Below are 209,155 nucleotides of genomic sequence, written 5' to 3'. Positions count from 1 at the left end.
TGAAACTACACAAAGAAATCAGGGCCTTTAAGCCTTGAGATTATCATTCACTGTCAATCATGGTGTGTCCTGAGAATATGAATGGAAAAACCTCACTAACCCAACAAGGAGGAAACTGTGTAACCAGCAATGAAACAGTGATGGCAGGCGCACCAGCATGTCTCTGATCATCTTTAAACAAAAATGAAAATTAGCTAAATAAATTTGTGAAACAGGTTAATATTAGAATAAATTTTAGATTAATTATTCGAAAATAGTTCATCAGGTTTTTCTGTGTATTTTCCAGATTCAAAGTTTTCCTATATCCAGGACTCACACTCAGATCTTACTATTTGTTGTACAATAATAAACGCATTTTAGTGCATAGGATTCACAGAAGGAAATGGTGAGAGCTGTTTGAGTCATAACGTAACCAACATACATTTCATGGAGAATAAGAATCTGAATGTGGATTTCATAGGTTTGGATAACATTGATTAAGCTATGAATTTTTGGGGGGAATTACTGATCAAAAGTTTAGTCTATAAAATATCAGAAAAAAGTAAAAATGCCCTGCATATGGTACTAGAGGTCACATTTTCAGATGACTTGTTTTGTCTGACCAACAGTCCAAGAAAACAAAGATATTCAGTCAAAATAACAGAAAATGGAGAAAAACAGCAAGTCCTCACCCTTCATAATGATTGGCATTTTTGCTCTTAAATATTTCCAGCAAGTAGTCAGTTATAAATTTAATTGATTTCTGCATATTAATTTTGATTTGATCCACTGTTATTGCAAAGCATGAGCCTTATTGCAAGGATTTCTCACAGTATCAGAGAATAACAGCACAGGAAACAAAGAACAGACAGACAGTCTGTAAACAAAACACACAATGGGCAAGCAATTGTGCCTGGTGCCACTTCAGCATACACATATTGAAACACACACATACACACACACACACACACATACACACACACACACACACACACACACACACACACACAGGGGTATATGTCAGTACTGGAAGGCAGATGTTGCAGTGAGAAGCTAGCCATCATTGTAAATCATCTGCAGACAAACCATCGACTTATTTCCAACAAAGAAACACTCACACACAACATTTACACTATGCAGCGCTTCATCGCTTCATAAATCACAAAGACGGCACAGTAAGGATGCTTCTTAGTCACCGTGAGGCAAAGAGATTTGTCAGCTTCACTTTGCATTTATGTAAAGATGAATAACTATCAAAGTACTTTCTGGCATAGATGAGAGTATGTATTCATCTATGTGTGAGAAGGCGTGCACACATTGTACTATATCATATATGTTTGTAAGATTTAGAGAGAAAACAGTAGATTAGAAAAACATTAAGCAGAAGATAAGAAAAGAGGTTATAAAGAAGATGGGATGAGGGACCATGGAGGGAAAGGATGAGCAAAGTCAATTTGATTCACCTGAGCCACACAACCTCCAAACTGGAAGGACAGGACGACAAACTACACAAACACACAAGAGGCAAGACCCAAGACACACACTGCTTTAACACATTACTACCACGCTGATCATAAAAGCTCATAATGATACATAGGCAGGTTCACCATTTCTACCCAAACAAGGTTAATGCTAGCAGCCATGCTACTTAGGCACAGCTGGTGCTTAGAGCTAAATGCTAACATCAATTATGATGCTAATGTTAGCATGTTGATGTTTAGGAGGTATAATGTTTACCACATTCACTGTGTTGGTTTAGCACGTTAGCATGTTGACATTTGCTCATTAGTATAAACAAGAAGTACAGTGGAGCATGATGGGAATGTAACTAGATTTGCAGGTCGTAAACCAAAGTAGTGGACAAATTAAGAGTATAATCTGATTATAACGAGGTGAAAGGTCAGGAGATCAATGTAATGCACAGCAAAACATTCAATAGTTGTTGAATATATAGCACAAAAGAACTGGAAAAGTGAGAGGAAAAGTCAGGGGATCACCAAAGTCATTAGGATTCATGCTCTGGGAATGTTTCATGGTAATCCATCCTGACTGTCTAGTGCATGACGGTAGGTCTCACAAACCAGAGTTTTTGAGTTATTTCAGTCTGAACCAAAGTGTTGGACTGACTGATGACTAACATCCCCACAGCCAAGCTGCTAGCATGACTAATGTGCTTATAGGCTGTGTCTGAAATTGCCCAGTTATTCACTAACTGCACTGTGAATCCTATACGGAGGACTGTATTCTGTGCCAGACGCCAAATCAAAAAACAATTTTGAACACTAATCAGGCCATTTACTCACATGCTGTAATCATCTAAATTTATCTCCTTTTTTCTTTCTCGTGCATAATGGTAGGTCTTGATCAGTGACTCATTATTCTTTATGTTGCATTGTGGGAACATTTACGTCCGCTACATAGTTTAAAATAACACATTCACACAACACAACAAATTGGTGAACTTGCTATGTAGTGGACTACATAGCGATTTCAGACACAATGACCAGCTACTTCAGCTCCTGCTATCATCTAGGAATCTATTTAATGTTTAAATTTAATTAAATTTAATTTGACAAACCAATCATTAAATGGACCTTAATCTAATCTTCTGTGGCAAATTGACACTGTACAGTGACACTTGGGATGGGTGATATAATGGTTACCTGATCACACCAATTATACAGTATCTCCTCATCATTGCAGCCATAAGTATTAAGATTCATTAGGTGGGTCTAACTAGATCATTTATCTAAATGAACATCAAGAGGCTTTACCTCAAGAGAGGGAAACTCCAGGAAAGCACGATTTGATTTAATTTCTCTTCACCTCTTTCAGTACAAAAACATACAAAGTCCTGACCAGAAACTTGTCAAATGAAATAATAAAACATAAAAAACATTGTAAGCTTTTGCCTTGGTTTAATGCCAGCTTAGATGCACATATTCAAAATGACTTCACAAATCAAATTAGCAGATTACTGATAACAAAAAAAGGAATTGGACTAACTGCTGATCACAAACCATCGCTTAATTGTTAAAACATACTCACTGTAAAGGAACAGATTATCCTCATGTGGATAATCTGTTCCTTACATTACTCTTGTTCAGCTATTACCCATAAGTCTGTCCATTTTTGATCACACCTTTGATCAGCACAGAGATGAATTTTCATCTCTGATTTATGTGTTATGGCCTGAGTGACCCCGGGAGGTGCAGTGCACTCCCCTCCTGACTGCTGCAGGTCTCTCACGGAGGAAGGAATTAGTGTTCATGAAAAGCCTTAGTGGATTCCTCTTTTCATCCTGCAGCCACAGGAGATGGGGAATAAGCTGTAATGAGACAAGAGCAGAATGATGGAAAATGGATTTTAATTTTCTGAAAATAGGAAAGACGAGGTAGGACGGCAACACTCGGTAACGGCTCAAAGTATTAAGCCGTAAAGTGAAAGGAGAGTAATGAGAGAAAAGCTGGAGGAGAGGGGAAAGATAATGTGTAATAGTGGGAGCTATCTTCTTCTCCCAGGTGGGGGGTAACAAGAGGCAGAGCGTGGCTGACACAGGGGCTGAGACTTCTGTGTTCACAGGTTAATTTGGAAAAATCCAAGAGAGCAGCACGGTAGCTGTTTCACTGGCATGGTGGGACCTTAAAGCCTTAAAAAAATAAAAAATAAAGCAAGTGCATGAAAAAAACCTGCAGACATTTAAACAGTAACAGGTCAAAGTGTGCTCCCAAAGAACTAGTTCATACGTCGTGCTGTTGGACCTTGTCAGGAGGAAAAGCTATTTAGCTTTTCTGAATATGCACACCTGAAGGTAGTGAAAAGCCGGCCATCATAGAAAGTAGCAAGACACAATTATCATTTAAATATTCAGACTGGAAGGCATGAGCCGTGTCTCCATTCAGGGGCTGCATCCTTTGAAGGGATGTAGACTGATTGCATGTATGCATCAAGGCTGTCCCATTGTCCCAGAGTCAGTATGATTCATCCTCTGGGGATCCTGAGTATGTGTTCAAAATTTCATGGCAGTCCATTTGATAGTTGTTGAAAGATTTCAGTCAGAAATAAACAAAATACATTTGTTGCCATACCTAGAGCTGCCAGTGGCTAAAAAAAGTTACAAAAGGAAAGGAAGACAGCGAGAGGAGTTTGGAAGGACTGAGGTCTGTGAAAATATGAGAAACAAAAAGGCAGTGCATGGAGGACAGGGAGGTACAGAGAGAGGGAGTATAGAAATGGTAGATGGGATGGTAAATAGCAGGAGAGCTGTAATTTTCTGTTTCAGGAAAGCAAGAGCAGTGTGTATGTGTCTGAGAGAGAGAGAGAGAGAGAGAGATGGAGGAGAGTACCAGAGTGGAAAATGGATTGAGAGAGCCTGATGTAAATGGCTCATAGGACAGATTCATTTTCACAAGAGTGCTTCAGAAAGCAGAAGAGAAAGAGACAAAGAGAGAGCGGGAGAGTGGACAGATGAGGCAAAAATCATTATGATGGCAGGAAATTACTTTTGCGTTGTGTTGTTTTTATTACCTCTGATTGTGTTTTCCTTTGATACTAGTGGTTTTAAAATGTTAAAGCATCTTCCTTTTTAAAAGGCCATGTGCACATTTCCTGCAGTCAGCCCGAGCTTCAGCAGACACAGCCCCAGAGGGATGGACCAGGTTTATTACACCAACCGACGCTGTAAATACTCTCTCGTGATTGCCTTTGATTGTGAGCACATATTGTGATACAGAATACACTGATTCTTGGCACTGAGTATGATTAGCCATGATTACCTCTGTAACCCTAAAAATGAATGATATGGTGCTATCATTATAATCAGCCGGAGGAAAACGCCTTGTATTCAACAACCCCTTTGCTAAAAATCACACAGGCTCAGGATCACACAACCAGCCAGGAAGAGGAGCTCTAGAGGAGATGAAATCAGTCAGGTGTTGAAGCCATGCATCTGTAAGGACTTAAGACTACAAGAGTAGTACATCAAGAATTAGCAGCAAATAATGAGGAGTAGCTAAAATGAATTTGGAAATTTGAATAAACTGTGTATTGGTATATATAGATGAGCTGAATTAGGGTTACCATATTTTCAAACCCCCAAACTGGTACGGAGGTTCATGCATGTGTACATTAGCGTGCTTATGCGTGCAACATAGGTGGGGGACAATTATTTCAGCGTACCTACCGAGCACAACTTTCAATCACCATGGAGACCATAAACACACCATTTTTGTTGCTAGGTATTTCACGAAGGAAAGAGTGAACCACCTGGTGCTCTTTAAAGACTTAAGTTTTTACCTGCAAGCCATCAGCCCCCTGGACTGCTGACATTTCCACTTGCTCACACACCATTCACACATACGCAGCATAGCATGCACATACCATGATGATTTGGACCCTTAAGAAAAACTAATGTTAACACATAAGACACACAACTGTTATCCCAACAGTATTCAATGTTAGCAGTGTTATGTTAGCTACACATTAGCCACAGACTGCTAGTACAATGACAAGCATAGTTAGCAATAAGATGATCACAGAAAAACTGAACTACAAAATCACAACTCAGTCAACAAAAAGACCATCTACAGGTGATGTGACCACAAGGCATTTGTGGCGCACCTTTAGTTTCAATTAATCAATAAATCATTTTAACACAAACCAACTGTGAACACAGTGAACCTGGGGCCCTTTGGGGCTCATGAGACTCTGGTGCCTCATTGGTAATCCAGTCTTGTGCCCACCACCATCTCTAATCCACAGTAATGAACATGTTCTATCTTGTTTATTTCATCCGTAAAATAACTGTGATGTGGACGTGTTAATTACGGAACTATTCCAGTCTTTATGGTAAGATAACCATTTCTTGGCGGTAGCTTCATATTTACCAGACAGAAATGAGAGTGATATCATATCAGTCTTCTGATATAACATTCAGCAAGAAAGCACATATGTGCCTTTCCCAAAATTCACAAAACCCATTCCTGTAAAGTCCTATGAATACTATGAATGAACTACAATGAATACTGTACAAACTACAAAGCTGTGAGTCTTATGTGATTATAATTTTATGTCTTCAATTTTTTTTTCTTGTTGTTCATCATTGCCATCATTAATATTTGTGTACTAACATACAAAAGCCATTTTACTGTGAAACCTCTTCCTTCCAGCCGGCGGGTCAGTTTGGTGCCGTGTCCAGCTCTTGACAACACCTACTTCTCCTCCACATCCCTGGAGGGTTTCCATACCTCCTACATGGCAGAGGCTAATTGGATGAGTGTGTATAAATGAACACTTTATGACAAAAGGTTCATTAGCCAATTAAAAGCCTTCACCTCTCCACACCCCCGCCCCACCCTGGAAGTGTTGTCTCCTCTGACAGCCTGCTGTAGGCTCTGCGCCTCACTGCCTGTTGGTAATTATCCCTCTGTGCTCCTGTGCTTTATCACCAGCAGTTGGCCGCCACAGGATGTGCAGAAAAAACGAGGAATCTGAATTTGTTTGCTTGTTGGTGCTGGTGAACATCTCACTACGAACACAGTGGTTGTTTGCTTGGCCACTCGTGCCCGTAGAAGGAGGCACACAATGGGTACAGTTTCAACACACATAATCGTATTATACTGCACACACAGTGTAGGCACAAAACCAAACAACCACACACATCACAGTGACACGTTCTGTATGAACAAGGACAACACTTATTAACACACATCAAATGCAGACGCCACAAACACCTGCTGCCACAGAGACAGATTAAATAAAGTACACAGTGTCCATTCAAAATATTTTAACCTTAAATCATGCTTCACCCATTTTTTTTATTTTAGCCTTCTTCAAATAGAGGCAATGATAGTTCAGTTGGAAGTAGCGTTTAGGTGGAGGCATAATTGAGAAGAACATTGAGAGACCTGAGGATACAGAGGGAGGAAGGTCACAAACATCTACCAAAATGTATACATGGCTGCGGGCAGCTAACATCATCATTGGCTAATCCTGCTGTGTGTTGTAAATAAAGCTCTTGTTTTGTTTTCCAGTGCTGGTTGATAAGATTAGTGCTTTCACTTTTGTACTCCTGCAGATTAATTTGTTGACAGTGTGCAATTGTCAATGTTCCTTTGTTTGCTTTGGACTGAATTCAGAAACCCATTTTTCTTGTTGACATGTTCAGTAATGAAGTGGTTTTGATGAAATGCTCCAAAGGTTTTTCATCTGATTACATTAATCTGTGAACTGAAACAAAGAGGGCATTTACAGTGCAGCCAAGATGTATTATTATCAAATATCATATTTGAACGTGTTGTCATTGAGATCCGGATCTCGTTATAAATAAACATATAATCTATACATAGACAGACACATATAAATTCACAGGCTTTAAATTTATTATTCGGACAGTGATGTGGTTTTCAGCTGCAACTCTAAAGGAGCGGCTCAACATTTTGAACATTTTGGGCATTTTGGGAAATATACTTATTCTGTTTCTTAGCGAGGCTTTGAAGAGAAGATCAATAACATTCTCGTGTGTGTGTATTAACTATGCAGCGAGACGTTTTGCCTTCAGTCTCTTTAGTCTGTTCTTCTTCAAGTGCTTAGTTGCATTTAAATGAGCAACATTTAGATTTTTGGCCCATAGACTGTATGAAGATCTTTATCTATAGTATGGCCATTAAAACTCTTGGGTTGGTTTGTCTGTATTTTTAGATGTATTATCCTTCTGCATTCTGGAAAAGACCCAGACTGTTCAGCAGAGAGTCATCGTTTCTTTTTAAATCTAAATGTGCTGGAGTATAGAACCAAAGCAATGAAAGAGACATCACTGTGCAACTGCAATACTTTGTGGCTGACTGTGTGGCCAAAACATAATGAAGATCAACTACAATACTGTTGCAGCACCTTGTTTAAGATGGTGATGTTTACACAAAGCTGTTCCTTTTTTAATCCTGCAGCTCACTGTGGCATCTTTATTATTTAGAGGCCTTGATCATCTTCGCTGCAGAAAGTTGCTACATGAGAAACTTTGATACCAACAGCACACACATGATATAGCTACACATATATTAACATTAGTCCTTGTGGTTCACACTGTCGCTCCTAGAGTTATAAATTATATATAATCAGTATTTCCTCTGATGTCATTTGGTTGCCATGGAAAATACCTGAAAAATGCAAGATGTCATGGAAACCAATGAGTGTGGGTCTATGAGAAAGTTGTGTCAAAATATACATTCAAGTAATGATCATATTTACTGTGACTTTGACAATAGCAATAAAATCTGTCTGTGACTAAGGTGCTGATGTTCTTAACAGTAAAGTACAAGATCACCATCGAACCACAACACCTGGCCCAACAGTCTGCACACATTTGGTTCACTGTGCTTTAGTGATTGTCAGTTTGTTGTATTTTAACTCAAATATTTGAGCTAAACTTGAATATCCAGCTAGTTGAAAATCATTGTAGTCAGTACTTTACATACATTCTCTTCTTTGACACGTCTACTTTGAATCATTGTCTAATAGACTGTTTTTATAAGCAGCACTCAGGCAGACAGAAGCATCCATTAGAGTCCACTTTGAAACACAACGGTGAAAACCCATATTTTCAATGGAATGAAAATGTGTGGAACTGGTGAGAGAAGCTGGAAGGACTCTTACACTAATGGATTCAATTAGAGTCAGTGAGGTATTTATATTTGGAATTGGATTAGATCAGATGCATTTGTTGCTCACTTGTGTCCTTTGTCACAAAGAAGGTGCATATATCAGCTTCAATATGTAGGGATGTTTGTATTTTTAGCTATGCTAGCCGTGCAGATCAATCAGTGTGTCCAGTCCACCATTTTTTTCCAGACTGAAATATCTTAAAAACCATTTAATGGATTGCCATTTTGTGCCACAGCAGTACATCGCTCAGCTTCTGCACCGGTACTCCTGGCTGCCTCTCCAAAGTGGCAACACACTGATCCGAATCTACTGCCGGTAATACTCACACTATAGATAAGCACCTCACACAACCTCATGTCAAATAACCCAAACTATCACTTTAACTTTTCATGTAGTGCTATCATTATCAGAATGACACTTTGCCCACTTTGTTTAACATCAGCAAGTTAGCATTGTGACCATGTTAGCATGCTAATTTTAGCATTTAGCTCAAAGCCCAAGTGCAGCCTCACAGAGCTGGGAGGAGCTTAGTCTTGTTTTCTGATATTCACTCACCCTAGACTGGAAATATATCCATTTTAATTAAATTAACTTACTACATTACTATTTATTCACAGCTTTGACAGTGGACACATTTTGATGCTGAATATTGGTCTAAATGGCCCCATCTATTCTTATTGTCAACCACTTCATAATGGCGAACAATGTTTATATGTGATCAACCCACTGTGAAACAGTTTTCTTTTTTTAACTAAGAAAAAGAAGATCCAGCTTGTTTCTTCTCCGTCTCCCATAAACGAGCACCGCACAGTCAAGCTCAGCCACATTTCAGCCTCTTCACAACAAACAGTATACATGCAGAGGACTTCAAAGTGTAATGGCACCCTGAGTCACCCAGTGTGCAGACAGCTAATGCGAGTAGCACTGCATGTCTGGATGGTAAATGTTATGCTAGTAGGATTTCTAAATCAGGTGCCCAGTTTTATTGAACTGACCTTGTCTGACTCTGTCGCAAACATCAACTCAGATGAAGCTATGTTGTGTGTGAAGACACATGGCTTGAAACTTTGTTCAAAGACAGACTGCAGAACTAACTTATGGTACGATTGAAAGTTCGCACTCACTAATATCTTACCCCAAGGTCCACCCAGTGGCTGAACCGGATCTTTGTTCTTCAGTTGTTGGTTCCTGTCACCTACTGTTTCCAAGGTCAATAATGAACTTTCAGTCTCAATTTTATGCCAGTTTGGATAAAAACTCATCACAGTGCTCAGAAAAATGAAAATTTGAACCTCTACAATTCCACAATAATTGGTCAAACATCTGCCGAGGAAGATCGTCATTCAGTCAAAAGCTCATCACCGCCAAAGAGTGAGCCTTGTGGTGAGACTGTTTTTGGCAACAGCATGTTGGTTGTTGTTTTACCTGCCCCTTCCCTCCTGCACATTGGCTGTTATATGTTTGTTGTGTAGTATCTAAGTCCACATGCTGTGCCTGTTGTTGACCTATGAATTGTTGACATTTTGTTTTCACCTGTCTGTTTATTTGTCAGAAGGATTATGCAAAAAGAACTGAGCTGATTTGCATCGAACTTGGAGAAGGGATGGGGCATCAGCCAGGGAAGAACCCATTAAATTTTGGTGCAGATCTGGACCTTTGACAGATTCAAATTTGAACTTGTCCAGTACTTTAAGGTCATGACCAAATAGCTGTAAAATTAATAATATTCTCCTCAACTTCAGCTGTACTTTGTGTTTTCTGTGAATTAGCAAATGTTGGCATGTTAATACACTGAACTAATATGGTTATTATTACCTGCTAAATATTATCATGTTAGCATTGTCATTGTGAGATTGTTAGCATATTGACATTTGCATTTAGCTTAATTTGCTTCAATAAAATAGTCTGAATAGACTTTTTGACTAAAACCAACTACTGTATATAATTGAAAAATAAGTATGCAAGATTCTGACCATTGTCAGCTTTCTGTATTCAACAGTTTTCACTACCTTGTGCTGTGGTCAAATGTTTTTCTGCATCAAAAAGTTACTTTGATTTGAAACCGAACCCTAACTTTTGGTAAACAGATATTTTAAAGTGCTACCACAAAGTGCTTGATAATCACAGCCTGTGGACTGGTACTGTGACCAGACATATCAACACTGCAGACTCTCTGAACATGATGTATCTGTCAATATGAAGAGTGCTGAACTGATTTAATGGACTGCATGCATCATACGGAAAGATTGGTAATAATCAGGACGAACGATTTCCTATAATTGGCTAATTTACATAGTCGTACTGCACAAATGTGACAGAAGGTAAACAGAGAGGGAGAAGGGTCATCTGTCAGAGACTTTCTCATGATGTTTTGTTTTGAAATTGAGGTCATAATGTCCTTTTAGCTTTTTGAGTAATTTGTCAATTCCTGTCTCGATAGGAAATAGAAAAAGTGGACTAAGGCAGTACTCAACATGTTCTGTCAACACATCAAGCCTTATAGCTGTTCTCCAACAGCCTATTGTGTCCCTGCACCCTGTCACTAAAATCATCTTACTCACTTACTAAAATCTTACTTAAATTTGGCTTGATTTGAATAATATTTGAATATAATCATGGTTAGCATATGGCATTTATGTTTGGATTTTTGTCACTTCCTATTTATTTTGTATTGAGTTTCCTTGTGTGTCTTGATGGTTTTACTTCCTGTCTTTGTCCTGTTTCTGTGTTTGGTGATTGTCTGCCCCACCCTAATGTGTTTCACATGTGTTCAATCACCTTTGCCTCCCTCGTGTCTATTTAGTCTCTGTGCTCCCCTTTGTCTGTGTTGGTATGTCTTGTGTTACCTTGTGCTTCGGCCTGCTGCTGTATTGTCCTTGGTGTCTGCTGCTATGTTTGTCCACGGAGTTACCAGTTAAGTCCTTGTCATCCTCGTGCTTCTGGTTCCTGTGATCCCCTGTGTTTCCCCGTGTTTCACAAGTGTTTTATAAGTTATTTTGTTAATAAACATTTTTGCACTCACCCCAATGTGTTGGCTGCATTTGGGTCCAGCCTTACCCCTCAAACGTGACAAATAGAGTGTCTGTACTTACTGAATCATCACCCTGAAATTTTAACTTCGTTCTTCACCTTTGGACTGACTCAACATGTCTTCAGGCCCACCCACAACCAGGGCCATACCCTTGATTTATTTATCACAAAGGGTCCTAGGATGACGTGTGGAGTACCTCAGGATTCAAGTCTTGGACCTCTCCTATTTAATCTCTGTATGCTCCCACTAGGCTAATTTATGCATGAAAACAATATCACATACCACAACTAGGACACTCAATTATACATAGCTCTGTCAACCAGCGTCTTCTACTACTACTACTGTTGACTCATTGACTATGGACCAAATTAATTAATAAATGTGCCAAATTTTCCTGAAAACCAAGTCAGAAATCTTGGTGTTATTGACTCAGATCTAAATGTTAACACCCACATCAAGTCTATTACAAAATTGGCCTATTATCATCTTAAAAACAAAACACGTATTAGAGGATTCATGTCTAAATCAGATCTAGAAAAACAAATTCACCTTGTCTTTTATCATCACTGAGGCAGCTACAGGTAATTCAGAATACTGCTGCTATAGTTGTCACCAGTTCTCAGATCTCTGCACTGGCTTCCAGTGTCTCAAAGAATTGATTTACAAATGTTGTTACTTGTCGATAAATGACTTAATGGTTTAGGGCCTAAGCACATCTTTGACTTGCTTCAAAACTGGATTAAATTTCCAGAAGATCTTAGATGTGTCCCAATTCTGGCTACCTTTAAAAACAGGCCAAAGACTTTTATGTTCACCTCTGCTTTTAACTGCTGCTAATAATTGCACTCGGCCTATTAAAGGCACTGTGAATTTTTATGTATTTTATTGTTTTTATGCATTTATACTTCTTGATCTTTTTATATTTCAATGCTTTTTTATGTTGTTATGTAAAGCACTTTGAATTGCCTCTGTGTATGAAACGTGCTATAAAAATAAACTTTCCTTGCCTTGCTTCTCATCTTTCAAACCTTCATAAACAGGTCACAACACAAAAGAGACATTCTGGGAAAAAAAGGTCATCTTTTTATTGATGGAAGGTCACTAAACACTAAAATGAAAAGCTGAACAAAAAAAAAAACCTACATTGGCCACTGTAATCTTTTCAATTATTTTAGGTGTGATATGTATTCGCATATAACCTGGAAAGAAATAAACTATTTTTTGTACATTTTTCTCAAATACTAGAACCAACACATATTCATAAATGTTAACAAAGGTTTTACAATCAATGGGGGATAAATTATAAAACTGGGGCATAAACAGACAACACAAATAAATACATTTAAATAAAAAATAAACACATTTCAATATGATACCAACAGCACAGGGCATGTAATACCTGCTGCTCATAAAATGTGATTTAAGACTTTCTTCTGAGAAATGAAATCTCAAATCTGAACACTTAATTACAGAGCCAGGACATGCTGATAAAAAGGATGTGCAGTGTGTGTGTGTGTGTGTGTGTGTGTGTGTGTGTGTGTGTGTGTGTGTGTGTGTGCGTCGCTGATGAATTTAAATAACCTGAAAGCAAAGAGGCAGTAGAATGAGTTCCTGGTCTGATAATTAAAATCCCTCCTTAATACCTGGCTCCCACTAAACAGCCATTACTTTGTCTTACTGTCAACTTCTGTTGTTTTGATCATGAAAAGTGTGTTTTTATGGCACAATATGATCTAAAAGATCCACTAAAATTAAATGTTTCATGTAGGCCCTCCCCCACACAACACGAGACTGCTAATGATGCTACATCAGATAAACCTGTTTCAAACCTGTTCCATTTAATCCACCTCACAGACAATATTAAAGTCCTCATACGCTGCTTTGTATCAAACATTTACATCATCCACCCTGTTTTTCAGAGTGTTTGAACGTCCCAGGAAAATGAGCCCCAAATACTGGATCAAGTTAAACTCAAAGCAGATCACCAAATATGATGTTTGCAATTATGTTTTGACTTCTTGCTAGACTTCTAATGCGTAACCACAAATAACGTCACAGCAATAAATTTCAGAGAATATGCCACATGTAACTATGTCAATATAGCTGGGTCACAAAAATATCAGTTTTATGCACAAAGTGTAATTGAATTCTGCCACCATAAACCAGTTTGTGACTCAAATTATAACTTCATCAAAATGACAATTCTTTGAGTGTTATTTGTGTGACAGCCTACACTTATTTTCCATAAAGATTTAAGTGGTTCTTTTCTCTCTGGACTGTCCCAGGATGCATTTTGTTCTCTCAGATAAAATGAGTGCACAATATGTTTTGGAAACTTTGTGATTTTTCAATGTGGGGTTAACGTACAAAGACATCACTCTATTAATCACAGAAAATTAGCCAGTTTCTACTCCAAAGCCAAATAAGGTGGAAATTGCTACAATGAACTTAAGTACAATCTTATTTTTTGTACTTGTAACAAATCACAATATGAAATGTGCGGGGGTAGATAAAATAAAAGCCATATTTCTGTATACAATCCAATTTAGCAAAACCACAATACTTGGTCTTGAAGAAATAGTTCAACATTTTGGAAAACAGAATTATTCGCTTTCTTTCTGAGAGGTAAATGAGAAGATTGATACCACTCTCACTGATGTATAAAGCTAGAGACAAGAGGCAATTAGCTTAGCTAAGTACAAAAACTAGAAACAAGGGGGAACTGCTAGCTTGGATATGTCTTAAGCTGATAAAATCCACCTACCAGCACCACTACAGCTCACTGATGAACACGTTATATCTTGTTTGTTTAATCTGAACAAAACCAAGGTGTTAAAATGGAGTCCTGTCATTTGCCAGCCAGAGACAGCACAGACTCCAGGAAGTGACTGGTCCTGGCTGAGAAATAGTCCTGTACATGACCACCCATAAAACAACAACTTGTTGTTGCTACATTTCTGTTTACGTAGTGATTAAACAAAGGAAACATAAGGTACATGTTAAATAGTGCTCTTAAGAGGTGCTGGTAGTCAAATTTTTAACTTTGGTCAGCGTCAGGCTAGCTGTTTTCACCTATTTCCAGTCTTTATGCTAAGCTAAGCTAACTGTCTGCCGGTTGTAGACTCTCACCAAGCAAATAAGAGTGATTTCCCAAAATATTAATCTATTCCTTAACAGGCTACCATCTATTTGATCTGACATTTCTCTGACAAACAAAAACTCATCTCCGGCTTTAGATTCATTATAGGACTATTGTATAGAATTGCATCATATTCTATGATTCTCCTGATAATTTCGCTACCCCTTGTTCCTCTCTGGTTGATATCACACTGATCTAACTTTCTGATCAATCCTGATTGTTATCCTGCAACCCTCTGCGCCTCCTGTTCTGTTTCGATCAGACCCAGGCATGAACGCTGCTCACCCAGTCTAGCAGCCGCCCTCGGTACCAAGCACGTGAGATCGGCTGAATGAGAAGCAGGAGTCGAAACCTTCGGAGAAGCCCGCAGAAGATTGCGGCCGCCACAACCACGAGTGGCGACATCATCACAAAGCCCAGGATAATGAGGGCGGAGCAGCTGTTGTCGTCAAGGTAACGGCAGATAGCGGATGGGGCATCAAGGACCTACAAGGACAAACACAGAGGTGATCACAATAAGACGTAATGAATGTTTTAGCTTCAGCAGGAGCTGTTTCTCTTCTGTCACAGGTAGAATTCTTCGCTGGCTAAGTATGATTAGTATGTGCATGTGTGTGTTTGCATATGCTCTGGGTACAGATGTGGGAATGTGTGGGTAGTGGGGTGTGACAGAGTTTCTCCCAGTCTCCCTCTACAGTTCAGATAAGAAGTGGCTCAGGGCTGTCACTAACCCTCTGAGCTGTCAATCACCTGAGACGGGGGAGGGCAGGAGAAAGAGAGAAGAAAAGATTAAAAAAAAGAGGCGGGAAGAGAAAAAAACAATGAATGGATAACGAGAGAAAGTGCAAGGGGTGAGATCATATTTTTTTGTGTAATGATTTCCTCTTGTGAGCCCTAGCAACAGTAGTGTTTAACACACACACACACACACACACACACACACAGACACACACACACACACACACACACACACACACACACACAGACACACACACACACACACACAGACACACACACACACACACACACACATACACACACACACACGCACACACACACACAACTCTGTCAAGTGCACACTGTGCTCTTACTGAGTGCATTTTGCTCCTTGTCGTGCTGTCAGTGTGTCTGTGCACAGTTGGTGCCGGCAACAAAACAGACAGTCTTCACTTCTCAGTTGGTCCCTCTCTCCATGTTCAGTCTGTCGCCACAATAGGAGGAACTCCCTGATGGACATTGTCTGCAATTGTTTGCTCTGAACTGACACGCGCTCTGCCCTAATCATGATTATAGTCTCGTTGCATCCTCGCGCATGTTCTTAATTTGTCTGTTTTGTTCTGTCACGTTATGACCTGTCAGGTGAACCAAGGACACGGCTATAGATCTTCACAGCGTGATTTGACATGACATCTACACTCCCCACCTTTTACTGATGATCTCTCTGCCTCCCACAAAAGACAGCTGTACATGTCTCTTCACCTCATTACAGGGAACACTGTCTGACAAGCTTCAACATTTCAGTTTAGTCGTCATCTTCTTGGATGGGCTTGCTGCTCATAATAAAAGGTAATAAGCACAAACGTGAAGAATAATCCTGAACAACTTTGAGTAGAAGGTGTCAGGTACAGGCGTAGGAATTACGCTGCCAAGAACACTTTCCCTCAAGGCTGTGACTGTCTGAAATTATCTTCACATTCTCCACAAATAACATGGGCTTCCTTGCCTAGACTTTCCTCACTGTAAATGGTTTGTTATCATACTGTCATGTTGGGGCAGAGGCATAACCTCCCAAACCTGCACTGACTGATTTTGGGGCGACTCCGGGGCAGCGAAAACAAACACAACACAACATTGACATCACCTTTTAAATGGTAAATGTTAGCAAACAATTGTCCACTGAGAGAGATAAAGATGGAGATCACATGCAATAATGGTTCCTTCCAGCACTCAAATGGGGGATTGAGCATTTTGAAGCAATGTTTTAAAACCTCACCTGAATGCACGTACTACAAGTTGTTGTGTTTTAAAAAAAAATATATATTTTTAATGCATTTTTGCCTTTGCCTACTGACAGATATGACAAAGGACATGTGGAAATGTCCTGAGCTGGAATTGAACTGGGGACGTGGAAGTTACATGCTACACATCTTTGACCACTAGGCCTAGATTACAAAGCTTTCAAGGAATTGTCCATCATGGTGATTAGTAGTTCACAGAATATTAATATTTTTTAAATACATGAAATTTTGTTGCTACAGTAGTACAGTCATTCACACACTGATGTCTGGATGTTTGCAATCAACAAATCAGGACATCGTAGGGATTTACACAGAAATAGTTGTTCCTCTGAGTTCAGTCTGCTTATGGTTTGATTTGCATGATGACAACTTGTCCACTGACAATCTCCAGGTGTCCCAAATCCTTATCCCATTATTTTGCATTGGAATAAGACTGCACTCTGGGAACCATCGTGATACCTGCCACTAGTAAACAGTATCTTGTGTCTGATATTATACTTCTACCTAAACTCAGTATCCTCTGACTAATCATCCAGAGGCAGGATTAGCTCAGATTCAACTTTACAGCCTGAATTTTGGATCTCAAATCACTTCAGTGGATCAGCCGTCAACCAGAATAACAGTAGACGTTTCCTCTTAGCCTGTCCTTGCTACAAAGGGAATAAACAACAGAGAAATATCTGCTGACAACTCACCCTTGAATGGCAGAGGAAACCGGCATAGAGCAGCACCATCGCAGGCAGCAGCACCACAGAGAAGACCACAGCCAGGAGCAGAGCGCTCGCTAAGACGATGCACAGGTTCCAGAGGATGAGAGCCGCCCCGCAGGCCACGCAGCCACACCTGCCCCTGCGGCTGCCCCATGCACTGCCGCCACTGTGGGCCACGGGAGGGGGCAGCATCTTCACCCCCTCCCCGACCCAGAATTCCTCCTCTTTCTCCTCCTCCCCTGAACCGCCATCGTCCAGATCCACGTCCATACCACACATCTTGGAAAAAGAGAGAGGGATTTATTTAGGAAAGGTTTAAAGCAGACTCTGGGTGACTTCTGTTCAGACTCAGACTGCTGATTTATTGAGTTAATTTAATGAATAAATGATACACATATAACATGGGTGAGGTGCAGAGTGACGCTTGTGCTGCCTGTGTTAAAGACGCACTCTGTTTGTCTTTAACAAGCTTTCAAAATATTACTGTACCTACTTAGATTGTGTATATATTGAAAATATGCATTAAACTGATGGTAAATACAGCTCTTGAAAAATATTTGCATCTTTAATCAGACCATTTCATAGTTTATCAACACTTTTAGACTGACTCACACTCAGACACAACAGTTTTGGGACTTTCCCCTGCAGATTGGATGCTGTTTGCTTCAGTTGCATCTAATTTTTGCATGTATGCTGAATTTTAAAACTTTAATAAAGAACAGTGACATAACAATGCCCCACATGCTGCCCTCTTCTTCTTTCCACCCAGGAAGCCAATATCTCATTAGACTATGTAAATGAGGGACCTATAGCCTGCTTTGACTTTACACACACACTTCAGCTGTCTTCCCATCGATTTCATCCATCAGGGCTTTGTCACTAAAGCTCGTACTGTATGTCAATATGATCCGTTTTAAACGGAATCTGACCGGAACCTTTTAACCTGAGCGACTTGAGCTGCTGAGCTGCACACCAGAGCTGGTCAGCATCAGCATCATTATTGGACTGGACACATGTTCTAGTCCTTTCACAGCAGTTTCATCTCATCTGTATCATGATCCCGTTGCTCTTTGTGAGATCCCTTGTTCTTTTAGCTTTGGTGGCTAAACTAATGTGTATGTTGTGTTTATTTTAGACTTGACTACTCTGCTTTTTCTGTCTGTAAACTGTTAAACGAAGCTGTCATGAGCAATTACTGCATGCAAACAGTGTAGTCGCCTCGTGTAATCAATAACAGCGCATCTTGAAACAACAAGCTTTAAATTTCGTTGCCTACCTTCCAGGTACAAATCCCGTTAATTCCTTGGGTGTGTTTGTTGAATTCGTCTCCCAGTGATCGACCTGGAGCGCTTATAGTTTCTGTACAAAATTAAATAAAGACTTTCAGTGGCAGGTTATTTTTTATAAACAGCAGCAGAGAAGAGCACCTGTGAGTTGAACCCTGCGCTGCTGAGGTGATGCTGCTGTGAGGAGCCTCTGTGAGTCTGTGGGAGCGACCGACTCCAGACCGCGCGCAGAACCGTTAAGTGCGCGCTCACGCGGCCGCACAACAGTTCAATTTCCTGCGTAAACAAACAAACAAACAAACAAACAATAAAGGGCGTTATATTAAATGAAAAATATTTTTGTTTCAAATTTTTTAACAGAACACACACGAACACACGAAAAATACATAGCCTAAATAACCAAATTAATGTGTGGGGTGTATTAGGCCTACACGTTCCTGTGAAATGTTGTGAGCTATCATTACCCTGCTGTGTTATATCTGGCTGTGTGAGTCTGTTGAGCCCCGTGCCAGGTGACACCATTCTTTAACCCTGACCTAATGCACTGTGTAATGTAAAATGAGCTGCATGCGAGTCCTTCTCTCAGACAAGCAAACAGCAGATACTTGGCAGCTTGACCTGCCAGTAGAATATGAGAGAGCAGCACACATGGATTACTGACATTTAGAAGTACATTGTATAGCTGCTATATTAAATTGAAAATATAAACACCAACAAACCAAGGTGATTTTCCACAACCTGGCAACCAAAACATTTTTCTTATAATGCTCTAGTAACTGATAGATAAAGTATTAGTAAATGCCATTCAGTAAGCCACTAGTTACAAATTACATTAAATTAAAAAGAGCTGTGCCTTGTTAGGAAATGGTACTGCTATTTCTGTAAGCTTTATTTGATACACTATGTAATATGTAACACTAATGCTGTCACACTTAATTATTATAAAGGCTCCTTGTAGCCTAGGCTTGTTCATCATGTTACATGACCTTTTTATAAGGTTTACATGGGTAAAAATATGTCAGGTTTGTCAGATAATCAGATAAACTTCCAGTGAAATTAGATTAGGATGCACTTCAATTCATAGAGGTCACATGCTGTAAAGAGTGGACACTCTCCCAGTCAGTTACACAGTTAAAATTATATCAGAATCGCCCAGTAAACCTAAATCTGCATCAGAAAACAGTTATTGTGAGGAAAGAAATTAGGCGTGTTTTGAACCAGGTGAAAGATGCCAAGCTCAAGAACAGAACATGGTCAAAGTTTAAAGGGGAAAAATTGCTTGACAAATACATGATAATACACTGTGATGTGTTCAGAAATGTCCCTCTGAGTTTCTCACTCTGCCGTCTGCCTCTCGCTAACCTCAGAGCATTGTCAGATGTGTGGCTGTGAGATAAGGGGATGATCGATTTGTTTTGCAGCACAGACAGACAGTCAACCTTTCGCTGTTCAAATTTAATTACACAGAACAAGAGAAAAAAGATGGGAGGATACGAGGCTGAGCTGACGAGAAATGGAAGGAAAGATATTGTCTGGATGTACAGATACAGATGAGGGAATGATTCATGGAGGGGATGAGAGACGCTGTAGAGAGTCTGAGGGGGAAGATGTTTGGTTTGTTGTCTGGTTTTGAGAAGTTGAGATGGAAGTTACGAGGTGTACAACAAATATAATCTTTGCAGATCCTGTGACATCTACTGACATCTGCTGGACCGTCTGTGAACTCAGTCACTTCTTCAGTAATGTTCTCCAGCATTTCTTTTTTTTGAGTGCAATTGATTTGGTTTGTGTGAAGTTCAGTTTACTTAACCCAGCAGTGCATGAACTTAACATCTTCCTTTTGTTTCCTTGTAGGAACATCAATCTTTGTGTGTCCACCTATGATTCTGTCACACAGCCTCGTGCCACATATGAGATCGCTCACCATCCATTTACTGAACAGCATTCTGCAGGTTGCCATGGTAATTCATCTTAGTTCAGTGCCACTTCAAGTCAACAAGTAGCACATGACCGCCAACTATGAACCTATGAATCTATCTATCTATCTATCTATCTATCTATCTATCTATCTATCTATCTATCTATCTATCTATCTATCTATCTATCTATCTATCTATCTATCTATCTATCTATCTATCAATCAATCTATCTATCTATCTATCGATCTATCTATCTATCATTCATAAGCATTTAACTTTGCAGTCTGAGTGGGATTTGTTGGATATTACATAATTTAGAGATAATAAGGTCATTTCAACAGCCCTGTCCTTGGCACATTTTGCAACATTGAGTAATTAATGTGATTAAATGAATGTTATTAATGTTCATTATTTATTATGTGTTACTATCATGTCACCTTCCACAATATAATTATTACTGTAAGGTCCAGATTGTGAAACATGTAGTATTATAAATATTATCCTGTAAGATAGATGTGTATGCAAATTTACTGTTTCTAGTTTTACCTTTTCATACATGCAATATATTCTCCCCCGTTTTTACCTTTTAAGTGTAATCTAGAGTTAGGTGATCTCAATGTCTGTCTTTGAGACCTTTATTTTATCATTTTATTATTATTATTTTCAATATTATATTTGCATTTCTCTTTGTCTTTATTATTTGCTTCTCTGTAAAGCATTTTGTATCTTTGCTAAAAAGGGCACTATACAAATAAGCTTTATTAATTATTAATATGTTATTAATATATTGTTATTGCATTCACTGCAAGTTAAACTATACCCTTATTCAAAACTGGATAATTATGTAACACTTTTTTTCCAAGTTCCTTGGTAGAAAAAGCTTTTCTACGTTACATTAGGTTCAGCTTTATTGTCACTGTGCAGAGTGCAGATACAAAGGCAATGAAAAGCACTTAGCCTGTAACCAGAAGTGCAAAAGAACAGTATAAATACAGGTAAGTGCAGACATAAGTAAGTAGGCCAACTACAACATAAGTGATGCTATATTCTACAGTCCTTGATAATGCATCTCTACCTGCCCTGACAGCATTTATGGTAGTGGTGTGCAATTGGGCACTGGTGATCGCTATACCACACTAGGATGCAGTTGGTGCATTTGCTCTAAGTGGCACCGTGGTAAAAGTCCACCAGTATCCTGGGACATAAGTGAGCTTTCTTAGGGCTCCACATGAAGTAAAGCCACCTTTTTGATCAGCATGGAGGAGTTCAGGGACCAGGTGAGATTGTCAGAGAAGGAATCTGAAGCTCGATACAAGCTCCACTACAGCTCCACTGATGTAGATTGAGGCGAGTACAAGGCTCCTAGCTCGCCTGAAGTGCGCAATGATCTCCTTGGTCTTCTGGATGGTTAAAGGCCAGATTGTTGTCAGCACACCACGTGGCCAGGTGCTGGACCTCATCCCTGTAGCCTGTCTCGTCGTCCCCTCTGATCAGGCCCACCACTATGGTGTAGTCTGTATACTTGATCATGTCGTTGGAACCGTGTACAGGAACACAACTGTGCGTGAACAGGGCGTACTGAAGAGGACTCAGCACACAGGCTTGTGGCACACCGGTGTTCAGGGTGAGAGTGGAGGAGGAGAGGTGATCTAACTTAACAGATCAGTCTGTCAGAAAGTCCAAAGTCCGGTTGCAAAGGTATTGGCTAATACTGAGCTGGCTAAGCTTGGAGATCTGAGGTCAGTGTAAGAGTTGGGATTGTCCATGTGGGTCAGGGCAGAGTGGAGTGTTGTGGGATGACATCCTCTGGTGACCTGTTTGTGCAGTAGCCAAACTTATGGGGGTCCAGAGAAGTGGGAACACAGGATTTCAGATGTGATAGAACCAGTCTTTCGAAGCACTTTGCAATGATGTGGGTAAATGCAACTGAGTGGAAGTCATTCGGGCCGCAGCAGTGGAGGGCTTCGCCACTGGCACGGTGGTGGCAGTCTTGAAGCTTGTGGGGACAACCGTCAGGGCCAGGGACAGATTGAAAATGTGGGCAGGTATTCCATCCAGACCACAGTAACAGTATTAAAAGGTTGGATGTGCACCAGTTGAGCACTGTTTCAATTTTGTTTCAGGAGTTATCAGTTACAAAGATAATTGTTTCAATGTGAGTGTCTTGTTTTAAAAATGACACATTGGTCACTTTCTTTTTAGTTACAATTATTGTAACCTTGATTAAAAGTACTAAATCATTCCTACCTTTTCCATTCTGTATCAGTAATGGACTTAAAAGGTTCACTTTGCTCAAGTCTATCTTAACACAATGAAGTACACTGAAAGTTACTAGCTGCGGTGATAGCTCCCCTCCTCACTGGCTGTAGAGAGATCCTTTCCTAACATGACTGTAGTGTTGGAGATAGGGGACCGAATGAGCAGTCTGTGTTAGCCAAATCAAGTGGATATCTTCCAAAGTTAGTCCTTTTAATATGAAATTCTCTCTTACAGTTACTGTTGTTCCGCTGCAGGTCAGCCAATAAACAGTGTCTGTAGAAGTCTGAATACAAATAATTTTGTACTGAAAAGACTATGACTTGATATTAACGTCAGCTTGACTTTAAAATGCATTTGTAAACTGACTGAGGACTGTGGATTTAGTCTCCCATCTCTTACTCTGCATTCTCACTAATAAGGGATCATCTCATGATCAGTATGAACAGCAGGAATAATTACAGCAACCAATAACTTTTAATGTACATATTGGCATGTGTCGTTTCAAGACAAACTTGAAAACGTGAACCGTATTATTTCAACAGTAGACAAATCATGAATAAAATGTATAAACAAGTGAAAGTATCTTGGGAAAACTTTCTCTGTGGAATCACATCACAACATCTCATTAAATTCTCTGGCATCATGAGACCAGATTCAGGCCAATGAAGCAGTGAAAAGAGAAAGGTAGCTGTGGGTATTCCCTTGGTTCAACACAAAAAAACTATGCTATGTCCGAATACATTTCTTGTGATACTCGACTACGACAGAAAATGGGACAGCTAACTAGCAATTACAGAAGACACACAGACAATTATCACAACAACAGAATTTATTGCATTCAAAGCAGATTAAAAGTAATGAGACTACAGCTTATTAACAGGCTATAGTCATGTCTGGATGCACAAATGCACACATATGCATGTGTAAATCAGCAAACAAAAAGAGTGCATAGAGTTTATATACAATAGTGTGTAGTCTGATAGCATGACTTTGTGAGTGTGTGTGCCTTTAGAGAAACTTTTTAACACAAAGTGAAGTCTTATTTTCAAAGTGCCTTTACAATACTACAGATTGGTACAAACGATGCAGCGTGGAGGAGAGAAGAGAAGGCAGAAGAGATGAGCGAAGTGACAGAAAAAGTCAAACAGTTGACAAACCTACCCTCCGTCTGATGTATGTGGTAGTGTGTGATGGTCTGTGTGTGGGTGAGCATGCTTATTCGAGTGTGTGTCTGAATGGGGCAGAGGGTGAGCCTGAGCCCCGCTGAGGGTGTCAGATAAAGACGGAGCATCCAGGCCGTTGTCTGCTGGATACAGCTGCATCACCGCCCCCTCCTGGGCACCTTCCTTACTGCAGGACTGGCAGCTACAATGGAAGATCCTCTCCACCAGCTTATCCACACGAGGCGAGTCTTCACTGCCAGGGCACTCCAGAGTCACCTGTTCACGCACATAAATACACATAAATACATATAAACACATCAAAGGACAGAGCTGAATGCTTTGGTTGTTTAGTGGCCTTGTGTATACCTGCACTTTTTCCTAACAGGAACTGAACTTTATTTTTTTTTATATAGGTGTGTTTATTCTCAATATTATATTTTTGTTCATTATATTTTTGATATACAGTATATCTTTTATGTTGCTTTTAATTAAAAACACTAAAGGTGAGAGAAATACATTCTCTCCTTTAGAACTTATAATAAGAAATATACTGAAAAATGTATATAAATGCAGATAAATGTAATGGTAGGGACTAATGTATGTATGTTGCTCTTGGTTATAATTACTAATGTCAGAAAATGGTTTGAGAACATAAAATAAGTGAGTAACACTGACACTAATCAATTGTTAACTTGGTAAGGAGAGGCGATTGTTTTTTTCATTTTTACCTTTTTTTAATTATTTGTATTTGGTGATTTATTTGTTTGTGTTCAGCCAATATCTCATGTGTAATGGTATATTTAGTGATTAATTGAGATTTTTTTTCTATCTCTTCCTCTAGAGAATTATTATTTTTATATGTACATTGTACACATTACACATTGTTTTTGGTCCACCTGCCATTATATTCTTAATTTTGTTTAAACGTGTTGTATTTCCTGATTGTATATGTATTGTACCAGTTTGTACTGTCTGACTGTGTTGAAATTGAATAAAAAATACTTAGAAAAGCATAAATATAAAATAAACAGATAATTTACTAACCCCTCGCCCAGTAAATCTCTTTGTTGCTCAAGCTCAGCTGGCTCTCCAGACCTCACGCAACTTCCCTTCACTGTTTCCACAGAAAATGATCATTCAGCAGTTTTATCAAGATCTACCACAAATGCCAAAACAGCATGGAGCAGTATCCCCTTTCATGAGAGCTGACTTTGTTTTGTTTCAAACTCAATTTTGTTTAAAGTCTTGCAACAACAATCATAACCAGGGACATAAACATCCATTTCCAGCTAATTAAAAGTAAGGTGAGACTGTAAATGCACTTTCTCTGGCCTTTCTTGTGCAACAAAAATAGTAAGAAAAATAATTAATCTAGCAGGTAACAGCTATGCACTCCAAGAGATACAATATTTTCCACTGTAACATGAGGTGACCTCACCTGGGGTCCCACCCGCCCAGCCTACCTGGCAGCTTTCCAAACTACATACACCTCACCACACAGCTTTTGTTATCACAAGAGTGGAATCCTTCTGGCTAAAACGGACATTGAACTGTAGAAGAATATATAATATGGGCTTAAATTTATGGAGAACCACAGATGTTTTGACAGAAATCTATTCAAAACCCTGGATTTATGTTTTTTTCCTCTGCTTTTTATTTGGTCGTGAACAGTACATGGTTGCTATCTTTCATGCTGGAAACTTGTGGTTTTCGTGTGAGTTTGACAAGTCAGTGTTGGTGTGTGCTTGCTACATGAGCTAATGTGCAATAACTCTTACCACTTCCCACTGTGTCTGGGCAGGCATGCAGGAATCACAGTGCACCAGAGACTCAGTTGACTGTGGGAATGTGTTGGGGACACTGTAACTGAAACACTGGCCCAGACAAGCTCTGCAAAAGGGGGGAGAGAGTGCATTATTTTCATTGTGCCAACAGACACCGCATGCTTCATTCAGCTGCACGACCAGAGCACTCATGCTTGTGTAAGCAAGAGCTGCAGGAAAAAAACAGAGTCTGAAATCTGAACTGATTTACCAAGTCTGAGGATGCCTGGTTGCCTCAGGCCAAACACACAATCACAAACTGAAGAGTTGTTAGTCATAAGGTGAATCACCGGTCAACCTCTGATTAAAAATGAAAACCATGATAAATATGACAAAAATGTGTATTCTTCCCAAATACTACTCTGTTAGACATGTTTCTTATGTCTAAAGATTTACATCTCCAGTAGTTCCCAAATGCCTTGGAGCTGAGTGCCACAGAGATGGTAAAGAAAGAAGTCAGAAAGTAATGTGAGACAGACTACAACATTATTGATTTTGCTCTTTTCATGAGATTTGTTGACAGTAAGAAAAAAACACATCTCTGCAAGTTGATTTTCACACATAATAATGATAATATTTTTATTTGTGCAGCACTTTTCAAACAAAGGGCAAAATATATGAATGTTGTCAGTAAATTGATTGCAACATGCAAAATCACTGTATTGTGTACTTTAAGTTAAGTTCCTTGATATTTTTGCTGTACCAATCACAGCATTGACAGCACTTTGTCAGGGCCAACCCGAATGTGCCCTACAAATTGAATTGAATCACTGAGAATGTAACTTATTGACGTCTAGACTTTTCCGCATTATTCCTTTTTTTAGCTGCACTGAGAGACTGTCATACAGAGAGAGAGAGAGAGAGCGAGAGAGAGAGAGAGAGAGAGACACAGAGAGGGCCTTCATCCTGACCTGTTTTGAATAGAGCGAGGCTGACATCCCGTGTGCCCGACTATCTGTGTGATGTTCTTGGCCTCACACCAGGCGCTCTTGTCAGGGAACAGCGCCAGGCGGTTGATGTGTGCAGGCGGTGCCGCTGAATACAGTGCAAACAGTGCGCAGCAAATCTGAATCCTCTGCCACATGACTGCACCTAAAGGGGCAGAAAACCACAGCATGTTACCGCTCTGTTAACCTTTTTCAAGACAAAAACACACACAAGAGTACTGACAAAGTCTTGACATGTCCTCTGGTGTCTACTGCTCAGATATCGTCTGGTTTTACAGATAATATGAAATATGAACTTTGCATATCCCTGCTGATGTGGATTGACAACTTCCTGGTGATTACCAGCTTGAAATCCGGAGGTCCAAGTGCCTCATATTTTGTCCAGTTATTAGGTTTGACTCATTTGAATGATTAAAAGAGACAAATTCTTAATTATCTAAATCATCAGCTGCAGAGAGAACAACATTATACTGGGTTCATATTGTCCCAAGAGAGACAATAAGATTGGAGAGGGAGACAAATGTCTGCTCCATATCACCTGACTAATAACAAAGCTTGCCTATGCCCTCTTTCACTCTCTTCTTTAAAAATGCCTCAAGCAGTCACGTCATTTACAACCTACAACATAGTTTTCCCCTGCTGCTTCTAAAAAAGTGGCTAGAGGTCACCCACGTTGACTTCTTTACACTTTTCAGCACTTCCATATGCCTCTGACACAAGTAACCTGACCTTGCCTGCAGACAATCGACAGAGCCATCCTTGGCTATACTTTAGGTTTCAAACATAAAGGGGCTGCTGGGATGTACTGCTGTGAGGGGGAAGGACTTGGTTTAATAAATGTCATTTTTTTTCTTTCTTTTTTTTCTAAAGAGTTCAGGCTTAGATTTAGTTCACAATGGTGCAAACTGGGTTTGTAGGCCCTGTTAAGCTTCTTCAAAGGCAGCATACTCTGCAGACTAAACAGTTAAAGTGCTAACGCGTTACAGGAACTAATTAGTGACTGTTTCAAATACGATATGCGTATGTTACGCACTACAAAATATCAATAACTAAAAGTATATTTGGTATCTTTCATTATTGAGACGATTAAATTTGAGTATAGTCTCTCGTAACGTAAATGTCTGCAGTAACGTAACGTAACGTAACGTACCGTAACGTAATAGTTAACGTCAGTTAGTTTTCTTCAGTTCTGTTTAACGGCGGATACAAGGTAAAGAGTTGCCAAGAACTCTCTCTTCACTAAGCAGAATATCTACTTCTATTGAGTCATATAGGTCAGGCAACTGCGGTTTCCCTATTTTTTTTTTTTTTTTACAGACAAATTCTGAGTTTTGCTCGAGTTAACGTTACTTCGATGGGAGAAGTTGCAACCGTCATTTTAACAAGTGTAACATCAGCTAGCTAACTGGCGGAGGGAAAGTAAGGAGAAAGTAACGTAACATGTTGAATAGCAGCTGTCGGAGGAGGATTAACTAACAAGTGCACCATTAACGTTACTTTTCAAACTAGTACTTAAGTACTTTCTGAGTAACGAGCCCCGGTAGTGATCGTAGTTGAGACACTTACCACCGCTCACCGACCTCGGGGAACAGCCAGTTGAGCACTGCGCAACGTCCCGCTGAGCTGAGCCCCCTCACAGAAACCTAGACGTGGGCTCTTAAAACCAGAGGATGCGGCTTGTCGTTGGATATCACCGTGCTCTGATAATTAAAGGAAAATATGAGCACTTCGTGAGCGGCTCGGTCTGTCATAAAACAGTTACATCATCCGGAAAGAAAAAAGAACCGTCCGTCCGACCACGGGGAAGGATGGGGAGATGGGTTCGGCTATGAGCGCTATCTCATCTCCGAGTCCATCAGCTCAGACCGTCCCTCCCCTTTGTTCTCTTCCAGTCCAGTGTTAAATTCCCATGTAAGTCCACTGAAAAACACTTTCCAAGCTGTTGTCTTTTGTTGTAAAACGCTCAAGCTGAGGTTAGGCGCGGTTGAGCCCTCAGACAGGGGTCCTGCTGTGCAGTCTCTGGACGAAAGAAAACGGGGAGGGAGGGAAAGTGTTGGGAAGGTTTCAAATGTTTCCCTAAGTTGGAACGAGGCGAGACCGCAGATCAGATTTACTGGACAAATATGCAAAAATAACAAGATTACACAGATAGGACATATTTACAGCCATGTGTTAATGCAGACATATCTGGAACTGGTTTGCAAACCTGTTATTATATTTTAAAATGGAAACATTAATAAAACAGTATAATAGTGCAGTACAACTGGAAAACAGATGTGAATCAGTGCTCTGATCCACACTTTTCACTCAATAGGCGCATTTAAAGCACCTTTAGTTAGCTGAAATAATATGAATAGCAGGTTACTTAACCATATGCTCATGACAACTTGATCTAATTAAGGCCCCTCAATATGTTTGGAGAGAAAGTATGAGCACATGACTTGCTCAAAGGCAATATGTTCCCTGGTTTTCCTCACCTGTGAGTCTGCTCCGTTTAAATATGATTTTTTTTTATAGGAATACAGGGAATAAACTTTTTGCTTTGGACTTCAGCTACTGATAAATGTCAGTGTCTTTTCTGGTTCAAAAGCACTCACAGTATCAATTGAGAAATAAGTACTCAGATTCTCAAGGGGAAATTAACAATACACATACCCCACAGTGTTAGCAACAGTGTAATGTTAAAGTCCAAAAGCATGTTAAGTAAAATGTACTAACTTATTGCAAGTAAAATTTTTATTAAGACTTAAATAATGTGTAAACTGTTCCTATGATCTGCCCAGTGGTGGAAACTAACTAAATACAATTACTGAAATATTTAAATGAAAGCCACTTCTACTTTACGACAGTATTTTCATTTGATGCTACATTATAAGCCACTGCATTTCAGGGGGAAGTATTATACTTTCTACACTCTTATTTGACAGTTATAGTTACCAGTTAGTTTACAAATTAAGACTTTACACACAAAACATTTGTATATTTAGAGTATGATTTTGCTAAGGTAATATGTCAGACTATTTCCTTCACTACTGATGAGGCTGCTCTCTGTAGTATCGAGCCTAAAAACCCTTATATGGATGCAGTCAAGTGATGCAGTTTGAACTACAACAGGGCATCATGTTTCATGAGTTATGTTTCATATGTAAAATACTACCTGCAAAAATGTATTACTACAGCTTTAAATATGCTGTCGTGTAGTAAAGAGTACAGTATTTCCATCTGAAAAGTATATACGGTAGTAGTGCAAAATGAATTAGAAAAAAAAACAGGTGGCTTAAAAATTGTTCTCACATGAAGTACTTCACTAAATCAGCTAATTTAAGTAGCATCAGGCCCATTGGCTTCTCGAGGTAGCATCAGTAGCAGCTCCAGCCTGGAGTCATGCAGCAGTACACATTGCATGTCTGGTCGTTACATTTCATGCAAACCATTCACCAATACTGACTAAACAGTGTTTACTCATTGGATGTACAAATGTGATCGAGTAGTGTCATTAGACCAGTAATTATGATTCATCATAGAGAATTTTTCAGACAGGCACAGACAGGTATTGCCAATGGGTTTGGCTGTCCTGTTACACCCCAGCTGTGACCAGTCCCCCCTCACCCTCCCACACACACACACACACATACATACACATGCACATATCCCATTCCTGCACTTCATCCTACCAGTGCACCCTTGCTCACAGGTGTTCAGCCTGGCTTGAGTCCATAAGCGCCCCTATCTGTTTCACGCTTCACTTGCAAACAAATATTTTAATGGACAGGGGATGAGTGACATGGCTTAATTTCTGACAGGGTTACTCTGTGTCTGATGCATCACAGTAGACCAGTGCTGGAGAAACAGGCCTTTGAAAACACTAGAATGAGTTTAATTCTATTGTTTTCAGGAATGTACATGCTTACATTGTTACTGTGACGGAGAGGGAAAATGTGAGCATGTGTAATAGAGAGTGTGCATGCAGCAATGTTTTCTTTGATGTGAAAGTGTACAACATGCGTTAAGTTCAGACATGCAAAGTGCAGAACTCACCTGTTAGTAATAACACGAGCTCCAGTCCAGAAATTGCATTCCTCTGCATTCCACGGATTCTGCTTCACCAGGGGGCTGGATAAACGTGTGTATATGCACACGCTTACACAAACAATCCCTCTTCTCTCTTAGCAGGCCCATGCAACCAAACATAAGTCATCAATCACACTCAAAACAATCTCGCCCTAGCAGACAGCCAATGAACAAACAGGACATAAGAGATTCCTTCTGATATGAAGACATATGCTTTTAAACTCCTAGTGACGAGAACAGTAACGGTCACGGTCTTGTCCAACTCACGCAACTTAAAACAGACTACAAAGCATGGCATTCTGTATTTTGTCTAGCATAAGTGAAGTCCAGACTGGTTTTCTTTCCTGTCTTGATATCTGAAAGAAATCTACCCATCCATTGTATTCAAAGAAAACTACATCTATAAATAGAAAAACTGGTTGTTCATGTCACACAATATAAGCAAACATTACTTTCTTTCTTTGCAAGCCTCTTTCAACACTATCATTATTCCTCCACTGCCTGTATTTTCTTTATTCCATCATTCTGTGCAACTTTTCATCCTCCCACTCTCTAACAGGGCTGCAGATGCTGAACCTGGCCTTCATTCCAGAACAGCAGGAGTTCGAGTCTCCCAGCTCATTAACACACAAAATTACCTCCCACCCCCAAACCACATTTCATTCTTCTCAAACATGCACAGAAAAACAGAGAGAGCAAGACTGAAAGTTTTCCATTATGACTTTATTAAATATACATTGGCTGATCTTTGATAAACACAGCATGTGGATCATTGGACTTTAGTGCCAGAACAGAAATGAGCAGCAAAACAACAAGGACAACACAAAAACAGATGAGCAGCTCTGTGGCAAATCCTCATCATCTTTCTTCCTTCATTACTGGTCCTGAAGATTAACACACACAGAAATCATGTGTCAGGATTGTGTTGTATGTCATAAACCTCTAATGAACAACTCATCTCAACCTCTGTGCTCACCTTAACCATGCGCCCATGAATCAGGAACGGTGACCTGAAGTCATGCTGGCAGTTGGCGTATCCCATGCCCAGTCCAAAACCTGAACCCAATGAAACAGGCCATGTGCGACCTAGGGGAGGGGGGGAAAAAAAACATATCCATACATGACATTTCAACGTAGAAATTAAAGTAAAAAAATAGTTTTTACCAGTTTACCTGAATAAAGTTCACTTACGTTTAAAGAAAAGGATGGAGAACGCAATGCCCACACCTAGGCCCGTTACTACAAAGAGGAAGAAAAAAGTATGAGTAGCTTGATTAAAATACACACCATAATGATTTGACTTCAGTACTAAGGTAATGTGATTTCGTCTGAGTCAGTATAAAAACTGGCTGGCATAGATGTAAATCTGTTGTAATGAGGTCCGTTGGGGGGCCGCTATTATGTTTGATGCAAGAGTTAGTAAATAGCACAAGTTAGCAAGACATTGCTCATTAGGAAAAGAGAGGGAGAGAAAAAGCAGCAAGAGCTCAAACGTCCAAGAAAAAAAGAAAACAGTAAAAGGGGTGCAAGAGAGGGGGAACTGAGTTAAAAGGAGCCAGGACAGTGTCCATGAGGCAGAGGGCAGGAGAGGTGATAGGGCAAAGAGTGCACACACATGCAGGTAGGTGATGTCTTGACACAGTGTGGTCAAGTAAAAGGCACAGAAGTTGGCTAAGTTGTTAGAAGTGCACGGACCAAAGTGGGATCTCGAGGAGGAATGTGTTTGTGCGCTTAACTTCACCTCGCTGCAGGCCACACCACACCCAACAGCAGGCCAGCCAGCACAGAAAACACATAAAAACAGCCATTTGGGCCCTTCCGACTCTTAATTGGATTCAGAGAGCTATGCAGCATGACTGATTTGCCTGAACCAGAACCCACAGACTGTTCTCTATTACAAAACTTACAAATGTCAAACAAGACCACAAAAGCTCCTGCACATCCTCATTATCAGTGCAGATCAACAAAATCATTGTCCTCTGCATCCATGTCAAGAAAAGGTTTAGTTAAATTTAAGATCCTGTGTCTGTTACAGCCGCTGCCTTTCTTTGCTCTTCAGCCAGAGCATTTTTGAAACCTCTGATTTTCCACTGACAGTGATACAGTAAAAGCATTGGCAAAATATGAGGGCAGATCAACATCTCTTTCTGGCGTCCTTTCCCTTTGTCTGGACATCTCCAAGGGGGATGGATTATAACAAAAACATTTGTGCTGGAGTAGAATGAAATGTATAACCCACAGGCCTGAGAATACACAGTAAGTTCTGTAAGCAAATAAAGTCCAGAGCTGGTTAATTGTATTGTTATTTTTTTGCATACTTCAATTATTTTCTGCAAATGGAATCAATAAGACTTTCACTTTCAATCACCAGAGTTCGTGAATTATAACTCTGGCAAATGTGTTTTGCTCAGAATTGCATTTTTAAAATGTCTGACAGCACATAACTTTGTAGAACTGTGCGTTTGGAGGGGCCACTGTTTAGCATTTGCACAGCTTCAATGAAAGAACATATCTTACCTAACATGACTTGGTGACAGTCTTTACTGTAAGTTAATATGAATATTTTTGTTTTAATTGTGCAGCTCTAATTACAACTGACTGCATTTGTTTCTAATCTATAGTCAAGCTAGCGGCGTAGCTCTACAGATAGCAATGTCGGTCAGTTGACCTCTTTGGTCCAGGCTCAAATGTAGCAACAACTTTTAGGTATATTCCATGCAAGTTAGCATTGCTATTGTTAGCTTGTTAGCATGCTGGCGTTTTTTCACAACCTTGTGGACCTGTAAAAGTAAATAAATGTAATTATGAGTGAATATTACTTATAATGAAGCAAATTCTTAAGATTTTTTTTCTGTTCTTCTATGACAGCTTAGCTGGATCACATTAATTTGCTTTGCTTCTTTATTCAAATATTTCACCAGTGTGTTTACAAAACAAACATAAGTTCTGAGCATTTTATTTAGTGTTACTTGCAGCCGCTTTCAACATCAATACCATGACACCAGTATTAGCTGAAACAAATGAGACTGTAGTGAACTGCATTTCCATTATTACTGGCCTCTCTCACTCTAATATTGTTTATTAGTTTCTCACGTTATGCTTCCAATAAACACTGTTTTTCCCTGGTCTGAAAAGGATGTTGCCGGTTGTCTCCCTCTGTAGCATCAATTCTTGGTTTCCTGTTCCCTTTACTAAAAGAAGTTGGATTTGACTTCTCTCAGGGTCTCTTCACTTTTATCAGTGGCCAGTTGGCTACTGTTTAAAGTCCTGAGCTTCCTTCATAAGCTGCAGACCTTTGTAGGATGTCCAACAGTTTTACCACAAAAACTGTGGCACTAAATATAAAGTGGCCTAGAGGAGTCACAAACACTCACAAAATGCTACACAATATAGGCAAAGGGTTATATTCCTGTATTATCATAGAAAGTTAAGACTAACAAAAATGCTTTTTAAACAACCCCCTGAGCAGAATATATGCTGCAGTGTTTCTCTGGTGACCAGACACACATTGGCACAGCTGGCAATTTGCTACACTGAGCTCAAAAAAAAAAAAAAAAATGCCACAATTCAGATGTTTTTCCTTCCAGCAAGAAACATATTTTATTGAGCCAAAAATGATGTCATTAGTGTCTCGGGACAGACTGTTTGCCAGTCGAAGTATTTGAGTGCTGGACCAACACTGAACGAAATACCACAGATAAACTCAATCTGAAACAACACTCTGCTAAAAGACCCCATGGTGATCTGCTCAGCGCAGTAACACAGTGTTGTTTCATCAGCTCTGACTGTGTGAGTGAGGGCCAAAACATCCATTAATTCTAATATTATTGACTTAGAGAAAAAAACCCTGTTAATGTTGGTACTTTACTGGTTTTGGCAGAAAATTTAACCATGTCTGTTGGGAACAGTTTAGTACTGTGTATTGTTCTTTTGCCATTAAGTGTACGAATATTAAATATAAAGTTGTAATAAAAGTAAATGTTACATGTTTTCAATTTTTAGAGTGAGGCGATTGGAAAAGTGACAGACTTGTAATAATACTGGTCAGTTTCTTCTCTTCTCTCACCCCTTCTCCCCCTCCTAATAAATAGCCAAGTTTAGCAAAATAACTGAAAATGTCATTTTAAATGTAGACTTGATTTGATGAACAGAGTTGTAGGGTGTTTGTCCACTTCACACACATATGTTCACTTACCAATGGCTTTGGGCAAATTATTTTAATCAGATAGTGTAGAGTTCACTTATTCTTATCAAAGCCCATGAGGGTATAGGCTGGTGTTCTGTTTCCACTTTCCAGTGAAACTGACTCAAAAATCATAACATTGTATGCTGAATCAAAATGGAAAAATACAAACAGGAACGCTGATCACCAGTAGAACATCACCTACACTGGCTTAAAGGTGTGCTATACAACACTACATGAGACATTTTCTCGCTGTTACAGCCCTCAGTATAGTGTTTTTCTTACCAAAAAATTTCGTTTTTTGAAAACATTATTTCCAGAGTGGATAAGTCTGCTTTTGCCTTTTAATGTTGACAGGGAAAAACCTTTGGAAACAATGATGTAACCCACCCAGAAAGGCCCAGGAACTGTGAGGCAGTAAAGTTATGAAGATAAATATCTGTCTCCTCTAATTTTCTCACCCCTCACAACATATTAATGTATTTACATTTATTTTGACAGATGACTTTGTGATTGTGTAATAGCAGAATATCATGTTGCTTGGTTAACAGGTAGCATTTACAAGACACAATTCAATTACTACAAATGGACTGCATTTGTGACTTCAGCTCTGTTAAAACACACTTGTGGTGAGGGGACAGAAGAGAGGTTTAAGACTCAGAGACTAACCAGACTCCTCACCTGGTTTGGGCTTTATTGTATGTCTCAACCTGAAGACACTAGTGTGAATTAATTACTTTCTTCGTGGGCAAAGGTCTCTTTCAAATGTATGCATCTTCGTGTGGATGATGTCTGAGTGGACAATGCACCTGACAGTCTCAACAAAAAAAGGTTTGTACACCCCCTGTATATTTGCACGTGCAAAGCCCATTGAGACAGGGTAGTTTTAGCTTTAGTTTCCAGAGTAGGACCGTTTTGCTCCCTGCTGCTATTAAATTGTGAAACACTTATTTAGGCTGTGGGTGATGTAGAGAGGAGGGAGAGAAAAGGCAGCCTGGAAACTTGGGAAAATGTCAGACCGAAAGAAGACTGAATAACCCTTCACGTCTGTGGACACCCTCCAAACGCTAAAAGTGACTTTGTTCACGCACTCTATAGAGTCTGTTTAAACAAAACACAGATTCTAACTTGTATCCCGAGACTATGTGGTCTTTCTTAATCAGACTTTTATCCCAAAAATAAGCAAATAACGTTGTTTTATCCATTTAGCGGACCAGTTTACAGTTGACCTCAGAAGACTGTCCCAGCACGGTCAGGCTGAAATGACTTTGACTCCAGCCTTGACCTGTGCGGTAGTTTATTTACAGGTGTAATGTGCTGCAGAATGACTATTGACAGCGTTAAACATTTACATTAAATGCATGAAAAGACATTAACCTGTTTTCACGGCTGTGTCAGCAAGGCAACGGTCCCATTTCCGTCCGTATTCGTCTGCCATGTTTTCTGCTGTCGGGAAATCCCACTAAATATCGCGAGAGGAACATAAACTTACGTTACCCTGCCACCACCAAGCTCCGTCATTTCACTCCTCATACATACAATTGTTCAGTTTTTTGCCCCTCAGTTTTTTTGTTTATTTTATTTCAGCTATTAAATCAACATTTATCTCTTGGAGTGAGTGAACACACTTTTTCATATCTCACTAATTTAATCAGGCAAGCCTATATTCACACGATTATATTTTTAGTACTCCCCAAATGAAGTCTCTTTACCATTTTCTCATTTTGATGTTCTATTCTAAAGTGTAACCTAATATTTAGATATTTAAAAGTACAATATTTGATCACTTTGCTTGCTGGCAGTATAGTGGGTTACATTCAAAACATCAGACTTCATTAGACAGAAGTTTTTCTTTATATTACAACTTCCCTACAGTTTTCTTTGTTGGTGGAGGTGTCCATGCAACCATTTGCATAATGTACACAGGAAATGATGTATACACTCCCACAGTGTTGCACATCAGATACTGAGCAGAAAACTATAGATTCCTACTTAATGTTACACAGGCAGTAATAGTATCATGGGTTGAGAATTTACAACTTTCTTATAGTAATGTTTTGGCTGGCAAATCATCTAGATGTGGCATATTTTGGTAAAGACAGATCATCATCTAATAAAAAATATGTGTAGTAATAATAGTAGTAGTTTAAGAAACACCAGAAGCATTCCTTGTCACACTGATCATTTTCTTGATTGTAGCAGTATTTGCCCTCTTATGAAATTCCAGCAGGCTAAATGCTGGAAGTCAAACTGCCCACACACTGTCAATAATATACAGATGTTGGTGGGGTTTACAGGCAGGTTTCCCATTTACAAACAATCTAGAATACACATGCTGCTTCAGGGAAGAAGGCACAGTCTCATGATAGCTTTGATATGGAGACTTTTAGAAATAATTTATAAACATTTATAAATAATAAATAAATACACGGAAGTACGTTTGAATGAGTCACTTGCTTTTTTTCTGACACACCTCATGATAAACACTGAGAAATAGCAGCTGTAGTCACAGTAAAATCATCAACCCAGAGACAGAAGTTGTGAGAAATTAGCTTTCCTTTACAGACTATAAATGCCCTACCTTGAAGTGATGCTTCACTTGTATGTGACAGTACTCTGACAGAAGCCTACAACTGAATAAAAATAGCCTCCCTCATATATATATATTTTCTATTCAAAAGAAGAAAAAACAACAAAACTAACCCCAAGGTGCGTTCAACATTGGAGTATATTAATTATGAACAATGTCAGCATTAAATAAGAATAAAAATAAATATGCAAACCATAAGGGAGACCAGGTGACATTTATAAGAGACCATTATATTCCCTTTTTTTTCTTTTTGAGAATAACAGATAATAACAGGTTTCAAAATAATAAATGAAACTTAAAAATATTCAGAAATGATTCATTTCTAATTAAAGGATGATAATTGCGCTTATGGCGGAGGATATAAATGTATAAAAGGGATGTGGACAAAAATAAATATCTAAAATGAACAAACATACACTATATTATTAGGATTTGCTAAATTTCTGAGATGAAAAGAAGTGTTTATGAAAGGAGCAGAGGCTGCTTGCTTTGTATGTTTTTGTTTCGAAAAGCATATATCCGTTTCCAGCTTTTTAAATACAGTCTATGGTCTCCAGTCGATTATTATGTACCTCCCTCAGTGCAGTTGTGTATCTACTGCCCTCTCTGACTGCACACTCACTGCACCACTCCTCTCTTTCCATACTTGGCAATGCATTTCTTGCTCCTTCGCTATTGGCTGCTGCAGAAAAAGCCCGGAGTGACCCGGACGTGCAAGCGGGGCCCGTTTTTCTGCCTGCAGCCTCCTTCCTGTAGCCCGGTTGAGGAAGTGAATTTCGCTGACAGGGCTGGGTTCAGTGAGGGAGAGGCGAACAAAACATCTTCCGAGGGGGGTTAGAAAAACAAACAACAAACAACAAAACAGCAAGAGGCGAGAGGAGAGATTTGATAACCCACAGTGAAGCTAAGGTGTACAGTCATCGGTGAAATCGTGCTCCCCTGCCCCGCTGAGACCGCCGCAGACATGGTAAGGGCCGCGGCAGAGCTGGTGGGAGAGACGGGGCTGGGGTAAGAGGGTTGTGGTGCGGCGGCTACTGGCTTCTGCTAACTAAGCGGTAACGGCTAAGGGTGCTAAGCTAGGCTGAGGCTAGCTGGAGGTGCTGGGTGGTAACCTGAGAGGAGCAGCAGGAGCAGCAGCAGTGGGGGAGCCAAGTATATAAATCACCGATGCATATCTAAGTTGCCCCGTTTGCAAAACTTCTGCGTACCGGATACGAATGAATTAGCTCTGTGGCTAAGCTACCAGCTATATATTTTAGCTGGATGTTAGCTTGTAGCTAGCCGTTAGCCAAGCTACATGCCCCGTAGGCACAAAGTTAGCACAGGATGTTTTGGATTTGACACAAGTTCGCGAATAGTGTTAGAGAGGAGTCCTAATATAACACACATACAACCCTTCAGTCGTGCGCACACACACGCACACTCAGGCTAAAATAGTCAAGCGCCCGGTTGCCTGTAGCTAAAATAAGACTGCTTGCTCCTCCTATTCCAAACCATGTCAAGCTGTCAGCCTCTACTGCTGCTAAGTTTTTCCTCTCTCGCAAGTTTGATCATGACTTTTCCAATACTTTCTCTGGGAAATCTTATGCCCCGATAATGCCTATAAATAATACCTGCAGTTATTATTTACTTGTTGCTTGTTTTAAACCTTGTCCTGCTCTTTAATCTCGTGTGGCAGTAACATCACAGTAATTGTTCATGCATTTATGCTTGACAGAAAAAACCCTAATATTTAACTTGAACTATTCTAGCTTGATGGAACACCAACTTGTGCTTTCGGGCTGTTTATAAAAGTGAGCTCTGTAGTACTTCCACATGGCTTAAATTGTCCAATGTGTGAGTTGGAAAGTGCAGATGGTTTTTCTCTGCAGTCGCCCACTCTACTTGGCCTCACCTCATCCATCCTGTTGGCTCAGCCTCACTGCTCTCCCCCTGACCCCAAGGGTTGTTGGTCTGAGCTAGTGTTTACACAGAGACAGGAGCACTAGTAAACACAGTGTCAAGGAGCACAGGTGTCTGATGGAGCAGACTGATTCATCAGCTGAGAGAGATTTTAAGACAGGCAAAAAGCAACTCACAGAAGAGGAAATTGCATGGGAGATATTGCCTGGAAACGGCTGTTATGTTCAGGGTCATTCTTAAGAAAAATGTTTATGGAAAGAGGGTTCTCTCCTTTCTAACATGTCATTGTCCTTTGACCAGCTGGCAGCTGCGTGAGTATAAATTGATATGGTTATGCACTTAAGAGGAGTTACTTCATAGATAAGGCAAGATGGAGGGATTTGACATCTAAAAGAGGGTGATTTTAAATGGGTTAACCAACAAATTCTGTGCAATTCAGAAAACTATTGCCATTGGTGATTTTGATATTGATACAAGCAATTCAGAATGATCTCAGATCAAAGTGCATCCCCCTTTCTTATTGATTATTGGTTTGGATGAGCATTTAAAACTCCTCTTCATATTCAGCTTTTTGGCTGCCACCCTTCATGAGCACATCTGTTTGTTTGTAATTGTAGATATGAGTGAATTTATCATGTCCAGATAAAAGTGTTTCTCCTGGCTCAGCTTGTAATTTGGTCTAGGTTGGTAAAAGCAGTTATTTATCACTGACAGGCACATTTACATTTAGTAATTACACTCGTGTTGAAATATCTTTTGACTGACTGGTATGTCAGTAGGATTTATGCCAAGCTAAGGTGATTTTGGCACAGTCTGATAATGCCCAGATGATTGTATCATAGCCAGTAACCTGTAAGGGTTAGGGTTAGCTAAAAAATGTGTTTTCTCCATCTATTATAACCCACCTACATCCTCTTACACATTCCCCAGAGTTTCATGTTGTGGCTGGTCTGTCCTCCTCCGCTCACTAATATCCTGCTGCATATTTAAGGGGGAGAAACCCCTGGGGGAAGGCTGTGCTATGCAGGCCATGTAAGCTCTCCAATCCCTTCCTAAAGAAAAGTTTAATATTTTACATTTAATTTATCCTAAAACATCTCCACAACAAAGAGACGGGTCACAGTAAAAGGTCAGACTTTGTTTTTAAGGAATGTTACATGCACGATACAACATACAGGAATGTTGATCTGCAAGAGCTAAAGGAAGGACACTGCTGCAACACAAACTGTAGTTTATTGGGAACATGGACCACAGTATCAAACTTGTGTTGAGTGGCTAAGTAAACAACAACACAAGCCTCAGTAAACAACTCAAACATGTAACCAAATAAGGAATTGGCTTCAGTTAGTGTCAGGCTGAAGACTGTAGACTGACTGCAGCTTTGACTGTTTGTTAAAATCACACATACTTTACAATATTTCTGATAATTCTCCAAAAGCCTACTTTAATTTCCTACATTGATCTTCTTGCAGTGTTTCATAGAGGGTTTATCCCGCCTAACTCAGAATAAAGAGGGAGGGAAGATGTTAGTGGAAGGTTTTAACCGTCATCTATTAACTACATTGATACAGGGTTGAGATGCATCGAGTTCTGTCTGATTCAACTCAGCAGTTGATTGATCAATCAAATCTTCTGTTCACTTTTCAGTAAATAATCACATTAATCTACATTGTCGATGAAAGCAGAAAATCTTCTGAGTTTTTACCAGTTGGGAATAATAGAGACAAACGGCCCAATCTGACACAATCAGGTGCTGATGTGTGAGAAAATAAGAGTCAGTGTATGCAAGTTTGAAAATCACCTATAACTTATTTATTATCACTTTCAGCCATTTGTTCAGTTAATCTCATTATGCTATCAATCTTTCAGTCTGTTCCTGTGCCTCAGACACAATTAACAGTGATGGCGGTGAGGGATCATGGTCAGGGTGTCTGTATGGACGGGTATGGGATCAGAGATTTTGGGGGAGTCCTGTCTGCATGTGTGACAAAATATGTTGTTGGCCACACCCAGTCAGTGATGTCACAGCAGGTGTTTTGTTTTTGGGCTGACTCCACAACTCGACCGGCACAGAGGGTGGGGTCTCCACACCAGTTAAATTGGCACACTTAAACAGTATGTGCTGCCGATGCTGATTTGAATAGACAGATTTGTGCAGAACAAAAACCAAAAGCCATGTGTTACAAGAGCTTCATAAATATCTTGTGAATTTCTTTTTACAAAGCCTGTCATGGCTGATGGTAGTTGTGTTGCACCTGACATTTACCTGTTTGTAGTTCACCTCACTGAAACGCATCCTTACCAGAAAATCCTCCACTGCCACACTGCTGCTGCTGTGTGATCCCTCTCTGATAGCAATTCAACATCATATCTGCCGTCCATTTCGCCACTTATTCTCCAGTTTAAGCATTTGTCTCGTCCATGTCCCTGCATGACACATGCCCCACAGTTATGGCCAAATGAAGAGCATCTATTGAAAGCCGATTGGCAATATCTGCGCTGACATCACTGGTTTGGAAATGATCGGATGTGCCACCCGTTTGAAAGGTTTACACACAGAACAGTTTCCTGCACTTTGAAAACCATTTCAATCCTCCGTTTGACTTTCCTCTGCAAAATACTCACATGACGAATCATGAGTGCTGTTCAGTCTACTGAGCTGAAAATGTCTGTTGTGTCTGTAATCTTGCAGTGCAAGCACAGTTTGCCTGCAAGGGTGTGAGTACTTCCTGCACAGCAATGGGGAACATATAAGCTTCTCTGACAGCTAGCTGGATGATGTACAATTTAAAAAAAAAAAAAAAAAAAAAAAATTATACCAATACACAAGCACTGATCAACTAAATTACACCCTGATGAGTCTTTTGGTCAACAGTTTGAATTAAAGTTGGTGTGAAACTGTTTGAGAGCAGCTATTTTCATGCTGTTTGACTCAATTTAAATGTTAATCCATTTTGTATTTATGATGAAAAGGTTAATATGTTTAGCTGTGTCTGTTGGCTTTTTTCTTCACCTGTAGTGAAAAACACAGCACATACTGTAATAATACTATTATAACTTTGCTTTCAATATTTGACCTCAGCAGATGTGAAGAGGTTTTATGACTCAGTAAACACGTAGGATCCTGATTCCTGTGTACTTACTGTGCACTATACAGTATTCTGTATACGTTTTCATTATCTCAGTAGCATGTAGTAACAACAAAATCATACCAATTTCTTTAACATTCCTATTAAAGTTGTGTAGTTATCTCTTTGCCATCATCATCTTTCTTCCTAAATGTTCGGTCTTATATTAGTTATGTTCCTATATTCTATTTATGTTTTCCATATTCCTCACATAATTGTTTATCGTTTTATTTGCTACAAAACATATTTTGTTATGATTTTCTAAAAGATGGTAAGATGGTGTCATCAATTAGTTAGTTTTTATTTTACAGCAATTTGTAAAACTAAAAACTTGGGCTATCTTAGGAGCTGAAAATCTTTCTTTACACAGTTGTTTTTTTGTTTTGGAGAAATAATCACTATGAATAACAGTATAACAAATGTGACATAGCAGACTCATCAGTCATAAGAAAGCTGCTGTAGTAGTACAGTATAATAAGTGTTGTCTCTGCTGCTTGTGTATGTGTTTCAGAATGACCAGCAGCTGGACTGTGCTCTGGACCTGATGAGGCGTCTGCCTCCTCAGCAGATCGAGAAGAACCTCAGTGACCTCATTGACCTGGTGAGTCTTTGTATTTCCTGTCAGATCTCCTTACAGGCAAAACACGCAGCCATGTCGGGGTATAGTCATTACAAAAATGGCAGAGCCCATATCGTAAGGATTACCGAACCTATCAGGTGAGTTAGTGTTTGACTAGATAACTCAGCAGCAAGTAACAATGTGACAGCTGTTGAGTTTGCTGATACTGAACCTCAAAATTTACCTAGAAAGAGAAATAAAGCTTTTTCAAAACTGAACATTCACATGTAAACGACAACACATAAGAAAGTTACAGAGCACCAAATATAACTAATTTAGACCCAAAAGTTAATAGAATATTAAAACACAGATGGATTGATTAGTGTAATAATCTATTAGTCAGCAGAACATTAATCGGCATCTATTTTGGTAATCAATTAAACATATAAGTCAGTTTTTGAGCAAAATGCCAAACATTTGCAATCTGCAAAAGACAATTTTCACTATTTTCTTAAAATGTATAGACACAATGATTAGTCGATTATTTGAAAAACCAATTGACAGGTTAAATGATGATGAAAATAATCATTAGTTGCAGCCCTAAATAAAATAACAACTGAGAGGTATTAGTGCGACCATTCATAGGGAATGTGACTTTTTATGTGGTAGCAAGATAAAACATAAACATAATAGAATGACATTTCTATATCTCAACCAAGGTGTAATGTTCTGTAGTTGCATTGAATTAATCAGATTTGCAGTTCAGTGGTACATATTTGCCAATAGACTGCATTCATTTTAAGTCGCTTATTTTTGATAAACATCTGTAGTTTGTTTTGTAGCATCAGAAGTGTGTGTAAGTGTGTGTCTGTGTGTCGGCCTTTTGTGGTTTTGTTTGTGTTGTTTGAAAGTTTGTTGTTCAGGACTGTGCCAGTGTTACTGTTACTGCCATCTGTGTAACTGAAGGTGTTAGTATTCAATGCTCCAGTTATTTTCGTGTGTACAGAGTGGAGGTTAAGTTGTTTCTTTCTAAATTCTCCATTGAGCAGTTGGATAACTTACACAAAACTTCTGCCTGTAAATTAATTATCTGGTTCTTTCCTACAATTTTCTGTCAAAAAAGTTATTAACCGTGGAGTGTCAGCAGAGTCTGACAAATTAAGCAAAATCAGACACAAATCATATCACACTTTAACCAGTGTTTGCATGGCACCTTGTTTCGTGGGCATATCCGTCCCTTTAAAGGCCAGACCCCCACCTGCACACCTTCCTCTTCCCACACCTTTAACCTCAGCTCTTTCCTCACCCATTTCGCTGTGTCCGGTTGTTAGTGATTATTATCACAGCTGTCAATCACCTCTACTGCCAGGCACTTGTAGGCTCAACCATCTTTGCTCAACGTCTTCCTGGCAATTAAGAATCACCTGGAATCACCTCTTTCTTTTCTGTTTGTCCCACATCTATTCTCCTCTCCGATTTCCATTTCCCCTCTACCTCACTCTCCTCCCTGGGTTTTGTCTTGCCTCTCTCCCTTATCTCACCCATTACGTGCCGCCAGGTGTGTGTGTGTGTGTGTGTTGGTGTGTGTGTGTTTGTGTGTGGGTACATACGGGGTGGTGGGGGCTTTTTTTTTTCTTTTTTTTTTAGGAAAACAGGGCCTCCTTTGTTTCTTGCTCTGATGCAGGGGAGCATGGAGAGGAGGGGTCCATATCAGTCTGTGAGAAGTAATTTGTAACCCCTTATCCTGTAGATATTATGTTTCCCATTGATATGTTATTCTGGCTCAGCTCAGTAACCTCTGCTTATTGAGTGAAGCTGGAATGTGAGAGAAAGACAAGAACTTAAGTCATTTTTAACTTAAAAGCAGAATATCAGTTGCCAGAATCGTTGTGTTTTGCTGTATAGTCTGTTCCTCCGTAGCCCTGGTTTTTTAAACTAGTATCTGTTACAGGAAGTCTTCATTGACAAAAACGGCTTGTAATCAAGTGGCTGAGGAGTCCAGATGTCCTCCAGAAGCTGCACTGAAGTATCTGGCAGTAGAAGATGTTAAAATTTAAATTCTTCTATCTGTGTTTGTATCCAGGTTCCCAGTCTGTGTGAGGACCTCCTCTCCTCTGTTGACCAGCCCCTGAAGATTGCCCGGGACAAGGTCGTGGGGAAAGACTATCTGCTCTGTGATTACAACCGAGACGGCGACTCCTACAGGTCAAATCAATAATTGCACTTGAGTCACAGACGAAGAACATTAACAACATTATGATCAGTTCATCAGTCAAAAGTAAATAAGCTACAGACTTTTAATGACTTTTGACTTCTTGGCAAAAATATATAACATCCAGTTTTGCTGAATTGCAAAAAAACCCTTTTTTAATTTCTATCTTTTATTAGAGTCAACACGTTGTTATAGCACAGTAGAGCACATGTGTTATTCAGTGCACAGGAATTAGGTAAATCAGTTTTTTTAATCATACCGACAAACACTGAGAGGTTTAAAGTCTTGAGAAATATTTGGCACACAGCAGAGAAACTGGTGAGATTGTTTGTGTGAAGCCAGTGTAGACCTGTTTGAAACACAGTCCTTATAGTGTGGTGGTCATCAGGGGCCGTGTGTCAACGGAAAAAAGTAGTGGTGAGACCGAGGTTACCAGCCAGTACAGTGGGGCATATTTAAGATGGATTATGTCACTTTTAAAAGAAAGTTGTCCTCTCACAAATGTTAAATTTATAAGAATTGAAACCTACTGTTGCTCAGTTCAGTACAGAGCTGAAACAAAAAGCTGATTAAACAATTTGATGGCAGTTATTTTGATAATCAATCATCTATTCACTGTCCATTTTCTGCCTTTCACTGTTTTTATCATTGTAAATTGAATATCTTTGGTGTTTGGACAGTTGGTTGAACCAAAGAAGCAATAACATGATGTCACATTGGTCTCTGGGATGTTGTGACTTGGGTTTTTCACGACTTACTTGGGTTTTATTGGCCAAACAGTTGATCAGTTAATCATTAAAATAATCAACAGATTAAGATAAAGAATAATGACAACAATTTTCCATCACAGCCGTAATTCTACACACGCAGGGATCTTCCTGGTTCAGTTTTACCCTCTCTGGTGTGACCAGTAGCTTATGGTGGCTGATGTTAGAAAACTTAAGATAGATATTGTTGTGTGAGTGTCCCTCTCATGAGAATTTTATTGAATACAGGGAAATCCAGTGTGCCTTAACCCTGCATCTGCCACTTATGACCAAGTTACATAGTCTCACATCAAGGATTTAGCTGTTAGAAAGAGACATTTATTGCCCAGGTAAAGTAATACAGCATCTTAACATTTAGTTAGATACATATTAACACTGAATTCTGTCGTACTCTTTAATACATCAGATCCCCGTGGAGTAATAAGTATGAACCTCCCATTGAAGATGGAGCCATGCCTTCAGCTCGCCTGAGGAAACTCGAGGTTGAGGCCAATAACGCCTTCGACCAGTACAGAGACCTGTGAGTACCAGCGAAGCCGTCTGATGCAGGGTTTTTAATAAACGCTGAGTGTGCTCCTCTTGTGACCTCTGATATCTGTGTTTTCAGGTACTTTGAGGGTGGTGTGTCCTCCGTGTACCTCTGGGACTTGGATCATGGCTTCGCCGGAGTTATTCTCATCAAGAAGGCTGGGGATGGATCCAAGAAGATCAAAGGGTGCTGGGACTCCATCCATGTGGTGGAGGTGCAGGTGAGAATCAGCTGATATGAAATAACAATAGGTTGACATTTGAATTTGCTCCTGTCTAGTCTTTTTTTTTTTTTTTTTTTACTTTTTCATTTTATTTTTCAATCTCAGGTGTATTTGTTTTTGCAACAAAGAACAATTATAGTTTGTTTTACATTCAGTTCCAATCTTTAAGAAAATATGTTTAAAAATATAAAATGTTTGAGCCCAAATGATTTCATATTCTAAAACACCAAAGAGAAACAAACAACAGTTAATTGTAAACGTTATTGATAATAGAGACTATACAGCATTAATATAGTAAGTAATGTTATGTTACCATCTTACTACCGCTCCTAAAAACATTTTAAAAATCTGTAGTATCAGGCAGAGACAAAACCTGTGCTTGATGTTTGCAGGTGATTTACTTTAAAATACATTGCTTGGAGAATAATTCAGATTTGTTGTTGTTTTTGTTCTGCTTGTACAAACAGGAGAAGTCCAGTGGCCGTACGGCTCACTACAAACTCACCTCCACCGTCATGCTGTGGCTCCAGACAACCAAGACCGGCTCTGGTACTATGAACCTGGGCGGCAGCCTTACAAGACAGGTACAGTGTTGAACTGACAATAAAACCTTTCTAATGCTTCCAGCTGTGCTCCAGGGACCCATTAACTCTGCGGTTTTTTCATTGTTTCATAGATGGAAAAAGATGAGACGGTTGGAGAATCCTCACCCCACATCGCCAACATCGGCCGCCTTGTTGAAGTCAGTATAACTGCTAGCGTCCTGCTTGTTTGCCTTTTATTGACTGCTTACCCAAAGCAGTTATTCTTGTCATCTGGAATAATGCAGTGCATTGTTTCTCAGGAGCAGGTTTCCTGGACACAGGATTCTGCTGATATATCATAATGCTTTGAATACTGATAAAATGTTGTAACCTACATGACAATCATGTTGCGGAGCCACTCTCACTGTGCCTCGTGTTCAGGACATTCACAGCCTCCAAACCAAGTCTAAATGTTACCAGATAGAAAATAGAGGCAGGAATCATGCTGGAAGTTAAGAATGTTTCCATTCTTGTTCCAGGATATGGAGAACAAGATTCGCTCCACACTGAATGAAATCTACTTCGGGAAGACTAAGGACATCGTTAACGGCCTAAGGTAACACTTATTGATTTGTCTGGATTCCTTGAACCAACTTCTCTTTTTTTTTTTAACAGGACTTCCAGTCAGCAGGGTCTGCAATCTCTGTTTTTCTAAATTTACTGGTCATACGATGATCCAGAGTCAGTTTACCTCCATGTCGCCATCTGCTGACCTGTTAAAGAACAGATGTTTTCTTACTTCTTTTTTAAACTTTCTGTCATTTCTTGTCTGACATTTTATTTCAACCTACCTCTGCTGCCCCTCCGTACGGTCGCAGTTTTTCTGTATTCATGTCATATCCTTCTCCTTCCCCAATCCCTGTCCTCAACCCCGCCAACAGGTCTTATTTTTTGTTATTGCCTTTCATCTATCATTTCTGCTGCCATTCTTATCACTGTCTATCCCTCTGTCAATCCCTCTGTCACCAATCCTGCCCTGCTGCCTCTCCTCTGCGCTCCAGATCTATTGAGTCTTTGCCTGATAACCAAAAGTACCGGCAGCTCCAGAAGGAGCTGTCTCAGGTCCTCACCCAGCGTCAGATCTTCATTGACTAGGGTCAGAGGTACACCCTCGCATGGAGAATTGTGTGTGTGTTTTTTGTGTGTGTATTGTTAAGTAGAAAATGAACAAGGGGAAATATTGCTGTACTGCTCTGTCCATGGTCTCCTCCTTGGGTCTCGCTCTCAGATGTGTTACTGAACATTTAGGAAGGAAGCAGCTAAAAGGCATGTTGGCTCACAAAACAACATATTTGAAGACATTACTTTGGGCTCTGGGGAATCGTGTTGGGCTTTTCTCTCTATTTTCCTACATTTTGTAGACTAAACAATTAATCACTTTATTGTAAAAATAAGTGATAAGCTGGGCAATAATGAAAATTGTATTTACTTATATTTTGGCAAATTGGCATTATTAATAGTTTATCAAATCAGTAGTAGTTCCTGTTTTCATTGTACCCATAAGTGTACAGACAACTATCACTGGATTTCTTTGATTGTGGAGAAAACTTCAAAATGATTCGATTAGTTTTGGGGTTACAAGGAGCGTATTGTATTTTTTTCTGTGATTTTTAAGCAGGTTTATTGATGTGTATTCGCAAAGGACAGCAAAGATAATTATATCCTGTGTGTGTAATACTGAATCTAAAATTATAGCAACAATAATGTGAATCATATCTGTTCATTCAGATTTGACTCCAGCATGAATTTTAACACAAATTGCAGCACTTGGCCCCACGAGTTGTGTGTCACCACCTCTGCTGCAAGTCGTTTCTGATCATGTTGGTCAACTGGCCGAATCAGCAGCCAAACAACAAAAACTAATTTCCCTTTGTTTGTAGAACACCGACACGCACCCTCCCCTCTCGCAGTGCCTTCGTCTTACTTCTTGGGAACATTTTGTTGGTGAAAACTGGCATTAACTTGTGCTCCTTAGACTAAAGCTTATGTCATTAAGATTATTGTTCAAATTTTAAACATTAGTTTAAATAGAAGACAGATGTCACCAGGCATTTGTAGGACATTTGTTTGTTAAGATTTAGATAAAGCAACAACAGCAACAGCCGAAAGTAGAAAATGATACAAACCAAATCCGCCTGATTGAGTGGTTTGTCAAAGTTCAGGCTCATAGGTGAATGTGTGTGTGTGTGTGTGTGTGTGTGTGTGTGTGTGTGTGTGTGTGTGTGTGTGTGTGTGTGTGTGTGTGTGTGTGTGTGTGTGTGTGTGTGTGTGTGTGTGTGTGTGTGTGTGTGTGTGTGTGTGTGTGTGTGTGTGTGGGGAACTGAATGCTGTATGAACATTTGCATGCTCTTTAGCTGCTCAATCTGCAGCACTCTGTGTGGGCATGTTATGCAGGTTGTGTTCAACCTTTTAAACTAATGGACACACAAGGGACACACTAACCATGTCAGAGTTTTCAGAGCAGCCATCTTTTGTCCTATCAGAAGATTAACTCTTAATGGATGTGAACGCGATGAAATAAAATCACAGAAAAACTCTTATTAGCATAAATATTCACCCCTGTCAGTTTAACAGGATGATATCATTCAGAAACTCTGAGTCTGATCTAAACAGAATGAAGATTTCTGCTGTTTTAATTTTATATTTGCACATATAATTCTATGAATTTGTTCTCAATTCATTATGAATCTTCAAATATCTCACCAAAGTGCAAAATGTAAAGGACTGTGAAAACTGCCGCAAGACACTGTCAGCAGGTGAATCATATTATTGAATTGCATGATAACAAATAACTGTAACCATTGGTTTCCTTTGCCTGACATTAATATTCCATGTGTGCAGTGTGTATACATGTAATGTGTGATAACACATATGTTTCACAGAGAAGCAGACTTGGACTGTGCTGTTATATAACTAACACTTTTACAAAGATTCAGTTCCTCAGTTTTTCTCTTGAATTTACAGACCGTGTGTTTCTGTTTCGATGGAGAAACTTTTCCAATCTCTGTTGTTGTTTTCATATTCGATGTTGCACACACTGACTGTCTCTCCTCTCTTTGTGTCTCTCCTGCACAGGAGTGTTCAGACTCTGGCTGACAAGTCAAAGCAGGAGGCTCTGAAGGTCGACCTGATGGAGGCACTCAAACGCAAACATAACAGCTAGAGATGCTTTTTCTTTTTCCTCTGACTTCTCTCACTCTCTCCGCCTCATCTCTGCCATCTTTTCTCTGTTTCTTTTCGTCTCTCCCTCCATGCCTGTTTCAGTGCTGCACTCTTGTTTATTTGTGAAAAAACAAAAAAGGAGAAAATGCTTAGCTTTTTATTTGGGTTTTTTTTTTCTTTTCTTTTTCTTTTTTTTTCTTTTTGTTTTTTGTTTTTGTTTTTTTCTGTTGGGTTTATTTTCATGCATCTCATCTGCCATGAAGCCATTCACTCCCTCTGTCTCTCTTCACCCCTCTCTTCTCTGTCTGTTCTCTCCCATGTTATGAATATAATGATAGTATTACCACGGTTAATGATAATCTTACAGTGTGAGGATCATTGTAGTAATAATCCCTGATGTTCTCACAGCTGATGTGTCCTCGGTCAGTTTGAAATGAGCGACTTTGGCCCTGCTCTTCCTCCGTGGTGAGGAAACGGACATAGACTGTGCTGTACGTGGTGTAGGCTTGGTGGGGCTGTCATTATTATGTACATCAAATTTATTTCTTGCACCTATTTTTGTCTACGACACCCCCCTGATATATTTGTATAAAATTATAACTGTCCGTGTATAACTGTCATTCTTCTGGCCGTTGTAAACGGTGCGAACGCGAGGGCGGCCTTCGGTTTGTGTTAAAAGGTTTTTATTCTTCGCTCCACTCTGTCCGCATGCATGTGAGCCTATGTGGGAGCATGGGGCCGCAGCCAGTGGAAGTGTAGACTTATCAAACATGGGGGATAGACTGTTATAATCACCAGGTACACCCTTGTCGTCGATCCAATCCCCTACACTGTGTATAACATGACAGTTTGCCTCCCCTCTGTTCGGCTTATTCAACTCTTCTCTCTCCTCACCTACTATGTCTTTGTTGGGGGTCAAAGTTTGTCTTTGTGTCTCAGTGGAAACCTTTGACTGTTTCCATTTTGGAGGGGAATCTTTTGTTGTATTTTTGTTTTGTTTTTATTTTGTAAAGCTTATGATTCATATTGTATTAGAGCCTCCAGCAACAATAAAAACGGTAAAAAGCTACTTCTATTTTTTTATTCTTAATTTCTTATTGATGTGCCACACTGTAAAGCTAGTGGACAAAATAACAGAAACACTTCTGAACAGGGATTTGAAGTATTACCATTGCAAACATCGCCACCCAGGAAGGACTTTAAGTCTTCTATTAAGCATTTAAAAGCAATATATGAGCATTTATCATAAATTGCTTATAACACAATAGAATGTAGATGTAAGCAAATACAGTTTTTACCTCGTATTTGACAACTGTCAAGCCTCCTGTGAGCACCCATAAGTGAAAGCTGTGGTAAACAGATAATGAATGACAGTATAAACATTTGCTAATTGGCATTTTACAGCCCTGTCGAAATTAACGCAAAACATCGCACAGCTGAGGACGATAGCAATGTCATTAGTTTTGCATGTATTTGGTCATAAATAAAAGTATGGGACAAATTAAAAATTTGACCAAAGTGTCAAGGAAAAGTTGGAAGATCGCCAAGATTATTACAATTTATCCTGCGGGCACAATGAATACCTACAACTTTTATGACAATCTATCCAATAATGTCAAAATATTTAACAACAATAAATAAAAGGGAAAAGTGAGAGGCTCACCGAAGTTACAGTAATAGGATTCATCATCTGGGGAACGTGAATGTCTATACTAAATTTCATGGTGATGCATTTTTGCTAAGGAATCCTTCGGTTAGTTTGAAGGGAGAAGACTTGTAACAGCGACATGTCCTGATTGTTTTCTGATGAGCAAAGTACTCAGACACTGCACTTAGGTGTAATTTTGAGGAACTTGTACATGATATGAGTAGCTCCATTTCCTGCTACTTTATTATTTGACCTCAGTTCAGAGGCAAGTTTTGTACTTTTACTCCACTATTTAGTTAGAAGTGTTCAAATTCAGATTAATAATTAGCAATATAATCACCAAATAAATGTTTATGTATTATATATCTAGTAGACACACAACATGATGCAGCTCTCATCATGGACATACTGAATACTGACTGACCCCGTCTCCTCTCACTGTGTGGCTGCAGTTTGTCCAGTAGGTGTCAGTGACACTCAGCACATCAGCTCAGCTCCGGGGTTCACAACAGTTTGCATCAAAGATTTCACTGGTCTGTTGTGTCTTAATTTCATCTTATCTTACTCTAACTGAGTTCACCTTATGACAGAGTCTGAACTGAAAACCACGAACTAATAAAGCCTACAGGAAAACAACCGGTGAACACAAATTAAATAGGTTTGATTGTAGACTTAAATGTAACTATCCCTCCTTTGGCAGAACAATGGACAGGGCAACTTGTCTTGTATTTACATTTTGATTAATGTCTTCCAGTTAGTGAGTAATCGCTTTCTGGAGGTGAGCTGCTTGAACACAAATTTGTCATTGATGAAATAATAGGTGGTTTCAAGTGGTGATGTGCCACCACTGCATCATCTACAAGATCTCGCTCTGTGTTGAACTCTTACACTCAAACAGTGTAGAAAGCAGAACTAAGACGAAGATAGCACTGCCTGTATCTATAACTGAAGCTCTGTGGAGACTATGGGTAGTTGTAGCAGCATTCATACATGGCAAGTTGTCAAGTAAAATAGCTAATGAAAGTCTAGTTGTTGTTTTCTGATAATAAATGAAGCTTTGAGAAGAGAAGAGAATTTCCAGTGGCAGGTTTTATGTCAAGACCCTAACATAGCTGTTTTCCTCTCTCTCTCTCTCTCTCTAACACACACACACACACACACACACACACACACACACACACACAGGTTTATGATAATGAGGAGCCTCAAGGCGCAGGGGGAGCAGGAGCCATTTTTTTACCATTCAAGCGGAGTTGCGCGGACGGAGCGGAGGTGTTGCTGCCGCTGTTGTTGTTGCCGCCGGCGTGTGTGAGTGTGTGCGAGCAGCTCCGGCCAAGGTTACTGCGGGTTTACCTCTTCAAAAAAAAGAAGGAAAAAAAAAAATCAGCCGGAGTGACCGGGGAGAAGTGCGCCCACTGAGAGCATGGCTCCTCTGCAACAAAGGGAAACTCACAGGCGGAAAGTTTAAAGGAATAAGGAGCTGCAGAAATTCCCAGCCGGAGAACACACACTGAGGAGCGATGCACTTCGTTAAATGGGACTTGTTGTTAATTTTCTGGTGGTGCAAACTGGTTTCGCTGGCGCATTGTTACAACGTTCACATCAGTGAGGATGCGGGACCAGGGACGGTGGTGGCCGGCGTGGAGCGGGGCGCGCAGTGCGCTTTGGATCAGGTACTCGCTCCCAAATTTTCGGAGCAGTTTCTGGAGACTGACTCAGCGGCGGGCACTGTGTTTGTTTCGGACTCGATAAAGTGCGCCTCGCTGCGCTCAAACCCCTTCACCGTGTACACTGTGGCAGACTGCACGGACTCCGGCTACAGGCACCTCCTCACTAGCCAGTACGAGGTGCATGTTCACGGTAGGAACTGTTCAAACAAGCGTAAAAGAAAACCTCAGTGGGACATGGAGGTCCTCAGTTTGTTTAGCACCCACAACCGCCACCACCGCTCAGAGTGCCACCAAGCAGGCTCTGCTTTATTTCCAGTGGGAGGTCTGCTACCTGGCTCCCCAGTCCGCTGCAAAGTCACCAACAGTCGGGACTTTTACTTCTCAGAGGGGGACTTGTTTGTGTCTGAGACTCTGTGCTGGAGGCAGGACACCCTCCTGGAGCTAGACCTGCTCTGCGATGTACTCACAGGAAATGCTAAGGTCAATCACGCCATCCACTGGCGTGTGGGGCAGGGCCCCTTTAGGCAGGGCCACCTAGGAAAGCTGTTAGAGAAGGCAGCTCAGTCTGATTCAGGGATTGTGAGCAGGAGGAGGAGGAGAAGCATCAACAGCAGCCCCCAGTTTCAGCCCCCAATGTACCAAGTGTCTGTGGCAGAGAATAAGCCAGCTGGGACTCCTGTTGTTGTTTTGAAAGCAGTGGATGTGGATGAGGGGGAGGCAGGCAGGCTGGAGTATTTCATAGAGGCTCTTTTCGATAGCCGTTCCAACAACCTCTTCGCTGTGGACCCGGCCACCGGTGCCGTGTCCACAGTAGAGGTGCTGGACCGGGAGACAAAAGACACCCATGTGTTTCGTGTGACAGCAGTTGACCACGGCACACCTCGACGCACAGCCATGGCCACCCTCACTGTCACAGTCAGTGACACAAACGACCACGATCCTGTGTTTGAGCAGCAGGACTATAAGGAAAGCATCAGAGAGAATTTAGAAATAGGCTATGAGGTGTTAACTGTGAGGGCCACTGATGGGGATGCACCTGTCAATGGTAACATCCTTTACCACATCCTCAACAGCAACGGGTCCAATGATGTGTTTGAGATTGATTCGAGGTCTGGTGTAATCCGCACCAAAGGCCTGGTAGACAGAGAGGAGGTAGAAGCTTACATGCTGTTAGTTGAAGCAAATGACCAAGGTCGTGACCCCGGGCCCCGCAGCGCCACAGCTACTGTTCACATAGTGGTAGAGGATGATAATGACAATGCTCCACAGTTCAGTGAGAAACGTTATGTGGTCCAGGTGCCCGAGGACATGACCCCTAACACAGAGATCCTGCAGGTCACCGCCACAGATCAGGACAGAGGGGGAAATGCTCTCGTTCACTTCAGTATCATGAGTGGAAACACCAGGGGACAGTTTTATATTGATGCTCAGACAGGTAAAATGGACCTGGTGAGTCACCTTGATTATGAGGCAAACAAAGAATACACTCTGAGAATTCGAGCTCAGGATGGAGGACGCCCTCCGCTATCCAACATCAGTGGCCTGGTGACGGTGCAGGTGTTGGACGTTAATGATAACGCCCCCATTTTTGTCAGCACCCCATTCCAGGCCACCGTGCTGGAGAACGTGCCGCTGGGCTACTCCATCATCCACATCCAGGCAGTGGATGCAGACTCTGGAGACAACTCCAGGCTGGAGTATCGCCTCACTGAAACCACGCCAAACTTCCCCTTCACCATCAACAACAGCACGGGGTGGATTGTAGTGGCGGCCGAGCTGGACAGGGAGAGTGTAGATTTTTACAACTTTGGAGTGGAGGCCCGCGATCACGGCTACCCTGTCATGTCCTCCTCAGCCAGTATTAGCATGACTATTCTGGATGTCAACGACAACAACCCGGAGTTCACTCAGAAGTCGTATTACATGCGACTGAATGAGGATGCAGCCGTGGGGACCAGCGTGGTGACAGTGTCGGCTGTGGACCAGGACATTAACAGTGTGGTGACCTATCAGATATCCAGTGGAAACACCCGCAACAGATTCTCCATCACGAGCCAGAGTGGAGGGGGGCTCATTACGCTGGCACTGCCTTTAGACTACAAGCTGGAGCGACAATACGTCCTCACTGTCACTGCAAGTGACGGTACTCGCTTTGACACCGGCAAAGTGTTTGTTAATGTCACAGATGCCAACACACACCGGCCTGTGTTCCAGAGCTCACATTACACCGTCAACATTAATGAGGACCGGCCTGTGGGCACCACTGTTGTTGTAATAAGTGCCACAGATGAAGACACGGGTGAGAACGCACGCATCACCTACTTTATGGACGACAGCATCCCTCAGTTTGACATCGATTCAGACACAGGAGCTGTCACCACACAGATGGAGCTGGACTATGAGGACCAGGTTTCATACACTCTCGCCATCACTGCTCGGGATAACGGCATCCCACAGAAGTCCGACACCACCTACCTGGAGATACTGGTGAACGACGTCAACGACAACTCCCCCCGCTTCCTCCGAGACCACTATGTGGGTTCTGTGATGGAGGACGTGCCGGTGTTCACCAGCGTGGTCCAGGTTTCTGCCACCGATCGAGACTCTGGGCTCAATGGCCGAGTCTTCTACACCTTCCAGGGCGGGGAGGATGGCGATGGAGACTTCATAATTGAATCCACCTCTGGCATTGTTCGCACGCTGCGCAGATTAGACAGAGAAAATGTGCCCATTTACAGCCTGCAGGCATTTGCTGTGGATAAAGGTGTTCCTGCTCTGAAGACACCAGTAAACATTCAAGTAACAATCCTAGATGTGAATGACAACCCCCCTGTGTTCGAGAAAGATGAGTTTGACATAATGGTGGAAGAAAACAGCCCCATAGGCCTTGTGGTTGCACACATATCAGCCACAGATCCAGATGAAGGCAGTAATGCACAGATCATGTACCAGATCGTGGAGGGAAACATCCCAGAAGTTTTCCAGCTGGACATCTTCTCTGGAGAACTGACTGCATTAATAGACCTGGACTATGAGACAAGAGCTGAGTATGTTATTGTGGTGCAGGCCACCTCCGCCCCTCTGGTGAGCCGCGCCACAGTCCACATTAAACTTGTCGACAAGAATGACAATATGCCTGTGCTCAAAAACTTCCAGATCATCTTCAACAACTACGTGACGGACAAATCGAGCAGCTTCCCCACCGGAGTGATCGGCCGCATCCCCGCTCACGACCCCGACGTCTCAGATCACCTCCACTACAGTTTCGAGGTGGGAAACGAGCTGAACCTAGTCCTCCTGAACCAAAGCACGGGGGAGATCCAGCTGAGCCAGGCCCTGGATAACAACCGGCCCCTGGAGGCCTCCATGAGGATCTCGGTGTCAGGTGAGACAGTTGGATAACTCCTCCCACTGAGGGGAGACCGGCCTTACTGAGATGTATTCCTATTCTCTTTCCATGAACATGTCCCGTCTCTTCATTTCCACTCTGCTTCACTTCACCAGGTAAATGGAAGTGATGATGACTTAAGTATGTCTTTCTTGGCTTTAGTATTCCATAGTGATTTTTCCTGAAATAGAAATATTCATGAAGGAGGATTAATATTCACTACAGGATATTTGTAAGCCACTCCACTTTTTCAAAAAAAAAAAATCACACTCTGCCAAGAGACAAAGATGTATTTAAGCACTCACATTCTGTGAGGTAGATTGTTTTGTTGCATGTAGGGGGGCTTCTGTCATTTTTTTTGGGCCCCATCATTAAGGAATTTTCTTGTTTACACAAACCTAATTTTTTTTTTGCCTATTGTTCAGATTTAAATAGCTGTTTGTCTGAGCATGTCTGCATCCTGTGGGATCCACGCTTCAGTGGGCAGACCGATCATGCCCCGTAACTACCCATCAGACCACCCCTCCCACATACATCGAAATTGTCATATGTTTGAATGGGTTGTTGTTTCCTGTTGTAATTTGACATTTCATAACTGTCCGTGCTCCCAGCTCTAGAGTGCTTGAGGCTGATGATTCTGGTTTGAGTGCACTTCTAAAGAAGAGAGACAACAAGCACTGGTTCAGATGTAAATTATTTTTTGCTCCACTGTTTTGGACTTTCAGTATGAGATACGATGGGCCATGTTGGTCTAAAACAAGCCAACCAAGTGTTAGGCTGTGTCAGTCCCACTGCTGGTGTTGTCTTTCCTAACCTGCATATCTTAAACTGTCTGTGTTCCCCGCACCTTCAATTTTGCATGCCAGCACAAATTACAGAGTTTTATTTGCTTCCATTATGTGACTGAACTTGTGTGTTGGGCGTGTGTACCCATTACCCTCAGTTGGAGCTTTTTTGATGCGGAGTAACTGTAAATCTGCCTTCTCTTTGACCTTGGCACAACCTAAGAGAAAGGGAACCAGAACCGAGAACGTTATTAACGGTGGACTTCAAGGTTAAAGAGGAAATCAAATACTAAACAAGAACAGTGAGGATTAAGGCCGGTAGAAACCTTGGGATTTCTTTGATTTTATTGAATGAGATGAATGAGACAGTGGAAGTGTAGATCGAGTGCTTTCCTATTTGTTGATGAGTGGACACTGAAGAGCAGATACTGTAAGGTTAGCGTGGGTAGTCTTTATAATGGATTGGAGCTGTGCTTTGCCCCTCTGGAGAACAATAGTGAGCTGTCTATTCAGGGGCAGGCGCTAGAGCTCATACCAGGCTGTGGTTGGGGGCAACAGCTGTGACTCCACCAAGAACCAATTAGAGGCCGTGTCTCCCCTGCGCGTCCTGCACCTGCTGGGGTTTATGAGTCAGCACCCCTGCAGGAGACAGAGGGAGATGGAGGGAGACAGGAGGACAGAAGGGGGGAAGGGGGGGGGGTGAGTTAAGTTGTGGTTGTGTAAACTGGAGATATGTTGAAAAATACAGTCGTACTGTAAGAGAGCAGGGAAGTCATTAGACAGTTGGAGGAGGAGATGGGGTTGGAAAATGAGCTCCTCCTATAGATGCTACTGACCCCAATTTTCAAAGGCTTCTCCCTCAAGGGACCTCCCAAGTCTTCCCATTATCTTTCCCTTTATGCTGCCGTTTAAGAGGCCCCTTATGATGGACGATTTTTGATGGGCTCTTTTGTATGTTGTTGGACTGTGATTAACATCGTCTCTGAGCTCCACTCTTCATACTGAAATAGATGTAATGGTTCAAATGTAGCTACACTAGTGTTTGCTATGCTTTGGGAAGGAAACCTTTTTATAAAAATCCACCGATTATGATGGTCTGCTTAAAGTTGAATTCAGTATCTACTGCACTGAACATGCAGTAATCATTTTTCAGATCCCATTGGATCTCACTTTGTCTGATATAAGAATAAGATATGAAATAATTAACTTCAGTTACACCAGACTTTTATCCCATAAGGACTTGTAATCACTTTACATAAGTAAATAATATGTAATCTGTTAATCCTCTGTGTTCTGTATTATCATCATGCTCAGTATGAGTTATTGTTCTTGATGCTGTTTATCCTGCGTCTCACAGACATGCTGATAACTTGGGATACCTAAAAGCGGTAGAAAACAAAAATGGACGAGAAATCAAAATAATCAAAATGTACATTTTTACCTAATAACTACATCTCATTTTAAAGGAATAGATGTCAGAGTATTGGTTGCCTAATGATATGAGAATCTATATCAACTGGCAAATATGTAATAATAATGTAGATAGTGGTCAATATTGAGATAGTGTTAAAACATTGTTACCGATGGTTGAAAAAAAATGAATTGAGATAAAGACTAGCTACTCCATTTGGATAAATGATTTAACTGAACCATATTTGAAGAAGCTTAAGTAAAATGTATTGAAATCGTTACATTTAATTAAATACATCCCTATTTCCCCTGTTACGATAGACAGCACCTTGATACTTATGTCAACAAATTCTCTCAGTGACATTAAGATTGGCTTCATATTCATTCAAAACCATAAGCAGGCGCTTAAAAACATATCCGACAACCACATAACCTGGAGATCTTCCTGTCTTGTAGTGTGTTGGCTGTGTGCGCTGGCATAAATTAATGATTATAACCATTTAATTATGTTAAGGAGCCAGATTTAGTGGTGTGTGGGTGCTGGGCCTGCCTCCATACTGAATGGGAGAAAAGAGACTCATAAACTAATATCAGGATTAATTAATCGATGTTGTCGTGATTAGAAACGGCTGATTTCAGATTTTTCTGGGGAATCTGACTCACATTTCTGCCCATGTTGAGGACAAAACTGATATCTGATGGTACTAGTCACCATGTGTCACTTCTCTTATATGAAGAGCATTGTGGTCGTGCTGCTGGGTGAGAGGTATAAGTTGTCGTCTGTGGGATTAGATTTGCAGCATCTGTATCACGGATTCTGTCAGACCAGTGTTGACATACTCAGGGGCTGATCCACTGCTCCCAGGCAAGCGTGAGCCTGCATAAATAGGTGTTTGCGTTTGATGGCAAAGACTTTTTCCCTGCTTTTCTTTCATCCTTAAAGCCCTTTTAATTTGCCCATAGAAAGTATAGCTAATCCATTTATGAACGTGTTATCATGCTTGGTATGTGTGAGGTCAATCTTTGGTAGTTTTATCATTTTCATATTGATATGTCAATTCCTGTACATTCCTTGCATCATAAAGCGACTCTGTAGGAGCGGCACAGTCAGATTTGAGCTCCCCTGTGTGGCAAATATGCAATGTATACATTATTACAGATACGCCATCAGGACACTTTGTCCTTGTTTTAATCAGATTCTGAGTCCAAGCCAATATCATGCCCCTATGCTCACTTTGAAAACGCCAATGCAGAGATTTAACAGACAAACACGCCTCCATAACTAATGATGGCAGTTTGATTCAGCTCACATCACACTGCAGGTTATACAGATGCTTAAATTACATGGTGGACAGCAAATATTTTCTCTCTCTGGTCACTGTCTGGAGGGGAGGGGGGGGCTTTTGAGTTTCAAGTGTTGAGTCTGAAGTGGATGTGGATGCTCCAAGGTTAAACTACTTTGCTGTTTCAGTTGTCTGAGCCAAACATGCTGGCATTCGGCCCAACTAACCGGGGCAGACGGCGAATATCCCCATATGGATCAAGCTTTCTGTTTTCTCAAAGATTATTTGGTCCCTTTCTAAATTTGAAATGTTTAGAAGAGATTACATTGATTGTTTGGAGATACAGACAAGAAATGAGAATGAAATTCTTCGTGCATGAATATGTTTTGAAGTCGTCTCAGACCCCCTTTGCCCCTGTTCCTTCACCATCCTTGCATAAGATAAAGCTACAGGACTGGAATTTTAATGGAGGGGACTCTGTGCTCCGCTACATACTTTCCAAGTAAGAGCCAAGACATTCACAGCCAGCATAATTTCATTATAATCTATTAAACCCTGTAACTGTCTGTGGAGAGACTTTCTCAGGGGTTTGTTTCTGTAACACTAGACCATTAGGCTGCACAAATCTGGTATATTTGTGTGTGTGCGTGTGTGTGTGTGTGTGTGTGTGTGTGTGTGTGTGTGTGTGTGTGTGTGTGTGTGTGTGTGTGTGGGGCCTCCTCCAACAGCTGGACGACTCTGATTGCTTTTTCTTCTCGCCGTCATATAATTATTTCACTCAGGCAGAGCGTACCTTGGATTTGTGTGTACTTTACGGTTGATGAATTTCTGTTTGCCTTATGCTCGATTCATGCGATTCAAAGTCACAGCTTGCAAACGCTCACTCGTGTTTTGTGCGACTGGAGTCATCCCTAATGCTCCCCGTTCATTCTTCGTGCCCTCCTCGCCCTCCCTGGACGGCGTTAGTCACACTCGCAGGCTTGCTTGGAATGTTTGTAGCACTGTTTCTCCTCTTTTTATCCCTATAACATCACCTCTCACCTTGATCCTGTTTCTCTTTTCCCTCTTTTTGTTTGCCTGTCACCATTTCCCATTTTTCTCCTATCTACCCGGGTCTATGGCTCTCACCCCTGCAACCTCCACTGTTCCCTCCCATCATTTCAAGCTCCTCCACCCTCCCTCTTCACCCCCCCCCTCTCTCCTTTGACTGTTGCCCCCCCCCCCCCGTCCCCTGTGAAAGGAAGAATGCCTAAGAGAAATGCTTTGTTAAGCACCCAGTTGTCATGGTGAACCCAGCAATGCCTGAGAAATTCCTTGTGGGTGGGGACGAGGGGTAAGGTCCCTTTTGTAGAGTGAAGATGGGGGGGGAGGGGAGGCACATAAAGTTCTAAAGAGCAACTGTCCCCCTCTCTCTCTTTCCAGTGAAGCATATAAGGCTTTCTTTGGACCTGTAATGCCCCGGGTCACACTGACCTGTCCTGTCAGCTGCTTTCACCCTGCGAGCACTTTTACAGGACATGCACCGAGTCGACCGACACCTGACCGCAGATATAAACTTTCCATCTGCTGTGTTTTTGAGGGATAATGTCTAGTCTTGCATGTGACAGACTTCAGAGGCCCTCTGTTTTGAAAGCACTCGAGAGTTTAGAGCTCATGGTGATATGATAGTGTCATCCCTAAGCTCTTTGATTTGCGACACAGATGCACTCAGGAGGGTATCTGATTTCTTGCTGCTGGCTTGTTTCTCAGCAGCACAACATCCTCCTGTGGGCCAAGCTCCTGTACGCTTGGTTGCATTGAAGGTCCGGAGGAGATGAGGTGGGGTGAGGGCGAGGGTGTGTGTGTGTGTGTGTGTGGGGGGGGGGGGGGGGGGGGGGGGGTGGAATGACATCATCTGTGTTAGGAGGGGAAATCGTGTTTAGGATTAGGGTTAGTGCATCGCTGGGGTGAGACCTTGTGGTGCTTGAATATATCTCAGCATTGTCCTGCATTGTCCTTGCTATCCCAGCAGACAATGGGAGCGGGCTCTGTCTGGGGCTGCCCCCCTCTGTCTTTGTGTCCACTTGTTTGCACCAGTGCTGCTGTCTTCAGGAGAGTCTCACCGGGGCTGTTATTCATCCATGAATTACCCTACGTACTGTACAGTCTGATGCCGACATCTTCCCTTCACTGAAACACTTATTGAGCTCATACAATAAAGCTCTGGCACCATGACTGGAAAATAGAAAGCTAAAAGTAGAGAATAAATGGTGGAAAGAGTTAGATAAGAGTAATGGATGAATGGTCAAAAGGCCAAAAAACTTTATAAATGTTTAAAATAGCTCAAAGTAATGGATGTATGGTTACATGGTTGAAGTAGCTAGAAGTAATGAACAAGTGGTTGAAGTAGTTAAAAGTAAAGGGTGTGGTTTACGTGTCGATTTTTGACCAATCCAAGCGGAAATGGTTGGAATACCAACATGAACAAACAGAAAAAGAATTGTAAACATTATCCATATTTATATAATTAATAAGGTTGATTACATCCAGCTTAAAATCAGTTAAATTAAACATCTTTTCAACATTGTTGTGCCAGTGAAGCTGTACTTTAGTTCATCTGACAAGACTGTGGCTGCGGTGGACAAAAAAAGGGTTTGGATACACTGGCCTACAAGAAATGAAGTATTCCTCTTCTCTTTTCCTGTAGAGTTATAATAACTCTCCACTGGAGTACAGAAATCATTACAGTACTCCTCACACTGTGAACAAGACCGATTATGTTTATTTAACAGGCTGTTACCCTTACGCTACATTGCGTTCATTTAGTATGAAACCAGACTGAGATTTCACAGTGACCTGGTTTCATACGCAAGCTGTCAACATTAGCCTGTCAGACATGAGGGTAAGAGGTGTGACTGGTAGAGGTGGTGAACCTTAGCGTGCAGGAGTTCGAGATGTATCATCAGCGTCTAATTTATATGAATCCTGACAGGAGGGCACTAGGCTAACTAAACAGATGGTTTTCTCATCAGCTACTACAGTGCCGTCATTGTGCTGTCACAGTTTGGTGGCACTGAATGAATGTGAGTGACTATTTATACCGTTTGTTGAATGTTTTCCAAAAACAATTTATCTGTGATAGTTTTCAAACATAAACTGTCAGAATAAGTTAATACATTAGTTCTTATATTTATTTTAGGGCATCAAACCTGGATTATGGCTTTGAGTTGTGTCGTCCTCTGTTTTAAAGCATCTCAATGCGTGACAAAGTCATTATTGTGCTGCTGGTTGCTTGGTATCAAAAATCTATTAGCTGGCTATTGGTACGTTTGAATAAGGGCCTCATGCTTGGTCACGTCTCTGCATGCTAATGTCTCTTTACCATTGCGCTGACAGCAGTTTTGCTTTGATATGCAAATGTCCTGATTGGAAGAGTTGAGCTCCATTTCTGTGGCTCTAAAGCTGCTTCACTATAGAGGAAGAATCTGTGGAATGTCCTCTTCTTGTGGTTTTCACATCCAGCAGAAAAGTGTCATCAGGGGATGCTGTGGCAGGGCCGGCAAATGAGTACGAATGGCCTCTCTCCAACATAGTCAGCTTTTCTCCTGCATGGAGGAATCAGGAGAGGGATTGTGGGTTCGCTCTGACTCCTCAGGATTGAAATCCTTGGGTTGACATTGAGCTACACCAGCAGTTTCCATTATTGACTGCGTAGGGACTGCAGGAATTAAGTGGTGTTGTGGTTATTGTTACAGCTGATCTTTGTTCTCTTTTCTAACTACTTTGGCTTAGTTGCTCTGCAGAAGGAGATAAAACAGCCAGTTAAAGCAATGCTGGATTTTTTGAAACAATTATTTCACAAACAAGGTCAGAGACATATGAATATTCATTTAACCTGTATATTTTTTCTGTTCTTAATCAAAGGAACATCTACAGAGGAATTGAAATTTTCACATTATGATGTTTGGTGTAAGTTGTGTCGCTTGATGTAACAGCCTTAACATGGCTCCGACACAGATAACAGAAAATCTGCTGCGTAGGAGTTTGAGCATGCTGTCCATCCCCTCCTTTGAGGGTGAGATTTACAAGTGCGTTTTCTGTTACATGAGCTGTTGGTGTTTAATTATTGTAGTTCAGCTGTTCCCCAACAATGGAATGATCAAATCAGTTCTCAACCTAGTGGAGGTCAAGAGCTTTTATCCCAAATCAACCACAAATCCGCCGCGGCCTGCTGTCATTGTGGTCTGAAAATTCCCCGAATGTTTTGGATGATCAGAGAAGCTTTAAACTGTACCAGCCCTCACGGCATGTTTTACCCTTCAGGCAACTAATTTCTCCACTGCCTTGACTTTTAAAGGCGATAGAGAACTCACCAAATGTGTTTAGTGTTTAAGACATAGTGAAGTCAAAAACATTTTTTGGATTAATTTAATGTCAATATCTTAAGATCTCCATGTAAAACATTACAATATTTCTAATGATTACTTTTAACTTAAGCGTGTAAACATTAATGTATCCAATCAAATCTGATTAAGGGCAAATAGCTAACAAGGTCTTCTAAAATAACATTGCGCTTGATTGTTAGCTAGTGGGTTGTAGGAGCTAGCGGAGTGACAGCATCGGTCGGTTCAGATTTAATTTGGCAAAAACCTTGTCAGAAGATTGATACTACTCTCATAACTGTCAATTAAAAATGAAGCTACAACCAGGAGACAGTTAGCTTAGCTTAGCATAAAGACTGGAAACAGGGGGAAACGGCTAGCCTGCAGCATGTTGAGCCTTGGTCTTGATTTCCGATAGCTAGATGGTGATGTGAGCCGCTGGAGGTGGAGGCCTCGCAGCAGTCGTTAAGAGTATTTTATGCGGAAGGTGGTGGGGTGTCGGCTTTGGCCGTTGCTTGTCTAGTGGGGGGTCAGGAAGAGGGGAGAAAGGGGGGGGTAGGGTAATGGGATGAAAAACCTGTCCTTCCCTTTGAATGCATGGCCTCCACCCCCCAACCAGCCATCATTCAAGCAGCAGTTGGATGTGTTTCACCTTTCAGCCCTGGTTAATTCAAGCGAGCCGCTCCCCAGCCACATTTTACTGCGTCCTGTTTGATCACCAGGACTTGAGATTTCAGTTTTTATAAATCAAATCGACACTAAACAGAGTGCACTTAGTTTTAATGAAGGAGACATCTGATAAGCCTGATCTAACAGATTTTAGACTGTGTTAAACACATTGAGCCACAGAGCTGCAACATCATGATAAACTTCTGCTCCCTTGGTCTTTAACCCACATCAGTACTCATTAGTGTATTTCCAGGACTTTCTTCTTCATTGGAGTGTTAATTGAGCCTCAGCTTGTCAGCTGGTATGTTGTCCTGCTGCGTGCTTTCTGTCCCTTTATCTCCACCTGAGGTCCATTCCCATCAAATGACAAAAATCTCAAAGAAACAGGCTAAAATGAAAAATAAGACTTGGGTAAGCTTCTATTTGTATCATATTTTAGGTATTTTCCTCAGTGAATCTCTATAGAAGTGTCGCACATTTGCACCTTTACTTTGTTTTAAGCTACATTTTGTGCTGGAACAGTTGTTTCAGCCTCATCTGATTTAATTCTTAACCATCACCTTGATTTACAGTTCAGTAACCTGTAAAGTTTAGTCTCAAACTGTCCATAATCGTGTGAGGGTGACGGCACAACTGAGTTTCAGAAATAACAAGTGAAATGTAATACATTAATCAGGGTCTCATGCACGCATGCAGCATCAGAGTCCCAGTAATTAATGTATGTGATTGTAGGCCTCTCCAAGGGCAGAGTATTTAATTCTAATTAAATGAAACTGTCCTTTTGTCGGCCCCACGGGGGCTGCACTCAGGTCATGGCTGTGTGGTTTGTTTGATTGGTGTGTGGTACGGATGTGTTGTCTCTAGGTGACCTTGTGTGGTCTCACCAGCGTGGTGTTTGTCAGCAATATGCAAACATGACACTTGTGACAGTAGTTTCACACTGTAGTAGCTCGTTAATGTTGTTTTTTACTGTTCGTATCGACTGCAGAGGCCTGGCAGAGACAATTGTTATTCCTGTTTCAGAGCCTCGTGTGTGACCGTGGCGAAGCTATTACGGATTTGACACGAATAAAAGAAACTTAAATATAATGTGAGGACTTTTTAGGACTTTAAAATGGGAACAACCAGAATTGGTTAAATTCTTGTCTTTGGCTGAATTTCTTTTTTGTTTTTTTGCGTTTGTTTTTGCGTTTTGAGCATATACGTGATTGATCATGTGATAACTTGAGAGTGTGTCTTACTCTTGGTAACGGTTCTTACTCCTGAAGAGGCTCTTAAGAGCATTTGTAAGCGTAATTCTAAGAAGTGTGATAAATATGGGCCCAGATCTCACTGTTTTAATTCCTGTAACAAACCGCCAAACAGGAAGTAAAACTTGGGATGCTTACTTTCAAATCATAAACTCATTAAAAACGTGTTAGTTTGCAGAGTGGCTCGCTGGTCGGAGTTGTGAAGGCTCTGAAGTGCAAAGGCATCCACAGGCCTTATCCCTCCAAAGTGATTTTTAATTTATGATCTCCCTATTGATCTTGGAAACAGCACCCCGGCTTTGCGCTCTTTGATGTAGTGAGTACTCAGTGCTTGCTGCTCTGCATACTGTAGTGTACTGATGCTGAACGACTAAGACAAGCTCTGCTGAACCTCATTACCTCTTTACCCGGAGGTTCCCCCCCAACATGACACACTTCTGCAGTGAAACACAGTTGCCTCTGAGGGAGTATCGGCTCCTCCGGATCACAGAATTAACATGGGTTTGTTTGAGTGTGGCGTTCTTAACGTGGCACCATTAGACATGTGATGAATGGCTGCTTGAAAGAGCTGTTTGAGTGCGATTATTTATCAGCTCTCCACTGTCATGATGATAAATGGTATTTTTATAGTGGCTCTGGTTGCCCTCCCCTCCACAATAACTAGAGGGTGCTTACATTGGCTTGTTGTTTTAACCTGCACATTTGGAGGCGGAGAAGCAAGGATGTAGACCTTGTGTCTGTGAGCAGCTGTCCTGCTGAAGTACTGCTGAGTAAGACACTGGCCCTGCTCAGACCTGGTAGAAACATCTGTCTTGGGTGATCCGATCTCAAGTGGTCAGCTCTAAGTTCAAGTGTGAACACACCCAGGACGCATTGAGGACGCATTTGAGATCCGACCACTCGGACCATATTCAGAGCTGGTCTGGGCCACATGTGGCCACATACATTTGGCAGTGTGAACGCAAATGCGTCCTGGGCCACATTGAGGGGCCGCCTACTCAACTGACGTCCTCTGCCACAGTCTGATTAGTCCTGCCACAGTTTCATAAAGAAAAATATTTTACTATTTCAAATAGCTAAAGCTTTATTTCAGTGTAGAGCTGTGCACAGTGCACTGATTAGCTCAACCCCTCTGTCTCTCTCTCTCTCTCTCTCTCTCTCTCTCTCTCTCTCTCTCTCTCTCTCTCTCTCTCACTCTCACTCTCACTCACACACATACACATAACGGACCCATCTGTCAGACTGGGTAAAAGCAACAGTGCATACCTGTTTATTTGCATATAAAGCAGGGAAGTGAGATCCGATCCCAAGTGGTTGCTGGAGGTGTGACCTGATGCGCTTAGAGCTGACCGCTTGTGATCGGATCACTGAAGATGCATGTTAATACCAGGTCTGAACAGGGCCACTGACTCAGGACCAGCTACTATATGAACTTAATCTGAATGTCTTGTATGTATTTTAACTTTCAAGAAGTTTATTTATTTATTTATTTTAGCTGATCTGCCTGACATTAGCTTTTTGTTTACCATCTAAAGACAGCTTCTGATTGGTCCACAGAGCTGCCTGGTACAGCTGTCGAAGACGTGGGAGCTGCAGTTTTAACAGCTTTTATTTTTATGGCAACCATTTATAAACAGACTGATTTTTTTCAAAAGTGTATGCAGAATGAATTCTTCTGCTTGCACTTGGATCATAGACTTCAGTATGGTGTTATTTGAAATATTATATTCCACACTTGACGGGTTTGTCTACAGGTTTGTTATTTAACAAGGGTAACCCGTGGTAAGCCAAACGGTGCGTTTTGGCAGCGCGTGTCAATTTGTAAAGTCAGGATGCTTCATTTGACCATTTATCAGGCGTTTGTGCTCAAGTTGTGATCAGTCACTGGGAACATTTTCAAATAGACAAAAGGAATAAGCGCTGCAAGGTGTGATTAAAGCCAGACTTTAATTCCAGTGTTTGTTCTTCTTATTGTCTGGATGTGTGATTGTCTTTGTCTTTTGTTTTTTTGCACTGTCCGGGATGTTAAGTGTCACACTATGATGAAGAATTGTAAGTGAAATGTCACAACTCGTAAGCTGTGAAATCATGGCGCTTGAATTTATCACTGTTCTTTCTTGTACCGTCTAAACCTGTCAAGTCCTAGTTTTAGTTGATGAGGTCTGATTTAATGCTTAATTTAATGCTTAATGCTTCATTAGTTTTGCTCTCTGTGAGACTGACAGTTGGATCCTGCACTGACTCTGCAGATTGTCTCATCTTTAGAGGCGGTTGCAGGTTCAGCCCAGCAGTCTTCGGTCCTCTGAGGGTGACACCTACATTCGCTGTGTCCTTTTCTTTACTGGAGGCAGCTCCTGCACTGGGACACAGAAAATGTTTCCACGTAGTAATGGTCTGGGATCAGACATGCAGTATTTGTAACTTGCCGACTCCTCTGACTCTATCTCGTCTTCTTTCTTTTTTCCTTTTTTCTTTTCTTCTCTTTCCTTTTTTGAGTGTTTAGACAGACAAAGTAGAAAAGTCCCAAATATAATCTTTAAACATCAAGAAAAGAGTGTAAATAAATGATAAACTGCCATTTCACAAGCGATTGTGGAATCTCTGAGGGAGAAGGCTGGGGTTACTTTCATGCTGCTGTGAGTGATGTCTCTGTCCCCAGTAATTTGGTCGCAATCTGATCTTTATCCACCATGACTTTGTTGACATTTTCTGGGACTCAACTGGGAGATTTGATGGCAACTTTGTGGTCTAATTAGACCAGTCTCACCGATTTGTTCTCTCTGTCTTTGTCTCTCTTTCTCTCTCTGCAGTCTAGTTATCCCATCCACTAAGACCCCCAAGTGGGCTTAAAACTCCATATATCTTGGAGTGATTATATGTTTCTTTATAGCAAACACGCCATCATAAAGGCTCTTTGTGTTCATATAACATTGTGTCAGTGGAGTGTTTGTCGTTCATAATTCTCCTGACAGTTGAAAGTGGGCTTCATTAATATTTCAAAGATAAAAAGCAGTTCATCTCCCCTCCACAACCTACTGGCTGATAATTTATGTTCTCTGTCGGTGTGTGGAAGCCTCAGCTCACAGTCAACGTGGCATTTGTGCGTCTCTGAGAGACTCTTTCCTGTAAATAATAATGAGCCAGCTTGTTTACATGCATCATTCTCTTGATCTGCCTGGTTTTATATTCGGAAAATGAATGATAACCATCAGAATATTTTGTTTACGTTCTAGATGATTTGAGTTTATAAAAGAGCCACTTTGAGGTAAAAACCTTCACTCTGCAAAACTGAAAAACAGCTTTGTTTTTGTTTGTTCGGCGATGCATTTTTGATCAGTCTTCTGAAAAGCATAAAACTCTCCTGAATCACTGAGTTATTAAGTTTTTAAAATGACAGTAGTGATCAGAGACTCTGTTTTTTTTAATGATTTCATGAAGCCTTGCTGTTTTCCTCGACTTCAGAGATTGTGTGATGACTAAACCTGCACTCCTTCAGTGTACACTCTCTGCTCTGCCTGTATTGACGTATGGATCCCCACTACCACCCACACACACATGCACACACACACAAACACACACAATGCCGTACACAACCTTGGCAGTCCTGAAACCACAGTGTGTGTTTAATCTTTTCCCTGGCGCCACTTCCTAGCTGAGAGCATTCCTGGCACCCAGAGGCCCAGAGGGGGTCGAGCTGTGGGCTGAAAGCAGTGTCACACTTCAGAGCTGGCACCTTGTCTCGTTACCAACTAAGCATCCCTCTTTTCCTCCTTTTTGGCCCAAAAGCTCCGCTTACCCTCCGTTCCTGAGCGGAGTATCCTTCCGTGGAGAATGACCTCTTTGAAGGATGGTCTGGTCCCTTTCAGGAGAGATTCTCCTCGCGCTCAGTTTCCCAGCGCTGCGTCCACGTCTGGAGCTCTGCCCGAGTTCCCAACCAAGAATGTGAATTGGCAGAGGACATAATTAAGGCGATGTCTTTCCTAATACATGGCCTAACCTTTAGGAGCCTCTGTTCATTAGAGCTGTGTTTTTCTGGCTACTGTTGCTGCAGAGTATCAGTTATAATATGAACAGATAAAGAGAGAACAGGCTGAGGTAGAGAGCAGATAGTTTACTCTGCAAAGACTGTAAAAGTGTCATAACACCCTTCTCCTCTTTGAGTATCTAAATCTATCGTTAATCTACAACCTGGAATCATAAAAAGTAAAACACACAGATTTTCTAAATAGTGCTTAAATAATTATTGGATGGATACGTTAGTTAATAAACTAACAGTTTTGATAATCAATCATTCATTTAAATGATGCCTCCATGGAAAATGTTCTGTTGGTTTTAGCCTCTTCACATTATTGATTTATATCATTTTGAATATATTATCTTTGAGTTTTATACAGTTGGACAAAACAAACTATCTGAAGACATCATCTCGGGCTCTGTAAATTTGTGCTGAGAAATTTTCACAATATCACAATTTCATTTTAAGCTGTAAACTAGTGGCTCCCGACCATTTTGCCCTATGACCCATTAAACTGGAGCAGTGTCATGAAATTGTGACTCATCACACATTGCATCTGACAATGAAATGTGAACAGTTCCACCAAAGGGAAGCCATTAAAATGAATTAAAAAAAACTTATCCTCTTAATCATCTCAAGACCCCATATGAGGGTTTCCAACCCCCAGACTGAGGAGCACCGTCTGAAACGATTAAATGGCGAATCATAAAAATAACCAGCAGCTCAACTGATGATGAAAACAATCACCAGTTGCGTCTCTGTCCTCCCTGTGAGAAAGTGAAGAGCCCTCAGTGTTCTGCCCTGTTCTCCCCTCTGTGTGTGTGTGTGTGTGTGCTTTTCTTGTGTACACAGGTGTGTGTGTGTGTGTGTTTATAGTAAAGTGTGAACTAGTGTAGCGACCCTGCTTGTGTCTCTCCTTTGATTTCCCCCCCCCCCCACTTCCTCTGCTAAGGCCCTGTATTATTACTGTGCTGGAAGCGTTTGACTGAAAGCAGAAGGATTAAAGCCGTGTCAAACATGCTTCTCTGTCTCACTTCCTCTATGACCCCTCCCTCTGTCTCCCCCTTCTCCTTTTCCTCCCCCCTTCTTTGGCAATCTGTGTTTAAACTCGCTCAGTGCCAAACAGGGATCTGGTAACTTTGGGCAGTGCTGTTTGTTTGTGTGAGTCCTGCTCACAGGTTCTGCTCTCTGGCCAGCGTCCAAACGCCCCAACACAAAGCGGCCCATTGATTATTTTGGAGGGAGAGGCCGGGGCTTGTTTTCATCACACATTTGATTTGATTGAGTCTGTTTTGTGTTTGCTCCTGAGCGTTGAGATAGACAAAATGATAGTGGTCTCTTTTTGTGACCTTAGAGTGAGACTGTGTAACTTTTCTAAGACAGAATGACATAATCTTAATTTTGCAAATGAAAAGTTGAATTCATAAGTAATAGAACAGACCATCGCTCAGTTCAACACACTCTGGGGAATTTCTGCTTCAGACTTACTTGGTCACTATGACCAGCAGCTTACAGAGGCTAATGTTAGCAAATTAAGCTGGATATTGCTGTGTACCTGACAGTAATGAGTCAGTTCACTGACCTTATGACCCCTCACTACTTGTGCTACTGTTACGCTACATTTTAGCTCTTTCAAATCACCTAATAAAGACGTCTTTAAAGCAACTGACTCGAAGGAATCACGGCAAACTAAAGAGAATTCAAATGATGCCTTTCTCCTGTAATTACCAATTTCAGCAGAAATGACATGGACACACACACAAACATTTACTCAATACACATCTGACTCAGTAACAGACACAGATCCATAGGTTTTGCTTGTTAGCGGCATACTGAACTTCCCTGTGTGTGTCTGTTTGTTCTTTGTGATTGCATGGTTGTTTTCATTATGATTTTACTCCTCAGTGAGCAGAGTTGTCTGTCTGCTCCCGTCAGTGACATTTAGCTGATGCTGGATGATAAGGAGTTTTCATTTTATTGTTTGTGGTTATAGTAGAAAAACACCAAAGAAAATAAGCTCGACAAAGTCATAAGTATAGTGTAAATAGATCACATATTTGTTTGTCATGCAAAGTGTAACATGATGCAACATGATGAAAGAGAATGATTATCACTGTATACACCAGCAGCAATGTCTACATTCACAATCTGACTTAAATACAGGCCTAACTCGCAAAATAATGAGTTGTACAAGACCCACACTAGCGGACTTGAAAAAAGACTTAAATGCAGGATACAGGATAAAACATTAACATGATCTGGTATCAAAACAACAAGACAAAAGACAAGAGATTTACTGAGCTGAGAAATGCTTTAGCCGCTGAGTTTGAGACTTGAGGCTTTCAGTATGTATGTATAATGAAGGAGCGTCTCTGCTTCCGGACAAAGAAAGGAAAGAGAGGGGTGTGAAATTGCTGATTAGAAACTTGGAATGTATTGAAAGAAAACATACATACACTTGTTCTCGCTTTCTCTTGGCACACATGTGTCATCTGTTCTGGCACATGAGAAACAACTCGTCTGAGCCAAGAATATGACTAAAAAAAGAAATTGTCGATATTTATCAAAGTGTCAATTTATACACAATCGGTGGTATTTTTGCTTTATTCCTTCATTCTCTGCTATTTTTGCAACCGCGTTGTTTTGTATGTTTACACATGTGGGTCTACTACAGATACGTGAGCCTGGTGTTACAGTAGCAGCTGCTGCATAAATCCTCCACCATGCAAGAACCTTCATCTATCCTGTTGTTGCAGCTGCTCTATGTGTTCATGCTGGACTCGCCAATTGCTTTGAATTGGATTTAAGTTTATCAACACATCTTGTAGTACAGTATCAGATGACAATTTTTGGAGGATGTAAACATCCTCTCATTTAAAGTATAGGTCTGGTAATATTTGATATTAAATCCCATGAACAGACCAAAACCAACAAATAAATAAAATCTACTTACAAGTGTCTGTGTAGCCGAAGCCTCGTATAACTTACTCCTCTGTACCATAGATCTCCATGTTGTCCAAAAACTATTAACAAACACTTCAGTGAACCATACTATTATACTTACTAGGTGACATGTTGCTTCATTACAATGAAAAACTCAGTAGTGCAGTTGAAATTAGTCCCCAACAAATTCACTATTTACTGCTGTTTGAGTGACTTTTCTTAAAAACTACAGTGCTTAGCTGTTTTAGGAAATTACTGAACCTTAAGAAAAAGATACTATATTTTTAACACATTCATAAAGATTTACATTGTCAGTGAGGACCAGTGGGGTCGGGACAAATAGAGTAAGAAAATTAGAAAGTGTTGAAAGACAGACTAACAATTTGTTGGTTTTTGGTCTTTTCATTGAATGTGTTGACATAAACAAAAACATAGATGATCACCAGCCTTGTTAATAGCACACCTCAAGGTCTGCTCTCTGGCTTTTGCTGGAGTTTACAACCTCTTTCATCTTCATCACAGTTGTTCTCAGTTGTCATGGAAATGGATCTGTTGACATCTCAGCTCAGTAGCTGTTATGATTTCATCCCCAGCACTTTAAAAATTGTAAATTTTTCATAGGACTCACCTTTCATGCGTCAAGAACAGGTTCACAATTTTTCTGTCTGTCTTAAAAACAATAGTCAGCTGCTCAAATGAACATTTGCTTGCTGTAATCATCCCTCCTGTTCTCACTCACCATTAAGACATTTCTTCACAATGCACTTCTGAAGTTATCATGAAGCTTCATGTGTCTGAGTTAGACAGATCAAGTGGATGTAAACCAATCTTACAGTATCTTTAGGACAAAGTTCCCTCTTCGTGTTACTGTCCCTCCACTGCAGCTCAGCCTCAACCTCTCCTCCATGTTAACTGCCCGTTTTCCTGTTTCTTCTGTCTTTTTCAGACGGTGTCCACTCAGTGTCGGCCCAGTGTCTTCTCCAAGTCACCATCATCACAGATGAAATGCTGTCCAACAGTATCACGTTGAGGCTGGCCAACACCTCCCAGGAGCATTTCCTCTCCCTGCTGCTTGCACAGTTTCTCGACGGTGTGGCCCGCGTCCTGTCTGCCGCCCCCGAAGACGTCGTCATCTTTAACATCCAAGATGACACGGATGTCAGCGCTCGCATCCTCAACGTCAGCCTGTCCGTGGCTGTGCCTGTGTTTGGGGATGGACACCAGCGGCCTGAAGGGCTCAGCCACGGAGCGGACCGGCCTGGGAGAGGGGTTGAGAGTGGAACTGGAGAGTTTTTCGGCTCAGAGGAGCTCCAGGAGAGGTTGTATTTGAACCGCAGCCTTCTCGCCCAGATCTCTTCCCAGGAAGTTCTTCCCTTTGATGACAACATCTGCCTCCGCGAGCCGTGTGAAAACTACATGAAGTGTGTGTCAGTGCTGAAGTTCGACAGCCTGGCGCCGTTCGTCGCATCCGACACCATCCTGTTCAGACCCATCCACCCCATCGCCGGGCTGCGCTGCCGCTGTCCCACCGGCTTCACAGGAGACTACTGCGAGACGGAGATCGACCTCTGCTACTCTAAGCCCTGCGGAGCCCATGGAGTGTGTCGAAGCAGAGAGGGAGGCTACACCTGCGAGTGCTTTGAGGACTACACAGGTGAGAGCCCTAGTTTTACATAGACTTTAATTACTCATGAAGCAGTGTTTGTTGTTGTTGTTTTACAATGCTCCATCGCATGGCTTCATTAACCTATTGACCCCCCTTAGTTACTGTTGCTATGCACATCAGGCTTTCTGTTCTCACACACAAATATGCACTTAACAGTGACAGATTTATCACCCAATATTTGTTGTATTTAAAAATAAATAAATAAAAAAAGACCTGGTTTCATGCAGATGTAAACAAAAGCAGGATTCTCATTTCCTGTTGGCAGCTGTTCATTTTGCACATCTAGCTGATTTTATCAGCTGTTGCTACCCAGGTAATTAACAATGATTACTAGTTACAGTTTCTAAACTATGAATGGACAGTTGCTGTTTCAGGTTTTGGGATATAGCAAACTGTCAGTTTCAGACTCCTACTGAATAACATGTCTGTCTTCATGTGTAGTGCCACTTGAAGGTGAAAGAGCACAGTTTCTGCCAAGCTGTCCTCATGTAGCCTTCAAAATGTTAATTTCTTCTCCTTCACAAAGATCCCATGGGAGCTTTAATGTCTACATCTGTCCCATTCACTACCCTCTGCAGCTCTGTATTGAACCTGGCTCTTTATAGATGCAGACTTGTCCTGTACACTGGTGACCCGAGCTCTGCAGACAAAGGCTGAGTGATGAGTTATTGATCTGATTATTGCTGTTGCAGTCTGCCACAGTAGAAGGAAGCACAAACCTGTAAACGCTTGTTATACATTTCTGTGATTTTGGAAGTAGAAGTAGAGCCACATGGGATTATTATTTTTATTTTATTTTTTCACTGGTGTGCGTACCAGATCAAATCTTATATTTTAAATGATGAAAAGATGTGTTTATGCTTCCTTCTGTGACATTTTTGGTCAAAATCTATTTCTTTTTGCGTGTCTTTGGGCTACTGAATAAGCTGTATACCTTCACACTTACCTCCACCTACACTCAAAACATCCGGAGCTGTAGGAGTGGACCGTGTTTCAAAGCTAGCGTCCAAAGAGCAGGGAGAACAATGACATAACGAGCTTTGTTTCCCCACTGATGCTTATTTTGGAGACTATGGATTTTCAGAGAGAGGTTTACTTAGTGTTGAGTGTTTTGCAGTGAAAAGAACAAAAACAGCAGTTTCTCTGTCCAGAGTAGTATCGCTGAGTGGAATAAAGGAAGGATATTATTAATTATAGATGGCTACAGCGCAGATGGAGAGTGTCCCCTGGCTGTGAAATGCCCCGTGGTAAAAATACCTTCGATAAAAAAATATATATATATCACAAAGCACACAGGCATGTCGAGACGGAGAAGACAGAAGCTTCCGTTTTTAGAGATAATGAAGGAGTAATTTATTACTGTTGGCAGCAGAATTGCGAACCAGTTGCAGGAATAATTCAGTCTCTGATCCAAAAATTATTCACATCCTCAAAGGGTTAAAGACTGTCTGCTCACTGGCGTTATGGGTAAGGGAAATAAGGAGAAGTTGAAAAAGAGTTTAAAGAGGAAAAGAGAATTAAAAATGCTAATTTATACAGTATGAATATCATGGAAGTTGCCCCATCTTTTTGTTGAGAGGTTAAGTGGGTCAAATCCTGACTTTTTAATGTGATTTAGAGTTTCATCTTGTCTTTGAAGCACCATGCTGGTTGGTTTACGACGTGTGATCATTTGGTAACAATTTACTTTATCACCCCACTATTTAGCATTTATGAACTACATACAAACAGTTTGCAACACAATATAATGTAGTTGTATAAAGTTGCGTTTATTAATTTATCAACAATTAAAGCGCCCATGACTGTGTATAAACAGCTGATAGATGATTGATACACAGTGTAACATCGCTGTAATCGTTACAAAGAAATCCTTATAGGATCTTAAAAGCATTTATTAACAGCATTTATTTATGCACATGTAGTACCCACATTCACAGGTGGGTTTAAGATGTTTAAAGAGTCATTGTTGACCTTGGAAACAGTAGTTTGAAGAAAAAATCCTTATCCTGAAGTCCACATACTCGATTTCTTCCAGAGCTTTCAGCCACATCTAGTGGGCCTCATCAGCAGACAGTTCTGTCTGTTGCCATGGAGAACAAAGAAGCGTTTGTTAATAAATAAACATAATAAACATATAGTTAATATAATGAATACAGTAAATAAATATGATAAACAAACACTTCATATTCATATTAAAGGCATAATTGTAGTTGTTGGCAAATACTTTAACAAACACTTAAAAATGTCTTTATATCTGTTTACAGCTACACTGTAGTTTGCTATAAACCATTTAATTAGTTGCTCATACACTCATTTACGTATTCAGTGCACCTAGCTAAAACTAATGCAGTCTAATAGTGAAAGATGTTTTTCTATGATTTTGTCCACACCATTTATATCAGTGAGTGTAGGCTAAATAACAGAAAGCCTCTTAATATAAAACTACACAGTTCAACAGCAGCACAAACTGCAGCCTCCAGTTCAATCATCCAGTTCAATCAGAAACATTATGACCTTCATGAAGGAAGATTTATTGCAAGTAAACTGGCAACTGATAACCATAGAGATTGTTAACTGGGGGTGTATTTGTGTATATCCCATTTGTTGTTTCAGGTGATACTTGAGTAACAGTCAGTCTGGGGCAGAATCATTATGTTTATATTTTACGTCCAGGTGTTCAGCAGCTGTGGCCTCTGACAGACCACTTCACTTTCCCCTTTTGTAAAATCTGGTTGGAGCTGAAAAATCATTACTTCGACTAAAACCATAAATCCCGTTTGCTGCCAAAAGAAAAGTCTCCTGTTGAAAATGAGCTGAACTGCAGCACAGAAACTGCGTAGATTCACATTGTGTTTTGTGCTCTCAGTGATGGCATCACTTCCATTATTCCTCATCAAACATTAAAAGCGTTTTTCACCTATTTAGGTGGCTGTTTATAAAGCCTGAAATAGTGTTGAGTGTGTGGGCTCAGTCACACGGAGTCCAGGTTGAGTGGCACTTATATATTCTTATGCACAGCTGTGGGTGTCGGAGCTGAACTGTAGGTGCTTTTAATGTGAATCGGCAGCGAGGGAGAGGGAATGTGTGAGTGGGTGAAGTGGGCATGTTTTCTTTCGGTTATACTGAAAACAGCGTCGACCACAGTTAGCTACATTAATCTCCATCGGTTGAGCGTTCTTACGTCTAGTGTGCAGGACTTGGAGAGTTATCTGACGGTGAATGTGGTTTGGTGGTTGATGATTTAAGATGTTTGAATCACACTGTCAGACTGTTTGATCAAACAAGGTCGTTCAGGCAGATTTTATTTGATGTATTTTCTTCTGTGATCTACAACTCCCACTTTTCTGCTTCAGTGAGTGTTGAGTTCATCAGTCTTCGCACTGTGGTGGGGCTGAGTGTGTGTGTGTTTGTGTGTGTGTGTGTGTGTGTGTGTGTGTGAGAGAGAGCGAGCGAGAGAGAGAGAGAGAGAGAGAAATTGCTCAGTTCATGTGTTTCAGGTGGGTAGCTAAGTGCTATGGATGAACAATCTGTGGCATTTATATGTGTTAATGGTGCATAGACGTGTGTGTGTGTGTGTGTGTGCGTGTGTGTGTGTGTGTGTGTGTTTGTGTGATGGGGAACTGTTGGACCGTAGGCGTTGCCAGATGGTAGAAGGAAAGAAAATGAAAAAATATAACAGCCATCATCTTTGCCATTTCTCAGAAGGACAGCGTGAATGATTTGGCTCCGCTGAGTCAGACGCTGAACAAAAAGATGTTATCTTCTTTTGGTTCTCACACACGTTTCTCTTAAAACAAACAGCTATTCAAAGACTGTCTGTATGAAAATGACTGAAATATGTCCAACTGTCCACCTTTTTTCCATTCGTTATTAAAGTTTTTTTGGTTTTTGTTTTCCTCTGGTTATTCATTCAGTAATTGAGATTGCATTTGTTGGGTTTCAATGTGCAGAGACGCTTTTGGAACAAAAACTGGTTAATGTTCACACTCGCTTTTTCAAATCACCTCACACCAGTGTTGGAAATAAACACCTGCCAAGCACTGAAAGCCACTACAGTTTGCCTGTGAGAGACGGCATGGATAAAACAATGTTGCCAGACACACAGGCCGTGTTGAAACGAAATGACAGCATTTGAATGCTGTAGTTATGGACAGGATATTCATAAAATCGTAAAGTGAATCCTGCTATGCTTTGTAGTAATTTTCAAACCACAACATCAGCACATCTGGAGCTTCACCTCCTCTTAGTGAGTAAAGGAATGAAGTTTGATGTTGAACTTCCAACGTTTATTCTAGGCTGGTAAATAAACAGCTGTTAATGCATTGTAATAGTTAATGAGATATTTTAGGATCAGGATCTGTAGCCGGACCAACCAACACTGCTATCCCTGTAGCTATGTTGTTAGCATGGCAAAAAAAGATGTTTGTGATTTTGAATTATTCTTGGCAGCTACTGTTTTTAATGTCAGTTTCAGCACGTTTGTCAAAAGAGAAGCTTTTGACGCTGCTTTGGTTTATTTTGTCGAGTGAGCAGTGTTTCATAGTATTTGAGCCTCAGTGTCTCGATGACCTTTTAAAGCGATAAGATGATTTGATCACGGATACAGCTCGAGGTCATGTGTCTATTGTCTTATTGATCACCTTATCTCATTATTCACCCTCATTGTTTCAGCTGAAGCTCTTCGACTGTCCTCACACCAACCTCCTCCCTGTGACAGGGACCATCTGTGTTTGAACAAACTGAGTCTCTGCTGTAGGGGATGTGGATCCTGCTCAGTTTCCCTGAGCTTGGTGCTGTTGGTGTGTCTGGAGGGATCCACCCGCTCTGTTTTACTCAGGAGGGAGAGATGAGGCTCTTCTGTTACCTAGCAGCCCAGACACACCTGTTCAGGTTTAAGATCTCTGAGGAAACCCTGTGTGCACACATGGTTGGTGAACAGTTACACTACAACTTTTGTGAGGTTAATATCCACTATCGAACAATGCTTTTGGTTGTGTACTGGTTTTAGATTAATAAGACCCAGTGTGTGTTTTTTTTTTTTTTGCGTGAATATCTGCCGCAGTACGGCTTGAATTTCAGGAAGCTGGTCAGTTATTTGTCACATTTTGTTTATTCTCTCTCTGTCTCTGTGTGAAAATCATCCAGGATGAATTTATGATGAACTACAGGAGCGATAAAATGAATTTAAGTTTGACTGTAATTATGAGCAGAGATAATTATCTACAGTTTATATACAGTCTATATGTTCATTCAGGTATATAGATTTATTAACAGACATTAAAGAGCACAGATGCTGTGTAAATAAAAACAGCATCACACAGGAGTGAGGGCACTGGGATGGACTTATAGAGGTACGTAAATAGAGCAGAGAAGGAGATGTGTTTGAATTATTGATCGGGATATTTAGTGGAATTGTGACTGTGAGCCCATCCCCACCCGCTGTGCACCTTACCTGGTAACATAAAGCCGCTCTTCAGGAGCACCTTGGGTGGAGACGTCCCACAGGAATCAACTAAACACTGACAAGCATTTCCTCAGATATCAACAGTAAGGTACAGGTATCTATATCTGTATCAAAATTACATATGTATTTTACTCAGCAAAGCCTGTCTCAGTGTCTTAGACCATCTGAGTATGTCTGTTCAATATAGCTGTGTTTGCTGATGCAATGTTTGACCACTGCAAGCTTAAAGAAACACAAGTAGTTTATTTCCTACAGCGAGTTGCTGAATTAATAACGAGGCAGACAGCACTGTAACAGAAAGGCTTTATTTTCCAGCCGGCTGGCCAGCCGTGGCTGTTTATCATCAGGAAGCATCAGTAAGAACATGACAGGCTGACAGGGTGGAGGGGCTATTATGCTCCATTTTGTTACTTCTGGAACAGAGTGACACAGAGATGGCACACCGACATATTACAACTTTTTATACCACTTCAGAATAAGGCGTAGTTATAAAGTTGTCACTGACGGTTTTATTAATGGTTTAAAAAACCATTTATTGGTGTCTTACAGGTCACTGATAATCCATTATAAGGCTTAGATAAAAAAGACTTTTTGGGACGGCCGGTTGTGGACGCACAAGTCAAAGAAACCTTCATTAATAAAATCTTCAATAATAAAGGGTTGAGGGTTTTCCCACTTAACAATAAGCCATCAAGCCTGCAGTAATGTCTGTAAATCATTAACAAAAGGTTTTTCCTTGATGCTCTGCTCCCTTTCCTGAAAGTGGGAGGTCAGAAGTTCGTCAGAGGAGGTTTCTCCTGTGAATTTAACTTCTGCCTAAACAGATGAAACAAACTATGTTGGCAGAGGATATAAACCAGCTAAACATGGGCCCACAACCTGGCAACAAGTTCACTAAACTGAAAAGCATGAATACATTATTGGCCCACATTCACTACCAACTTAAAACCTTTTTGTAAGCCATCTGTTGAAAATTGGCATCTGAATGAAGTTTCTTTGTCCCAGTGGTCCAGATTATCTATCTATATAAAATCAATAAATGTTCAGAGTCATTATCAGCCACTTTACCGTCTCATCCAGCATCTCTTGAATTTTCTTTGACTGAATAGACGTAACTAGACAACAGTGTCAAAACAAAGAAACTTGCTTTCAGTGAACTGTGAATGGAGTGATTAATAGACACAGAGTAAATAAAAGGCCTGTGTATCAGTGGTGTTGGATGAAGATGTGGGGTCTGTGTGTGCGCCAGTGTTACAGTAGTGCTGCACACAGCGGAAGTCTTCCACACTGCTGGCTCTGTGGCTTTGACACAAATTCCAGCTCACGCATGGGAGAGCGAGCAGTCTCGCCTGAGCAACTGCTGAAGCCTCCCACCCCGAGGATCCAGACAAATGCCACATGTGAGCCGGACTGCAGGACCGAGGAGAGGGGACACCGTCTTTGTCCCTCTCTCCGTATACCGGCGCTGCACTGCTCTTCCCCTTCACAGCGATCGCCATTCGAATCTTGCTTTGTTGACCTGATGTGACCTGAAGCCCCGTGTCTCACTCCACCCAGCTCAGCTCACTGTGATGTAGGGCTGCAACAAATGGTTACTTTTGTCATCAATGAATCTTCCAATTATTTTCTCTATGAAACAATTAATCATCAATGTCTTGGAGTGGGGGTGTGTGAAAGGATCATATTTCAAGTAATCAGCATTTTTCAAAGCGCCTGTATATCTTGAGTTTGTGATCGTTAACATACATGCAGCACATTTGACTGGTATTTATTAAGGGTTGGACAAGTCTTCATAATGTAAGCATCAAAATAAATTTAAAAGAAATTTTTACTACATGAGGTCTTGATCAATTTTTTGTCTGAGTAGCAGGAAACAACTGCTTATTTTTTTGACTCTGGTCAACATTGTAATGTGGGACGTCTCCATGGCCTAATCATCTCTGGTTCTATTCTGCATGATGTACACCCCCCCCCCCCCCCATGTTTGCTCTCTGTATCTCGACTATCACTGTCCAATAAAGGGACAATGCTATAAAAAAAAAGAAATCTTAAAAAAACATTGTAATGTAATCCTGAACTCGCCTAGTGTCTGTGAGGCTTGAAAAAGCTGAAAATAAACATCATGAGCCGCCACAGTCTCTGCAAACGGCAATCATTTCTTTGACAGCTTGAGTCCGAATGCATCATCATGTCCAACTCACTGCTTTGAGCCATCAAATTGTCCCACTGAATGTGAATGCAGCACAGACTGCAGCCATGTTCCCAGAGGGAGGAGGTGGAGTCGTGCTGGGTGGCACACAGAGGAGAGGGAAAAGACTGAAACTGACTGAAACAGAGAAAACCGTGTTCACAAACGAAAGTCAGATTTCCTCTGATACACTCTGTCAACAATGTCACAATTGATGTTTTATTAATAATGATAAGAATTAATACTGGTGTATGTTTGAAGTGGTGCACAGTCACTGATATGAGGTGGATAATGTTACACTCTGTAGTTGCACATATACGACAGCTGCAGAGCTGGAAAAAAAAGAGAGGGTATGGCAGTGTGGAGTCCCTGAGGTGGAAGCCACAGGGATGACTGAGGCAATGCTGCTTGTCACAAACTATATTAATCCTCATTTCTCTCCACCTTTCTCCTCCTCCACCCTTTCCCTCTGTGTCCAGGTGAGCACTGTGAGCTGTCATCCCGCTCCGGCCGCTGTGCTCTGGGAGTCTGCAGGAACGGGGGCTCCTGTGTCAACCTGCTGGTCGGCGGGTTTAAGTGCGAGTGTCCACCGGGCGGCTACGAGAAGCCCTACTGTGAGATGACCACACGCAACTTCCCCCCGCACTCCTTCCTGACCTTCAAGGGCCTCCGCCAGCGCTTTCACTTCACCCTCTCTCTCACGTAAGCACCTCCGCCTCCCTGCAACAAGCTGTAGCTCACCTGCCCCGCTCCATCGCCTTTCAGTAATCTGATTCATCCACCCCCACAGCCTACCTCTGCATGCACGCTCGCTCCACTGAAGTGCTCTCCCCCTCCTTGCATTTATGTAACCATAATGGTGTTTAATAGCAATAATGGGATCACTGAACAACAGCCATCTTCTGTAGAGCCACTTTGGTATCAGATTATAGCATCTGTGCTAAAAATACAGAACCACTGCTAAAATATAGGGAATATTAGTATGTATTGTGTATTGCGTGTGCAGCTTGTGTGGTAAGCGTTGGAAAGAAGGTGAGCTGAAGGAGCTGTGTTTTTGGAGAGGAGATTTGCATAACATGAGGATGTTAATCCTTCAGCCAAGAGTGAGTCTGATCTTATTACAGTCAGTGTCACTGGTCACTTTCAGCTGTGAGTCAGTGCCTGGCCTATTTCAGCACTGTCTCCCTCAACAAGGTGAAGGCCGCCTTTAGATGAGCGTGCAGTCACTGTGTGCACATGCAATGTCATTACTGTAGTTTGGGAGTCCTTTTAGTCATTTTTCAAAAGTTAACTTCCGTTTTAATGTCAGTTTTAGTTTAACTAGGGGAATACACTCCCTGTATTCTTAGAGGAGGTGGTAGCAAAATATATGTTGCATCAAGCAACATATACTGCAAAAAAATGGATTTGCTTCATTTGCCTGTTTAATGCATCTTTAAAGGAAGAGTTCAACATTTGGGAAAATTCATTTGTTCGCATTTTTACAGATAGTTGGATGAGAAGATTGATACCACTCGCCAGTTAGCTTAGCTTAGCACAAAGAACCCCACATAAAACTGGCAGTTCTTGTTTTTACAATTTTGTTTTTGCACAAATTAAACAAACAAGATAAAATGTGTTAGATAGAGAGCTTTAGAGGTGTTGGTTGGCAGATTTTGTTGCCTTTGGACAGAACCAGGTTTTCTGTTTCCCCCTTTTTCCAGTCTTTATACTTAGCTAACTGGCTGCAGCTTCATATTTTCCATACAGACATGACAAAGTTATTGATCTTTTCATTTAACTTTGGCAAGAAAGTGAACACGTTGATTTGCCAAAATGTCCAACTATTCCTTTAACTACCATAAAGGTGGCAGGACTAAATATAGACCACTCTATTTCATGTTACACCCAAGGAAAACACAAGTAGTATCAATAGACATCTCAGTTCAGACTATTTTCAAACTGGAAAAATCTATGACATATGAAGTGCAAACAGAGATGTCATTGCTAACGCTGGCACTTTGTCTGAGAGCTGGAGGTGCTATCTCATGCCATAATTAGCATTTAGCAAAAATAGCAAAGATCTGAGCCCACGGTGCCTTCACTTTTCTGCACAGCACAAACAGAAAAAGCCGTCTCATGCACATTTCATTAACTTATTTTTAAAAGCCGACAAGACAGTTTTAGGTTACTTTTTCTTTTTGCGAGATATCATTTTTGTTTTCATTTCACCGCATGGCAGTAGCTGGGAACATAATCATAGTGCTAGTGTTAGAATCAGTTATTATGATGCAAGAGATGCAGGTTGAGGTTGAAATTGAAGCTGAAGCTTTAAATCTAGATGGCTGATCATTTGGAGGTGGTATGTGAAAGGGGTGGGGGTGGGGGGTGGGGTGCTTTACAAATGAGCAGATGAGTTGTGAACACTGAACTCATGCGAAGACAGCAGGCAGCATACACCACCAATCTGTATGAATCCGCCATGTGATGAAATGTAATCAACGATGAAAGCCGTCCGTTCTGTTTGATATCTGTCACAACAAGTGACAACAAGTATCGCCTCTCGTATGGTATCACAGGAAATGTGTTCTGCCATTTTGCTTTACTTATTGTAACTCATGTCACCTTAGATGTGCTTGGCAGGGGTTGACAGTCACAATGGCTGCCATTGGAAATAATATCCCCCTTGTGAGCTTTAAGGACTCGGCCCTTCTAAAAGCGAGGCTCAGATGACAGTCTTTTTTGATGGAGAACTGCTCAAACCAGTTTTGAAAGCGGCCTACACATCACTGGCAGGTCAGAGAAGCTGTGAAGTAGCTGTTGTGTAAAAGGTGCTGATATTGAGAGCTTGAGGCAGGTGAGGTCAACAAGTGGCTCTGTTACCTGAGCCTGCACTGATCAGGTTTCCCTCCAGAAAGGGCCTCTGTTATGATGAACGGCTCAGGATGTGGATCTTGTTTACTCAGACTGGCGGCTAATTTTAGGTTTCTTTCTATCACAGCTTTGGCGCTGGAGCTCTGCAATTAAGGCTGAGATTTCACAAAGTTAAAGAGGGAGGTGTGATGGGATCAGCGCGAGCTAGATTTAAACAGATTATGATGATGATATTTCTCAACCAGGTGAAGTTTCTGTTTGGCTCTTTTACATCTCGATATCTTCAATACTGAATTATGAAATGCTAACATTTCCTAATTAGCACCTAACACAAAGTACAGTGAGGCTGATGTCATTAGATTTGCAGGAATTTCATCACAAATTAAAGTACTGGACAAAATAAAAGTGGTGATGACATGTGATGAAAAGTTGAAGGATCACCAAACTTATCACAACCATGAATATCTGCACAAAATTTCATCTGAATCCATCTAGGAGTTGTTGAGAGATTTCAGTCTGCAACAAAGTGGTGAATTAAAAAAATAGTTTTTAAAATATTTCATATATTAATGCTAAAGCTCTTTCTTTTCCAGCACTTCATGTAAAGTGTATCATCAAACACAGATTTCTGTATCTTTACTTCACACTTAGTCGTTGTGAAATCAGTAAGGGGCTCTTTTTTCTTTCCTCTCCACTGCACACGTCTTATGTATTGCAGCATGTTAGCATAGCGTGACACGGTTCCCTACATAAAGGCAGACTGGTTGTTATTTTTACTGATGGATGCCTAATGTGACACGCAGTGATGCCAGTTGAGTCAGTATTTAGTTCCGGCTGATTACTCCCATAGTTCAGAGGGCTCGGGGGGGCAATGTGGAGCAGCCTTTTAAATCGATACGTCAAAGACTGGAAGCCCTCTGAAGAGAAAGAGACTCTGGATCATAATTATGGTTGGCGTTGGTGTATTTTTTCACTGGATGTGTAGTAGCTGTCTGACTGCTCTGTCTCTGCAGTTACAGTAGGATCAGCTGTAGCATCGGCATCCCCCTTTTCCTCTGAGGTCGTGATTATGGTTTTTCTCAGTAAGCAGGTCAGCGGTGCCGTGCCCCCTGGCTCCTCCACAGCTCCAGAGTAAAGCACAAACAGCACTGTATACAATATACCCTCAAACCCTGAAGACTGAAAGGGGTGGGGGCCGGCTGCTCATGTTGTCTGTGAGCATGTATAGATATTTTGATGTATGAATGACATTCGTCTATGATGGTTGCCGCTGCTCCCATTTGGCCTGAGAAAAAGAAGCAAGTCACACCATCTGTGGTTTTCAGTGTTTCATATAGATTGTGATTGAAACAGAACCAATCAGTCCATTTGAGGAAAAATTAAGCTGCATGTAAATGGAGTAAGTGACCAGAAAGTACAGTTGCCAATACATCAGTTGGCAGATGTGCACAGGAGACTCGTTGTTGGGTCCCCTGTGGGATGGATAATGAATAAATCCAGTAGTTAGTGCTGGATCTTTTTTTTTTTTGTAACACACTTCCACATATCCTAGTGACCCATTTCCACAGGATCAGATTTACAACCACAGACCACAGCTGACAGGTAAAGCCTGATATTTTTAAACTCCACCACATACTTTGATCCCAGATAGAGAGCGAGGTGCTTTGAACGGTCTGGTCCCGGAGTTTGAACTATGTGTGTGCAGATATATTGACGTGTGGATTAATATGTGAGGATCATGGAAAATGACGGCCCTGGGCGCTCTGGTTTCACCATCAAGATGCAAACAGAAATCTGAAACTGAGGCTGTTGTTACAGCACTGGCAGCTGTCTGTTCTCCATCATGAGAAAATATATTTTGAAGCTGTTGTCATTAGTCAGAACTGTCTTTTCCTGTGCGCGTCTTCCTTACTTACAGTAATGCGCTCCTCCACCCTGCTGCTTTGACATTGCCCTAGTTTTCTGTCTCTGTGTTGTAGTGTGTTGTTTAATGTGGCTCTTATATCTATTCATGGCACGCACATTCTCTATTCCTTGACTGTGTCTGTGCTGCAGATATGACTCTTTTTTATCTAACTTGACCTCATGCTCACGGTTAACCTCATTATCTGTTCAGTGATCTTTGCAAAACCTCAGCATTGTTAAATCTTGAGCTCTTCTTCACGATAGTAAGTTACACGTCACACTGCATTACTGTGTCTTAGGAGCACTTCAGTGTGAAAGGGAAATATTTTTTAAATAGGCCAAACCCGACAACTGCCCTCTTTCTTTTCTCTCGTCTTCTCTCTGTTAACATGGAGTACAGGCATGGCTGACAGCATATGCTCTTACAGTACACGTCATGGCATTTGGGATACTTATACAGTGTTACTGTATATTTTTCATTAGTGTCAACAAATCCAATTTTTTCCTACTCAAGATGTCATTTTTTAAAACTGTTACAAATATATACTTCCATGTTTAAAAAAAAAAAAAAAAAAGGGGTTTAGTAATTTCCTAAAACACCAGGGCACAGTAGTTTGTAACAGATATTACTTTAAACAGGAGTAAATGATGCATTTGTTAGGGACTATTTTCTGACGAGGATTAATACATATTTGTTGCTCGTGTTAGTATTTGCAGCAGCTGGGTGATAAATAAATTACTGTGTTTATTGTAATGAAGGAACACGTCGGCCGGTGTAACAGTGTGGCCGATTTTACCAATGGAGCTCAATGGCACAGATTCTTTGGCGACACAGGAAACGCTTGTTTTCAGGATTAATTCATTGCTAGTCTTGGTCTTTTTATAGCAATGGTTGACAATAAGAAAAATGTAGAATATCACCAGCCTAATTTAATGTATAGGGTGAGTATAGAGCAAATAAATACATTAAGTTTAGAAAGAGAACAAAAATGTAACTACATATAACATAACAATATTTTTCGCAGATTTGCAACCAAAGAGCCCAACGGGTTGTTACTCTACAACGGCCGCTTCAACGAGAAACATGACTTCATCGCCATGGAAATCATCAATGAGCAGATTCAGCTCACCTACTCTGCAGGTAGGACAGTTATTGGCTTATTCATTCTTTTATAATTTACTGCAAATGTTTATTTTCCCCCATTTCTGACCCCAGTACTGTGCAGTCATTCACCTCTTTCATTGTTTCCCAGGTGAGACCAAGACTACAGTTTCCCCATACATCCTCGGAGGGGTCAGCGACGGGCTGTGGCACGTGGTGGAGGTTCACTACTACAACAAGGTATGGCTGAAAAAACTATGACGCAATGAATTTCCAGATTTGCTTTATGAGGTTTTCAAATTTTTTTGAATTTATCGAAATCATAATCCAAAACATTTTGCTTGTTTATTATGTCTGTGAAGGTTCTGTCATCCAGGTCATGGTGTCAGTTATCTTCAAGTAGCTTTTTATACTTCTGCATTTCAAAATGATGAATATACAACAAGTGAGAACTTGATGATACTTCATTTCTATTATGTTGAACATTACTAATTTATTGCTTGAACATACATAAACATGAACATGAACATGAACATAAAGGAATAGTTCAACAATTTGTGAAATACACTTTTCTCTTAAACAAAGGTGAGGATGGTGAGCCCTCAATATATTAGGATTAGGTTTTGCTCTCAGTTCATGTCCTTTTTTTTAATGATTGTCCAATAGCTGGTATACGTCTGGTTAAACGTCTGCTGCTGCTCTCCTCTTCAGCTGTGACAGCACAATACCAGACATAGTTATTTAAGATGTTCAGAGTGAAATCAGGCCACGGGTTTGATCCGCTGCAGGCAACAGACTGTAGTTTTCTTGTAGAGAAGTCTGCAGTGATGACTGGCAGCTGACAGACTTTCTCAGTGGTCTTCAGGACATCCATAGATTACTAACTGTAGTGGGTGTAAACCCGAGCGCAGACAGGAAACCTGGAGCTACATAAGTTTGTTGTTCTGCCTCTTTAGTGCTGCTGCTCTGTCAGACTGAAGAATCGCTGCTGACAGGCTGATGATCTGGAAGAGAGCCAACACTCCAACTAGACACAAACAGAGGGAGAGACAGACAAGACAGGAGAGATGGGGGGGGGGTTATTAATGAATGAAAGCCAGGGAGTGGGAAGTCAATGTTTTTCCAGACATGCTTTGATTGGACTAAATATGTTCTGACTTATGCATTTCTCCATAAGAGGATCACAACAACTCCACCAATGGAGGAATGTATGGAGCTGTTGTCTCTGCTCTCTCAGTACTTTCTCACCCAGGACCAACGCACAGCATGTCACATTTTAGGCTATTGAGGAAGTCACTTTGCATCATAAAGATGTTGCCAGGCAACACCCCTGCTGCACACATTTTCCTCTTCAGTGTCTATGATAACATGGCCATGCCAGATTTCAGCCAGCAGAAGTAATGAAGGGGGAGAATCTTGTCGACTTTTGCATAAAAACCAGTTGGCTCTTTGCCAACAAGACATTATATTCTCATTAATCATGTTTCTACAAAACCCCCAAATCTAATGACACTGATTCTTTTGTTGTTTCACCGACCTGGAAGTTATACATCTGTAAGTGAGCCTCATGTTGGAGCATGTCATGATTCTGTTAATGTACAGTATCAGCTGCAGAGCAGATTTCTGACAGCTACAAGTCCGTCATGTCAATGTTTGCACCTGCAGTATCTCATTTATTTTGGCCAAGTTGTGAACACAACACTGACATAACTTGACTTGACCTGTCATCAGTTTGTTAACAAGCAGCTGCTTATTTACACATCCAGCAGACACGGAGCAACATCATTATTCATCTGAACTTGTGTTTGTTGCAGCTGAACAATGAGCTGAAACGGTGAAGCTCTGAGCTGCAGATGCAGGTGATGATTCTCTGTAGGTTTATCATTAACAGCGACCTCATTCACACTGTCACGCTTGTTGTTATAAAAATATTGATTACAGCCGCATCCTGAAGTGAAGCCAGAGTATTTATTTCATACGTATTGGTCATACTGAAGAATAGAATACAAAAAGAAAACAAACATCCTGAGAGTTTCCCCGTCCAGCTGCCGTCTCACAGTTCTGGCTGAACTACTCATCCTCATCCTCCTCATGTTCCACATCCTGTGAGTCACTGAGGTAGAAACATGGCTCCTCCCACTGGAGGTATCCCACGGTGGCCCACTCTGACCCGTCCCTGTCCGCAGGGGGTGGGGCAGGATGAGGAGGGGAGGGGGCATTTTTAGATTGAAATGTGGCTTTCAGGATGGTGGGGGACTGTGGAGAATGGCAATGACCGCTGCCTTTGTGTTTGGCTCTGCTTCCTTTGGGACCACGGGGCAGTGAATGATGCGGCCCCGGGGAAGGTGCCCCTCTCTCTCTGTTCTCCGGCAAGGACAGAAAAGTGGAGCAGGAGAGGAGCGAAAGGAGGGTAAAGAAAAGCCCAGAGAAGTATTGACTCGGGCTTTGAACGGGGACGCCGCGCTTCAGGCCCGACCCCTCTTGTTGCTATGGTTTTTCCAGTCAATCTTAGATCCCATATTTGTGTTGCTTTCTGCCATGCTCCTCCTGCGCGAAACCCCCGTAACCTTCTGTGACAGGGAACTCATATTCCCATAATCCACTGTAGCGGCGGGTGAGAGAAGTGTTTAATGTGGTCCCGAGCAAATATGTGCGTTCCAATCAGCGCTGACAGGACAGGGTTTTGTGCGGCAGAAAGACGTCCTGACAGACAGTCATTATTGGAGAGTCAACAGCCGTGACTGATGGCAGCAGAGGTCAGTGAAAGGAGCGTCCAATCTGGAGCGCTGCCTGTTTCAGAGCTTTCACAGCGAAGGGAAAACCGTGGAAAAGAGCATGTCGGATGATTTCACCTTTGGCAATTCACACGGCGTGTTTGCTTTTTTCATCATCAACAAATTTGTTACAAATTGGCTGCAAGGAGCATCAGCTGAAAAATAAAAGACACCTTCAGTCTCTGTTTCCATCTACTTAACATTTCGGTGTTGAACAGTGAGGAATTTCACAGTCGAGAATAAGCGATGTGACTTCCTGTGGGAACGGGGCTCGATAACGGGGCCTGTTGTTCTTGAAGGGAGAACTTGTTGAATCGGTTGAACATTTCAAATATCTGTGTACAGCCTGAGACCGCCACTGAGCTTCTCTGAAAACAATAGCCATATTTTCTAGAAGTGCAAAGCAAGCAGCTTTCAAGTGAATCAGTCAGTCATGGAAACAGTTTAAAAGACAATTTTTTAAGAGTTTGAACCTGACATCTTGGTTTGGTCACATGAACAGACAACGGACAGAACAGACACAGACTTCCTGACAGTTTTCATCATGTATTTTCTCAGTCTGAAGTCTGGGAGATGTCGTAAGACGACTTTGGCAACCTCAAGTATTTTTAAGAAGTTGTCTGTCCAATCAGCGTTTCAGTTAATAACTTTAGGGATCATTCTTCTACTCTATGTCACACATACAGCGAGAACTGGCATTTCTGTTGCACATGCTGATGATGCTGATGATCCAGGTGAGGTGTTGTCAGCAGACGGATTATTCAGCCAGATGGTTTGGGGTTAATATTGGGCTCATCTCATTTAAACTGTGATCACAAAGTGACGGCAGGAAAGTAACTGCAGCCTCTCAGTGACAGACTCTTATTATTAGAGGCTCTCAGAGATTTAATCTAACCTACTCAATTAGAAAATCATGGAAGAGAAATTTAATAATGGCCGTGCCTTGGGCCAAAATTATATTTGTCATTCCTGTTTTGTCTTAATAAAACTTACTGTGATAGAGCTGCTAAAGATGTCACGCCAGCCAGCGAAAATCTACAGAATATCTGCAGCTGGGTGTCTTTTCTGCCGGCGTTTAAATTAAGGGATCAGACAGCAAAGACAAAGGCAATCATAACAGAAGAGCAATCAGGAAATTATAATGCCTGAAGCTTATTAAGACAGTGGCGTCGGGTCTATTTTAGTTGAACCTCACGGAGAACTAAAGAGCCTGACTATAAAAACAGAACGCGCAAGTGTGTTTTCAATCCATCAACAGCGAGCCAGGTCTTCATATCATCTCTGTACATGAGACGAGCTAATTCCTGCTAAATCCTGTCCGACCGGCTGCGAGCTCGGCAGCCCGTCCTCGCCTGCAGGTTGCTGAGTCGGTCAGCTGTGTGTGATGGCGGTCGGTGCTCTGCTCTCAGCTCACAACACCAGCTTGAACCCACACTTAGGGTTAATATGAGCTCAACGTGACCTCAGACAAACTGGCCGGTTTGAAAAGAGGTCACGACCTTTTATTGACAGGATCATCATTCTCTCCCCCGCAGACCCCTCCTCCTTTTGTTGCCCCCCTCCTATTGATTTCTTAGACAATGGAGAAGATCCTTTGTTGACAGGGATGATATCCTGCAGAGAGCAAGCCCTTCTCCTGTGTGTGTGTGTGTGTGTGTGTGTGTGTGTGTGTGTGTGTGTGTGTGTGCCTCTGCCTTTAGCTCTCTTATGATGTGAATTATTAAAATGCACAACAACAGGGAGCTGGAGCTGAACGAGGACTGAACCGAGTGTGATGCAAAAAATAATTTATTTATTTGATAATTTATTCAGTGGTTGTTTTCCAGTTTCATAGTTTTTAATCTGGTATATTAAAGTACATACAGATTAGCAGTGTCTGAGATTCCCAGACGTTTCTCTACTTCATAGATCAATTCTTTATTATGCAGCAGAATAAGATATTTTCATAACAACCCATTTCAGATGCTATTTATAAATACAAAGAGACCAAAATACTTCAGCACTTTAAAAATAGAAGCATGGCAACACAGTTTCTGATATTTTTCTGACAAATCTTTTGGAAAGTCGTGAAAGAATATGATGCCTTAGGGCATAAGGCAGGATGATAACTTTCTTTTATCTGTCCATCTAAATCAAACTGTTTTTACTGTTTCTGCTGTGCTGTACTGAACTGCACTAATCCTGATCTGTTTGCATACTCATGAAAACTTCTCGAAATGAAACTGTAATATTATTCTGTGATATATATTCCCTGGATGCAAAAGTCAAAAGCACAAAAAGACATAGATTGCACTGTTAAATCCTCAGCCGGATGGGAAGAAAAAAAAATAACCCAAGGAGCTACAAACATGAGGAAGTTCTCTAGATTCTCAAGAGTACAGAAAAACTTAACAAGCCATAATGTATTCCTAATCCTCACTGATTTGACCAAAGTCTCCCCAGAAACATAAGGAATGCGCTAAAGAATTCTTGATATTCATGAGTTTGTCCCTCTCTCGCCCCACAGCCAATCTTCAACCAGGCCGGCCTGCCGCAGGGCCCCTCAGACCAGAAGGTCGTCGTAGTTACGGTGGACAACTGTGACACCTCTGTGGCCCTGAGGTTCGGCCACTTGATCGGAAACTACACCTGCTCTGCTCAAGGCAGCCAATCAGGATCCAAAAAGTAAGTTAATCAGCAGAGGTACGAGTTCTCTCATTGAGAAATTAAAGATAAGTCTCATTTTTTAGTCTCAATTCCATAAATAACCTTTTTTCCCTGCTTTACAGACTCCCTCATTATTTCTGTATTGACTTCAGTAATTAAGTTAACGAGTAAACTTGTTTTGAAATGAAGTTCCATATCTCCAGGGTGTTAGCTGAGCTATGCTGTTTTCCTTTATTGGGATGTTTATCCTTTTTTTCTGTTTTCATCTCCAGGGCGTGTAACATAGTGAAACTCTCTCTGTGATGAATTTTTAAGCGCTCTCGCCCCCAACATTAATGTTGATGATGTGTATTTGTTAAGGCGGGATGTGTAAATGGTCATGGGTTCTGTTTTTGTCAGATCTTTGGACCTGACCGGCCCCCTGCTACTCGGAGGAGTTCCTAAACTTCCAGAAGATTTTCCCATCCGCAACCGGCAGTTCGTGGGCTGCATGAAGAACCTGCGAATTGACAACCAGCACATAGACATGGCCGGCTTCATCGCTAACAACGGCACTCTGCCAGGTATGCAGCATTTCTCACCTGCTGTTTGCCTTCTAAAGATTGTCCTCTGCTTTATCTCTTAAACCTGTGAATGCTTTGCAGTCAAACAGTGTTGACTGTTAGACCAGCCAGGCGAGAGAAGATTGAATAACACTGACTGTAATGAGCGCAGAGGGGAGGCGAATCAGTGGGAAATGATCATTATACCTGCTATGAATAGTTTATTACCCTCTGACTTTGCCACTTTGATGAAATAACAAGATGGGATAGATCAAACGGAGAAACCTCTTATTTTCTTTCCCTCCTAGGATGCTCTGCCAAAAGACATTTCTGCAACAACAACCCGTGTCTGAACGGAGGAACCTGTGTGAACCTGTGGGGCTCCTTCAGCTGTGATTGCCCACTTGGATTTGGAGGACAAAACTGTGAAAGAGGTGAATGAGCCGCATACAAAAGTGCTGGGCATCAGTGCTGGGAGCACTCACACATGAAATGAGACCTGACACGGATTTGTCTGCAGTTTTGATCCGAGACCGTCTTTGTGACCTGGGACTGAACTTGTCGTTGAGTATGAAGCTGGCATCCGTCAGGTTGAAACAAGCAGAGCGGAGACAGTAATGGAAACGCACAAATGCAGAAACCCACGCATTTGCATTTAAAAATAACAGGTGGAAAATCAGCTGTCTGCACTGCAGTTCCTGGTGTTTGTCAAATCAGTGCTTTGTGGGAACACCTGTCTTAATTTTAGACGCAGAGCCAGAAAAAGCCTGGTGATTACGCTGCTGTAGTTTTAATGCCTGATTTCTGACAGAACCAGTTGTGAGAAATAATCTACTTGAGGTTGAGTTTTATCTGGTTTAGATGATGTGGAACCAGTTTAAGACTAATTGCCTTTCGACTCTTGAAGTCATACAGTAGGTAGCTTATGTTTCGGTCCTTGTGTTCTCCAGTGTCCGTTTTTGTTCCACCTGATCCGCTGCAGCTGTTTTCTGCACTGATTTATTGTTTACAGCAATTTGAGAAGAGACGGAGGAAGGGAAATGAGCCATTTTAACGACAGTCACACACAAAAAATTAACCTTGAAGTAGAGAGAGCAAAAAAAGATGTATTGAAGTGAGTGTTTTTTCATGCAGATCGAATATAAAAGGGGCGATTAGAAGTTGCTGTTGCTGTTGATGTTTGAAAAAGAACAGGTGCGTTGCACAGAGCGCATAAGTCTGAGGAAAATGTGAGGATGAGAGTGTGGAAGTGGGACAGAGAAGCATAATGCAGTGTGATCACATCACTGATCTCCAAAGGTGATTTAATGAGCTTTGATAACTGAATATATTATAACCAACAACAGTCTTGAGCAATCAGCGTCACCATCAGAGGTGCCTTTTCAGAACGCAGTTGTTTATGCACATACATATGTATGTGGATGAGAATAGTTCCTGTATGTAAAACATGGCTCGTCTGGCCTGACTGTCACACGTCGACAGGAGGTTACTGAATGAGATTAAATTCCTAATTCAATTTGTAAATGTTTTTACGTTTTCTCTCATGTGTAAATTGTTTAGTTTTGTTTTATTCAGTATGTAGTATTCATAGTCACAAACAACCTACAGACGACAAACTTATTATAGCCACTTATTATATTCACAGGAGAAGGAATAAGAAGAAAAACAAAACAAATTCAATCTGACATGGACACGCAGAAACATAAATATAGAATGAAATAAAGTAAAACAAACTATAAATAGCATATAAAAGGTGCTATGCATAAAACTGAATCATGAGACACGATAAAATCACTAATCTATTCCCGTTCTGGTCATAAATTTCAAACATTTTGAATGAAGCTGCATCACCAGCTTCTCTCTCTGCATCCTGCTCTTCTCTCCGGCCGACAGCCACGGTGCATCAGGTTTATTTACCATCACTAATCAATCGTTTCGATCTGGGTGATTCGGGTGTTTTTCTCCACTTTGTACAGGGACAGCCTAATGAGAGTGAGGCTGCTGCACATCAGGCAGGGTGTCCTTATGTGTCACTTTGCTGATGAGTGAAAGAGCCAGAAAGCTTCTCTTGGACCCCAGAGTCAGCGCATGAATGCACAAACACCGTGACTTCCTTCTGATTCATGAACTTTACTTCACGAGTAAAACTACATCTGAGTTGATGTGACATTGAAATTTCACTGTTGCACTAAAAGATTTAAAGTTGTCACTAGAGGGTTTTAAAGACGTCTCCTTTCCTACTGAAAAGTTTCAGGTTTCCACATCACATTTGTGCAAGTTGCCTCTTGGGTCATGACTGACTCCAAGACTAGTTCAAATCCTGCTCGTACGTTCACATCTTAACTCAGATTTAAAGGTGAGCGCGGAGAAGCTTTCCCAACTTCAGCAGATGAATGTGAAACAGCCTTCGAACTTACATACGTCACTCTGCACAGTGAAGCTCAAACGTCACAGACAATGAACATGAAGAAAAACATGTTTCTGACTGGAGGGGGACTTTAATCATTCTGTAAACTTTCTATGTTCTCATTTATCTGAATCAATGCTACCTCTGTCCTTACATTTTATCTGCTTTTTTATCATCTTTCTGCTGCAGTTATGGCCAGCCCGCAGCGTTTCCTGGGTAACAGCCTGTTGCAGTGGAACAACCTGGCGGCGGCGGCGGCCTCCGTCCTCTGGCATGTAGAGCTCATGTTCCGCACACGTCAGGCCAGCGCCACACTGCTACACATCTCATCAGGCCTGCAGCACAACCTCACACTGCAGGTGAGAGCAACATATAGTCGAACACACACTTTGTGGATACACTCCTGGTCTCCTCCTGCTTGAGGCCAAGTTGCATCATAAATTATTCCGCTTCACGGACAGTTTTACATTCACTGAAATGTTGCAATACACAGCAATGTCCGTGTATCCTGAAGGGAATAAGAATATATTACCATCCGGACACTTTAATTAGAGAAACAGGGAACATTTTTAGGTTATTTGTTCTTTACGATCACTTGATCTGATCTAATCTAAATTTGGTAAGATTTAAAAACATATTTCTTCATGGGTGTGAGGTCCAGTGGGAGCATGGCAGCGCTCCTCAAAGATAGATTTTAAGAACGAGGCTCCACCTGTAGGCCACCTTAGTTGCAGCACTATCGCTGATTATCAGTCAAATAATCAGACACTCGTTGTAACATCCAAGGAGTTGACATTTTCCGTGTTCAGCTGCTTTTTGAGCTTGTCTGGACTTACGCCGCTCTGATGTTACACAACTGTCCGATAATCTATTTCCAGCTGAGCACTTATGATGAGCAACAATTAAAGGTTTGAACAGAGGTTTGCAGAGTGTGCAAAAAAGACTGTCAGAGCTCTCTGTTTATATTCATCATGTGATGCAAACCTGAATTCGTGGTGGTCTCTTTTTTTTTTCTCCTCTGCTCTGCCCTCCACTGTTATTGAACATCGGTTCAATCTCCCTCCTGCTGTTTCCTCCCTTTTTTCTTGGCGCTCTCCCTGCTGTTGTAGTTGCGTGGGGGGAGGGTGTTGATGGGGCTGCACAGAGGCGAAGACTCGACTCTCTCCCGCTTGGAGGAGGTGCTGGTGAACGATGGAGACTGGCATCATTTGCAGTTAGATATCAGCAGTCTGGGAGGAGCAGCAAGTCACCACAAAGCCGTGTTGTCTCTAGACCATGGACTCTACCTGGTGAGTCGTTGTATCTTTGATACTAAATCACTATGAATGAAATTATTCTTTCTTTGCAGTCTTAAAATCAGTGTCACCTTTTCAGGCTAGTATGGAGGTGGATGGGAAACTGCGGGACTCCAAGCTGAAGACTGTGAGCGTTGGTGGTTTGGCAAGGCCTGATGGGAAAATTCTGCATGGCTTCCGTGGCTGTATACAGGTTTGTCCCCTCTGTAGACCCCATTCATATCCACATTCATGGTAATGTTCTAAGTACACAATATCAAAAGCATTTCAGTGAGCAACCCACAAAGTGAGAATTGGTTTGGTGTTTAACAGGTGAACAGGCATCTAGAGTTTTAAATGCTTAGGTTACATATAAAACAGCATTTTGATGATTATGTTTCAAGGTGAATCAGGTCCTAACTACATGTTGAAACATGGTCATTGAAAATCTGTTGAAATAACCATTATGGAAATAAGAAAAAAACACATTTCTGTACATTTTTTCACCAATTTTAACCCAGTTTCACACTTAATACTTCATGTTCACTCAGCAGTGTCTGTAAAAGAGTTTTAACTTCTTAAGGTCACGATGGAGTTCACACATGAAATTTGTGCAAAACTGTTTCAAACTGCTTGGTAGACCGACCCAAAAAGTAACTTCTGTGTTCGAAACAAATCCCAGGGGCCCCTTTCATCAAACCTGCAACATGCAAGTTAAGATTTGAAACATGAGATAATTTCCCCTTTCACTTATTTTGAATATTCACTTCACCACAATTGACATCTGTGTAGAAATTACAAATGAAGCTGCAGTTTCTGAGCAACTTTCATTTGTGAAACTGGACAGACATTTTCTCTCAGGACGTGATGCATTACTGTGTCGTTTTCCATGTGTGCGTGCTGTACATGGGTTTTGTTTGCTTTCCTGCAGGGTCTACGTGTTGGCGGGGCTCTGAGTCTCTCTCAGGCCAGGAAGGTGAATGTGGAGCCGGGCTGCGGCGTTCCCGACCCCTGCAGCTCCAGCCCCTGTCCCGTCAACAGCTACTGCAGCGACGACTGGGACAGCTTCTCCTGCACCTGCCTCAGTGGTCAGTCCGCACGCAAGTTCAGAAACCAACAACAATGAAATGTTACTTTAAAAACCCTTTAGCTTGTGTGTTGCATCCAATCTCTTGAATAGTTTTTCCTGTAAATGTTGTTTCAACCTTTTGTAAAAATTGTATTTCTGGCTTTAATTGCTCAGCCAAAATGCAGATCATACCATTAAACAAAATAGTGAAGCCACACCAACATATCTGTTTTAATTAGTTCAAATGTCACTCGAATGTTTTCTGTAAATGCAACACATTACTATAATTGCAAAAATTGCATGTGCGTCACATTTGTCCTTTGATGCATAATCCTTTCCTCTTATCCCTGCATACCACAGTTTACTGGCACTACCCATGTTGTAACAGCACAGCGACTCATTGTCCTTCGCTTCACTTTCTTTTTTTTTTTTTTCAGGCTACTATGGCACCAACTGCACTGATGTATGCTCATTGAACCCTTGTGAACATGAGTCAACGTGCTCCAGGAAGCTGAGTTCCTCTCATGGTTACACCTGTGACTGCCCCAGCAACTACTTTGGCCATTACTGCGAGAAAAAGTACAGTTTCCCACATTTATGTTGGTCGGTAGTGTATGTTTCATCACCCTGCCGGTAAAATGAACTAAACGGATGACGTGTTAACCCCACAGGACTGATTTGCCGTGTCCGAGAGGTTGGTGGGGTTACAAGACCTGTGGTCCATGTAACTGTCAGACAGACAAGGGCTTTGATTCTGACTGCAACAAGACCAGCGGAGAGTGTCGCTGTAAGGTGAGTTTGCTGATCTGCAGATCTGATTCATCACTCTGTAGCAAACACACGAGTGTGAGGGTGCATAAGGTCAGAGTCGGATGTCTAAAGCTGTGTTTAATAACATGCAGAATATATATATAGTATAGTATACTACAGTATAGTACTATACTATACTATATACTATACTATAGTATAGTATACTATATATATAATATTTATGACAGTAAACTGTTTTTGGAGGAAGTTGTACTCTATTGTTTTTACTGAGCAGAATATTATACAACATGTGCAACGACAGATGTTTTTCAAACTTCCAACGTCACGTCACAAAGAATAAAACAAAACCTCCGAAAATGAAATGCAGGCACATTCAGCCTGCGTACAGACTCTCCAGCGTAGAGTTGGAGAGAAGCTCGTCCTTTAGCAGCCAGATGTTTTTGAACCAGCAGCTGCTGCTGCTTGTTTTAGCTGTCAGGTGGAAACGTGCAGATGTATGAAAATGAATTTAATTGTTAATCAGAACTTTGTGTCTCCAATCCGTTTTCCAGGACAACCACTACCGTCCTGACGGCAGCGACACCTGCCTGCTGTGTGACTGCTACCCGGTCGGCTCTTTCTCCAGAGCATGTGACCGAGAGAGCGGCCAGTGTCAGTGTAAGCCCGGTGTGATTGGACGCCAGTGTGACCGCTGTGACAACCCCTTCGCCGAGGTCTCTCCTAATGGCTGTGAAGGTCAGGCTACATCAGATTGCTGTCAAGTTATTGAAATGCTTAATTTTTAATCCTTTTTTCATTATAGTTACGAATATATTAAAATACGTTTCAATCTTTTATCCTCATCATCTCCCTCCCCCCTCTCTCCTCACCTTCCTGCTCCTCTCTCAGTAATCTATGACAGCTGCCCTCAGGCCATTGAGGCTGGGATCTGGTGGCCCAGGACTAAGTTTGGTCTCCCTGCAGCAGTTCCCTGTCCCAAAGGAACGCTCGGTACGATGGGGTTTTTTTTAGCAGCTCATCAAATTACCATATAATAATGGCAATATATGAAACTTGCCTCAAGCCCTCTCTCAGCTGCAGTCTAACTCTCCATCTCGCTCCATCCCAGGCACAGCGATCCGACACTGTGATGAGCACAAGGGTTGGCTGCCTCCCAATCTCTTCAACTGCACCTCTGCTACCTTCAGCAAGCTGAAAGCCCTGGTGTGTAGCTCCTCTGTCTGTCAGTTTGAAAAAATGTAACCATGCAACTTCCACAATAATTTCCCCCGCTGCTTGTAGCTACATTGTTGCTTTGAGATAAGTGCTAACACAGCATGCTAACATCTTCACAATAACAATAGTAACATTCTGATGTTTAGCAGGTCGAATGTTCACCATGTTCATCATCTTAGCGTGTTGCCGTGCCAATATTTGCTCATTAGCGCTAAACACAAAGGACAGCTGAGATGAGAACCAGATTTCATGGCAATCCGTTCAATAGTTGTCGAGACATCTCACTTAAAACCTCATGATCGTGCTTGAGGAGAGGTCAGTGCTGTAGAGTCATCATCAAAGTACCATGAATGTCTGTATACACAAATTTGGCACCAGTGTGGATGTTCAGTTATTTCACTGGAAAAGTGAAAAGTTTGCTGGTGGCGCTAGATGAAAAATTCCCAAAGAGATTAATATTTATCCTTCGAATGAAACATGAAACATGAAACATGAAACAACAAGACAATTAATCAATGTGTCAACCTCATGGTGGCGCTAAAGGAAAAGTCAGTTAGATAATCAGTCAGTAGGATTGATCCTCTGGGAACCATGAATGTTTGCATGATAGTCCATCATGATATTTCAGACTGGACTGACAGACATGCCGAGAGCCTCACTGCTAGCATTGCTGAAAATGTGTTTTACCAATAAAATGTCTCCAAGTTATTTGATGGTTATGTTTTCCTTGTCTTCCTCCAGTCTGAGAAGTTTTCCCGTAACGCATCGCTCCTGGACTCTGGACATGTTCAGCAGACAGCAGCCATGTTGGCCAACGCCACCTTGCACACAGAGAAATACTACGGCAGCGATGTGAAAGTGGCCTATCGGCTCACACAGAGTCTGCTGCAGCATGAGAGCAACCAGCAGGGCTTTAACCTCACAGCCACACAGGATGTCCACTTCACTGAGGTGAAGGACCACACACTGTCTGTACTGGAAACACTCGTTCACACAGAGAGTAGTACTCATAGCACAGCATGAAAGAAAATAAAAACGGTAGATTGTTGCAGTTCTCGCAGTAAACAAAACAGAAGGACAGTCTTGCTTGGTGGGACATCGCAGCCTTCCACGCTGTATCTGCAGGGAATACATCACACTTCATTTCACTCTCCACTGTGACATCCTGTCACACTGAACTCTCGCTGTTTTCTGACAGAATCTGGTCCGTGTGGGCAGCGCCATCCTGTCTCCAGACACTCGGCCGCACTGGGAGCTGATCCAGCATTCAGAGGGCGGCACGGCGGTGCTGCTGCGCCACTACGAGGAATACGCAAACACACTGGCACAGAACATGAGGAAGACATACCTCAGCCCCTTCACCCTCGTCACACCACATATAGGTTAGCGTTGTACCAGGGAGTGAGAGATGTGACGTGCTGACGACCTCTAACAGCAATATATCATTTCATATCAGACATCATAATGTTAATTCATCAATCTTAGGTTTCTTCCTGTCGTCACTCTCTCATAACATATATATTATAATATAATAATGTAATATTTTGTACAGGAGCCTAAAATTTGGATGTTTCTGACAATAATATTGTAGAAACATTTAACACAGTTAAAAAAAAAGTACTGAAGTGACTTTTGGATTATTTATTGATTCAGACCCCCTGTAAGGAGCCAAATTTGACAGAAATTATAGCGTAATTCAACTTGAATAGAAAAAAAGTCCAGTTTCTGTTCTCACTAAACCTCTGCCTTGTTCTCCTCAGTCATCTCTGTGGACCGTCTGAAAAAGATGAATTTTGCCGGAGCCAAACTCCCGCGGTACCAGTCCCTGAGGGGTCCTCGTCCCGCCGACCTGGAGACGGCTGTCACGCTGCCTGATTCTGTCTTCCAACCACCTGTGGACACCAAGGGCCACCGACACCTGGATGTCTTTCCAGAGTCCACGCTGAGGAACCGCTCAGCTAACAGGAAGAGACGCCACCCTGACGACAGCCAGCAGGACGCCATCGCCAGCGTGATCATCTTCCACAGCCTGGCCTCGCTGCTACCAGAGAGCTACGATCCTGATAAGAGAAGTCTGCGGTGAGAATGACAAACAAACCTCCAGCATGAAGCACTGCTACTAGACAAGAAAATCTATTTTTGAAGCCATTCTTATCATTATCATTTAATGGACAGTTGATACACTGACATGATATCTGTCCTAACCAATCAGCCATCAGGAGTTTATTTTAATTTAATGCACACAATTTCCTTCACAATCCTCACAATGTCCAAATGAAGAAACTGATTTAATGTGATGAAAGTGAATATTCACTTTTTTAATCACATTAAATGCAGATTTTTGTAACAAGTCTAGTTTGGTTTGTAGAGCTTTTGTTTCATATTTTTATTCAGTGAGAAACCTTTATCCAAAATACATTGAAAGTTGAAGGGTGGTAGACATTCCATAGATTTTAGAGTTTAGATATAATAGTGCGAATTATTTCTATGATACACATATCTAGCTTTGTGTCCAAGAGATAGAGAATTAAACTCACCATTTACCCCTTTTACCCCTTTTACCCCCTTCAGTAAAAACTACAGTGCTCCGCTGTTTTAGGAAATTACTGACACTTTAAAATATGAAACAATATGATTTTGACCAGTTCTCAGTGATTTCCATCTGGAGTGTGACAGAGCAGGAAGAGAAAGACTAACACGTTGTTGGTTTTGATCTTCTTTATGGGCTTTGTTGACAGAAAACTCCCTTTAAAACTTTGCTGAGTTCAGGTCTTTTACTCAACCATTTTGTTTATCTTTGCGCCAGTGTTCCAAAGCGTCCGGTCATCAACACCCCCGTGGTGAGTATCACAGTGCACGACAATGACGAGCTGCTGCAGCACACGCTGGACAAACCCATCACCGTGCAGTTCCGCCTGGTCACCACTGAGGAGCGCTCCAAACCCATCTGTGTCTTCTGGAACCACACCATACTGTGAGCACAGCAACACACACTCAGTTGATGCTGAAACTAGAAACTGGATGAAGTTGTGTCATTGTCCTCGGGTCTTTGTCCTTGTGTTTTATACCAGTGCTGGTAACGGCGGGTGGTCTGCGAAGGGATGCGAGGTGGTTTTCAGAAACAGCACCCACATCAGCTGTCAGTGTTATCACATGACCAGCTTTGCTGTGCTCATGGACATTTCCAGGAGAGAAGTGAGTGATACCAAGTAGATACCAAGAGTGATTCCCTTTTAGCTTCACCTGATCAATAAATATTGTCACTTTTTACTCTGTGAAAAACTCAACCTTTTTTCTCCTGATCGTGACGTCTGTGTCAGAACGGAGAGATCCTGCCCATCAAAATCCTGACGTGGAGCACAGTGGGTGTGACGCTGGGCTTCCTCTTCCTCACCACCATCTTCCTCCTCTGTCTGAGAGCCATGCAGAGCAACAAGACGAGTATAATCAACAATGGAGCCACTGCGCTCTTCCTCTCTGAGCTCACCTTCATCCTAGGGATCAACCAGGCCGACAACCTGGTAAACAATCGATTTTTCCACCTACTTTACTTACGCTCTCACAGTATATACACTATAATGTTCCCTTCCGTCTCTCAATGTTTTGATCTTCCCTCCTCAATTCTCCCTGCAGTTTTTGTGCACAGTCATCGCCATCCTGCTGCACTTCTTCTACCTCTGCACTTTCTCCTGGCTCTTCCTGGAGGGGCTGCACGTCTACCGCATGATCAGCGAAGTGCGAGACATCAACTATGGACCCATGAGATTTTACTACCTAATTGGCTGGGGGGTACCTGCCTTCATCACAGGTATGAAGTTTATCAAATAAAAACACAACAATGTACACACAGTACAGAGGGAAAGCCTGGGAGGTTCATTCATTCAGTAACATCTTATATCTCTAAATAAATCCCGAGACTTCAACTTTTCAAACACTGTCATGTCAGTTCATTCAAAATCTGCTTGTAGACACTTTGCCTGTATTGAGTTAACAATATTATGCAAAATATTACACAATATACACCCCCCCACCCCATCCCCCCAAAAAACTTAAATTTGATTGAGCCTTTAATTGGCCATTTCATTAGGTACATTTGTACAGTCTAACGCAATTGAAAACAGCAGTTCTGCCATAACGTCTGATTTTATGATGCCTATAATGTTCAGTTTGTGTAAACACTGTCATGGAGACATAAATTCAGTTATGTGCTTCAGCACTGACATCGTAGTTGGGAATGCAGTTGCACAGGACTGTACTGGTGTACCTAATAAAGTGGCCACAGAGTGCAGTGCTCCATCACAAAGCAAATGAAGTCATCTTGGTCTTGACTTTCTTTTCATTGTTTTATCAAGCTTGCATTATTTTTGCCTGGTATGAATTACAAGCAGGGATAGTTTTAAAATTCTTTCCGCAGACACAAAACTTTTAATGATGTGTCTGACAATTTTCTGATCAATCATTATTAAAGATGCTTGCAGTTTTCTAGTGTGATACTCATGCTGTTGATTCCTCAGAAAGTGTGCGCACTGTTCGGACTTCAGTATGAAAATTACAGTTGGAAAATGTGAGACGTCCTCCAGTAAAATGTTTTTCTAGTCGGCTTTCGGCCTAACTGATGTAAAAAGGCAAAATCAGAGCTTGATTATGTTTTATTCTGGAAACAATGCTGTTGTACACAATCTGACCACTTCACATGAACCTCCTGAGGACAGAAAAAGGTTTCAATAAGATGAAAACTGACACGCGTTATATCAGCAAAAGGAAAAGCTGTTCATTGGCACACGTCGTAAATACTGGAAAACGTGACGGATGATTAAGAGTTTGGTGCTACAGTCTGTCTCTCTGGGTTTGTCTCCAGGCTTGGCAGTGGGACTGGACCCTGAAGGGTATGGGAACCCAGACTTCTGCTGGTTGTCAATGTACGACACCCTCATCTGGAGTTTTGCTGGACCCATCGCCTTGGTGGTGTCGGTGAGTTCCTGCGGACCTCTGCGATCGACTTGTGGAGACTGTTGTGTTATTATTCACTTCACATGGTAACATCAGTTTATCTCTGTGTTACCTCGTCTTTCCCGGTGCCGCGGCCCATATGACCGTGCAACACGCTGACTCATGATGATCTCATCAGAGTGGCACTAGAGATGTTGTTTCAACCTGAACACACCTTTCACTGTTCAGCTGAATTAATGTCAACACACATTCAAATTGACTCACATGTAAAAACAAGCGCAGAGAAAATATTAGACGTTGATTACTTTGATGTTCACTGTCACAAGCTCCTGTCGTGATGCAGCTTGATGTTCTGTCCACAGATGAACATCTTCCTGTACATCCTGTCAACCAGAGCCTCCTGCTCCCTGAGACACCACAGCATTGAGAAGAAAGAGCCTCGTGTGTGAGTGTCCCAACATTTTGATTTTGTTTGTGTTCAGTAATATCTGATTATCGCCATATTCAACAAAGAATCTGCTTTAAATGTTTTTTCCCATTAAGACAATTTAAGATACTTGTAGAACTTTAGAAATGCCTGGACTTAAAAAACCTTTCAACTTTCTGATCAAACCAGAAAAACCAGACAAACAACCATTTAGAGGATGTTAGTGATGGATCAGATCAAACATTTCCTTTGATCGGCTCTAAAAGTAGCTCAGTAATCTGTCCCTGTTGGGCTGAACGAACAGCATTATAGAGAAGTTCACATTCATACATATAAATAAAAGGAAACGTGCCTGTTTTTAGGCTAAAGTACATTTCACAGCAACATCACAAGCACTTCAAATGTTGGACTTTGTTACTCCAACCAGTTTTGTCCTGTTGGTGTGTCCTCAGGTTCGTGATCACAGCTCTTCACGGGACGAACAATGTGCTGCTCTGTTTCTCAGTCTGATTTTACTGAACTCCTGACCTTGTTTTCAGTGCATTCTGGTCTCTTATCATCGACCTCCGTCTACGGGTTAATGAATGCATAAAAAATCATCCTGACAGCTCCTCACTAAATTCACTCTGTGTTCTTTCTCATGTGATTCACGTTCTGCAGCTCAGGCCTGAAGACCGCAGGTGGCGTGCTCCTCCTTGTTTCAGTCACATGTTTTCTGGCGCTCCTGTCCGTCAACAGCGACATGATCATCTTCCACTATCTGTTCGCTGGGTTCAACTGTGTTCAGGTGAGCCCCCCCCCCCCAAAATTCCCCCAGGAAACAGCGCGAAAAGGATGATTCGGTCTTTTGTCCTGACCACCTTCTTTCCTCTGTCGTCCAACCCCAGGGTCCCTTTGTTTTCTTCTTCCGCATTGTCTTTAATAAGGAAGCGAGGAATGCCATGAAATACTGCTGCAGCCGCAAGCGCCCGGATCATATGATCAAATCCAAGGCCTCTGTGAGTCCCTTGCTGTAAAGATACTCTATTCAGTCAGCACACATCTGCAACACATACCACATAACAAGTATTGAGAGATGGCCACACACATTGTTGGTTTTGATGTTTTCATGGGATTTAATGAGAAGAAGAAAAATGTAGATTAACACCAAAATCATCCTTAAAGCATCATAATCAGTGTTTTTCTTTTATTAGTAGCTCAAAACATCACAGAAACCGAGAGCTGTTTTTTTTATTATTATTCTTAAAACACTTTGTCCTCACCTCTGTATTTTCAGGGCTACAAATGCAACACTAACTACATGGACAGCAGGTTGTACCACCTTCCCTTCGGAGACTCCAGTGTGTCTCTGAACGGCACCATGCAGAGCGGCAAGAGCCAGCAGAGCTACGTGCCATTTGTGCTCCGGTAAGGAAATAATGTGAAAAATTAAAATGAATATACGGCATTAGCTGCTGTGGTGACAGGAGTGGCTGTGAACTGATTTCTTGTGTCTTTTCAGGGACGATGGCTTGAATAACAGTCAGGCGCACATCGCTCTGAACGACCACGCGTCACTCTTCCATGAAACTAAAGAGCGCCTGGACGGTACTTTCCTTATTAATCACCTCTGATTCGTCTGACGTGCATCGACAGGCATCACTGGACTGACTTTTGTTTCTCTGTGTAGATCACGACAGCGACTCGGACAGCGACCTGTCTCTGGAGGATGACCAGAGCGGTTCCTACGCCTCCACACACTCTTCTGACAGCGAGGACGAGGAGGGTCCCCTCCCCCCAGAGGAATGCTGGGAAAACCTGATGTCCAATGGGACCAAGAGACCCCAACCACACGGTACGGGACTTCATCTGAAGCTAGCCCCCCCAGATTTTATGTTTTCATACATAATAATTGTTTACAAAACAAGAAAGGACATGTGTCGTTTCCGGCCATCTGAATATAAAATGCTGTAGCAACTTGGAAAATGGGTTAAAAATCTTTTTTAAGGCTCAGAAGATGGAATCTTTTTTCATCCAAAAAACAGGTTGGTTTTTTTAAAGAAAGTCAGATGTTGTTCTTTCAGAAAATGGGATCGTTAGCGCTGTGACTGATGGAATTACATGAGAGGCACAAAGTGGGACTAATCTGAGCTATTTCACCTATGGAGACCAAATACACAAATTCATAAACCAGGAATAATAATGAATTGTGTAAAACCTCCCAGTGTTATAATTGCATGTTTTTAACCCTTCATTAACCCCTCATTGTGTTTGTTTTCTAGACAACAGTTTGAGTAAAATGCTCTGGCCCGGAGATTACGCAGCAGCGAGTGACAGCGAACTGAAGAACGAAAATCTGGTCAGTTCTGAGCTGAGCCTCGGTCGTGACACCCGGACGTTATCAGACGACCGGACACAGGACACCATGACAGTGTTTCTGCCCAGTCTGCCCAACCTCAACGCCCACCCCCACAAAGGTGAGGTTCAGCCCAGCACACACACCGGCAGGAGTCTGGACTTTACATACAATGTGTTTTTTGTTTTTTGTTAACATATCATGGAGGTAAAAATATTCTTATTGTCATGAGATAAGTTTTAAAAAATCACGTAGCCTGACCGATTCGTATCAGTCTGAGAGCTGTTCAACCCATTTCAACCTAATTATCTTGTTTGAAATTACTGGTTTAAGTGGAATGACACAAGTAAAATGTCCCACTATATTATTTGATTTTAAATATATAGTAAATCACAGTTTTTCACAGTTTCCCTGTCTATAGTTGTGTTTGTTTTCATAAAAGCATCACATCTTGTTTGTAATCCAATGCAGGGATCTTAAAGAAGAAGCAGCTTTCTCCCATTGTGGAGAGGAACGGTCTCAGTCGCATCCATAATGAACTGTGTGAAAAGGCCCCAGGCACGGCGTCTCCGCAGGGATCCTCCTCTAGCGACAGTCGAGCCGGCCCGGCTAAACCCAACATACCTGATCAGCTGAACGGCGTCGCCATGAGCATCAAGGCAGGGACGGTGGACGGAGACTCATCGGGATCAGAGTGAGTATTAACACAAGCTGAGGCACAAAGATAAAAACATATATTAGGCACTAATAGAAAAGTAAATCCATAAACCAACCAAATGTCGTTGTGCAGAACTAAACTCACTGTCAGTGTGAACGTGTCCAGTGTTGTGTCACTGTTTGTTACAGAAGTCATTCAGTGTTTCCTTCAACTGTCTGTGTCAAACTACGATTCGTCCCGACTGATTGTTGTTGTCATTGCTTGTAGTTGGTCTCATTTCCACCTAATTATCTTTAAATGTTAATGTAAAGCCAAATGAAGACAGCACCCATCCTGCTATTACCCACGTGGAGAGATCCTAAACACTTTTAATAACTCTATCATTTAACTGGACCCACAACAGTGAATCTAAATGTAGTTCTGAATCATAAAACAATGTGATGGAATATTTTAAAAATCAAATAAGCAGGTTTGATTATGGCAGCAGCTGTTGTATCTATCCAAAGTCTCTATTTTATACTCACTGTTCATGTAGCACATAGACTAGTGGATATGTAGCTCCAGTTTGCTATGTTCCTTTCAAAGTAATTAATGTTGGACAAATCCAAAGTGTGGCCTAGTTTAGCAAAAGCAAATGTGAGGCCAAAGCAAAAATATTTGATTTAATGTGAGGATGAATAGGAATATATTTATAAATAGGCTGGGTAATGTTGATACTGACTCTTGGTATCGATGGCTAAATTACTTTTTCTTTTACATACAAACGTTTTAAGTGCTGCATCGAATATTATTTTCATCAATTACTCATTTGTTTACAGAAAATAGTGAAAAATGCCCGTTAGGATTTCATTTAGTGTCAAAAACCCATAGACTTCTTTTTTTATTTAGATCAAGAACTCTCTGAATACAGATAAAGATTAAATCAACAAAACCCCACATTAGACCTGGGTACTACAGTTTATGATCATTTCACATTTCCATCAGTACCAAAAAAATATTTAGGTTGAGTAATCGACTCTAACAATAAACCATTTGAGAGGGTTTGGAGAGAGAGAGGACCTGTTGTGGAATTAAAAAATGTTTGAAATAAACACCAGATTTATTTTAGTGCTGTATGAGCTGTTTGGCACAGGATGAGGACAGTGGAGTTTCCCCTGCTTTAACTGCACTGATCTGTGCATGAAAAGCTGCAGATGCATGTCCAATATCAAGAAACTGATGGCTCACCATAAAATTAGCTTAGCTACTCTCTGTACTTTTGCAAATGAGTGGCGAGTGTAAAGTAGAGACACATTCTGGATACACAGTGAGACCAGAGGAACAGATTGTCTGCCTCTAAAACGCCTGGTTGAGACATGAACATTATGTGTCTCTTAAGGGCAGATATCAAAGCTGTTTCAAACACTCACTTCTTGAAATACAGCAGAAAAAACATAGATAATAGTTCACTAATGAACCTTCTTTGCCCTTTTTCTCTTTCCAAAAATCATAGATTTTTATTCTTTAATTTTATCCCATGATGCTCTGATCCTCATTCAGAAACAATCAGGATCACTTGCTGTGTCTCAAATCAGATACTTCAGTCAGTACACTCACATGTAGTACACTGTGTACACACTATACTCACTGGTCCAGTGCACAGGGTAGTGATGTCCCCAATCAAACACTGCCATTCACAGGAAATGACAATTGCAACCTCCTTCCACGGTCACCATTTGCACAAGTTTGAAAATATGTTGGTGGTCTCTCCCCCTCTGCTAAGTAGCCAAGATGGCGACTTTTAATTGTGGGAAGTGGCCATCGTTTTACACGCAACTTCTGGCCACTTTGAGTGCACCACCCGGGTACTTAACGTGAACTGTAATGTTGCCGTACTTGTCAATGTGAACGCCGCACTTATGAACTCAAAATAGCAAGTGTGAGTGTAGAAGTATGCAAATTGAGACACAGCAACTGTCTTCAGATTGGTGCATCATTTTAGCATCTGTCACCCCTCACAGCCTGTGTGTGTATGTGTGTATGTGTGTGTGTGTGTGTCTCTGTGTAAGTGTTTCATTGCCTCACGTTTATTTTTACTTTTCGTGTTCTTCCTTGTTTTGTGCTCCATTTGTCTCCTCTCCATCCATCCCGAAATCACCATCCTCCTCCTCATCATCATCGTTGTCCTCCTCCATGCACCACCCTGTTTTCCCAGCAGCCACTGCAACACCGCCATGTGACCGCGTTGACCGAGGGGTGTGTCTTTGCAGGTAATAGAGCATCCTTCCTCAACACTGACTGCAAACAGGGAGCACCGGACTTCCCCTTTTAAAAAAAAAAAACAATCTGGAAAAAGAAGGAGTTCCCCCTCGTCATCATGATCCTCTGAAGGTGTGTGTGTGTGTGTGTGTGTGTGGGTGTGTGGGTTTGTGTGTGTGTGTGTTCATATATGTGTGTGCCAAACCTCAGGAGTCACTGCACTGGCCCAGGCTCACGCACACTGACACGAGTCTCACTCTCCCTTTAAAGAAATCATTTTGTTTACATACTTGAAGCAATGCACTTTTTTATTTACTGCTCAGATTTGTTGGCAGTTGACTTTTTTTGTAGTGTTTTTTTTTTGTTCTGGGGTATATATTTTGTTTTGAAGACTGTGGAACAATAAAGAGGTCATGATTTTTTTTTTTTTCTTTTGGGTGGTTCATTTAGTCATAGACTTGCAAACATTCAGGGACATTCCTTTTTCATGCATAGCTACTTTGTGTTTCTGGTTTGCCTGTTTATGTTACTGTTGGAGCTGTTAGTGTTTGTGCCAGTCTGAGGTTTTAGGAGTTCAGACTCAGGTTTCTTGAGTTGTTTTACATGCCTGAAATGTCCATGAGGCACAGGACGATCGAGTGCAGGTCGTTCGCAGACGCAGAGAGGCTCTTCAAATCGCTGTTTCTGCCCAATGCTCCGTATAAGCTACTTCTCATTAATGAAGGATGTTTCCAGAGGCAACAACTGGAGAGACTGCTCAGCCTTCGAGGGGTAAACCTGCATGTGTAAGAACGAAAAAGGACTCAAAGACTTTTGATACATCCTTTTTCTTTGTTTGTTTTTGTAAATCAATGGGAGCACATTTTTTATGGACGTTGAAAGCGCTCTCATTTTTCATCGCTTCATCTGAGGGATGAACGCATTCATTCAAGTTCAGTGACTAAACAGCTGTATTTTATAGATTAGCTATGGAGCTTTTGTCTTTTGTAAAATAATGAAATACATGCAAATGTGTGCTGTAATACTATTTGAGCTGTAATCCATTTCTACTGTACAGAGTGGCCTGTAAATGAATCAAGAACATATCTTTAAATGTAAGTAAATATGTAAACTTCCTTCACACATTCAGACCCTGTTTTTAGGAATTTATTCTATTACATTCAGTCAAATCAATGTGATGTTTGTGGATGCTGGTTTTTTTTTGTTTTTTTTTACCAACCATATGAATTTAATGTATAAATTTCATGCCATAAGAATCAACACTACCAGGTCAATCATATCAACTCTGGTATCCCAACAGAGGATTGTCACTTTTACTCTGCCACTCCTGTTTTTACTGATTAAACTGTTTTCTACCATTTCCATCTTACCTCATGTTTTTTTTATCAGTGCCAAGTCTAAAAATACATTACTTTTTAAAAAAAAGATTTCTGTATGAAATCTTTTGCATTAGAGATTGCAACTGTGCAAGTGGAATAATCAAGTGTTTGATCAGATTACAAACTTCTATTATGGAAGTTTACGCCTGTGTATTCAACATAAATGAATTTCACTTCAATCTGTTAACGTAGCTGATGCTTAAAGCAAATGTTTGACACTTGTTCACTTCTGCTGATGGACAGTTATGGAGAAGATTGATACCACGCTCATGTGAAGTATGAAACTAATGCCAGCAGCTGGTTAGCTTAGGTTAGTTTAGCTTACCACAAAGACTGGACAAACAGGAAATTCACATCAAAAGCTCACTAATTAACACGTTATATCTTGTTTGTTTAATCTGTACAAAATATAGAAAGTTTTGGTTTTACAGGCGGTTATGTGCTCAATAAACATCATACAGGAATTTAATGGAATCAACTAATTATTTTTCTCATTAACTTTATATAAATATGTTTGTTAATTTCAAGTTAATTAAACTTTTTTATTTTCAGCCACTTCAGAACTTAAAAACACCACTCTACTGATTGCGATTGTAGTTATTACTATTACAATACATCTCTATGTGGAACCTGCATTGTGCTATGTTCTCTGTTCTCCTGCAATACAATTTTTAGTATTTTTGGACTTAGCCCCCCCTCATGAGAACTGGTTTGCAGGCATTACATTAGAAATCACGCAATCATGTTTCAAGAACAAAATGTAACTCATCTAAAAGAAATAGCAAGAAAAATGCAAATATTCAATAAAAAAAGTAAATTTGGGTCATCTTTTCTTCTCTTCTCTCTTCTCATTTTGAAGTTTTTATGCAGTAGTATAATAATAATAAAATTTTATGCATTACTGTAATATGACGTTTCTTGACTTTAATGCCATAGTATAATGCCTCGCTATACTATAACATATTTTAACGTTTTTATGCCTTACTATATGACGGTGTTTTATGACATTTTAAGCCTTACTATACTATGACGTTTTATGACATTTTATGCCTTACTATACTATGACCTATTTTGAAGTTTTTATGCCCTAGTTTAATATGACATTTTATACATTACTGTAGTATGACATTTTTTTACTTTAATGCCATAGTATAATATGATTTTTGAATGCCTCACTATACCGTATTAGCACATGTTGATGTTTTTACGCCTTACTTTATTACGGTGTTTTATGACATTTCATGCCTTACTATACTATGACCTATTTTGAAATTTTTATGCCTTAGTATACTATGACGTTTTTATGCCTTACTATACTATGACATACTTTGAGCTTTTTTATGCCTTACTATACTATGACGTTTTGTGACATTTTATGCCTTACTATATTATGACATACTTTGAGCTTTTTTATGCCTTACTATACTATGACGTTTTGTGACATTTTATGCCTTACTATACTGTGACATTTTATGACATTTTATGCCTTACTATACTGTGACATTTTATGCCTTACTATATTATGACGTACTTTGAGCTTTTTTATGCCTGACTATACTATGACGTTTTATGACATTTTATGCCTTACTATATTATGACGTACTTTGAGCTTTTTTATGACTCACTATACTATGATGTATTTTGACCTTTTTTATGCCTTACTATACTATGACGTTTTATGACATTTTATGCCTTGCTATACTATGACCTTTTTATGCCTTACTATACTATGACGTATTTTGACATTTTTATGCCTTACTATACTATGACCTTTTTATGACATTTTATGCCTTACTATACTATGACGTTTTTATGACATTCTATGCCTTATTTCATGTCTATGACGTATTTTGACGTTTGTATGACGTTTTATGACATTTTATGCCTTACTATACTATGGCATTTTATGACATTTTTTATGCCTTACTATACTATGACGTTTTTATGACATTTTAAGCCTTACTATACTATGACATATTTTGACGTTTTTATGCCTTACTATACTATGACGTATTTTGACATTTTATGCCTTACTATACTGTGACATATTTTGACATTTTATGCCTTACTATACTATTACATATTTTGACGTTTTATGACATTTTATGCCTTACTATACTATGACGTATTTTGACGTTTTTATGCCTTACTATACTATGACGTATTTTGACGTTTTTATGCCATACTATACTATGACGTTTTATGACATTTCTATGCCTTACTATACTATGACCTTTTTATGCCTTACTATACTATGACCTTTTGTGACATTTTATGCCTTACTATACTGTGACATTTTATGACATTTTATGCCTTACTATACTGTGACATTTTATGCCTTACTATATTATGACGTACTTTGAGCTTTTTTATGCCTGACTATACTATGACGTTTTATGACATTTTATGCCTTACTATATTATGACGTACTTTGAGCTTTTTTATGCCTTACTATACTATGATGTATTTTGACCTTTTTTATGCCTTACTATACTATGACGTTTTATGACATTTTATGCCTTACTATACTATGACGTATTTTGACATTTTTATGCCTTACTATACTATGACATATTTTGACGTTTTTATGCCTTACTATACTATGACGTATTTTGAAGTTTTTATGCCTTAGTATACTATGACGTTTTTATGCCTTACTATACTATGACATATTTTGACGTTTTTATGCCTTACTATACTATGACGTATTTTGAAGTTTTTATGCCTTACTATACTATGACGTTTTTATGACATTTTATGCCTTACTATACTATGACGTTTTTATGCCTTACTATACTATGACGTTTTTATGACATTTTATGCCTTACTATATTATGACGTACTTTGAGCTTTTTTATGCCTTACTATACTATGATGTATTTTGACCTTTTTTATGCCTTACTATACTATGACGTTTTTATGACATTCTATGCCTTATTTCATGCCTATGACGTATTTTGACGTTTTTATGACGTTTTATGACATTTTATGCCTTACTATACTATGACATTTTATGACATTTTTTATGCCTTACTATACTATGACGTTTTTATGACATTTTAAGCCTTACTATACTATGACATTTTATGACATTTTTTATGCCTTACTATACTATGACGTATTTTGACATTTTAAGCCTTACTATACTATGACATATTTTGACGTTTTTATGCCTTACTATACTATGACGTATTTTGACATTTTTATGCCTTACTATACTATGACGTTTTTATGACATTTTATGCCTTACTATACTATGACGTTTTTATGCCTTACTATACTATGACGTTTTTATGACATTTTATGCCTTACTATATTATGACGTACTTTGAGCTTTTTTATGCCTTACTATACTATGATGTATTTTGACCTTTTTTATGCCTTACTATACTATGACGTTTTATGACATTTTATGCCTTGCTATACTATGACCTTTTTATGCCTTACTATACTATGACGTATTTTGACATTTTATGCCTTACTATACTATGACGTTTTTATGCCTGACTATACTATGACCTTTTTATGCCTTACTATACTATGACGTTTTTATGACATTCTATGCCTTATTTCATGCCTATGACGTATTTTGACGTTTGTATGACGTTTTATGACATTTTATGCCTTACTATACTATGACATTTTATGACATTTTTATGCCTTACTATACTATGACGTTTTATGACATTTTACGCCTTACTATACTATGACGTTTTATGACATTTTATGCCTTACTATACTATGACATTTTATGACATTTTTTATGCCTTACTATACTATGACGTTTTTATGACATTTTAAGCCTTACTATACTATGACATTTTATGACATTTTTTATGCCTTACTATACTATGACGTTTTTATGACATTTTAAGCCTTACTATACTATGACATATTTTGACGTTTTTATGCCTTACTATACTATGACGTATTTTGACATTTTTATGCCTTACTATACTATGACGTTTTTATGACATTTTATGCCTTACTATACTATGACGTTTTTATGCCTTACTATACTATGACGTTTTTATGACATTTTATGCCTTACTATATTATGACGTACTTTGAGCTTTTTTATGCCTTACTATACTATGATGTATTTTGACCTTTTTTATGCCTTACTATACTATGACGTTTTATGACATTTTATGCCTTGCTATACTATGACCTTTTTATGCCTTACTATACTATGACGTATTTTGACATTTTATGCCTTACTATAATATGACGTTTTTATGACATTTTATGCCTTACTATACTATGACGTTTTTACGACATTCTATGCCTTATTTCATGTCTATGACGTATTTTGACGTTTGTATGACGTTTTATGACATTTTATGCCTTACTATACTATGACATTTTATGACATTTTTTATGCCTTACTATACTATGACGTTTTTATGACATTTTACGCCTTACTATACTATTACATATTTTGACGTTTTTATGCCTTACTATACTATGACGTATTTTGACATTTTATGCCTTACTATACTATGACGTATTTTGACATTTTTATGCCTTACTATACTATGACGTTTTTATGACATTTTATGCCTTACTATACTATGACGTATTTTGACGTTTTTATGCCTTACTATACTATGACGTATTTTGACGTTTTTATGCCATACTATACTATGACGTTTTATGACATTTCTATGCCTTACTATACTATGACCTTTTTATGCCTTACTATACTATGACGTATTTTGACTTTTTTATGCCTTACTATACTATGACGTATTTTGACGTTTTTATGACATTCTATGCCTTATTTCATGCCTATGACGTATTTTGACGTTTGTATGACGTTTTATGACATTTTATGCCTTACTATACTATGACATTTTATGACATTTTTTATGCCTTACTATACTATGACGTTTTTATGACATTTTACGCCTTACTATACTATGACATATTTTGACGTTTTTATGCCTTACTATACTATGACGTATTTTGACATTTTATGCCTTACTATACTATGACGTATTTTGACATTTTTATGCCATACTATACTATGACGTTTTATGACATTTCTATGCCTTACTATACTATGACCTTTTTATGCCTTACTATACTATGACGTTTTATGACATTTTATGCCTTGCTATACTATGACGTATTTTGACATTTTATGCCTTACTATACTATGACGTATTTTGACATTTTATGTCTTACTATACTATGACGTATTTTGACGTTTTTATGCCTTACTATACTATGACGTCTTTTGACTTTTTTATGCCTTACTATACTATGACGTTTTATGACGTTTTTATGCCTTACTATACTATGACGTTTTTATGCCGTACTATATTATGACGTATTTTGACTTTTTTATGCCTTACTATACTATGACGTTTTATGACGTTTTTATGCCTTACTATATTATGAAGTTTTTATGACATTTTATGCCTTACTATACTATGACGTTTCATGACATTTTAAGCCTTACTATACTATGACGTTTTGTGACATTTTATGCCTTACTACAGTATGACGTTTTATGACATTTTATGCCTTACTATACTGTGACATTTTATGCCTTACTATATTATGACGTACTTTGACCTTTTTAATGCCTTACTTTACTATGACATTTTATGACATTTTATGCCTTACTATATTATGACGTACTTTGAGCTTTTTTATGCCTGACTATACTATGACGTTTTATGACATTTTATGCCTTACTATACTATGATGTATTTTAACGTTTTTATGCCTTACTATATTACGGCGTTTTATGGTATTTTATGCCTCACTATACTATGACGTTTTATGACATTTTATGCCTTACTATATTATGACGTACTTTGAGCTTTTTTATGCCTTACTATACTATGATGTATTTTGACCTTTTTTATGCCTTACTATACTATGACGTTTTATGACATTTTATGCCTTACTATACTATGATGTATTTTAACGTTTTTATGCCTTACTATATTACGGCGTTTTATGGTATTTTATGCCTCACTATACTATGACGTTTTATGACATTTTATGCCTTAGTATAAAATTGTGTATTTATGCCTTACTATACTATGACGTTTTGTGACATTTTATGCCTTACTATACTATGACGTTGTAAGGTTTGGATGGAGGTGAACCCTTACAACCAGGATGAAGGCCAGCAGGGTTGAAGTGCAAGCGGGAGAGAGAACAGAATCAGTCACACAATGATTGGTTTCAGAGCTCTTGGTTTACTGGTGACCAGAGGCAAATGACACAAAAAAGTCCAACAGCTCTTACATATAGGTTGCAGAATGGCTGGACAACCAAAGCAGTCTGGCTGGTGTAGCAGGTCACAGTGGATAGCAGCACCGGTGACGTCCAACCTGACCCCTGACCCCTGACCCCTCTGACCCCCGTGACACCCCCCCCTTCTCTGACACCCTACCCTGCTTTCCCACCTGGCATAAGTACCCCTAGCCTCTACCAAACATCACATAGTGAAGGGAACCTACACACCAGCACCATACATTTCGAATACCTATTTACAATTTAACCATACTGATATTTACTTACACTGACTTTTGGCCTAACACAGATTAAAATAAAATACATAATAAACTTAAGAAATACCTAACAAAAGCCAAACTTAATTAAAACCCCTCTACCCACTCCCCTCTCTCCTTCCTGCCCACTTGGTACAGCCTGATAAGGTAATTGACACCTGCTGAGTCTGGTGGCTGCATTCCCATGTGTGCACTCCATGAAAACACGCCCCCCGGAAGTAGACCTCAAACAGAGAGAGTGGTTAGTAGGGGTTCCCAAAATAAGAGCACAACAAAAATAAACTTCCTGTATCCAATGTGTATTGTTTTTTCACCTTAGTGAGGGGGGATGCTTGCCAGCTCCCTCACAGATGTATTTTGATGTTTTTATGCCTTACTATACTACGACGTTTTATGACATTTTATGCCTTACTATACTATGACGTATTTTGACGTTTTTATGCCTTAGTATACTATGACGTTTTTATGCCGTACTATACTATGATGTATTTTGACTTTTTTATGACTTACTATACTATGACGTATTTTGACGTTTTTATGCCTTACTATACTATGACGTATTTTGACGTTTTTATGCCTTACTATACTATGACGTTTTATGACATTTCTATGCCTTACTATACTATGACGTTTTTATGACATTTTATGCCTTACTATACTATGACGTATTTTGACGTTTTTATGCCTTACTATACTATGACGTTTTTTGCCATTCCATACTATGACGTATTTTGACGTTTTTATGCCTTAGTATACTATGACGTTTTTATGCCGTACTATACTATGACGTATTTTGACTTTTTTATGCCTTACTATACTATGACGTATTTTGACGTTTTTATGCCTTACTATACTATGACGTTTTTATGCCGTACTATACTATGACGTTTTTATGACATTTTATGCCTTACTATACTATGACGTATTTTGACGTTTTTATGCCTTACTATACTATGTTTTTATGACATTTTATGCCTTACTATACTATGACGTTTTTATGACATTTTATGCCTTACTATACTATGACGTATTTTGACGTTTTTATGCCTTACTATACTATGACGTTTTATGACATTTCTATGCCTTACTATACTATGACGTATTTTGACGTTTTTATGACATACTATACTATGACGTTTTTATGACATTTTATGCCTTACTATACTATGACATATTTTTACCTTTTTATGCCTTACTATACTATGACGTATTTTGACGTTTTTATGCCATACTGTATTATGACGTTTTATGACATTTCTACGCCTTACTATACTATGACGTATTTTGACGTTTTTATGCCATACTGTATTATGACGTTTTTATGACATTTTATGCCATTCCATACTATGACGTATTATGACATTTTATTCCTTACTATACTATGACGTCTTTTGACTTTTTTATACATTACTATACTATGACGTATTATGACATTTTATTCCTTACTATACTATGACGTATTTTGACGTTTTTATACATTACTATACTATGACGTCTTTTGACTTTTTTATACATTACTATACTATGACGTTTTTATGCCATACTATACTATGACATATTTTGACTTTTTTATGCCTTACTATACTATGTTTTTATGACATTTTTATGCCTTAATATACTATGACGTTTTTATGCCTTACTTTATGAGGAAGTTTTTATGACATTTTATGCCTTACTATACTATGACGTATTTTGACTTTTTTATGCCTTACTATACTATGACGTATTTTGACGTTTTTATGCCATACTATACTATGACGTTTTTATGACATTTTATGCCTTACTATACTATGACGTTTTTTGACATTTTTATGCCATACTATACTATGACGTTTTATGACATTTCTATGCCTTACTATACTATGAACTTTTTATGCCTTACTATACTATGACGTTTTATGACATTTTATGCCTTGCTATACTATGACGTTTTATGACATTTTATGCCTTGCTATACTATGACGTATTTTGACATTTTATGCCTTACTATACTATGACGTATTATGACATTTTATTCCTTACTATACTATGACGTATTTTGACGTTTTTATGCCTTACTATATTATGAAGTTTTTATGACATTTTATGCCTTACTATACTATGACGTTTCATGACATTTTAAGCCTTACTATACTATGACGTTTTATGACATTTCTATGCCTTACTATACTATGACCTTTTTATGCCTTACTATACTATGACGTATTTTGACATTTTTATGCCTTACTGTACTATGACGTTTTTATGACATTTTATGCCTTACTATACTATGACATATTATGACATTTTATGCCATTCCATACTATGACGTATTTTGACATTTTTATGCCTTACTGTACTATGACGTTTTTATGACATTTTATGCCTTACTATACTATGACGTATTTTGACATTTTATGCCTTACTATACTATGACGTATTTTGACGTTTTTATTCCTTACTATACTATGACGTTTTATGACATTCTATGCCTTGCTATACTATGACGTATTTTGACATTTTTATGCCTTACTATACTATGACGTTTTTATGACATTTTATGCCATACTATACTATGACGTATTTTGACGTTTTTATGCCTTACTATACTATGAAGTATTTTGACATTTTATGCCTTACTATACTATGACGTATTTTGACATTTTTATGCCATACTATACTATGACGTTTTTATGACATTTTATGCCTTACTATACTATGACGTATTTTGACATTTTTATGCCATACTATACTATGACGTTTTATGACATTTCTATGCCTTACTATACTATGACCTATTTATGCCTTACTATACTACGACGTTTTATGACATTTTATGCCTTGCAATACTATGACGTATTTTGACATTTTATGCCTTACTATACTATGACGTATTATGACCTTTTATGCCTTACTATACTATGACGTTTTTTGACATTTTTATGCCATACTATACTATGACGTTTTATGACATTTCTATGCCTTACTATACTATGACGTATTTTGACGTTTTTATGCCATACTGTATTATGACGTTTTATGACATTTTATGCCTTCCATACTATGACGTTTTTATGCCATACTGTATTATGACGTTTTTATGACCTTTTTATGCCTTACTATACTATGACGTATTTATGACATTTTATGCCTTACTATACTATGACGTATTATGACATTTTATTCCTTACTATACTATGACGTATTTTGACGTTTTTATGCCTTACTATATTATGAAGTTTTTATGACATTTTATGCCTTACTATACTATGACGTTTCATGACATTTTAAGCCTTACTATACTATGACGTTTTTATGACATTTCTATGCCTTACTATACTATGACCTTTTTATGCCTTACTATACTATGACGTATTTTGACATTTTATGCCTTACTGTACTATGACGTTTTTATGACATTTTATGCCTTACTATACTATGACATATTATGACATTTTATGCCATTCCATACTATGACGTATTTTGACGTTTTTATGCCATACTATACTATGACGTTTTTATGACATTTTATGCCTTGCTATACTATGACGTATTTTGACATTTTATGCCTTACTATACTATGACGTATTTTGACTTTTTTATGCCTTACTATACTATGACGTATTTTGACGTTTTTATGCCATACTATACTATGACGTTTTTTGACATTTTTATGCCATACTATACTATGACGTTTTATGACATTTCTATGCCTTACTATACTATGACCTTTTTATGCCTTACTATACTATGACGTTTTATGACATTTTATGCCTTGCTATACTATGACGTATTTTGACATTTTATGCCTTACTATACTATGACGTTTTATGACGTTTTTATTCCTTACTATACTATGACGTATTTTGACGTTTTTATGCCTTACTATATTATGAAGTTTTTATGACATTTTATGCCTTACTATACTATGACGTTTCATGACATTTTAAGCCTTACTATACTATGACGTTTTTATGACATTTCTATGCCTTACTATACTATGACCTTTTATGCCTTACTATACTATGACGTATTTTGACATTTTTATGCCTTACTGTACTATGACGTTTTTATGACATTTTATGCCTTACTATACTATGACGTATTATGACATTTTATGCCATTCCATACTATGACGTATTTTGACATTTTTATGCCTTACTGTACTATGACGTTTTTATGACATTTTATGCCTTACTATACTATGACGTATTTTGACATTTTATGCCTTACTATACTATGACGTATTTTGACGTTTTTATTCCTTACTATACTATGACGTTTTATGACATTCTATGCCTTGCTATACTATGACGTATTTTGACATTTTATGCCTTACTATACTATGACGTTTTTATGACATTTTATGCCATACTATACTATGACGTATTTTGACGTTTTTATGCCTTACTATACTATGAAGTATTTTGACATTTTATGCCTTACTATACTATGACGTATTTTGACATTTTTATGCCATACTATACTATGACGTTTTTATGACATTTTATGCCTTACTATACTATGACGTATTTTGACATTTTTATGCCATACTATACTATGACGTTTTATGACATTTCTATGCCTTACTATACTATGACCTTTTTATGCCTTACTATACTATGACGTATTTTGACATTTTATGCCTTACTATACTATGACGTTTTTATGACATTTTATGCCTTACTATACTATGACGTATTTTGACGTTTTTATGCCTTACTATACTATGACGTATTTTGACATTTTATGCCTTACTATACTATGACGTATTTTGACATTTTTATGCCTTACTATACTATGACGTTTTTATGACATTTTATGCCTTACTATACTATGACGTATTTTGACATTTTTATGCCATACTATACTATGACGTTTTATGACATTTCTATGCCTTACTATACTATGACCTATTTATGCCTTACTATACTACGACGTTTTATGACATTTTATGCCTTGCAATACTATGACGTATTTTGACATTTTATGCCTTACTATACTATGACGTATTATGACCTTTTATGCCTTACTATACTATGACGTTTTTATGCCGTAATATATTATGACGTATTTTGACTTTTTTATGCCTTAATATACTATGATGTTTTTATGACATTTTTATGCCTTAATATACTATGACGTTTTATGATGTTTTTATGCCTTACTATACTATGACGTTTTATGACATTTCTATGCCTTACTATACTATGACCTTTTTATGCCTTACTATACTATGACGTATTTTGACATTTTTATGCCTTACTGTACTATGACGTTTTATGACATTTTATGCCTTACTATACTATGACGTTTTATGACATTTCTATGCCTTACTATACTATGACCTTTTTATGCCTTACTATACTATGACGTATTTTGACATTTTTATGCCTTACTGTACTATGACGTTTTTATGACATTTTATGCCTTACTATACTATGACGTATTATGACCTTTTATGCCTTACTATACTATGACGTTTTTATGCCGTAATATATTATGACGTATTTTGACATTTTTATGCCTTACTATACTATGACGTATTATGACATTTTATGCCATTCCATACTATGACGTTTTATGACATTTTATGCCTTGCTATACTATGACGTATTTTGACATTTTATGCCTTACTATACTATGACGTATTATGACATTTTATGCCATTCCATACTATGACGTTTTATGACATTTTATGCCTTACTATACTATGACGTATTTTGACATTTTATGCCTTACTATACTATGACGTATTATGACATTTTATGCCTTACTATACTATGACGTACTTTGAGCTTTTTTATGCCTTACTATACTATGATGTATTTTGACCTTTTTTATGCCTTACTATACTATGACGTTTTATGACATTTTATGCCTTACTATACTATGATGTATTTTGACTTTTTATGCCTTACTATACTATGTTTTTATGACATTTTTATGCCTTAATATACTATGACGTTTTATGACGTTTTTATGCCTTACTATACTATGACGTATTTTGACTTTTTTAATGCCTTACTATACTATGACGTTTTTATGACATTTTATGCTTTACTATACTATGACGTTTTATGACATTTTATGCCTTACTATACTATGACATGATATATGATGTTATTATATGTCTCATCTACAAGAGGATACATTATTATGACATATATTCATCCTCTGTATATATGAAGATATGTTTATAACATATATGAACTATTCATAGTAAAATGCAACTTTATTAAAACATGCTTTTTATGTATATTGACAGTGATAATATTCAAATACAAGCAAACAGTGCCCACAGTCCATTGCATTTACATTTACATGTCACTACGCTCTTTTAGGGTCAAAATGAAAATGAAAATGCAATCCGTCAGTCCTCTCATCTAGGCAGGTCATCAGTTAGGACGTCAATTCCTTGTCACTTGCTTGTCTGGCTGGGGCAGTGGCAGCTGCTTGTTTGACTAAAGCATAAGTGACTCAAAAATCCACTGTAATATGCAGTATTTAGGGTTATTGGAAACTTTGTGGCTGTGAGGACAAGTTCAACAGAAATCTTTCAGAGGAGTTGAACAGCTTCTCCCCACTCTGTGAACATTCTGCCACATACAAACTAATGTAAAAATCTGGAAAGGTCCAGAAATGTTCATGAAACTTGAACTGTCACTGTGAAAAAACTATGAATGGTATTTAAATAGAGGTAGATTTGTCTCACAACTGGACTGAATGATTACAATAAATTCAATGGTAAAGAAATGACACCAGTTATCTCTTTACAGGTTGGATAGGTATGAAATGTGGTCTATTTACAATGTATCTTAATCATCATCACAGTGTAAAAAAATCCCATAGTCTGCAACATGAATGTTTTAATGTTGCCATGGGAACAGGTGCCGGTTTAGTAGTTAACATTAGCTTAGCCTACATATTAACAAACAATAAAATTGCAATACGTCATTTCTTAACAAAACAAATATCAACACTACACAACACATCAGTATTAAAACAAATCTACCTCCATGTGGGTTAGACCAGTTGGCATGTACATCCAGTGAAGAAGAGCTGCGAGAAGAGACCGCTTCATCTTAGGGTGTCACAGATCGACACAGCACTGTTAAAACTTTCTTACCTCAGACAAATGCAGAAATAACCCAACGATAGCTAATGTCATTTGTTGTAACAGATCATTTTATTAAAAAAAATGTATTGTATAGATGCAGAAATGTTCAGTTTAAATACAATCTAAAAATCAATCTTTTATATATTTATATTTTTTCATAATACTGGGAATGGACTACTTTTTAAAACAGTTTGCATCTAGTTACAATTCTATGACCAAGTAGCGATTAGCATTGCAGCTACGACAAAAGCGTATTGTAGAGTTTGTATACAAATACACACAGGACAAACAATAAAACACACATATTTGCAAACTTCTGGTCTGTATCAACTCCTCATAAATAATGTAAATTCAACAACTGTGAACAAGGAGGACACTTTTTATCGGTCGCCTGTTCTTCAGAAGTTCTCTGTTCAGCTCTTCATAAATACAACAAAAATACTTCTCTGATCACAATCCCTATCACACGTGTTAGTTTGTCTGGAGTGTTTTCAGTTTGAGTCCTCGAGGCTGCTGCTTTTCTGTTCGGAGCCGCAGTTGCAGAGTCGGACCATGATGCTTTGCAGGCTGGGCTCCACAATACCAAGCAGGGGCCTCTGGGAGGGGTCTCCGTTCCAGCAGGCCTCCATCAGCTGCCAGCACTCCTCGTCGAAACCGGACAGCCGCTCTGGTCTGGCACCTGGAGACAACATGGACACAAGTCAGTCTCTGGTAGACAAACACATACAAACACAAACAACTGTGAGGGTGATTAGACACCAAAACTGTGTCATTCGTTCGGTTAATTTATCTCTTTATTTCTTTTGGGCTGGTGTGAAAGCTGTCGATCAAACTCAGGTGTGGACTGAACAACTGGACCGAAACCGCCTCCAATCACTTTGGTTCCATTTAACACTAATGATGCAGGATGAATTTGTGTAATGTGTTTACAGTTTTCGGTTTGTTGGCCTATGTGAACATGAACCGGACCAGAACCAAAGGAAGCAATGTACAGTATGTTGTTTTTTCATGGTCTGGACCAAACTACAGGTGTGAATATGACCTTAGTGTTGTTTACCTTTTTTAACATTGTTCCAAAGCTGGTCCTTGCTGGAGCATTTCTCAAAGGCTTCTGGGAGTTTTACTGAGCCAGTGCAGAGGTACCAGAAGAGGATCCCAAAGGCATAGACATCGACGGAGTTATCATACTTTCCTGTCAGGACAAGAGGAAACCTTAAAAACACTGATAAACTGCTGCAAAATTAGGTTTAACTTTTACATAACATATACCGACAGATTCCTATAGGTTGTGCAACGCTCGTCCTTTTAAGCAAATAAAGAAAGAATGTGACATTAACATTGTTCAGCTAAAGGTGCCTGTTTTTTTCAGACAGCTCTGACCAATTAAACTGTTTGAAGTTGTAGGTCAGGAGTTCCTTCATGATGTAATTATCAACATTGTGACTGCTCGGTAATCATACCTGTAAACAGCTCTGGAGCCATGTGGATGGGAGTTCCTACAATGCTACCAGACATCATGGCCTCTGGTTTACAGAAGCCGAGGTCAGTGATCTTTGCTCTATTTTGTTTGTCCAACTAGAAGAAAAGAAAGAGTGGAAAGCTCATTGGATCAGGTAGAAAAGAAAAAAGCTGCAAATCAGATGGAAGAAATAAATGTGGTGGCTCCAGCCTTTAACACAAAGAAAACACTGTGGTTTACATGATATTTTATTTTTTGATCCGTTCATTGAATTTTATACAATAGACCACATTTATATGTTTATTTGACAGTTGATGTAAATTCACAAAAACAGGCAAATAAAAATAAGGCTGACAAAGATAAACATTTTGATGATTTAAAGTATGTTTGTTGCATCCCTACAAATCAATCATATGAAGTGTCGTAATACAGTTTTTACACATAGAAAACCTCCACAGTCACAGACTCTGTAACTGTACTGAACTGGTGATTGGGCTGAACTTACCAGAACATTTTTTAGCTTTATGTCTCTGTGCAGGAGACCCTGACTGTGCAGGAAGCGAATGCCCTCCACCACATCCAGTGCAATCTGAAGTCTCTCCCTCAGTGATAAACCAGCCTGGCACAGATGAACCGGGACAGAGGGGAAAGAGAAAATGAAGGGAGGCCGAGTGAGAGATGGAAGATTGTAATACTTTATCAATAAAACAAAACAAAACAAAACTAATTTTCTGTTCACTGGATTATCAAGTCACCTTCAAGCCGGTGTAGAGGTCTCTGTGGAGCCGCTCCATGATAAGCAACACGGCGATGCTCGAGCCACCTGCGTAGGTATGATCAATCACAGAGCCGTGCAGGTCGACAAGCCGCTCATGCTTGGGCAGGGACCTGAAGCAACACACACCCAGAGAGAGAAGGGAGGAAAATAAAATATTTTAGTCATGTGATCTTAAAATAATCACTTTTTGTTATCTTGAAGCCACAGAATATGAATGTCAGTCTTGGTTGTCCACATCAACGTAGCCACAGCTCAGCTTTACAGAGTTATGAAAGTTAGAGCAGACAGTCATTGATGAGTCACTGTCACTTCCAACAACATGTTGACCTATGCACAGAACAGCCTCAAGGCCTCAACAGTCAAAACTATTTTATATAAACTGGGTGGAGTTTTACCTTAAGAACAAGACAACTGTCATGTCCAATAAAAAGTGATAAATGCAGCTTATTCTCAACCTGCTCGAGCCATTTGAAATTTCCCATGCTCGCCTGAGAGTTGATAAAATGCAGCGGTTTGTGGTAAAGAATTAAAATGACTGACACAAACAGGATTTCTGCTGAGATCAAACCAAAGCAGCTGTCGTTACGTGTGTGTGTGTGTTTTTCTTACACTCGCTGTTACTAACTCACCTTGTGTAGTGAAACTCTAAAGCCAGGTCATTCCAGTGTTTATCGTCAGGCGGCACCACAGACTTTAAGGCACATGGGTAGTGTCCTCCCCAACTGTCACACAAGTATACAACTCCGTACTGGCCTCGACCCAGCTCTCGCCCAAGCTTTGGCTTGCCTGTCAGAGGAAAATGTATTCATTTTTTACCTCAAAGTAGAAAAAACTTGTGCACATGATTGCAGAGTTTAAAAAAAGGCTGTATTTCTAAGTTCAAGCACATTTGCCTTGTAAATTAGTATGATGATTTAATACTGTGAGTCTGTCTCAATTTCTCTCTAATTGACATGTACTTAAAATCTCCCTCACCTTAAACCCAAGTTTAAAACTTTACAGTGAAGTAGGAGAGAATTTTTGAAATACACAATATCATATTTATATATTTAATTATATATTTCACATATTCATTATTTTTCAATGAGGGAGAAGGAGTAGTTGTAACTTTCAGATACACATATCAGATGCACATTTTCATTCAATACAGAGTATTTTTTGGGTTTGGAGGAGAAATTTAATGGTACCGGAGTCACAAAAAGATGCAAATTAAAGACATTTTTAAAAAGTAAATTTTTGTAGCAACATGTGAACAGCCTGCGAGTGTAGTTTTGTGTGTGTGTGTGTTGACAATGGAAGGATTTGGTGGTGACTCACCATGCAGCAGCACATCCCTGAGGGAGCGGCTCTCCAATGAAAGGCGGGCCAGCCGAGGGGCGTGGTCCTTCCTCACACGCAGCCACAGGTCCTCAGTGCGCTCCAGACGCCCTGTGTGCCCTTCCTCCAGCTACAAACATCAACACATGACATCTGACGGTTACCATTAATTGCTGTGAACAGCTGCTGCATTTGTTAAGTTATTTTATTTGGACTTGTGACTCGTACAATGTTCATACTGTTTTCGTCATAATACAAAAAGGAAAAAAGGCAACAAAACACTATGACAAGCAAGCGTGAACTATATGCTTGGCATTTTGATGAAACACTGACTATTGTTTCCTCCAGACTCCATAGCTTAAACTAAAATAACTAACAAGTACAGGCAGTGTCTTATACCTTTCAGCCAATCAGAAGCCAGAGCTGAGAGCAGCCATTATTGGTCCCCATTAAGGATTCTACAATGAAACTACAGAGCTGCTTATCCTTAGCAAACAAAATACAGGGAAATAGGAATGATTTATAAAATCCTTCTCTTTTGTATCAATGGCTCCAATTGTTTTTGAATCAGATCCTGTTAAATCTAACGCTGTCTTCTCTTCTTTAAACTACATCATTTAGACCAGAGGCCAGCTGCTTTGACTTCTGTGGAGATGTTGTCATTTGTCAAGACTGTTTAATGTTCTGGGTCAACACATAGTTGCTCCTTGATAGATTTTTTTTTCTTTTTTTTTTTATAAACCAGAGGGCGACAGAAAATGGATGCCTGTCTTTGCAGCTGTTTTCATACACTCCCTACACAAGGTTCAGTTCCAGTCACTCCTGTTTGACTTGTGCACAGCTGGAACTTTAATGACGAAGTCGTCGCAACACTGTGCTTCAGGCTGAGCCACCAAGTGTGCTGGTTTGACTGTACTTTATTTAATGATTAACACATTGTGTTCTGTGCTAAATCCCTTCTATACTGATGGCTTCATATCTGTGATTTAATAGCTTTCGGGAGTGTTTTACTCTCATCGGGTTTATTTAATTCTTTGTTTGATAAAGAACATCATATGTGATCATATTTTCATTGTTAGGCAACTTTGCATATTACAGTATTCAATGAAGAGTAATGGATGAAATTTATACACCTTCCACCATATGATCTAATAATTAGTTTGCAAGAGATAATTCCTGTTTGTGATAAAATACATTAGAAAATCTTCTGTGCTATGACGTTAGCAGCAACAATTACTCTTTTAATTGATTAGCTAGTCGTCAGAGAATTTAATCGGAAACTATTTTGATAATTGATTAAGAATTCCAATGATTTTTCAGTAGGAGAGCAAAACATTTGATGGTTTCAGTTTTTCCAATGTGATGTTTTTCTTTGTCTCACATATCTTAGTAAACTGACTCTTTGGGTTTTGTCCTGTTGGGTGGAAAAACATTAGATCTGATGACAACACTTCAGGCTCTCAGATACTGATGGACACTTCTAAATGTTTTCTGATGTGACACAAACCAAACAATTAATTGATTTATCGAGGAAAATTAATCGTCAGATTAATAAATTATTTTAACCTCCTAGGACCTGGCGTCCACATATGTGGACCTCACATTTTGGGTTCTCTAGACCACAATACTAACTTTTTCTCAACAAGGGCCTGGTGACCACATATGAGGATATTATACTGCCACTCAGTAATCGAAATTTAAAACTAATGTCCTCATATGTGGACATCATTTTTCTCAGGTCCCAATCAGCCTAAATAGCAAAGACAAATTAAAAATGCACGCCATGCAAGAGTTCGGGTCTTAGGAGGTTGAAAAATTACTTTAACACTAGTTACAGTTTTAGCTATGGCCAATCAAAAAAACAAAAAAAACCAAAACACTTAACACTGAAAAAGCAATCATGTGAAGAACACATCTGATCCTCATTCTCCTCTTTTACTCATCTTTTTTGTCTGTTATGTACTGAATTATGTCCTAACTTATTATGGACTCATGTTTGATCCAACGCTGTGTTGCTGGAAAAATACGGCAAAAAAACCCTAGACATAACAGTTTGCACCATGCAGTGGGCTGTGACGAGTCAGGAGTCAGGGCTGACCCCAGAGTCTCTGACGTGAAGTAGCAGACTTAACAAAACAAAATGAGGGCCTGGAAACTTGACCCAAGCTGGTTTGTGGTCACCAGCCCACAAATACTGCACTCAACACACACTATTAGACTATTAACATCACATTGTTGCACTCTGGGGGATCATGGTGTGATCGTAGTATTGTACTGTATCATTTCCAGGACAGAAAAAGGACCCTGCTTTAATATTCCTGTGTGACCAGGAAGGCTTTATATTCCTCTGATAATAATCCAAACTTTACACTGACACGTTACATTTGTATTCACATTCATAACACCCTCTCCATATCCTACTGTTACTGACAGACTACAGGTCAGAGTTTTCATCTCTATCATTCGCAGACGCTCTACTTGTTAATCTAGTATTTCCAACAAGAACGTGACAGGACAACGTTGTTATTAGGGTCATGTTGTCAGACTTGTTTGCACTGCATCCAAACACTCACAGATAAATACCAAAATAAAATTAGGACATTTCTGCCCATCAAAAGCCCCAAACTTAAAAACCATCAGTCAACATCACCCCGTCTATAAGACTTCCACAATCAATCTGTATTTTTTTGTAACTGCATTAAAATTTAAGAATTTATTGAGTATGAAAATGTAGTCAGTGATGTGATCCACACCGTCTGTCATGTGATGATTATCATCAGAGCAATTTAACTGAAACTGATTTGTGAGGGACTTCATGGCGAGAGTCTCAACTATTTGCACATTTGGACTTAAAAGGGGGGAGAGGCAATACAAGTGAAGAGGACTGAACTGAACTGAACCACGAGCTCAGTGAGAGCCAACAAAAGCTGCCTGTAGAGATGTAATTGAAGATATCATGGTACTGTCAGGCATTGTAAGTGTTTTGATAAAAAGATAAGAGAAATTACCAGTGCTCTTATTGGTCAGTTACCAGCCCTCAGTGATCCCACCAGCCACTGATAGAAAAGGAGTGAAAGCTTTCAAAACATGCAGGTGAATCAGTAACATACTCATTCAAATCAGTAACCAGGCAGTAAATTTCCAAGCTTCTCTACAGCTCCTCCACAGCTCCTCCATACTCTTTTAGCCCTTTTCCACTGCGTGGTACCAGCCCAACTCCACTCGCCTTTTTTGGTTCTCCATCGGGCAAAAGTGTGGATAATACCCGATACGTGGCACTTTTTCTGGTAACACCGCCACTGAGGTTCCAATCTAGCTGAGGCGACACCAAAAGGTGACGTAGAAACACTGCGGTCGGAGAGACTCGTCACTACTGCACCAGCATTGTGCAAGGCGGCATGTTATGAACAAGCCCGCCATTTTTATTGCAAACTGGTCAAAGTCTTTTTACTGTACATTTTTTATCAACACAGTGTCAGATGTTCTTCATGTCATTGCTTTTCAGTGAATTTTTTTTTTTTTTGCTTGTCCATTGCTAAAACTGTAACCAGCGATTTATTTTTTTCATTATCGATAAATCTGACGTTTGGCGACTGAACTCCGCTCATGTGTACAGTCAGTCACTGACATTTCCCTTAGTTATTTCACTATATTTTTAATATGGAAACGTTGTCGCTATAGCAACAATGCTGCATTGAGGGGCTACTATCTGCAGTGGAAAAAGAGGTACCTGATACCAAAAGCGAGTAGAGTCAAGTAGAGTCGAGTCGAGTTGGAACCATGCAGTGGAAAACCAGTATCTGGCTGAGAGATGTGTATGAGAACACACAGCTATGCTAATACAGCTAATGCTAATGTTAATCAGCCAATGCTTTACACAAATTAGGCATCTTACACTGTCACCTGGTGGGAAGTCACCCCATCTTCTCCTTATATCTGTATAGTATGAGTGTCATGTAAGTCATGTCTTGCCACCGATCACCCAGTCTATCCACCATCTCCCTGTGAACACATACACCATACACCCTCTCTTTGTGGTCACCATTCTGAAAGCCATCTTTCACCCATCGTTTCCACCTACAGTATCTCTCACTGTCTGTTGCAGGTCCACTCAAAGTACAGGTGTAGACAGCTAAATTTCATTGGCAGCAGTTTAGGAGGGAAAGTATAATCTGGCAGTTTCTTACGTTTCTAAATATTCTGTGCTGAACTCAAAAAGGTCAAAAAAGAGACGAAAGACCAAAACCCAAATATATTCACTTTAAAATGATTTTTGTTTGATTAAACAATAAATAATAATTAATCAAAAATTGAAAATTGTTGTTATTTCTAAGCTCTAATCCTCACTGAATCATATAGACTCTGAGGCTCATCTCACATCCGCTTTTATAGCAGTGGAAGTTTTTAAGATGGACACCATCAGCGAGAACTAAAGGCAAGGCAAAACAGACGAAGTAGAGAGAGGAAGTCAACCTGGCGCAGAGATGCTGCAAAGGCCTCATGGGAGCTGTTGAGCCGGGTTCTAAACTGGGAGCAGATGCTTCGGGCCAGTTTGGCAGCACTGAGACTTTCTATGGCGTCCTGGGCCACTTTCCTCTTCCACTCTGGAGTGATGGCCGGAGGGTTCACAAATGTTATCCTGTGGATAATCTAGGAGCAGGACACAGAGTTAAATGATAACCAGAGGTCATCATTTGGCATGCATTTTAAAACTCCTATGGCTGAACCTTTGAGACACTGACCTGTTTGATTTGCTCCCAGACGAGTCGTGTGACAGAAGATCCTGAGTGAAAGGTGACCTCCACATGATAGGCAGCATTTAATAACTGTGACAGATGAGAAAAGAAAAGTCAAGATACCAGAAAATGTTGATTATCCACCTAGAGGCCTCTGACACTGAAGCTAAGTGGAGACAACAGAGGCTAAAACGTCACTTGTCTTGCTTGGAAAATCATTTTTGATTTCTGATTATTTCTTCTGCTAAAAAGTCAGAGTCTATACTCTATATATCTCCTTTGTTTTCGGTTGCTTTTCTTCAATAGTTCTAATAGTTAACACTTTGGTTTAAATGGTTAAAGGAATAGTAGAGAGAGAACAAAGCTGGTGAGTCATCTGAAACGTTCAACACTTTTATCAGTTACTGACTCAGATTCTAGCCCCAATTTTTTCTCTAAACATCTGGAGCTGGATTACTGAAATTATTCAAGTCTGTCTGCTGTCTACAGCTTTTCCTTGGAAAGCAATTTGTAAATTCGCTAATAAAAGTTTATTACTTTTATTAAGTATTATTACTATTCATATCAGTATTATAAAATGCAAAGCTTATAATCACGATTAATAAATACGGTTATCATACTTCTCACATTAAAGCATCTGCACACTCTACATTTCTTGACCTGCACACTAAATAAGGTTTCTGTTTTTCACAAACTACTGCCCACCTGTTTTAGGTGATTGGAAGTGATATTGTGGACAGAAGATTCGATGTTCGACTTCTCCAGACTGTTGAGGCATCGCTCCAGAGTTCCTACGAAGCTCTCCCTAAGATAGTCCACAGAGCTGATCAGCTTATTTGCCACAGCCTGATTCAAACGGATCACAATCAGCTCCTGGATCTGGTGGATGCAAGATTTGATCTCCTTCGATGAAACAGGCTCTCCATTAGTTGTTACAATGATGTCTGCAATTGAAAGAAAATTGTTTTTCGTGTTAATATGTGGTGAATGAAGCCGATTAGCACACAGAAACCCTGTTGAATTAATATGACAGATGTTGGTATGAGGCAGTCACTCGATGTTGAACAAAATGTGCTGACACATGAGAACAAAGCGCCATTTCACAACCGGAGTATTTGTATCTATCGTGTCATGACTGCATCACTGAACACAGGAAAGTATTATAGATTATAATAAACTTAGCAAATGTTTGTTCATAGAAAGAACTTGAAGATCACTTCCTGCAAGTACATAAAGTGTCTCTGGAGGGTTGTGTCCTCAACCGCTGTGTCCTGTCCCCTGGGTGGGGTTGTGTTTAGTTTGTATGACTAGGCATCAAGCCAAAGATCATTGGTATAATTTATATAACAAGCACCTCTCACACATGTAAATCATTATATATTATCAGAACACAGAGAGACCGTAGCAATTGCTACTGTGTTAAACATTTATTTCCCTGCCACAGGGAACACAGACAGCAACTAAGCACTATTCTTATTTTGGAAAAAAATATATAGTAATGTAGTATACTAAAATGGTCATCAATTAAACAATGAAATGAAAAGTGCTGAAACATATTTAACTGAAATGTAACAGTTTTGTTTGAATTCAATGTGTCTCAATGAAATGTGTGAATCCCAAACACCTACGCCAAATAATGCAAATTCTACCATGCAAGTATAATATACACATACTACATTAGGGTTTCATTATGTGAATCGAGGGTCTAAAGGATAGAGGGTGTATATGGACAGGTTGCGATACTATACTGGTTATACATAAGGAGTTTCTGACAACCAGTATTCCTAATGAGCTTTGCTTTGTGACACGATGCACATTCCTGCCAATGGTTTCACACTATTCCTATGTTGTAAAGGTGGCAGAAAAGTGCAGAGAAAAACAATGATGCTCCAACAAAATAAATTGTACATATTTTATGTAGAAGATAATACATTTAACACATTTCGTAATGTCAGACATACACACAGATATTTTGGTGAGTAACACTGAAAACACTGAATGTAAAAAGTCCACAGGGCACCTTTTATTTCTTTATGTCAGAGCTGGTCTCACACTGCAAGAATTATGTCCACACTTTGTTTGAACTGTGCCAGAGAAGGAGAAAACCCAATTGTTTGAACCCACTGTGATTCTAGATAAGTTTATTCAGATAACTCAGTTAACCTGCTTCTTGGCGCATGCGTAGGAGGAGAGACCAGAAGAAGACAAAGACAAAGAAGAAAAGAAGAAGAAGAAGAAAGAAGAAGAAGAAGAAGGAAGAAGAAGGAAGAAGAAGAAGAAGAAGAAGAAGAACCAATAACCAATGAGAGGCTTTTTTTCAAAGGTTGAGTAAGACAGAGTCAAACTGTGAAATGCAGCCGGCTCGGCCGTGTCTCTGCAGGTCCAACTATCGTTTACAGCGGAAAGAAACAGGCTTTGAGTAACTGTGGCAGATAAAGGCAAATCAGCTCCTCATCTAGTCTATCATAAATGTAAGAGAAAACGATACAATGAAAATTATTGGAATAAGCTGCAGTGTGGATACCACGAGTCAACCATCTTCTTTAATAGACACATAATAAAGAAGGAATCCTTTCTTATTAACTTGTGAGAGCAAAATAAATAAGGCCCATGTGTGGTCTTTGTTGAGTAATCAAATGTGAAACCACTGAATCAAATTTCCAGCTTCCAAGAATCTAAATTTAAAATATGTAACTGGGGAATATGCTTCCAATTTTATATACAACACATCCTTTTTGCAGAAGGTTCTTAGCTCATAATTTAGTATATCTCAAGAGCAGGAAATATGATCTGTGGAACTGCTTTAATTATAGAAAATAGGGGCCATATTTAACACAATAAGTATCAAAGTGCATGCCATGCTAACAGTTTTTTAGGGGAAAAAAAAGGTATAAAATGTTAATAACATCTTTAAAGTGTGACTTTTGTCTGGAGAGGAAATAAACTTTTTCACAGTAAAGTCAGTCTCCACTTCTCGACTGACTCAAAACCCACAATCATAAATTAATTTGCAATCATAAACACTGTGGCCTCTTAACAACATGTAACTTGATACATTTGCCGACAGCAGGAGACACAACGCCACAGAAAATCATAAATCATCTTTGCTGACCACACATTAATACCACAGCACGTGATAAACTAACTACTGGTGATGTCCCTACAAAATCAACTCGTATCACAAGCTTGCAAATTAATTAGTAATTTATAAGCTTGTATAATAAGACGAACTGAAAGTGGAAGAACCCAGACAGAGAGGTCCCAATGCACATAATAAGAATTATGTGTTTAACAGATCAAGTGATACTTGGTCAAACGGCTGTTTGTTCTTCACACTGTAAAACATGAGTTTTACAGTACTTTTGTTTTTGCTGCTTTTATGTTAACATTGGCCTGGACTTGATTTAATGACATCAGAATTACTGTTTTGATATAAACTAGCCTGATCAGATTTCTTTATCATCACTCTGCTGATCTTCTTAAAGCTCTTATCAGGATTGTTAAGTCTGTTATTATCAAATAATGGCTCTGGTCTGTTAACATGTAATAATTCATGCCTTTATGAAAACAAGTTCAAATCTATGAGCAAATTCATTCATTTTATTTTACATACACCAACTGTTTTATCATAAAATATCTGGAAATGAATTTCAAACCTTTTCTGCCTTGTGGCATTCATCCAGGTTGTTTACTCACTAACCTGTAAACTCCAGGTTGGCAGCGTCCTCGAGCAACTGCTCTTTCATGCTGCTGAGCGTCTCCACAATCATCTCCTTCATCTCTTCCTGTTTGCGGTTAGCGATGGCCATAAGGGAGGTGAACAGCTCACCCTCTTTCTCACGGGTGTACTCCAGCCTGCGGGGTGTTATCTGCAGGTCCCTCTGCATGTCAAAGGCCTGCAGGGAAGTGAAGCGGAAAGGACTGTTGGTGACTTTTTGGGGTCATATGGGTCAGCAACAACTGCCACATGAGTAAGAAGCGGTAAAACAATCAAAGTCATTCAGATGAACAGTGCTATGAGGCATTATCCTCTAACCTGGTTGATGAAAAGATCTAGACAGCGACAATGTAGCCCATTAAGCAGGTTGGCAGCCTCCACCTGCTGGTTTTGAAGAACTTGACGAGTAAAAGGCACCAGCAACCGATGCAGTCTTTCAAAGGTCTCACCCAGCATGCTCTGGGGCTTGGCACCTGGGGTGGGCCCCTGTGTAGGGGCGCCACAGGAGCAGTTTCCTGTCGGGCTACTGAGGAAACCGAGGGAAAGCAGTTGCTTATGGAGGGGACTCTTCTCCCTCTCTTTTTCCTTCTCCATGCGGCGGCCGGGGTCAGGGGAGGCTGCCGGCATGGTGTTAGGGATACGAACAAAACAGATGGGAAAGGGCAGCAGCTCTTTGACCTTCCAGAGCTCAGCCACCTGCTCTGTGCTTAGGGAGTCCTGGTTGATGGCATATAGTATGATGGGGATCACGTTGTGAGTGCAGTCTTCCAGGGCCTCTCCTATGGGCTGGACGCTCTGACAAGGCACCACCATGACCTTTGCTTCCTGAGGATGATCCAGAAGGAAACCACAACAATATTCATCTTAAGTAAACTGGTTTATATACAGACAAGGGAAAGAGGGACAGTTCAACAAAAACAGTTTCACATTTACTCCTACTTAAATCTAGTCATGTACACAACAAGGAGGATACCACTGGATTTGAGATCTCTGCCACTGAACCAAAAATAATAATAATGGAGTTGAATGGAAATTAAAACCGATAATACTTATTTTTACAGTGCGTTCAGAAGGTGCTCAAACAACAGTTTTTTCACATTTTGTTATTTTGCAGCTTTATGCTAAAATAAAAACAATTTATTTTTCCCTCAATCTTAACTCAATACCTTATAATGACAAGGTAAAAACAGAAACATGAAATTTAGCTCAGGTTTGTCCCGGTTCTCTTGATCATCTTTGAGATGTTTCAGCTTGATGAGTGCACTTTTGGTCAATTCAATTGATTGGACATGGTTTTGCAAAGGCACACACCTGTCTATATAAGGTCTCACAGCTGACATACAATGCATATCAGGGCAAAAACTAAGCATCATAACAACATTAGAGCAACAAAACAAAATGTGAAAAAACTGAAGGGGTGTGAAGACTTTCTGAATGCGCTGTATAATAACAATGTATAAAATGAGTATGTGTAATTTGAAAGTTGTCTCATGGTGAATTATCATCTGGCTCTAATGTTCCCCTCAAGTCTATGGAGTTTAAGAGCATATTTCAGCTCATTTTTATTTTGGTTTCAGGCTCACAACTTTACTTTCACTGCTCTCATCAATATCGTTTTGGGCTGCCAAGGATGGCTGTTTCAGTAGAAAAGTTGAGATAAACCTACAGTACACTACCTGCTCAGTGCCAAAAAGTGGAAGAAGAAGAAGAAGTTAGTTACTAGCTGGTGAACATAGCGGAGCATTTAGTATTTACATTTCCCCAGAAGTTGTTTGAGACTAAAATCTGGGCTAGAAAGTGTGAATATTGGCCAGAGACACAACTCCAAATGATAATGTGTCTCTGTGTCTGCTGCCTCGAAGTGTAAATAGGCAACTGTTTGTTAACAAGTTCACCATACACATAAAAGGAGATAACATGCCAGTGTTTTTGTCACAGCTTGTCCTAAGAGTTAATCCAAAAAAATCAGTTGCTATAATCAGTTATCTTTTTGTAGAAATCTATAAAAAAAAAAAAATCAAAAGGTTTACTTTTCTACACATCAAATGTTTAATGCAATTTAGATTTAATGTCCTGACATAAAATGCAGAAGACCACATCTTAACAGCAAAATTATATACCTGTTATATAAAGAGTTCAGGCAATCAGAGCACAGGTTTCAACCCAAGAGGACGATTAAAGGGATTCCACAGCAGAAGAAGAAAAAACACATCCACACATATCACATGCTCCTTCTATTTCTGAACACATAATGACACATAAATATTTGTGGTGGTCTTGGGAATTTCTGTAACAGGGCAGAAAAATGACAGAAGTAAAAGGCTTTGCATAACCCTTGATAAATAATGACATTAACAAAAATAGACTCGCAGAAAGCTTGAGAGACAGAGACCATGATGGGGGGAAAAGACAGCCAGAGAAAAGAGGCAGAAATTACCAACAGCTACACAAAGGAGACAGTCAGTCCTGTCTCCAAGAAACAAGAGCGGAGCCCATCTGAGCAGTCTCTTTGGAACAAGGATAGCCTGCAAACATTTGTTCACACCCAATCAAAATCAATACAATGTTTGAATTGCCTTAATGCAGCTTGTTTTCAATAACAACCCTTCAACAGGATGTCTGTGGGCTATTTTGAAGTTACTATTTTGTTTTACATGTCTTTAAAAAGTCTGAACTATCATTACTGCCACCGTCTGACCCAGTTCTACAAAGTAACACAGTCAAGACAAATGACCGTCATAGAAATTAGAATTTTCTTCTATTAGCATATTTTTAGGGTGGCTGCTAATATCACGGCTCTTTGCTAACAAGCAGACTGTCTTATGTGAGTTCGTGGAGCACTGGCAATGAACATAACAGAATATGTACCTGACAAGTATTTTAGAAACGTGGCGATAGGTTAGCCCCTTAATGTCCTCGTGGTTTCTGTGTGGTTAAGATGAAGAGAAGCTAATTAGCAGGTTGGCTCTCATCTGCTGGCCTCTAAAGCAGGGTGCTGTGATTATGGCACAAGTGTGTGAATACCACAGTGAGCAGAGAGATTCTGTGCCTTCATTTACTCCGAACTCAACATATTAATCCCTTATTCATCAGCAGAAAGAATGGCAGCTTTAGTTTGTGACAAAATTGTGTTTACTGCTTGGCTGATGAAAATGCATAGATTCACAACTACTAAACTGATTAACAAGTTGTAACTTAACTAACTTAATTGACCATTAAAGCCAAGATCTATTATCTAAAATGTATATGGTCCTTTTGACCCAGTTAAGAGACTACAGGTCCATGACTTTCGGTCACACATAAAAATGATACCGACTACTTTTGCGTTTAGATGTTTGATCTATTATACTTTTATTTTATAAGATAAGACTCCAGTGGATCTTAGTTTTAAAAAACTATACCCATATTTAATCTACTTTAAAGGGAGTAATGCAAAATTTGACGTTTGATTGGTGTGCTTTTATCTCACACACATATTACAAATAAAATGTAATACATGCTTATGTGCATACTAAGAGTAAACACTAGTAAAAAAAGTTATGAATAGGTCCTTTCCTATTAGCGCAACCATAATTCCAAATTAAAAGACTAAAAACCGAATATGTTTTTTGTGTCAACATGAACCAGTGTCCCAGAAATCAGATGTAACCATGGCAACTTCATCACAGCAAATGGTTTGGGATTTTTTGTACATGACCAAGTCATGTGAATCACACCAGACCAGTGGCATTACGTAAGGGGGCTGGGCGGGTGGGCTGTGCTGAGATAGAGTTAGGCCTAGTTTCTGGAGCTGTGTGACGCTCGCTAAAGGGCCTTGGCCTAAAGGATTAGAGACTAATTTCCACGTGTGACACATTATAAGGAATGACTACAATCCTTACACCATGTTAAATCAATTCACTCCTACAAGATATTGAGATTTTCAGGTTGCACTGGCTGAAGATCGGCATGACTGGACCACTGTGTCCAACAATTCTTCCTTTTTCCATGTGACATCAAAATAACCTGTGAGTCTGTTTTTAAGAGGTCCTTAAAACATAAAAAGGAGAAAAGTGACTGGAAACGAATATACGCCTGAACAGTTGCACAAATCAGGTAAAGTAAAACACTGACCAACACAGAAAATAATCAGCTCTGCTCAGTAATCTGTTTGTGGGGTAAGCCATGGGTGAATGCAAAGGCTAGTTCAAACCAGAGATCATGAAAAAAAAAAAAAATCAATCAAGGGCTACAGGAGGAAATACCACCATACAAAGTATAAACACACAGTTAGGGCTGGGCCATATGATTGAAATCAGCGTCATAATTCAAGGACCGTTTCATTTTGTTGTCCAGAACATCACAACATGACTTGCACATGTCGAGTCAGATGTTTCTGTTTGTTTTTCCACATAAAACTGCAAAAACTACTATTGAATTTTCTTAGAGACGGCTGTAATATCAAGTAGCCTGTTCTAACAGGTTCAAACAAAATGGAGGACCATGTACAGACTTCAGCTTCACCTGTTGTTCCCTCTCCAAGTACACAAATGTGCAAATTCCCCTAATTGTGGAATAAATACTGTAATTGCTCGAATACAAAAATGGGTTTGTGCATATCAAAACATCTAAAAACAATTTACAATGTTGGTTGACTGAACATTTGAGGTTTTTTTTAATAGTAGAAGCTTATTTCAGAAAGTGATAGCAAGCGTGCCAATACTCTATTTTTGATTTTGATAACCAAATACATATGTCAAAAAACCCACAACACCCGTTTTTCATCCAAGCTTCTGTCACATCTCAACTTCAATAACACTGTGAGCAACTTTGTAGGACACTCCGACTTAAAGTGTCAAAGTTCATGAAGAGGAAACAAAGCAGTGGCAATGGGGAACAGTACAACATAGTGGTTGCATGTCAACTCCATATTTAAACCATGATGGCACATGGTATTGAGAGAGTGGATTCAGAAGCTTCACACTGTATCTAAGGCCTACCTGTAGCAGTGGGTGATGCAGGGTGATCTCCAGCTCTGCCAGCCTGTGTGCCGGGTCCTCGCATTCCTCATGGATCTCCAGGTCCTCCCTTGGCACTGTATCCCATCTGCCACAGTTAGCCGCCAACTGGTGCACCAGCTCATACTGGCCAGGCAGAGCCAAACTGAGCCGTGTCTGTCTCCCATGGGTGAAACACAGCTTCCTCCTCTTACAGACAGTGCCCTGGACTCCTTCACAAGCCTCGCCGGCCTCGGGGCCCAGTGGCAGCAACCTCTCCCCCAGAAGGCAGTTGAGCAGCTGGTAGCGGGCAGCACAGTCCTGGCCCAGTACCAGGATGTACGGGGTAGCACCCACTGTGCTTCGTAGGAACTCTTCCTCATGGCTCGGGAAAGAGATGCAGCTTAGCTGGCCTGGGGAGGCAGACAGAACCAAAGCAAGTATATGAGGTTAGATTGTTGATTCAAAGCAAAACTTGGGGTATCTAAAAACTGAACCAGTAAACCTAAGCAAGGCTGTTCACTCCTGGGACAGGTGAACGTTTTTAGGAAGCCTTGGTCAGCACTGTGAGCAGAGATAAAGTACTGAGTGACAGATCCTTTGTATGTGAATGTCATTCTCAGAATATACAATAGCCCACTGTTCCATAATAGAGCTATTAACCGCTATCTCAATATTATTCCTTGGGCTGTTATTTCCTGGTCTATTCCTAAAATGTGGAGCATACAGAGAAGAGCCAATTTTGACTCATTGTGGTTGGTATCAGAGATAATCCTCAATGAAGCTGAGTCACAGACTTAAAGAGTTATATAACACAGAGAGGAGAGAGCAATAATGGCCAACTGTATATTCATATACTAGTGTATTTCTTTCTAACAAACATGCATGTGGTTCTACTCCGACTGCAGCGTTCCACTACTAGTATTCACCTCTTGACCTATCATGACGCATTAAAGTCAATTGTTTCAGACCGACCAGTGCTGAGCTTTTGACTGCATGACCTGTGTGCCATGGATAGACTACAGGCAGTCAGTGCAGACCTGTGCATAATCTCTGCAAAAACTACAGATCAGACTCTATTGTATGATCCTACTGCATCATGTGATCTGCATTTTTGCCCAGATAAGTAAGTGTAACCAAGACATTTGCAAGATGAATCTAGTTAACAGGTGAAGACATGTGTTTGGCTTTGCCCATGAAAGGCAGCATTATGGTCCCATTTTTTCTGTTGATTATGACTAATCTTCAGCTTAACATTGTTCATTCAACATTGAGGAAAATTAATATGACCTTCTCTGTGCGCAGGACACCAGCTCTGATCGAGTAAGCCACTCCTGTAGATGTGACGCATTTCAATGTTTCACAGAAATAAGCATTTGAATCATATGGTGAAAAAAGGTCACAGTGCTCATGTAAGGTTGGGATATGTGGAGCAGTGAAAAACACTTTCTCAACATTCTTGATCAGCGATCTTTGTAATGGAGAAATGTGAAACAACAATATCAAATAGAGGATGTATGTCCATTTTAAAGTTGGACTCAAAGCTACTTTTGTCAAAAATTAATCCTAACCAGTCCAAACACACACACAAGGCACAATCAATGCAAAAGACAAGAATGAGAGCCTGATATCCCCTGCTCTTAGCCAGCTAGTGAGTGCAGAAATCTCAGCATATTTGGTGCACTTAGACTGCTCATGCTTTTGAAAGGGAGCTTAATCTCTTTAGTTTTCTCTAACCCTAATTAATGCATTTTTCTCAGTCAACGTGTTGGTGGAGAAATCACTTTGCAGTGGCAACTTGTCAGATCTTTCCTTTTGTTCCACTACAGGATACATAAGTATTATGTAGCAAGTGGATATGATTTGACTTGTTGACACTCATTTAGGATGTCTTCCACACTGTGACATTTAAGTGCAGATGTTGCTGCTGCATGTGCTCACACCTACCTGCCTCCAGAGAAGCCAAATCCGAGCTCATGGTTGATGCACAAGCATTGCTGTAATTTTGCCTTATTTCCCGGAAGAATGCATTAGTTTCCTTCAGGTTCTTCTTCAGCTGTATGGAGTGCTTGTTGTAGCTATTAAATATCCTCATCAGCTCCCGGGCTAAAGGAGTCGTTTTCTGTTGTTGTACATTTCCCTCCATGGTCAATGGGTCAAGTTCTTGTTGTGACTTACAGGGTTAGACCGGTGCCAAACACTCAAAATGAACGTCTTAGTTGACAGGCTCAAATCAGTCCTGCTATCACACCTTTTTCCTTATGTGCTAGTTAGTTAGTAGTCATGCTTGTCCATCCACCTGCTAGGCTGTGCTAAACAAGTCACTACCTGTGGTCAGTTTAAACATATCAACATTAGTGTGTTAGTGCTGGACAGACAACAGTCCCTACAGTCTCTTGTGTCAATGAATAAGGGCTAGGCATTTGGCTTTTGTTGTTATGATGCACAGCTAGCTAGCTGAACGACGTGCCTCGGCAGCCAGATAACTTAAATGTTGATTTTAACAGTTAGCTAACAAACTTACTGCTTTTTCAGCATCTTGTGTTTGCTGTGGTTTGTGGTTAAAACCGTACGTGTCACTGACTGCAAACTGAGGAGTGTGTTAAAAACAAACAAAGGATACGAACTCATAAGTTGACGACTGACTAATGTGCTAAGTAATCTGTGTTTGGCGACCTAGCTGAGGTCCAGATGAGGTTAGCGCTGCTAGCCAGAACACATCTCCTGTCCGTCCTCGCCTTGGCCTGGCACCGCGCTCATAGCCTCTTACTTTGCACCAACAGCCCCGGACGCCGTTTCACAGCCATAAAGCTCAGTGTAAAAAAAAAAGAAAAGAAGAAGCCAAATATGACAGCTGCTTCTTAATTAATGACAACGGCCTAAACAGGACAAAAAACGTCGGTGTTTTCCTGATAAGTCTCCGTGGGAAAAGATCTTCCTAAACTGGCTCCGGCCCGAAGAAGCCAGCGGACATCTTCCACCCCCGGTGAGCGCCGGTAACAACCGCCAAGAGAGGCTGCCTGTCGGCGAGGACGAAGATGAAAAGGACAGTCGGTGGTGGTGCAGGGCGAGGTGTGTCCGAGTCAAATCACATAGCTGAGACCAAGCAATCAAATCACTGCAAAACAGAAAGTCGTCCAGACCAAAGTTAGGGAGAGGAAAGGGCGGGGTCCGCGATGATGCACTGCAATCTGGGAAATGTAGGACTATTCATATAGTCGGTAGTTTACCATAAGTCGGTACAGCAGCAGCAACTGTACAGGGGATCTAAGCCATCACCGTGTTTCAGTTCAATGTCACAGTTAACATAGTTAAGTTTAATGATAAAAAAAAAAAGTCTAATTGCAAAAAGGTAGGAATTTTCTTGCCCTGATGACACACGGTCGATTAAACTTCTCAGGCAAAAACTTGTTCTTGGGTCTCTATTGATATCTGCGGAAGCCCTGAGAGACAAGCAAGAAAAAAATCTGGTGATCCGTTTTCTAAGTCTTATCTATTTTTAATGATTAAACTTTCCAAAAAAAACCAAACTGTCACATTTTTTCAAAGTGTTTGTTGTTGTAATACTTATTTCAGCCCCAAGGGGCTGAGGTGCACCACTACCCCAGTCTGAATAGGACTAAGTTATGTAACGTAGGAATGTATTTTTTATTTCACCTGGTCTTAAATCATAAACACAGGAGAGAAAACAATTTAGACCAGACTTCAGATCACCATTTTTCTTTCTCAGGGCTTCCATAATCCCCAATATAAATGACAATTTCAGTATTTCCTGAAACACCCAGAAACAAGCCATTAACCTACTAAAGTAGGTGAAATGATTAGTTGATTAATCAGTTAGATGTCATGAAGAAAAGACATACAGGTGTAAACACATCAGGGTCTGTTGTTCTGTTTGGATGGGACCCTGAATTTGTTTGTTGAAGCTTGATTTCACTATAAATACTATATTGGATTGTATCCTCCTGTTCCTGTTGGTGTTCCTGCTCATATTCCTGACGTTGCTCCCATTTGTGGTCCTGCTGCTGCTGCTCAGCAGGTGATGGCCGCTTGGTGAGGAACCCAGAGGTACCTGTTCAGCACCAGAAGCTTCCTGAGCAGCAAGTGAACCTGAACTCTGTTCTCAGTTTCTCAAAGGTTGGAAGAGTTTACTCCCTCAACCTCAGGCCTCAGCTCCTCCACAAAGGAGCAGGGATAAGGACTAGCAGGTAGATACTAAGAGGCGCAGGGGAAATAATGAGGAAAACCCCAAGGACTCAGCTCCTTTACAGACGGGAGCAGGACACACAGACACTGTACTGCAGTTCTTTCTTTACAACGTTGCATTGGCGTAAGTACTGAATAATGACATTCAAACTGTGCTAAAAGTTTTAAAAGTTTCTTAATGCAAAACTTGAAAGTCCTCCTTTTTACAAAAACATTTTTTTACTCAAGGTTCTCTGCAGTTTTGTACTTAACAGCCCAGGTACAATATGCATCCTAAGACTGAGTCAGGGGAAACGGTCAAATGGTGTGTCAGTCATTGCTTTGAGGTTCCCAAGTGTTAGGTCTTCAGCAATGCAGTCTTTGTAATTCACAAGGGTTAAAACAGCTCTTAGGTCTGAGAGAAGTTCGAGTTAGTCTCACAAGGACAGCTTCATCGCATTAAGATTTTGACTTTGTATCCCATGATTTTAATTTACAATTTCATACTTTCAACTGGTTTTTATTTAATTTATAACTTTTAATTGTTTCTCTTTTTGTTTTTGTCTTCTGGCAATAATAAGCTCCCGTTAGGATCCCAATAAAACTCACAGAGGGAAAAAAATACTTGTGTCATCTTTGACTTTGAATTATGGATTAGCTCGCTTAAATGGCTAATTAATTTGCACATATTATTAATTCCAGTGTATGAACGTGTATGGCAAAGGAACAAGACACATAATCATATACGCCATCATCAGCGTGTGAATAATGGAGCTTAAAGAAGAATGACCATGTGCAATGAAAGAACTCTTGTTCTCTCCTTTTCTCACAGAATAATCAGTCTATAGTTTTGTTTTTCCACTTCACTTTTCCTATACCACTCATATCTCATACATTTCTGATGTTCAGATGTTGTAGTAATTTTGATGTAGAAAAAGCAATCACCAGTTTTGGGCATGGTGTCAGGACTCCACCATTGAGTCCCCTCTTCACGCAGATATACTGAATTAGAGAGCAGCCAACTGGCTCAGAGTATATTACATCTGAATCGAGGATGTTTACAGATCACTCATCATCAGTGTCTGAAATGATGTTACAATCTGTATACTTTAATTATGTACTGAATATTAAATTGAACCATTCAGTTCAAGCAGTGGGATCGATAGGATAAAAAACACTGGACATAATAAAACTGTTCATGTTGTCAGTATGTAGTATGAAGTGGTGTAGTATGACTTTGGACAGAGTCAGTCTCTGTTTCAGGTTTTCTGTTAGTGAAATCTACTGATCCAAATCAGTTAACCCACATTCTTGCAACTGGTGACTACATGCTGAACTCTAGTGGCCTTTACCTATAATGACATGACTAAGACAACTTCTTGCAAACATATATTCTACAGTAGGTTATGTTGGAAAATGAAGCCAGCTCATTAATATTTAGGTTTTTTTGTTTTGTTTTTTAGAAGTGGATAATTCAGGGAAAGGGCTGCAGTAATTGAATGACATTATCAGTGGGTGTAATGTTCAATTGTTGTTGAATTAATAAAGTAAATATTGCCAACATGATCCACAAGTTGATAGTAATAGTCTAACCGGTTATTCACCTTACTTTCATTGCTACTCTTCTCTCTCTTCTAATCTCTCTTGTTATTATGAGCTGTGGGGGAAGTATCCATAGACCCACAATGTCTCCCGTGAGTTCTAAACTATTATAGATTATATTTTTATATTATATTTTTTAGTAATACATTAATGTTTAAGTGGCATTTCAATTTTGTAGTAAGTCAAGATGGAACTTATTTTAACTGTTTTATACACTATTTATTTAGTTTTAGTTGTTTGGTTGGTGCGCTTGTTCTATGTCTCCGTGCACACCAAATGTACAGCAGTTGCACAAAAGCTTAGATTCAGTGTTTTATTTGGCTTAGCTACTTCTTACACCTACCCTTTCTTTTACATCTTTCTACATCTATTTGCTATGTACCACTACTGCTATTAATGTTAGACCTGCAACAATTAGTCAATCAACAGATAATTAGTTGGCAGCTATTTTCTTTATCAAATAATCCTTTAAGTCTTTTTGGGAGATCGTATCATCAGTTTTCACTGTATTTGACATTTTATAAACAACATGATTAATCCATACTACTGCTACTACTTCTATAGGCTAGTTAATCATACACAACACTGAAGCACCATTGAACTTACATTTGGGTTAAACTTGGAGACTTGAAAACACATAATGAAAAATAGATATTTTTACAATAAATAAATAATTAAAAATAATTTTTAAAAAAACACAAAGAGAGAGCTACGCAATATAACACACGTACTGATTTCAGTCTGTAATGTTACAGTAACCGGCCCCGGCTGGTGTAGCAGATCAAACGCTCCTGTGTACCTGAACCGCCCCCAGGCTGTTTGACGTGTCGGTCTGTAGTCGGTGCTGCGCTCCTCTCCGCGTGCTGTGTACCTGCTGCTAGTAGGTCCCAGAACGACGAAGAGGACAGACGCTGTGGGCTTCAGGTTTGCTGCTTCGGTTTCTGTCTTCAACATTTAATTATAGTAATATGCTTTACAGCCGGTAAAAGACCATCTTATATTTCCACCTTTATCTGAACTGTACCTGAGCTCCTTTGGAAGCAGCTTGCTCCAACACCGACCCGGGCTCCGCACAGAGGAATGCTGCTAAACAAGGAAACCTGCGTCCGAAAATAATAATAATTTAAAAGAAAAAGAAAAAAAAGGACAACAACGTTTTGTCAGGATGGATGGCTTAAGTGCTGCCCGTCTTTCATCAAACTGTAGGCCATCTGTCGGGGGAGTTTCACCCGATGAAAATACTCCCGCTGGGAAAGCTCCGTGTCAGGTGCCGGTGAAAAAGCAAGCCGTGAAGAGACACCACCACAAACACAACCTGAAGCACAGGTACGAGTTTCTGGAGACTCTGGGGAAAGGAACCTATGGCAAGGTGAAGAAAGCCAAGGAAAGATCCGGTAGACTGGTAAGCATATAACACACCTCCGTTTACTGTTTTTTTTTATTGTGTGATCCAATTATTTACCTCTATCAACGGTGCGCACATCTGCAGTCAGTATTAAGGTCTGTTTGCTCTACCGTCCTGTTGGCCACCTGTTGTTTAGAGATAGAGGGCTATTTTTAGAGGACCTGCTGTCTGCACACAGGTACTCTACATTTGGATGTTAATTAGAGAAAAAAAACACTATATACTATTGGCTGCTAGTTTCTCTTAGTGGAAAAAGTCATGTTGCTGAATTGTAGAATAATAAAAGTAGTGTGTCTACTGCTGAAGTCTTTGTCAGCTGACAAACCAAGTTAAGTTTGCACAAGAGTCCATTGTGTTTGCTTTATGGGGTTTTCTTAGTTTCCACTGTGTTTTGTGTCTTGTGAGTTGCAACCCATATGAAATAATGTAGTCCTTTTTTTATTTCAAGCAATTTTATCATTGAATTAAGAAATGTGTGAATAATACTCTTTGTTAATCGTTTTGAGTTTGGCACAAGCACAGCACACAGTCTTGATCCTCTGTGTAAACCAAATTAGAATAATAGAAGTATTCTCATATACCAGTTTCCACAGGCCATCCCCATGTTTTATCTTAACAGGTTGTTTGTGGTCCATCAAAGTAAAATGAAAGATCAGTTGACAACAAAATCAATACTTATGTTTGAGGTCATCCTACAAAGACTAAAGCAACAAGACTAGGTCAAAACCTAGTATATGACTGGAGAGCGTATGATCAATGTGCAAAATTTTGAAATGGTGACTGATACGTGGCCCATTAAGACGACATGTTAACTTAGAAACTGTTTGTGCAAATTAATTTTGAAAGATCAACAGTCAATGGGGAAACTTCAACTCAGTCACGTGGCATTTGGCTGATCAGTGGTGGAAATATGATCACTCAGTCAGTCACAGATATTTGCGATCACAAGGCTGGCTCCACTGTTGCGGTCCAGCCAAAAATTAATTGCTGTAAATCTTTCACTTGACAAAAAGCTTTATTTAATCACCTCCAACAGTTTTAAAGGAAGTATAAAGGAAAGGCGTTTCCTTGGAACGTTTAAGTGAATTTGTTCGTGGAGGAAGTTTTAGACAGGAAAGTTAGGTAAATTTCTTTCTGTGTTCATGATGAAGGGAGGAGGGGAAATTACAATTAGCCTTTCAGGTGGATTCCAGTTCCCCATGACCTAAGGGGAAATGGGAGGTATTTAAAACAGACTGGATATAGATAAGCCTTTAAAAGGGATGTAGAAAAGTTGGCAAACAAATGGTAATGTGTTTTGTGGATGATAAAGTCTCCCAGTACTCCACCCCAAACAGAATCTGTCAATTTTTTAAGACCTTTAAATCTTTTTAAACAGCTATGTATGGATAATGTGCATATTTCAATAAGTCTATGGTACATATGAGAAGTATAATGCAGTACAGTTCAAAAGCACCGCAGACTACAGCCTAAAAAATGACCATAAAGTTGATTCAGCACCTCTCTAAAACTGTTTCATGATAACCCTTATGAAGGCAGGCTTTATTGTTTTATTAGACTATTTTAGATGAAGCTTGGTGTACCTAATAAACTGGTGGCTGAATGTAGGTCTACAAACTGTTGCATGTGTTGTTTACATGAGCTAATGTATTACATTTCCATCTGGAAATGCAAAGTAGATGAAAATCAGAGTCACTTTTATCAGGAGTGCTGTGTGTTGAAAGATCATGTTTGTTGTAAGTGGAAGTGAATGAAGAAAGTGTCAGGAATTTCCCTCCTGTACCTACAGTAAACAGGCTGTGATTCATGTTCAGCCTTGTCTACTGCGCTCACACTGTCTGACACGTCTGGCTGCTGCTGCTGTGCTCTGTTTTTTTTATGATATGAGCTGGTGTCTGAGATTTATCCCTGCAGGCAGCTTCCCAATCTGCACGCCTCAGACACATGTTCAAATGTCAAAATACTGATTAGCTCGAAAGCCTATTTTGAATTCACACCAAACAAACAGCAGTTAGTATGGGGTAGAAAAAGGAGAAACATTCATTTGCTTTGTTTTCGTCCATCTACCTTAGTATTATTATATAATGGACAATGATATGTAATTTGACACAGGGAGTGACACAACATAAAAGAGGGCTTCATCTTGTGTGCACTGTGGCAACACATTTGCTCTCATTGTCTAAGTGCATACATTTGATTACATAACCCATTTAGGTGGGGGGTTTCAGCACAGATTGTTGAAGGGTTGACCTCACACTCAGTGCGCGACATGTATGCTATGTACGCCTTCACACATCTAACAGGACGGCTGTATTAAGCACCTACAATGGCTGGCAGCTATTGCAATCCATTACTAAGTTTGTGTGTGAGGTCCTTCCTAAGTTCTTAGGAACAACTAGCTGGTTTACTGGTTGACTAAATCAGGTTGCGCAGTTAAGCCTTAAAATGTTTTAGTCTGTAAAGACTTTATCATGGTGTAAATCAGTTGCTAAGAAACACGAGGCTATAAGGACCAATTATCTTCGCTGAGTTAACTTTTATTACAAAAATTTTTGTTAGGAATTTGCCTAGTGTGCAACAGTACAACAGGACGGACACAACAATAATAAAACCATATACATAGGAACATTTTTAAAATACACCAAGTACCAGAGATGTAAAAAATTTGATTTGCTTAAAAAAAAAACTTAAATGGAAGAGGTCTATAAGTGACCTAGACATAATAAATATGCGAACTATAAGTAATTACAAAAAATAATCAACCAAAAACCAAAATGTGCCTTAAAATGCCCGAGCTTTAGCATTCACAACTTTTAAAACTGTTCAGATTCAAAACAGTGGACCTAACCTCCTCTGAGAGGGCGATTCCTCACACGAGGAGCTGCTGGCCGAGAATCATCTCTAACAATATTCAGGACTTCTTGGTGAAGCCGAAATTGAAGAGAGTGATCGGAGACAGTGGCCAGTAATTTTAGATGCAGTCTTTACTATTTTGTCTAATACATCTTTTTTCAGCAGTAGTCATACTACGAAACCAAATATCCAATTGAGCGAAACATGAATGACATTATTTGCTCATTCAGGCTATTGACAAAGTTTTTTTTTGTTGTTTCTTTAGCTATGCATGAGTTACACCTGCAAATGATTTGGTTTAAGTATTAGTAACAATTAATCGTTGCATAAGAACTAGTTTGTAAGGTGCAAGTGCAACACGTTTTCATTAAGTGATGCATAATTTTCATTTAGTAAATGTTATAACCAGGTTAGGTTTGAACTAAGGAAGAGTTGGTGCAACCGGTCTAAGTGCGAAAATATGGTTTTAGTGTCTTTGTACAAGAACACTGTGTGAAATATCAAAGTTTTCAGCCTGTCAGTGCTTACTGTGTGGAACAGACTGACAGTGACAAAGACCGCACATATACACACACACACACACACACACATAACCTCACAGGGGTGTGAACTCATCATGAGTGTGAGTTCAGCCCATCCGACAGCTATGCAAACAAACGCAGGAAACCTCAGTTCCCAGAATCAGGAGAAAGGTCTGTGTGGTGTGCACATTGTGCTGACCCAGAGAAGCACCCGGGCCAGACAGTGACTCATGGCGAGAGACAGTCGTGTGTTGAAACTGATATGACAAGTCGTTGCTTTACTCATTTCTACCATGTCTATAGCCTTGAGGGTTTTTAAGGAGGGTAAACAAGGATACCCCATCGCCAGTGCCATCTGGTGCCTCATGACACCCTTTAACCTTGGGGTAGACTGATGACGCACTCAGTGCACGGAGGAATCCCAGGCATCTTAGCTTCAAATAGACAAACACTACATAAAGACATGCATACAGACTTGTGAAAATCCTGTAAATGACAGGTCTACAAATACAGACAGATGCTATTCAGATTTAAAATTCCTTATTCTATGGGCCTGGCAGACATGCCAGCAGACAATACTTGCCCCGGCGTTCCCTGTGCCTTGTTAGAAACAACACAGCAGAGTTTTCAGTTCACTGCCCACGGTTCATCTCTCACTCTTATGAATGAAAAGTTGAATTCATAAGCAATCAAACGCACGTCTGCTGATTGCTTTAGACTCCAGGGCGATAAATCTTACTGTGTAAACTGACATTACCGAGTCGGTTTACTGACTTAATGACTCATCTTGCATGTTTTTAATGTTTTAAAATTTACCATTATCCTGGAATTGTCACTTGAGACCAGTCCTGCTTTAAAGTACCTGTCTGTTTGACCCTTCTAACAACAGTAAAGCTGTTGGTTTATTTATCTAGCGCTGAAATTAGTCACACTTGGACCTTACTTTTCAAATAATTGTGTAAAATAAAATGCATTTTTCTCCAAAAGTCAAATTTTCCTTTTCTTTTTAAGGTCGCCATAAAGTCCATCAGAAAGGAGAAGATCAAGGATGAGCAAGACCTGGTTCATATTCGCAGAGAAATTGAGATCATGTCGTCACTCTGCCACCCACACATCATCACCATATATGAAGGTACAGTTCTCAAAACCTTAATGATATTTGTGTGCATGTGTGTGTCTGGGTTTGGTTTCATTGTTTACCTCTCGGGGGTGGCTGTATCTTCAAGCCACACGCTGAGTGAAATGTGACACCAGGAAAAAGACGCATCTCAATGAGTCTCTGTTTGAGAGTCAGAGTTTGGTCACGCAACTCTTTGTGCTGAAAACCGGTGCTAGGTTATATAAGCATTGGTTCTCTGCTGCACCCATTCAGCGCTGCAGGATAATGTGCAGAGCCTTGTGTCTTCCAGTGCCGCTCACGCCTGATGAGATGGTCTTTCTCCACCTCAATGCAGAACAGTTATCGTGGGGCCTCGTTTATCCTAATCAGTGTGAAATAGGGGTTGTTCAGAACACGTTGTATTTATGTGTAAATATTGTAAGAGGCTCTGCACAGTCCAGTGTCCTCTTTTAGTGCTTGGAGTTGCAGGTTTTAAAGACAAATATTGCAGATAATTTAATTCAGTTTTTATTTGGCTTATCAGTTGGATTTGAAAGGTGTTCTTGTTTTTTGTTCTTTCAGTTTTTGAAAACAAGGACAAAATAGTGATCGTGATGGAGTACGCCAGCCGTGGGGACCTGTATGACTACACCTGTGACAAGAGGCACATCTCTGAACGAGAGGCCAGGCACTTCTTCAGACAAATTGTATCAGCTGTGCACTACTGCCATCAGGTAAGGCAAATCAGTGCTTTCATGCAGAATATATAAAATTGTTTACATGAAGCAGAATCAAGGGGAAATTGTAAATCTTGCATAAAAACTTAAGTTGTGGGCATGGTAGAGTAACAGTATATTAGCCTTGTCAAATCTTCACTCTTGGCCAGGACGTCACACCTAATGACGCAGAGCTCCACTCAGACTGGCTGCTCAGCTCGTTGTTGTTTTTCCAGGGCCCTGGCACCCCCAAAGTTACATAATGGGTATTGTGCACAGTCAGCCTGCTGTTCTGAACAGGGAGCCTGTGAGAACGATGCGGGGCGACATGAACAGTTGGTCTGTAGAGAGCTAGCGTCAGGGCTAAAGGCCAGCCGTCCCAGCACACACACGCATGGTCTCACAGTTTAATGAGGGTGTGATGGAACAGACGGGCTCTACACACACACACACACACACACACACACACACACACACACACACACACACACACACACACACACACACATTCAGTTGTTCCTGTAGTCCGGAGCTGTGTGATGACGAACATTTAGAGCACACTATGTTTTAGTGTGGCTCTTCAGCACTTTGCACAGCATTTGTTTGCTGAACAATGTTTACAGAGTAAATTGTCCTGTCATATTCTGTGTTAACCATCTGTCTTTTTTTTTTTTTTTTTTTTTTTTACTTTCATTGAGTGCTGATGTTTTGTTAAATATTTTATAACGTATATTTTGTAAAGCAGTTAGGAAAAGGCCATCTAAATTCATTTTATCCGTTACATTTGGCATGGTGCTGAATTTCTTCATTCCTACATTTTCATAATAACAATTAAAATGCTACCTAACACAACCCTACAAAAGAATGTGTCCGTTGCTACAACAAGTACCCATACGGAAGAAGTAGCTGACCCGAATTTTTGAAAGCAAAACGGATTCAAACTCTGCCTGAGTCAAAGGCATTCCCCCCTGCAGAGTGGAGGACAATGGAGCATAGCTGACGTACCAGAAAACAATCTTCACTTGGAGAAGAATGTGTTCTGACCCAGTAAAAACTAATCCTACAGACACCTTTCGAGTAATCTGATGTGTAATGGCCTGGGTGGAGAATTTATTATTGTAAAAATGATATTGTCATGGAAAACTGATATCTTTTTTTTTTTCTTCCTTTTTTTTTTTTTAGAATGGAATAGTTCACCGGGACCTGAAACTGGAGAATATTTTACTAGATGGCAACGGCAATGTTAAGGTATGTGTGAGGAACAAGCCTGCACAGAAGTAAATGAGCATTTGAACACTGTGCCATCCACACACAAAGTCATGATTATTAAAAATATATTCCCTGTGTTTTGTCTTGTTTTTTTAATTTATTGTGTAAGGGTGAGATTATAAATGACTGTGTGTGATGGTTGTTACAAAGGTAGTAAAGTTTAATATATCACCATGAAATCTTTAATATTTTAAATCAGTAGTATGATCATCCTTAAGACTAATTGATAGGGGATAGTGAAGTTGGATATTCTCTGTAGTAATCTGATAACAGATGTGACTTGGCTCAGCTTGACGTCTGTTTCTTGTTCTTGGCAGATTGCAGACTTTGGCCTGTCAAACCTCTACCATGGCGACGAGTATCTTCAAACCTTTTGTGGCAGCCCTCTGTATGCTTCCCCAGAGATAGTCAATGGACGGCCATACCGTGGGCCAGAGGTGGACACTTGGTCTCTGGGTGTGTTGTTATATACTATGGTTCATGGCACCATGCCATTTGATGGAAACAACTACAAGACATTGGTTCAGCAGATCAGCACTGGAAACTACCGTAAACCCAATAACCCCTCTGGTGAGTTTTTCAGTTTAACTCTTCTTCAAAGGGACTGAAACATCACTTTGATATATATACTTTGTACTTCATTTTGTGACAATGTCGATTTCCCTTTTTATTCCTATTTCTATCAGACGCATGTGGACTTATCCGCTGGATGCTGATGGTAAATCCTGAGCGCAGAGCTACTATAGAGGAGATTGCAGGACACTGGTGGCTCAACTGGGGTTACCAGCAGCCATTACTGGCAGAGACAAAGAGCAGCTCAGCAGAGCACACCTCTTCACCAGTCTCTCCATCAACATCACACCCTGCCGGGTTGGCCAGTGTTGCTGGTTGGCTCCGTCGTACATCCAGGCCTTTACTGGAGAACGGCTCGAAGATGCGCTGCCTGCTCCGCTCACAGGGCGGCGGTGGAGGGGATGTAGTCCGACAGCGCTCTCTGCGAAGGTCACGAAAGGAAAACAATGTCTCCCAGACGGTTCATGAAGGAAGCACAGACAGCCGTCCCTCAAAGGGTATCCTCAAGAGACGTAACAGTGTGAAACAGAAAGTGATGAGTGAAACCCCAGCTGCAGGTCCAGCAGAGCCTCAGAACATTTTGGGTTTGTCTGCACCATCTAATGCCCCATCAGCTGCAATGCTGCCTCGCAAAGGTATCCTAAAGAAGCCGACAGAGCAAGAGTCGGGATATTACTCCTCCTCTCCTGAGAACAGTGACTCAGGCTGGGTACCACAAAGTAAAGAGTGCCCTTCAGCACCAACTTATAGGAAGGGCATCCTGAAGCGTAACGGAAAGTTCTCCTCAGGTGGGTTGCAGGAGTTTGGCTCTTTAGATCAGTTGGCAGTGTCTTTACCCTGTGGCGTTACCAGGTCCAGACCAAGTGGCGCCATCAGTGAGGACAGCATCCTGTCTTCAGAGTCCTTTGATCAGCTGGATCTGCCAGACCGTGTGGGACCTTCAACACAAATGGATAAACCAGCCAAGGCTAGCATGAGAGCGTGTGTGTCTGCAGACAACCTGCTGGACATCCAAGAACATGGGATTCTTGGGGATGGGTTGCTGAGGCCCTGGAACTGCTATGAGTCTGGAGTGGCTGACAGCGCCTTTTCCATCACAGACTGTGATAATGTAACCGAAGCTTACAGACAGGCCATGGTTCTCCATGCAGGCTCTGCAGCAAGCTGAAGACCAGTAATTAGTAAAGGACACTGACTAAATAACTGTTTTTTTATTCAGAACTTTTAAATGACTGTAAAGTACTGAAGGCATGACAGCCAAAGTGCATTATGTGAAACTACCAGCACGCTGTATTGTTTTGGCTAAAGGAATTGCACATCACCAAAAAGGGAGGAGGTTTCTCGTTAAACATCAGATTGTATTTAAGATGGTGAATGATAGAAGATGCTTTTGACTAAAACGGACTAAATATGGCACAGTGTTTTACAAAACCGAGTGCATTGAAAATGTCCATTTCAAAGATCCTCAGGAGAAGAAAGCTGCTGTTGTTTGACCAGGAGCTCTAGTTTTCAACATGAGAGCTTAACTATCAAAAGTGTAGTTAATGAGAAAATGCACCTTGAAACCAAAACACTGGTCTGAGTTTGTAGAACATATAACTCAAGTAACAATAAATTAGAAAACTGTTTTTACACCGTCACAGTAGGACTGGTGTTTTAAATATTGCTTCATTTGGTCAGGTCAGCTTGACAAAGTGTTTATGACTTAATAACTCTTTTGGATTCTAGCTTTCTGCCAACTTTATGTTTATCTAGCAATAACAGCAATAACACACAGGTTCAATGTTAGGATGGGCTCATGTACCATATACTACAGATTTTTTACTGAGTTTTAGGATGTGGGAAAATTACATTGCATGGATACCAAAGAACATTAATGTTACCAGACCTTTTTTTCAGCTTTTATTTAAAGCACTAGAAAAAAGTGCCAAGAGGACGTTTGTTTGTTTCAGGGACTTCAGCTGTCAGAGTGTTTTTTTTAATTTTTTTAATTTTTATTATCGTTTTATTTCTTGAAATGACTTGTTCTAAATTTGGATAATGACTTGAATAATAATCATGACACCTTTGAGTTACAACAAGTGTAACCAGTAGAACCTGCTTTTGCTACCAAGCCTACGCTGTTACAAGTGCACAGGTGGCCGCTGACTCTATGTATGCAGGTGACAGTTTCACAGGAAAGGTGGGGATGACTGAGTCAAATTTGAAGTCAGCACCTTGTTTTTGAAAGTGAACCATGAGCCCCAGCTACTTACTGTATGCTGTGTATAATGTGGCGCACACTTAATGTGTAACCTTTCAACTGAATTTCTGAAGATCAGTCATGGAGCTTGGTTGAAATTGAACTTTGCGTTTTAATTTAAAAGACACCTGGGGTGGTACAGTATTTCACAAAGCCGGATTAGATGTTTAGCCATCTGTTAAAAAAAAAAAAGTACAATACTACATCCTGGCTACTCAACCTATTAAACATAACTTATATATTGGGTTTAAAAGTTAAAGTCACGAATTATGCACACTGATGATGATCATGAGTTAGTTTGACAAGATATTTCATGCCACTCTTTGTGGTTATCTGGTTGACATCCTACTCCTGTCTTGTGAAATACCCCCTGGCTGCCAGAGAAAGGTACATCAAAATGTTGATGTTGTTGTTGAAATTTCATGATGCGCACTGGTTACCTAATTTGATCGGTATGCTGGCATTAAATTAGAACATCAAGCCAGTTCCTGGAGCAGCACCTTATCAGACCATCGAAACTTGATAACCATAAAATTTATTTATCGGTTGTCATTTGAGTATTTGAGTATTAAGTTCATGTAACAAAAGTTGAACAACATGCTGTTTATTGGAAACTGGAATGTAAAGAATAATTTTTTGACACACGACGAGGCTCATCTGGGATTTGAAGCCTGTACTTATGCAAAAGTAAACTAGGAATTCCCCAATAAAGAATGAGCGATACTCATTGTCACTGATAACTTATCTTTTACTATTGAAGTGCGACAGAGAAAACATGTCTTCAGCCTTTGGGAAGACAGGTTTCATTCTTGTATCATTTGATGTGCATCTGGGGATTTCATCGCTGTTTTGTCTTTCCCTTTGTCCCAGAAGTTGCAGGTATGAAGGCTCTATTCATATTTTTTTCTCTTTGACTGCAACAAAAACCATGTTTGCCAAAGTTACTGGCTTACCATTTATATGGCCATGTGATCTGCTTTTGTGACTGGGATGAGGAAATCAATAAAAAAACAATAAAAAAAAAACAACAAAGAACTCAAGTGCTGGCTTATGTTGTTACTGACCCACATTTATGTCATAGTTTAACAGAATTGCATTATAGTCACAAAGAAGTTCAGTACTGTGTAGAAACCATGCAGAAACATCAATTTAAACTTATCAGAACTGTCCATATATAAAGATAAAATTACAATTTCAGCAAAGTCCAGATATATGCAAAATACATACGAATAGAATTCATCACAATTAAAATGTGCAAACATTGCTATAAGGATTCAGTAAAGTTCAACTCTAAATATCACAAAAAAATTGATGTAGCTTCAGATATTCAACGAAAAGCGCAGTCAGAATCATATCTTTCAAAGCTGCTTTAACAATTGCAAAATACTTTAAAACGAGCAGCAACAGGATGGATACTTAAAACAAATCTCAATTTCTCAAACTGTGGTCACTCTACACGTCAGACGAATCTCTAAATCTCAGCATGCAAAGAACAATTAAGATCAAGAGGGAATGGCATTTCGAACACATTCTACCTGCTATTTAGGCTTCTTGTTCTCTCTCATGGCTGTGAATTTAATATTTTATCCTGTCTATTCATGGCAGGGAGGAGTGCTTTCTCTTCAGTTCCTGGGGTGATGTCACTGGTGTCAATACAACACCCTGAATGTCAGCAGGGGTGTAGCTGATCTCTGAGTTGTGTGCTCTTGGATCTGCAAACACTATCCTGGAAACAGGAGGGCAGGCTGAGCTCCAGCACACTCCCTAGCTGCTCATAGCAGAGAAGGACTGAGTTCTTTTCAGGGTCAGATTAAAAGAAAAACAACCATAAGTTCATCAGTATGTCATGGACAGACATCTTGACCAATACTGCATGTGCATGGCTGCTCTTTTAAACATGCAATAACCAGTTTGTACTTCAGACTGTTTGAAAAGCGTGCGTGCTACAATGATCACAAACACGCCAGTCACTGCTGACAATGGGGCAAAGTCAAAAAGAGATTTTATCTGAAAATGACAGTTAAACATTAGCCTTACCAGATCGATGGCCAAAAGGTCGGCTAAAGCCTTGATCACTGTATCAGCGGAGACATCAGCGTCCACTATCTTTAGCCCCTGGATGGCAATGCTTACACAGGCACATACAACAGTGGAGGGCAGGAACCCAGAGAACACGCAGTCTGAGGATAAAAGTGAAAGATTACTTGTACTCTAAAAATAACAAAAATGATAAATAATATTTCCTAATTATGCTGACCATTTTGTAGTTCACTTAAACTACTTGAAAAGAAATCCAACAGTGAGGAAGTCAGTAAAGGTTGGATGGTAGACAGTTAGATGGATGCCACCATTGCAGACACACCCTTATAGACAAAAGGGAGTACTCAAAAGCAGACATTTCCCAAAACCTGATAATCTGATATGATATCCTAATTGCTTCAGGCAGGAGAAACACTGAGACAAAAAGTCAGCCATTCAATCCTTGCTCAGGCACCTTTTTGAAAGGGTTACAATGTCGGGAGCCAGGAATTATCTTAATTTTATGGGCTGTAATGTCATAGTCCGTCTAAAACAGCACTAACTGACTGTGTCCTGTTGCCTCGGGCAGCATCACAGAGATTCGTGGGAAATCAGCCAGCTGAATAGTCGGACACAGGTCTTTCACAGCAAACAATACAGGATTACACAAACTCAGCTCTCTGTCTCCAAAATGACCTGCTGACACATCGTAATCAAAGTTATGGCTGCTTTGTCCCCATTGTTCATTGCGTGGAAAGTTGTTCAGTTTCACCTGTTTACTTCAATGCTCACTAATCAAAATTTTTTTTAATCATCGTTTAGATTACAATGGATTTGATAATGCTGATTTTATTGCACTGGAATGATAAATTGGCCTTATAATTGAGCACAGAAATCATCTCATGTGTTGGTAACTTAGTTATGTAACTTACCAGTGGCAGCCAGAGCGATGTAGGAGTGAACATGCCGCCGCATGTTTTGAAGGTGGAGGGGCCGAACAAAAGGGAGAGCGTGAAGAATTGGCTCCAGGAAGTCAGAGGGTACCACAGAGGCCAGACACCAGTCTAACCTGGACACTACTGCCACCTCCCACTTCTGCAACACACACATTCCTCTAAACCAATCCACCGTCTAAATCCCACTGCAGGAACACTCACACATGATACTGAAGTTGTTTGCACAAGTGGATATTTCACAGAATGTCTTCCAAAAATTATAAGGCAGTGTTTCCCAGCTGGTTTTGCTTGTCACCCCTTTAAAAAAAAAAAAAGAGCAAGGGCTACTTGCAGAAAACAAGTTGAACCAAGGAGTGATTATCCCCTCTCAGTTAATTTTATTTGAATACTTCTTATAGGCCTTATGAGAGGTAAACTTATCCAGTAATTCTTAAGAAAACCACAAAACATTAGGTGAACATCTAAAGAAATACGACCCATTTCTGTGGAAAAGCTACGTTTTTCTGCCTTCGTATGCAGTTAACTATCTCTGGACTGCTCAGACTCGTGTTATGAACGACCACTGGGCTGAGAAACACTTTGGTGTGGAATAGTCTAGTAGTAACCCCAAGAGTTTGGGACACTAGGTTCCTGGAGATCACTGATGGTGTTAACTTCGTTATGTGTTGTTTACATTGTTTATGGGGAGATACAGCAAAGACAGTTACAGCTATTATTAAACCCCTCTAAACAGACAGGTGAAAGAGAATTACCAGGATGTCTGAGACTGAAATGAAGTTGTCAGTGTAGATACAAAGCTTGGTAGCAGTCAGGGGGACAGTCTCTCTCATTTTGGAGGCCAGGAACATGCAAACAGCTCCTAAAAGCTGCAGGTTGGACTTCTCGACGGCAAAACGGCTCAGGTAACTGTCCAGGTAATGCACCGCCAGTGGAAACACCTCCTCCTCACATTTCTGCTCCTCACACACCTGTCACACAGAAACTTCCTTTACCTAAAAGTCAGCTAAATGAGACTTACTTGCAGCTTTTGGGCAGCCTGACTAATATGCGTACCTGAAACATCCACACTACCAGTATCCTCCTCATGTATGGCTGGATGTCAGTTTGGATTTTGCCAAAGTAGGGAGACACCTGGCAGAGCTTCTCCAGGGCCGTCAGGTTGTGCAGGGCTCTGAGGTCGCCCGTCAAGGCAGGGTCGGTGCCCGCCCGTTGAAACACAACACGGTCCTCTTCACCAGCATTTTGATCACTGGATCCACTTTCAAACTGTCCGTATTCACAAAGATCCATTCAACTAAATTAATTACAGAAACACCGTTTAAAATGAAATAAAACTAAAATAAAAATGAACCGTTACGCTAGCTGCTAACCGTTGTTACTTGCATCCCGTATGTTAGCTAGCTCAGATAACGGCCCTCCAACGGTCCAAACTGCTGCCTTGTTTTAAAAGGTCCTACAACATAACAAACATGTAGCCCAACAAGGTGTCGGGGGAACTTTCCTAAACCAAGTTTGAAAACTTTATTAAAGGTAAGTCAGAAAAATTTAAAAAAATAAATAAATAAATAAAAAATAAAAAAACTGAACCCAAAGAGATAAGGTTAACTGAATAATGTATTTTCTGTTTGCTCCTAAATTTAGACTGACAGGCTACACAAGAATTTGTTTGTCAATAAAACTGAGAATACACTTTATAAAGCTGAATTTGAAAGTAAAAATGGCTCATCGTGTTTTACAAACATGTACAAAACTTTACAGGGTTAAATGTCACATTTAGTTTTTACCTCTGCCAAGGAGGTTGTGTTTTGACTTGTCTGTTGGTCTGTTTATTTGTCAGCAGGATTACACAGAAACAACTCAACCCATTAGCACTGAACTTGGAGGAGGGTTGTGGGGTGGGCCAAGGAGGAACCCATTCAATTTTGGGCCAGATCACGATTATTACTATGAATTTAATTTTTTTCATCAGAACTGTGGATTATGTTGTTTGACAATGGCCTTGGTAGATGCCTGCGTTCTCCTAGTGCCCTTCTAGTTCCACAATTGTTTGGCAAGTACCATCATAAATAGCCTTAATTTCTTTTTTAGGTATTGACTATTTGCCAAAAGCTTCAGACAGGAACACTTGTGCATGCTTGGACCATAAGAATATCAAATTCTAGACAGAAAAACTGCAGCAGAAAGGTCTTCGGAAAACAACAAGCATTTCTCAGCTGTTTGTCCTGAATTGTTGTGTAGTCCAATCGAGTCTGTGCAAAATGCTGCTATGATGAGGTGAAAGTTGCAATACCCCAGTCAGAAGAAACAGTGACTTGGAATCAATGGATGAGAAAACCTGTGTCAGAGGGGCATAACACCTACATGAATTTTGTCAAAGAAGCACAAACTGGAACATATGCTGAACTGTTGAGCATTCTCAAATCAAAAGCTTGACAGCCAAGAGTGCAGGGCTTTAAAAGAAAGCCTAACAGAAGTTGAAGTGGTCCTCCATGTGTATTCTGTGGTGAATGAATGATGAATGCGTGTATGTTTACTGATACGATTCAAAGGAAAAACAAATCTGATAGGTCAGAGAGGGCCAGCTGTGCTATAGAAAATCTTGTATACTTATCAGAAAGAAAAAAAAAAAAAATCAGCAAACAAGTACATGTTTTGAGAACCACACAAACCACAACTATCATTTCGTGATGACTGGGATGAACAGACCAAACAGACAGTTCTTGCTGTTCACTTTTCATCTACAACCTTGTGTATCACAGTTGTGAACATAAAATCGAGTGAAACAAATGATCCCTGACCAACTTTTAAGGATTCAGTTTGTTTTTAATCCAATTTTTTGCATTAAAATGTAATCAAATGTACACAAATACCAGTCTTTGTATTTCTAAGCAATCACTGCACTGCAATGGCAGGAAAAAAGCTCAGAGATTCATGATATGAAATTACAACATCTACATCACTACTGAACTCATCCAAGCAGAAGAACAGACCAGACTGAATCCTCAATCCATTTCCACTGTAACAGGGAGCCCAATTTCAATATCCCTTGATTCTGAGTTTTGCAGTTCTCGGCGAATCTCTGCAGATATCTGAGGGTGTGTTTGTATCTTTAGCAGCTCCAGCAGTGCCGTCTTCTGTTCGGAGGCCAGGTCAGCTTTGTAGCGCTGGGCCAGGGTGAGTAAACTCTGATGCCACAGCACAGGAAGCACACGTTTTTCATTGCGGAAGGACAGGAAGTGGGCCACCAAGGCATCTAGGACACGGAAAGGCAGGGCGTATTTCTTGTCAAGCAAGAGACGCAGGAAAATGCTGTTGGCGCCGTTATACTCCATCTCTGCCAACTTAAGCATCGCAGCGCTGAAAGACAAAGATTGTGCATATTATACAACCGTCTGTGTTATGCAACCGTGACTTTGCTTTAACTTGCCAACATCGCAGAATATAAAGCTTTCAAAGACAACTGGTTGAATCCTTCATCTAAGGCTAAGTTGCTGACATCTGTCTGCTGGCGTCTGTCAGTGAAAGCAGACCTTACCTGGAGTGGAGCACAGGGATTGAGCACTTTGTGAGTATGCTCCCGATGATGATGGCTTCCCTGAGAGTACATGTCCCCGATTCACACAGAGGAATCAGAATACCTGTGTGACAGAAGAAGTACAAAGTATTAAAAGAGAACTCCAGCAATGTAGTACTGCACTTTCATTAGGTGGGAAACAGATTCCTTAAAAAGGTCAAAAATCAATGCCGAGCATTTTTAGTCCCCAGTATTGCTAAATTGCACTGGATCCTACACTTCCAGTCAAGCAAGCTGAGAGTATCTTTCATTATGGTGTGTTTGTGTCATATGGTGCGGATGGTTGAGATGGGAAAGATTCCCATGTTAATGACTTGCAAGTGTTCACATTATTGGAGAAGCCAAGACAGCTGCATGATTAACACAGTTGGCTGCGTTGGTGTTAAAATAACTGTGTTGAAAATTTAACACTATATCCATTATATTTGGGTTTAATTACCTGGGGAGACTTTATCTCACATGAAGCATCCATGTTTGTTTAGTTTTCAGACACATCTATTTTATTATGCAACAAGAACGATACTGTATATTGGACCTTCCCACTTTTAATTATAACTTGGATGTTAAGGTGAATGCAGAAACTTTCTGTTTCACATTTGTAGATACTCTGGTTATATCACTAGAGGAATTTTCTCAGACCTGACAAAGCTCCCCACTGAGCCACAGAACACATTATATAACTGTTTTCACAACTGTAGTACTCCCTATGACAAGTAGTTTCACTTCGACCTGTAAAATTGATGCAGTGACCCCTTAATATAAACCTTTATTAGTACTTAATTTACATATCAACATTACAATAAGCTAGCCTTTTTATTTAAAAGCACACAATTAAAACTGTTTCATTAAATGAGACAAACCCAAATTTTGAATTTCATGCCAAAACTTTAATAACCAATATCAAACAAAGAGGATGTTTGCAGTTTACCAGCCAAGGAACTGACTCCAGGGTAATTCCAGAAGTGAATTAATACTACACTGTGCATATTACCCTGAGGTATTAGTGGGCTGTTGATAATGTTGTGCTTTGTTTGCCTTTCACATTTAAACAAGAAACTTATTAACTAATTAACTAAAATCTTATATATTTTTTGTATATAACTAATCCACAAATACAGAGCCTTCGCTGCATGTATACTATGAAGATTTCACGTAAAATTAACTGTGACTTCATCAAATTAATTTATCAGATATTTTTTATTATTGTTTCTGTAAATAAACTTAACCTCAATAATAGAAAATGTATGGCAAATGCTCACCTCTAATGCTCAATTAGCTCTCTCCTTTTCCTGTATGTGGTATACATTACAGTGTATTTGTGAGCAACACTGCCACTTAGTGGTCTTGTTTCACATTTGTGGTTTTCAAAAATATGGGTTGTAGGATGTTTGGGGAAAATAGTCCCATCAAACTGGGACAATTTGCGAGCACAGGGCCGACAGGATTAAATAAAGAAAAAATAATCTTCAACAATTATTGGCCAAAACAAATTCTGGATATATAAAGGATGATTTGACCCAATTAAATTTGGAGTGAGTTAATTACTGTGCTTCCATATCCAATAGTGTTATTTACCCTGTGGACACCAGCTAATCCTGTGTCAGTGTCCTCAGTATAAAATTTCTAAATTTAGTGCTCAAATTAAAAACATGACATGTCCCAGAAAGCTTGTATTTTCTTCTTCTATCAAATACTCTCATTCATTCTAACCCCACATTTTATTTTTAAGAGTCGAGTGTGACTGGAGATTAGCCCAACATTCACTGGGCCTTTAATAAAACAATAACTAATGGTTCCTAAGATTATGGCCACTGTCCACAGGCTCACAATGCATATCAGCATTTTCAACAAAATGCTTGGAATAGTAATTTATTTTGAACAATACCGAGGATTGTAAGAGGGATACGACTGACGGTAATTGAGAATTAGGCTTTCAAGAACAATTTTACTTTAACACTATTCAAATTTTACTCTCAACTTGTCCTCTACTAGGTCATAGAGGACCAGGGGTATTATTTTCCATCTAGCTAGAAGCACTGAAAAATTAGAAGCTAGAGGATTGGTACTAATGCATTTAGTCCTTAACAATCAAATAATGGGCATTATTTTACATTAACAATGATTTAAATGACTACTGGTAATGTGAAAGTGCTGCTCGTACTGCAGCTGCCATTGTCGTCAAAAGACTTTGTAGCTTTTAACGAGACGATAATTAAGAATTCATCTGCATATGGTCAGTGAGATCCTAAAAACAGATTATATAACAAAAGACAGCTAGCATGTATAAAACTAGCAAATCCTATGAACATCACTGTAAACTGAGATTCATTTCATAGTCAGGTTGCTTTTAACATTGAGTAATCATACATGGAACTGAGATTTGCAAAACATACTTCCAACACACAACTAACCCTAAAATATAAAACTAATCATATTAATTTTTTGTTCGTATGCATTCAACAATAAAATATGCATTTCTTTATAACCGTTGGTGGGCATTTCCTTTGTCACTTTGGACAAGGCCAGAGTCTCCAGTCTTTATGCTAAGCAAGGGTAAACATTTTGCTGATCATAGCTCTGTAGTTAATTTCTCCTGTGAAGTTTCTGGCCTCTAGTAGCAGTGGGTCCCTGTTTTGTTTTTGTCTTGTGCATGAGCATGATGATGCACATGCACATGGTCGACTAGACAGACAGTCCTGACCATGGTTTCATACTATTTCACTGATCTACAGGTGGTGGAAATGCTCCAAGATACACAGCAATGTTGCATCAAAGGCAAAAGAAAAACCTGCGAGTAAACGTGGATGCAATGCTCAAACTTGAAAGAAAAGCCATCTTTTTGTAAATGTTTTATAAGAATAGAAGCACTTCACACCTCAGGGATACACACAATGTGTTTAAGTGAGTAGTAGAGAGTGTGATATATAACTGTAGTTTGTTTACAAGTAAACTCCACAGGCCATCTTTAACACAGACATGAGATTAATATCAATCTTCTCATCTTATCTTAAATGTACTTTAAAATGGTAAACTTTCTGTCTCACCTTTAAACCATGCCCCTGGTTTGAACAAGGCCTTCTTTAGGGCACTGTAGAGATGAAAGTTGAGTCGCTTGTACTCTGCAATATCATCCCGTACTCTGGGCAGCAACACCAGGTTGTAAAATCTCTGGGCCATTCGCTCTTTCAGATTGGAGGAGAAGATTCTATAACAAAAGCATGGAAAACATATTTCATCGTTCTATTGTGTTAAAGTATAATAATTTTTTTTTTTTTTTTAAGTAATACTCTAACCAATGGGGGCTCACCTTGTTGCTTGGTACATGGCAGCTGCAGTCCAGGTCTCAGGGTCAGTTAAATACAGAACCTGCTCCCAGTTTGCAAGTGCTGGGATTATTTTAAAAGCCTTTGGCAATTTACCGCTGCGATACTTTGACAGAACCTGAGGCAAAACAACAGAAATTAAACTTTCACTCTTCACATTTACACAAAAATACACACTTACTTCAGAATTGTTTACTTAGTCTTTACAAGACCTCTTCAAGAAACAGGCAGTGTTCATTGGTTTGTGCAAAACAATTGTACCTATGAACAGGGAGGAATATTGGTAGACTTTGTATCACGTAGAGATCTGACCAGTGAAAAAACATCTATTTGCACTGATATACCAGCCAGGTTGGTAAAATGAAATCACATTCTCATTCTTCATTTCCTTTAATTCACTCATCTGTATTTATGTTCATGTGTGGTGTGTTCACTTGCGCATGTGGAGGTGTTTATTTTAGGACAACACACCTTATTGACACCTCTGTACACTTCTATAATCCTCGGGTCCAGTTGGGGCATTGGACATCCTGACACCTCCGACATCACTGTTCCTACCTCAGTCTGCTTCTCTGTGATCTTCTCCATGATAATATCAGCTAAGGTCCGTCTGCAAGAGCCACAAAGAGAAAACACAGCTAAGCATTTAAAGAAAAAACTGAGTTCACAGCCACTTCTAAGGTAAAGTAAGGATTATGTTGTGTCTTGCCTCATTGGCGGGTTCTTATTCATGAACATCTCCATGGCCTTCTCATCGTCAGGGTCAACGACGACCTCAGTTTCACACTCAGCATCACTGTCACCAGCACCTGCTTCTCCCAGCGCTGGCCACTCCTCATCAGAGTCAGCATCCTGAGAGCCAGACCCTAAAATTTGTTTACAAGACAAAGACAGTACAATTACACAGTAACACTCGCACTGCACTGTATTAGACATACACGTCATAGTCAACTGATATTTTAAGACTAAGATTAAGTGGAATATATGATGGAACTTAACATTATCAAATATAATCATGCATGTACACATGCATAATAAAGTTATTTGTTTCAAAAGCTCAGGGGGTATATCTGAATAGATCTGTAATGCTGAAATTAAGGAAAATTATGCTAGTAAGAGTCTGTAGAGAGCAAATGGTAGTAAATATATATTATATGGCCAAAAGTACATGGATGCTCAAACATTACTCCAATAGGTGAATGCTCCTTAACCAAGGGCATTAATGTGTTGCTACAAGAGCCTCAACCTTTCTGGGAAGGCTTTCCACAAGATTTTGGAACGTGGAAGCAGGGATTTGGTCCCATTCAGCAACGAGAGCATTAGAGGGCTCGGCCACTGATGTTGGGCAATATAGCCATGCTTACAGTCACTGTTGAAAGTGTTGGATGGGGTTGGGGTCAGAGCTCTGTGTAGGACACTGAAGTTCTGCCACACGAACTTAGAAATCCATTTCTTTATTGACCTCGATGTGTGGATGAGGGCATCGTTTTGGTGAAACAGGAAAAGGTCTTCCTCAAGCTGCTGCCACAAAGTTTAAGGCAAGCCAAGGCTGGATTACCAACCAGGCAAGGTGGACATCTGACCCCTGAGGCCCCAATTACGTGCCAATCAGTTTGCCCTGGCCTCCACTGGGAGGTTAATATGGCCATGGCTGTGGCATTAAGATTCCCCTTAAATGGAAACAAGGGACAAAACTTTGAATAACAGCACTGAGAAACATTTAAAACTACAAACTACTCACAAGTAGTTTAAGTTATTCTTTAACTAACTCCTGTGCCCCTACATGGACCTCGAACTAGCTCTGTTAGACCAGACTCCATTCACGTATCTGTCAATTTAGTGCATTTCGTGTAAAGGTTTAAAGCACAAGGACTTACCGAGAACAGTGACTGGTGCTTTCTTTTTCTCTGGTGCCAGGCCATATTCGGTCTGAAGCTCCTCTTGTTGAATTCGGGCCTGTTGTAAGATCTTCCTCGACAGACGCTCGTCTACGTACTTGTCTTCGTTTTCTGCCCGGCTGTCTCTGCTCTTCATCCGGCCTCGGGCTCGCACCGTGTCCGCCTGAAGGATCTGGTCAGCCAGCGCCACTGCTCCCCCGCTCTTCTCTCCTCCACCTTTCGATTTTTTCACTTTCGGCATCTCTGCACTTTCACAGCTGCAATACTGACGTTTTTTGTTAGCATGTGCTAGCTGAAGTCTAAAACGAGCAAGTACTGTAAACAGTCACTTGTTCAACACGTGCAAATGGCCATAGCAGGGGGAAGTGACGTAAGTTACGTCACGTAACGTAGAAACCTCCAATACAAACCAATAATACAAAGTAAAGTTAGCTGTTTTGTTGGTATTAAATATTTTATTGTCGATGCTATAAGAATACATGTAACTACGTGGATTCATGAATGTCTCTTTGCCGCTTAAAATCTTACATACGCTGATTTAACTTCACCGGAAAACTAGTTTTTGACCCGGAAGTATTAAACAGAAAGACTCGACTACAACTGGAGGCAAAACATCAATGGGAGTCACTTGGTGAGATGATTACTTTATGGGTTTTTAGCCATATTTCAATTTTTTAACCCCAAATTTCCAATGTACACCAATACTCTTCATCAGCTTTCCGTATCAACCACTGCACATATGTTTTTGTCAGTTGCATTGCTTTGTTTGATTCACACGATGCTCGGCAAAACCGGTTGCAGCAGTGACAACGTTATAGGACAATAATAACTAAAACATAAGATATTACCTGGCATGTTAGTCCCCCTCCTTCAGGTTAGGTTTATCAGATGATTTGTTGTCCCTGCAGTGTGTGCCAGGTGCCTGTGGCGGAGGGGAAGAGTGTGCAGCAGACAGTGGACATCCTGCACAAGAAGCTGGAGCAGCTGGGCGCTGTGAAGCAGGGCAGCTTCTGTGTAGACTGTGAGACATACCATGCCACAGGAAATGTCAGCGGTAATATTGAACTGTGTACTCTGTATTTCAGCATCGCTTTTAATCGTAATTGTGTAAACAGAATATTTCAGAACAAGGGTGGACAGGAAAGGTCAAGGCATTACTCTCACCATATGTAAAAAGAGGAAACATGTCAAGAAAAAGTATATACTTTTGTACTGAAACAATTGGTCATTAATCAATTAGAATTGAGAACAGCTTTGATAATCATTTAATCATTTAAGTCCTTCCGCAAAGAGAAATGACAAATATTTGCTGTTTCCAGCTTTTTAAAGGTGAGAATTAGAGAGAGAATAAACCAAGCAATTTAAAGACTTAATTTAGTGCTTTGGGAAGTTGTAATGGGCATAGTACACTATTTAAAAAAATATTTTCTAGATTAACAAGAAATTGACAATGAAGAAGAATACTGATTAAATGATAATGACAGTAATAACAGCCCTGATTACATTGAAATGATCCATTAAACGTAGATCTTCACTCAGGCAGAGATATTATTGTTGTAACAAGTATTCAAATGTTTTAGCTGGTCTACCCTTATAGACTACATACTCTATTATGCTACAGGGTTCCCACGGGTCCTCGAAATCCTTTTAAAGTTTGTGAATTTAAGGGGGAAAAAAATCAAGCCTCTCTTTTTTGAATTGCTGACCCTCTGTAAAGCCTTCTAGCTCTCATTGTAAAAATTCTTCGTGTTGTAACAGTAACCAGTAACCTTGATGCGAGTCTCAAATTATGCCATGTTGGGTCCTTGAATTTGAGGTACTTGGGCCTGGTGTTTAAAAAGGTGTGGGAGCCCCGGTGGTGCTGTCTGGTTCTAACTATAACAGTGCTTCATATTTTTTTAAGTTTGTTGTATTTTTGCATCTAAAAAATGTAAACAGCTATCTGATGTGTTAATGTAAAAGTATCTTGCAAAGTGACAGTACTATACTTAAATACAGCACTTGAGTAAATAAACACCTTTGACAGTCAGTCTTTCCTGTCCGTTACAGGTCAGCCCTCCAAGCTCTTATACGTGATGCACAACTCTGAGACTCCCCTGAGCTGCCTGGCCCTGTTTGAAGGCGGACCCTGCCTCATAGCTGATGCAAACTTTGATGTTCTCATGGTGAAGCTAAAAAGTCACTTTCAAAATTCCAAGGCACACAAGGTGGAGTGTCGTGGTTCAAGATACCGCTACTGTGACTTCTTGATAAAAGTTGGTACGGTGACAATGAGCTCCAGTGCCAGAGGGATATCAGTAGAGGTATGTACTTATAGTTTGACTAATTCTGAGAGTGTAGATGTTGCTATTTTCCCACTGTGACTGCTTCAACTCTTGGTGTGTCTCCTCAGGTGGAGTACTGTCCCTGTGTGGTTCCAGGGGACTGCTGGAATCTCATGAAGGAGTTCATGCAGTCTTTTCTTGGCCCAAGCGTCCCTGAACTGCCATCTGTGTTTGCTGCCAAGCCTGAAGGACTCTTTGCCCCGGCAGACAGTGTTGACACCATGACACAGTACCTGGAGTTGTTCAACAAACTTCGTAAACTTCAAATCCCAGGAAGTAATGTGCGGTGAACTGTCAGTGGGAATGGAGAGATCTATTTTTTAATGTTTGTATTGATGTTGTTTCATTCTGGTCCTATTGATCAGCATGGTATTTAGGCATATTTGAAAGTGTGGGCTTTTTATTTCCATTTCTAAAGCCTCAATCGCATTACGAGGTTGTCTATTTGATGAAAACATCTTGTATTAAAGAGACCTAGTGGAGAAAAGTAGCCAGAATCTCTTGTGTTTCTGATTGTTTCCACCATGATAATCCATATGTAATCACACTACTTCAGATGTCCTCTTGGTGGGGTTATAACCTTTTCAAGATTTGGTACATGAGGTGAATCTTCAACTGAATGTAAAATTACACATAATTGTTTTTCTTTTAGTTTATCTCATTAGGTTTCCTGGAATGGGTGGTGGCTAAAGGCTCATGTTTAATTAGTAATAGGGTTTTAAACAAGAGAAAACATTATTTAAGTACGTACAAGGACTCTGTCTGCATCTGTGCAGACACACAGTCACAGTTCACTGCTCTATTTTCAGTAGACTTTGTCATGGTAGAGATTTTGACTTGCAGCAATTAAAGCATAAGTAACAGGTCTCTGTTCAATTTAAATTTCCCATTCATACGACTGATCAGCATACCACAACAAATGTTTCTCTTGTTAGAAGAGGAAAAGCAGAAACATTACTATTAACGTTAACGAAGGCTCTGTTCTATTCAAGTGTCCTAGTAAGCCATGACCACGGCTAAATGGAATTCAGCCATCATTCATTTTATTATTTACTTTTTTTCTGTGCATGCCCATGTAATCCAGAGGAGATGTCTGAAAATGAGTGAAAACATCTGTGGGTATAGACCATGGGTGTGCAGGGTCTTTAAAAGGCTGCTTTCATTTTGATGCAATAATAATTATTAGTATACACTAGTGTAATATGTAAAACGTAAAACTCAGGAAGGGGCCATCATTCAGTATAATGATTACTTTTACTTTCTTACATTGTGATCCAGAAAAAGATCTATGTGACTGAAACTGAAAGCATGTGTAACATTATTATATGTCCATGGTACAGCTTCAAAGTACTGAATAACAGGGACGTGGTATTAAAATTAGTCACTTAAAAAGCAATAACATAAAAAATTAAGGGAAGAGTGAGACTCTGACAACTTTCCGTATCAAACAACATAATTTTCCAAGCAACAGCCTCATGCTGGATTAATACTTGGCACCAGTATCACCCTGTGATTATTCAATCACAGTATTTGCAGTAATAGAGGCCCCAAGTAAGTCCCTTGCACATGACAGCTTGAGCAGCAGAAACAACCAATGCTGTGCTTAAAAGCTTCACATCCACAATTGTATTTTTATCAGATTAACTCAAACCAGCTGACTCTCGGCGAACATGGGGCTTTCGGGGACACTGGGTGAGAGGCTCTGGGGGCAGCTATCCGCTTTGCCCGGGTTTGCAGCCCAAACCCAGCCTCGGTTACTGTTCCATGTGGCCTCGGTGGGTGGACTGTCGGACGGTCCATCCTGCTGCCTGTTGTTCAGCCACTCCGCCAATGAGAGCCCGGCTGCCGCTCAGTCCCAGTCCAATGAGAGCAGCAGGGTCTGGGCTCGGATCGCGAGTTGGGTTGTTCAATCTGTGAGGAGGACAACAACCAGCTCCGAGTGTACTGGATGGATGGATGGATGTTGGCGATGGTAACGTTACCCAGTTTTTCCATGACCACTTATTACAATTGTATTAACGGATACAGATAAGGGCCGGTGTTCATGTAACGTTACACTTCATTAACCGGCTTTCTGTGGTGAATGTCACCGGGGAGTTTTTAAAGGATTAACGGCGCAGTTCGCTAGCGAGCTAAGCTGTGCATCGTTAGTTAACGTTAGCGACCAACAACAACCGTTAGGTTAACTTCGATTGTCCTCAGCAAACGCGTTAGCCGTGAAGCTAACGTTAGCCACCATGGCAAGCTAACAACATTAATGTTGGCCACTTGGTGCCAAGGGAACCATCTGTGTTTAACAAAGTACATTATTCGGCAAGAGACGGCAAAAGGCTAGTCAACGCCGACCCTTTACCGAGCAGCTTGGGCTAGCGGTTAGCGGCGTTAGCTAACTTATTTCCTGCTGGGCTGCTTCAGACCAACAAAGTTGTTGGATGTTCCTGGAGAGTGGCTCTGACTGGTCTTTGTTCTGGCTGAACATGGTGATGGTGGAGTAGCTTAGCATGGCGTTAAGAGCCAGCTAGTCTGAGCCAGACGACAGGCTTTAAAAAGCGGACAGAGACAGTAGGGATATTATAACATTTGTGAATATCAGCGTCAGATGTGTTAATTGACAGTTAACGTGCAGAGTCAATAGCATAACATAACACGATTTGAGTATGCAACTAACTAGAAACCAGTTGCACCGACTTGCAAGTTAATGGTTTCTTTTCGTTAAAATTTTTAGTTTTAAAAGTGGATGATTTACACAAAGGAGAAAACAAAAAGCAAAATGAACTCCATACACAGCGCTGGTACTGGTGTGGTAGACAATTACATGGATTAACCATATTATTTGAAAGGACAGACAGCCATTCGCCTTCATGTCAACATTATTGCCTCTAAGTTTGGCTGTTTAACAACTTAAGATATTATTTCTGATGAAATGTGCGGCACATATTGTGTTTCTGTGATGTCAGTGAACATGACTTTAACCTCACCAGCCAACGTATGAGAGGTTTTCTTATTTTCTAAGGAATCAGTGTAACCACTGTGTATAATGTGAACTCTAACAGTTGCTAACGATTTACTATTATTCATTATATCAAATATAAAGTCAAGTTTATTTGTGGACCCCAGTATTACATACTGGCCCACAATATCAACTATATCACCCACCCCGAGCTCCCTGTGAAGCCAAGGAAAATTTTCTAGAAGCCCTTGAACACATAAGGGAAGAAAGGCATTGTCTGCTCAAAGTCTCGCATCCATCAAGGGTTTTTTAGGTGGACAGTATATCCAGTTTTTCTTTGTAACATATTTAATAAACAGTTCAAATTATTATATGTTTGTGAATATTCTATTTTCAAAACAGACATTGTGGAGAAGTTCACATGAGTGCATACCTTTTTCTTTTTTTCCTTTCTTTTTTTTTAAAGAGTGTGTTTTCCAAAACTTTTTAAATGCTGGGTATTATTAAACTGGAGAAATGTGTCATTTTGTGGTGACCACTCTTCTTAGCAATCTAATCTATCTAATTGAACAACTGTTAGTAGAAGAGAAAAGAGTTTGGATACAGATATGCTTTATTAATTTGATTTCATCCTGATTTTGCAGAATGTTCCTATTGGTGCTGGTGGTCACCGTGAACATGGATGATCAAGCCGAATGTTGCTCTTGAGTTCTCTGCACATGTTGTGATGTATTGTCCCAAACCTGATCAAGCAATCTACATTTTCAGTAGGTATACCATTTTAATTTTCTGTCACTTTGTATACAGCACAGTGTTTGCAGGTTTATTCATTTGAATAAGTCAGATTGATAATAGTGTACACCATAATAAGCACTGATCTTAGTCTTACTTTATTTTTTCCCTGTAACTCTTACCTCAGAATGAGTTGCTGCTTGGCTACAGGACGTGTGTCCTATCACTGAGGCCACATGTGCATCTGGAGAGATGGATCGTTGTAAGCACGTGGGACGCCTTCGTCTGGGCCACGATCATTCTATCCTCAATCCACAGAAATGGCACTGTGTGGACTGCAGCACCACCGATTCAGTGTGGGCCTGCCTCAAGTGCTCCCACGTGGCATGTGGACGTTTCATGGAGGAGCACTCACTCAAACACTTTCAGGAGTCACAACACCCACTGGCTATGGAGGTGCGTGAGTTGGATGTCTTCTGCTTTGCCTGTGGAGACTATGTCCTCAATGATAACGCAGAGGGAGACCTCAAACTCCTCAGAGGTGCACTCTCTACTGTTCGGAGCCCAGGTAGACGTTCACTGCGTTCCTCGACTGGGGGAGAGTGCACCCCCTGGGTTGGGGAAGGTGGGCCACAGCCCGCCATGCAGCTGGCCTTGCGTCACAGGAGGAAAGCACTCCTAGGGAAGATGTTTCAAATATGGATCAGCAAACATCAGGAGCTGCAGAATCAACGCAAGGAGAAACTTGAGGAAGCTAGAAGACAAAAGAAAGAGGTGAAAAGGAGACTCATGGAAGAGCTTGGCAATGTACCTCCCAGAAAGAGTGCTAGGCTTCTTACTCAGGCGCCACGTTCAACGATCACACTCATTCCTCGCAAATTTCGCGACCCTCCAGAACGCCTACCTCCTCCTCCCAAGAAGCCTTCCCTTCTAACCCTGTCCCGCAAGGCTCCTCGGAACGGCAGAGCTGCTAAACTGAGGAGATACTACTCCACACATGCGGTAACCCGCCGGAGACCTGCTCCAGGTGTCACTGGTCTGCGCAACTTGGGGAACACATGCTACATGAACTCAATATTGCAAGTGCTGAGCCACCTGCAGAAATTCAGGGAGTGTTTTCTCACTTTGGACCTGTGTGAGACTGAGGAGCTGCTGGCCAAGACCAATCACTCCCAGGACATGAAGGGGGTAACAGGAGGTGTAGTCAGCAGTGGTAACACAGCACTGTCAGGATGCCCTCTTGGACGCATGGGGAAGGCAGGTTGTTGGAATTTGCCAGTTAGCAAAAAAGAAAGCGCTCCGCCCTCTTCGCAGGCTGCGGAGTTGGTCCAGCCCAAGGAGCCTCGCTGCTCCACCCGCCAGCAAATGTCTCTGTGCCATGAGTTGCATACACTTTTCAGGGTCATGTGGTCCGGCCGGTGGTCTTTGGTATCTCCCTTCGCCATGCTGCACTCTGTGTGGAATCTCATCCCAGCTTTCCGTGGGTATGACCAACAGGATGCCCAGGAGTTCCTGTGTGAGCTGCTGGACAAGGTGCAGCAGGAGCTGGACACAGAGGGGTCCAAACGCAGGATAGTTATCCCCATCACAAAGAGGAAACTATCCAAGCAAGTGCTAAAGGTCCTCAACACCATCTTTCATGGGCAGCTACTCAGCCAGGTGAGAATTCCAACACATTAGAAATGATATGACAATTTTATAGTATGGTTGTCTTGGCCCAAAATGTCACAGAATTCAATGTTAAACATACAGTACATGTATGTGTTTCACAAAACATGGATATAATCTGTCGCTGTGATAAAGATTGTTGTTGTGATAATGTAAAGTAGAGACCCATCCAGCCTTCTTTATTCTTCCCAAACCTGTGTTTATACCACATAAAATGAAGACTAAGACTTTGCGACATCAACAAACATCACAACTACTTATCACTGGAGTCCTCACCTGGTTTCCCTCTCTTCTTGCTGTGTGTTTTTTAGGTGACGTGTCTGTCCTGTAAGCACAAGTCTAACACAGTTGAGCCATTCTGGGATTTGTCTTTGGAGTTTCCGGAGCGATATCACAGCATAGACAAAGGCTCAGGATCTACAGCTTACCAGCGCAGCTGCACCCTCACCGAGATGCTGTCCAAGTTTACAGAGATGGAGGCTCTTGAAGGCAGCATCTACGCCTGCAACCACTGCAACAGTTAGTACAATGTTTGATACAATGCAAAACAAAGACAGCAGCTTCTGGAAACATGTTGGATCTCAGTTCTGTTCTGTTAGGATTTCCCCCCTACAGCTGGAACTGATAACTCTGAAATAGTTATGAATAATTCAGGAAGAAAATATTTTAAATGCACCAGATTTTGAATGTTCAATGTGATTAGGCTCCACGTACACTTTTAGTTTTAAATCATGTCTGAATACAGCTTTCTTAATAATTTGATGTGTCTAAACGTTGCAAACTTATGCAAATGAGGTTAACTCATAAAAGGAAATTGGGCTTTCAGTGTGAAAAACATCAGTGACAGGAGATAGCAAGAAGAGCAAGAAAGTAGTAGTGAGAATTTTTATTTGAAATGTCTTTTGGGGATTTTTACTAAATATGTCTTGAAGTTGACATTTGAAATCCAGTTTTCAAGAATTCAAATGAAGGACAATCAGCTGTTGGTGATAATGGGGAGTGTTGTTAGCCCACTTGTTGAAAGTCTTGGAGGAGACAGTCCTTCTAAAATAAAACATGAAAATGTTTCCTTACCTGTTTGCAATGCCTGATGAATTGTAAGAGTGTCACCTCAACAATTTGAACAAAGCCTCACATCAGTAATATGCATTCGAATTCCTGTGTGGATTAACTTAGCATCTTACTGTTTCATGGTTTGCCAGAAAGAAGACGGAAATCATCCCACAAACCCTTAGTTCTGTCAGAGGCATGTAAGCAGCTTCTGATCTACCGTTTACCTCAGGTTCTACGGCTGCACCTCAAACGCTTCAGGCAAGTTTCTCTGCTGGCTGGTTTTCTTCTAATGTTTACATAGAATTAATAACTTCAGCTTTCAAGCAGGTTTGAGAAACACAGTGTTGTTTATTCTTGTTTTCTTTAACTGACATCAGAGTCATTTAGTACAGGAGAATTTATTTTTTACCATGAAGCTTCTGAATCCTTGTGACACTGACTAGTCCCTGTTGTATGGCAGATGGTCGGGGCGGAACCATAGGGAGAAAATCGGCGTCCATGTGGCCTTTGACCAGGTTCTGAACATCAAACCATACTGCTGCACAGGCTCAGGTCACTCTGTCCACAGAGGAGGCTACACCTATGATCTGTCTGCTGTAGTCATGCATCATGGTAAAGGCTTCGGCTCAGGGCACTACACCGCATACTGCTACAATACAGAAGGAGGTGAGGAAGAGGCCAGACTTGATTCACATTAACATATGCTGTCCTAATGTTCTGTTGCATTTTTAACCAGTTTTGTCTTTTTATCTTCAGGTTTCTGGGTCCACTGTAATGACTCTGAGATGAAGGTTTGCAGTGTGGAGGAAGTGTGCAACACTCAGGCCTATATTCTCTTCTATACCCAGAGGTCTGCCTAGGCACCTCTCGCTGTGATGTCGACCTGCACGTGGCAACTTAGGGCTGCATTTATGAAAATGTTCTCTGATGTTTTCCCAGATGTAATTAAACAATCACTTTAAAATGATTTACTAAAAAAAGATTGCAATGAGGGCAGTAGGACAGCCACAATCATGAGTCAAGGTGAAAATTTTAGCAGCATAATCCAGATGAGAAAGGTGGAAATAATTGTATACATACTGTAATTTAGCCATTACAATTGGTGGATTTGCATTAATATTTCCTAATGGAAAAAACAGAAATCAAAAACCTTTTCATAAATGAGGCAACAGGTTTCTCCGCCCTGTGGGACCAGCATATTGGTTTATGGCCTGAAGACTGTGGGAGCAGGTCTGACTCTGTCCTGCTGAACACCAAGTTGTGTGTCCATGTTTTTAAAAACAACCAGGCTCATGTATGTTGAGTCTGGAAACAACCAGGCGCTCTCCTGAAACAGCATTTTACATTCAGAGGCAACACGGATTCTGGAGTTTGGAGCATTTTCTCACAATAATGTTGACAATGTGCGTTTTATATGTAACTGTACATTTGATCTCAATGCACTAAATATTATGGGAGGTACATCTTTCAACATGATTGCGTAGATCCTCTTGAATGAAAGGAGTGTAGTTATAGAAGAGACTAAAGTCCAGACTCTGTGTTGCCTCCTGTTCAGCTTTTTTAATTATTGTGAAATGTCAGTTTTGAAAACTTTTAATACTCATCGTGTCATTTGTATTTCACCATGTCCTCTCCTCAATTGTACTGCTGTGACTGGATACTGTGTCTTAGGCTCGAGGCCTTGGTGTGCGCTCTCAGTGAACAGGAATCGTTTTTGTTTTTAGTTTTATTTTGTAGCCATTCTATGTTTCACTTCCACAAAAAGAAGCAAAAAGTTTCAGACACTTGATTGAAGATGAGCGATGGAAAGCTGCACTTTTGAGGAGGGGCTATTACTGTTGGTCCTATCTTTGTGATTGTTCATGTTTTAGCTCCTGTAACTTCTTTAAATGGCAGCTCCTCCTGCGGTTTAACTGTTAGACTAGTCTGAGCCCAGGTCGGAGACACTGCACCTGTGTTTTAAATGCAGGAGATTGAAAACGAGTCATAGGGCAGACTGCGATACTGAGGAATGTTTTTGGGAGACTTGGGGTACCCATTTTGAGTTAAGCACCTGAAAGCAATATACTGTACATCTTGCATCTTGACAGGAAATTGAGATAAAATCAGGAATTCTTCTGCTTGTTATACAATGTTTTTTTCTACTCTGCTGTTTCTATCAAGGTCTTTAGAATTTCCTAGGTAATCAAGAAAAACTGTTGTGTTTGATACGAGTCAAATGCAAATTACATTTGTGAACTCTGTAAAAGTTGGAACAATCTAATGACGATGAATGTCTTACTTTTTAGTGGTCAGGTGTGGCTATGCCACAAGCTCTGATCCCCTTGAGTTCTGTCTTGTACTGTAAGAATACCTGTCATAAATGTAATGGTCATATGGGTTTTGTCTGACAGTAATTATTAAAAAGACAAAACAAATTTGAAACATTTTTGTGTTGTGTTCATTTTAGAGCGAATAGTTGTGTAAAAGTTATGAGCTTTTTTTTTTTTTTTTATGTAGCCTCACTGATTTAGCCTGCAACATCTATCTTTAAAACACTACAGCAGGTTACATACATGTCCCGTGTGTATAAATGGAGTCAGGAAAAACATGTTGGCAATCTTCTCTTCACACATTCAGCATCATAAGAGACAGATACAGTGAAGTAGGACTGAATTAATCCACAGGATTAGCAGACGGATCCACATTTGATCTGAGGCCCCCTATTAATTCTGCTTCTCTAATGTGTTCTTAAAGATTTGAAACCTAGAATAAATATAATCTGGCCCAGGCAAAAATGCTACTGAGGACCCTTAAAAGTAAATAATCTCTGTGGATTATTTCTCTTTGCTGCAGAGAACCGGTCCTCTATTTTCAGTGATGTAATGTGAAGAGATCTTTCACATTAGCGTAACATAAAGCACAAAGTACTGACTTTAAGATTTTATTAATGTTGGCCGAGGCTAATGTTTTGTACTGTTGGCCTATTTTTGTCTTTAAAACAGGACCCTGTGATTTTTGAGAAAAGATAAACACATTCTTCTTTCAAATGAAAAGTTGTCGTCATTAGCTAAAACATGCACTGTGGCTCTGTTCAAAACACACTTGGTCTGGTATGACCAGTAGTTTATGGTGGCCAATGTTTGCTAAAGTTAACAAACATTTTGCTGTATAACGTAAGTTCGCTGACTAAATTCTGAACAGCATTGAGATTTTTCCTGTACTGTTATCTGCATCTTTACAGGTTGATGTTTAGAAAACATCTGTTTTCAAAGAGCAGTTTCTGTTCTGCTGATGAAACTATGTCAGCAGTGTCATGCAGATTCATACATATGAAATTACTTGAACATATTAGTTATTTTATTCATTATCAGTTATTTCTTTTATAATATGAAGTGAATATGCTAACAGTTTCAGTTTCTGAACTAACATTATTATTATTATTTCAACACCATTTCTAATATGGCACTCTTCATAAGGAATTTTTATAAATGGTAAATAAATCCTTTATTTTTTACCAACGCTTTTTGGAGCAGCAATGAGGCTTCTCTTTCTGGGCTGCAAAAAATCCCTGTGATTTTTGTGTTCATCCTCTATTTGGTATATATATATTGCGGCTATAATGTTGGTAACCCATTAATAGATGCTTGATAATAAATAGTTATAATATATACAGATATTTCCCAGATATTTCCCAGTAAGTCAGAGGATTCTTCACAACCTGGCAACCCAAAATTCGGCCTTATTTAAGCTCTAGCTTTAGCTTCAGTAAACACTTTACTCACAATTAATAAAGCCACTTTTTACAGATGTTACATAGGCTACCTTATTAGAAAACGTTACCATTGTATCTAGATCTAAGTTACGTAAGATGTTACTCTCTTACTCAGTCTAAAAGCATTTCAGTCGTAAAGTTCAGTCTCAGTCAAGGATGATAAGGATACATCCAAGATCAGCCTAATATATGAAATCATTTATTTTTCACGTTGTTTAATAAAACAGCAATAATTATTTTTTGCAAACTGGATATAAACCTTGATACAATTTGACATGCCAGTTAGTTTGACACTGTGAATAGTAGCAGTTCTACAATAGTGGTCATGAAATAGTATTTATGGACAGAACAGATTTTACATAGTTGAATTATTATGGTGAGTTTTAGTAGATATCGGCATTAAAAATAAAAACCTGTTCCTTCAACTTCAAGAAAAAGACAAAAAGAAAGAAAAGCGTCTAAAAGCGTCAACACCAGACCAGGATGTAAAACAAACCAGGAATGACACTGAATACATCATATCTGCACTGTATTTCTGATTCATTTTGTCGTTATTGAAATGTTAACTCATGCCAGCTAATGCGTCTCAGTGCACATATGACGACATGCATGAGCACATAACATTCATGAAAAAAAACTTTTCCTCTCAAATATACTATAGCTTCAACATGAAGGTTGCAGCAGACATGATCAGCATTTTACAGTCAGTTGCTCTAGTCTTTGTTATTCATGTATCATAAATAATTAGAAAAGACGATCCAAAGATGTCTTGCAAGAAACGCAGTTTTTGGTGATAGCGCTGCAATCGATGATTGGTCATCAACAGCAATAGATTTGGGCGAGATGAGATGATGTCTTTTGTCTTTTTTCATTGTAAACACCTCTCGACACACACTGTGGGCTGGATCTCGCCCTGTCCTCTACTAAAAAGTGCCATGTTTTGTCCTCAGATACTCCCACTTTAAACTCAAAGGGAACAAGTGCAGCAGCTCTCGTTCTATTTCAGTCTCCGGATCCTTTAGTGGTGGTGACTGAGTTGAAACCAGCTGTGACTCTCTCTGGTCCCCTCTGGAGTCTCTCACAGGGAGCTCAGCTGGGCAGCAGCCACATCTCCACAAAGTCCCACTGCTTCCACAGGATGAACAGCAGCAAAGTCAGCAGGACGGTGGAGGCTACTCGGGCTCGGGTCTTCATCAGAGGGGTGATGAAGTTGGCCAAAGTGGAGACGAAGACCAGCAGCACGGCCATTAACGCCAGGATGACATTGATGAGTTTACCCAGCAGAGCTCGAGCGTTGGCGTTCTCCACTCCCTCCAACTGGACAACCTGCTGCTGTTGCTGCTGCAGCTCCAGCTTGGTGATGCGTGTCAGGCATGACTCTACAGCCTCCTGTATGCACAAACACACACAAAGAGTAACCACACTGTGAGATTTATTTCCACAATATCTTGTAAGTCCCTGAAAACTTATTTTCTCAATCAGCTTTTTAACTGAGAGATGGCAACAGTTGGTGGATTGTTTGGTCGCTCTCAATCAAATCTGTTGAAATTCTGACTGTTAATTTGACTTTATTTTTAAAAAATCTTTGTTTCATTCTCTTCAGTCATGAAAATTTAATAATATAGAGAAATACTTTTTAAGTATTTTAAGCCAAGTTGTCCGGCTCTTTAAAGAGTAGCCCCCTGAAAACAACATGAACCATCATATAGGAATAACACATGGGAGAGTACTGGGCCTTCTCTGTCATGGTTATGGAACAGTCACAGCTCGCTGAAGTTTAGGTACAAAAACAACCTGACTTTACTCTGTAATAATGTAGCAGGTTTTTACCTGGATGTCTCTCGCTCTCTCATACGACTGGTAGGCCACTTTTTCCTCCATACTGGCAAGTTCCTGTTTAAGGTTGGTCATCTCATTCTGGTGCAGCTCTGTTAAGTCATTCAGCTGCTCCTCAAGTCGCTCATACCTGAGTTTACAGTGCAAAACACACACAAGAATCCTATAAGATTCACCAAAGATATATGCAGAGGTTCATGGGAAAATCAAACTTCAACTCTTGAATAGTGTCAAACGTCACATATTTCCTGTGTAAGCAAAGCCTGATACATGCACTGCTGGTTTTAGTCCTTTCATAGGATATGTTTATACTATAAAAAATATTGAATTTTGCCAGCCATATAAGGGTGACCAGATGTCCCCATTTTCTAGGGACAATCCCCGTTTTTGGAGGTCATCATTTTATCAGTCTGCCTTTATATATCATTTATTACAATACAACAGTTACTGTGGTCAAAATACATGTCTGTCCCCCTTTTTTTAATTCATAGATAAAAACATTGGATATTTTAATGATATATTGTACACAAACTTGAAATGCCCCTGCATTTCATTTCAGATATCTGGCCACCTTAGGCCACATTCTTCAGGTGAACTACATTATGAGGACTGTACTGATTAAAACAGAGGTCAAAACTGCTTAACACCTGGGTTGAGAGTAACTGCCAGTATTTCAGGGATCTCTACCTGTATCTCTCTTCTTGCAGGCACTGTGTCATGTAGGAATAGTCACTCTGCAGCTGGCCCTTCATGTCCTCAATGGCATCCTCCATATGTGCCTGGCTGGCTTTGATCTCCTGCAGGCCCTCAAGTAGAGAGTCCCAAGAGCCATGCATGTGGTGGTGGTGATGGTGGTGCCCATCCAGTCTGGGACTCCCCATTGTTGGCCCTAATATTCCCCCTCCTCCCCCGGCTCCACCAGAATTGCTGCCTGCTCCAGACCCAGAAGTGGCACTGGAGCACTCGTCGTCGCTGCCGTACTTTGGGCTGGAGACCAGAGTGGCACTTCCACTCAGCGCACGAGGTGTGGGGGTGTCTTCAGAGTGGCCCCCGACTCCGTCCTCGAGTGTGTCCTTTAGATGAGCGATATTATCTGCGCTGCCAAACTTGTTCCTGATAAGACTGGCAAACTCTCTCGGCTTGGAGACTACAGCTGTGTGAGTGAGGGCAGACACACCACCTTTGACCCCTTCAACTACTCCACCTCCAAAACCACTTATCCCAGCACGAACGTTGGCTCCAACGTCCTTTAATCCTTGCTGCATGTCCCGCAGGACATCCTTAGGCTGCCGGGCTGGCCCATTCTGTAGAGAGGGAAGAGAAATGAGGAAGCAGAGGATCTTAAAGGTAGGAGAGCGGTGATTAGGTTTAAGGGATAGAACTGTAGGAAGATAGATGAGGAAAACAGGTCCTGTAGAGAATTAGGTGAGACACAGGGTGATGCATTGGTTTAAGTAAGTGTTAGGAGATGAAAAGCATCAGTCTATATTTGGACACAACTGACCTCACAAATATAGAACACTTGTTTGTGTCAGTCATGAGATAATTAAACAGTCTCAGAAATAGCAACACATAAAAATGTGAAACGTGCACATCCTATCTAACTGCATATACACACTTTCTCACTTACTTGTTCTATCTCCTTTAGCTTCTTATGATAGTGCTCTAGTTTCTTGTGCAAGTGTGCAATGGTCTGTGCTGACTTCTGGTTCTTCTTCTCAAAGACCTGCTTGATCCTGGACGCCTGCTGTTTGTCTGCGTTGTGGGCCAACTTCAGGTACTCTGCAACGTTGTCGTCTCGGGCCTCCTGCTCTACACGGATTTGCTCAGTGACCTTCAGGATCTTCTGCTGCAGATGCTCCAGAGCAGCACGAGTCCGCTGTGGCTCGCCGGCCATCGAACCTTCAGCACCCCCGGCCATGATCCCAGACGCTGCCCCCGCTCCGTCCACACTGATGTTGCTGTCAGAACCTCCATGGCTGGTGGTGGAGGGTATGCCTAGAGTTGCCACCTCACTCTTGTCCAGCTGAGGGGAGAAGAGAGGACAGGGAGAGGTAATCCAGGGTGGAGCGAGTACCACAACGAATCCAACATGACTTTACTAAAATAGAAGAAGCATTGCCTGTGTTGAAATCTACTCAAGCAAAAGTACAGATGTAGCTCTTTTAATGATTATTTTGAGGCACTTTGAAAAAGCCATTGTAGCATCCTGACTTTGACTGACTCTGTATGGCAACAGAAGTTTTATCTCAAGCTTAGATGGAATATCATGTTATGATGCCATAACAAAAAACTCCTCTGCTTTCCAAAAATTGTTATATGTGTATAACAGCTTGTAAAATAAAGGGTTACCATATTGGCAATACTTTATTTTATGGGTTCATATAAATTATCAATTATTTCCTTGAAGTTTCCAATAATAACTTATCAATGACCAAATATATACACAGATGTGATTTGAGTATTTGTTTTCCAAAGGAATGCATTTGGAAATCAACAAATGCTGATAAACTCAACGCAAAACTGTCTCAGACAACATCAACAGAACTGTAGTCATAGTTAGCATGTTACAGAGTTAGCCAAATATCTGCTCAGGCCAAAGTAAAATCACATGTAAAGACCACATATGAAATGAGAGTAGCCTACTTGCAGTTAGTTACTTTCCACCCCTTGTGGTAATGCCAGTAATTGATTTGGTGGGGGGCATCAGAGAATACGCAGAAAGGCCATCATGCATTAATTAGATGATACATAATTACTTTGCTTCCTGCCCTGCACAGCCTCAGAAACTCAACTTCATTACACACAATTTACTTTAAAACGCCTCTCCTTTGAAAATGCATTAGGTATTTATGAGGAATAAGAGAGTAAAACCAAACTGCATGGTACATTTAAAACAATGATGGTGTGCAGCAAGTGACAGTTATGATAATGATGATGAATGGCTGGCCCTTCATGTAAATCTCTTCATGAGTTTTCTGGATGATTGTCTGATTCTGGCATCAACCTAAATGTATGTCCGTCATTAAAAGAAAGACAATAGCACAATGTTGTAATCCTTTTAAACAATGTGCTGACATCTCATCGATCCAGGAGGGGAATCCCTGGTCAGTGTCCTATCTATATGTGTAGCTTGGCAGATGGTGGGACTGTTAATGACCCTCTGCCTGACGTCAAAACATTGTAATCAGACCCTGCAAACATGAGCTCAGGCAGACACATGACACCAAACATCTCACAGCGCTGCTCTAATTTCTCTGGGCGGGACCGGTGCACGGATTTATTTGTGTTTTATTTGCGTGACAGTGTGAAATGAGCACAAGCTCCCTGTGCTATTATAATCACCCAGAGCGAAGCGAAGCAGGCAGCTCGCGCGCGCGCGTGTGTTTAGTAGGTTACAATCACATTGTAATGGCGAGGAAAAACAGATGACTGCAGTCTCTGGTGGTTAATCATTTCCTGATCTTGTAAGAAAAAGTGAGATGCTTCTGCAGTGGCTCATGCGATGGCTCATCTAGGAGGAGGAGATGCGGTGTCCAGCGATACAACACAACAAACAACAAACAGCAGAGAAGCAGACAGCGATGGCTGCAATGATGCTCAAATCTAACGGGTTCTTTTCCTCTTTTTTTAAGCACGCATGGTGATGTCTGTGATGAATTCAGAGCTCCTGGAGGTTGGGAGAGAGGGAGGGCTGTGAGGATGAGGATGGAGATGGCAGATGTCTATGGTATCAGAAAACACAAGAGGACAAGAGTGTGCCTGTGCCTTCTTCACTAGGCGAGGAGACAACACTGTGACATGAGATACGGCCGATGGACGTCAACAAGCGTGGATGCGAACACATGAGGATGAGACACAAGCAGCACAGCAATAAATTAAATCAGAAACGTTACCATACTGCTTTAATCCAATTTTTGCAGTGCCATTGCAAGTCTGTGTTCGAGGCCCATCCTCCTCCTCCTCCTCCTCCCTCCTCCTCCTCCCCCTGTGCCCCCCTCCTCAAATATCTTTACCCTCAGCCGTTGTCTGGCTGACTATCACCTCTCTGGTTCCTAATTCTCCATTGTTAATGCCATCGATATCTGCAGCCTCCCACTCCCTCTCCCTCTCCCCAACGCTCTGATCTATTTCTCTCTCTCTCTCTTTCTCTCTCTCTCTCTCTCTCTCTTTCTCTCTCTCTCTCTCTCTCTCTCTCTCCTTTGTGTCATTTGCTCCCTCCGCCTCCCTCCGTTACTCTCTCTCTTTCAGTCTAAATGCAAATGCTGGATGTCCTGCCCTATAATGGATGTGGGAGCTAAGGGACAGATGATGGAGGGAGATGGGCGGGGGGATGGGAGAGCTTGGCGCAGGCGTGCAGGTGCCTCCCTCCATGCTGCTGAGGCCAGAGGAGAGAGAGAGAGAGAGAGAGAGAGAGAGAGAGAGAGAGAGAGAGAGGCATGCAGAGGGGGGGTGGGCAGGGCCTGCTCCAGGCCCTTCATCCCCAAACCATCAATACAAACACATATACCCAGTGTGTGCTGCTGCTGATGTGGGACTGCAGTGATGTGGTGCCAGAGTAAACAGTGTCTGTCTGAGCAGTGTCTCTCTCTCTCCTTTTTGCTCTGCTGCTCTTCACAAATGAAGAAGAAGTGTGACATCACAACAACAGAAGACTGTTTGAGCTACTCAGGGCTACTTGAAGTTTTATGCACTCAACTTCAAACCTGTTTGTGCTGGCTTGTGCGCCAGTGTGTGTGTGTGTGTGTGTGTGTGTGTGTGTGTGTGTCTGTGTGGAGGGATACCCACAAAACAGAGATGAAAACAAGCTGCAGTACAAGTAAAAGTCCTGGCTTCAAAATCTTATCTAGGGAAAAGTACAGGTGAATTATCAGCAAATTATTAGTATCAAAAGTAAAAGTACTTGTTCTGCAGACAAACAACTGCTATATTGCTTTATTACATTATGTTATATTATTGGATTCTTGTTATTGTTGCATTAACGTGTGAGTAGCGTTGTAGTTTATGGATATTGAGCTAATTCTAACCTGATTCAGGTCTCTGGACTCCACTGGAGGGATGAACACTTATGAACACCTATTCTTCCAAAAGATACTCCTTCATTTGGTGTTTTGACGAGCGTTTTCCAACACGTCAGTCCAACATCCCCCCACACGTGTTCATTTGTGTTGAGATCTGGAGACTGTGAACGCCATAGCAAATGATTCACATCATAATCAACCATTCATTGAGCCCTCGTGTCCTATGGATGGGGGCAGTGTCATCCTGTTACTCCACTTGTTTTTCAAGTTTAAAAAGTTTCAGAGTATAAAATGGAATCACTAAACTTCTTGTACTGTAAATAAATGTAATTACATTCAACCGCTGCTCAACTGAATATTTAAGAATAAAATGAATACATCAAAAATAAAATAAGACATTGGTATTGGTATGTTTTAGTCCATATGTTTTAAAATGTTTATGCCACACCCTATGGTTGAAGACATATTGTTACTCTTTAAAATAACTTTTTCCCCCTTCAAGAGTGCCAGTAGGTCTAGGGTGACTCCTGTTGCCCTTCACTTTTTTTCCAACCTGACACCAAAGGGAAAAATCTGACACTTTTAGCCGTAAAATGTCCTCAATATTTCATTCGACATTAGGTTCTCTGGGCAGCAGCTAGCTGTTACCACTGATATCCGGTCTTTACACAACAATTGTGCTCATCTATAGTCTGAAAACTTGGCACATCTGTCTTTACAGTACAAGATAGACAAGGGAAGGAAACACAAAACCATACACTCACACCTGTTGGTGTCAGTAAACACACACTCAAGAGGTGTGTGTGGTGTTCACACTGAGGCCCAAACCCACAGATCTGATCTTTACTTAAGTAAATGTAGGATTACCACCAAGTAAAAAAATATTTACAAGGAAAAGTCCTGCATTCCTCTACCTCTAATTAATGAAATTAAAGTATTGGAAGTGCAAGTATGCATAAAATAAGCCTCAGTGGTTTATATTTTTATTAGATTATTATAATTGATGAATTGAATTAAAAAAAGAAACAAACATTGCACTGTTGTTAGTTGGTCAACTTCTTTAACCACTGTTGGGTGTTTCAGTCTTTCACAGTGTAACTTTACTTACAAACTGATCTGATCTGATTTCTATCTAAAACTTGAATCTACCTGTAGCTGTCAGATAAATGTAGTGACCCACTTTGATTTGCCTTTGCCAGGTTTCTGTGTGCTGATCACAAGTGGTCCTGAGAGCTGGTGGCTATTTAAACACCAGGGAGTGGGTGTCACACTACTATTTTGAGGTGCCCGTATTGACTACATCCATTTTATACTACGTTCTACTCCACTATATCTCAGAGGCAAATATTCTACTTTTTTATTTCACTGCATACAGTATATTTTACATCTTTAGTTACTAGTAACTATTCTGATTAAGATCTAACTGTACTTACATAATCTACAGTATAATTTACTAAAACATATAATGCCCTTTTATAGATGAAACTACCCCACAGGATATAAAATAATAAAAATTAACCTTGACCAGCTACAACATCACAATGCTACCAAATGTGTATAATTGCATTATTTTACTTTTGATATTTTTAAGTATATTTTGTTGATAATAGTACTTCTGTACTTCCACTTTAATTTTCAATGAAGACTTTTACTTGTAACAAAGTATTTTACCTTGTGGTATTGCTACTTTCACTGGAGTAAGTGCTCACCACTGCTCCTCCTTGCTATCCCTCATATTCATTCATCATGTGGTATCTTTCTCACACATACCGGCAAACACACACACACACGCACACACACACGCATGGGAAGAAGGACCAGAGTGACAACACAGTTAAGACATTCACAAGAAAAGTCATTTTTAACATTTTATTGGAATTTGGAATTCTCATAATAATTAAACAAAACTAAATTAGCTCAAGGCACAGTATCTCACAATAAATAAAGATAGATCTTTTCATTTGTAGCTTTTAACATAAAACAATATGTAGGACCTGTGCATAAGCATCTATGAACAGAAGTGCATTCATTGTTTGGGGTAATGCTGTTTGCTTCTCTTCGTATTTACAGCGGCAAACATTTCAAAGCTGTCAGTTCATACGGATTAGCATTACAGTGACCTTGTTTGACACCCATTCAGATTACCCATAGCAGCAGGATTGCCAACATAGACATACATAAGTGTCGTGAAAAAACATAGTATTTGTTTTGAGGCAGATAATAACACATTGTCTGTTCAATTGCACTATGTGTCCAAATAGAAAAGAATAAAGCACATAGCTTTAGCTTAGTAAATAATACATTTTCTTCTGAGAACATTTTCTTCGGATTTTCCTTTATGGAGCTTCAAATACCAAAACAAATGCCATAAAGGCACTTGATACTGGGTGCTGTGGATATACCACCTATCAGATGTTTGTGCAATACTGCAATGTTTTTTATCCGATTATGCTACTTAACAGTGCTGTATCAAACTCTATTGATAAATGTCTGATATATATCTAAATAAACCTAAATATAAGTGTTCTTTAAGTGTTCCGAAGACATGGTGCTACACTCCCAACATACACTTTCTGGTGCTGTACACATGTCAGAGTCTGGACAGGGCACTTGTGGAGATCCATTTGGATGGAAGAGGACATGATGGCACTTCTGTCATTTATGATCTAAGCAAAGCAACTGCATGTACAGGATATCACAATTCTTCTTCAAGCCTTTTCCTTTGAGTACATGATGGTAGAAAAAACACGATTGTACAGCTGGATATATAAAGTATAATAAACTCTGGACAGGAAGTTCTTGTAAAAGAAAAAAGACTCCTTGCCCGCATGATATACATAAAGAAAGAACATAGTAGAAAAAAAAACATTAGTGGATTTGAATAAAGGAGCCAAAGGGCTTCATCCATTCTCTACCATTTCAATCATTCTGCAGTTTAGTCACAGACACTCCTCAATTTCATTTAGAGACAGTATGATGTTAACCGACATAACATCTGTTTCAAGTGTGTACAGTAATAATAATACGCTCATTCATCATGTCTCTGCACTGCTAGAGGTACAGAGTTTCAGTTAAACAGAGATGTGACTACATTTTCAGCACTGTGGAATGTACGGTAGGAAATGTCACTCAACACTTTGGCATCCCCTTGATCCAAATGAGTATAAATCCACTGATTCGAGAGATTACCGTTAATCTTCTCTGCTCAAATGTCCCCTTCTTACCACTGGGAAAAACACCAGCCCCCTCAGAGTGAATACAGTACCCTAATTTATCCTGTAGTAATCATAGGTAGCTGAGGTCCCTTCTGTTTACAGATGATTCACTGGGTGCAGGACCTCCCGGTGAGTGACTGTGTAGAGTCTGTGCAGAATGGAGTATTCCTGAGTGTAGTAGTGTCTGTGTGGTTGTCTTGCAATATTGGCACCTTTGCAGTAAACTGGGCCGAAATTCACTCGCCGGATTTGCGTGGCATCCCAACTACTCTTCTTTTAGCCTGATAGAAATCTGTTGGGATAAAGAGCAGGGAATTCAGCTCATGCAAAAACCACATCAATTACAATTCTACACAGTCATTATTTGAATATTTAAATATGTACCTGTAATGTTTGTCTGTTTCCTCTTCAACCCTGTATTCTCTCTTTTCTCTGGTGTATTCTCCAGGTTCTCCAGGTTGAAGGCATATCTCTTCGGTGTACCTGGGATGTTCTCCTTCTCACTCTGTGGTGGCTCCACCCTTTCGCCCTTGGACCTTATTTTTGCCTCTGCTGGCCTCAGACGTTCTGTCTGTCCCAGACCAAGCATACAGGATCGGTAGAGCAGCGGCACCTTGGTACCTGGGATTCCCTCCCACTGGAAATCACTGTTCTCCAGTGGCTTGTCCGAGAGGAAGTCGTAGCCCCAGCGCTGTGAAGCCTCCTCCAGGTCTTTCTGCAGGGCAGCTTGGTACTCCGCCTGCAGCAGCTCTCGGTCGACTGGGCCAAACAGGTTTCGTCGAGCAGGGCCATTCCCCAGGGTGCTCAGGATCCACTTGTTAGCAGCCATCGTTCTACACTGCAGGAAACAGAGATAAGACCACCGGTTAGTTGATAAGGCTGCTGCTAGACATCCCCAGTGATCAGCTGAGACAGCCATGGTGACAGTTCTCACCATATGAACAAGTGAGTTGTGTCATTATTCTCAGTAGGGCACCTAACTATTACATTCATTATCGAGTCATCTGCCTTTTATTTCATCAATTAACTGCTTTGTCCGTAAAATAGTGATAAATGTGCCAACTGCCCAAGGTATTTAAATGGTTTGTATAATTGGGAGAGCAGTAGTAACTTAAACAGTTAATCAATAATTAAATGAACTGTCATTTCATTTTCTGTCGATTGACTGATCATCTAATCGTCGCAGCTATTATTCTTAAAAACCTACTGATGAAATAATTTTGCACAGATAAAGACACAATGATTTCTCTCAAGTGATCCCAAACAAATAACTGAATCTTGATCCATTAAAATCTGTTTAAAAGTAAAAATTAGTCTTACCATGATTCTAACCAGTTAAAGTTTCCTCAGTGAACACTACAGGGCATCTCACACTGACATCACTGCAGAGCTCTTTATAACCAAGACAGAGAGCAGCCAGTGACTCATTGGGCCCTCTGATGTGAATCAGTGGTACATGCCCGGACATAATCTCAGACAGACATGTAAGGACAAGTCCTCAGCTGAGTAATCTCTCACTGTAGCCACAGAGAGTCAACACCAGGTGGCAGTGTCTGACCATCTGTGGGTAGTCGGCTCAACAGACCATCTGAATGAGCAGGAATATTTGATCAATAAAAATCAGAGACCTTAGATTTGTAAATCTAATGATCAGATCAATGCTTTCGACATCAATGTATTTGCACAGAACTCATAGACGAACTATTTCAAGGGCAGAGGTTAAACACATACGCCACTCCCTTGTGAGAACTACAGGAACGGCTCTGTCTCGGGAGAATAATAAGTTATAATGGTCATCCGGGAAGGGCTGGGCAGGATTCCCAGGATTCCCAGTTTCAGAGAACAATAAACAGAAACCCGTCCCAGACCACCCTAATTATCCAGCCAGAGCACTGTAGCAGAGGAGAGCTCATTTTAATTAGAGTAATAACATAAAAGACACTAATGAAGGTTGCCAATGCGGATTAAGTCAATAATATTTTATCTGAGTACCGAAACTGTTGCAGTTCTGGGCGGATGACAGGTTCACGCAGGATACAGTGAAGCAATTCTGTCAATAATCAGTTCAAATAGATGCACGTATAAGCTGTTAACCTATCACATTAATAGTCACACTCACGAACTTCAGTTTGTCTTGGACTGAAAGCTGAAAGCCTGTCTGATATTTAAACAAAGCTTAGTGAGTAAAGTGTATTCTCAAGAGCCGTCCGTGTTAATTAAGAATTTACACCAGCTCCTGCCGCATCATCTGACTTGGCCACAGCCACAGCAGACAAGGCTGGGGTCATGTAATGTGGCATTTTTCCTGGAACTACAGTCCATTCATTCTTAGTTCAACAAAAGAGAACGCCAACATCTAACCCTAGAGGTCCTGACTAACGGAAACACACCTACATTTTCAAAATATTACCCATAAACTGCAACCTATCATTCTGAAAGGTGTAATTCAGCTGTTTTGATCTTGGAAGATGTGCTTGGAAACTGCATTGATTAGATTGAATGTTTTTCTAACTTCTGAATTCAAAAGGTAGCAAAAGGTAATTAGTATATTAGTAAAGTCTAATAATCTGAATAGAAAAAGAAGTTCTGTAAAAAGTTTAAAATTTAAAAAGTCACTCATCAAAGTCATTGACACCATGACTGGATGGATCTGCCTGTAATTTCAGACCTGCTTGGAGGACGTTCAGAGATTTTTAGTGTATAGTGTCCATGTAAAACTTTGCTTTAATTTTTAAGACACCTGCTGTAAAACTGTGGCAGAAACTGAATGGATAATGATGATTAATTCTGAGTTTGCCTGTCCCACTGTTACATAACGGTGGCCCTGCATGTCCTAAGGTCAGGTGGGGTGCTTCATTAGAAGAAATCACATCAAACTGGCCCCAAAATCTAACAAATCCTCATTTATCTTGGGTGAACTGTAGGGAAATATTGGGGAGTCACTACATGTACCCCGCTTTGTCTCCCCCTCACGGGATACTACGTCAGAGAGAGAGGGAGACGGGCCAGGCGGGGCGGGGCAGGGAGGAGTGATTCAAGCCTGTGGCGGGAGAACGAGTCATGCACGAGCAGCGGAGGCGCCGGCTCACGCTCAGCGGCAGAGGAAAACCAGCAGCAGCACCAGTATAGACCCTGCCCAGTTTACTACACCGCTCCACGTGAGGCTGAAGCTCATGTCGACCAGTCAAACTGGGCTGTCACTGTCTGGAGCCTGACCGACCCCCCTCACCAACACCATACACACTGATAAAAGTAACTCAACAACAAGTCTGAAGGAGTTTCTGAGTCTAGAACTGAAACATGGAAAAGTTGAATGTGTATATTAACCGATATGCTTTCAGGTTATATGTATAGTGGAAATTATTAATCCTGTAAACATGTCATCTATAAGACTGAAAATGTAAGAAATAGACTATAGGCCTATATGTAGCTATAGACATAATAATAGACTATGTAGTGGACATATTACAGGCTATGGACATGTAACAGACAGCTCTTTCTAGAGCTTTCTAAACTAATAAAAACATAAAATGAACTCAATAAATGCTGAAAGAACTATGTAGTTCATTCATTTCAGTCATTTTACTTACATTGTCAGCAGACTGAAGTCCAATTCAGTGAAAATCTTTTTCAAACTTGTTGAATGAAGCTGGTCTCCTTATCTGCCTTGTTTTTGATTTCAAGTTTCACAGCTGCCCTGATGTGAAAAATCCCCGAGTCTAATGTCACTTAATCCACCCCTCAAATAAATCTAACACAACACAAGCGACAAGTACCTCTCCTTGATAATTTCTCCAAGTATTCTCACAGACACGGACACGGGCTAAAATTTTATCAACTCCGGTGGGCGGGGGAATCTCCTCTCTCGTGCAGAGGCGGGGTCTGCTGCCCCACACACGTGGATTTCGCCCGGTAAACACACGAGCACACGTGAAGGCTGGGTCTGTAGTAGTTTTGGAGGAAATTCCAACTGAGGAGCCCAGCACGGCACGGCACGCCTCTCTGCCTCTCAGTGCGCATGACAGAGGACTGAGTCCATGCCTACTGTACAGATACATTTGCAGCTTCTGTTTATGGGTTTATTATACAAACATGATTTTACATCACACAAATAAGTGCAACAACATACATCAAAATACTCAAATGTTACTCAAGTTGAAGTAGGAAATGCCACTGTGTTTAAACAGTGGGGGAAACGTTTATACAGCAATGTTGCAGCTGTTGGAGCTGAAGCTAATTCTAACTACTGATATTAATCATCATCATCATCATCATCATCATCATTATTATTATTATCATTATTAATAGTAGTAGTAGTGGAGCGGAGGTATAAAGCCTCATTAAAATGGCAACACTCATGTCAAATACAAGGTCAATTTTAGGATTTAGTAAAACTGAGGTAGTAGGCAGCTCGACTGTGACTTGGAAGACAAAAATAAGCTGTTCAAGGAAAGATGACAATACGTCAGATTTGAGTTACTATTGAGGCTCTTGTACCCAAACTCTCTGGCCTTGTAAGAACTCTTCCATCTCAACATGCCTGCTGCAAGTTTCTGTAACAGGCCACTTAAAACCTGCGAACCTCCACATTAGTTACATATTGTTCGTAAAAGTCTGTTCCACTCTGTATTCCTGTTGTCAGAGGAGCCAGGTTTGTTTATCTCGGCAGAAAGTCACCTGAGAGACAACTCCTCATGCTTTCCGACCCCATCATGGTGCCCTTCGGCCTAGTTCCCAGCACGTCAACAACAACAGTCCCAACTGTAGGATGCCGTGTAAAAAAGCCCAGACTGATTTGACACCACAGTGAGTCCTTTGTTGACTATTAGAGAAACACACTCTGACTTGGAAGCTGTTTACAATGAGTACATTTACAGTAGGGCTATACTCAGTGGTAATATGTGCTGAACTTAATGAAGTTTAGACAAAATGGAAAAATACAATGAGTGCATAAACTGTATGTGACTGAGTGGCAGCTGTGGGACTACAGCAAAAGGCTCTACATTTGTACAGCTGAGTAGACACTTTATTATCTCTCAGCTCCCAGGCAGCTGCACAGTGCAGAGGGTCTGCGAGCCCCATCACATATTCTTATTCATTCATTCATGTGCCTCATCTTACATCAGCTTTTGTTTTGAATCCTTTGTGAAAGGTTTTGTAGATAGATGGTGCCAAATGAGGCGCAGCGAGACTACACATGACCATTTAGTTAACTATTTATTGACACAAAATCATCATGGGAGTTCTACTCTTTGCAACTTTATTACCTGCAACTATAGTTATATGACTTATTTAACATTTGACTTTTTACACTTCTGGGACAGGTGGGATTAACTGATGCCTTTGTGACCAAAGTCTGTGCAATCCTGATGTGTAATTGTGTAGGCTACATACAGTATGACCATCTGTGTTAATGAGTAGAGTCATTATAGAAAAAAATATTTCATGTGAATGATCCCAGGAGCTGGATTGTGTTCATTAGAAAGATTGTGGTACAGTTTGATAAGTGATATATAACTGATAATAATAACTGATTAGACACATATTTTTGTACATAAATAAATATGAGTTTATTGTTTTTTCTACATGCAAACCTGACAATCATTGAACTTATTTTGATTTCCAGTTTAAAGAGGAAATACAAAATCCCACAACGATATCATTATTCTAGCATGTGACAGTGCTCTGACTCTGTACACATGGTTACGGAGACATGGGAGACAATATGTAGAGGGTTGCAGCATACATGCATGTCCAAATAAGGGCTGATATGATGGCAGCACTTTAAACTACTTCAAACTACTGTGCAGTGTTTTAGCATCTGACAAGCCTTCGAATTCAGATCTGCTTCTCAAACTGGACTTCCTGAATCAAAGTTTAGTACAAATTAAATGACTTAAATGGTGTGACTTAAAGTTGCTGCTAGACAGATTTTTGTTATGAATGGACTTGATGCTAAGCTATGCTAAGTGGATGCTGGCTGTAGTCTTAGGACAAATATGAGAGTGGTATCAATCGTGGTAAAAAAAAGTTCGAAAAATGTTAAACTTTTAATGGATTATTTTACAAAATGTTAGAAATTGGAGATATATGTTTATAACAGTACTCGAGAGACCAAGTTCAAGTCTTCAAATGTCTTGTTTCTGTTTGGCCAACAGTCCAAAACTCAACCATATTCTCTTTACATTGACATAAAACATAAAAAAGCAGATACAAGCAAATATGTCATGTCTGAATAACAAATGACTTGAGCAAATAACAGATTATGGAAATTGTTGTGGATGTGTTGTTTCATCACTGAACTGATGATACACAGTAAAAGTGTGACAAAATCTAAAATTAGCTCCAAGACGCCTTTTTCAGCTTGATCATAACCCACTCGTGTACCGCGCTCCGTGGGTGACAGACACTATGTTATATAACAGTGGGTGTAAAATAGCAAAGCTTTCTCAGTGACTTGCAGTGGGTTCCTGGAGGGTGAGACCCGTCTCCGTGGATACCATGAGTCACCGTTTCTAATGTCGTCACGTGGTCTTGAATAACTCGTGGAAAAGCGCGCGCAGATTTGAGAGCCAGGCGTCCCTGTGTTGTGCCGGTTCACGTGAACAGTATGCGTGAACAAGGAGCCGTGGGCTTGCCCGGGGTGTGACCGAAGTTGGATAGTGGGAGAGTAGTGGGAGACTCTCTAAGATGAATTATAGTCTACATGGATTATTTCCACACTGAAAGTGCTTTGCAGGAACTTTTAAAAAGCTTTACACCACACTCATAAGTGACTTTATCAGCAGCACAAGGACACCATTATTTGGATGGCTTATCGCTTATCTATCCTACTGAAAGGGTTAAACACTGTCAACCAGATTACGTAACAACTTCATACCGGACACCACGTACGACAGAAAAGGAGGGAAATTTGCGGAGATAGACAGTGGCATGAACTTGGCAGGTTATTTATTTATTTTTTCATATTCACTCCATGACTTCCTCACAGTAGACCTATTTATCAAATGGAACAACGTGCAGAAATCCTCATCCATCTCAGTTACACTGGTATTAGTATCTTAAATTACTCTAAATTAAAACCTTCTTTTCACTGACTAGTAAAACTGACATAAAACTACACTTGCTTAGATGAAGTTGTCTGGATTCACCAGTTGAAGAAATCTACAATCTATGAGATGTGAAATTCACATCACACGTCTCAATCTGCTACTTTACTTTAGCAAATATTTTAACATGTCTGTATTCACATTACTAACATCTGAATTTGGTCTAGTATAACCTGTTTGGTTGTAAAAGGTATGGTCAATTTAGTTTTGACACAGAATGTCATGATTTTAACTTTTATTCGATTTAACTTTATATCCTTAAAGATTCCTTATTATTTTTGGTGGGAAAATAAATATAACAAATAGCCTACATGATACAAAATGCAAATAAATCTTTCTAGACCTGGAGTTATAGTTACTGAAACCAATTACTATAATCACAATCACCTTATGGTCCAATTCAAGTGGATTATTTCCAAGATTCAAATGCACCACTTTGTTAAATAAGCAAGTACGCAAAGCACAATCTCAACTGCATCAAGTGACATTAAAATGGATCAAGAAGACGCACACTGACATGATGTTAGCAGCTATAAAATAAGCAAATAAAGAGGGAAACCATGCTACCCAAACTAAATGGACTGTGGTCTAAACGAGCAGAAAATATTAGAATGAAAAAGACACTATTATTTTATGACCCTGAGCAGGGCTCTTTAGCAGATACTTGATCAATGCTGTAAGAGTGCCCTCTTGTGGAAAAGACACGAGTTGATGTAAGAGTAAATCACTACACTTGTATATTAATCTCAAGGTAAAATAAAAACTATATAAACAATGTAGGTCTTTTTTAAACAACCAGTATTTTAATTGAGAGACCATTTCACAGAGTATCAAACAAACGAAAGTAATGGCAACCTTCACAGACTTGTTAATTACTTTTTAAAAAAAAAAAAAAAATCAATGCCATAGTTTGCATCTTGAACGAGGGTTCCTTTATTACAAATGACCAACCATTAACAGATGGAAACCTTCAGTATGAAGAAAGTAACATGTTGAAAATAGGTTGGCTTTACAGACAACCAAAAGGAGGGCCTAAATTACACATCATCCCAGTCCTTCCTTTAAAAAATGCTGGCATTTACACAATGAAAATGAGGAACTACTCACACTACATCTACACAGTACATTCATTAACAAAAAACAAATTTATCAAGAGATTAACTGGTGAACTGGAATGTTGGGTGGTACGACCGTTTCAGGGCTGAGGAGACAGACATGAGTTCAGTGAGGTATCACTTCTGTACACACCCACCAAGTATTTGAAATTTACCATAACAACACAAAAGGGGAGGGGGACACTAAAATGCTTGATTGTTTAAAAAACCCAACACAAATATGACCAAATGGCCATGTTGAAGTCCATCATGAAACGGCAAAGCCTGTACAACCGTTCATCTTCAGCTCTCAGTACACATGACAGAGACGTTCCTCTATTTTCTGTCATTGGACCTGGAGCGGCTGCAGGGAAGATAAAAACAGAAATTATAAAAGCTATCAAGATTTACTGACCAAACCTTTTGCTTTACATTCTCAGCAGTGCACTCAACCAAGCTTCAACTATAGACAGCCAAAGGATGTCATGTATGAGGAGCATAGTTGTCAGTGGTGAAATTGGTTTTAAATAGTCAAGTCATAACTACACTCAACATCATGTTATCAAATATCTAACAACTGAAATCTAACTGAAATGATCTTTCAATAGTTCAAGAGCATATCAGTACCTCCTTGATCGAGAGAAGGATCTCGAAGGTTTGTGGTTCCTGTCCCTGGAGAGGGACCTCTCCCTCCTCCTGTCTCGGGAGAATGACCTGCAAAAGCCAAACCATCCCATTAGGTAAACATTGTCATTTCAGCTTGACTCACTTGAAGGTATATATTATTCTTAAGGATTCCATAATATACAAAATATAGAGTTACTATTTAAGATACCAAATTCACAAAAAACATTTTACCATGTTCATATTATATTCAAGCTTTCAGGCTGAAATGGATGGAAAGGATAATCTGAAGCTTACATACCTGCTACGACTGCGGCTGAAGCTCCTCCTGCGTGGGGATCTGCGCAGGAAAAATAAAAAAGTGTTAAAAAACCAAAGACACGTGCACTGAATACCCCGTAGAGCCCAGAGCTCCATGCTATTTAATCCTTTTCTTACATGGGCCTCCTTCAACACAGCTGTTTGCCTATCTTGGTACCTCAAAATGGAAATAAAAGACTTTGGTGTTTTTCCACAAAAACAGTTATCTTAATTAGAAAATATAAGTCACTGGCAATGGACCCAGCGCATAAAGATGGCAGGTGCTTAGGAATCACTTCTCACCTACCCCACAGTATCACATGCATCTTTTAAGTCACCAGTGTGAATTACGTTCCAGTTCTTAATATGAAGTGTATAGTATACTAGGACGTGCCATACAATTAATATGCAAGAGATTTGTCACGGTGTCTGAGCTTCAAAACCTACTACAAAATCAAAGTGCGCTAACCAGCATCATTTGCCCACGTCAGAAGATTTAACACTGCACTGTGGACTGGCCCTGGTGTGGGAATAAAGACACACAGAGGCCACCATCTGTATGAAACTGGTCCACTGCACTTCAAGGGAGAACATAAAATAGAGGCTAGTAACAAAATCCAATAAGCTCTGTTAAAACCAACCATACACCACAAAAAAGTCTTGATATTCATTGGGGGGTTGAGAAGAGTTTTGATCTGTGTGATTTCATAATTCTGCTCAGAGCCCCAAGACATACCAGATGATTATCTATAATCGAAATCTCTGGAAATTTGAAGTTCCAGACATTTGGTGTTGGACCATTCCCCTTTGAAACAAGGAATTACAGAAATGGTGGAGGACAAAATGACAAACTTATGATTCAAATTATAATAAAAAAGAACAACCTTTTCAAGCCAGCTGTCTCTTCACTTTCAAAACTGTAATCAGCAGTGTACTGAATGAAGCAGGAAAACTTACTAGTATTTTTGGTTTTCAACAAGCTAGATATGACGAAAGGGAGGCAGACTGTCGGCCGGGTAGGTAGGTAGAATTGGCTGAATAGGACTGGCCAGATGCTGCAAGGTGATTAGGTGGCAGGCAGATGGGGGCTGGCAGTGGCTTTTTTCCTGCTTTAATTGGTTAGCCGAAGGCTGCTGCTGGTAGGTTGTAGACATTTGGAAACGCAATACGCTGATTGGTCGGGAATGTGAGGTGGGCCGCTGCCGTTTGGGTTAAGGTTGAAGGAGGAGGAGGTTGAGAACGGCATGCTGAGGAACCAATGGCCTGTTGCAACCTGACGACTGGCCATGCCTGGGTCATGTGACAGCACCAGCCAAGCTGATTGGGGCACGATGGTCAGCAGTCACATGATGCTGAAAGAGGACTAGTTGATTGACTCAGAGGGTGGTGAGAAGAGGCATGGTGGTGGCTCTGCAACGGGTTTCATTCTTATTAATATAGATGAAAAATAAAAAGCATCCTCAAACAAAAAGAAAAAAAATGCATCACATTCTGCACTTTCATTCCCCCAAAATTCTAAACAGATTATACTTCTTCCGACATGGGAATTGTCTAATCCTATTTCATATACCCAATTCTCCATTTTAAAGCAGTTAAAATGCAGAGACTCTCTGAGAGTGCACAGAAAATGTACACAAATAAAATCTTGCAGGCCAGATTTTCAGATGCATTATGTCATAGAAAGGCTGCACCACATAACCTATTAAAATGTCATATCCCCACGTCATATTTCATTTTTGTTTATGAATGTCTATCTGTTTGGCTCCATACATAAAATGACCAATAATGTCAATGAAGATGAAACTGCAAGCCTTAGACATTGCAACAGTCACAAATGTATAATCAGCAGGAAAGATTACAAACAGTAGAAATGCCTAGACTGGAAAAACATGGCCAATTACCAGGAAATATACTGCGGGTAAGAGTGGATTCATTAAGCCAGAGCACAATTTTAGATATGTATATCAAGTGTTGTCTCTACTGGCCACTGACAAACAACAACATGTATGTCACCTTCGCCTGGGTGGTGGGCTACGGCGCCTGTAGTCATCTCTGTCTCGAGGACGCCTGCTCCACGAAGGGGGAGCACCACGGGTGCGGCTGCGTTTCTCGCCATTGGACAGCTCTACTCGTACCCGGCAACCACACAACGTCCTACAAAACAAACAGTCACCATTAATTATCATAACTGCTATACTTCTCTTATTTTGGCCACTGTATCCCGAGATGGATTGCCTCATACCTTCCATCAAGCTCACGCACTGCATCAGTTGCATCTCTGGGATCTTCAAATTCTACAAAAGCAAAGCCTGGGGGATTCCTGGCAACCCAAACACTGCGGAGAGGACCATAGTAGCCAAATGCTCTTTCTAACTCTGTTTTGTTTCCATTGTTGCCCAAATTTCCAACATAGACCTTGCAGTCAAGAGGACAGTCACGATGCATGACTGGATCTGAAAAATAAAACAAAGACAGGGAATTGATTATTAATGCAGGACAGTTTAGAATTGTCCTACTGCGGGTTTACATCTTCAATTCACAACTTTACGACCTGGGAAGACAAAGACCGGTCACAGCTACCCTTCTGCATTATACAGTACTCTGCAGCTTGTAAAACAAAGTACCTCCGGCCATTGGTTTCTCTGTTCTCATCGAAAAAGTTTCAGTGAAGTAAACGAAGTTAACCAAAGGTGTGGTATGAAAATGAACGTTAAAACTCCAACTAACGTAACATGCGTCTCCTTCTACAACACATCTCCTAAATAACATCAAATAAGTTAAGCGTAAAAGCACCATTTTCTGTTGCTGACCTAACGTTGCATGAAAAACACATCTCGTCTATCCAAGTACAACATTTAAGGTGAATTTATAGCATTATTTGATAAACCACAGCAGCTTGGCCTACTTTCTGTCGGACTCGCAGCCTAAGCTAACGTTAGCTTAACAAAAATGTTAAGCATGGTGAGTGATGTGAAATCCTCAATAGGGAACATTTTATTTAACTGAGCGGCTGAACTGTTACCTATATACCGCCTGTAAAACACATTTCAAATTTGACTAAGTTTATATATCGATGTTTTGGAGCCAATGGTGGCTACTAAAGTTAGCTAGGCAACGACGGCTAAAATGGCTGTCGCCTTTCCGAGGCCTAATACAGCCCATATTCGTGTAACAACCACAGAAATCAAACAATAGATTGAAAGGATGTGGCGACACGATCAATCGACGCAAACGGGACAATTTTCATTAAGTTTCATAACGACATTCTTTTGAGAGTTTTGTTCAGACGTTACCGTGTTTGTTGAAATTCACAGCTCAAGTTTTCCGCGCTTCTCCGGCTGGCTTGTTCCTCGGTTGTCGATGGAAAATGGCGTGCGGAAAAGACGTTCGTGAGGTTGGTGACCAGGAAGCTACTCTCGGGGGGGCGGAGTCAGTTAGAATGAATGTCGTTTTTTTTCAAGTGACTTTTATTTAGAAATATTTTTGAAAAAACTTCAGGAAATATTGTGGAATCCTACATTATTTAGTTCCATTACATAAACAAACATAAAGACAAACAACAAAAGTTAAACATAACATACATATGAACATACACTGGGGATAGTTCTGTAGTTTGTGGTTGTATGCGATTCCGATTCCTTTCTCTCTATTAAATGTTACGCTCTACTGACACACAATTTGCAGCCACACATGCATTGTTTTCAGTGTTCATTGTTTTAGTTTGTGTTAATGGAGCCTACAGCAACATGCATGATACTATTTCCAGTTAGGTTTTTACACAGATGGTCGTGCTCCATGCTCTGCAGAGGTGCTTTAAGGCTCAGTGCGCAAGAGTAGGAGACTTAAATTGGACTGGGCAGCGTAAATATCACTGAAACAAACACATACACATCTTTACACAGGACCAAATTGTTGTGATACTATGATGTAACAAACTGAATATGAAAATGCTGGTTTGGGTTGACTGGCACAGGGCAAATATAGTGAGAACTGGCAGTGTTACTCAAGGTTGTGTAATACATATTATTTGAATATAAGTGCAAATGCGGAAAAAAACATATCTACTTCCTCAGCCAAATTGTGCTGTAACAAGAGGCTTTAAGGGAATGACAGTAGCAGCAGTTTTAATATCTCAAACCAGTTAAAGGGAGTTTACGTTCTGAAAGGGGATTCCTGTGAGCTTAATGTTGCATTCTCAAAACTGGGAATTGACTGTTTCAACTCTGTATCTGTGTCCCAGTCCTATATACAGTGGTCTACAAGTATTTTGGAGCATTCACACTGGAAAAGATACTATTTGTTAATGGACACCAATTTCTCTCAAACGTGATGAACTGATTTCCACAGCCGGAAAAAAGTGGACTATGGTGAGATGGCTGCATGGTGGATGTCATAAAAAAAATGAATTCAAAGTAAAGTCTTTGGAAAAAATACTTTGCTTTCTCTTTCTTAAGGTCTCAAATTTGAAGTGGTCAGTATTTTTCAAAAACCACATAC

At 40.3% G+C, this 209,155-nt stretch overlaps 14 protein-coding genes across 22 annotated transcripts; 5 read left to right on the top strand and 9 right to left on the bottom strand.

Annotated features, from left to right (window-relative positions):
• Positions 1-3,112: 3,112 nt before the first annotated feature.
• On the bottom strand, positions 3,113-19,242 carry LOC130178109 (transmembrane protein 88). Of its 2 annotated transcripts, XM_056390232.1 has the most exons (4): positions 18,812-19,242; positions 17,521-17,814; positions 15,093-15,293; positions 3,113-3,307 (listed from the first exon to the last, which is right to left on the bottom strand). In XM_056390232.1, the coding sequence occupies exons 2-4, from the start codon at positions 17,812-17,814 to the stop codon at positions 3,158-3,160; spliced, it is 645 nt and encodes a 214-aa protein (XP_056246207.1). In that variant the 5' UTR covers positions 18,812-19,242; the 3' UTR covers positions 3,113-3,157. The 2 variants fall into 2 exon arrangements, with proteins under 2 accessions (XP_056246207.1, XP_056246214.1); XM_056390239.1 differs by lacking the exon at positions 3,113-3,307 and having other exon boundaries at positions 12,733-15,293; positions 18,812-19,241.
• Positions 19,243-23,810: 4,568 nt separating this feature from the next.
• nbl1 (NBL1, DAN family BMP antagonist) lies at positions 23,811-28,947 on the bottom strand. The gene is made up of 4 exons (XM_056390299.1): positions 28,499-28,947; positions 26,897-27,077; positions 25,941-26,052; positions 23,811-24,438 (listed from the first exon to the last, which is right to left on the bottom strand). Exons 2-4 carry the CDS (start codon positions 27,067-27,069, stop codon positions 24,157-24,159), a joined length of 567 nt encoding a protein of 188 aa, XP_056246274.1. The 5' UTR covers positions 27,070-27,077; positions 28,499-28,947; the 3' UTR covers positions 23,811-24,156.
• Positions 28,948-31,705: 2,758 nt separating this feature from the next.
• LOC130178256 (MICOS complex subunit Mic10-like) lies at positions 31,706-36,702 on the bottom strand. The gene is made up of 4 exons (XM_056390330.1): positions 36,564-36,702; positions 32,195-32,242; positions 31,980-32,089; positions 31,706-31,887 (listed from the first exon to the last, which is right to left on the bottom strand). Exons 1-4 carry the CDS (start codon positions 36,622-36,624, stop codon positions 31,879-31,881), a joined length of 228 nt encoding a protein of 75 aa, XP_056246305.1. The 5' UTR covers positions 36,625-36,702; the 3' UTR covers positions 31,706-31,878.
• A 1,798-nt stretch (positions 36,703-38,500) lies between these two features.
• On the top strand, positions 38,501-51,911 carry capzb (capping actin protein of muscle Z-line subunit beta). Of its 3 annotated transcripts, none has more exons than XM_056390178.1 (10): positions 38,501-38,743; positions 43,318-43,407; positions 45,449-45,570; positions 46,751-46,864; positions 46,952-47,093; positions 47,564-47,680; positions 47,773-47,838; positions 48,160-48,236; positions 48,682-48,776; positions 50,756-51,911. In XM_056390178.1, the coding sequence occupies exons 1-9, from the start codon at positions 38,741-38,743 to the stop codon at positions 48,773-48,775; spliced, it is 825 nt and encodes a 274-aa protein (XP_056246153.1). In that variant the 5' UTR covers positions 38,501-38,740; the 3' UTR covers position 48,776; positions 50,756-51,911. The 3 variants fall into 3 exon arrangements, with proteins under 3 accessions (XP_056246153.1, XP_056246144.1, XP_056246161.1); XM_056390169.1 differs by having other exon boundaries at positions 38,502-38,743; positions 48,682-48,783; XM_056390186.1 differs by lacking the exon at positions 48,682-48,776 and having other exon boundaries at positions 38,506-38,743.
• Positions 51,912-53,466: 1,555 nt separating this feature from the next.
• celsr2 (cadherin, EGF LAG seven-pass G-type receptor 2) lies at positions 53,467-114,949 on the top strand. 3 transcript variants are annotated; one of them, XM_056389736.1, is made up of 34 exons: positions 53,467-57,545; positions 75,211-75,918; positions 84,062-84,284; positions 89,366-89,481; positions 89,594-89,682; positions 94,723-94,880; positions 95,262-95,425; positions 95,713-95,838; positions 98,001-98,170; positions 98,921-99,100; positions 99,186-99,299; positions 100,017-100,173; positions 100,592-100,733; positions 100,826-100,946; positions 101,477-101,660; positions 101,814-101,915; positions 102,034-102,128; positions 102,882-103,091; positions 103,339-103,522; positions 103,901-104,219; positions 104,947-105,114; positions 105,212-105,335; positions 105,461-105,661; positions 105,774-105,948; positions 106,999-107,111; positions 107,453-107,535; positions 108,178-108,304; positions 108,405-108,515; positions 108,794-108,924; positions 109,019-109,104; positions 109,187-109,351; positions 109,779-109,973; positions 110,324-110,546; positions 112,760-114,949. In XM_056389736.1, the coding sequence occupies exons 1-34, from the start codon at positions 54,011-54,013 to the stop codon at positions 112,761-112,763; spliced, it is 9,003 nt and encodes a 3,000-aa protein (XP_056245711.1). In that variant the 5' UTR covers positions 53,467-54,010; the 3' UTR covers positions 112,764-114,949. The 3 variants fall into 3 exon arrangements, with proteins under 3 accessions (XP_056245711.1, XP_056245702.1, XP_056245693.1); XM_056389727.1 differs by having other exon boundaries at positions 112,708-114,949; XM_056389718.1 differs by having other exon boundaries at positions 112,705-114,949.
• Positions 114,950-126,855: 11,906 nt separating this feature from the next.
• Positions 126,856-147,924, bottom strand: dstyk (dual serine/threonine and tyrosine protein kinase). The gene is made up of 14 exons (XM_056389775.1): positions 146,691-147,924; positions 144,747-145,156; positions 140,086-140,592; positions 139,750-139,945; positions 136,755-136,993; positions 136,056-136,139; positions 135,787-135,963; positions 131,314-131,443; positions 130,626-130,782; positions 129,974-130,106; positions 129,724-129,837; positions 129,220-129,334; positions 128,817-128,951; positions 126,856-128,438 (listed from the first exon to the last, which is right to left on the bottom strand). Exons 1-14 carry the CDS (start codon positions 146,887-146,889, stop codon positions 128,251-128,253), a joined length of 2,784 nt encoding a protein of 927 aa, XP_056245750.1. The 5' UTR covers positions 146,890-147,924; the 3' UTR covers positions 126,856-128,250.
• A 2,975-nt stretch (positions 147,925-150,899) lies between these two features.
• nuak2 (NUAK family, SNF1-like kinase, 2) lies at positions 150,900-162,248 on the top strand. Its single transcript, XM_056389931.1, has 6 exons — positions 150,900-151,932; positions 156,321-156,441; positions 156,991-157,142; positions 158,307-158,372; positions 158,711-158,963; positions 159,080-162,248. Exons 1-6 carry the CDS (start codon positions 151,696-151,698, stop codon positions 160,132-160,134), a joined length of 1,884 nt encoding a protein of 627 aa, XP_056245906.1. The 5' UTR covers positions 150,900-151,695; the 3' UTR covers positions 160,135-162,248.
• Positions 162,249-162,361: 113 nt separating this feature from the next.
• On the bottom strand, positions 162,362-166,823 carry ccnd3 (cyclin D3). Its single transcript, XM_056390109.1, is given in 6 exon segments — positions 162,362-162,912; positions 162,914-163,003; positions 163,246-163,388; positions 164,160-164,322; positions 164,936-165,151; positions 165,237-166,823. Coding segments are annotated over 6 exon segments (957 nt in total). The 5' UTR covers positions 165,474-166,823; the 3' UTR covers positions 162,362-162,804.
• Positions 166,824-167,042: 219 nt separating this feature from the next.
• bysl (bystin-like) lies at positions 167,043-173,340 on the bottom strand. The gene is made up of 7 exons (XM_056390002.1): positions 172,958-173,340; positions 171,790-171,946; positions 171,552-171,690; positions 171,065-171,198; positions 170,802-170,962; positions 167,719-167,821; positions 167,043-167,540 (listed from the first exon to the last, which is right to left on the bottom strand). Exons 1-7 carry the CDS (start codon positions 173,217-173,219, stop codon positions 167,186-167,188), a joined length of 1,311 nt encoding a protein of 436 aa, XP_056245977.1. The 5' UTR covers positions 173,220-173,340; the 3' UTR covers positions 167,043-167,185.
• Positions 173,341-173,463: 123 nt separating this feature from the next.
• med20 (mediator complex subunit 20) lies at positions 173,464-175,792 on the top strand. Its single transcript, XM_056390265.1, has 4 exons — positions 173,464-173,609; positions 173,887-174,032; positions 175,028-175,281; positions 175,371-175,792. Exons 1-4 carry the CDS (start codon positions 173,596-173,598, stop codon positions 175,590-175,592), a joined length of 636 nt encoding a protein of 211 aa, XP_056246240.1. The 5' UTR covers positions 173,464-173,595; the 3' UTR covers positions 175,593-175,792.
• Positions 175,793-176,362: 570 nt separating this feature from the next.
• Positions 176,363-184,129, top strand: usp49 (ubiquitin specific peptidase 49). 2 transcript variants are annotated; one of them, XM_056389882.1, is made up of 7 exons: positions 176,363-177,274; positions 178,897-179,019; positions 179,172-180,643; positions 180,964-181,171; positions 181,855-181,963; positions 182,166-182,371; positions 182,462-184,129. In XM_056389882.1, exons 3-7 carry the CDS (start codon positions 179,237-179,239, stop codon positions 182,563-182,565), a joined length of 2,034 nt encoding a protein of 677 aa, XP_056245857.1. In that variant the 5' UTR covers positions 176,363-177,274; positions 178,897-179,019; positions 179,172-179,236; the 3' UTR covers positions 182,566-184,129. The 2 variants fall into 2 exon arrangements, with proteins under 2 accessions (XP_056245857.1, XP_056245866.1); XM_056389891.1 differs by having other exon boundaries at positions 178,897-179,023.
• A 1,513-nt stretch (positions 184,130-185,642) lies between these two features.
• Positions 185,643-191,606, bottom strand: tmcc2 (transmembrane and coiled-coil domain family 2). 2 transcript variants are annotated; one of them, XM_056389953.1, is made up of 5 exons: positions 191,192-191,606; positions 188,926-189,321; positions 187,983-188,599; positions 187,290-187,425; positions 185,643-186,848 (listed from the first exon to the last, which is right to left on the bottom strand). In XM_056389953.1, the coding sequence occupies exons 1-5, from the start codon at positions 191,192-191,194 to the stop codon at positions 186,549-186,551; spliced, it is 1,452 nt and encodes a 483-aa protein (XP_056245928.1). In that variant the 5' UTR covers positions 191,195-191,606; the 3' UTR covers positions 185,643-186,548. The 2 variants fall into 2 exon arrangements, with proteins under 2 accessions (XP_056245928.1, XP_056245935.1); XM_056389960.1 differs by having other exon boundaries at positions 191,197-191,605.
• A 2,565-nt stretch (positions 191,607-194,171) lies between these two features.
• cdkn1a (cyclin dependent kinase inhibitor 1A) lies at positions 194,172-199,361 on the bottom strand. Of its 2 annotated transcripts, none has more exons than XM_056386546.1 (3): positions 199,122-199,361; positions 195,916-196,369; positions 194,172-195,823 (listed from the first exon to the last, which is right to left on the bottom strand). In XM_056386546.1, exons 2-3 carry the CDS (start codon positions 196,358-196,360, stop codon positions 195,768-195,770), a joined length of 501 nt encoding a protein of 166 aa, XP_056242521.1. In that variant the 5' UTR covers positions 196,361-196,369; positions 199,122-199,361; the 3' UTR covers positions 194,172-195,767. The 2 variants fall into 2 exon arrangements, with proteins under 2 accessions (XP_056242521.1, XP_056242511.1); XM_056386536.1 differs by lacking the exon at positions 199,122-199,361 and adding an exon at positions 196,852-196,946.
• A 4,060-nt stretch (positions 199,362-203,421) lies between these two features.
• Positions 203,422-208,097, bottom strand: srsf3b (serine and arginine rich splicing factor 3b). Its single transcript, XM_056403577.1, has 6 exons — positions 207,952-208,097; positions 206,901-207,111; positions 206,672-206,812; positions 204,660-204,698; positions 204,362-204,448; positions 203,422-204,098 (listed from the first exon to the last, which is right to left on the bottom strand). The coding sequence occupies exons 2-6, from the start codon at positions 207,101-207,103 to the stop codon at positions 204,071-204,073; spliced, it is 498 nt and encodes a 165-aa protein (XP_056259552.1). The 5' UTR covers positions 207,104-207,111; positions 207,952-208,097; the 3' UTR covers positions 203,422-204,070.
• Positions 208,098-209,155: the final 1,058 nt, after the last annotated feature.

This window comes from Seriola aureovittata, chromosome 2 (assembly GCF_021018895.1).
Source record: "Seriola aureovittata isolate HTS-2021-v1 ecotype China chromosome 2, ASM2101889v1, whole genome shotgun sequence".
In the NCBI taxonomy this organism is placed as follows: Eukaryota; Metazoa; Chordata; class Actinopteri; order Carangiformes; family Carangidae; genus Seriola; species Seriola aureovittata.
The sequence above is the reverse complement of the archived record's forward strand: the minus strand, read 5'-3'. Positions and strand labels throughout refer to the sequence as shown.

Bases quoted from the DNA above. Each gene is read 5' to 3' on its own strand.
- celsr2 (XM_056389718.1), top strand. From the start codon at position 54,011: ATGCACTTCGTTAAATGGGACTTGTTGTTAATTTTCTGGTGGTGCAAA. The intron at 84,285-89,365 runs GTAAGCACCTCC...TATTTTTCGCAG, and splicing joins CACTTCACCCTCTCTCTCAC to ATTTGCAACCAAAGAGCCCA. The intron at 101,661-101,813 runs GTCAGGCTACAT...CTCCTCTCTCAG, and splicing joins CTCTCCTAATGGCTGTGAAG to TAATCTATGACAGCTGCCCT.
- tmcc2 (XM_056389953.1), bottom strand. The intron at 187,426-187,982 runs GTAGAGATCCCT...CTGTAAACTCAG, and splicing joins CTGCAAGAAGAGAGATACAG to GTATGAGCGACTTGAGGAGC. The intron at 186,849-187,289 runs GTAAAAACCTGC...TTGTGCATACAG, and splicing joins AGAGAGCGAGAGACATCCAG to GAGGCTGTAGAGTCATGCCT.
- cdkn1a (XM_056386536.1), bottom strand. The intron at 195,824-195,915 runs GTACATATTTAA...TTATCCCAACAG, and splicing joins GAAACAGACAAACATTACAG to ATTTCTATCAGGCTAAAAGA.
- bysl (XM_056390002.1), bottom strand. From the start codon at position 173,219: ATGCCGAAAGTGAAAAAATCGAAAGGTGGAGGAGAGAAGAGCGGGGGA. The intron at 171,691-171,789 runs GCAAGACACAAC...TGGCTCTTGCAG, and splicing joins AATAAGAACCCGCCAATGAG to ACGGACCTTAGCTGATATTA. The intron at 170,963-171,064 runs GTGAGCCCCCAT...CTTTTGTTATAG, and splicing joins GCCATGTACCAAGCAACAAG to AATCTTCTCCTCCAATCTGA.
- srsf3b (XM_056403577.1), bottom strand. From the start codon at position 207,103: ATGCATCGTGACTGTCCTCTTGACTGCAAGGTCTATGTTGGAAATTTG. The intron at 206,813-206,900 runs GTATGAGGCAAT...TTTGTTTTGTAG, and splicing joins GTGCGTGAGCTTGATGGAAG to GACGTTGTGTGGTTGCCGGG. The intron at 204,449-204,659 runs GTATGTAAGCTT...TGGCTTTTGCAG, and splicing joins TTCAGCCGCAGTCGTAGCAG to GTCATTCTCCCGAGACAGGA.
- LOC130178109 (XM_056390232.1), bottom strand. From the start codon at position 17,814: ATGTGTGGTATGGACGTGGATCTGGACGATGGCGGTTCAGGGGAGGAG. The intron at 15,294-17,520 runs GTGAGTTGTCAG...TTGTCCTTGTAG, and splicing joins GTTTCCTCTGCCATTCAAGG to GTCCTTGATGCCCCATCCGC. The intron at 3,308-15,092 runs GTGAGCAGCGTT...GTCTCATTACAG, and splicing joins GAGGGCGGCTGCTAGACTGG to CTTATTCCCCATCTCCTGTG.
- nuak2 (XM_056389931.1), top strand. From the start codon at position 151,696: ATGGATGGCTTAAGTGCTGCCCGTCTTTCATCAAACTGTAGGCCATCT. The intron at 156,442-156,990 runs GTACAGTTCTCA...TTGTTCTTTCAG, and splicing joins CATCATCACCATATATGAAG to TTTTTGAAAACAAGGACAAA. The intron at 158,373-158,710 runs GTATGTGTGAGG...TGTTCTTGGCAG, and splicing joins ATGGCAACGGCAATGTTAAG to ATTGCAGACTTTGGCCTGTC.
- med20 (XM_056390265.1), top strand. The intron at 174,033-175,027 runs GTAATATTGAAC...TGTCCGTTACAG, and splicing joins TGCCACAGGAAATGTCAGCG to GTCAGCCCTCCAAGCTCTTA. The intron at 175,282-175,370 runs GTATGTACTTAT...GTGTCTCCTCAG, and splicing joins CCAGAGGGATATCAGTAGAG to GTGGAGTACTGTCCCTGTGT.
- LOC130178256 (XM_056390330.1), bottom strand. From the start codon at position 36,624: ATGGCAGACGAATACGGACGGAAATGGGACCGTTGCCTTGCTGACACA. The intron at 32,243-36,563 runs GTTAATGTCTTT...TCCTCTTTGTAG, and splicing joins TGACACAGCCGTGAAAACAG to TAACGGGCCTAGGTGTGGGC. The intron at 32,090-32,194 runs GTAAGTGAACTT...CCCCTCCCCTAG, and splicing joins CTCCATCCTTTTCTTTAAAC to GTCGCACATGGCCTGTTTCA.
- nbl1 (XM_056390299.1), bottom strand. From the start codon at position 27,069: ATGTGGCAGAGGATTCAGATTTGCTGCGCACTGTTTGCACTGTATTCA. The intron at 26,053-26,896 runs GTCAGGATGAAG...CCCCTTTTGCAG, and splicing joins CCTCGCTCTATTCAAAACAG to AGCTTGTCTGGGCCAGTGTT. The intron at 24,439-25,940 runs GTAAGAGTTATT...GTGCGTGAACAG, and splicing joins CCCAGACACAGTGGGAAGTG to GTGACTCTGGAGTGCCCTGG.
- capzb (XM_056390178.1), top strand. The intron at 43,408-45,448 runs GTGAGTCTTTGT...GTTTGTATCCAG, and splicing joins TCAGTGACCTCATTGACCTG to GTTCCCAGTCTGTGTGAGGA. The intron at 48,237-48,681 runs GTAACACTTATT...TCTGCGCTCCAG, and splicing joins GACATCGTTAACGGCCTAAG to ATCTATTGAGTCTTTGCCTG.
- usp49 (XM_056389882.1), top strand. From the start codon at position 179,237: ATGGATCGTTGTAAGCACGTGGGACGCCTTCGTCTGGGCCACGATCAT. The intron at 181,964-182,165 runs GCAAGTTTCTCT...GTTGTATGGCAG, and splicing joins CTGCACCTCAAACGCTTCAG to ATGGTCGGGGCGGAACCATA. The intron at 182,372-182,461 runs GTGAGGAAGAGG...TTTTATCTTCAG, and splicing joins CTGCTACAATACAGAAGGAG to GTTTCTGGGTCCACTGTAAT.
- dstyk (XM_056389775.1), bottom strand. From the start codon at position 146,889: ATGGAGGGAAATGTACAACAACAGAAAACGACTCCTTTAGCCCGGGAG. The intron at 130,107-130,625 runs GTGAGTTAGTAA...GTGTTGCTTCAG, and splicing joins TTAGAGTTTCACTACACAAG to GTCCCTGCCCAAGCATGAGC. The intron at 128,952-129,219 runs GTATGATTACCG...TTGTCCTGACAG, and splicing joins GGCTCCAGAGCTGTTTACAG to GAAAGTATGATAACTCCGTC.